At 41.2% G+C, this 233155-nt stretch overlaps 4 protein-coding genes across 4 annotated transcripts; 1 reads left to right on the forward strand and 3 right to left on the reverse strand.

Annotated features, from left to right (window-relative positions):
- Positions 1-11280: 11280 nt before the first annotated feature.
- Positions 11281-14426, reverse strand: MYOD1 (myogenic differentiation 1). The gene is made up of 3 exons (XM_010214708.2): positions 13857-14426; positions 12480-12558; positions 11281-11942 (listed from the first exon to the last, which is right to left on the reverse strand). The coding sequence occupies exons 1-3, from the start codon at positions 14424-14426 to the stop codon at positions 11686-11688; spliced, it is 906 nt and encodes a 301-aa protein (XP_010213010.2). The 3' UTR covers positions 11281-11685.
- Positions 14427-19146: 4720 nt separating this feature from the next.
- Positions 19147-22924, reverse strand: LOC104567860 (ferritin light chain). Its single transcript, XM_010214712.2, has 3 exons — positions 22757-22924; positions 20829-20975; positions 19147-19852 (listed from the first exon to the last, which is right to left on the reverse strand). Exons 1-3 carry the CDS (start codon positions 22922-22924, stop codon positions 19349-19351), a joined length of 819 nt encoding a protein of 272 aa, XP_010213014.2. The 3' UTR covers positions 19147-19348.
- Positions 22925-91681: 68757 nt separating this feature from the next.
- Positions 91682-179513, reverse strand: OTOG (otogelin). The gene is given in 56 exon segments (XM_088533854.1): positions 91682-91963; positions 92425-92504; positions 96831-96876; positions 97831-97950; positions 98357-98461; positions 99557-99735; positions 100386-100461; positions 101574-101614; positions 102396-102494; positions 102937-103038; positions 104235-104345; positions 104729-104833; positions 105394-105606; positions 106287-106481; positions 108197-108335; positions 108975-109195; positions 111757-111940; positions 112314-112403; positions 113913-114049; positions 114190-114358; positions 114914-115217; positions 115219-118795; positions 119183-119262; positions 120002-120119; positions 127556-127834; positions 129927-130094; positions 132878-132904; positions 133943-134099; positions 135448-135564; positions 135803-135922; positions 136244-136390; positions 137339-137473; positions 138022-138160; positions 141657-141764; positions 148497-148650; positions 149842-149885; positions 151485-151559; positions 151931-152096; positions 152708-152920; positions 153218-153342; positions 155124-155301; positions 156330-156462; positions 162268-162413; positions 162723-162769; positions 163666-163774; positions 164799-164924; positions 165714-165823; positions 166598-166704; positions 167539-167669; positions 168987-169192; positions 169329-169447; positions 169825-169979; positions 170189-170281; positions 177079-177166; positions 179306-179370; positions 179462-179513. Coding segments are annotated over 56 exon segments (10731 nt in total). The 3' UTR covers positions 91682-91762.
- A 3076-nt stretch (positions 179514-182589) lies between these two features.
- USH1C (USH1 protein network component harmonin) lies at positions 182590-221149 on the forward strand. Its single transcript, XM_088533819.1, has 26 exons — positions 182590-182637; positions 187302-187369; positions 189407-189550; positions 190043-190181; positions 195471-195579; positions 195681-195705; positions 196292-196349; positions 196656-196759; positions 196850-196934; positions 197301-197360; positions 197622-197678; positions 198751-198893; positions 199522-199587; positions 200680-200804; positions 202796-202845; positions 204866-205018; positions 205533-205649; positions 206998-207240; positions 209231-209287; positions 210692-210811; positions 215977-216018; positions 216328-216381; positions 216750-216849; positions 218192-218301; positions 219025-219080; positions 220812-221149. The coding sequence occupies exons 1-26, from the start codon at positions 182602-182604 to the stop codon at positions 220822-220824; spliced, it is 2334 nt and encodes a 777-aa protein (XP_088389945.1). The 5' UTR covers positions 182590-182601; the 3' UTR covers positions 220825-221149.
- The last annotated feature ends 12006 nt before the right edge of the window (positions 221150-233155 follow it).

A 233155-nucleotide genomic window follows, 5' to 3' on the forward strand; every position in this document is an offset into this window, starting at 1 on the left:
GCCCTTAACGTGTGAAGGCAATTGCACGTACCCAGGAGTTACCTACTATTTTTGTGAAAGTTTTTCTCTCCTTTTTTTTTTTTTTTTTTTTTTTTTTTTTACCTAGGCGGACTAGTAATTGCTAAGTCTTCTCGTTAGGAAGAGCTGAGGCAACTCTGAGAGTGCTGGGACACGTCTGAGGGAGCCGGACTTGGCCGGCTGTTCAGGTTGGTCGCAGGCTGCGAAGATCAGGGCTGGGCGCAGCAGCAGGTAACGCGCTCAGAAGTTCCCAGGATGGATCACGTTAGTTGTGGGGCTGCAGTTTGTTTCTGCGAGCTGGTTCTCACAACTGGTGAGGGGTTTTGATAAACGACCATTTTGAGCTGGGACCAGGTGAAGTCCAGGACGGGTGGGTAGGACAATCTGTAGGGTTTAGAAAACCTCCTTGAGGAGGAACATGCCAGGAGGACTTTTCATGGGGACTTTCTACAGCCCTAGCTGCTCCCCCAGGTCAACATTTTCAATAGTGATAACAGAAGCATGGTTTTAAGACATAGAACCGTTTTAGTCTTTAGGCTGCTGCATTGCAGAAAGGGGAGTCAGTCTCTTTTCCAATCGTAACACTTGGTTTAGGTCATCCCATTGTCTCCTCCATTGTGATGACACGGGAAGAATAATCCGTCCTTCCCCTCTGTATCTAGTGTCCTGGGATCACCTTTTCTGCCCTACACTTCAGCATCACCAGAGTAATAGTATCCACTGAGAGGTGAGCTCTCTTTTAGAGAGGAGTCTGGATTTCGTCTACAAGATAATGTTACCCTGTGGGTTTGCAGGCTGTTCATTTGTTAAGCCTTCTGCTCTCTATTTAATGTTTCGGAGAGAACTTAAGTAGTTTCTATTCTAACTCCAAGTCAGCTTTCCTCTCAACGTGGGGGAAGATTTAGCCTATATTCCCTAATACGCCTGACCTTGATGAGTGATAACTTTAGATAACTTTGGAGCTAAGGTCTAGCTTTTGTTTCTTTTTGTGTTTGTAGAAGTCATTTTACCATTTATAGAAGATGTTGGACTGATAGATCAAACAAAGCTCCCACTCCTTAACTTCATAGGCTTCATAGTCGAGTTCAGCAGCCGTTTTCCAAGGTTATGTTCAAGGAAAGCTTTTGTATGAAAACTTTTGGCCTATTCTCACAACAGCAATGATGTAACGAAGTGAAGTTACGTGCAAGCTAACCATGAATCCAAGTGAGTATGGCAAAAGTATTTTAGACCTGGAAGAATTTCAAAGGAAGGGAGAGATTTATTTGTAAGAGTTATAATCTCAAAACAAGAGTCAGGATGGGCTGGAGCACCAGGTTTGCAAGTGCATGTGTGCCGTAATTCAGTCTGTGCTCTCTTGTATTAAATCGATGACAACACAACAGCATTTCAGCAAAGTTCTCTGTCTGTTGAAGATTACATCACACTGTGAATTGCTCCGCCTGTTAGTATTGATCCTTGTAAATCATTTGGTTTAAAATCTTCACATGGAAAGCTGTGATGCACCTCAGCATGTAATGTACTCTGTGTGTCCTTGAAAATCATTTGAAAAACAAACAAAGCTGCACTCGCATAGATGGTATTACTTTTCTGAAAGGCTAGATGTACCCCGGTAGACTGTCGATAGTTGCATAAAAGCCCTCCAGGGCAAGAATGAGGATGAAGGAGAAAACCCTTGTTTGGTGCTTGGTGTTGCCTGGAGGTGCAGTGTGCCTGAAGAGCTGTGAAGCACAAAGCCCAATTTTGAGAGGTCCTGCTGGTTTTCACAAGAACAGCCACAGGAGTAGAAACCGCGTCTGAATTCTGCTTCCTCTATGCTTATCTAGCTAGGTTTGTCCTCTTAATTACCCAAATTTTGACTGAATGCATGCTTCATTTTCATTCATGTTCTTGAACGTGTGCTTGGCTTTTTTGCGTGCTGAGCAGCTCGTGCTACACTTGACCTTCCGCGCTGCATTTTGTCCCTGCTCCATTTGTAGGGAACAGCCTTTGGGTGCAAGGGAAGGTCCTCCTGCAGGCTCCTTTAGGAGCCTTTGAAAGAGCGCTGATGAGGACGTGATACAGAAAAAATACAACTCAAAACTGGAGGTCTCATGTCTGTGTGTCACGAAAATGTCCTTATGGAAGCTGCTACGTTACTGTCGCTGGGGACACAGTGCAGGAATCGTGGAGGGTCTGATTCTGCACCTTTGAAAGAGTGAAGTGGGGTGCACGTTGAACCGGACTATTTAGTTCCCACCATGCATTATAGTTGGAGTTCCAAAAATTGCTAGAAATTGTTCTGTATAGATGATCTGTTTTCGAGAGACCTTGAAGGACCTTGACTTGCCGAGATTGGCCTGCTCAGCACTTTCCAACAGCAAAACTCTGCTGTTGCTGCAGTAACTTTTCTAAAGTCTCAGCCCATTTGCAGCTGTACCGATTTATCAACAGACAGAAACCCTAGATAGAAACTCACGCTTTTTGCATACCCTATATGTGGAATACAGAGCAGGAGGCGCCGGTCCTCCCTTGAGTAAGGCCTGCAGTTCTCAGTGCCTCAAGTATTTCTTGTTTGTTTGACCACAGTTTCAGGGTCTGTCTTCCTGAGGCAAGAGGCCACATTTTATGCGAAGTGAGGGCCTGCCTGTCAGCTGACTAGTGCATCCAAATGCTTAGGATGTTTCCTTCCCTGTTGGTTTCAGCTGCGGACAGAGCTGTATTTCTTGTTGAATGATTCACTTCCCCCAACTGTCATTGCTGCACCAGCCTACCCTGGCGTTGCAGGAGGGACTGAGATGTTCTCTGAGAAGCAGACAGGAAAATGAGCTGCAAATCGTTAGTGTTGTAAACTGCAGGGAGAAGTTTGGGTGTTGTGAAGTAAGAGCGTTTCAGATAAATCTCCAGAATGGTGCCACAAATGTTTTTAAAGCATCCCTTAAATCCCTCGATTAACCCAGCTTCTCAATATTTGACATAAATCAATAACTCTGAGATTTCTTTGCTGTTCTCAAGCTTTGTAAATATTTACCCAGCCAGTCCTGTGAAATATGACAATATTTAATCCTGTTGAAGTAATTCTTTGTATGCTGCATATGAAGAGATATAATGGTTCCAGTGATGCTAGTTAAATAATTGGCACCAAGGATGAAATCTGCTGCCTTTCTTTTGCAAATAACCGGGATTTATGCGCTGTAAGTGTGAGTGAATGGGAAGTAAAATCCACCTTCTGTCACAGCACTTGGGCCAGCTGCTGGGAATGCAAATGTGCCGGTCCTGGCTTGCGCCCGAGCCCGCGGCGCCGCCTGCGCAGAGCCTCTGCACCAGCTCCGCGAGGGACTGAGGGCTCCACCGGGGTAAGCAGGGACAGGATAGTTGGTCATTATTTGCTGCTTCCACATTAGAAATACCTGTAGTTAAGATTAGTTAAGATTGCCTTCTGTGTGTAGATTTAGAAGTCTTTTAGATTATTGTTTGCTTTATCACACTAAACCCCCAAAGAGACCTTGGATCTGCATGCAGAGGTGCTGCAGCTGCACTGGGCTTCGGCAGCCCACTTCTGCTCAGCCCAAGCAAAGGAGCCGTTCTGCTCCTTGATCTGAGACAAAATTCAGCCCGGGACAAAAACCTGGGTAATTACATTTGGTTAGCTCAATTTCTCTTCTGGTTTTGTTTGGAAAGCAATGGATAATGTGCTCCCACATTGCTTGTCTTGTTGATGTTCCTTCCCCCCTAAGCTAAGAGTACTTAGGAGCTGCAGAATGTGGCTTGTGTTTAGTGATGTCCTTGGAGCTGCTCTGGGAGGCAAAATGCTGCCTGTGCGTGAAGGCTTTTCCAGCCACACCTGTTGGAAGGCCCAGGAGGTTCGAAGGTGTTTTAAGTCCAGTCAACAACTGGGCTAAATATGGTAGATCAGAATTTAAATCAAAGCCTTCAGAGGTGAAAATATAAAACTGATTGCCTTGGTTAAACATGTGAAGTCTTTCAAGTCATTCCAGACAGCTAATGTTGGCTTCCAGACAGCAAGTTAGTGAATATCCACATAGCAGCGGGATCAAACCAGCTGAGCCGAGCGCGCGTAGACCCCTGCGCAGGCGGCCGGAGGGCCTGCAGGGTCAGCCTTAAAGGTCAGGCCTGTCTGGGAACACAACCACTGGAGTCCAAAATAGAAGAGACAGAAGTAGAGGTTATTTTTATATTTTTTTCTTTTTCTATATTGTGTGGTTTGTTGCAATATAAAAAAGCCATGGCTAATAATGATAGCAATGAGCTACTTGGAGGGACGCCTTCACTCACCACAAAGCAAAGCCACAGGGAGGATAGGCCATTCTAACTGCAAAATATACGTGCAGAAGTCACTGTAAGCCCAGCAGGTGTCATGTTTGAACGATCTAATCAATCTTTTCTGTGTCTCTTTTTGCTCAGAAAAGAGGGAATCACGTTTTGCCATAGCAGCGCTTCCCCCTCTTCGGCAGGCGGCAGCCCGCGGAGTCGCTGTTGCGGGCGGCGGAGGCAGCGGTGAGGGCAGGTCGAGCGGCTCACGCCAACCCCGTCCCTCCCCTGGGAGGGCGCAGGACGGGGGTGGCAGCAGCTGCTGACGGGTGAGTCCTGGGGAGGATCGAGCCCCGGCGCTTACGGGAACTTGGGAGTTCGTGGCAGCCCGAGCTTGCCCGCGGTGTTGGGTGTCCGTACTGTGGCGGCAGGCGGCTCTCAGCCAGCTCTTCCACGTGAAAAGCAGTGGCCAAACAAAAGACGTGTACAGAGTAACCCCTAATACTTGTAAGAAAAGAAGCCACATCTCAGCCTCAGAGCTGTAGAACAAATGTATCCAACTTCAGGTAAAAAAGAACAGGATCCTCTGTGCCCACAGCCCGGAGAGGTTCCAGGTGATGGGACCACAGGACTGAACTTCTATCTCCGTGTGGGCGGTAGTTTGCATTTAACTAGCGAGAGCTTAATGTTTTTAAAGTCATCTGTCCTTCATGTGATACAAGATTCCGAGCAAGATGTGAAGAGCTGAGGTCCAGATTTGGTACCAGAGCTTCCCTCTTGTGGGCCCACACTGAAATCAAAGTCCCCCGCAAAGGCTGGACAGAAATAAGCTCTGGTAGCCTATTCCTCAGGCGAGTCCTGTGGTGAGGTGATTCTTCAAGCTATTTTTGCTTATGTTACTAAAGGTAAAACTCCTAATGTATCTTTCAGAAACGTGCCTATCCTGTGATTCGGTCACTCACCATGATGGTTTCTCTTGACCTTAGGCTAAGATTTGGTAGGTGAGGAAAAGATAAATTTCAAGAAACCATGATTAAGTGGCAACAATACTGACACTTTTGTACTTGCTTGTGTATTTTCTAGCACGCCATGAAAAGAAATAGATGGCTAAAGCTAAAGTGTCCTTGGCAAAAAAGCAAGCAGGATAGCACTCGATGTGCTGTTTTTAACCCTTGCTTCCCCTCACCACCCATCCCCTTCGTTCCGGTGGTGCTTGAAATGGTCACCCAGTATGTCAATTTGTTTCTTCAGAGTCGCCCTGGCCTTTGGATTTAACCTCTTTCTTGGGAGTAGTTCAAACCAAAGGGCTGGCTCCTTCTCTCACTTTGTTAATTGGGCGCACCGCCTTTTTTTTGGTTTATTTGTTTGTTTTCCCACCCTGTTTAATGTAACTGGCCACCTGTGCAGCTCTGGGAGGTGTGTTTGGGCCCACACTCGCGCGGCTGCCTCTGAAGCGCGAGCTGCTCCGAGGCCGGAGCGCTCCGGAGAGCGGCCTCGGAAGGGGCCGAGCGTCCGGGCCCCGCGTGCGCCCCAGGGCCCCCCGGCGCGCGTGACGGGCCCGCGGGCCGCGTGTCCCTCCCTCCGCAGGGTGGGATTCCGGAGCGTTGCGCTTGTGACAGGAGCACCCGGGTGCCCCGTCTGAAACACGGGACGTCAGCGGTAGGTTGTTGAGTAGTTGCTTAGTTCTCAGATGGCCTTTATGCCTCTTGAGGCAGCTGGTAGCAACGCCTCGCCGTGCAGGCATTAACGCCTGACACTTTTCCCACGGAGGAGAATCCTCGCGAGCCGAGGGCTTGGGCTCGCTGCGGTAGTTCCTGCAATTCCTGCAGGTAAGGGTGCCAGCGCTGAGCCTGCTGCCGGGAAGAGGGATGAGGTTACCTTGGATAGGAGTTTGGCTTGATACTTCCACTTTTCTTAGCGTGAAATGGAAGGGAGCTATAGAAAAGTTTAGGGGAGAGGGAAAAAAAAATCCATGCACTGAAGATAGTATGTCTAAACCCGCCTTTTTTTTTTTTTTTTTAATTGTAGAAATGCTGCCCTCCAGCGGTCTGGAAAAAAATGTGCCCGTTGTCTGTTGGTTGTCAGTTACAGTAATGCGACTTTTATTTGTTTTGCAGCGAGCAGCAGTGAATATACCTCTGAGTATCCCAGGCACAGGAGTTATGCGCCAGCCTCAGGAAGCCGCCGTCGCCTCCGTGTCGCGGCTTGGCTGCCTCTCCCCCAGCGCTCGCAGCTCAGGCCCCAGGGATCTTAGAGTACTTCGCTTTCCTCTCTCCTTTATTTCTTTATATATTTTTAAATTTATTTTGTTAAAGTATTTTGTTAAATGAACCAAAGGCACACAAAACACTTGCCACACATGTTCCCAACAGCATAACATGAGGTTACCCCTTCAGTTTTCCCTTCTGCTTGTTTAGAAGCCTGTTCGGAAGGGACATCCTTGTTTTTTCCAAAGTGCTTTTTCGTTCCTGTACCTGGCGCTCGGGCCTCTTTTTGCAGTCTCCCCAGTAACTGACTTTCTGTTTTGGCAAGGTGAGAAAACGGAACTTTGAATCTCCCCAGAAAGGGGTTTTCAGGAGGAAACGCAGTTTCCATGTTGTCCAGCAGATGCAGCTGTTGGATCAAAAGCTGCTCCAGGTCGGCTCGGAGGCTGGCGAGGACTCGGGGCACGCAGAAGGGTTTGGGCAGACCCTGGGGTTTGGGGTTATCCGATGGGTTAATCACTATAAAGGTTCTCAAGCAAGTGCCAAAGCAGCATTAAAAAAACGTTTTTAAATCTGTGGAATCTGTTCTGTGCAGCTCGGATTGGACCCAGCTTTTATCCAGCGCTTCCAGAGGCAGCGCCCTGCGTTTGGGCACTGCGAGAGCCGCTTTGCCCCTGTGTCCTCATGGCATTAGCTGAGGTGGCTGAGCACCAGGACGCCGAATTAATGGGACTCCGTGGAAAAAAGGCACCAACAGTTTTCTGATGAAGTGAGTTATTGACTGCGGGAGTTCTTAGTACATTAATCTTAATACATTAAACTCTTAATACAGAGTCTGATAGAAAATAGCACAATTGTTGATGTAATTTTAAGGCTCCATGTACAACACAAAAACGTTATCAACCTTTTAGAAAGAAAGTGCATGTGAAGTGCTTGATGACTTTGTCACTGGGCAGGCCCTGGGTGATGCTGTGGCCATGGCACAGCTCAGTTCTCACTATTAAGCTCACTGCATTAAGGCTTTTACTGAGGGGTGTCCATGCAGGCCAAGGCAGGGGCTTGGCCCCCGTGTCTTGCCCTGCAGGGCAATTTCTGGGTGTCCAGAGCCCGTCCTAAGTGTCCCGTGGGACCAGGGTGAGGTCCTGCCTTGCCCTGGGGGCTGCTCACTGCCTTGCAGCCCTGAAACCCCAGGCTATGCAAGGAGACCCAGGTCACCTCACTGGTGTTCCCAGTCGTGCTCCTTCGAGGAGGGAGGGTGCCGCTCTCATCCAGCAAGTAATGTCCAGATTTTGCAGTGGATTTATTGAAAACTAAGTTGTTTAAGAGATTCAGAGAGGGCTAGCTGAGAAGCATTAGTAGTCTGTGTTTGCCTCTCTTCTTGTGCACGTAGTTGGTAGTACCACTTCTGTGAATTGAATGAGCAGGTTTTGCCCTGTGCACTGCTTGACCCTGCTTGCAAAATGTAGCGTGATGCTTGTTTTCTCTCAGAGAAATAGCAGTGATGCTGTTTTTCCTTCTGCTTTCAGCAGCTTTTATAAGGTTTTTAGCTTGTGGTTAAAATGATGAGTGATTTCAGAAGAACAGCATCTGATACGAAGCAGGCACCAAGTTAATATTACTTTAATGTATCTGGATATAGGTGTTTTTTTTTTAAAGAAAAAATGTATATAATTTGCTTTTTTCTTTTATCTATAATTTAGGTTTTGGCTTGTGAAGGATTCTGTAGCAGCTTTGATAATGATGTTGGAAATTATAATGCAATGTTGCTGGCTAGTAACGTCTATGTTACTGAAAAGTAACTTTGTTATTCTCAAAAAGCAATTTTATTGCAACTGTATTTGTTGCAATACATTGCAAATAGAAAAAAAATCCTCTTCATTTTCATTTGTACTTGTAAATGACCTGACAAAACTGCAAAATCAAAGCACTTAGCATATATAAATGAAGTAAAAATTTATCCCATTTCACTTTGTCTGGAGCAGTGGTTTGAATAAGGTAAATCGATAATACTAGTTTTGTCGTGCAGCTTCTTTGTGGCTCTCTTAAGTCCCCAAATCAAATATTCCTGAGCTGCACGTTTATCTTAATGCTCCAAGACAGCTATTTTCCTCTAATTGTTCATAGTTATGTGACTTTCTGGGCAGGGGGGTCAGGATTTTAAATCAGTGTTTCTTTAGGTGCCCCGTCCCGCTAAATGTTTGACTCCTGAACCCAAGGCTGGGTGTTTGGTGGTTTCCTGCTGTCCTCTCCCTGGCACGTGGAGCGCAAGCTGGAGGGCTTCACCAGACCAAGCTGGACTGCTCTTTGCCCCGTAGGATTGGCCCTGAATGCCAAAAAGCAGCCATAGGAGCCCATTTAAGAGCTGATTTGTAAATGCTGGGCCCTTCTTGTTCCTCAGCCCTGCCTTTGCTCCCTGTTACTGCCCAAGCTGCAGCTCCGAGGCCAAATGTCCCCGGCTCCAAAGTGTTTGCAGTCCAGGACTGGGGTGTCCTGCTGTGGGTAACATGCCGTCCTCAGGGGGTACAGAGGAGCATAGCAACTTCAGGCATTTATTTTTGATAGATTACCTTAGAAATAAGCAAGAAGAAATTGAGCAGGCAGGACATACGCTTTTCCTTATTTAAGATTATAAATAAGCGTAGCTGTAATCTAAACATGTATTTATCGGCACTAATACCCTTTGGCCTTGCTCCAGTGGGATGTTCCTCCCTGGCCTCCATGGGGTAAAGATGGGTTCTGCATAGTAAATGTATGAATATTTTCTTCTTCTTTATCCATCCGTCTATTTTGGGATGTGCTAAATGCTTGTTCTCTGTTGTAACATTAACATCAGTATGTGGAAACTTGGGTTGCTAAAATAAATCGGTGAAACGCAATCTACATGACTTCGGGGGAACTGCATGTACATTGTTGAGCACAAGGCCCCGCGTGCCCGCGGGCGCTGCCAGCGCTGCGCGGGGCTCCGCGGCGTCCCGCAGCAGCGCGTGCGGAGGCAGGAGCGGGCAGGATTTCACCAATGACTCCTTCACGTCGCAGCACGGTCAAGGTTTTGCTGGAAGCAATGAAATTGTGTTGCTGATCCGTGTGGGCACTGACGTGCGAGGCTGCCGCGGTGTTACCTGTGAGGCCTCGCCGTGTGGCCTTTGGTCTTTGCGTTGTGGTTTGACTCAGTCACGCTGATGCGAGGCATTTTTCTGGCCATGCTAGAGGGGCTCCTCATTCATGCTGGAATAAACTGGCGCTCTTGGGCTCGACTGAATTTTAACTGAAAACTCAAAGGGGAAACTCAGCTCATGCTGCCTGTCCTGTGTTTCTGCCCACAGTGGGACCTGCAGGAGCCCCTCAGAGAAGCCCTTTCCAGCGTCCAATCTCCGTGGAGGCACCAAGGAGCAGCCCCTGCCCCAGACACCCTGCTCCGACCTCGGGAAAAGCAGCAAGCTCTGGGCACGCTGGTGCCATGGGAGGAGCAGCCGCGTTGCTGTGTCCACACAAGGCCGCTGGTGCCTCTCCGGGGAGCCCTGACCCAAGCGCGGAGGAGCGGGAGACAATCCCGACGAATTTCCTGCTCGAGAGGTAGGAGCTGCTGTGTGTCCTCTTGAACAGTCACCACACAGAGAATAGAGAACATAAGGACTGATCTGTCACCAAAGTATTTAGAGCTGATGATGTTAGTTTTTTTTTCTTAAAAAACAAAAGTCATAAGTCACAGGGAAGTAGAAGCAATGGGTTGTTTCACATCAGGCTGAGACTGCTGCTCATTCGTGTGCAAATGTACAGACATGCCCTGGTGGTAACTTACCAGTGACAATCTGTTCGGGGCTTAACATTTTTCAGTTTTATGGCAAGCTTGCAAGGTTACGCATATATATACTGAATGAAACATAGCCCAGTGGTTATTTTTAGGAAGGCTCCAAACAAGAAACAAATCTCTGGAGTAATGTTGCCAGAGATGGGGAAAGTTCAAATCCAAATTAAAGCTTCCTATCTTTGGCTCAGGTTCCAACCTGAGCTTTAGGAACAACTGAACTCAGTCCCTCAAACTTTATGACACTGAAAAATCCCAAATAACTCTTTTCAGTTACCTGGAAATATGTGAACATGGTACATTTACTTGAAAATTAAAACTGGCATGGAGAATCTGAATGTGCACGTAAGAGTGTGGGACGCAATGCTGTGCGACAGTGCTGTGTGCCTTTGCCTCGTGGTAGCTGCAAAGAATTCAGACAGTTGAGTTTACCAGGATTCCTAGTTCTTATCCAGTCTTAAGAGATCAAATCCTACAATGTGTCTACATTGTGCCCTAAAAGTCTACAAAGACTTCGGGGTAAGAAGAACCCACTTATTTACCACGCTGATCTATGTAATAACGACCTCAAATCTTTTGGTTTAAAAAGTGTTTTTAAACCAAACATTTGCTTTAAAAAGTGTACAAAAGTACAACGTGAATAAAGTAGAACCCTTTGCACTTACGCAAAGGAGTTGAAAGTAGCGCAACTGAAGCCTGGGCTTGATTCTTTGCTGAATCAGAGGCTGTATCTTCTTCCTGCCAAGGCAGCGATCTTAGCACCACTACTAAATGTGCTAGTAATTCTAGAAGCTCTAATGAAAGTCAAGATAACTCCACGGATTTTATAAATAAGGGTCTTTATTTAGAATACTGTTGAAAACATTCTTGGCAACCACATTGTATAAATATATAAAGTTCAAGTTTTGCACGACAAACCAAGCAACATTAAATATTTTTTCTTTTTTTTTTCCTTTTTTCCTTTTTTTTTTTTTTGCAAAGCAACTCTTATTTACAATTATACAAAAAATTTTTATAAAAAGTGGTCCACAACCTTATTTTGGCCAGAACAGGGGTAATAGAAAGGATGTGTTATGCCATTACTCTAGAGAATTGTAGATTTCTTTTCTCCCCTGCTTTTGACAGCGAGATTCCTATTCCCCAAAAGCCCAGATTAAGTGTTGGCCATTTCATGGTATATAGCTTTAGCGCTAGACACATTAAATAACTTTAGTTTAACAACCAATAAATAACTAGATGTATCTTGAAGGAATATACATTTGAAAAGTTATATATTCGTAGGAATTTTGAGAAATTTTAGGCCTGGAACAGGAAGTCTTGAGTAGTCTTTTCAGTCGTATGAGGCTGGTCTCGGAGCTTTGCTGAATGTAACAGTTTGTTTTCACCGCAGTTCAGCCAGACCTGCCTTTATAGCACTTGGTAGATGGGGTTGGTGCTGCTGCTGCTGTTTTCCTGGGGAAGCGGCGTGCAACTGGTGGGGGAAGGAATTTGGACTCCACTCTCACTCAGGTTGGCTCCTTCTGGGGGAGAACAGGGACTCCCTTCAGCTACACTTTCCACTGGTGGCAGAACAGGACACGTGGAGTTATCCGTCGAAATCCTCTCCACAATGCTTGAGAGGCAATCAAGGCTAGAAACAACAGAACTCTTGCCGTGCTTGGGATCTAAAGACAGAAAAGGTGATCAATTTATCCAGTGGATATTTAATGCTGGTAGGATGATATATTTTTCAGAGTACCCCAAGCAGTGGCCGACAGGGCATATCTGTGGGCGTGTTGAGACTGAGGAAAAGAGTATTGGTGGAAGGCATCAGTTATATGAAAACTGAGACCATGATTTGCAGAATGGCAAAAAGACCCAGCTGAAGTACAGTACTTTTCAGGAGGGTGGATCCAGTGATATCTGGTTGGAACAATCTTTATACAAAAGGTAGTTAAACTCTTAAAACTATTAGATATATTCCAATGTATTTTTACATCCGGTATTTTAAATTAAGGATGAAATGCAGCTCTAATGCACCCCCATATGTGCATCTACATCTAGAGGGAAACGCTGCACTTGTATTAGCATCGACAGCTCGCTGGCTGAATGGCTTAGCGGGAGGCTGCTACGTGGCTGGGGACAGGGAAGGCGCAGGGGAGCCTGGGGCACTGCCTGTCCCTGCCCTGGCGTTTCGCACTGCCCTCATGGCAAACGCTCACCGTTTGGCGACTCGGTGTAGTAGCTGCTGTCGTAGCTGTTCCTTCTGCGGGAGGCGCACGGTGGCCCGCTGTACTCCATCTGGAAAGAGAGAAGGCCAAGTGAGATCCCCGGGTAGGGGACAGCATTCCCCTCGCATCCCCAGCAGCCATCCAGCTCCATGTGTCTGTCTCTAGTCTGTGCCGCAGCTCTAGGCCCGGACGAAATGCCACCAAGTTCTAGTTTCTTTGAGTGAGGGGGAGCTTATCTCTGCTAGGAAGAAATTCTCCCCAGAATCTGTGTGTGGCATATTTATTTTAAAGGAAAACTAGCATTGTTGTAACTAATTCTGTAGCTTTTACAAGTGAAATGAAGCCTTCCAGCCTTCTCAGAGATTGCCCTATGTGTGTACCTTCAAACTGGGAGACCAAGAGGGGGATAAAAAGTCTTTTTAATATAATTTCTGAAGACTTTTCCAAGTACGAGTTTCTTTCAAAATCCACTAGCCCACCTTTGTGCTTTTAAAATTTCCTTTGCTTTCTCTCCCCCTACTATTTCATATAGAGAAAAAAAGATAGCGAACAGCCCATGCTGTGACCAGTGTATTTGCTTCTGGTGCTTTCGCTCACATTGAAGTAACGGCTCTTGCTGCGGAAAGCAATAACGCGGTATTTTGATCAGGAATCAGTTGAGTAAATCTTCTCTCCCATCTTCCCCACCTCAGAAGCCCCCACCTTCAACTCAGTTGTGGCTCTTGCCACCAGAGCGTGTAAAAACCCTGGTCTTGGAAGCGCTTTGTGGTGACCACTGCTCTGTGCTCCAGTCACCGTGTCCTGCCACCTCCCAGTCAAGCTGCAGCCCAAAGCTGTTGTCCCAGGAAGGAGAGACCCCCACTCTGGCCCTCGCCCTCTTTTCCCTTCCCTTTCCCTTGCCCCATAATGTGCGAGCAGGCGAGCGGGAGCCTGGGACCTCCTTTCTGCTGTTAGTGAGTGTCTTAAGGCGATGAGTTGGCAGGAGAAGTGGAGAACCTTCTCCTGGAGGTCAAGGACGGGACTCCTGGGGCAGAGACCATGCTCCCCTTACCAGGACTAGTGTCACAAAACAGCTGCCAGCCCCGCAGTCCCCTGTGCCTTTTCCCCTGAAGGTACCAAGGCAGGGGGACCCTCCCTCCCTCCCTCTCAGCATCCTCGGAGGATGCAGGGGCCTGGGCGGAGATGCCTGGGGAAACGGGAGGACTCGGTGCTCCCAGGCGTCCTGCCCAGCGCGGTGCCCCTGGACATGGGCGAAGCGCTCCCGGGAAGTAGCTGCTTCATCCTTCTCTTCCAGAGGCACCAGTGCGGGGGGACCCACCGGCTGCCTCACTGGCGGAGCAGGGACCGGCCCGCGGCGGGGGCACTCACCATGCCGTCGGAGCAGTTGGAACGGGGGCTCGAGGCGTCCGACTCGCCGCTGTAGTGCTCCAGCACCGGGTAGTAGGCGTCCTCCTGCTCGCGCAGCAGCGCCTGCAGGCTCTCGATGTAGCGGATGGCGTTGCGGAGGATCTCCACCTTGGGCAGCCGCTGGTTGGGGTTGGTGGAGGTGCAGCGCTTGAGCGTCTCGAAGGCCTCGTTGACCTTGCTGAGGCGCCGGCGCTCCCGCATGGTGGCGGCTTTGCGGCGGTCCGCGTTGGTCGTCTTCCTCTTGCAGGCTTTGCAGGCCCAGAGCAGGCAGCGGCCGGCCTGGTGGTGCCCGCTGGGCGCCCGCACGTGCTCCTCCTCGCGCGGGTGCCCGTGGTGGTGCCCCGCGTGGTGATGCCCCGTGTGCTCCTCGGGCTTGAGCAGCCCGCCCACGTGCACCAGCCGCGGGTCCAGCTCCTCGAAGAAGTGCATGTCGGAGGCGCTGAAGCAGGGGTCATCATAGAAGTCGTCGCCCACAGGCGGGAAGGAGCACAGGGAGCCCTCGGGCATCTCCATGGGGCCCAGTAAGTCCATGGGTGCGGCGGGCGGCACGGGCGGCCGTGAGCGGAGCAGAGCGCAGCGGAGCCCTCGCGCCCCCGGTGCCAGGCGAGGCCACCAGCGCCGCCGCCGCTCCGGGAGCGCCGCTCCGGGCGCTATTTATGCCCGAGCCCCCCGGGCCGGGGCGGGGCGGGCGAGGAGGGGAGGGGAGGGCAGGGGAGGCGGCCGCGGAGCCGCCGCCGGTCCCCCCGCCGCCCGCTCCGTCCCCCCGGGCGGGCGCTGCGGAGCGCGTGCCCCGGCGGCGGCGGCGCGCGGGGCGGCCCGGGGCGGCGCCGCCAGGGGGCGCTGCGCCCGCGCGCCGCGGCTAACGGCCGCGGGTAACGGTTGCGAGTGTAACGGCTCGCGGCTAACGGCCGCGGCTCGGCGGGGAGGGAGCCGCTAGGGAAGAGGAGTTGGGCTCGGCGCGCGGAGCGGCAGCGTTTTGCTGAGCTCGTGATCCCCTTGTAACGGGGTTGTCTGGGCAGCGAGGACTGGCTGTGTCAGGTAACCAGCAGAGCTGGGGCTTCGGAGGCTTTGGTGTTCCTTTTTTTTTTTTTTTTTTTTTTTTTAATACCTCTTAATTTTAGTAGAGTATTTATTTACTCTGTTTTTGGAATATCATCTGAGCTGAGAAATTTAACTTTTTTTTTGTGGGGGGGGTACAGAAACGTTCAGCAGCACTGCTGTGTGACTTCATTAACTTAATGATTAAAGTAGGGGTATTTTTGTCTGCCACGAGCTGAAATTAATCTCCTCTCTGCAGTTATACATGCTGGTAGAAGTCTGTCTCATTTAAAATCGAAAAGCTCTGTGTTCAGTGAGGTAAAGGGCGGATTGAGAGACTCGGTAAGGGTAACGTACCAGTCGATGTCCTAGTCTTTGGTTCCTGCGACTCTTTGGGTGGGTTATTGTCACGTGGGCGCTTTGGTAGTTACACAGTTGGGTTTTTGCAGGAGTTCCTAATTTGCAGTGCCCGTTTTCTGCTTACTTGCACGTCTTCCAATGCAGACAAAGATAACAACTATTAGTCACCTTCTGTCATTACTCCCAAAAGATCAGGTTTTTGTTTAAAGAAGAAAGTAGGTATTTTGGACTGCGTACAACTTTGTTCTTTCACTGTATCCAGTGCTGAAAAGTGATACGTCCCAAGGAGACCCGCTATTGACCACCCTAACACATTTAGACGTGTATCTCCCAGCTGTTTCTGAGAGGCAGAGTAGCAACTAGTGGAAACACTCTTGTTATTACAGAGGTCCTTTGATCCAGAAGGAATGAACAGACTTTTCTGTTTCGAAAAACTACCTCTTGAACAGCTAAAATAACATTAAAAACCATTTCTATTGAAAATAATGCAGTTTTCTGAAGGAGAAATACTTGTGTGCTATAACAGGTATACGTGTAAATTGGGAGATCGAGGCTTGGTTTTGATGCTGGCATGTTACTTGGATGAAGACGTTTGGTCTCTCTGTAACTTAGTTGTTTCATTTGTGGTAACTGTACGTGATTTTTACACAGTGTTGTAACATATTCTGCCCCTTTAAGTGTGTTTCTAGGTTATATTTGACTTGTGCAAATAGTGGTTACCTTGGGCAAAGCAGTAACAAGTGCTGGGACTTGAACAAGTGACACAAGAGCGTTTCAGGTAATTGCCAGTGCAATGCAGCGTACTGCTTTCACGCTCTAAGGATTTTTTTTCTATCAACCTGTGGCTGCACATGTATGTCCAGGGCATGAGTTAGTGAAAGCAATAGCTCAGTTTGTCACCTAGGTGAAAAAGTCAGGGGAGTGCCATGGTGAACTTCCCATGGAGTGTTCTTGGATGACTGGTCCCCGCTATTGCCACTAAAACTAGCATTCACTTCCAGTGTGCTTCTCAAAAATGGGCTTGTCCAGAAAGATGTTGCATTGTTTTGAATCTGAGAGAGTCTTCACAAAGAATGAAAATCCTCAGATGTTCTTTTCAACTTGGGGTGACCATAGTGGAAAGGATGCAGGACAGAGATTTTTGACTCCTCTCCTCATTTTGAGACTAGACAGCAACTAGGGTGCTTTCTTTGTGACCCTAGGCAGTGCTCATGGCAGCATTTAGAAATATGCCACTCAGTGTCTGTCTAAAAGCCACCCTGGCTATTTTACTGATCATTTCAGTAGAGATCAGGTCTTTCTGCATCATTCAAATTGGATGCTGTATTTTGATACTGATATTTCTTTGCCCTTAGCCTCCCAGATGCTGGATCCGTATGGACTGGGCATTGCTTTGGATTTACACATGCTGGGGAAGGTGCACGAGCAAGCAGTCAGCAGAGGAAGCAAATTCTTAATTGTATTAAATGATGCCATATGCCTCTTACACATTGCATCCTTCATCTTTTTTCAGGGCGTGGTTGAAAGGAGGCTGAGAGGGGAAGCAGATTGTGCTTCATACGCTGTAGAGCAGATTGGCACACTCGTCCTATACACGATGTTACAGGTAACAAAGCCTCAGAGGTCACACCCTCACCAGAAGCAGCATCTGGACAAGAACTTACAGTCATCTATACTAACTGATTTAATTTTCCTTTTGAGAAGATAAGGATTGGTAGTGTAATTGATTGTGAGTTTCTCTACCTGAAAATAACAGAATTATTTCTCTAGGTGGAGGGCCCAGAAGGTGCTTTGGAAACATGAGAAATTACTTAAAATTCTGAAAACTTTGATGGTTGATGACTTTGGCCATGAAGATGAGAGGAGTGGTTCTCTGAGAAACACACTTGGCAGTATTCCAGACAGAAAAACATGACAAGTAAGTCTTGCATTGTAAAGTTTAAATGTTGGACTCTGTTGTGTTGGATTTCTGTTAGGTAAAGAGAGAAACAGCCTACACACAGGAAACTGTGGAAGACATTCTACATTTCAGAAGGTTAAAAACTACCAGCATACAAGACTGTTGTAGGAATTGAAGTTTTTTTTTTTTTTTAAATGTAGTGCATTAGTTTATTATTTGCCAAGGTTTTTGTTCCATTCAGGCTAAATGAGCTATATTTTAATACCAAGGGTGGATTCCATTGCTCTTATTCACATTGAGTTAGAGTCAGTGGAACTAATTGTTGAATAAGGTATGGTCAGCATGAGGATGAGTGTTGGAACCTAGCCCAGATGGAAATAACTTTTAAACTACTCCAGTCATCCAAAATACAAGCAAATCCAGGATGTCGCTAGAAATGCTTCAAACTATTCTTATGGCACAGTGCAGTTTATTTTTTGGGAGTATATAGGGAAAGCTTCAATGCCATTTCCTCCATTCACACCCACACTAATAAAGTTGAATCATTAACAGAAAGGGATTGGGAAAGCATCTGAATTTTACTTGCATGTCCTGAGTTACAAAACCTACAGAAAGTAGGTGGGCTAATGCAGTTGCACAGAAATCAGTACTTAAATGCAGCTATGTGTAGAATTCAAAGTGACTTCAAGTGTTTCAGGGTGCAGGGTGTTTGCCTTAATGCAGTTTTCTGCCATGTTTATCTTCATTTCTGTCTTGTGCAAGTTTTTTGATAGCAGTGCAGTTTATGTACATATGCAAAATCTCTTGGAGAAAAGTATTAGCATGCATGTATGGCAAGTTAAATAGAATGGAGATGCTTTTTATGTTGAACTGAATTTATTTTCAAATTTATCAATCAGAATATTGATTACAGTATTACATAAGGGTTTGTGTTGATCTTTCACTGGAGCATACCGCACTTGCCTAAAAGCTGTGGTACATACTGGCTTAGGAACCTAGTTTCAGGCAGCTGACTTAGCCAGTTGTTCTTCCTAGGTGACCTTGTAAGTCAGGGTAGAGAGAAGAACTCCTGCAGGGGCTGTATCCAAGGAATTTAGACTCCTCTGAACTTTAACCCAGATGGCTAAAGTGAGGGCTGTGAGGGTAAACATGTGAATGTCCCCCTTCATTGAAATGCAAAATTCACAGGAGGCCACTTTTTGTAATGCAATTTTAGCCAATTGTGCTGGACTTTTCCTAGGATGTTACTCATCCATGTGGGGCCAAGACAGGGAGTACAGAGAACTGGCACTAGTACCACAGTAATCCCATACTGTATGTAGCCCAAACAGCATTTGTGTGGTAATTAAGGTAACTGTCCTAGGCTATATCTGGACAAAGCCCTAAAGCTAGGGCCTTTGAGGACAGTATTTGTAAAATAGAAACTGTGAAGGCCACAGCTGAGAACCCCTAATTTATAGCTCATCCTCTTTTTGATTATTAGAAAAGGCAATTAGGTAAGTAACTGCAATGAAATACAGTACTTTTGTCTTGTTCCCACCTCGAGAAAGTTAGTATCCTTCCTAGTGAAGGAGCATACAAAAAAAAAAAAAAAAAAGCTAGTTTATAAGTAAATAAATCAACTATTTAAGTTGCTACTATGATAGAAAGCAGACAAGAAATTCATCTTGCTTTAAAAGAAGTCTTCTAAAAATTCATAATGTTATCATACTAATGTAAAATATTTAACATAAAACTTATTCTTTGGATTTTCTCCCATATAAAAGTTACCTTGTACTAAAGCATTTTTGTAAGAATTGTATACACCCTTAAAATATTTGGCATTAACAATCTAACTAAACTAATATTAACAATCATTTAAGTCAGAAGAGAGGCCTAAAGGCTTTTAGTTTCTACACTGGGGCATCCTCTAGGGTAAGAATTGCATAGATAAGAATACGATTAATGCAAACCATCTGGGTAACTAGCAATCTCACTACAATTTAAACAATTGTATGGGCTAGACTTGGAGTTGTGGCTCATCAGAGGATGAGGGACAAGTGTAAAGAAGAGTGGTACAGGAGTAACCCAGGGTCTCTCCCGAGTGCTGGTCTAAGGGTCATCCTCTATAGAGATGAGCCCTAGGAGTTGCTCCATAGCTCCAACAGCCATAGCATTAGAGTCCCTCCCTGCCCTGCTTCACTTTTGCTCCTGTCCCATCATTGCACTGTGGCACTGAGGCAGTGCAATACACGGTTGCATATATTGGCCCTATGCCGTTCCTGTGCTGGGAGAATTCTCTCTGGGGGCGCTTCAGAGCCTCTGCAGCTCCTGTGCATTGCTGGAGAGGTGGGCAGGGGCTACGCCGCTTACTAGGCTCTGGATCTACGCCTGTTCTTAACTCTTTCTGGAAGCGGTCCATGAAGTAATCCCCAAGACTGTTTCTGCCATCTTGGGAACAGTCAAGCCTGCGAGCATTGGCAAGAAGATCTCCCATCAGCTTGACCTTCCGGATTTTGGGCCCAATGAATTGCTTCTTGATAGTGCTCGCACTGTGCGGGTCTGCATTTTCCAGGCTCAGCGCATAAAGCTCTTCAAAATACCGTGTCATAGTTTTCCACTGGAGCATTGCAAGTTCCAGGGCTTTCATCAGACTGACTGCATACTCACAGCTTGGTTTCTAGAAATAAAAAGAAAGAGTACTTACTCAGAGCAGCAGCTCATCTTACCATGTTCGTTGCTGCTTTCCAGTAACTTAACTGATCTACTAAAAATATGCTAGGATTTTGCAACAGCACCTTCAGTTTGGAGCATCTGTTGCTTTTTGCTGAGGTAAATGGCTGTAAACATACAGAAGTGGCAGAATGCATGAATCCTTGTTAAGGAACAAGATTTAGAAAGCAGCAGCTATGACTGATAAACATTCTTAAACCAGAAAACCTATCCTTATAAATGCAAACCGAATATTTACAAAAGCTACTCCAGATAGATATTTTTTAATTTTTACTTTTCTCAGATCAACAAATGCTGTGATACACCAAGAAACAGCAAGCTGATATATTCAATTATTTATGTAATACTAGTTTGCCAGAGGAGAATCAGTCCCATAATCTTCTACAAGGGATTTTTTTTTTAAACTGATAAATGAGTTTCCCCCCTCATACCTGCAAGCCTGAGTCAAATCTCTAGTTCAAATTTTGTCTTTAGCTTCATTCTAACAGATGAGCTACTGCTCCCAGCTGGATGTTTCTCCCTCCTCCTTCCGTACCCCTTTCTCAGATGCCAGTGACTTCTATTTTGTTTCAGTGGGAAGGCAGACAAGTTGGCTGATTTAGCACTGAAACAGTTTAAGAGGACTCACATAATCCATTACAGCACACTGGAAACAGCAGTCTCCAGCTGAGTGGAAGAAAAAGGCACCATTGTTCATATCCTTTCTGGCAAGAACTGCAATCATATAGAGTTAGGATTGCATGTCTGATAGTTCCTAGGAGTAGTAATCAAGAACCAAAGCATGTATACCAATATAATAGAAAAATTATACCCAGAAATCTAATGGGCACCTAATGCAGAAATCTGAGGTATTAACAATATAATGCAGGATTTTAGAGTAATTACTACTGGTTGCCAGAGACTGGAAGTGACTTACTACACACCTGGATGGTTTTAGAACAATAGTGGCCTCCTCTTTCTTGCTGATACTTCATCAAAGCTTCTGCAGCTTCTCTCTCCTCCGTAGCTTGATGCAGAAAGAACTTGGAAACATTTGGTAGGGCCACATGTGACTGATCAAAAAATTCACCCTAAGCAAATAAAATTCAACCAGAGAATTAAAGCTTGCTGAAGATGGGATATGCTTGCAGCCCAACACAGCTGCAGTCAGAGCTCAGGAGCCATTGCCAAAGGAGCTTGCTCTACCAGCTTAATCATTTTGCAGATTCTAGTCCTTCAAACTTCTGCAGTAAATGAAGTCATTATAAATTAAAAAAAGAAAAACTATACTTTTACTAGAACACTTTCTGCCTTTTAAAGCAGGTGACTATTGTTGATGTTATCTCTCATTAGGAGAGAGAGACTAGCAAGGTACCACTTAGGAGATGTGCATTTAGGACATAGCTCATGCCCAAGAGGACTTTGTAGGCCTTGTTCTGGTTTTCTATATAGAAAAGTAGCTTTCATCAATGTGAAATTAACTATGCTAGTAGATCTGTTAGCTCTTCTGCTGGAGGAATTTTATGCATGGCATGGCAGGCTGACACCTAACTCCTGCCCACACTGCAGAAAACAGAGTAAAGAGAAGATGCTGGAGAGACAGATAGCACTGGGAGGCCCCTGGGTTGCAGAGAAAGGTTCAGCATGGGCTCTGCACAATTTTGATATTACAGGCAGTGAGAGGCAGCAGTGGGGAATATGCTTAGAACTGACAGAGCTGCAAAAATACCAATGCACAGGCTCCCCCAGCACACAGCTGCAGCACAGCCTTTGCCTTCTCAGAAGGCTTATTTGCCTCCAGAGTACTGAGTTTCATTAAACTGCTGGCCTGTATTCTGTCCAGAAGGGGGGAAAGAACAAGCATGTGCATCTCATGATTTTGTCTACTTCTGCCTTCCTTTCCTTCATTTATTATTGTGAACTAGTAAAAAAACCCCTACATTTCACCTATGTTGCCAATCTTTTTTTTTTCTTTCTTTCTTTTTTTTTTTTTTTTTTAAAAAAAAAAGAGGTTATATACATAGTATGATGTGTTTGTGTTTCATGTTTTGATGACCATCTGGGATACCCCAAGCCAGTGACACACACACACACAACTTCATCCTGTTCAAAAGAAAGTACACAGTGCAATGTCCCCTGAGAATATTCAGTGTAATTTGCATAGCCTTTTTCCTCCCCTAGAATCATTAATTCATATTTCTATTGACAGGAGAATAGAGATTGAATGTCTTACAGCTGGTCCCTCATGGTGAGAGTGCTGCAGGACTGCTAGGAGCCAAGTTATCACACCTACATAACTCTGGAGGTAGGTCTTTTAAGTCATTATCTGCTTTTAAGATGGCCACAATCAATTTCTAGTCAATAGCCCAACTACCATAGCAGTATTTTAATCCACACACTGAACAGGTTGAGGTTTCACTGCACACTTAGCTTTTTCCTGGACTAATGCCACATACTGGTCTTGATCAGGGGGGCTTGGTGATCCACTTGAGCTCTGCTTGCCCTGCCTCTCAGCAGGTGCTGGCCCCAATAATCCTGTTTCTCAGTTTTAGTGTTTTTGCTATTAAATATATACTGCAAGTACCTGACAAGCAGCCAGAGGCGTTAAGTTTCACACTGGGTTATGCGCTGTCTTTCTAAATGCACACGAGGGTCCTTCCTGCGGATCAGGAGCGCGCCAAGCAAGGAGCAGGGATTCCGCAGGGATGAGGTGCTCCCCCACAGCCCTCCCGCCGGGTACCCCACACGCTGCTTTATGTAGCGCGGAGTAAAGCGAAGCAGAGCCCCAAGCAGCCCCCCGCGCAGAGGAAGAGGCGGCGGCGGGGCCCCTGCTGGGCGCCTCTCCGCGGGCGGCCCCGGCGGTGCCGCTTACCAGCGCCTGGAGGCAGTAGGAGAGCTCGAGCAGGGCGCCGGTGAGGCCGCACAGCGCCTCCTCCACGGCGGGCGGGAAGCCCTGGCGCACGCGGCTGCCGGCGGCCGGGCGGTGCGCGGGGCAGGCGGGCAGCGTCCCGCGGGGCCGCTTGGCGCGCGGCTCGGCCATGGCAGCGCCCGCGCCCGCCGCGCGCCGCCCCTTATAGCGGCGGCCACCTGCGCGCGGGGCGGGCCGCACCTTGCCGCGGGCCGCCCCGCCCCGCCGCCATTTCGCGCTAGCGGCCGTTAACGGTCGCGCCGGGGCGCGGGCCGTGCGCTCGCCTCCCTGCACCCCGGCCCGCGCTCTGCTCCCTTGCGCCTTCTGATCGTTATCGGATGTGGCTGCCCGAGCGCGCCCAGCCTGAGACCAGGCGTGGAAAAGCGAGGAAACTGCTCACCTCACCTATTTCCAGTTTATTGCCTCCGTCGTTGACGGCATTCAGCCTTCTTTGTATGCCTCAATGCTCAGTTTTCACCTGCCACTGACTCTTCACGTTGTGGTTAAATGAGATTTTCGACAAATCTAAAGCAGTGTAAGAAGTTCTCATTTAAAAAAAAACACACACACACACAATGTCTTAATTAAAGCTACCCACATTAGTTAAATATGTGTGTAAGCCTTTGCAGGGCTAAAGTAAGTACTTAAGTTCATAAACTGTAATATATATGCTAGACCACTCAACTGTGTATGACCTTGCTCCGAAGATCTTTTTAATAACAGCACTAGAGACTTCTGCTCGAAAGATGTGTTTCTAGCAGCTTTCTTTAGTTCCTTCCATACAGTGGTCTTGATTGCAGACAGTAAAATAGTTGCTGAGTTTAGCTACAACAGGATAATTTGTTGCATATCTGAGGAAGAGCTGACCATGTATGATGTATCACAGTGTATGTGTCGCTGGCGTACTAATAGGAGCAGAGTACACAATGACCTCCTTTCACTAGGTGTATAGTGCAGAAGGTTTGAAGTTTAAAGCAAGCTAGCTGGTGTCTTCCTTAGGGAAGATTACAGCTCGTTTTTATTTGTTAGATTGGTCTTCCTGTTGACAGCAGGAATTTCTGAGGATATTAGTGAATAGATGCACATGCACTGTATATTAACAGACTCCCGATCACATGCAGTCCTTCAGAAATCAGTATCTAAATTATCCCTTTTCAGTGAGGGAAAACTAAGATTCACTGACATTTCTTAAGGACACCTATGAAGTTTATGGTTGATCTCAAAATTTGACCACAAATTTCCTTAATCCCAGTACATTCCTCAAAACTGTCTTTTTTATGAAAATGATGTTCAATTTATTTTGTGAATCATAGAATCACAGAACTAAAGGAAATTGAAGTAATTAGTACTGTAATAAAATTTATTGTGGAAAAACACCACTACAAAATAATCTAGAGATTCTTGTTACATAAAGGAGGGCAGTTCTTGTATCTGGTCTGCAAAAGTATAATTTGTGGCTCTAGTCCAAAAACTTGTGATGTTAAGTCTTGGTTTTCCTGTAATGGTGTATCCTGGGAGATGGGTGCCTTGTTCAGTTTCTTAGCTTAGCATGGGATAGATGCAGCTGCTCTCTGAGAGTAGAGAGTTTTAACATAAAAGATGTTTTCCACCTGCCTCCAACTGAGGGGGAAGTCCCATGTATCTCTCAAAAGCATTGTGCTTTTGAGAAAAAAAGGTTATGACACACTTGGGTAACAATATCTGTATATAGCTTTTTTGTAGCCAGGGAACCTGAACTAGATCCTTTTTCTCACCAAATCTTGGAGTTTGTATTGTACAGTTTTCCTACATGAACAGCTCTTGTTGGACTGAAGAGGGTTGAAAGTGGCAATTCTTGAATAAAGGAAGCAAGAATGAGCGCAAAGCCCTAAAGGCCCTGTCATCAGTTCCATGCAAACACATTGCAAGCAAGGGGTCTGTAAATAGGGTGGGGACAGGGCTGGCCCTGCCCATTCCCATAATCCAGAAGTATTTAAATGCATGTTAGGCACATGCCTTGATGAAAGGAGTCTTGATTTATTTTCATGACTTAGGATGATTCTGATATAAAACATGAAGAGTATTTCAAGTGATATAGCAGAGCAGAACACCAAACAGCCACAGATGTTATAATCCCTGTAAAAGACTGTTTCTTGCACAGACAACCCTTGCCTGCACCCACCCACCTTGTTTTTAATCTTCGCCAGAGTTCAGCAGGGAGGACTGGGCTTTAACAATCATCTCAAAATATACTTTCTGCCAAGGCCCCACTCGCAGTCATTTAATTTTAGTTTATCTTTGTTCTTTGTCAATTATAGCCAGGCTCTTCAAGCTGCTCCTTGCAACCTGGAGTTTATCTTTTCTGTCCTTCAACCATAGGTAGCAAAAGTTGTGACTCTTGCTTCTGTCCAGCCACCACCATCTGTAAGCTTCTTTCTGGCTGTGGTAGATTTATTGTGTGCTTTGCAAATAGTATATTTAAGGATGCCAGACTTTTTCCTTAAGTAGTTCAGCACCTATCAAGAGCTGTGATGAAAACTGAGGGCTGCGCAAAGAAAAAAACAATAAATATGTAAGTAAATATATGGTGCATATTCTTGTAAATCGGCCTTCCTCTCTGTTCATGATTTTACTTTGTAATTGAGTGAAACCTAAGCTCTGTGCAGGAAATGGAAAATTATTCATACAGGCACCCGTGAATTCACAATTGCTAGTGCTGGACTCAAAGTCATATAAACCATACATCCATATGCTTTGCCATTCTCAACAGGTGCATCATTTCACTGTTTTAGTCTGATCCTTTCTGCTTTCCTTTTTCCATGGAGGAAAAGCCAGCAAGACTTCTGAGCCGTTTGTCTTTTTGCACTGTGTGACTCATGAAGTAAAAAAAAATTAAAAAATGCAGTCTTAAGGTAACAGCTTAAGTAAACATAGAAAAATAGCTTTTTTTTGATCTGTGTTGCAATAAAAGTAACCATCCACAAAATATGAGATGACCCTGGGATGACAAAATGTGACTAAGCTGTGAGGTGGACTTACTAGGAAATACTTTCTGTCTCTATGTCAGTGAGCAAATGTAAAAAGTTTGGGGAATTTCCACTTACAGCACTGTAGTGCTGTGAAATCAGCATGTTTTAGCAGCGTAAAAGAAGGATTCTCAAAGGTAAAATTTAGAGCTTTACCCCTCTGAAGTCAGTGACCTAGTTCTTGTTGACATCAAACAGAGCACAGAGGAGCCTATTCTTTGGACCCACATAGACTGAAAATTGCTGTGTGGTTGTGCACTGCCCTGGCTACTCACGCCTGGTAAAGTATCACACTAAAACCCTATATGAGAAATACTAGCATTTATTTCAGTTCTGGAAGCCACATATGAATGTTTTTTTCTGATACTCGTTGTAAATACTTCAAAGCTTAGATTTTTATTGTCTACTTTCCTTTTCTAGACAGTTTTAGAATTTCTTTCGGCATTGATATTTTTGAATATGGAAAGCATACATTATTATTTGAGATGTATCAGGGATTCTTCAGTTGTTGTGGAAACAGTAATTCCTTTTTCCATCATTTGGATTTCCCACTTCACGTCAGTAGCTGACAGTGCTGTGACGCTGCACCACTGATGTCACTGGTGTCTCCAGCCATTTAGCTCCATAGATTTCTTGGACGCAAGTCTGCATAGTATAGATAAGTAACAAGTTGACTGATTTTTTTCATTAAAGTTCATACAGAGGGCTCTTTCCAAATGCTGGATAATACTAACCATTGTGTTATTTATAGAAATCTTTGAAGCTTATTGAAATCTGTTCTTTACTTCAAACAGAATATGCCCATAGCACATTGGCATGCTTATGCTGTGTCTAAAGCACAAGCTCTTAAGAGCTTCTAAAATGCAAGCAAAGCTTATCTTTAATCTTGTGTGTAAAGCAGTAGCAGGCCTTCCTAATTCATGCTGCTTTTCTCTGTAGTGCTCCAATTGGATTACCTGTAATTAATGATGACTTTCACCACGGGACTCTTTTAGCAGCAGTTTGTTCTCTTCAAGCTGCACAGGGCTGTGCTTGAGTGTGTGTCACTGTGTACATGTGTGCATGTTCTTAACGCTGGAGTTTCAGGTAAAACTACACTGTAGCCACTACCAGAAAACTTTCATCTAAGAACCATATGTCTGTTTATTTTCTCTTAAGTGCATACCGCTCTTTGCAATAACAGTGTCGAATGCTGGCAATTCGCGTGCGCTGAGTTGTTTTGTAGCCTCGTCTCCGTGCGTTTACCGGGTTGTTAAGCGCGCTGCCTAGGCCTTTCTCGCCGTGTGTGTCTTTAAGAGCCCCGCCACCGGCAGCCCTCCGGAAGCCAGCGGTTTGGCCGGAGGAGAGGCTGCGCAGGAGCTGGCGCCCTGCGGGCGTCCGTGCACCCTGCCCGAGCGCCTGCCAGCCAGGCCGAGCAGCCGTGGAGCAGCGCGCTTCAAATAGCCCACGGGGCACTACCTGGCCTCTCAGTCTCTGGTTCCTCTCTTACAGACACACTCATGCTGCAAGTGGACTATTAACTTCAAGCGACTACTGGTGGCCTCTACCCATCTGATTTTTCAAGAGGCTACTTTTAGGAGCAAATGAGGAAAAAAAAATGGCAGAATTTTTCTGCTTCTGTTGCAATTGTTATTTCTAGATAAATTTAAACAAGATTAAGCCAGCAAATTTAAGGCTCATCCTTGCAGTCCTTCCATGGCACATTGTAAGGACAGTCCCTTACTGCAGGTTGAAGCCACTGAATCTCAGCACTGGAGCAGGTTTCTAAGGAAGGCAATGAGTTGTGTGAGGGATTTGTGCAACCCCAAACTGCCTGAAGTCTCTCATAATTTGTATCCTTTGCTGTCCTGTTTTGCTTTCCTTTCCAAAAGTGGGGATAAGAATCTCCATCCGTTTGCTGGCAAATGAGAAAATAACTTGACACGTTGAGAAAGGCAGTGCCTTTTTTCCTGTAGTCTGAAACTTGTGACTGCAGGAAATGACTGCCAAGAAGCCCAAGCCTTGGTACATGAGCTCTGTGCTCTATGTGGCCCTTGAACGAGCTGTTCTGGGCCAGCATGAGTAGATACACTCTGCACATGCTCAGAGCTTCTTAAGGCCTAATGGAACTTAACTATAGTCAAGGCATAAAAGCCTATAAACCATTTATTGTCCTATATGTTAATGATAATTGATGTTCTTTGGTCCTTTCAGGTACTCAGAGCACTTCTGACATACAGGCTTTCCTGGGATTTAGATTGACACCATTTGCTTGGCTTGATGAAAAAGAAATTGAAACCACAGATGCCCCAGGAGTGAGCAGTGTGCAAAATATTTGCAGGTAAGAATGAAATTATTCAAAATGTTTTAGTTTTTCCATTCACTGAAAAATCACAAATGAGCTCTTTCCCAGTTTTCACGTGAAAGAGAGCCTTCTCAAAGTTAAAATGAGTTTTAAGCAAAGAGTCATTCAGGGTCCTTGCTTAGAAAATTTAATATGAATATTCATCTGCTAAATGTTTGTTTTAAATTGTGTGTTAATATGGAATCTGTAGAGATGAATCAGAAAAAACAGAAGTGGATAATTCCACTCAAAATTTATGTACTTTAAAGATTATGGTAACTCTCAATGAATAATCTGTCTTCCACCTCTGGTCACCAGATGGACTCTCTGTTCAAAACTCCACTTGTACACCACCTATATGCTGCCTTTTCCTATCATTTTCTGTCTTTTTCCATTTTAATGACTATAAATATAATAATAGCTGTTAGAATGCAGTCTGTTTATAGCAGTAGGCCTCAGGCAAAGTCTTCTGAGTGAGTCTGCAGATACTGAGCAGAACACTTCTGAACTGTGTGTTAATGCAGAGGAACTGCGTGGACCTCGCCTCATAATTGGAATTATGAAGTGTAACTCTGAGTGGATCTGCTACATGTCACTTAAGGCGGCCAGTAACATTAGTTGATAGTGTTAACAGGTTGCTCTTTCGGGTCCTTAGAATAGTGGTGTTGCCCAAAATGCTACTATGAAATGTTTTACCTTTTGAGTTTTAAACCACTAGCTACAGTTGCTATCTTTTATATTATGTAGATTGTGCTGAATATTTACGGATTTCACAGAACGCCTTGTTCTCTGTTTTAAATCCTGCCTACTAACCGCCTGCCTGGGGCAAAGAGAGAAAAAAAAAGATAGCTTTGATGCTCCAAAACTGGCCACATAAATCCTGTGCAGCTGGTCTGCATGAAATGTGCAAACTGTAGAGAGGATTCTGAGGGTCTGGCTGAAGTGTGTGCCTGTCAGATGCTAGGGGTGTTTTTTACTCCTTTGTATTGTTTTTTAGATCAGAACAATGCATTTCATAGATGGGCACAGGGAGCATGCTGTTGTGAAAAGAGCCTTTTTCTAGGTGAGGATAATATCATGTTAAAATTCTTGCATTGAAGCTCCCATAGGAGGGTCCAGTCTGCATATGCTATTGCAGTAGAGATTTTAAATAGTAATTGACTTCAGTGCCACAGGAGTGGCCTCTTCAGGCATTGTGAGCCAGGCAGCTCCCTTTCGCTCTGAAGGGCGTAACACATAGGAAGGTATCTATATTGCTCCATGCGGATAGTTAAGTGTGCAGAGTGGTGATTGTTACGCAGTTCCCTTAGGCATGTATGCGTATATGTGGACAAAACAGGAATGTAACTGGACAGTACTGCTTTCTTTATATGTTCCACATGCTTTGATACTTTCCAACTTCGGAATTGTGGTTAAAGCCTCAGAGGGAACCTGTGAGACTGTAGCAGCTGAGAATATCCTTCTAGCCGTGGACATTTCTGTGCAGTTCTGCAAATCTCTTTGATCATAAAAAAAAAAGGCTTTGTCAGCCTATACCTCAGTGTTTGTCAAAGTAAAGTGTCTAGGACTTGCTTGGATGGGCAATTACAATTTACACTTGCACATCTTATGGATGACGAATAAATAGTATTATGAATCAGATACTAGTTTTTCTGCTGGGATTGTTTTTAGGTGCTAGTAAAAAAAATCGGCCATCTCCTCTTTGCTTTAGGTAAGTGTCAACCCTCAGTGCCCCAGGAAGGCAGGGGCATTTATCACTAGTATACGAGGAAGGATTTGAAGAAGATATTTACATGCTATGGGTCATAAACCAACTTCTAGCTTAAAGAAGTCAGGAATTTTCCGTGAAGGGAGCTAAGCTTATGCCTGTGGCATAAGCCTGTTGGCCTGTGGCAGTTTCTTGCCCTCGTTCCAAATCCCATGGTTGTGACCACAGACTGAAATAATGCACTACGTGGGCTACAGGTTCACCAGCCTTATGGTGCCCAGGATGAGCAGCTTCTCATAAGGCGCCTTGGCTGTGCTTGCCTCTGACGTGTTATGCACTGACAACTCCCGTGTCCCATTAACGCATGCCCATGATGTGGGAGGCAAGCAGGAGCGAGGGACACATCTTGTTAGGCACTAGTAAAAGCTATTTTGTTGTTGTCTGTGTAGAGGAGGATACGGCAGTCTGGTATATGCAGCCTGTCAGTTTTGGCTGTTTGCTGTGAAGCAAGAGACAAGCAAGCTTAGTTTCCTTTTTAAAGGAAGATCATTTCTGAGCAAAGAGGATAGGAAAATCAAAAAGAAAAGGGAAGCAGCACTAAGAGTGAGGCAAATCTTTTATTAATTTGTACAAGGATGATTCATATAACTTCACAAGCATATATGCTTTAACTGGGCATGTACCAGCTGAGGACCTGGCCCATATTGTCCTTTATAAAGCTCTGATTCCTGCCCAAATAGTTTTCCCCTCCCTCTTCAAAGAGCACCTGTTGTTGGTGGCGGTGGTGATGATACTGGATTAGCGCACATGCGGTCAGCCTGCTTGGCCCCAGCCCTTTGGACCCAAAATGAACTCCAGCTGCTGTTGCCCAGAGCAGGTGCTTCATCCAGCCCTAGCAGCTGTTTGAGTGTACACTGTAATGGCCAATAGGAGGGGTGGGTCCCCTAACAGGACCCATAGCAATGGCACGTCAGCAGAAGGCAAGGAGGAGTGTGAAACACAACTCGGACTCGTATACCCAGCAGTTAGTAGAGAAGAATCGCTCCAGAGTCTCCTGGTGGAAATGGGGATAGTGGCTGTCGTCCTGCATGCCCTGAGCCTGCATGGCGCAGTGAAAGGAGATGGTTGCCAAAACCAGACAGGGCGATGATTCGAGACCAGCAGGGCCATGGTAAATGCTTGATCTCCAAGCTGCCAGACCCATCTGGTCAGCTGAAGTACACGATAGTGTGTATGAGAAAGTTGGAGGACTGGCAGCATAAGGAGTTGTTGGTGTAAAGCTCAAGCGAGCTGCCTGGCAGAGTGGTGTGCAGGCTCAGTCTCTGCTGGGTACGGTAGTGTGGGCCTTGCATGCACAGTGCCCAAGCCAGCAAGGGAAGATGACAGAGCACAAACACGCTGAGGTTATGAATGCAGGGGACAGTGGCAGGGAGCTGCAGGGTGAGGAGGCCAGCTAGGGGCATCTAGGGGAGGACTGAGGTATGATACACAGAGATTGAGGAGTGGGGCACAGGAAGACTATATGAAACCATTGTTTCTCTACCTTTTTATTTTCATGACCGCTCCCTCTTTATCCTGTGCCTCCCAGTGTCACCATCACAGCACATGCCATATTTTATATGACTCTTTAGGTTCCTGTGCCCTGATCTGTCTTCACTGCTGTTACCAGAGACCTTCTGGCTGCTCTAGTTGATAACCTGCACGTTCATTTTGTGTGCCTGCCCTAAGCACAGTTTCTGCCATATTCCATTAGCCAGGCCTCTCACTCGCTATACCTCTGTTCTCCACCAAGTTCCCACTAACCCCCCATTAGGAGAGGTAAATGCTGAGCAAGGATATTTCCCTGTGTAGCTACGAAAAGGATTATTTAGGCCATATTTCATTACACCGTAGTCTTAGCCCAGGAGAAAAACATGGATATTGGAGGGCTCTCTTTGTCAGGAAATGGGATTTCCGCAGGTGCTCAGTTGCAAATGCTCTGCATGCTTCTGAGGCTTGGCACGGCATGGCTAAATCCTGAATCAGGATGCAAGAATGTCTCATGACCTCGGCCATGTAAACCAGGGTCTGGCCATGTTTGGAAATCAGCCGTCAGCGATAACAGTGGAGAAGCATGGCTGAAATGAGCAGCTTGCCTTCAGTGCTGAGCAAGACTTGCTAGACATCTTAAGTACAGATGGTCTGGTTCATATTTTGAAGAATAAAAGAAATAATATTTTCTGTAACAAGTGCTGAGAAGCTGGATGATTTACCTTCATCCTCTCACTGGCCTTCCAGGATTTAAAAAGGACATAGAACGGCTCTGGCCAAAAAGAACATATAGCTTCAAGGTAATATATGCATGGGCAACAAAATTATTTTGTTTTTGATTTATCTGTCTTTTGGATTAGTCATGTTAACCAGATGGCTTCAGTTATCAGCTCTTTGGGACTAAAACTGTTCTTTTGTTGTAGGCTGTTAAAATTTCTATCGCAGTGTAGCCCTTCCACTAGCTATTCTTGCTGTTTGTATTACTTCTACATTACAGATAAAGAATTAGAGAAGTGACATCGGAAACTCTGCATGAAAACATGCTCAAGGCTGTTCAGGAAACAGATGCATTAGATATTAGTGGTTTTTACCTCCCATTTCTTTTCTCATGGGTATTGGTCACATCACTATTATGCAAGAAAGACACAACAGTTAGGACTATTAAAACTCTGTGATACACATCCATGTGAAAGGAAGGTGTCCTTTGATCTGCTCTTATTTACTGCCCCCTTTTTCCCTCCACTTTCAGTAGTTTATAGGTCAGTTGTCCTGCTGTGGGTTTATCAGCAGTAGTTCCCCACTCTCTCATCTCCCCGGTACTATGGCTGGGGGATGCCCACTGGCTCTTGCTGCTTCACCAGGGATGAAACAGGACTTGCATTGCTCCGCATTCCTCTGCCTTCATCCTCTGCACTCCTCTTCCTCAGTTTCTTTGCACTGTGATATGAATCAAGAAAACTGGAAATGCAACTTCCTACGCCCACTGGTGTAGTAAAAGTAAAAAGTCCAATGCAGTCTTCAGGGGTGCCTGAGACCTGTAGCAGCAGTCGTGTCAGTAAGCCATTCTAGGTTTCCAGAGTTTTTTAACCACCTACCTATGGGTAAGATTTTTTGAAGAGTCTCTCTGTCACTCGTTCAAATGGAATTAAGTACCCAAGACCTTGGTAGATTTTACACATGACCGAAACGTGTGCAGCAAAGCCTGCTGTGCTACGTGGTGACGAACAACAGAGTGAAGCCCTGCAGCTGTAGTAAGTCATAACTTACTAATGACTGGACTGAGGTTAAGGAAATAAAGAGCTTTCTAGCAGCCATCCATGTTTTGGGGATCTAGAGAACAGAGGGATTTACTTTGTTTGAGACCCTTTTTATGCTAAGTGGGAATTCCTATTCAAGATGAAAAATCCTAAAAGTGCTGCTTTACTGTACAGCTGAATATTAGCTCACTGACAGTAGGAAAAACAATCATTAAGTGGTGAGTGAAAGTGGCGTCAGAAATGGACCTCGGCAGAGTGGTAACATAGAGTTACACCGAGTGACATTCTTCACACCTGCTGTGGTGGATAACAGTAGCTGGCTGACTTAACCCGTGGCACTACAAGCAGAGCATTGTGCTGGGACACTGCCTGGACCACGATTGAATTACACACTGATTAGGTCTTCAGCTTCTCTCTGTCAGTGTGGACAATGAAGAATCAGAGAAGTGGACACGAGAGCTTTAGCAGGCCTTGTGCTCTTGGATGGAGGAGGATTAGCTTCTAAATGGTAAATTGTGTTGAGGCCAACAGCGATAAAGTTGAGCTCTGCCCTTCTGCTGCCTCAAAGCAACAGGCTTTGCAGAAAACCCAGTCTGCCCCCTGCTTCAGCCAACTGCTATGATCTGGGGAGGGGGTGGACATGTAGCATGTTCTCCTTTTTCTGCTGAAGGAGTAAAGCTGTGGTACTTTGGTAGGAATTTTGTGCCTGTACTGTAGGGCAATTACTGCCTTTTATTAGAAAGGATATGGGACCAAATTCTTCGGTCTTCTGCTGTTTCCACAGGGATGCAGAAGCTGTGGGCTTTATCTCCCACATTCAGGTGCTACTGGCAGGTTTGCCCTCTGCTAGAGGGTATCCATAAGAACTGTTTTAAAGCCAGCGTGTACCCTTTCCCGGGAAGTCCCCAACAGGGCTGAGGAATTAGAAATATTGCATTCTTTCCCTCCTGCCATCTCCTCCCACAGCCTTGCATTGCCTGTACTACCTCTCTGCTCACGCCGCTACCCTCCTTGTGGTTGGTGTGAGCTTGGACGGAGCCAACTTTGCACTTCGTGGAGCATCTCTTGACACCTTGCTGTTCACTGATATGGAGAAAGCTGGGATCACTGTCATCTCATACGCCACTAGAACAGGCTGTGGGGGTGGCACATTCTGCACGTGCTCTTTCAATTTTCAGTTGAAGGACTATAACACATCAACTTCTTGGTTTCTTTTGAGAGAAAGTTCTTGGTTTGTTTTTTTTTTTTTTTTGAAAAGCTGCAGTTCGGAGTAATTTGCATATGAACTATCAATCTTCCTGAATCCCCCAGATCTCTTGCACCTATTTGCTCTAGAAGGTGGCATGTCCTCAGTACCTCTCAAAAGCTGCTCACAAGTTGGTAGAGTATGAAAGTATTTCATTTATCTTTTTTTTTTTTTAACCTCAGGAAAAAGATTTAAATGGGATAAATCCAGCTGTTGCTTGGCATAAAGTCACTGCTGATTACTGGCAATTATTTTTCAAAATTAGAAAAAGAAGAGCTATCCTAAGTAGCCACTGTTGTGTTTAACATTATGGCATATTTCAGAGGTATGTTTTAAAGAAAAAAAACTAAAAATAGTCATTCTCCAGTGGTGATGCAGGACTGACAGAGGTTAATGCCACTGACATCATGCTGGAACTTTATAGCATTTCATTAATGGTTATTAATGTCCTATTGCTGGGAGATAGACAGTGCCAGCTGTGTGAGTGTTTTACCTCTCTACTGGTGGGCCTAGGCTGTTGTTTAGAAAAGCAGAAGGGACCCTGGGTGCATCAGGAGCACTGTCGTCCGCTTGCTACCTGAACGTGCTCCACTAAAACAGGAGGAGATGGTGCATGAAGGTGGGCCCAGCACCTTGACCCCCTAAGAGCTGACTGCAGAATGGGACTTGGGGAGTGAAGCAGGAGGGTGGCCAGCAACAAACATCTGTGAAGCCACATCCAGAAGGCACTAAGGAGTTTTGTTCAATTCAGATCTTCAGCACTAAACTCACAGTATGTAATCTTTGGAAGGAAAGAGAGTGGGAAATTCAAGCAAACTTCCCTGGAAGTATTAGTAAGCTTGGGGAGCAAGCCTATATTCACACAGAGACCTTCAGAGCTTTGGATGCTAGTGGAAGGAAATCAGACATGGCACAGAGAGAAGGAGAAAGCCCTTGAGAGGGAGTCAACTTTGTAATGGCAGAATGATGATGAACATGGAGCAATTAGTTCACTTTGACTACACGTTACTCATTATACCTCCAGATATGTAGTTTAAGCTGCCTCACATGGGGCTAACTGTTACTTTGCAAAAAACGTTTGAATTACATCCACCATAAGGGAATGAAACAGATACATAAAGGTGCTATACATCAGCGCAGCATATCAAATTGAGAAAGGCATTTTTAGCAGTCTGTATTGAACACAGATTGAAGCCAGCATTGGATTGTACATTAAGTGTATTGTTGTTAGGATAAATTTGAATGGAGCTAAAAGCATTTCAGTTGGTGAAAAAGTGGAATTCTGTTTCCTTTCCCACAGCCTGGAACAAAAATGAGATTGCCCAGCCAGGTTAACATAGCCCAGTGTGGTACCTTGTGAGCATGCAGTGGTGAGTATGAATGGCACATGCTGACAATTGTTGGGGGTTTATAAAACTTCTCCAAATAATTTAGGTTCTATTTAATCTTAGATCTTCTTAAATGGTGATGTTATGTTAGGAGTGAGAAAAGCTCTAGCTGACTCCATCTGATAGGTACCAGTGGCTTTTTTCGCTGCTATTGTATATTTTTATGTAGAATGGATTTGTCACCACAAACATTAAAAGCAATGTATTTTTGCTCTGCACCTTGTAATGATAACTTAAAGCATGAGCTTTTTGGAGGAGCGGTTTACAGAGTGGTATCATTTTTTAAAAAAGAATGAGTTGCTTTAAATGGTAAACTGATGTATGTCAACTGTATTACTCCTGACTTATACCTCAAAAGAAATTGGTATTTCATATGGCTACTCTTGGACTATAAAAAAAAATTGACAAAGCTGCAATTGAAACACTGAAAAGATTATGACTTTCTTAAAAGTGGGCCTCAGCTGGGAACCCCTATTTTTAACATGGCCATGCTAGTCATGCTTTGAGGAGGAGCCTTGACTTAGATGACATCTCAGCCTAAATTATTCTGTATTCAACCTGGAAACAATCCCATGGTTATGTGGATCCTGGTTCAGATAATCTTATTAAACCTCTCTAAAATCCAGCCAATCTAGATTCTTTGTTATGGTCTTCCTCAGGTATTTGTACGTACGTGTGTATTTGTTTATGATCTGTGCTTTGGCCGCATGAAAAAGATTCAGTTACATTCCTTACAGAAAGAATATCTAAAATTAAAATGTGAATAATATACCGAGATGATTGAGCAATCAAATGCCTGATGGCCCAAGACTGTTGTGCTTGACTGCAAGACACTTTAGTTTGGGGACAATATTATTTTAAAGCACTTCAATTTTGTACATACAAATTGAAAATGAATTGAAAAGCCCATGTAATATTCCACTTGCACTCTCCATACACAGCACTGTGTGCACAGCGCTCCATACACTTTGTTAATATCCAAACTCAGTAATTTGTTTGGGCATTTTCTTGGGCTATTTTATAGAGTTCCCCATGCAAATAGTTTTCAGTCAGTTGCCTAATCTTCAGTATAACAGTCAAATTGGCAGGCCTAAAAGGTGGGTGCAAAATGGGCAGGACTGCCATTCTCTCAGCCACACAAAGTCCAAGTAGCAGCTGGTTGCCAGTGGTACCCACAAGGGTCAGTCCTAGGGCATATCCAGTTTAACATCTTTTCTGATGAGCTAGACCATGGGATGAAGGGCAATCTCCACAAGTACACAGGGGGAAACCAAACTAGGGAGAACTAGGGAGCATTTCGTGCACTGTAGAAGAGAAGCCTTCGGAAAACTTGACTGGATTGAGAAATACATAGAAAAAAAACAAACAAAAAACAAACAAAAAAACAAAAGGGGTCCAGCAAAGGCAAACACAGACTCCTGCACCTGTGTCAGAGAACCTTGTGCAGCAGTTGCGAGCTGGGGCCAACCAGCTTTCATAGCTTCAAGACAAGTTGAACATGAGTCAACTGTGCACTCTTGCAACAGGGAAGGCCAAGAACGTGCTTGCCTGAAATCAGCAGGAGTGCAGTCAGCAGGCCAGGGCAAATGATGAATCCCCTACGTGCGGTACCCAAGAGATTCATTTGAGTATGACATTGTCCTACTGGAAAGGGCCACCACCATAGTGGTGACGGCCTGGAGCAGATGACACATGAGTAGAAAGGTGGGCTTGTTCCACCTGGAGAAGAGAAGGAATGGGGAGGTCTTGACACTGGCTACAACTGGGAGCATGTGTAGAAGATGGTGTGAGACACAGACAGGACAGGAGAAGAGGCAGTGGACCAAAGCTGGACCAAGAGAAACATTGACTGGATGTCTGGAAGAATTCTTCCCCAGCACGGAGGCGTGCTTCGCAGCCGGGCCCAGAGAGGAGGTGGCATCTCCATCCTCAGCCATGTGCAGAACTCGACAAGTCCTGGATGATGTCTCTGCTGGCCATGCTCTCACCCCAGGGTTGGCCAGAGATCCCTGGAGGTCCCTTCCAACCAATATTTGTCTAGAATTCTGTGATAATACTTGGAAAATAAAATGAGAAAATGAACCATTTGCAGAATTCTTCTGCAGAATGCAGAAGTCTTATGCTCTTCCTTGGATAATCAGCATAGCATGTTTCAGTGTGGGGAAGACCCCACAACCTGATATATTTCTAGCTTTTTCCTCTTCTGGCTCTTTTCACCGTGTGTGGGAACAGTTAATCTCTTGTTTCCAATAGAGCATTTTGGGGGTAATCATCAAACTTACATTTTAATGCATTTACCTTTTTCTTACTCATTATAATATCTGTCACTATAATGGATAGTACTAGCCAGAAAATATAGGCAGAGTTCAAAGGCACTAATATCAAACCTAGGCCTGAGCTCATTACTTTAGAAGAAATGGAGGAATTGGCCTTTTTTTTAATCAAGGTGTTTCATTGTCTTGGTGAAATTATGTGGTATGTTCTGATGCACTTGCTGTAGCAATGAGTAGCTCAATCTGAAGTTGTGTTTCCCAAGAAGTCCTCTCACTAGCTATGTGACAATATAAACCTCTCTAAGCAGGCTCCATGTAAAGTGACTACTTACTCCCAGCTTTTAGGAAAAGAGGAATATCTGAAATGTTTTTGCTTGAGTTAAAAAGGCTTCTATGTGATTTAGCCTAAGAAATGTTGGGGAAAACTTATTTTCTTGTGGCTTTCTGTACTTCCTCAAACTAGGAAGGACTTACTCCCTAATAATTCATAGAAGACTTGCTAATTCAACCCAGGCTTTTGGATGAGTGTTGTAGTGGCCAACTAAAAACATGGGAGCTGTTTATAACAGCACAAGAAGAAAATAAGCTGGATTCTTTCATTAAAGATGCCAACTTCAGGTGTGAAGAAGCTGCTAATCCTTTCATGTTGTAAGGGGAGCTTGATTCCCTAGCGCTTTCGGTGGTGAAATGCTGTCCTTGAATAAAGGATCCAGCTAAGATCAGGCCATAGGAGATGCAGATGCCCCTGTAAGAGGAGCACAGCAGATCAGTGAATATGCCTTGTAAACAATGAAGCCTCAGTTCAATGACTCCCTCTTGTACTCAGCGTGGTGCTGGGTTTGCCTGTGGTACAAATCATGCTCAGTTCAGTCTTCTGAAACACATCCTTGCAACAGCTTGTTCTTGTCCGCATTGTAGGAGAGCCTGTAACTCTTCAAAGACGGTAGTGGATCCTGAAAAATGAGACTTGTTATGCTTGCTGTATGTGAGCCAAGAATGCCCATGTACTTATTTAACTGGGTACATGATATGCCACTGTTCCTTATGCTGGCATAAGGGCTGAATTAGATATGATTTTTTTATCTTTATAAATATAGTGGAATGAAAGGGGAGGTGAGTACCTCAATGCAGTTCAAGTGCCCCCAAAACCTGCGGGCAGTGAATTGCCCTTGTCTCTTATCACAGAATGATGTTAGTCCAGCTTGCAGGCCAGGGCTAGCACCTCAGTCCTGTTGATGGGCCCCCCTGCCATGCTCCCGCTGCGGAGCGGTGCTCCTGCGGACAGCGCAGGCCTTTGGCCTATGGGAGAGGGCAACTCCTTCTCTCCAGAGACTGCTTTTACTTCTAAAGGCAGTGTGCGGTTTCTGCTCCTAGCCTGAGCTAGGAGCTTAAAACGCTTCTGATATATATGATGGTCCTTGCTGCCAGGTCTTGCTGCTCCACCTGAATAACTACAAGGTGCCCATAAATCAGGGCGCGCATTCCTCTGTGACACCGACCTGCGTGTCCAGCTGAGCTGAGGCCTGTGTTAGCCATCAACGCCTCTTACGTAAACATGTCATACTTTCAAGTGGGGTCTTACAAAGCAGCACAAACACCACGCTGGTATGGAGAGGTCACACAAACTCTGCTAAGGGCTGTTAAGGGTGTGTGGGAGTGGGATTTGCTTGTTGATCAACATCTCTAGCAGATAAAAGTGGAAGGAAATAGCTAAGCCCAGGTTATATTCCTTTCACTCTGAAATAGTTAAATGTAGAAGTAGCTGTCTTATTCCTCCCAGACCTTGAAATTGGGAGTAACTGGCCAAAAACAGTGCAAAAAATGGACTTTATTCATTTCGGTTTGGTCAACAGTTTTAATATCTATAATGATGCACTACTCTTACTAGCTGAACAGACTTGCATGTTGAACCTTTGTGCAAGAATGACTTTTCTTTCATTTTGAAGTAGTCCAGCTGAGAAACAGGAAGGCTCTCTTCAGACAATTTGAAGACTGCTGTCAGAAGCGGTGAGGCTGTGTACTTAGATGGTGACATGGTCTCTATACTTGTTTAGTAATAAGAGCCATCTTGCATTCAGTTTGCAGCAGAAAACTGAATAAGAACCATGGCCTGGTCATACATGTGTATTCAAAACTATTTATCAAGTCTTACTTGGGCAGTTGCTGCATTCACTGATGCTAATTGAGGCTGCAATTCCAATCTGATTTATCAATCAGCGTCTAAGATGTGTAACAGCTTAGGCTCCCTAAGAGAGATGTTAAAGGGCACCTCAGGTACCCCTTGTTGTACTGCATGGCTGATTGACTTGTAAAACTCATGTGTCTGGAGCAAAGCAGCAGCTGGAACACACACAGGCAGGAGTGACACCAGGCCATGGGCGGCAGCTCCTGCGGCCCTTTCATGTGTCACAAATCAGCAGGGCTGACAGGCGTGTGCTGGTGCCGTGGAGGTGGCTAGAGCAGAGCAGCAGGTAGGAAACCCGCGTGCTGGGTGGCCAGGTTGCTGCTTCATTGCAAATGCCTCCAGTTTCCTGTGGCCAAGTGCAGCACTGAAGTGAGACCCGCCTCCCGGGAAAGTGCGCTGCTGGTGTCGGCGCTCGCACTTGGGAATGGCTTGGCAGCACCAGGGAGCCACTTTGTGGAGCGGGCATTTCTCTTCCTGGTTGCCAGAGCATTTGGTGCTTTGCAGGGCTGCTCAGCATGCTGCAGACTCGTCTCTGAGTGCTGCCAGCCTGCTGCAGGGTAGCCCTTTGGTCTAAGCTGCTGGCTGGCTGCTTCTGCCAGCGCGCTGCTCGCAAACGTGTTCATCTTAAGACTTCTGCCACTACTGAACTGCTAGAAGTAGCTAGCTAGAGTAACAGTTTGCTGCTTCCAGTGAAACTACTTTTGTAATGTGGTAGCAGGGGTGATACAGGTGAGGCTTAGCCTTAAGCTAAGGAGCGGTGTAAAGTGGGTGCATTTTATGGAGGACTTAGGCTTTGTTTTTCCCATTGCTTCTGCTCAGATCCTCACTGCAGCACCAAGATTTCCTTCCGGGGAAGGAAATGCAGCCTGTGACTGGGCTTCATCTGGAAGGGGCCCCAGGGAGTTTTGGTGGGTGCTCTGAGCTAATAGCAGGGAAGTACACTTGTCCTGCAGACACCAAAACTGGCTTTGGGAGCAGCTTTTGCTTTTTTCTCCCCTTCAAATGCATCTATACCTGGAGGAATAAGTATAGGAAGTTTTCCTCTGCTGAGGAAGCCAGAACCATAGCTGATGCTAGTGGCTGAACTTCTAAAACTAAAGTTTGGTCTTGTGCTACTTGTTTCTACCTAGCTCTTAGCCTATAGAGGCAGAGCATAAGGCAGTAATGTTGGTGCTTTATTCTCCTCCTTGCCTGCTGTGCATACATAATCCAGGTAAGTCTTTAAGGGCTTTATCCAAACAGTCTGGAATAGGTTGCTATTTTAGTGGTTAACACCTTGGTGGGCTCCTTGGTGTTAACTGGGAGCAACACCTTAAGAGAAAGGCAGTGTAGTGCCTTGTGATGGAGCTGTTTTCTGGTTTTGTTAGTTTTTGCACTCAGTTTAGTGAAGCAGGCAAACCTTTGGTTGGATTAAATAGTTTCTAAACAAATGCTGCCCTCAAGAGAGACTCCTGGCTGTTGTGCAGCTGTTGTGGGAGCAGGGAGGACTTCCCCTCCATAGGGGAGTGACACGTGTGCCCGGGCAGCTTTTGGAAACCAACAATCCTGCCTAAAGTCAACTTCTGCTTAGGTGGTGTTTTTTTCCAAACAGTCACTTGATAGGATGTAATCCTGTAAGATGGTGAGCAAAGAAGCTGATACAGTAAAGTATTTTTGCAGATGCTTAATTTTCAGTGCATAAGTGGACCTTTTATGTGGGTGGGAGCACTCATGTGCTTAAAGTTAAGCATGTGCTTAAGTGCTCTCTTGGCTCCGGGCCAAAATGCTAATATGCTGGAGGGTCCCTTTCCTTCTCAAGTAACAGGCAGTGTTCAGGACTGTTTTGTATGGACCTCTGGGCTTGCAGGATTATTAAAATACATCTACGACTGACAAGAATTGCATGTCTTGAAACATTATTAAACTACTCATTTTAATGAACTTCATTAGTATTATTCTATATTATGATTGTTAATTTGTACATGGGAGTAATTTTTGACAAGGCCCTTGGCAGACTTAAAGGGGAAGAAATTCTATTTTATGTGATGACTTTAACTTCACTTTATGTTTTCTATTTTTCTACTTTTTATTTTCTATTGAAGAACAAAAATCTTCCTACAGTATGTTCTGCCGTGATCCTAGCACACTAGCTAAAACCTTCCACTGTCCTCTGGAAGAAACTACGCCTTTGACAGAAACAATAGGGACTAAATCAAGTCTCCTGTAGGTGAATGTTGCACTTGTGGGTAAATAAGTTGGCAGTGCTGTCCTGAGCAGTGTCCAGGACACCTGCTGGGATGTGACAGTAGTGTGCACCTGTTTCAGGCAGGGGGGTTTTCCCCCCCACCTCCTTAGCCTCCTTGATGGCTGTGCTAATCACCCAGAGGAATGACTCTCTGCTCCTCTGTCAGATAGAGGCGCTTGCTGTGGTGTCATGAGTCTAAATACACAGCTGGTTCTCAAATTGTAATGGTCAGGTTCAGAGGTCAGCGCAGTAAAAGCAGATGAAATTATGCTCTCTGCCACCTTGCTACATCAAAACACGAAGCTGCGGTTTTTATAGAGGGCCTGGCAGGCTGTGTGTGTCTACTACAGTAGATGTGTGGTTCTTTCAGATCAGTTGTAGCTAATACAGCTTAAGGATCAAAGATTCTTCTTAAAAGTAAGATGACTACTACCAACCTTCTTCTCTTGCTGCTGCTGAAGAAATGGGATTTATTTGGTCTCTTGGTGTTTGTCCTGCAGCCAGACTAGCCAGGCTGATGTATTTTGAAGCTTGGCAGCCTGGGGAAGGCCTGTCCACCTCAGCCGTGCTCTGCTTGGGCACAGCAGCCCTCAGCTCTGCAGGGCAGGCAGAGGCATGAGGCTAAACCTGGTGCAGGTGGTTCTACTTGTGGAAGTCACCTTGGCAAGAACCCAAACAGTGGTGTTACCGGTGGTGTTGTCTGCATAGCTGTTGCTTTTATCCTCCCCACCTTCATTCCTCCTTCAATGAGACAAGCTGTTGTCCTGTGTCATGTCCATTCTCTTTTCTCCACATGGAATTCCTTTCTCTCACTCTCCCAGTCCCACCTTCTGCTAATGCTTAGCCCCAGTGCTTTTAACAAGGCTCTTCAAGGTAGCTGTGCAAGTGTAACCATTTCTTCCAGATGCCATAAACTGTAAAGCTCAGTGCTGTCTTCCAGAGTGGGGAGCCCTGGGATGATGCTACTTGTTGATTGAAGGGGGAACAGTTAAACTTGCCTCTACTGAGGCAAGTTTTATTTGATATCCTATCTACATTACTATCCTTGATTACACTTCCTTTCAGTGGCTATTAAGCAGTCTCTGCTCCTGTAGGCAGCTGTGTGATTTAGTAGCCTCTCTGTTCAGTTTCTTGAGGGCTGGTTTCTGTAGCGTGTAGCGAACTCTGCCCTCTGGGATGTGGAAGAGATGCCGTGAAGTGAAGAAGGTGACCGTGAGTGAAGCTCTCTAAGGTGTCTGATTGCACCTGCTGTTCCTGCTACTAGTAGTGGGACAAAAGCTTTCCAGACCTGAGATGCAGAAATGATGGTGCTGGGCAAGTGTGGCCCCTTGACCTTCAAGCGTTTGCCCAAGGGGTACCTGTTGGAGCCGTCACAGGAGCTTGTGAATGGGGGGTCAGTCTTCCCAAGCTGCCCTCTGGATCCTGTGCTCTTCTCTGCAACAGCCTTTGCTCAAACTGAGCTCAAACTGTCGGCAAATCCCTCTTGACCCCATGAGGAACATGGTAGGAGATCTCCTGAATTATCTACATCATTGTAGGGTGGATGGAATGTCTGGAGACAACGTCAAGAGCTGAGGGAAAGGGAATGCTTTGAAAGCACTGCAGAAAGCACTGCAATCCCCCCGCCCCGCCTAGGGAGTAGCACCCACCTTCAGGTGGCCCATAAGTTTCTTTTGGTGATCAAACTGCATGGCTAGCGCTTCTTCAAAGCCAGTTGGTGTGGCAGTGCAGTATAGCTGCAAAGAGTGCAAAAATGCTTGGTAAAGGCGACTGAAGTGCTTGCCACGTTGCTCACATAATTGTATGTCCTTCAATGGAGGGGAGGAGTAACTGGAAGGGAAGAGTGTCTCCAGTGTAAATTCCCCTGTGGAATATATGTGGAGCGAGGGCTGGGGGGTTATAAGACAGTTGCCCTCATGTATTTGATTTCTTAGGCTTTTCCAGAATGTTTTCATTCTTAGTCAGTATGTGATGCATTCTCAAAACTCTCTGGTTTTGTGACTTTGCCTTTTTTATTGTGAATAGCTTGTTAATTTTTTTGTTAAATTCTTTGTCTGACCATAACTGTGACCAAAGCGAGGAATGCACTTGACAAGTGCAATAAAGCAACTGTTCAGTGTTTATGGCAAGTGCTATACTTTTATGCTATTAATTCAAATTGCCTGGATTCCTATGAAACTGGGACAGTATTGGATTACCTACCTTGCTGGAGCACAGTTGAAATGGATCATACTACAAAGTAACAGACATCTCCCTATCAAATTTTAGAGGAAATAATCTTGGAATCATAGGGTAAGAGTATGTCTCCTTCAAGCACAAATGTTGTTTTACATGTATTCTCCATTCAACAACAGCTGGAAGCCTCTACAGGCAAAACTGTATTAAAATACCATTAACTGGAGAATAGTTCAGTGCAAAAAGCCGGTTGTAAAATACTTGAGGTACTAACACGTGCTTGGCTACTGCAACAGAGCATGTTTTATTGAAAGTCTTCTCTACTTATTTGTAATACAAAAAGTCACCTTCAGGTGACTTAGTTGATCTTAAAGGGAAAAGAAAAAATCCAAGTGTTGAAGGATGTTATTGCCATACTGAAGAAAATCTTGCCGCTGAAGAGTAGAGGATGAAACTTTGAGCAATCTTCAGCTGAAAACTAGAGCTATATTAATAACTTTGCTGTTTGGTGCCTGAACAGGTAAGAGAGAAAAGCCTGCCTGACCCCAAATTCCCTTGGAGTGCAAAGGAAGCATCAATGCATTCCAAAACTGAGCTTGGCTTCAGCTTGGGGGATTTCTTTCAGCTTTATCTCTTCCTAAATGAAAGCAAGGCATTGGGTTCTGCAGGGTCAAGTTGAGGTGCCTTGTGTAGCTCACAGGATTCCAAAGGAGGGAGTGTGGTGGCTTTTACCCCTGTATGTGTGGCTGCTGGGGTGACTTGTTTTAGGAGGGCACTCTGATAACCCTATGAGCCTGATGAGGCAGAGAACTCTATGTTGGGATATCGAAACCTGAATTCAGATCTCCTCTAACTGCTAAATGAAGGCTATAAAGTAGGAAGTGGGAGTGAAAAGCTAGTAGGAATGACCTTAATGAGCAGTACCTGAATTCCCATGTAGGTGTAACTTCAAAACACAGTGGCTTTTCTGTAGTGCTGAAATAAAATCCAGCGGAAGATGGTAAAGCTCTTCGGCTTTGCCTGACGCTATTTGGTCTGGGGCAAGATCTTCACCTTATTCAAGTTGCCTTGAGTGACTCATGTAAAATGGCTGATATCTTTCTGTCTTCTCAGCATACTCCAGGAAAAGCCAGTCAAGGTACCTGCAGTGTCTAGCCCATTAGTCAAAGCTGTAAGCAATGAACAAGAAGCTGTGATGAAGGGTCATGAAGGATCAGGGCTTAACCTCCCTTCTTTATAATTAAGTCTTAAAAGTAGAATTAAAGGAATTATGTTCTGGATTGATTTGCCCTTGGTGTTTGTAGGCCCGGCTGTCCACCTCAGACTCCGAAGTCATCAAACTTCTATCCTGGGAGCAGTTCTAGCTCATGCAGCCATCTTCACCAGTAACAGATACACAAGGCAGCTGGAAGCAATTTGTGACTCTGATCTTGCAGAACTAACTTGACTAATGACAGTAATAACACTAACTTATGGGACAGGGCAAATTATGTGGTTTGAAGAACTCTTTATTCCTAAATACTATCATTTTTTTCCCCACTTATGATATTTTTCTTGGACTTTTTTGTGATACTGACACAGGTCTTGCTAGGGTTGTTTATATCTTTAGTGACAGGAGGATCAATCCTGAAGGTATTTCCCAAGCACAAACTTGAGGTTGCCAGTGAGGTCTGTGATACATATGTCAGTATCTACCCAAGTGCATCACTTCCAGGCTATTGTGTTATGCTCTGTCTTAGAGGCATACTTGCAGTTGAGTTTTAAACATAATTGAGCTGCTGGAGAGAGTCCAGTGCCGGGCTACAAGGATGATCAGGGGCCTGGAACGTCTGCCCTATGAGGAGAGGCTGAGGGAGCTGGGCCTGTTCAGCCTGGAGAAGAGAAGGCTGAGAGGGGATCTGATCAGTGCCTATAAGTACCTCAAGGGAGGCAGTGAGGAGGATGGTACTGGCTTCTTTTCAGTGGTGGCCACTGATGGAACTAGAGGAAACGGCCGGAAACTGAACCATCAAAAGTTCCACAGGAACTTGAGGAAAAATTTCTTAACAGTGAGGGTGCCAGAGCACTGGAACAGGCTGCCCAGAGAGGTTGTGGAGTCTCCTTCTCTGGAGATCTTCCAAACCCGCTTGGACGCAGTCCTGTGCCACGTGCTCTAGGTGACCCTGCGTGTGCAGGGGGGTTGGACTAGATGTCCTCTAGAGGTCCCTTCCAACCTTAAGCATTCTATGATTCTATGATAATTGTGCTTTTCTCAAAACAATGACTATAGTGACTTTTCAGCAACTTTCTGAGCAAACTTTTAGCAGTAATTCTTCCAGGCAGTTCCCAGAAAGATTCCCTTTGAGAGGGTAGAGCTGCATCTAGTGTTTCTGCAGCTTTTGTTCTATATGTGCTTTTTCTCCACATGCATTGTTAGGTGCATGGTGAAGCCTGGGATGAGCTGGGTTTTGCAGGCTATGCACTATTCTGTAGCTAATGGGAGCTATTATTTTGTGTGCTCCATACTAATCTGTCTCCCTATGCATTATTTCCTGGTGTAGCATTAGTGAAACACATGCTGATCCACTGTTACTTCATGGATTTGGAAAATAATCTGCAGGCCCACAATGATGTAAAACCCTAAATATTGTTTTAAGTATTGGAGGCGCCATCCTGCCTACAGGGTGCTTAAGGTGGGCAGCATGCCAGCAGGCTCACTGGCATGTGGCTGGGAATCGGAGCATGCCCGCTCGCAGCAAACAAAGCAAAGCCCAGGACAATAAGGCAGGGATGATGACAGACAAAAAAGAGCTGCTATATTGATTATGCACTTTGACCACAATATCAACTTTGGAGACTGTACTGTCTGGAGGTTAAGAGTTTCTTTCTACACTCCTGCCTTATTGCCTGCACCTGCCTGTGTAAGGGGAAGCAGGAATGAAAGAGCACTCTGTAGATCTTCCAGGAGCTTTTCAGAGTTATTAAATGTGCGTTTTGCACTAGTTTCTTAAGACTTGTTTGCAGCCTTGTCAAATAACACCAGGCTGAATGCATCTCCTCTGAGCTTTGCTCTTGGATTTTACCCTAGCAGGAGGATTGCAGTATGCCCTGAGTAAAGCGGGGCAGCCTATGTGCCTGGCTGTGTGGTTGCTGCAGACTGCTGGCTGGGATGAGGAGTGTTCAGAGCTGGGGAGTGCACAGTGTCACCCTTGTCTTGAGGGGAAAACTGCTTCAAGTCATCTTGTTTCTGTCATGAAAAGCTGCAGTCTTCTGATGTCAGCCTAAAAGCTGGAAATCTTTATCTGACAAGTGTGTTCTTGACCAGTGGTGAAATCTGTCCCATGCAAATGCTTCCCCCTGAGCACCCAGCCTGCCCATCTGTGCATTGGGCATGAACTGTCCTAGAGAGATTTGGACCTTGTCTGCTGCCCAAGGGCTCTAATTGGTCTGCTTGGGACACTGAGAAGCTGTTCATCACCTGTAACTTCATGAGCAAAATCAGTTATTGTCTTAGCTATGGAGTTTTTAGAAGGCTGAGCACTAGTCCTTTGCAAAGCAGCCCTATGCTTCTGAAATGGAGACACAGAGCTACTTCAACACATCTGTCCCTTAGTTTGTTATGTTCTTTCTCCCACATGTAGTTCTGTGTAGTATGAACACTCCTGTCTGTCTCCTCCAAACTGCCTGTTTAGTTGAGGTCGTGGATGGAGCTGTTCTACAGCTGAACAAAGTGCAGAAATGGGCCAGCAACCCTGGCCAATGTGCCTGCTGCGTTAGGCAGTGGGCTCAAGTGTCAGGACAGGGTTCTGCTGCCTCAAAGCCAAGCTCTTGCTGAGGGACTGGGCAGTATCCTGGAGAAATAGCTGAGGGAGTAGTTTGTAAGGAGCTGAATGTCCAGCAAGACTGACAGCTCTGCTAGCAGTGATGGGAGCTGGAAGTGCCCTGCTGCCTTACTGAGGGGGTAGTGGGGTGGAGGTGTGGCGGAGGGGGGCACTTCTGATATTCAAGGCTTTTACTCACAAACTACCATAATGAGCAATGCTAAGGTTGCAATGTTTGTATGGGAAGACCTGGAAGAAAGGGTTGTCTCTGAATGCTATGAGTACTAAACAACATAGCATTAATATGGATGGATATATGGTCTATTTATACCTACACTTATATGCACGTGAATGTGCTAATTCTGGGCAAATTCGCAGAGCCATTTGCTATATGAACTTGAATACCACATTTCTCCTGTTGCCTGGGGATCCTTGAAAAACATGTGGCTGGAGAGCTTCAAAGACCTGGTGTAGCTTCAGTTTATCCTCTGTGTTTCCACTATTCTCTTGGCTCTTGCTATGGCAAAGGAAGACTGAATCCAGAGACAGTGATAGGCTTTTGAATTGAGCTAATTACTGCAGTTCACAACACTCAATTCAGCTGGGCTAGAAACAGGCATTTTGTTAGAGAAGTCAATATCTTCCCTCCACTGGACTCTCAAGTCCTTTATTGGTCTTGTAAGGTATTTTGGTCTCCCTTTCCCTGAAGGTATGTGTTAGATGACCAAATCCACCAGTACTAGATAGATACTCACCCTATTGCAATAAACCAATTTAAGTCGGTTATAATTGAGATTATAACATAGAGGAGGTACCTCCTCTAATTTGTCTGTAAGCCACAAAGATGAGACCCCTGGGTCTTTCTCTTGAGTTGCTTTTATAAGGCTTCTCTTGAGCTGCTGAGTTGGGAGAACCAAACAAATAAGCAACTTTGGTAATAAATCTCTACAAGCTCAGTGTTAGGATTTTTAATCAAAATTTTTACTGTTTACAGATCTATCATCTTAACCACTCCCATTCCTGGCTGTTTTGTAGGCTTGGTTTTTAGCACGATTATTCCAAAGAGTTTCTGAGTGCTTTCTGTACGTAATAGCCCCTGACAAGGAGTGCAGGATGCCTTCCCTCCCCGGCCAGCGGGTAGCTCTGGTCTGCCCTTGTGTGTGCAGCAAGCCTGATCCTTAAGGCACTGATTTTTTTGGGAGACCCTTCTCCAAAGCGATGCACTGTGCTTGACAAGAAGCATTCTGTTTTCAAAGTAAAGGAAGGAAGGTGGTATTGTAAGGCTAGGTAAGTTGCCTGTAAACGTAGGGCCACTCACTTTGTCTTTACTAAACTGTGAGTGACTGTAAAAGATCCATGCTAGGTTGTTTCCCACGAAAATATTCCCTCCTTTTCGTAGTGCGCTGTTATTTCAGCCTAAGAATACATACTTTGCTTCTGGTGTATTGGAAAATGTGACAATGTGTATAATTGCCAATTATGTGGGAAAGACATGAGGATGAACAAAAGGATGAAATTCCATGGGTAGAAGTATCTTATTAAATGGACTGAAAACATTCTCATCAATATCATTTTGTTGTGGTTTAGTCGTTTGTTTTTAATGTATTAACATGATAAGATGTTTTGTTCCACCGACAAAATGGAGCATTAAGTTGAAGTTCTGCATTACTCACAGCAGAAACATGGCTGCTATGTGCAAATTTTTCCTTGTTTTGTCAAGGTCAGTTTGCGGGGGCTGAGATGAAGCTGTTCCCTAAACTGTGAGTACTGTCTAGGGTACCAGCCTCCAGGAATGTCTGAAGGTTTTATGGATTCCTTTGCCCTTAAGGCCACTGGTAGCATATGAATGGCTTGTGCAGGGTGATTTCTTCCTGCTTAGATTATTCTTGCAAGGCTGACCTTTAAGTAAGGAAATTAGTACTTCTGGCTTCACTCTTTTTTTTTTTTTTTACGCTTTAGTTTTTGGGCTTTGCTTGAATGTTCCTTTTGGAGAGAAATGAAGCTTTTTCTATAGGCAGGGCAAAAGGGACTTCAGGTATCAGAAGAAAAGAATGGCCCTCTTACTAGGGCAGGAGGGTCTCTGGCAAAAGGGTTCTGGGAGCAAGCAGGCTCACACTCATCTCTGTCTGAAGGCATGACAGGAGAAGGTGCTAAGCCCAGATAGCTTTGTGCACCTCTGATGGAGCTTGGCTCTGTGGCTGGAAAGCCTAACTAGGGAGAAGCTGCTGAACGGTCTTGCTCAGCACAGGCAGTGGAAACAAGGTGGCAAAAGCCTTTTGTGGACTAAGGCAGAGTCTGTCCCTCAAGCAAAATGCTTGCTGTGACTGGGCAGGTCTGAGCTGTGCTTAAGGATTGCGGGTAAGATCACTTCTTGTCTCCCAAATATTGTTCTCAAAGCTCCAAACTGAGAAGCACCTCTCCCTACCATCCCTCACCAGGCAGGCTTTTGCTTTGCTTTATAAGCTACTATAAAGCTACTGCTTTATCTGTGCTTGCTGAATGCTGCTAGCTATGCCTGGCTGGCTGTGGTCCCTCCTCTGGGGGCTTTGGAGCTTGCTGCTTCATACATGTGTGCTGAAACAAAGATGGTCAGGTGTCCTCCTTAACTGTTTCAAGTGAGAGTTATGAATGGTATTTGGTTTATGACTGTGCTTTGGGGGAAACAACCTAGTGCATTCGTGGTGAGTGGTCTGGTCTCATCTTCCTGGGTTTTGGGCACTGCCTATGTGTCCTTGTATGAACAGAAGTCACTTGATGTTTCATTTCTCCTTAATGTGGACTGGGATCTACTCTGACTTCAAGGCTTGCTCTGCAGTTGTGAGCTTGACTTGCTCTGTTTCCTGGGTTGTCCTAAGAGACAATCTGTATCTGCAGCAGTTGAGCCATGAGGAAGGACAGGGAGATCAAAATGCACAGATGGCTGCGCTGCAAGGATGGCCACAGGGATGGTTTGCATGTGCTTAGATGTCTCTGGGCTAGCTAGCTGACTGGAGGCTGCCTAAGCAGCAGAGAAGAAACTGGCGTGTCAAGGGCAAGATTCTCCAGGCCTGTTTCAGATGTGGACATAGGGCCACTCGGCCACTCACTTTGTCTTCACTAAACTGTGAGTGACTGTAAAAGATCCATGCTAGGTTGTTTCCCATGAAAATATTCCCTCCTTTTCCTAGTGCACTGTTATTTCAGTCTAAGAATACATACTTTGCCTGGGTTGAGATGAGTTCCCTCTCTGGCTACAAGGCAGACGAACTTGGAAGCCTGTGTCTCCATTGAGGTGAGAAGCATCCCGCCCAGTGAGTCAGGATCATAAGGCAGAACCAGCAGTAGCTGCTGTCTAATTTTGGAGTTGTATCAAGATGCTCATTCAAGGCTTAAGTTAAGGGACCCCTGACTGTACTGGGAGTTCCAGGTTTTAGCTACCAAGCCTGGCGATTAAATCCTGGTACACTCTGTCCTAGGTCAGGACCTGGAGATGAAGGCTCTGTGTAAGCACAGGAAACAATGCCAAGCAATGAGCAGAGGTGCCTGTCTTTGGCTGAAGCATTCCCTCTGGACCTGTGCACAGGAGCCTTCCCTAACTCGCCCTAAGCAGCCACGGCTCGAGGAGACCTGTCTGTGGATGCCTGCACTGGCTGGTGAACAGATGCAGTTGGCTACAGCTCTGCTCTCGCAGCAGCTCGGCTGACCTGGCTGCCGTTGCTTGGATTAGAGGTAAGAGGCAAAAGGGATGTTTGACTAAATAGCCCAGAAGTGAGGTCCTGCACCAGACCGGGAGCTACTGTCTCAGGGTGGCAAGTTAATGAGAACACCAGAGTTGTGCAGGTGGGGGTGGGGAGATAGGGGGTGGAGAGCAAAACAGAACCAACTCTTCCTTTTTTTCTGCATGCTGAAGCTAACAGGATTCAGCCAAAGGTTAATCACTTTCTACCCTAAAGTGCTGTGAAGTGTTGCTGTGTGGTGTCATGCAGCTGCTCTGCTCCAGCCCAGAGGTGTCCATTTCAGTGGTGGGTGGCATGAGCCAATGTCCTTTTCTTAGCTGCATGGGGGGTGTCTCTTGATTTAAGACTTCTGAAAATCCAGTGGCACTTTGTTGGTATTGTTTGAGATCTAATGCACCATGGAAGCAGTGAGCAGAAATACTGAGCAACCAGTCTCCCTGTCTCCTTGCTTCTCCTTTGCTGGCAGAAACATGGCAAGAAAATAAGTGGGAAATTCTTGCTGCATGAGTCCTGCTTAGCTGGTAGGATCTGTGGACTCGAGGAAAGGGGGTGAGTCTCGGGCCACCTGTTTCATAGTGCAGCGAGCCTGTAGCTGCCAGCAGCCGAGTGATTACTCAAGAGTGGGCACTTGCACAGAAACAAGGATTGATTGCACTGAGCTCATGCACAAACTGTGCTCATCCCCTACCGACACCCTTCTGCTGCACTGAGGTCCTCCAAGAGGCAGCTAATCATGGCAGCCCCAAGGAAGGATGTGAAAAATAGCAATGTTTTGGAGAGAAAATGGGCTGTGCCTGAATTCTGACCTCTGGCCCTGGCAATCCAGGCATAATCCTGAAGTCCACAGCTACCTCAGAGACGGGCTCTGGAAACTTACAGAGCTTGTGGAGCTCCATCACATCTGTCTTGCTGCTGCTTGTTGCTAATGGTCCCTGCATGACACACCATGAAGCCCATTCAAAAAGCCCAAAGTCCAAGAGGCTTCTCCTATACTTCTTGAGACTTAGTTGTAGAAGATTGCCTACTCTTCTATAAGTTTTTGTTGTTGAATCTTCTGAAACTTTTGTGTTCTGAAGTTATGCATAAAACCTGTCTGTGTCCTGCCTACCCAGGTGTGCTCAGGGGAAGGGATAATGTATGGGGTAACAAAAGCAAGAGCTGCTCTGATACTGCTGCGAGTGGTCACAGGGACTCTTACGATCCCAGTGTTGTCAGCTGGCTTTGCATCAACCTGGGCATGTTTATTGCATTCATGTATTCCCTTCATCTTTACAGGTGCCTATTTTGGGAATTGTATAACCTGCATGTCTCAAGTGTCAAATGTGAAACCTAACAGCCTCTGGTCAAGCAACTCGGATCTAGGAGGACGTAATGGTAAGCTTCGTCTTAATCTTGCCTCTGCCTCTCAGCTGGTGGTTTTTTGTGTGAATGTAAATCTCATGTTCCAGTCTGCCACTTGAAGACTTCTTCCATGCACCATGCTGTATCGTGCAGCTCTCGTACTCCTGATTAGGATTTCCCCTGGGTGAGGGCTGTTGTGAGAGCTTGGATGCCAATGCTGGGAGTAGGGGGGTCTTCTGTTCCCCAAGTTGGGGGAAATACCTTCTCTAAAGGTCTGTGAAGTATTAATGTTCAGGAGAACACTGTCGACAATGGCCTGGCTTCTGGTCATCTAGACCAGTGTTAGTGGCAACCATTTTGGCATGCAGCTCAATGCAGGTATGCAGTGCATAGCTTCTTGGAAGCATTCATGTTTCTGATCTTAAATTTAGACCACCATATCAAATAAAGGAGTTAGGAGCATCTTGAGGTATTAAAACCTTTGACTTTGTACTAGGAAGTGTTCTGTAGTAATGGCTCAAACAATATTTATCATCACTATTGTAACTGACCACAAACCTTGCTTTGAAGAATGGCCTTCCTGTCACAAAAGTCTGTCCTTGAGCCTTCTTACTATGGCTGAAAATTCTATCTTAAAGAGAAACATGATGGCAAAACTCTCCTTAAATGAAACTTTAGCCTAGCTGTATGTAAAACATACAACTACCTGCTCTGTTTTATTTTTTTGGCCTTCATAGCATTTCTGGTTAAACTTGGTGTTAATATAAAAATGTGGCCTGTTTCTGTGCTTCAGCTTTTTGGTTAAACAATTGTTGTTGAATGAAAGTGCTGAGGCGCTTCACTGACTTGGTTTCAATGCCCAGCTTGGGTAAGGTGGAGCTATTGCTTCTATGATTCTTACCCTAAGTGACAGGATGGTCTGAGAAACCCTGGAGGGGTTATCAGTGTCTCCTTGGATCTTTGTCAGGCACTCATGGCTTGCAGGGGAATGCTCCACCCTGCCCAGTTCCACCCAGCTACAGCGAGGCTCATCACACTGTTCCAGCTAGTTGAACTTCTCCCAGCTGGTCTGTCCCATGCCTCCCTCCCAGCCCAAACCACCAAAATGCAGGGGGAGGATGCAGACAACTGTAGAGGGACTCCTCATAGGCGTGCTGTGGGTTCCTCTTGGCTCTGCATGTAGGTCTCTCTGAGAGATGGAAAGCCTCAAGCCTAGCAAAGAGGTAGAAGGTGGGACTCTGATGGAGATGGGAGTGCTCTTCAGCCTCAGGGCATCCATGCAAAACAGTCCTGCTGGTTACTGCAAGCTCAGGACTTTTCCATGCTCCATCTCCTCAGGTTATCGTGTAGGCCAGTCTGCCTGAGCTTAGTGTGGAGAAGTAAATTGGCCCTTGGAGGTTTGTTGCATGTCCAGTGGCTATTGCACCTTTGGAACAACATGCCTGTTCTGTTCCTGTTGGTGTCAGGTTGGTACACAGGATGAGGCTCTCCACATTCTGTATGTTGATGCAATAGATTTTTCTCGACTATTTTGTACTGTCAGGTCGTTCTAGAAGGAAAACTTGTGGCTTAGTCTGTAGGGATTATGTATACTATACACTCATGGGGAGTTCCTGTTGAGAACTAAACTGAAATTGGCCAAAAACTTCCACCAGTGATAAAGGTGCAGGATGTGAATCTCTCCGCCTTTTCCTTAGTGTGCAATTCTAAGTCCTACTGAAGCTGTCCTGGGGCTGTGACAGTTAGTAGCAGGAAGCTGGTAGGAAAGCACTGGCTACTAGGTGGCTTGTGACATCTTGCAGTTGCTGTGTAGCTCCAAAGTGTACTTTAAGGCTAGTCCCAGGGGCATTGGGAATAAAACAAACTTAGTATCAAGCACTGTCATTGGAGTCCTGTATCAGTGTAGGAGGTGGGAGGCCCAAAAGGTCTCATGGGATCTGAGAACTCCCTGAAGTCACTTCCAAATTGTGTTTGCTTCATGGGAAACTGATCTTCCCTCACTTGGTCATACAGTGGAATTAACTTTCTGCTAACCTGCTTCGAACTGTTTAGTTGACTTAACTGGAAGTAATTGGACACACCTAATAAAGCGTAGTGGAATTTCATGATGAGCTGCAATGTTCCCTTCAAGTTAATTCTCTTCCATTAGATGATTTTCGTAACAATAGTTAAGTAACCAGACTCTTTCTTTTTTTCCCCCAACTCTTCCAGGGACTAAGGCTTCAGTCATGCTCTTCAATACTTATTTTCTTGTTTCTGAAGTATTCCCAACAGTGTTTACTACTTTCCTGATATCTTGATGTCTAGCATAGGCTGCCAGTTAGCAAGTGTTCAGAGAGCTGTTGCAGGTATTTACTTGTGGCATAGCTTTATGCATTAAGAGCCACTACTTAACTTGCAGAGGAGTCCAAGGAGGTAAAATTGCTCTGATTTGATCTACTGTCTTCAACTGGAGTCTCCCAGGATGGAGGCCACATATATCTGTTCATCCATCTATTATGTTGAATACTGGCCTAATCCATGATAGGATCCTATTCCCTGACCAGGATGTTAGGTGCTTCTGGGGTAGTAACAGTTCTTAGTCCGCAGCCGCAGTTGCGGCTTTTCCTTAGCTGCCCCGGCGTGTCAGGCACATGTATGGGCAGTACTGTCTCCCCCATTCTTTGTAGGATTTGTAGTGAGAACACAGACCGCTGGTGCTTTGGGGAGCAGCGTGCCTCAACTTTAGGGAAACCCCTGTGTGATCCTGGTAAAGTTCAGTAAGTCCGTGGCTAGCTTTTGAGCACAGAGGGAGCAACAGAGCTATTGGTGATCTATGTCTCTGATAGCTACCAGAGCATGAGGAATGCCCACCTATGGGGTGGGCGCTGCAGGCTGAGTGATGGGCTCATGGGGCCCATCTTGGCACTTCTGTTTGTTCCTATGGGAGATTCCTGGAAGACAGAAAGGTGCTGGGAGGCAAGTAGCTTGGCTAGTAATAAAGGTCCATGAGCCCCGTGTGTATGAGCACTCAGCATGAAGCTGTCTGCTCAGGTGGGATCCACAGAGGCCTTTGCACTACTCTGCCAAGAGGTCTAGTGCAATGTCAGATAAGTTTCTTTTCAACAGAAGAACCCAAGGCACCAGAAATCATAGCTGGGTCTACCTGGCAAGGTCACACTGGTCAGGCTCAGTCTTTGTGGTGTACTTAGCTCTACCTGTAAGGAGCAGTTAAATGAGAGCAAGGAGCTTGTTGCCTCTGCTGCGACTGCAAAGCCCTGCTCTTCCCCCAGACAATCTCGTGGTAGGCCTTTCCCTGCAAGATGTCGTGCAGACCGATGCTGCAGAGACACAAGTGGCATTGCTTGTTCTCAGCTTGGGTATCGGGTAACCTGGCCCTCCGCAGGCAGTGCAAGGCTGCACTTTGGCCCATCCTGGTCCTCTTGCCACATGTGACAGCACAGAGGTAATGCTGCTTAAAGGTGAACTTATTTTCTCCTCTAAGAAGTGAGGCCTGGCCTGTATATTCCTTCTCCATGTGGCCAATGTACCCCTAAATGGCACAAGGTCAAAAATCTGTATTTCTCTAAGAAAGAAGCTTGTTTGTGTGGCTTGTTCCCCTGTTCTTCAAGCAGTTGAAGCAAGGCAGAGAGCTAAAGGGACTTCAGGTCTCAGGAATGAAACGCTTGAAGGAAGCAGATGCCTAAACTCATCTCTGACAGGCAAAGGTGGTTTGTTGGCTAGGTGCATGCGAAAAGAAACTCAAACTGGGGTTTGAGGACTTAGTGTTGTGGTTTTTCATTTGTGTTTTTAAGCTGGTGAGTAGTTAAGTTCAGATAATGGACTGGTGCCAGTGGATTACTTAGAGCATGAAGGGGATGGGAAAGAGTCTGGGCTGCTGGAGTGTAGGCTGCCCTCGATGAGAGCTTTGACTCTGTTCAGGCCGTATCTTGGACTGAGGCTCTTGGGCCAGGAGCGACTGTAAAACAAACTCTATAATTTCTTGTGGAAACTCTAGCTGTTGTGCTTAATGGGCTTATCGGGGCTTTCTCTGTCTGCCTTTAATGTGTCTGTGTTAGCTGGGCTTTTTTGGGTGGAATTAGTGCCTAGAGTTTTCAGTTTACTGGTGTAAATGCACAGGCTCATGCTACAGTCTCTCACTTTGCAGTAGCAGCTGATATAATGTTACAGAATTTTCACATTTTTGACTGCATTTCACATTTTTGATCTTATTAGCTCAGTACATTGCAAATATCCCAGCAGCTTTCTGCATTAGTTTCCTATGAAATACCAAATTTTGTGTCTCCATTCCCCAACCTCATCACTGCTCAATAATTAGACTAGATGATTTATCTTGGGGCAGTTTCATTTAAGATACTTCAGCTGCTTGTACCAAAGAGGGAAATGGGACTGGGGGTAAACCAATTGTGCTAGGAGTCACCAGGTATATTTAGCAGTGGTGTGATGGGATGTTTATTGGTCATAACTAGTGACTTTTTGCTTCTATATGGAGTGTGTGTGGTACTGGCCAAAAGCTCGCAAAGAAAGAGCTGCTGATTGGACCTTCCTCTGTAGGAGCTATCTGGGGAAGGACAGACATCCTTAAATACTTAGTCCATTTGCTAAAAACAGTATCGGGCATTGGCACGATCAGGCTTGACTTGGAGCTTAACTGAGATGCATTGGCAGCACTGTGCCAAGACCTGGCAAACCCTCACCTGTCCCAGGGAGAGGACTGCACAGGTCCTGACAGGAAAGCCTGGGGGCGAAGGTTCTCCCAGGACAAGTCACTGCACGGAGCTCTGCAGCACAGATTATCTTCTTGTGCAAGGCTTCAGAATCAAATGCCTTCAAATCATTATGCCCAAGTGGCTCTAGTGAGGAGGAAGCAAGACAGGTGCAACGTAGGTAATACTACTAATGCTAAAAGAAAAAAAACTCCCAAGTTGCATCAGTGCCTTTTCTGATGGGTACCGTAGCTCAGTAAGGCTGAGTGCATGGATTTGGAGCCCATTTGCCTTTGCCAGCCTAATAATTAGAAACAGGGCGAGAGAGAAGCTTCAGTCAAATATTTGATGTGACTTACCCTGTTCAGCTGACAGTGAACTTGGAATGAGGCCCAGCTCCTGCACCAGGAGAGCTCCCTGAGGAAGAAGAGGCATGCCTACTCCTTCAGGTATGTGCTTGCCAGGCCTCCCTGGAAGTCACGAGGCCAGGGAGCATGTGGCAGTCCACCCAGTGGTGGTGTGTGGCAGGGTGGGCTTTTTATCGCAAAGCCCAGGTGTCAGCTCAGCCCTGTGAACTCCTGCTGTGACACTGTGCTGACCTGGCAGGGTTGGTAAGTGAATTAATGCAGTAGCTGCTTGAACTGGAGGCTCAGAGTCTGGGGTGCTGACACGTCCTCCTGCCTGAAATACCTGGTTGATTTGTGTGGCATGCAGTCATTTCAGTGGGCAAGTTAAGCCCTGCGGAGGGCTTCAGAACTAAACGTAACCCTTGTGGGAGCTAGGGCAGGGGAGATGTGGAGAATTGAATTAAAATAAAATGTCTAGTGAAACAGCAATAAGGAAGCTTACAAAGCATGCTCTGTAATTAAAAGTTCTAGGAAAGCACATTTGACTGGAAGAGCCCAGCCTTTATGTGCATCATGTGCAGCAGTATGGTGCAAGCATGTTCCTGTGTGAATTTCCTTAACTCCCTGAAAAAAAAAAAAAAAGTCTTAAAATATGGCTTCTGCAGCCCTTTAAGACTGTTTCCTCCATGGAGCTCAGTGCAGTTAGGGTGTTTTGGGTACAGTCTGTTATGACTCTGGGCATGTGACAGTCTCTGGAGGCTGAGCTCATCTAGCTCTGTGGGCAGCTGAAGCCAGCTGAGAGTCTTGGTGCACAGTAGGCTACAGCACAGGTTCTTATTGAGAGGTGGGACCAGTGGCCCCTATTGAAAGAAGGGGTGATTAGCACTATTTTGCAGAAGGTGCCTGGCAAATGCCTTTGGCCCAATTAATGGCTCTTCTATAAACTGCTTTTGGGCAAATTCTGATTAGAGCTGCCTTAAGGCTGTTAGATGCTTTGAGGTTCATTCAGGTATACTTGATTGGAGGTAAACCACTGCTCTAAGCTCAGAGCTGTGAAAGAAAACTAGCATTGTCTTCCATCTATGAGGAACTAGATTTGTATTCCTATTGTCTCTTTGCACAGAAGCTGATAGAACAGAAGCTGACAGACTTTCCATTTAACAAAAAAAAAAAAACATAGACAAACTCTATTTCTTCCTTACTTGTTTTTGGGTCATGTTTCTGGTTGATTTCTGCCCTGGAAAAACAGGTGTAGAGATGCTATAAGTAGTCAGTCCCAATGCATACAGTGAGTTCCTTGCAGACTCTAAATTACAGTTTTGCTTCCTGTGCCATGACCTCAGGTCCCTGACCTGCAACTGCAGCATATTTTCTGTGACTAACAGCTGTAATTCCCTAATTACCATGCTCCGTTCTCCTGCTGCGCTGTAGATTTTGTTACCAAGGAGGCAAACCAAGTTTCCTCATTCCTGCCCATGCTCTGCACACTTCCAACTGCTTTAAATCCTCCATTTGATGCAGCTCATAAAGAAAAATGACTATCCCTACTTCCAAGTATTCATAGTCTCCAGTACGTATATATATTGCTAGGGAGGACAAGGATGAAATAGGTCCCTCTAGTATTTCTTAAAGCAGCTGCTCCAAAGCTATTTTGAGGTTAAAACGCTTTTATTAGATGCATCTATTCAGTGCAGAGAACCAGATTTGCAGAATACCACTTACGTAGATCCACTGTCTGAGGAAACTACTTAGATGAATTGACAAAGCATCTATCGAACTTGGGAGGCAGGGCAAGTAGGTGCATGTTAAAGCCTGAAGGCAGGCTGCATGCAGGTGGTAGAATCCAAGATCTGCCAGTGTCAAGCCTTGAGGATGACTGACCTGCTGATGGACCCTGTGGATTGCTTTTGGTCTGCTCAGTCAGGTTGAAGACAATTGATGGATTTGGCTGAAGGTGAGAATGACCCTATGCTGGCCTAGAGGGTTAGAGCAATACAAGTAACCTGTGAAGTGGTCAGTATAAGTAACTGTCAAAATATCACATATACTTTAAGCACTAAGCACGTCTGGCTTCCAAGAAAGCAGTGACTAACGACTAATTTCTACATGCAGGTATTTGTCTGTTGCATGCACCTTAACAGACTTTCCCTGATGCCTGGTTTGATCATGAAAGATGGTTGCAGGTGAGTCCTGTACTCCAGCATATGTACAGGTAGGGCATGGTCAGCATAACAGGGTTGTATGCAAGACCTGTAGAGATGAAAAGTTCCTGTTGTGCCCAGCAGGAGCACTTGGGAGAGCCCTGCCTCTCACAGCAGCATATTGGCACACAACATGTCATGCTGCAGCAACAATACCAACGTTGTGCTTTTGGAGGATGTCTTCCAGGTCACAGGGCAAACACTGGCTCCAGCTCCATTTGCTGCTTGACTCTGCTGGCAGTTGCTTCGTCTGGACTGCTGCAGATAATCCCCCAATGATTGCATCTAGAAGACATGATACACGAGGCGAAAGGCAGAGATGGCTAGCTTGATATCAACTAAAGGTAACACAACTATACACAAACTATAGCTGCCTGAAGAAAAAAGGAAAAACGTTCATGTAAGAGTTCCCTAGGAGTTGAAAGCTCCTCACTGGTATCTGCAGAATGCTTTGAGCATGTTATGAACACGTAAAGTACCTGACCAGCGTGGTTCAAGTACATGTCCTCTCCCTGCAGGAGAGGGATGGAAATGACTCTGGTCTCTGACATCTGATGATTCTTTTTCCCTTCATTTCCAAGGCTTAGTGACTGTGTGCATGTGAAATGCTAAATAATCCTGGGCTCAGAGAGGAAGGCTGAGCAGATAGGGCTGACTGGGACAAACAGGCTACTGCAAATAAATATTGTGTTTTAATCTTGAGAGAAGTTTCTAGTGCAAACTTCTCTCAAGATTAAAACACAATACTTTATTTGCAGTAGCTGTTTGTACCCAGTCAGCCCTATCTGCTCAGCCTTCCTCTCTGAGCCCAGGATTATTTAGCATTTCACATGCACACAGTCACTAAGCCTTGGAACTGAAGCGGAAAAAGAATCCAGTGTGAACTAGAGAACAGTGATGTCGAATAGGCTGACTTGGTTTTGTCTTGTTGGTTGTAAATGTTACTTAGGGTGCGAGTTCTCAAGTGTGTGTATTGTACTGGCTTGAGGGAAAGGGAATGCCTTTTTTTTAATCTGGATTGACATTCATCCCTGTAGTGTCCTTTCTGCTTTGGACATGTTTTGAATAAGATTTCCTGGCTTCAACTTCAATGTTGTTACTAATTTTCTGCACTCATAGGAATATCTATTTAGAAGGCAGCATTTAACATTTGGGCTGCAATTTAGAGTTCCTTATATTGGGGGGGGGTTTGCCTGATTTTTTTTTTCTACTATTGTCTTATTGGCATTAAAAAGTGTATATGCAGCAGCGCCACACTGAGTAGTTATAATGGGCCTGCCTGAGTCCTAGCAAGTTAATAGTGCCAAGTTAACAGTTAAATACTCTGCTGTATCTGTTTTGATAATGTGACTTGTTAACATGGATATATGAGGTAATCTTGCTGGTGGGCACCCTGCCCTGCCAGCAGTGTGGGTCTCATGGTGCAACAGATGATATCAAGAAGTCCCATCTTAAAAAGGTAGCTGGGAAGGTGATAATATGGGCTCTTCTGGTGTCACAAATAACCAAAGGCATCTCCCCTGCCCTTGTATGCAGAGTGGTACTAGGTAGCTGCAGCATTCATGGCTTTCTAAGTTGAAGTGGCAGTTTGGGAGATTTAGTCTCAGCTGTGAGACCTGTAGTCTTGACTCAGAACTAGTTACCTCTAGTGCATGTGGGCAGCTTGATGAACCTCACCTGTCCCCACATGGAGCGCTACTGATGTGCAGTGGCCATGACCTTGTGCTCACAGTAAAGAATTTGTGGTGGACAAAACAGTGGGCGAAAGAGCTAGGAGATGCTGGAGGCTGCCAGGCATGGAGAAGCCTGCTGTGAGTGTCTCAAGGAATAATTAAAAAACAGGACATGCTTTGAATAGAAAAGTGTATACTCCAGTAAATAAGATGACCTCATTAAGTAAGTGTGTAATGAAACAAATAGCTCACCTAGTGTAAGCTAAAAGGAATAGCTCAGTCCTAATTTAAGTTTTGTTGCACTTCAATGGCATTACCTGGCATTTTTCCTTTAGTTATATAATAATTCTGTTAATATGGTTGGCAAATAGAAACGCTAAGGGAAAAGAACAATGCTTTTGAAAAAGGCATATGCAGCTAGAAGTAGGGAAGGGTATCTATGGTGGCTGACTGGATAAAAAGGCTTGTCCTCTAAAATTTTGTTTGAGGCTACTGTGGCACTGGAACATGGAAGGAAACTGAGCATCCAGAGTTGCCTTTTACAATGCACATGTGCCGGAAGGAGCATCAAGGTCTTCTGAGAGCAGATGCTTCATCAAAGTTACTCCAAGCAGGAATCTGAAAGCTGGAGCTCCTGGCAGCTAGGATAGATGCACAGCTCCAGTACTTGGACGGTGTCAAGGGGCAGTGCACGTAAATATCAAAGTGGGGTGTCCCTTAACTAAAGCATTGGCTTTTGAGCAGCAAATAGCAAAGGAGGAGCAGCACCAAGGCACTGTGATATGTTTTAAACTTGTAATGCTTAGTGAAATGTACTTACTGCTGTATGGGAGGGTCTGCAAGAGGGCAGGAGGCTCTTGATAAGTCTGCCTGAGGAGGAGTAGAGGGCTTTGGTAATGAAAATGTGTTGGATGCCCCAAGCAAAGAGGTGAGAGATGAGTCAGCCTAAAAAATGTCTGAGGACGTAAGAATTAATGTTAAAAAATATTAAATTATAAAATGTCCTTGACTGATGAAGGGAAGGGGAAGTAATAGGATGTTACTGTACAGCATGATGACGAGAGTTTCTCAACCTTCATTAAAAAAGTGAGTCTTGTGCATCCATTTATTTCCAACAACGAAGCACAACCACCACAGCAAGTGCCACTGCGAAGAAGCATTCTCCATCAACAGAGGTAGGTGAGGCACAGAGGGAGGCACAGTGTGTCATGTGTCCATGTGTTACATGTTCTGTGTGTCATATGTCCGTGTGTTAGACGGTACATTTGAACATGGGCATGTTAGTATCTCTGCTGGGCACGTCATTATGGCACACGGACACCAGTTATGAGCTCAGTGGGCACTTCTGGAGGGTAGCCATGTTGGGCCCATGGCTATCTGTGGTGGGCACCACTCAGGGCACATGGCACCAGATCAGGGCACAGAAGGCATCTCTGGTAGGAACCACTTGTGGCACATGGGCATGTGGCAGCAGTGTTGGTCACCACTCATGGCATATGGGCAGCAATGATGTGTACCATTCATGGGCTAGTGGTCATCATTCCTGACACACAGGCACATTCATGGATATGTGGGAACCACTTATGGACATGCAGGCAATTCTGGTGGGCACCACTCTTGGTGCACAGGCAGCAGTCTTGGGCATGTGGCACCACTTGTGACAACTATGCAACATTTCTGGGCACTTGTACATTCTATTGGGCACCACTCATGGTAGCTGGGCATCAGTCCTAGGCATGCAGGCAACTCTGATAGGCACTGCTCTTAGGTACCTCCAGTGGGTATAAACATCCCCCATGGGCACAGGGGCTTGTGGCACCCCAGCCATGGAATGTGGGTGGCTCTGTGGGGCACCACTCCTGGGCACCTGAGCTTAGGTGCTCTAGTAGGCACGTCCCCTAGGCATCTCTGCTATTACCAGACATCAGTACTTGCTATTTATTTATTTATTTGTTGATTTTTGATGTGTTTTTCATGCTGCATTGTCACTGTCCTGGCCCCCACTAGCATTCAGGGGCATAGTTGTGCCCACAGCTCCCTGCATGCAGATCCTGCACGGGGGACTGCTGGTTGCTGTGGGGGGCAGCTGGGCACCTGGCGCATGCACTGCCGCGTGGCCCCCTTGCTGCCGCGGTGCCCCCCCGGCCTCACCACAGCTGTCCTGGGGCCAAGGGCACCCCGTGCGGTGCCAGCCAGTCTGCCTGCTCTGCAACCGGAGCCCGCACGCGGGCCGGGGCGCTGCAGGGACAGGCAGGCAGCGCCCGGGACGTGTCCTCTCCCCACCACCCTCTGTGGGCTGCACACACCTCCTCCCGCCCTGCAGCCTGCTCGCACTTTCAGGGGCAGCCGTGGTGGCCCAGCTCATTCCTCCAGGGTACAGCGCCATCCTCTGCAGGCACCTGGAAGGAATGGACACCATGAGGTAGCAACCAAGGGAGCCCAGGGTCCCACTGCGCCCCAGGCCTGTCCTCCACCCACATTTCCATGAGGAGCGACACACAGTAGCCTTTATTTACAAATATTCTCAGAAAGGCACATGGCAAACGAATCATTGCAAAGACAAGTCCTAGAAACATATAAACTTCTCAGAAGCACCAAGCACAAGGAGGGGCTGGAGTCCAACACTGACTCTGGGAGGCCTGTTCGCTGTTGGGACTAGTCACTCTCCCACCTTGTTCTCTGCTCCAGGAAGCACCACGTGCTCAGTACCTCAGCTCAGTGCAACATCTGCGCATCCTAGTCTGGTTCAGCTTTTTCTTTTATACCTGCAGTGAAAGATAACTTACATTAAAACATAGTAACAATGCTGTATTTTACAAAGCAGCTCCATTTTGTGGCAAGCAATACCCCTCTTTTACAGGCTGGCAGTGAGCCCCATACAGAAGACAACCGCCTTGCTGCTGTGCCTGCCCCTCCCCATGCAGCAGGAGGGATCCCAGGTTCAAGGACTGGGGCAACAGCAGGTGATGGGGGCTCCCTGTCCCAGAGCCCCACACTGGGACCAAAGCCTGGCCTGTAACAGGAGCCTGGGACCTGCTTTGGGAAGACATCTCTCCTTGCCCCACACTTAGCTCCCATAGGAGACAGTCCAACAGGAGAGCTGCACCAGGCTTCAACTACATCACCACCACCCTGGAAGCAGCAAATGTGGGGAGAGCCATTGACCACCTTATGGATGCTGAGAGCTGGAGAGGAACATCTGACATAACAAGGGCCTGTTCCCCCTGCCCCAGCCATCACCTCCCTGCAAACATGTGATGGGAAGGGGGGCAGGCAGGAGCACAAGCACAAGAGGAGCATGGTACAAGGCCTGTGCATAGTGCCCCTAGGGATGCAGCAGCCGCTGTGGGCACCCCAGGGCCAGGACTGTGAGCCTGGCTCCTGGAAGCCAAAGGGGAGGGTGAGCCTCTCTGCAAATTATTATTTTTTTTTTTTTGGCAAGGGAAGAAGGCACACAGCCTTCACAAGACAGTCCTGTTGCTGTAACAGGATCCTATCCTATACATGGTATTTACAGCCCCTAGGTACTGTGTCTCCACCTCACTGTTATTTGCAGGGGATTTGGTCCAGCCTGGCACTTCCTGCACCAAGCTTTGCATTCCTCCTATTTTTAATAACAGTCCTTTCCAAACAAAGGCACTCTCTTTTTTGGGGGAGAATTAATGCACCAAATCTTCCTTTCGGTGCCAGGGGCAGGGCGCGCCGGCCTGGTCACCCCCCGACAGCCATGGGCATGCAGGGGCTCCAGCAGCTGGAGCTGCATCTCCTTTCATTGAGCAGCTTTCCAGGCTTGCTGCTCTGTAGCAATTGCCTGCATGGCCAAGGCTGCATACCAGAGTAAAATGAAAATTTAAGCGCGCTGGCTAACAAGACCTCTAAGCTCGTTGTTTAAACAAGAGGCCAATTGTCCGGGTACTTGAGGGCTCCGCTCAGAGAACAGTACACCCGCAAGAGGGACGAGGGCCTAATCCACAGCTTGCTGCCAGGTGGTATCGAAATTAATCTTCCACTTACCCGGACTATTAGTTGCGGTATTTATAAAGGTTTGCAAACAAATGAGGCAAACGACTGAAATTTTCTCCTCGTCACGGAGGTTTGTGGCCATGCGGTGATAGGAGATGGCAGACGCCAGCGCTGTTCCTTGCAGGAAGCAAAGTGTGAATGAAGTGCACGGCTGGGCGTCTGCGAGCAAGCGGCCCCCAGTCTGCAAAGGGCTGGGGGGAAGAGGACAGCTCTGAGCAACTTCTCTGTTTATTAGCAGCACCCAAACTTCCATTTCTACTCCGCTTTCAGGCGCTACCAGATTCTGGTGGGCTGCTCCACTTGCCAGGTCGGGGTCCTGACATCTTTCTAGGTATTGGCCCAAGTGACCAGCCAGGACCTGAGAAAAAGCTTCCTCGAGGTTGGGGAATGAAAAATTTTCTCCCAGAAGCCAACAAGCAGAACAGAGATGAGAGACTAGACCCTCAGCTGAGCTGTAGAGCAGACACCCACACAAGCCCCAACGGCCCCATCTCACACAAAGCGCACTTAGCTTCAAAATGTGGTCCTCTCCCATCAGATTTCCAGCTACCCCACATTCTTCCCACACCTTTATTAGACCAAATGTGCAGCTTTCTCCTGCAATAACACAAGAAGTGAACAAATATGAAAGGCTTTTGTGAAGTTTTTTTTTTTTTTTTAAATAGATCCCATGAATAGTAGCAGAGCAGATGCAGAGCTTGGGCTTAGAGGAACTTGAATCCCAATTATTTTTGTTCTCCCTCTGACTTATTTTATTAACCATACAGCCAGTAATTCCACAGGCTCGGTCAAACGCCTCCCTATAAATAATATTTTGCCATTGAAAAGAAATGCAGAGGGTCAGGGTTGCTCCTAGAGACACATATCCACAACAGGATGAGCAAGCTGGGCACAGACTGAAAAGTAAATGGGAACAATTGAGCAAATAACAAGTTTAAGTCCTTCTGGCCCCACAACTTTACTTAGTACCACTGGTAATGCCACCTTTAGCTACTGGACAATTGCACACCCAGAGCCACCCGTGAGCCCCAACTGGAAAGAGGTGTCCAAGAGCGGAGGTGAAGCCCCACTGCTCATCTCCATCCTTAGCTGCAGCATTAGCCTCCACTCAGCAACGCAGACCTTGATCAGACCTAGCAAACCTGTTACAGTGACCGTAATCCTGGTAATGGGAGCTAGAAGGGCAGGCAATAAAACCAACTCCAGTCATGATCATCACCACTTTCAGCTTTGTCAGTGTCTCAGCTCTGTTCATAAATGCCTATATTGGACTAGAATTTAATGATTTTTTTAATACAAAACTTGATTGTCCATCTGCCCTTTCCATCAGCTTTTGCTTTGACCATAAGCAGAAGCCCTGGCTCACTAGTGATGCTGAAGCAGTCAGAAACTCACATCCTCCACTTTGTGCATCCCTATCCCACCTCTTCAAAACTTCAAAGATCAAGAAATAACCTTGCAGTTCAGGTTCTGCTGTCCTGCATCCAAAAACCTACTTTCTCAACTGCACTAACAGGAGTCTGTCAGCTGGATCCTACCCACCCAGGGCAGAGCCAGGAAGCCTCATCCTTTGATGGCTGAAACCAGCCACCTCCCTCCCCAAGCCCTGCATCATCCAGTAACTGCTCTGCGTCCTGAACTGCTCATTTTCTGAGCAAGGCACTCAGCTAACAGCCTAATAGCCTGCTTCATATCTGTCTTTAGTTCTTCTGAACTCCAGTGCGGATGCTGTGCTATGCCAAACCTAACTCTAAATGAAGTCTAACCCTAATTTAATACTCCAATCCAAACCTGGCCAACCTCGACCTCACGCTGAACCAACCAGGAAGCATCAACCTTTCTAGATCTGTCACTTAGGCCACATCTCTATTTCACAACTTTGCTACGAGTCTTAAAATCAGGTACAACCGACCAGGCAGCGCAGGTGACAGCTAACGGCTGCCCTTACGCCAGTTTAGTTTAAGGGAGCAGACTTTTCGCCAGCTTTCATCATGCCTGTCAAGGGAAACAGAACCCTCCACCACCTCCCCCTGCTAGTCTGGAGCATAAGCCTAGCTGTGGTCAGCCTCCATCTACCCCCCCGGGGAGACCGCAGCTCTTCTGCTCTAGTTACTGGTACCAGCACAAGATCTGATTTTCTAAAATCCTGCAGCACCAGTGCCGTGAATTAGGTCCACCACAGTCTCCAAATCCAAACCTGAGGCAGAATTAAACCTTTAGCAACCACTGCACCCTGGCAAATACTGAAGAAACAGCCACTCCGTGCTCATAAACAGCAGTTATGAGCACTGTGTTTACCAAAGGAATGTACCATCAGTGGAAGCTCTCATTCAGCTGCATGAAGTCTGCTGAACAAGAAAAGCCCTGCTAACCTAAATGCGAGCAAGGGTCTAGGTGCTAGCCCTCCTCCAGAAGGAAACTTTGCACTTCCAGAAAGTGGGACAGGGGTTTATAGATGAGTATCTCTTCAGTATTTGGAAAATTCCCAGGAAATCATGGTTGAAGGTTGAGAGTAGCTTCAGGAAAGTCAGAGCTGTTTGAGATCCACCGTTACTAGCTCAAGAAAGAGAGGCAGAGGGCTGAAGACAATAACCACATATAACGTGGTGGGTTTTTATGCCAGCAGCAGCCTGGAGTCAGGCTAGTCGTGGTAAGAGGCGCTGCTGGCTTTGGCAGGCGATGGGGTTTCAGCTGGGGCTCTCGTCCAGCCGCTACGACAGCTGCCGCAGCTCCGCTGCCCTCTTTCATGGGGGCCGGAGCTCTGCGCAGCCCAAGGCCGGCTCAGTTCTTGAGCCCAAGGGCCCCAGGAGGCCAAGGGAGGCAGTGCTGGCTGGAGGCCAGGGTAGGCTCCTGCAATACAGAGCGGGGTGAAGCCAAACTGCTGCCGCTACCTGCTCTCCTGCAGCAGGCAGGGCGAAGGCTGGGTCAGAAGGTGCCAGGGCTCGCGAGGAGTGAGGGAGCATGAGGCACTTCCGAGCTGCCTTTTCCAGCAGGGAGGGAGCCAAAGATGCAGCCAGAAGGTGGCCAAGAGCCGGGGAGGGCAAGGCCACCTGCCTGCATGGTTGGCAGCAGCGTCATGTTAGGCAGCACCTTTGCTTTGCCAAACAAGATCTCTTAACCAACCCCCTCATCTTAGGCTGGGCTTAAGGTTGCAGTTGGGAAGCTTCATCCTTTTCAGCAGCAGAAGGAAGCTGCCCTGTGTACAGAAAGGCAGGAGAAGCAATAGATACATTTGGGTTCTGTCCTGGAGCCATTGGAAGTGACTCAAGAGCTGCCTTTTGTATTTGGAGCAGGAGTACCCAGAGGAGACACTCAACTTCCCAGCCCTAATTTCACCTTAATGCTCCCCCAAAACTCAAACCAGTCTTAAATCCATTAGTGAGTTAGTATGTTCAATATACAGGCATTCATATACATACTCCTCACCACAACATATGACAAATACACCCGAGAATAATGAAATACATTTATTAACTACTATTAAGGAATTTATTTTTGTCAGAGTATGCCCAGCTTCACAATGCTCAGAATCACCAAGTTTCATGCTAAACTTTCTCCTGCTCATGACAGGACACTGGCAATAAGGTGGTTACACCCGTCCCAGTTCTGTTCTTAGGCTTGAATCTACCACAGCCCCTGCCCTTTTCCCATTTGCTCACACCCGTATCTAGCAGCATGCAATTAATTTATGTGTTTCCCTTCCTGCTCATTACCCCCACAGGATTCAGAAAAATGCTAAAATACCAAACCAACAGATCCCCTTTACTGTAACTGCCCAAAGCACGAGGCGGCAGCTCGTGACTACACCACGGCAGCTTCGGTACCGCAACAGCCCTCGTACCGCTCCTGTCCCACACGTTATCCGCATTTCCATTGGCAATGCCTGTTAGTATTAGAAAGACATTTGACACTATTTTGCTGGAAAACTCTGACATTTTATAAGCGTGGAGAACTTCAGTAAGTGGTCTCTGAATATTTCAGAAATACATGATTTCCAACCCAAATTCTACAGTCATATAATTCATTCTATAGCAAAAGAAAAATCACCTATGCTACCTTATTTTTCTTGAAACACCTAACAGAATTTGTCCAACTGTGACTTTCAAATCTTTAGATACAAAAGCTACCTTTTAGCACCCCTTTAAAATGTTTGTAAAAGTCCTTGAGATCAGCTAGATGCTACCCTGAGCAGATGGGCACAAGGGTGGAAGCCGTGAGCAGTCATCTACACGAACTACCACCTTAGGTTTCTTATCAAATATATAGAGATTTGGGCCTCCTAGAAAAAAAATCCAAGTTGGCAGCATCCATTCATTTCCCTGGGAAGAAGCAAGGCAAGAAGCACATCATAATTGATCTCGCTTGGACATTTTGCTCAGTGGCACACAATGCATTTTCATGGGAATGCCGCAGAGTCTCCTATAGCTAGAAACACTTCCCTGAAGCTCAGCAGCTACCACAGTCTCTCTGGAGAATCAGTTTGCTCACAGCTATTTTAGACTGCTTTAAAGTGCCCTTCTCTAGAAAGGAACGCTGGATTAATTTTCAGGACACCACGAGTGATAATGAGAGAGATAAACCAATGAACCAATTTCTCGAGATTTCTTTCAGTCATTCCCTGCTGCAGAATATTCTTTATGTCCTTCATCAGTCTTGTACTGGGTTACAGATGGAAAATATTAGCTCTGGTTTACAAAACACGGCCCCGTTTCCTGTAACACGGCACAGGTTGGACAAATCTGTCATTTGAGCAGTGTGTCTATTCTGTGGCCAATTCTGTAATCTACAAGCAATGTGATCCCAAACAAGGAATCTCGTGTTAGCAGCCAAGCTCGGAAAATCCCTGTTTAGTATGATTGCTGCCAAAACCGTCTCACTTGCTAAGAACAAACTAATTTTCAATCCACAGTGTGAAAATTGTCTTTTTAAAATTTTCTTTTTAAAATAAAGTACTTCACTTTTTATGATGAGAAAAAACATGCTTGATTTTAGGACACACAAAGCAATTTTAGAAAAAACTTCTGCAAAGTACACAAAAGAAATTGCACTGCGCATTAGAAAAGAAATGCTCTACTTTGAGCACAGTTTGAGGAAATGCAGAATTTCAAATGCAAAAGTTTTGTCTCAGAAGAGCAGCAGGACTTGGCTGTCTACAAATCAGCAGAGGACACAGAATGAACAGAAAAGCTCCCTGTACAGGACAGGTGGGACACGGACAGAGGACCACGTAGATGTGGCTTCAAGTGCAACACGGCAGCCAACAAGGCAAATAGGGGCACTTCGGGTGTAGAAGGGTCACAACTGGGACAGAAGAAAACCTCAAGGAATTCAATATGTCCAGGTTGAAGGAAGCAGACATGAAAGGACAGCAGAAGCAGCTACGACAACTATTTGTAATTAATCTTTCAGGTCACGGATAGTCCCAGATGAACAGAGGGCAGGAATGTGATGCCAATATTTAAAAATAGGGTTCAGAGAAATTATTTCAAGCCATTACAGACTTAAGCATCCACTGCTTGAGAAACTCTGGAAGGAGAGAGTCAAATATGAAGACAGAGGGGAAAGCGAGGCTACCATGTAGACAAACTTACCAAATATTGTCCATGCCCTCTTAAGTGAGGCCTTCTTCTAGGAGGATTGTAATAAAGAAAGCTTAATTTAACGGATGTCTCATATTTGGGCATTAATAAGCTATTTGTCATGGTAATATGGAAGAAGCTACTACTCAACAAAGGATTAAATAATAGTAGAGTAATTAAGTTGGATAAGAAGTTGAACCAAGACAAGATGGAAATGAATGTTTCTGAAAGGCAAAGTACCCAGGTAGGGAGAACCTCCTAGCAGAAATGGTCAAGGACAGCTATGGGAGAGATAAGCTAAATATTTTCATTCATTATCTTAAGACCAAAATACTAACTATCAAAACCACTCCCTCTTTGGGCAATGCTTTTCAGTTTGCAGCTACCATGTAGAAGAGAAATGGCTAAACTTGTGATAAAATACTCAGAGGATGCCTTGCCCGAGGTGTAAAACGCACCAGCACGCGTGTGGGACTGGTTGCCAGGGTCTTTTTCACAACGTGCAGCCCATCACGCTGCAAGCTCTCGCTCAGGGGCCCCAGCTGATGCTGCACCCTGGTGCACTTGCAGACACAGCAGGACGGTGGCAGAGCAGGTCGCAGACGTTTCAGCCCCACGTCGGTGCTTTACAGCATAGCCTTGCCCAGTGCCACCTCTCAGAGGTTTTCCCAGCAACCTAAAGGGCTGCTCTCATGCCCCAAATCCCCCCTGGCCAAGTACAGGAGCTAGTTGTATCCCTTGGGTTCTGTTACCAGGAATTTCCTTCGCTTTACTTGACTTCTGCCAGTTGCATTGCCAGCTGCGCCTTGGCCGCTACCATGTAACTGAGGGGCAAAAAATAATAATAAAAAGCTGTAACTCAGCTTTTATCTCTCATTTCATACGATTGATGAAATCGGCGCTTTCTTCCCCTTTTGAAATATTTTTAGAATACAGTTTTTAAGAATACTTCACAATTTTAGCATGAAGTCACCTTCAGATCTTTTCCCAGGACACCCCCCAGCGCTCCTGGCCAAGGCGGCCGAACACGCCGGGGCCGGCGGGACAGGGCGCCGAGCGGCCAGGAGCGGCCGCCTAAAGCAGCGCTCGTCTCGCGCGTCCCTGGGGCCCCCCTCTGCTCGGGGTCATCCCAAGACTGTCGGCGCTGGCGCTTCCCCCCGCCACGCGTCACGCTCGCTCCCTTCCCCTGATTTTATTTTTTAAATGACATTTTTCCCTTTCCGATACCTCCTCCAAGTTAGGCCCCAGACGCAAAGGTGGGAGCCAAGGGGCGACCTGCCCAGCCACGTGCCCAGCACAGACTGGGGACCCGGGAGCCAAGACATCCCCGCACGGACAACAGTCCGGGAAGTGAGTAGGATAACAAGAGAAAGAGCAGGAAAACACATTCACCTCGTTTCCAGACACCCCTGGGAAACACTTCTATGCTTGGCTTTGAGCAGCTATTTCTTATAGAGTGCATAAGGTGTCAAATAAATACGGACACTTCTTGCGCTCGTCACCAGCCTTCTTGCAAGTGCTGCAGCAGCGGCACATCAGGACAGACCAAAAGGTGGGCTAAACCCAACGAGAGATGTGATTTATTCTTATCAGATTGATATATAACTATGCTCGCAAATAGAGAGATTAAGAGGCCTTGTCTGGATACGCCTGAAATATTTTCTTAGCAACAAGGCTTTGGTTTCAAGTGTCACAGAACCATGAATGACTGATGAAGGAAAAAAAAAATCTGAACTTTTTTTGTTCAGGAACTAATTTTGAACAACTGAAATTTAAGCTTCTTGCATTCATCTAGCAAATACAAGCAGGAGTTACTATTGCCATCTACTAGCAATCCGTCTTCAGTTTCTTGTGAATGATAATCCAGGCTGCTTTTGCCTTAGGAACCACAGTTGATATTTTCCACTGACCTTCTACAGCTTCTTCCAAAAATAGGGCCCAGGGAGCAGGAGGAACAGCGGGGGCCTGCGGATGCTGCAGCACAAGGGACCCAGAGGAAAACTCCCTTTTCCTGAAACCTCTTTAGTCCTCTCTATTTTTCATTTACTCAAGGTAGATGTAAGAAAGATGTAAAAAAAAAAAAAAAAAAAAAAGTCTATGAAAATTAATGATATTTGTGGAGATATAGATACAAAGTGGTAGAAACACAACAGTCTTTTTCCCTTTAGAAAAATAGGAGAGCAATCACTTAAACATCACGTGCAAGACAAAGCGACCTGCACATTTAATCTAAAAACATTAAATGGAAAGTAGAAGGAGAAAATGTAATCTTGAACATAATTACAAGTATAGAGAAGTTAATCATTTTAAGGCTACTTTTAACTGTACTTCTTGTATGCATGTAAGACAACCATTTTTTTTTTTTGTTTTGCAAGCAGAAGTACAGCACTTCATTGTCATTCATTAGAATCAGGAGCTTTCTGCCATGAAAAACCCTATGAGTAAATGCAGCCTTGCAAGAGCCAGTTGTCCACATTGATTCCCTAGTGCATTTCTGAAGGGAGAAGGTACATCAGAAATTCTCCCAGGAGATTCTCTCCTCTCCATATTTCATGCTCTATCACCTTGCTTTAAATAATGTATTTAAATACCATATAGCCATTAAAAAAATGAAAGTAAGCTGTATGGCACTAGGAAGCACTTGGAAGTCACGGTTTAGCTGCAGGCAAGCTGACCACCGAAGCCAGAAGCAGCACATATTTCACACTAACCTCCTAAGGGCTCCTTTGCGCGGAGGGTGTTCGCGGGCACCTTGTGTTACCACCCCGCAGCGTCACACAGGGAAACCACCACGACCCGGCGCCGCCACCGCAGGCTGCTTCAGCCGAGAGGCACCCAAGAAACGCGGGCCCGACCAGGACAAACGGCCACAGGGATTTTCTCCACCCAAGTCAATGATTCCTGTAGTGTTTTTCTAAGAATTCCCTTAAAACCAATGCATTTGCCTATAAAAATGGGCATGATCAAAGGCAATAGCCTCCAAAGTTCAAGGCAAACTGTCAGCCTCTGGTAAGCGATAGAAAACTCTGACATTCTGGGGACTATTTGCAAAGCAGCTTTCTGCATTTGTTCGAGACTTAGTGGACACCAGAGTTGCACCAATCCCCAACCGTAATCTAGATTCAGGAAAAACAGAGACCAAAAAGTTCCACGTAAATACGAGCGCATGTGAAGATAGTTTAGTGTGATAAAAAAAGCATCACTGTAAAATCAAAGGTGACCAAATGTGATTATATTCATTGTTTGTCTAAAGATGAATCTGGACATACAATATCCATGTGTTAACAACGCAGCTGAGGAAGGACCTAAAAAAACGAGGATGAGAAGAGGGATTTTGGTGGGGGAGTGCACTGGCAGCACGCAAAACCAAAGTTCACGTGCACGTTATTCCCAAGAGCCAGGAAACACGTGGCCATGATCTTGGGAAGAGGGCACGGCTCTGCAAAAACGGCCCAACTTGGGGCAACTCCCAAAGAATATGGTCTGTAGGTGTTCTAAGTATGAGGAAATCCAAAATTTCATGATATTTTCATGTTTAAGGAGTTACTATTTTTTTAGGAAGTTGCAGCTAGTACAAATGTGAGGTGGTATATGAGAAGTTTTTTGGAAATTCTCCCCGAAAAAGACAACACACAATAACAAACACCCCAAACAAACCACCTTGTGCTGCGCTTGTGTTCCGCTGGCCGGCAGCTACCGCGGCCTCCCCCTGCGCGGCCGCTCCGGCTGGGAGCCGTCAGGAGCTGTCAGCGGCCGCGCTCGCCGACATCTGGGGCTTATCAAGCGCGCAGCGCTCTCCCCGCACTAATCTCCCCGAGGCCGCCCCAGCTTCCATTTCAAAAGCCTTGGCCTGGCACCTTAGAGAGAGCCACCGCTCCGGGCCCGCGGACGCAGCTGGTCCGGGAGGGCCGGCTTTGAAACCCGAGCGCGGGCCGGGCCGCGGAGGCTGCGGCCCCGCTCCCGAGCGGCCCCTCGGGGACGCAGCGGCCCCAGGAAGCGGCCGCGCGCGCGGGGGCCGCCCGGAGCCTCCGCGCTCATGGGGCTCTCCCCTTGCAAGGGCATCGGCAGCAGGAGCGCGAGCGCAGGAGGCTCCTCGTCACGGCAGCCCTCAGCCCCACCGTGGCACGAGGGGAGACCCTTCCCAGAACACCCGCTTCAGGCAGGTGCCCAATGCGAACGGGGCACCGGCATCCACCAGAGAACTGGAACCAACTGCAAGCAACGCTCGCTCCCTGCTGCCCTCCAGATGCTCCTGTGGCCATCATGTATCAGCTCACTCTGCACCCCACGCTACCCCTTTGGCCACCAGGAATGAGTTATGAAAGGTTAAACTCATGTTAAGACCACACAAAATAACCTGCTGCCTCTCTAATGAAGAGCACAGATTTTGGTCCCCGCTTGTTGAAACAGTTCCCATTTGATCAAAAGCATCTTTTACGGGATCAATGAGGCAGGACTTTTCTCCTCTTTTTTTCCTTTGACTGCCCTGAATGCTCCTATGGCCTTGACACACAAACCAGATGGGGTGAGGGCTAAGGGCTGGACGGGATAAGGGCTTCGGCCTCAGGCAACGTTTACACAACCAAACACTAACACAGCCTCGTGCACAACAACATCTGGCCAGCGGGCGCAGTTTGCCCAGCAGCTCTCCCTTTCCCTGCCATGGGCAGGTGGAGCAGGTAGGCTGCGGGTAGGGTGTGCAGGGGGAAAGATGGCCATGCTCCAAACCCAAACTTCTGATCGATCCTAATGCACGTGGCCACAGCAACGGTGGCATTTTACATTACTGCTAATTGCTCTGGAAACTCAGCTAGATAAACACATCGTTAGCGCTTTCAAAGAAAGAAGAGCAATTTAACACAACCAAGGTTTTAGAGAAAGAATTATCAGAAATAACCGGAGCTCGGAGCAGCCCTGGACTAGGCTCAACTTAGTAGCACTCTAAAAAAAAAAACAAACTTCTGCCGGCCATAAATCCCAAACCAAAACAGAGCGGGATTACTGCCCAGCCCTCACATTTCTTCCGACTGGGCTGCAGGGCCCCTCTTTGGCTTTGCTGAGGATTCAAGGAGACAAGGAAACACAAATCAGAAGGACCTACACCTATAACCGCTGCTCTCGTGTTCAGGAAAACCCAAACAACGCAGCCGCAGTCACAGCTCCACTTGGCTTCCCTGAGCTCACACACTGCCCTTCTCCATAGAGAAACTGTCCAGCCTGGTAGTGGTATGCATTGCCAGAAGGCTCCCGTGGTCACCTACACAATCCCAGGACCGAAATCACGATCTGTCAGTCACTGCTTGCTCGATCTTTAAGGGCCACCAAGAAGACCAAGGAGCAGAGCCTTGTACTTACTGCAGTCAAACACAGCCCCAGAGGAGGAGACTTGACCACTCTTCATTGGTCATTGACCATGTTTTTTTTCTAAAATGTACGTTTCAGCTCATTTCAACCCGTTTACCTCATGCACTGCTATTCCCAGCCCATGTGCAAGCAGGCTGGTAGTTTTGATGCCCACACAGCTCCCAGCAGAAGTGACAAGGGCTACAAAAACGCCCTGGGGTTTGGTATCGCCAGCATCCATCTGCTTTTCTCCTTTTAAAACTCATCTTTCCAGAAAGATCAGTGTCTATGGGTGCAACCAAGGAAGGGGAGACATTTACATCACTTAAAAAACACTTGAGAACGCTTAGTCCAAACCACGTTACACTTCCAACCCCAGGCCATCTAGCTATACCGCTCTATCTTCGCGTGGCAAGAAGGCAGCAAGGCCCTCGCAAAGAAGAGGGTTTTCCTCCAAGGGTTTCTTCCCTCCAGACAGGAGCCCATGAGCCCGGGACGCCCGATACGGCCAAGAACAGCCCGGGTCAACTTCAAAGCCAGCGCCCGATGACAGATTGATTCCACAGCACCTCCGAGACCGGCCCTGCCAACTCCCCCAATAATCAGGCTCCACCAGTAAAGAAGGGAACTTATTATTTTAATATTAGGCTTCCTTTTATCTCTGAAAAAGAGCATTTGTTTTGGCACTATCAAGACAAACCTTAATAAACTGACTGGCAAACTGTATGTTTAGCGATGAAAACGATACCCAGGCAGGGATTATAATATAAGCAATAAGAGGGAATAGAGAGATTTAGGAAAGGATGTGATTTATAATGGCTTTAAGGAAGATAAGCTCCTACATCTGCGATTGCCTGATTGTATAATATTTTAATTGATTATCAGAGCTAACAGGTTTATTTTTTCATGGGAGTTAAAGCTGTGTCGCTTTAGCTTTCGCTTGCATTTGTTCTACAGCGGACGTTCGCGGGGCTGTTTCTCCGTAAGCCCCGGCTCTGCCGCGCCGTGCTCATTCCATGGGCTTAGGCACCAAAATTAGTTTGGGCTGGGGGAGGGAGCGGGAAGGGCTGCGCTTACACCTGTCACCCGGCGCAGGACGGGGGCCGGATCCTGGACCAGCACCACGGCGCAGGCTGCACGTCCGCGGCAGAGCGCTCTTTTGTTCATTTTTTTAATGCAACTACTGGCAGCACTGGGTTTTCCTGACGATGGGTTCACAGTAAGAGAACGCACCCTTGCTCAACGCCCCCAGCGCGTGGGGTTGGGGGGAGCCTTCCTGCCAGCCCAGATTTGCACAAAAGCGACATCAGGAGTTGAGCACTCGATCCCTTACGTGCACACTGCCGATTTCTTAAAAAACAAAACAAAGAAAACCAAAATCAAACAAACAGAAATCTGAATTCCTCCCCTGTTCGACGAGAGGCACTATTCACCTGTCCCAATACTCGTTACAGAAAACCCCAAATGAGCCAAATTCAGACAGCTACAGAGACCCGCTGGGTTATGTATCAGCAATGGGACACCCGACGTTTCTGCAGAAATACGGTCTCTGTTCTATTCCACATATACGGTTACAGCTAACAGAGAAATCGGGATACAGGGCGCTGTCTGGAAGGCTTAAAGCACCCCCACCTACTGTAACCAATACACTAGCAAACCACAAGTTTAGCAGCAGCAGTTTGGTGCCCGGCTTAGCCCCTAATCCTTTAATCTTGTCCGCGACAACCCAGCCAACGCTGCCAGCAAAGGCGGCGCCGCGGGAGCGGGCGAGAGCAGAGCCCGAGCCCAGGCGCCACCAACGCGCTCACGCCGAGGCCTGGGCAGGCTCACGCCGAGGACGGCCGCCCGCCCGCTCATCGGGGCCGCACTGACTGAGCGCTCTGACGCGGTTCTTGCGGGCTGGTCTTGCAAGACGCCCGCGACGTATTTCGGTTAGGAGAAAGCGGTGCTGTGAGCTGACCTGCGAGCCAAGAGATGAAACACTGAAAGGGAAAGCAGAGCTAAAGGCAAAACTCTCCTCTGCTGGGGAGGCAATAACAACAGCGATAATGACGAAGCCCCGGCACGCGTGCAGAGCTCTCCGCTTAAGAGGCTTTCAAAAGCAGGGAGCTCCCAAAAGCCCCTTAGCCCGACCCCATGGGCTATCCCAGAGCAGGGCCCGGTGCTCTGGCTGCGCGGAGCCGGCCGGTGCCCGGCAGCCGGGGCAGCCCGCGCGGTGCCACACAGGACACGCGGCGCCTCCTTCCCCCTCGCTCCCCTAGCCCGGGGGCTCGCGCAGACGCCTCCCGCCGCGAGGCCCCTGGTCAAACGAGGACCAGAAACCGCTCTGGCCCCGCAGCAGAGGAGCGGATTTCTGAGCACGCGCTGTGCAGCGCGGCAGGGACATCAACACCCACCTCCCCTCGCGCCGGGGCTTGCCTGGGCAAACCTTCTCCCGGCAGGGGGGAAGCCCTTTTTGAGCGCCTGCCCAAGCAGGCTGTGTCTGAACGGAGGTGACTGCCCACCAGGAATATTGTGGAAAATATGAAATCAGAAGCAAAGTTATATCTGGAAACACCACGTGTGAAGAGCTGAAACTTGGTTATGAGAAATATGTCACCCCTGTTCAACAACAGTCTTGGCAAAATTGTTTTTCGTTCGCAGAAATCGACCCCTATGTTGCTGCGTGACAGAGGTAAATAATGACTCATTTAATGATCCACAGAAGAAAAACTGAAGGCTGCCTCCACCAAAAGGTATTTGCGCTGGGAAACCCGATAATGTCACTGAGGGCAGCAGCCAGCGCGACGGGAAGCTTCACGGGCGCACGATCCCGCCGAGGCGGCCGGACGGGGCTGCTCCGCGCGGCTCTGCCGCGCTCCGGCCTCCCATATCCACGGAGGGAGCGGGACGGAAGCCAGGACCGCGTCAGAAATACGGCACGAAGCCCCAGCTGGGCTCCCACTGCGATGCAGGCGGCACCACGCGCACCAAAGCCCTCTTGACCACGTCCTCGTGCTGCTGAAGCCTCCCTAAACAACCCCAGCGACGGTTCTTTAGGCACCTGGCAGCACCCACAGCCCTCGGCCCCTACTGAACACATGTGCAAACCCCCTCCAAATGGGAAGAAGTCTACGACAAGTGTCTGATGTTACACAGCAAGCCTGCCATGGAGCACAGACATGCAGCCAAACCCAGGGCAAATAATGATAAGAATATGTATTTAGGTCACTCTTTCCCTCAATTTCTCTCTCTGTTTTTTTTTTTTTTTTTTTTTTAAATTTTCCCCTCCTTCAACCAGGGCAGCACATGATTAAATCAGAGATAATCTGTTTTATTCTGTTCCCAGCAACTCCTTTACAGTTCCTTTACGCTGTCACTTTCCAGCTGCTCGGCCTTTTCTTTTAAAGCTCAGGTTCTCCTGTGGGCTCAGGAAGAGCAGATTTTGCATCGTGCCCCCTTCTCAGACCTGCCATTTCTTAGTCAATCCACCAGGAGGAACGTGCCCGGATTCCAGCAGCCCGTGCCCAGCGAGCGCCCCGCTGCGCTGCCGAAACCAGCAGACCCCGTCTCCGCTGCCCTCCTCTCCAGCGCACGGCCCAGGGCGACCCGCGCTCGCCAGGAGAGCTTTCTAGCGAGGAGAATTGCTGCCCTCGAGGAAGAGGCCCCGAGCAGCAGCCGATGCCGCCGAGCGGAGCCCCTCGCTCCGACCGCGGGTCCCGCCGGAGCGCGGCGACGTTCCGGCAGCGCCGGCGCTCCCGGCTCGCGCAGCCGCCGGGCGCCCCGGAGAAGCCGGCAGAGCCCTGGGGCCGCCGCTATTTTAAGCGGTAGCTCCTGACACAGGAGGAGCGGGAAGCTCAGCCCTGCCATAGCTCAGATGCCGAGAGCCTCTCTTAAAAAATAAGTAACTGGAAAGAACAGGAGCAAAAGCCCCGCGGGGACCGAGCGGGACGCGCCGCGGCCGGTTGCGCAGCCGCCGCTCCGGGCTCCCCCATCGCCCTCCTGCCCGAGGGGCACGCGCGGCCCTGCCTTGGGGCACAGCGACAGCCCCCGAGCGGGGCACGAGCCACAGCCCACAGGAGGGCCCGTGGTTGTGCTGGGAACTGGGATGTGCCGGAAAAAAAAGGGTTTTAGAAAAAAGAATATATACATACACACAAAAAAACACAAGTTTTGAGGGTGTTCTGCAGCAAGAAACAGGCTAGGTGCAGACGAACAACGTGTCACCCCTTTGCAAAGTTACCTCCGTCCTGTTTTTTTGCCAAGAGCCACAACCTCTCCTCACTCAGGGGACAGGTTCTGGGGAGCGCTTTGGGGCCTACCCAGACACAGCAGTCCTCCAAAAAAAATCAGAAATAAACTAAGTGGATTCAGCTGCATTTCCCTGCATTTCCACATGGACTTCCAAGTCCATCAGAGCTGATTATGCTTGGAAAAAATAACTGAAAAGCCTCGTACACATAGCAAAGTGCAACACAAATCCAGGTCATGTTCTGGAAGAAAGTCTCCATAGGGTTTGCTCAGGCCAACAACGATGCCACCTCACCCCCAGGTCACCGAGTTAGCGCTCGCCCAGTCCTAATTTAGGACAGGGCCAAATATTTGGGGTATAAATTGTTTGCACAAGGTAAAAGAAAGTCCAGAACCAAACCAGTGCATTTCTTCATATGGAAGAGTTAGATATTTTTAAACAGGGACAAAGGCCATAGCACTTAGTAGACATTTACAAGATAGATCAAAACGATTAGCAGCTTCAGTTAAAAAAAAAAAAAAAAAAAAAAAAAAAAAAGGAGGCTTTTTTCCATCCCCAGGTTTGCAAAAATTACAGGTTGGCACAAGAGTTACAGCAAAGTCCCAGAAGCCACATTTTGGGTGACACGCACAGCCCCTTGATACTTCCCTTCTGGAGCAAGGACCCCCAGTTCCAACTCTGTCAAACCAATGTGTATAAACGGAGCAATGACCCCAGAGGCGAGTGCCATAAAGGCCGGTAGCTCCAGTTTTAGGCTTGGACACGACATGCGCATCCTACGTGCAAACCTGCTTGTGTACTGCAAGTGCCCATGGACAATTTTCCATGTCCAGGATCCTCGCAGACAAGTCACAGAAACTTGCCCAAGGCTGCAGCCTGGCAGTGGGTGCCAGCGCACCCCCCATGCACCTTTTCTAGGCTTTTTTGGTTAAAAAGATCACCTAGTACTTACACATGATCAGCCAAGGAGAAACATCACATGGCTAAATTGGGCACCCTTGATGGTAACAGGTAGAAAATGTCACCGCTTTATTATGGCTTCTGGGGAATAGCTAAGCCATCCCAAGGGACACTGGGTGCCATTTAAGAATAAAGGTGCCTAGCTGAACACTTTCAAGTGAATGTTGAGCTAGTTTTTGCCCCGCTAGGGCACAATAACTGTGTACATTCCCTATATTATTTAAGCACACGTGGTCAGAGGGGAGGAGAGGGGCAGCTTTGCCAAGCGCGGCGCAGCCCGAGCTGCTCCCCTCGCTCGTGCGCTCCAAGGAACGAGGTTCGCTCTGCCATTGCTGCTAAGCCCGAGGATATTGCCTATCACGTATTAATAAGAAATTAAGAAAGCATATTAAATTGGAGATAAGCATTAGGTTGCCAACAATAAAATCTGCATTATCCTTAATTTAATTTGCCCACAATAAGGGAAGCCAGAGAGCTTTACTTTGGCAGCGGAGCATCCTCTTGAATAATTTAATTAATCTGGTCTTAGCAAAGCTGGGAATCAAAGCCCAGCTGTTGAGCTGGGGTGACCCTCCAAGGCCGGGTATCCCGCTGAAAACCCCGCGTTCCCCCACGGCACCACGAGACGGGTCGATGCTGGGGAAGAGGTTAGGGAATAGCAGCCGGGGGTCGCGTAACGCGCGTGCAGAGCGCTCCAGCGCAGGGGCCCTGCTGCTGCCGCGCTGCACGGGGACGTCACCGTCAGCCCCCCGCGCGCTGCCGCCCCGGGGACGGCCCCTCGGGCTCAGCCACCGTGCGCTCACGCGCTTCACACACAGTTTTCTAAGGTACGCAGCTCATTTTCAGGAGAACGGGCCCTTGAGTTGTGGTTTTCCACACCACCAGCTGCCCTGATGAGGTGCTGGAAGTGACCACCACGCTGGACCTTGCAGCGCATCGTCTCAACGCCTAGAGCTACCCACAGCCAAATCCTCATGGGTCTTATTCTTATGCCATATATAAGATAAGGGGATAAGGCAATATCTGAGCCAGAATCACCAGGACCCCTCAAGCCTAGCACCATTTTCATGCCTTTCCAGAGTAACTTCTTCTGGATACTGTGCTTGCAAAGAGTCTGGGGCGCCCAAGGGCTGGAAACTTGCACCAAGTGCTCTAACTGCCTGGGTGCTAAAGGAAAAAAGAGGGGTGAAAAACCTCACAAATCCCAGGCTAGCACTTGAGCATCTTTTCACCTGCAGACATCAAATAAAGGGTGAGGGGGTGGTGGTTTTTAAGGCACCCTTATTTTCTGGGTTGGGAAAGCGAGGCTTTCCCGGGAGCCAGCACTGCCTGGAGCCCCGCAGCTCCCTCGGGACCCGTCCCCAGGATGAAGCATGCGGAGACCGAGGAGGCAGCCCCATCCCCACCACATCCTGCTGGGCTCCCCATCAGGTGTCCAGCAGAGCCATTTCTCAGCATTTCAGACCATCCAAAGGGCAACAGGGGGTAGGGGGAGAAGAGCTGAAAGAGTTAAGGGGCTTATTGGGCTTTTACACGTTTTACGTGATCGTGTTTCAACAATGGCAGTAAAGTCAGCATGTAGCCTTGATTTTCTATGGTTGAACCTTGAACGTGAATCATTATATTACAATGTACTTATTGATTTCAACAGGAAGAGGATTAAGCCCAGAAAATCAGGTTAGGAACCCGAAACTGGACTGAGGAAAATGGAATTTTTCTGGTGCTAAAAACCTCTCATGTTATGTAAAATACATTAGCATTTCAGACATGAGATTTGACCATTTGGAAAAATATTCCTAACATGTCTAAAAACAGCAGAGCTATAATGAGGTCACAGAACTGAAAATCTGATTAGCAACCAGCTCTTTGAATACTAAACTGTGTTATTACACACATTATACAGTAACATTACCTGATCCTATCTGCTTATTTAAGCATACCCATGTATAAACTGAAAGGTGTTTTAATGAGATATTCAAGACTTACAGACTGACCACATCTGCAATCTAGGCACACGCTTTGCCACCAACCAGTACCACATTTTTGCTAAAATGTGTCTGTATCTCTATGTATTTAGAATATAGATGAGTGAGTGTATGCATACATATTCCAAGTGCTACCAGAACACCAGATTCCTCTGCCCAGAGCTTGGCAAAAATCCTGACTTGGGGCACTTCAGCCCAAACTGTATACTTGTCCATACCATGGTATTCTGTACAGAGTACTCATGCTTGTCTAATTTTGCATCAGTTTCTCCAGCATGAAAAATAAGGAAGCCTTGAATTAAAGAGAAAAAAATAACAAAAAAATAACACACGAGATGGGAAATTAACTCAGATCTGCAGGCTGCCCCTTGGCTTTGCACAGGGGCCACCATCCCTCCCCTTGTCCAGCCAGGGCAGGGCCTCCAAACCACAGTGCCACCTTTGCCAGCCATGGTGGCCTCTGCACTGCGACCACCACTGCCTTAAAAACACAGCTGGGAACAAGGCAAGGCCAGGAAAAAGAGAAGAGAAAAAAAATAAAAATAAAAAAATACACACACACACACAAGCTCCATATTGAAAAGGAAAAGGTGCCCAAATCCTCCTTGAGCTGCTGGTGGCATCTCCAAGAGACCAGCATGGGGAAAAGCATGGAAGAAAACAAGAGTTTGCCACCCCTCACTCAGTCCTTCACAGAGCAGAGCCTCTCAAAAAGCCATCCTGCAAACCCACTGCACCGATTTCCATTGCTGTATAAGCATCAAACTATTTTGCTTTAAAAGCCATGGTAAATTTATGAATGAAACTGTGCAAGGAGGGATTTAAGCAGAGATCCATCGCAAGTGTTCGGCGGTCTGGGCACGGCCCGCCACCAGGGTAGCATGAAATCATTTGATAATTATGGCACGGCCACGCAGGATTAGCATACCATAAAAATATAGGGCTGCCTTATTTTTATTTATATAACAGATGGATCTTGAAAAGGCAGGATTTTTTTTTTTTTTTTGGACAGATCTGGAGCACTGCAGCGTGGCCAGGGCGAGCGGTGACCATGGGGCCCTGCACGCGACACCCCTGCATCCCTCTGCACCTCCTGAGCCACGGGCCCCTTTGGTCATCATTTATCCCCCTGCAGAAACACCCCAGAAAGCAGGACTGCCCCCGAAACCTGGCCCAGGGCTACAATCATCCCCCACAGCTGGGAGGTCAGGAACAAGGTGATCAACACGGGCCTGCTCTGCACACAGAGCCTTGCTGCAGCCAGCTCCTCCCTGGTATTTCACACTCAAAATCCAACTTCCACATGGCTAATCAAAGGGAAATTTTATTCAGCTGCTTACCTAGGCTTTAAAAATATTTTTTTAAAAAAGTCTTTCCCCATCTTCTAAATATGCAATGCCTATAGTGGACCAATCTCATATGTTTAGTTTATGAATTAATATTTACCTTGAGAAAAGCCAAACACTGAAGCTATGCCATTGCAACTGAGGTTTCCACTTGCACTATATTAAAACAACAAAATCATTAAAACAACAGCAACAAACAGTACCTGGAGCTCAGCTGTGCATACTCTAGAGAGCATGGTTATCTTGCAGGTGGGTTTCACAACTTTCTGATGAACCGTGTTACAATAAAGATGCCGGAAATACAAAAGCTGGGAGTTCAAGATTGCTAGCCACTTTTCAAGATTCAAGTCAACATCTAATTACTTAAAAGTCTATAGAACAGAAATGCTTCAGCCTTTACTCACCTTGGAGATCTCTTCGAGCTCACACAAGACCATGTTATGGTGATAAATACACTGCATCTTCTCAGATTTAGCTAGGCAGGCAAGGACTGCAGCTGGCTGCACTTCCACATTTTGAAGATCAGGCTGATGACATTTTTCTTCAGCTATAGAGATACAGGCAGAGTTTAGGTGTATGTATATATACATATGTATATATTACAGAAGATAAGCACGCTTTAAGACATACAGGAAAAGCTACATGGGACAAAAAATTACACCCCACAGCTCAAGCATTATCTCCACTGCTGAGGGGAGGAGGCCACCCAGGACCCTCAGGTCAGCGTGGGACTGGGCTCCCTGGCAGCCCCTTAGCTCCCTTTCCTGGAGGGAAAAATTCAGGCAATGGGGATATCTGGCTTTTATATGGCTAAAGTCACTGACATGAGAAAAGAATCTGTTAAAAAAAAATATATATATTAAGACAGACCTGAGAGTGTGAAGGTCGGTCAGGTACTGCACCTAAAAACATTGGATTTCTTCATCACCCCAAGAGGTGGATTTTTCCTCCCCACACCACCATCCACACAACAGCTGTTACCCCATTTTAATTATGGCTCCTGGCCAGCCGCTTGCACAGGGGGAGGAGCGAGGGAGGAGGTCGGGGTGGCAGACGCACCTGCTTCATGGGCCGCATGCCCCGGGAGCCACCTGAGAAGAAACAAGCTACTCAACTTGTGACTAATAATTCAGACCAAACTGGAGACCAACAGACACCAATATTTTAGATTAATCATCTCACCAAACCACCAGGCAGTGCTACCACTAATGAGGGAAAGTGATCTGGTGCCGGGCACAACAACACATACTAATAACCGTGACGGCACAAGCGTAGATGGCACAACTGATATTAGTTGGTATCATTATATTTCTCTTTAAAGGCTGCTCTTAATGGCCAGTTATCCATCATGCTCAAGGGTCCAGCTGTCAAACAGCCTCTGTTACCCCATGACTCATGGCTGGGGAAGCTTGCTCCAACCAAACCAAGCAGCTTGTTCTCTAAAGGAGGTGCAGATGAGCCACCAGCACCATCACAAACAAGCAATGTTTGCCCACTCAAACCACTCATGAGCTCAGTTACTCCAAAATGAAAAACAACTCAGGAATAATAATAAAAAAAAAAAAAGTCGTGAAGGTCCTAATTTTAACATAATACAAGCCTGGGGCATTTCTACAGCTGCAAGCAGCAACAAACACCTATAAAAGCGCTCCACACCTGCACAGGCCAGCAAAAGACCATGGCCCTTGCTTTTCTGTAAGGCAAAATTTGCCAAGACCAGCACAAACCTCAGTTGGTTCAAAAAGGGCTGGATTTCCCTCCTGCAGAATCTCTTTCTTTAAAGTAGTTCCTTATTGTGCCATTATAGACCAAGTGAAAAGGAAAAAAGAAGTCCCCTACCCACTTCCCATATATGCATCCTGTTAAGAATTTCTTCCAAAGAAAGAAATTTCTTCCATTGCCTGCCTTCCAAAAGGTAGTTAAAAGCTCCAAGGGGGCTGGTTACATTCAGGATTAGCAGCTTTACAAGGCAGCTGGCACAGGAGCCCAAACACCTACCAGAAGACAGAAAAGCACTGACAGTACCTGAGCATTTGAGGAAGCATCCAAACATCATTCCTGGGCTGAAAAAGGTCTGACCCTAGGAGGGGGCTGCCCTGTCCTTCAGGGAGCCTTAAAGCCAGCCAAAGGAACCAATTCCAACTTTTCTGATCCTTGTTCTCATATTTTGCAGTTTACAGCAGGAGACAGAAAGGTTCCCTGCTAACAGCTAATTCCTTGGGGGCATTTTAAGCACCCAACAAGCCACAGCAACCATCCAGGAGAGCACAGCAGGGCTAAAAAGCCACAAAGCCCCCACCACTCCCACCATTTGTATTAGTTAGCCTGCTGCTTTCACCTCTTGAAGGCAGCTTTCAGAGAGTTTATAAATTTACCTCTTCCAAACTTTACCAAAGCCAGCCCAGCCCAGCCCTAAGGCCAGCCTGTCTCCCCTAGCTCACTGCCCTCAAACTCACCCTGGAAAGGGCTTAAAACACAGAGCCGCTCGCCGCTGGAGCAGGCACCACCCTCCCAATCACCCAGTGCAAAGGGGCTTCAGCTGCAGCAAATCAGCCCCTTGGCCACGCAGGTGCCCAGGATTTCAGGAACGCTTCAGGCAGCAAGTGCCTCGTGGCCACATAAGTATTTTCTTCTGGCTGATCTTCCTTTCTTCCCATCTTTGTCCCTGGAGCTGTCACCCCAGCGCTCACCTAACCTAAGCCCTACCTAAAGGCAGACAGTGGTTCTTGGACAGGCCCCTTTTCTGCTTTTATTGCCTCTTGGGGCCCTGGGTGCTCTCTGGAGAACGGCCAGGGCGCAGGACGGGCCTCAGCGGCTTCCCTGCCCTGTGGCCTGTGACAGTGGTGTCCCAAAGAGCCCTGCAGGACAGCAGTGCCCAGTTCTGCTCCTCTGTTCTGCTTTTAGATTCCTAGGAAACCTGCTCCTTCAGCAAAACAGTGCAAGAAATTTCTGCCCGCAGGGGTCACAGCTTTGTGCTTGGTGCGCTGCTGTGATAGAAACAGCAGGAGTCACAGATTGTGTCCTTGCAATATTTGAAGGAACTCTGTTTCTCACCAGGAACTTATTTCATGGGCTGAAGATGAAATGTAACTTTTGCTATTTGAGAACTTACGTAAAGGATTGAGTTACCTTATCAGCCTCAACTGCATTTAGAGGAGCAAAGCCATGCGCAACGTTGTGACGGGAAGATGCCCGTATGTGCATCAGAAGTCAAAACAGTGGTTTTAGTGCTCCATCCCTTTCATATCTCACCTACAAAACCAAGCAAAACAGTTTCTTAGCACACACACACAAAAAAGAGGGTTGTTTTTCGGACTCGGATTTTGTTGCGGTCCGAGCGCCTCTTGTATGAAAGGGTCAGATGGCAGCCAAAGCAGGGCAGATCCTCTGGGTTTCCAAAGACTTGCAAGCCTAAATAAGGGCAGGTTTTCCTCCCAGATGATTTGCTCTGCACAAACACAGGGCAAGGCACACGCACCTCGAGGCTGGGATTGCTTTGAACGGCTCCGAGGCAGATGGGCTGAGCATCTGCTCAGGGATTTAGCACTGACGGAGAGGGGGAAGGAACTTCCGCTGCCAGCTGGAAGCAGCAGGGATCTTTCCTCTAGTTTTTTTCCCATGTAAGCCCCATGTTTACAAAATCAGAAGGAGGGTCTTAGTGCAATGTTTATTGTTTTGCCTCTGAAGTGGAAGGAGCGGCAGCGCTTGGTTATGGCTCCGCTTGCCGCTTTCCCGGCCCTGGCAGAGCAGCCCTAACCCGCTCTTCAAGCAGCAGCTGAACTTTGGCTCAAACATACTCCAAAATTCACTGCCTGAGGCTGCTAGGAGCAACCAGATTTTTGCTGGGAACGTCAGTGGCGGCAGGGGGAAACGTCACCTCATTCAGCAGAACTGCTGCTTTAAATCTTTCCTTCGTTTCGTTGGTTGGCCCTTCACATCTTGTACCTTCCTGCTTGGGGGAAAGAGAGAGAAAGCTTGTTGTGTTACCTCGTGCCCTCTAGAGTGGCACTGGATTTGAGCAAGGAATATATATCTCTCATCAAGTGGGCAGAGGCAGCACATACTACAGTGAGATCGGAGGCAATTCCTACCTTACTGCAAGGTAACTATCACTGCACAGCAGCTCTGCTGTAATCAAACTCAGACTTATTCCAAACACAGTCTGTTCATTGCAGTCAATCCTGAGCGACAGTTTAGAGAAAGCTGTAAAAAAGGAACAGTGAGGAAGTGATCCATATATATACTTATTTTTTTGCACAGTGTCAGAAATATGCTGTTATACTTCAACAAGCAAAGGAGTTCCAATTTTTATTTTGAATAAAACGACACTGTTGAATTTTGCATTTTTGAGGATGAAAGTGGATTGCAATGGGATCGGAGCAGTGAAACTATTCACATGAGAATATTTGAAAAAAAGACATCTGCAGGGCTTTTTTGATGTAATGTTAGATCACTAGTACTAGTAGAAGCAGAAAAAAAATAAACTGATGAAAAAGAAATTAGTTAATGCTATGTATTGAACCACTTGATAGTGAGCTGCTTTAACACTGATAGCAAGTTTAGCTGTAACAAAAGGCTTCCTGTTGTTTATTAGATATTGTGAGAATGAAATGTACAGTATATAAAATTAACACCCAAACATCACTTTAACAACACATTTTCTTTGGATTAACTGCAGGGAAGCAGCTTTTTAACAAGTTACTCTGTGATCTAGTTTTTATACTTTAGCATCTAAAGTGTATAGGCTATGTGCTATCTGCAGTTTTGAATTACAAAATTAAAGCAATTGATATTTTGCTGCATCACAGTGGCATTCGTTTGGAAAGAAGGGGACAGCAGTAGTAGTACAGAGGAGAATGATTACTAGTTTCATTAAAACAGAATGTTGGCTCTTCAAGTTCACAAGCAAAGTTGCTTTTTAAATGCCAAACCTTACATTTGTACGACTGCAATAACAAATGCCCTTGATATAGCAAGTTACATTCTGCGACACTGGTGAAAAATGATTTTGGCTGATCTGTTTCTGTTGTAGATAGATACATAATTCTGACTTTCTTTTTTTCCTAATGACATTTCCCATGTCTTTAAAATTAGTGTTAAACAGAGTTCATTCTCCTACAGAAACAGGTTAAATGCAGTGCATTTTATACAATCAACTTTTTCATGTAGGGCATTTCTATATAAAAGAATGTAAAATGGTTTTCATTGGTTAAATCTCTGTAGTTTCAGTTTATGTCGTATTGTAAAAAAGATAAATTTACTACTACGAACTAATCTAAATAGATTACATATTGGGCATGATGCTTTTCACTACAATGTAAAATATGCTAGAAAAATTGAAATTATTACCAGGGAAAATTCCATACAGTTACCAGCAATGTTTCCCCAGTCAAAGGATCTGTAATGTAACTTCTCACAGACACTCTACTTTACACTGTGAATACGATTTAAAGTGAAAAATCTCCTCACATTTTTTTCTCAAAAGGCAGTGAATGTATGTACAGTATTGCAAAAAACTCCAAATATCAGACTGGATAAGTCTGTGGATCAGTGATTTAAAATAGGAACGGGTGTCTGACGCAGTGGGGGTCGACCTTCCAGAATAAAATAGGAGGTTTTCTTCCTCTTGAGGTGCCTCTAAAGTAATCACTTCATCTTTTAAGTTGGCACATATCACAAGATCTCTTAAAATGATCCCTGTGAAATGAACACAAAGACAGCTCACAAAACAAATGATGCAAAGGCATTCTGTGAAAATTTAGAAAAGTCCAAAAAAAGTAGTTGTTCCTTCACCATTTAACATGACGTGGATTACATATTTTACTTTTCAGGGATAAAGTATTCAAAATATCTTATGCTGGTGAATAGCTGGGCCTGCTGTTTTTTTCCCCTCCTTTTGTGTTGTTTAAGACCACTGGCAAGAACAGTCTGTTGGTTCTTGGATGGAGTAGGTGACCCAGGTGGAATTGCTCGTGCAGAACAGCTGCACAGTTCTCCTCTGCAGCCCGAGCTCCCGGCAGCATTTGCAGAATCGCGCGTACGTGTTGATGTTGTAGTTATAAATGCTGGCGGACGGACATTTTCCGTCACACGAAACAATGTTCACCTGGTAACAGACATGAAGAATAATGAGCAAGTGCAGTCAGTTCTAAAATAAAGCGAGGAGCTCTCAAGGAGGCCCAGAGAAATGGGGCTCCCAAATCCAACTGCAACGCAATGTGGAAGTGCGAGGCATTTATCCTAGCGCCTCGTGAAATCTCACTGTCCCTGAGCAATAAATTCTCAAGTATGTTGCCCAGATAGGTCTTAATTTTATCTTATTGTGATTAAAGATGATTTCCTTGTGCATTTCAGCTACAACAGAAATTTTATCCTCACTTTGTTATTATTTGAGAAGAGTTCTGAGTGTAGGGCAACATTAAAGCAACTCTATGAAACTCAGAAATCTCTGCCCCTCCGACAGAGACAGAGAAATGCAGACAATAGTAACATGTTTTTTTCCTTGTTTTTTACTTTTCTTAATTTTTCCCCCTCTATTAAAAGAAATTATCATTGGTGTTTACTTACTGGTGTGTTACTTCTGCAGTCATTTTTGCGGATGGTCATCCTGACAGCCACCTTTTTACAGAATTTTCCATCTTCCTTACCTGCAAAGTGGGATTGATTGAAACGTATCAGCTCAAATGTCAGACACAGAAACGCTCCTCAATGTTTTATAGAATCAAGAGCATGGAATACATCACAGCATACACAATATTTCTCTGACAAAGTGACAAAAATTACATGCTGCACTTAAGATATCTGTGTCATGCATATGATCATGCATATGAAATGATTCTAACAAGTTTATTCTTCATTCAGAACTGTTTTACGAATAAATTCACTCTATCCTTGAGAAAATTATATGAAAATAGTCAACCACTCCATGGAGAAGGCTTGTTAGTAATGCATTAAATGCATTTTCTATGAAGCTGCTGTAACAACCATTAGCAGCAACAATTGCATTCCACTGGATTAAGTAAAATTTTACCAAACGCTTTAACAACATGAAGGCTCAGGAGGACCTTGCATTTTTATATGTGTTTAATAAAGAGGAAAAAGAACACAATGAGCAGATTAAATTTTTATTTGCATTTCATCAGCATTATTTCCATACTTTTCCTCACAAAAATATGTTCAAGGTATATGGATGAAATAAAAGAATTAAAAATAAATAATAAAAAGAAATTAAAGTGGTTAAGCTTAATTCAATGGCAAAATTCTGTACATTTGAGGAAAAGAGACAAAGTGCAGTCTGGGGTTCAGTTCTTAGAGGTCAGAAGGTTCAGTATCTTCTTACGATGATCCTCTTTATGCTGAAGAAACCACATCAGATTGAAGATCTATAAGAAAAACCAAAGTCCATTCCTTTATGATAGCTCCCACAGTTTCACAGCGGATTTTAAACAGCATGATACAGTCCCACACAACTCTGCGCTTACACAATTGCCTTTTCTTTCAGCCCCACAAAATCCAAAGATGTCCAGGAAAGGTGAACACTGTTAGCTCCAGAAAAGCAAGGACAGTGGAAATCTCATTGGATTGACCAAGATCTACATACTGAATTGTGGCAAGGGTTTAACACTTCTTGACACCCAATGTGCAGTTCCACGCTCTAATCACTGACAAGCCTGGCAGTGCCTCTCGTCAAAGAGAGGTTTTTTGGTTTTGTTTTGTTTTTTAATTAAAGAAAATCAGCTACTGGCCACAAAGAGCAGAGATTTCCTGAATATGAAGAGAAAAGGACAGGCATGAATCCTCTAAGGAGCAAACAAAAATCTACAATCAGAAAAAGCTAACTTCTTGTTGAATATCATTGAATTACATTTGCTCAGGGAAAGAGTGAATAGAGAAACAAAGAAAAAAATAAAGTGCTTTGGAAAACAAACTACTCACCATTGCTCCATGTTTCTCATAGTGCCAGTCTTTTTCACTGTCTTTTCTTCTTTTACTAAATTTTTTGTGGAATGTGGGATGGGGAATTCAGTGCAGCTGTGACTATGACTTCATCTGGGCTACCATGAAAGCATATCACGTCTCACAAGAAAATAATGTATTTGCATGCATGTACTTTAATATCCAGAGGCTTTTAACAAACTCTGCAAACAGTTATACTTTGTCATGAACAGCCTTACAAACATACAAGCATTTTACTCGCCTCACATTGTAAAGAGATTATTTTTCACACAATCGAAAAACATTGGTTAGTGTTTGAGTTGACTCATAAGATTCTTGTCATTTAAATGACAGTGATGTCAGTATCTCCATACTCCAGTAAAACTGACCTCTGTGTTATAACCATTCAGTGATGTAAAGTTCACTCAACATCATTTATCTTACACAAATATAGACACAAATATATACAGAAATATATATTTCTGTCAATATGAATGGATGGCACAAAGGATTGCACTCATGCAACAACTCCAAAACTTTTTGTGCTCTATAAAAAAGAACAAAGATGATCTCCAACTTCCACAGAATAAACATGCGTTTGTTGCTTTCAGTACACTGTCCTCACTACAGCAGAGAAAGAAACAAACTACTTCTTATACATGCTACTGAAACCAAAACTATGTAACACGTTATTTGCAAAATGTTATTTATCTAATAAGCTTTAGCAAGCAGGGCCATTAGTTTCTATGCTCTACAGCACCGTGAACGCAGTGGGATTAGCTCATGTCTTAAACACAGCAATCTGGCACATGCAGCAAGCTAAAGACTACGCGGGGGGTTGCTACCAGCAGGACATTGTTGGCCAACAACAACGCACTGCCCAACGCACAGCGCAGAGGAGAAACGAGACAACCCCAGACTGTGAGCCCTTCCCAACAAGGGGTCGTGGATGCTACACTGCAGCTTTTGGCATAACGGGAGGAGGTGAGGCCTGCAGCTCCTATCGAGGAGTACATTGCTGCAAATCAACAATGATGCTGCTTGGGTTGATCCTGCTGATTTCCAGGAAAATGTACCTGTGTTACAGTGAACATGGGCTGTAGGAGCGACTGGGCTAACTGGGAATGGAAGGAACACTGACTCTGTAGAACCTGGTAAAAATATTACATATTGAGCAGAGTACACGTTACACAGGACTCCCTACCAATATGAAATGTTTTATAGTTAGCAGATTCCAATATATTTTTGGAGAATATTCAACCTAAAATGTCTGTGTATTACTTGCATTGCTGAGCATAATATCAAAACTGGAAGAAATCAAACATATTGCTTAGGATGTTGGGTCAGAATGTGGACCAATTACTTTCTCTTTAACTGGTTCTGCACTAAATGTTCTGCACCAAAAAAGTTATTCCTGATCTACATTGGTATAACTAAGAGAACCTGATATCCTAGATTTAAGTTGGTCTCTGTGGCTGCAAGCAATAAATTGTCAATTCCTCTGAGTAGCTTTGCAAATTCCTCTAAGTTTGGATGGAACCTGCTGGGCTTGCACTAAGGACGTTATCTTTAAATACCATTTCAAATTGAAAACAAAAATCACAATGTTTTCTAATGATAAAGTGCTTCAAAAGAAAACAACAAGCAGATAGCCTTTCTCATAAAATGTCTCATGCACTTAAAATTGACTCATCTGCCCTCATGGCAGATTGAGCGGGGTGGCTCCTGGGAGTGTGCTGTGGCCTATAAACAGGTGTGAAATCAGCTACGTGTCTCTACTTGCACATGGCAAACTCGGAAGTCATTGGACTTACATTTATTTTGTGATGCATGCCCCACATAAGCATCACTGCTTTGTCTATATTACTTAAGGGTGTGGTTTTGAGATTTCTCTAAGTGCAAGAGCAAGATCTTCTACCTTGATGAAAAGGAGCTTTAATTTTAATAGAGAAGCTGGATTTTAATGGCCTCAACGGTCTGTTTAGAGAGTAGATTATGTGGCTGCTAAGGGTAATTTAAGGGTAATGTCAAATATGGATTATGAAAATCTCAAGGACTAACAAGAATCTACAGAGCATGGGCTACAGAACTGGGAACAAGTGTTTGAAACCCAAGTCTATGGAAGTAAAACAGAAACACTACCACTCTCCTACAGGATCAGAATTAGGGAAAAAGCAGACTAATCATATGGCATTATGTGCCATAAGTGTGGCACATAATGAATAAAACAAAAAGGTACTTCCCAGGTGTTAACATACCTCAGTGCAGGACCACTGCACATGGTGCCTTAACAAGCAGCCTCAGAAACTCACCCAGACTCTCAATTGCCATCCTGCACCCAATATCTTTAGCTCTGAAATTGCTGTTCCACCTGCTTATGCAGATCATGTAAGCTATCTGTACTCTTTTTAGGATACTATGATACTGTCTTTTCAATTGCATATAACATTGCCAACTATAGGTATAGTTGAACTTAAATTCTTCAGGTTAGATGTTGCCTCAAGCTAAGCTCTTCATCAAATCAGACAAAATGCTTTCAGCCATGTACCAGGTTGTTAAGAAACTGGTGTGATAACCTAGCTAAAAATGTGGCAAAAGAAATATAAGCAGCATAATTAACACTGTGAAAAAAAAAGTTAATTAATATTTGAGCTAAAAAGGAATCGTCAGTTTTCTTGGAGGATTAACGTAGAATTAATTTAGAATGAAATGTTAATTTTAGCCCCCTTGTTTCCAGCATACATTGGGACAATTTTAAAGGATGCATAGTCAAATAGTAATCCCAGCAGAATTTAACAGAGCCACAATTGGTTCAGTGTAATAAATCCTTCAGTGTTGAACCACTTTTTTCTAGTTTAACTCCACCAGCTTCACATGGCTGCTGTTCACTTGAATAACACTGGAAAAAGCACATCCTTTGATATTTTAAAGCAAGATTAGAATAAAGCTTTCATGGAAGAAAGAATCAATCTTATTTCTAATATAACAACGGATTAAAAGGACATCTCTCAAGTCACAAAGTTTCATTAATTACTTACATGTTTTACAGCACCCTTCTAGAAATGGTACAACATAGCCTCCAACCTGGCCAAGAGGGAAAAAAAAAAAAAAAGAGGAAAAAGCATGAATTCCCATATATCTGCACTGTTAGAAATATCTACCAGATAAAGCTCTGCACTTTCCCTTGACATTTCTGAAAGTTTATTCAGGCAAAGAGAGCACTCTAATGTATGGATCAGTGTCTGGCTAAAAATGAGGTAATTTCACTGTTTTAGCACAAGTGAGTACTAAGTGGTTGTCCCTGAACGCCACTAAACATCACTAGCTGTGTGATTGGGGTTCTCTCTGAGGGACCAATCCGTTGTTATCTGCGGGGAAAATTGCAGCCACCTACTTCCTCCAGGACTGTTCCCTGCTTAGTTACCACTATTCATTGAAGAAAATGTCCCACCACCTAAGCGTAGAGTTAGAAAGGATTATATGATATTGCTCCCTCCATACATTTACTGACACCTACTCTAGCTTAGCTTTACACATTGAAACCAGTGGGGGCATCACTTTTCCTGTAAAACTAGTCCACAGCATTATGGCTTGCTGTAGGATCTTCCTGATGTTCAATCTTTTTTCTCTCTTTAGTCTTTTTTGACCATCATGATTAACTGAATTGCTATACACAGAAAGTCATATAGAAAGGAAAAGTCCAACCCAGAAAAGCATGCAAGTTTGGATAGCTGCATGAGCACAAATTTGACACTAGAAGCCTCCATGAAAGAGAAAGTATGTTCTGAGAGTACGAAGTGGTCTCTCCAGCTGTGTAACTGGGGAGTGCTGTTGCACACTACACATATATACACATAGCTTTTCTCTTTCAAAGTTCAGGACAAAAATGCAGGCACAGTAGCAATTCATAATTTCTATCTTCCTGAGATAACAAAATCTTCTGTTAATGTTAAGCTTTTCACACAAACATAAATCCTGGCTGCAGTATAAACAGCAGCAACCACATATAATGGTAACCACAATACAACCAGCACTGACCTTCACACATTCAGTTTCATTAAAGGGTGGGCAGCCGACTGGAGATGCAACTAAAACTGGTCCTACTGCTGTGTTAGTGCATTCATATCTGATGCAGTTTGAAATCCAAATACTACCAGGCTGTTTAAAAATTGTAAAACAAAATCATTACTAACAGCTTAGCAAAATCAATATTACAAATATTCATTACACAATTCTGATTAACACAATCTCATCTCCATCAGTGGTAGTGTTAATAACAGAATATGCACCTAGATGCAGTTTTTTAAGAACAGCTCAACAAACAGAAACGTAAGTTCTAAAATAGCCAGCTTGACTACAATTCTTGGATATATCAACTAATTCAAGCTTTGTGGACATTGATGTGATCAACTCTCTGATAAATTAACGTGTAAATGCAGAACTGCTCTTAGTATTTGGCCAAACAAAGCAGTTCTCACTTCTATGTCAGTGTGTGCAGACCATTTAACTAAGGTTTGGTTTGCTTCTGGATATTTTTGAAGGAATAAAAGATTCATAAGCTTACCTTAAAATTGGAAACTGTGCCATTGCTGAAAGTGTGGAGGCAAGACAAATTCTTACAGCTACCACAACAAGTTGTTAAATCTTTCGGAGGCTCATAGACTTGGTTCTGCCAAAATCAAATAGGTTAGTACCTTGTATGATACCATTTACACCTTCACACTTAGCTACTGTAATGGGCTGTTTTTTTCAGGTATGTTTTTTAGGGATAGTTTTCAAATAACTATTAAAGCTGCAGAGATTACATTTTCATGTGCTGTATATTCATGAAGATTTACACAATACATTCAACTTTAATTGCAGTAAATGAGAAGAAGTTCCAGCTCAGAGAAAGTGAATTGGTCTTTTTGCCATTTTCAGAATGTACATTTGTCAGCTTACTCAACACTCACTGAAATGTTGGCTTTTCACACATTAGACACTGAATAAATACATAATTAGAAAAAATAATCCATAACTAATCCAGCAGGAACTTTTTCCCTAGTAATATATCACACTTTGTAAATTACAAAGACAAGATTTCATCTGTTGATTTAATAGTCATTTGCATATTTATAAATATCTTTCTTTTCCTCATTTCTCTGGCATAATGTCTGCTAGGAATTTGTACCAATTTGCCCATACTGCAAATAAAGCTATAGAGGGATGGGAAGTGGCAGCATGCTGCTTGTTCTTTAGGGATCATCACTGGACTCTGTATGGAAGCCTGCTGAGCACTGGACCCCAGCACTAGCTGCCTTAAAAACCACAGCTGTATCTTCTCTTTCTACTCTTGCATCCTTCTTTGCTCTCAGTGAGTAAGAATCTGCCCAGACCCTCGACCTGTCTCTGTGTCAGCTTAATGCAAAAATCCTCCCTGCTTTCAACTGTGAGAAACTGAGATCAGCCAGGTCTACTTCTCTTTCAGAGGGGGAATAGGTAATTTATGTGGAGAGTACATCACTCAATGAAACACCCACTCAGTCTAGGACAGTTGTTATACAGGAGCAAAAATTCTATAAAATAAATAGACTGTTTATGTTTGGGAAAAAGCACTAAAAGGAAAGAGATTTTTATAAGCTTTAATTAGAAGTGCGGTGAGACCTATGTAATTCCCTTAAGGGTACTCTCCTCTGTTTCCACAACTGTAATCTACTCCCTAAACACAGAAAAGATAAGTAAAAATGTTACTGAGACCATCAGACTAAAATTCTGAATTTCTTACTGCTTTGCACTTGACAGCACAGTCTATTGAGGAGGTATTTATCTGGTAGTACTTAGTGGAGGCATCAATCACATTTGTACAGTAAGAAACATGGCAAATGCCATCAGGAGCATGTTCCACAATTTTCTGTCCAGGAAGCAGCACACCTCTCTCATTACTCAGGCAAACTTTGTCTCTCACTACAAGAAAACACAAAAGCAGCAAGTTCAGGAAAATCTGCTTAATTTCTGAATAACTGAATTTAAAAAAAGTTTCAAATTGTTAAATGGGAGTGGAAAAGGCTACTGTACCTCTCCAAGAATTCTACGTCAGATTTTCAAACATAAACTGTTACTAAAAATAGTTCTAAAGATCACAACAAACCCAAAGTTAGAGCAAACAGTTACACATGAAATCTTAATAAGTAAATCATAATGTTCTATTAGCAGAACCACGGAAACGACAATGCAGACTGTCATTGTAAAGGGTTAGTGCAACTAATTTTGATCTGAACGTGGAGTGTTTTAGTTTCTTGTTGGAGTCCACACTCCAGCTCGGCAATGTGCAGTCTGCTCTGTTAACACCTTCCAACTTTATTCAAATTCTACCGGTTGTCTGCCTGCCCAGACCACGTGCTGCAGCAATAAACAGCATACAAGGATGGTTTATAATCAATCAAATATTTAGTGAGGGATCCTATTTTTATTGCTTTTCCTTACACTATTCGTGAATTACGTTAGTCAATTTTTTCCTTCTCAGTTGCACGTTTGAAGCACAAGCATCTGATTTATACTTTCTATTCTACCTCAGCACTTGAAAGGACATTTCTTTAAATTATTTTCCTACTTACCACATTTGTATTTAACACAGTTACAGATATTTTCTGTACTGTTCTGAAACTGTTCATCTATCTGAAGTTTCTGCCCCTAAGTGTATAAAAGCAGAAAAAAAAGAGAAGTGAAATTACAGTGTTTGGTAAGCTGCATTTTTTTTTAACAATTTTTCTTTAGGCCTGGACTAGCTGCATCTGTTGCCATTACAAGCCTATTTTAGAATTCATTTTGATAACTCACAGTGATATACAATTTAGATTTAGCAGTGCTGACCAGACAGGAGTTTGTTTACACCACAGAAATGGAATATTGGTGTCAATCCACGAGCTATTTAGGACTGAAAAGCCTATGGCTGGTCAATAGTGAAATGCCATGGCTTGCCTGTGCAAAGAATTCTCCAAACAGATTGGAGCATATTTGTTATTCTGTTTACTTGATGTAAACAGTATCACAGTAGCACAGAAAATATGCAAATTTTAAATTTTGCTTTTTAATTGGTTCTATATGTATGCACACCCTATTCTTTGTTTCCCATTTTTTCATGTATGAGATACTTACTTTGCTTGCAAAGCATTTTCAACTGTACTGATTAAAAATCCTTTAAGCAAACTGAGTGCTGTTATTATTTCCTATTCCTTCCTCTTGTTCCAATTTTGATTTTTTGATTATTCCCATTGCAAGATATTTTCAGGATACAATAACCAAAAATAAACTCACAGCATACACAGTACTTATTGAGAGCTGAACCAAACAAAACTAATAAGCGTTTTCCAAATGTTAAACAAGTCATAGTGAAATAAAAAATTTAAGCTGCCTAGTTTATGGTATAAGTGCATAATATAGGTTAACATATTCACTATAGCAAATAGCATTAACAAAATGCAGATACTTTAAGCATTTAGTTCTGACATTTTAAGAACAAAATTCTATCCACAGTTGTGTGAAAGAAATTCCACTCCATATATACTGCAGAACAGTACTTGGTCCTAAAAAATAAATGAAATGTTAATATTTTGCAGTCCTTCTATTCTGCAAGAAATTTAAACATTATTAAAGCTGATATTACTTATTCTAAGTATTTTAAAAATAAAGAGCATCACATTACATTCTGTTTTTCACTGCAAAACTATTAGTTTATCACACTGATAAATAGTATTATTAATAAATTAATAAAAGAATACTGACAAATAAGATGAGTTCCATACCAGTTTGCACTGAGGCTTGGGGATGGTTTCACATGCACATTCTAAAACAAAACACAGTAACAGAAATAATAGTTTAGGAAGTCATTCTGCCAGCTGCTTAAAACAGAGCATGAGAGAAATCAGAAACTCCACAGTTACGACTCATCACTGAAGAAGCCCTACTGGCTTTTGGAATACTCCCATCTGGGGGGTCCAGAATTATGTTTAGCTTCTACTTCACCCTGACTCTTAATATCAGCTTCCATGACCACCCTTGCCTTTACCTATTCAAACAATTTACAGCATTTAATCACCTGGACTCTACCTGAAGATGTAGAAAAAATGCGAACATTGTAGCCCTTAGTCCCTTTGTGGTGATGACAATCTTTATAATCAATAGAAAGCAATGGAGAATTGTGGTTAAGGCACCACAGAGAGCTGTGTGATATGCTACCATCTTAGCTCACAGATTCCTGACCTGTGAACCTCTGGTTGTTTTGTTTTGTTTAAAGTCATGAATAGTTTACTAATCCTTAATTTTTAATTATGAGAGGACTGCCACAGGCTAATTCTGCAGCATATCACCCTTGGGAAGGAAGAAAAACAAAAGAGGTAGATTAAGACCATGAGTATCACGAGATCACTTCTTATTCCATCATCTATTCATGAGCAGGTCATTATGGTAGAGAAGCCCAACCTTGTCTCATACATGCAGCAAAATCACCATTTGCACAGCTTAGGGTCCGTGCCTTTAGTAATTTTTCTGACCTAAAACCAAAGGGTCAAAGTTATTGGCAGTGTTTTATTGTCTAAAGCAACTAAAATGAAAATCTGTCATTTTACCACACGTCCGAAATGGGCAGCACTTCTCTGGGCTCCATACCTCCACCAACGACATGCCCAACATGCACTTGAATTCAGGACAACGATGTATTTCACAAACTAAAATTAAGGAAACGAAGCTTCAGTCAGCACAATTTTTAAATTATTCTGAGGCACAGAAACACAAATCCAGACTGAATAACTGACTTGTTCATAAAAAATGCCTTTACAGGGCATCTTACTTGAAACTGATCAAAATTTAACTATTAGCCAGTAGATAACAGACATGTGCAGTACAGTACAGTACACTCTAGGCAACAATTTCCAGAACTTGGGGCCTGAAATTATTCATTTGTATCTATGATGCAGATATTCACATGATGTTTCAGGCACATGAAGTTTTAAAATGAAAGAGCACATGTTTTGTACTGCAGATGAGAACTTGCTTATATGCATAACTATAACTTTGTCCCTAATCCACTGTTTCTCACACTGAACATCTACGCTACAAAGTTTTACGCATTCTCTGTTACTTAAAATACCAAGATCAAGTGAAACTTACTACACTGGTATGTAGGGCAACATCTCTCTGTAGTGTTGCCATCCACCATAAGCACTTCTCCTTCTTCACACTTGGGAATTTCATCAGAGCAAGCCCCACATGCTGAAGAAAACAATTATTTCAATCTAAAACACAGGAAGAGGTTTTACCGCTGCATAGGAAACACATGCCCAAAGGATTCCCACAGGCACATGAAAGACAGCAGAAGTATTCTGCAGAGCTGACAGAAACGTTAATTTTCAGTGCAACTTGCCTTTTCTTTGTCCCCTACCCTGCTATAAAGAATGAAGATATTAACTGTGAGTCAGAACAGGAACAAACATTCTCCATTTCTTTTGTTATGACACATTTTGCATTTTTTCTCTCCCGTTGAATCATTCTGGTTTTTTTCATGCATGCTCCTTTGGACTGGACTTGAGCATCTTGGATGCCCAGTAAAGGGCATTTCCTTTGATTCCAGTGCTATCCTCTCACTTGAACACATAACAAAAGAACAAGAAGGACATGCTAGTATTGTCAGTCAAAAGACTTCTGATGCCTAAAAAGAGACAGAAGAATACCGTGCTGATAAAGCGAAGAGCCAAATGCAGCACATGGCATTCATCTTCCAGACTGACTCCCAGAACACTGTTAAGAACAGCAGCGTATTTCAAGTTTTAATTTAAGGTATGAATATTTTGCACACGAAAGAGCAAATCAAGAAGATTGCGATTCACTGATATCGTTGTGCAAAAATAGAGTCCATTTCAGGGACATATATAGGGCATAATGTTATAAATTAATTAGTGTGCAGAAAATAACCATGTGGTAACAAAAGGAACTCCTACGTTAATGTCAAGAGCAGAATTTTATTACTGAATTAACTCATTAAGGGCCAAAGCTCAAGAAAACTGAACAAAATTGCCTAACACTCTCATTTATGACGTACTATAAGAAAGATGGGCCATGGCTAATACCACAGAATATGGGAGCAAGAGCATATATAACCTTATTCATGCAGCCAACCCCACACTGTACATGAACACCCTCTCAACAGCCCTCAACTCTCTCATCCAAGGTCTCCACCAGCGGTTGATTACATGACCCAAGAGTATAGTTCATTCACTCAAAGTCATTGTGTGACTCTTGACGGTTGCTGCCACTTTCGGTGCTTTGGGAACTTCATGCCAATTTTACTACTGCTTCTGAGCCTTATTAAGTTGGGAGAGCTGGACACAAGAAGCCTTAAATGGTAAGCTACTAGTGCACACCTTATTATGTGAAAACACTAATAGTCTCAACTAGTCAGGGCACCATACCACAAATATAGGATATACAGCAGGTACTCTCCACCCGTGCAGCAATTAGTGTTTGATCCTCTTGACAGGTTGGAATCTGCTCCATTGGTTCACATTTTGCTGGATCACATTCTGAAATAAGCACAAGACATTTATTTCTTACATCACTCTTTAGACAAAGTATAACATTGCTCCTTCCTTATGCTAAATCCCTAAGTAATGGCTGTGCAAAGTAGAGAAATACTACAAGGCATCTCATAAAAGCTTTTCCTCCGTATCACAAGAGAGCAAAGATACATTCTTGCCTGATCTCGGAGCACAAGGCTCCTTTACTACTGTATCTGCACAAAATGAGGTGCAATCCAACCCTGAGTTTTCAGATGAAAGAAAATTTTGTAAATGGTCATATTAACATTGATGTTTACCCTGCTATCTTTCTGCTCTAAAGTTGAGCCATTTAGTTTCCCTGAACATCTTTTACACAGTGAATCCTTCTACCTTTTTATGAAACATACCACAAGTGTAGTTGGGACAACAGGAATCTTCACTGTAGTAGGCGACCAGCTTTTCCAAGCCCTCACACTCAGGGATTAGGGGTTCACAAAGGCTGCGATTGCAAACTATTACAAAAAGGGAAAGGAAAAAAAAGGAGAGAGATATAAAGAATTTCTAAACTATTTCAGGCATTTCCAAGTCAAGGAGAAAAGTGTCAAGTAGTATTTGTAGTTTAATATCCCAAATCTCCAAACAACAATATGTATACAAAAAAACACAACAAATTGTCAAAAACCCCTGAGACTATGTAGTGTCCAGAAGTGTCCAGAACTCACCAGGATCTTCACAAATTTTATCAAAAGATAATCTAGAGTCCTGGTGAAAATTCTCCTTAAAAAGTATATTTCCTGTGGAAAGTTCACTGCAATAATGTGGTTCCAAGTGCTCAAAACATGACTACTGCTTGCAACCTTCTTTTTTGAATATAGAGCTTTTTTTTCTTAATCTAAGTAAGGATATAGAAAGCTTTTTTGTGCTTTCTGCACAATCTATATATTCAAAACAAGATCACTTCCATTTACTCTAAAAATAGAATGTGTAAATGCATAGCAGGAAAGCAAACAACAGGGAAAGGATATCTGCACAGTCCCGTGGGCGCAGTTCATATTTATGGAAGGATGCTCACCGCAGATCTTCTGAGGACAGCACGTCTCATCACCAGGAACAGGCACGGCCACTTCTGCAAATCGCTGACAGCCCAAATAGGGGCTATCTGAGCAGTTGTACTCCACTGGAATAATGGTCTCACTGGCAGCACATTTTTGCATGCAGCATCCACTCAAAGAAGTTTTCCAGATCTCACCCACTCCGTGAGGTGCTCCTGAGCTGTCTGTACAAGCTAGATTAGGGCAACAGAAGACGGAAATAAAACAAATTTTCACCATCTTTTTCTCCCATACCACATGGGGAATTACAAATGATAAAGTCTCAGTTTTTAAAATCATTGCCTACTCCTAAAAATCAGCCTCAGACAACCCATACCCTCCTTGGGATCATGATCCTCCTTTTCATTTCATGCCCCCACTGCAAGACCAATAACTTAAAATCTCAATCCAATCTTTTGTTTTTGAAACAATGCTTGTGAAAGAAGTTGCCTTCTCACTTCACACATGGCAAAACCATTATTAATTTATGGTGATTTATGTGATCTGATTTATAATAAATGCATCTTTTGTGTTATTATTGTTCAGTACTGGTACACAATTGGGTGTGAATAGGAAAAACTGTAATGCCAACAGCAAGAATGGAGGAAATTCAAACATAATTGTTCAGAATGTGTAATTGTTACCAAAACACTTTGAAATTCATCTTCCAGCTGACAAAAGTTAGCAAAACAGTATGTCACAAAGACATTCCTTCTTGCTCACTTGTACTGTTAATGTGTACTGGGCCTGCAGAGTCTTTAGTTGAATGACAGATGCAGAACCCACACAGCACTAACCCAGAAATGGACTTAACAGTAATTAAGAAACTGACCATCCACATGAAGAGAGTAAAGAAGAACATATCAAAGCATACCACATTTTTCTTCAGGAATACATAGAGCCGTGTGAGCTCGGTGAAGGATGGTGCCCCCAGCACACACACAACCTTCTGTCAACACTGAGCAAGAGTCGGAGTCCAGGGAAGCCACCTCGCTGTCCTGACAACTCTTTGGAACGGCACAGGCAGCTATGCAGGCTTGATAGGAGAAGTTTTCTGAACAGAGAAAGGCTGGGAAACAAATAAACACATCAATCATTCTGAAGTTGCAATCAGATGAAGATGCACCACCCAAACAAAGGCATAAACCTTTTTGTGCTTGCCAACTTAATGATCTACAAACTTAAAACACACACACAGACTGATTACTTTCTACCTGAAAAATTCACAAAGAATTGCACAGAGGAAATTTCATAAACATTTCCTCTTCTCTTCCTCCCATAGCAACATTCTCACCAGGTTTCAGTTTGCTTTTTGGCAGGAGAGAAATCAAACTATGCAACGGGATTCACAAGTTAATTCAACTTTGAGAAACATCTACAAATACTATACTGATTAACAATACAGTGTTTTGAAACATTTGGAATATTTTGCTGTGGATAAAGAAAATACATTAATTACAGAAGAGTACTGTCAAATACTAAATGATCTATATACAGGCTAAATCAGTATTGTTTTACCTAGAATAATTAAAAACGGGATGAATGAGAAAATTCACGTTTAGATTTTAAAGATCAATTGGGAGAGGAAGCTGACGTTATTCAGTTCCTTGCTTCTAAGAACAACATACTGACCCATAAGAAACAGCTATTATAATCCTATAATCAAAGGAGTTTGCACTTTTAAAGTCACCATTCACAGAATGTCAAGGCTTGGTGACCAGAAGACATAGAAGTGACTTCATGGTTTTTGCTTTTTGGGCATACACCGCCAGAGGTCACTGCAGTATAAAAATAAGAGCACTATGTCCCTTTAGGATGGATTATATATGTAACTGTATTTACAGATATATTTTGTGAACTGTCTTTTTCAACAGTTTTTAGTAAAATACATATAAATAGAAGAAAACAAATATAAAGAGAGCTAACTGGTTTTGAATGTTAAATTCCATGACTGTTGATTTTATTTGGCAGCACAGTAGCACATGCCTGCATGAAGCTTGCACTCTTGTTCTCTAACCAAGAAAACACGCACAACTTCTATGCACAGGGAGTTTTCTTCTTTGGGGGGATCACACTTCATCAATAGGTCATTCACTTCTCAAGCAATGAAACTACAGACTTCTACGTGATCAAATCTAAGGGGATCACTTTTCCAAGGATATCGCTGACAACATGAGGAGATGCAGTAATCTATGTATCTTGTGTTTGCCTTACTGACAACTAGAGGCCCCGTTTGGCCTTACACTTTGGTGTAAGGCAGATGTGTTCAGCCAGAATCCTCCAGCTCTCAGGTTTTACTCCTTACTTTTGTCTAATCTCAAAGGGTCTCATTTCTTAATCCTTCCTCCACATGAAGGCACAGGTTTCTGGAGCACCACTTTGCACATGGGGCCAATCTGAAGTATCACAGAATTTTCCTTCCATGGCTTTCTCCTCCCCACAACCAACTCTGCTGTGCTCTGGCTTTGCCAGGGGAAAGTGGCTAAAAAAAATAACCACCATATTGCAATGAGATGATCTGACTTGCGCAATATAGTGCATGACAAGCTAGATGTAGAATACTGAACAAATTACTTTATCTTACCATTTGTGCAATGACTACAGAGAGACTGATTTTTTGCATATGCTTTGAACTGCATGATACAAACTGGTGAGAATTCATTGTCTCAATAATCACTTTCAAGGTATTCAGGGATTTCTTAAGCACTGATATTCTCACCTTAACAGCAAAGAAAACTTTGTCTCCCTGAATGCTAAAGTTACGTGTACATGCAGAATACTCACGGCAGTAATCAGAGCTTCTCCATTCTATACAAATATTAAATTTGTTGCACATTGCCACGTAGGCAGCTAGAGCGATGCATGGATTTTGGATGTACTCTGTGTCTTTAACCCATATATCACAGAATAGCTCAGGTGGAACCTAACGAAGTAAAAAAATATATATATTGCATTTTCTTAGAAACCCTGCTACACTGGAAATAAATTAACCTTGGAAATAAATTAACCTTGTCTTATAGTTGTATCGCTAGAAATAAGGAAGTCACAAGTACTTGTTTTTCAGTAAGCAAGAGGTTATCAGCCTTCATTAGTGTATGAAGAGAGTTTATTCTCTACTGGCAATCTATTGCCTCTGGGATGCTGATAACTTACTGAATACTTGTAAATTCAGTATTACTGAATACTTTAAGTCATGTGGGAATCCATCTTCCCATATGAATTAAAATCTAAAATTATACTGTTTTACTTTTTTGACATCATATTGACTCAAATGAATTATCTGGACCTACTTTACAAATTAAACAGTATTGTCAAAGCTAACACAAAGCTACACTACTATTTTTTGAAAGTGTTAGCTGCATATTGCCACTGTCATATCAAACTGCTGCACTCTTCAACTATTTTTTAGCCTGAAACTGCAAAAAAAAAAAAAAAAAAAGTATATGCGTCATTCTTTAGATGTGGTTATACGTAGCTACACGTTAATGCAAGTATCAAATATACAAAATTATATCAAGCTGTATCTCTTCCAAAATACGAGTTTCTAAAATACTTAACATACGTAAGGATGACAGCTGCTGAAGGTCTGGTTCACTACAAGGCTTAAGCACTCTGAGCAGTCCATGACTGAACAATTAGTTTCCTGATGCCTGTCTTCTCCAACATACTTTAATGTATCTGGCACTTGCCAGCTGTCTATAAAAGTTGATGGTGCATTACTTTTGCTTAAAACTGTCCTGTTGGGTAGCATCAGGTCATTTTCCAAACTTCCATCACAAAAACCTAAATAATACCAGAAGGAAAGAAAAAAAAAAAAGTAAACATTGTGCAATATATTTGTATGTCTGTTAGCAGTATACTCAAACAAGCAAGTCGGTCCAGTACCTGGCAACTTACACAATATGCCAGGATTGCAATCCACAACAAGTGTGGAAAGTTTCTGGTAGGATAAAAATACACAAAATTTACCCACAAGCAAGTAAAGTGAAAGTAAAAATGCAGTGACGAGGCAAAAAAAAGAGCAAGCACGAAGTTTAAAAGGCAGAATTCTGTCTTGTGAACTGCAGAGGGGTGAAAAGAGATTTATATGTCAAAGAGCTGTTCAGGAAAGCCCAAGAGAGCCCATCTATATCACACAAACTTCACTCTTCAGTTTCATAAGCACTGAATAAACATGTATTTTTAAAAAGGTTATGAAGCACCTTCACATATAACAATGAATGAAAATTGTAAAAGTTAGTGGGAAAGGGTACTTGTGCAAAATGCCAAGATACTTATAGGATACTGACTTCTTCTCTGCTTATGCTTCCAGGCTGAGCTGAGCACCTATTGACTTAACAGATACCATTAAAAAGGGCAGCTTTTGGCACTTTCAGGTACATTGATATTACCCGTCCCCCCCCACACACACAGCTTGAAGGAATCAATCTTTTCTGGACTTGTTTCTAAGAAGCCAGCATCAGATTTCCTTTCTGCTTAAAATAAGGTAGCTGGCAATTTTGAAACTCTTTGGAACATCGGAAATACCGTAACACAAGAAGAGCTATTTTAGTCAAGAAAGAAACACTGAGTATTACATCAAACTCCTCTTTTAGGAGCCAGCAGTCTTCTTCAGAGTAAACCACTGACAAAATGATACAGCAGTAAGCATTCAGAAAGTAACACATTTTTTGAAGCTGTAAATATTGACAACAAATGTTTCTCGTTGAAAATTATGAGTCTGTGCAGCCCGAATAGGAACTGGGTGATGGTTCTGCATGGTTCTGCACGTCTTCACTTCAACCAGTGATTTTAAGGAGATGTCCATGATCCCACAGCACTCCCATTCCCACTTTACTTCTTCAGCTGCCATTTGTTTGCCTCCCAGTGTAAAAGACACTGCTCTTTCCGACACAGGTCCCTCCAGACAATACTTGCTGCTACAAAACAGCAGTGGTGTCTTCAAGTCCTCATGTGCATGAAGATAGGAAACCAGGACATATCAATACCACCATATGGCACAAAGTCATCTGAGATAGCTCAAATAACATGTAGACTAACAAAGAAAGTACAGGAGTCCTGAGCTATCTAGAAAACGTAGCTTGCTTAGAGCTGGCTCTAGCAAAACCCACTGGACAGCACCAGGCAGGCAGTTTTTTGCAGAGAAGCTCAATCAAGGATGAATGCCAAAAAATACAGTGTATTCTCTGCAGAAGGTAGACCTGGAACATCGACTGCAAAAGATGACACAAATGCGTTGTCAACTTCCTAACTGAACTGGCCATATGAACCAGGAATATAATGTTCCCTATTTTCCCTATCACAGTAATCAGACTAGTAAAGACAGAAGAGATTTTTAGAGTAAATTGGATCAGACTTAGTGAAAAATATTACTTTTATTGTCTTGCTTCTCTTTGATCTATGTGCAATAACAATTAGCTCTACAGAATAAAAATGGTAATGAGACAGAAGCTTAGGGCAAATTACAGGTAACAATCCAGTTTCAATGTGCCAGTAAATATTATCTCCTCCTTTCCTAGAAACATGTAGAAACTGATGGCAGGACTTGAAACTTGACTGAGCTATCACTGGTATTTGATACTGAGCTACAGATATTTGCCCTTTCTGAAACTGGCAAGATATCCACTGTAATTACGAACTCTATAACCCTGCTTTCCATCTCCAATTTACAACAGATAAATTTACAGATTCAGGTATCTGAGTAGGGATTTACTTCAACACATTTATGCTTGCAAAAGCTATAGCACCAACAGTTTACCCAAGGTTATGATTTTTGGAGAGAAAGAAACTATGTGGAACTATTGTATGGACCTAACACTGAACTCAACATAATGGTCACTTATCCCATTGCTTTAAATAAATTCCCCTCTGAACTATTCCTTCTTCCAAAAGATCAACTCAGATTGGTTCTATGAAGTGAAGAATTACTGCTCCTGTGAATTCTGACCTTTAGGAACTGAAAATAGCACATATCATTTCCTATCAGCTGGATACCAACACTAAATCTATAAATGAACTTATTTGTCACTATGGATTTATGCCTGACTTATTTATTTGGGTATGGTTACAGCAGTCATGCCTGTGATACAAACAGGCTACAGTCAGAAGCAAAACTGCAAGAAACAAGTGATTACATGGGTTGACACCAATAAGCATTTCAATAATGAACAAAATTAACAGTAATTCTACATTGGCAATATCTTAATCTTTGCAATCATCTGCAAGAACTCTTTTAGGCAAGATCCTGCAGAAAAACAGCTTACATAAACTAGAAAAATGTGCCTAGAGCTACTCTCTAGCAAGGCATCTGCATATCTTTATTTCTTGCACTACTCAATACTTACCACACAGTCCCAAAGCTTTTGGTTCTCTGGTCCTATTAAACTCTATAATCATCACACCTGTGTTGTGAAACCACTGAATTCTGATATTTGTTGGGGTCTCAATTGCATACTTGAAGCCCGAATCCTTGATTTTATATCCATATTTTCTAATAGTAGGCCAAGCAATTCTTGAATTTACTGTGATCTAAAACACAAACAGATAAACAAAAGTTTAAATGTCAGAAATAAAATGCTATCGGTAGAAGAAAGAAGGCTTGATTCTCAACAGCTTAGGAACCTAACTCAATTAATTTCAACAGAAGTCAGGCCCAGATCTACACAGGCACTGTAGGTAGGCACTAAAGAGACTAGCAATGAGTTAGTGCCCCCTGCAACTTAGCTCGTGCCTTTTCAAATATATAAGCAGCTTGTTAAATATCAGTACTCTAACAATGAACTATATTACTATTGTATCTTAATCTAATCTGCATTATCCAAACAAGGTGGTAGTTTCTGATTACAGAAGGATTAAGATACTATCTAAAAAGCAGAGGAAAACAAAACCGCAAAATACCTACTTTTCTGCTTAAACGATCAATAGTAATTTGGTTTGATATATAAGTTAAATGCAACATCGCCAGACACAAGGAAGTTGAACCTGATTTACTCTGTGGAGAAAACAAAAATATAAAAACCACAGTTAAGATATGTAAAAGTTATACATCAGCTGTGTACTGTTTCTAAGTAATGGGACATAAAGGATTTTTCTTTTTGTATTTTTTAAGAAGAAAATTGTTGCTATTGTAGTTTATATAAAAAATGCATCCATGCTCTCGTCTCTCAGCTGTGATGGTAAATCTGGACTACAATGTTCATCTGCATAGCATTCCTTCCAAATTATACAAATAAACATTATCATCTTCCAGTGTTCATGGACATTCTCGAAATTACAACAGATATAATAGATTTCATAAAAAGAACAAGAAAATATAGCAGTTTGGACACTGAAAAAAATAACAAAACATACTAAAAGTGGACAAAAACTAGACTGGGAATGATAAATACACACGATATATAAACTGTACAGAAGTAAAGGATCAGAAATACATGCTGAACCAAACAGATTCCAAAGCATTTAATACAACAACAACAAAAAGAAACAATGTGAAAGCCATAAGGAGATCTCCTTTTTCACAGCAATTGCACTGAGCTTCTGGAACTAACCTCCACAAAGTAATACTGAAGTTAAAACTTTATGTTGAACATTTGTATATACTTCAAGATTACTCAGCTTTCATAATAAAGACTGGTGTAAAAAGGAGCTTTTTAAAGGCTCACAAACACTTACTCTTCATGATGTAAATACAATTTCTACACTAGCCATCAGGCAGGATATTCCATAAGGGCTTTCTTTAGGGCTTCTCTCTTCCCTCTCTGAAACACCATACATTTGCCCATATCAGAGATTTGCAATGACAAGGTGGTGTAATTTAGTCTGATATTGTTATGTCCTCTTATGCCTCTTAAGCTTTGTGTTTCCAGTCCAAATGTCTCCATATGAAAATATAAAACTATGCACTGAAATACACTACTAGGCTGAGCTAGCCTGCATTCCTCCTTCATTTGAAAAACACATCTAGGGTGGAATGAAACTCGAGAAGGAATTCAGGTGTTACTTCTCACTCTGAAAGATATTCCCCAATGACATGCAAAGCGGTAATGCCTCTTCTAAGAATTCTGATGAATTCTACATACCTTTGGTGCAGCAAAATCAAGTTGCCTATCTATTAGAAGGATAAAAAAATTGGCATTTGCTTTATGGCAGTACATGATGCCATTTGCAGAAGTGACTGATGTACATATGACCATTTAATCTCTTACCATCTTGTCTATTTTACCTATATAATGAGATAATACTATTTTACCTCCCTCCTATCTTCCAGCTCTGTCAAAAGGAATCATGCATTTTCAGCCAGATGACAAAGTGCTGTGCAAGTGTAATCCATAGATGTTGCATACAAGTGAACAATTCGTCACTATTACGTAGTAATACCATGCTCTATTTATTTCGAATTACATGAATCAGAGGCATATGTATGTAACTCATTTCTAACATCCATCTTATTAGCAGTACTAAGCACCATTTATTAACCTAATAATTCATAAATGTTGGTTACCGTTCTGCAGTCAAGGACATGGATGGCTATAGTTTCATCTTGAGTCTGACTAACAATGTAGGAGGCTTCTTTGAATAAAGCCAAATGATTTCCATCGTAGGTTACAAAGCTCATATCAGAGAAAAATGTACAACGACCTAAATAAAAATAAGAATAGAATAAATGCATTTTTATTTCTATGTCATGGTATAGAAAAGCATCCAATCTTGGCCTCCTTACAAATCCACCAAATTGTTATCTCAATTCAAATAAAAAAAAATGCGTAATTAAAACTTACATGCACATTCCCACTTTGGGCAGCATCTGTCACCATTCGTTTGAGCAGCAAACCCCAGAACTCCACAGCTGGGCCGAGTCGTGTTGTAGGGGCAGTTCTGGGACTTATTCACTTGAATGAGGTGTCCGTCCAAGCATATGTGCTTTATGCACTCATCCTCTGAGATTGGCTAAGGCATTTTTAAAAGACGTAGGTTACCATTCTTACCAAACTAATAACACAGCATTTCAGAGGATTTACTCAAAAAAGGAGGTCTGAATTCTTCAGGTACAGAATCACAGAATCAAGCATAGATCACTTTTGATTTCAGGACTACATATATTAAAAAGAAGTCAAGAATAAAAAAGCACGCAGGAGCAAACATAAGTAGGAATAATAATGGGGATCTCTGGGAAGACGTATTTTATCAATGGCTACCAGACAGAAAATTGTCATTGAACAATATGAAGTACCATATTTTACCAAAAAAATATTGTAACAATCACGCTCTGAAACTCTGAAAAACGAGGCCCAAAAGATGCTATATTATAGCAGCTATAAAATTCATTAGGTACAGTAGAAATCATCCAGACTTTCAGATGTAATTAAGAAAATAATATGGTTCCTGTTTGATACCTAAAATCCCTATGGATCAAAACATATGGCTCACAAATAATAGTTTATCAGTGTGTCCAACTGACCTAGCCATATTCAAATCCAGATAACTATTTAGAATATTACTCACTGTACAAGCTTGGAGAGTTGCTGTTTTTCTTGCTGGCATAAAAGTTGATGCTGTGACTCTTGAGATAGCTTCAGCTGTTGCCAATCCATCAGAAAATGTTGTAGTCAATGGATAAAGGGGTTTGGTGGATAAAAAGGGAAATGAGGAAACTGATGGAGCTGTTGTGTCATTTGGATGGTCAGATATCATTAGCGAACTCACAGAAGTCATCCGCACGTCAGATGATATTCCAAGCTTCAAAGCTTGAGTAGCATCACCCAATGACGCAGCTGTAAAAGAAAATGGTTTTGGTTCAGTGGATGAATGTGGACATTACTGACACACTTACTTTAGAAGGAATTTCAATTGTATTTATGAAGTATGGAGGAAAAAAAAAATTCTGCAGAGTTTCTGGGGTAATGGTAATACCTTGTATATGGATGGCTTGGACCTCTGTTGCTAATTCTGGCTCTTTAGATTTTATTGTTTCAGGGGGCATAGACCCTTTTGCTCCTGAAGTAACAGAAAAGGAAGTGGGTTTCACAGAGGTTGTGACGGATTTCCTCACTGTTTCTGCTTTCTCTGAAGTTGCTGATATGGTAGTAAAGTTTTGCCCTGTACTGCTTCTCTTTGAAGAGGCAGAACTTACAGCTGATGAACGGGCTGTAGCTGGCAGCATCGTACTTGTAAGAATCATGGAACTGTAGGTAGTGGTTGAAAGTGGGACTTGCTTAGACGATACAGAAGTTTTCTGTGTAATAGTTTTGCCCCCTAATACGGATGCTGTTGAGATCACAGGCGTTACAAAGGCACCTACTGATGACTCACTAATAGTCTTTTCTGTTGTTTCTGTTAACAAAACAGATGGAAAGGTTGACTTAAGTTCTGGTGAAGCTGTAGCTCTTTCAAATGTTTGACCTGAAACAAGTGATTCACTGACTGAGGGCTGCCAGGTGAATTTCAGACTGGTACCTGCCTTTCGTGTGGAAGATGAAGGAAGTTCTTCCTTCTTAGTTGTTGCTAAAGAGGTTGAAGCTGCAAGCAGTTCTGCTAAGGAAGGGAGAATTCTGGTGCCAACACCCAAGTCAGCTGTTTTTCTAGTCAGGATTGTAGACTGCAAAGCTGAAGAAGTTCTTGATACATACGGCTGTGTGACTGAATCAGTTAAAGGTAATTTCCTTCCAGTTGGTAGAATAACTTGTGTAGGAACTAGTGAGGTAGGTGATAAACTTGAACGAATACCTTCAAGTAGTGAGGTAGTTAATGGGTAGGAGGAAGTCAATGCTACTGGAGTTTCAGTTGTGCTTAAGAGAAGCTGTGGCTGACCAGTGGATTTTGTTAGTGTTTCTGCAGGATACTGGTAAACCGGGGTACTGCTCTGGCTTGTCAAGGAAGGCTGTGAAGTGTGACGAGCAAGTTCCATTGCTGTCTGAGTAGAAGGATGTGGTGTAACCACTAAGGTCTGAGCAGAAACGCGCTCTCCTGACAATGTTAGCCCAGAAGAGGGTTTTACTGAAGAAGGAGTAAAGGATGGCCGAGCTGTAGCTGCTGGAAGTTTTACCGTATCTGTTACATTTTGGACTGCAGGCTTTGCTGCTGTAGAAATTATTTCAGTTTCTACCAGATATTTTGCTGTGGTTGTTACTTCAGGTATCATGTGTGTTAAAGATGATGAAGAAATTGATTTATCTGACAGATAGAGAGAGCTGGAGAAAGTATAAGACTTTGTCACTGGAAGTACAGCAGAAGTGGAGAGAGTTGATCTTTCCTTGGCTGCCATTGCTTTTTTGGTTGTTATAAGCTGACTGCTGAATTCAGAGGATGGAGAGAATGTAGCATAAGTGATATTTAAAATTGCCTTTGCTGGCAATTTGTCACGCGATACTGTTGCTGTTGGACTTGATTGTTGTGATATAGTTGGTACAGTAGTGTAAGCTGGGATGGGGATGATCTTTTCTGTTGAAAAGACAGGTTTTGCTATAGTTGTACTTGGATATGAAGAGGTGACAATTTCCTGTGATGTATGCATGGGACTGAGAGCTGTCAGTGATGCTACTGTCCTGTATGTGGGCAGGGAAGGAAGGGAAGCATTTAAAGACATTAGAGTGTGTGATGATGAAGAAGGGAAAGCAGGTGGCTTTCTAGTAGAGATGCTAGTAATTCTTTCCACTTGTGGTTTATCAGGCTGTGTTGTCAATGGTGTGGTTTCAATTGCACTAAGAGTAAATAGAGATCCAGTGAAGGGTATTCTTTGAAGTGAGTCTTTTTTTGTAGCTACCAAAGGACCTGCAGTCACTTCTTCTGATGAGACAGAAGTTGTTTTTGCTGATGAGGTAACAGCATCTGAATATGCTGCAGTGCTCATCTTCACTGTACTTAAAAGTACAGGTGACTTGTACTCTGCAGATGTTTTCCCAGAAAGCAAAGTTGACTTTGCTGATAATTCATAAGTGGATGTTATTTCGGATGTTACCTCTGCAGGTGAAGGTGTTACCCTTGTAGTCTCAGCTAAAACAGGATGTTTAGTGTATAATGTAGTCAGGAACTCTGTTGTGTTTAGAACTATGTGTGGGGGATATCCAGTAGTTGACACTGTTTCAAATGTTTTTTTTAGTTCACCTAAATATGGAGATACAGGAGTAGAAACAGACACCGCAGGTCTTTTAGTAGCAAGAAGGAGGAATTTTTCAGTTGTAGCTGAACTTGGATGTAACAAATATGGAGGGAAATAGGAACCTGATGAATAGTCCTTATGAGATGTTGTTTCAGGAATTTCCTTTTTAAGCGTTGCAAATGGTAGCACAGTTGTTTTTGATGTTATCTCTTGAGTCTGCAGAGTTGCTGCCTTTGGACTTAGTGATGTAGTCAAAGCTACCCTGGCAGTACCAGTCAAGTGTTGAATCATTTCAAGAGGAGGCTCTGTAATTGCCTTTCCTAATGAAACAGGTAGTGTGGATGTTGGGGAAAACGTAGTCTTCACCCCTTGCTTGGTTACAATAATTGTTGTTTTTGTTGTTTCTGAAGGTATTGGCTCTATGCTCGGCTTCGGCAAAGACAAAGCAGTGACCACAGGAGGAAGAGAAGTTACAGTAACATTAGATACTGTGGTAGAAGACTGTTCTGCACTTATTTTCATTCTTTCTGAAGTTCCTGTTAGATTTACTGGTGATGCATATGAAGACATGCCCAGGGATGATGAGTACTGGGTCAAATTTGTAGTAGTTTTTTCTGTTACTGTCCCAAAAGAACTGGGAGTAAATTTTGTAAACCCGTCTGGTTTTAATTCCATTTCTTTTACAGGAAGTGTCCTTGCAGACACGATTTCTGATGTTTCCATTATTTTAGTTTTCACAGGCAACTCTGTTGTGAGTATCGAGGGTGGTCCAGCAAGAACTGCAGTAGAAATCGGCTTGGTTTCTGATTCTGATACATGTGTAGCAGTTACTGTCTGAGGCTCTGTAGCTCCCAGGGGCTTCACAGAAGCACTACTGGTTGCTTGTATCCTCGTGGACATTTCTGAAGTGACCGTAGATGGAAACAATGGAAAAACATCACTAGGAAAAGACAAGCTTACATTAGATTTTGTTGTCCCAGACACAGCACTTTTCCCAGGTGATGTCATCTCTATTGAACGAGAAGAAACGTTTGACGTTAATGTTATGGTTGAAATCACTCTTTTAGATGTAAGAGCTGAAAATTTTGTTTTCCCTGTAGTTACACCAAGTTGCCATTTTGAAGCAAGTGTTGTTTCCATGTCCTTTTCCTCAGGTACAGGAAATGAAGTTACTGCTTCACTGGACACTGCCAACTTGGAGATCACAGCAGTAGTTGATGTTATGTGTGAAACTGCTGGTGTTCTAATGCTGGACAGCAAAGCTTGACTATCATCTGCAGGTTCAATGCCTGAAATTACACATGAAAAAATGGTAGTCTGTGATTAATAAACTAATTAGAGTTATAAAGGTAATGAAGCTAGAAGGAAATTAACTCATATTGCTGTGATCTTTTCTCTTGAATTTCTCTAGTGCTTCCAAAATGCACTCAAAAATAAATTAAATAATTTGCTTCATACTTAATGTTATTTTTTTTGTGTGTGAAGAAAGAAATATTAGTTTAAAATTTGTCTCACAGGGAAATAACTTTAAACAAAATATATGTTCAGTGACAAATCAGTATTATAGTTACATAATATTACATAATCACCCATACTTGGAAAATTTGTCTTAAATATTATATAGGAAATTAATAAGCTAAGTATTATACATATTATATACAGTTTTTCAAACATACAGTCTTCAAAATAAACGCATCTTTGAGTTACTTCATCCAGCACCATGTTGGGAGGACACGTGGGGATGCATCCTTCCACTCTTAAAAACAAAAACAAACAAAAAAACCCAATTATTATTAACTAGTGGAACAGTGCTTTCTGGATGAACCATTCTATTTTAGGAAACACTATTTATCTGTAAAGTGTTTATGAATAGAGAGCCTTCTTCTATATCTCATCACCTCAGGGTATTCTTTCAAACTGTCATTGCCATGATTTCCATTTTCGCACAAATCTAAGCTAAAGCACAGGCTCCACTATACTCAGTTTTTGAAATGAACAGTGGCAGGTTTGATGGTAAATGTTATCAATTAGGAAATTACAAACATTTTTTGCACACCAGAAGTATTCCAAATGCCACTTTTATCAGCCTTACCACAACTTCCAGTCTAGCCAAAAAAGCACAGTGGGTACAGAAAAGTAAAAGGCAAGGACAAATGCGGCTGTTGCAATGCCATAATAAAAAAGTAGGGACAGGACTACGTGACACAAACTGATCATCTCCTCTCTTTGCTAATACTCTGTAATATCCTCTAGCTTGGAAGTTATTAATATACTAGTAATTCCAGACACTGATGGCAGCAACTGTCATGTAACAATACCAATTTCACGTAGCTCCCACAGCATTTTTATTTTTTTCTTCATTTATTTCCTTGTATAAAATCATAGGCCTGCTATACTGTGCCTATACCTGGTTCCACAAATGCTTATTATGATGTATATAGCCATTATTCCATTATCCATGCTTTTCCATAAAAAAAAAAAAAACAGATACTTACTTTGGGACTGCCTGACAGTTCTTTCCCAAAGGGTCTCTGCACGTCTTGAAACAAGGGCTTGTACAGGCATCATAACGCCACTCACATGCAGAATGGGGTAGAAACTGAAATTTGACATCTGAAAAACAACCACAACAGTTATTCTCCCACACTTACAGAAACACACACGCATACATATCAGTAAAATGCATGCTTAAAGGTTCACTGCAAGTCTAAATCCTTTACTGTTTCCATCTGTATTCTCTATGAAGGAAAAACATTTCATGACTGTTAAAGTCTTTAAGGCACAGAGGAACAGCTTGTGTTAGTGCACAGTATAGTAAATAGCACTGAATATGCAACCTATTTTCCTTTTTGCAATATACACTACATTATCCTTGCTTAATACATATTACAATCACTTTAAATCAAGGCCAGGCAAGCTCAGGGCTGTTGCTTTTTAAGTTGTAAAAATTGCATCAACAACTGCATTAACAACTATATTTTTGATCATTCATAAAAAATGTGAAACCAGCATGATGTTGATTCTGTACAATTGAGGAAACTAACTCTTGGAGAATGTCTTACAGATATTCTCCCCTTCCAAATGCTAAGGAATTCTTCCTGCATTTATAGAAGCTACTCCTCTATCGTTATTAACTTTCTTAATAAAAATAATTCTCCTAAATCAAAACTATAAATCAAATTCAAATACACTCATGCCCTTCTTAAAGTAGAAAAGTGTATGTTGCCATCTAGTGTTATCCTTTAGCAGTCCTCTACCCAAGACTCATTGCTCTTAGAAACATAACTTTTTCTAGAGTAGCAAACGTATCCACAAAGTTTTCATAAATAACTAAGCACACTTTACTGAACACATCTGTGACTCCTTCTGGTGAAAGTCATGTCAGTCATAGAATCATAGAATCATAGAATGCTTAGGGTTGGAAGGGACCTCTAGAGATCATCTAGTCCAACCCCCCTGCATATGCAGGGACACCTAGAGCACGTGGCACAGGACTGCATCCAAGCGGGTTTGGAAGATCTCCAGAGAAGGAGACTCCACAACCTCTCTGGGCAGCCTGTTCCAGTGCTCTGTCACCTTCACTGTTAAGAAATTTTTCCTTAAGTTCCTATGGAATTTTTGATGTTTCAGTTTCCGGCCATTTCCTCTAGTCCTATCAGTGGCCACCACTGAAAAGAGACCATGACCGTCCTCTGCACTCCCTCCCTTGAGGTATTTATATACACTGATTAGATCCCCTCTCAGCCTTCTCTTCTCCAGGCTGAACAGGCCCAGCTCCCTCAGCCTCTCCTCATAGGGCAGATGTTCCAGGCCCCTGATCATCCTTGTGGCCCTGCGCTGGACTCTCTCCAGCAGCTCCACATCCCTCTTGTCCTGTGGAGCCCAGAACTGGACACAATACTCCAGATGCGGCCTCACCAGGGCTGAGTAGAGGGGCAGGATCACCTCCCTTGACCTGCTAGAGATGCTCTTCTTAATGCAGCCCAGGATTCCATTAGCCTTCTTGGCCACGAGGGCACACTGCTGCCTCATGGTCAACTTATCATCCACCATGACACCCAGGTCTTTCTCACCCAGTCCTTCCAATTGAACAGAGGAAGCCACGATCCTGTACGTTTGTTGATATGATGCATGGGGCTCTGTAGCCTTTTTTCAGAGTTGTAAGGTTTGGGGACAAACCAGAAGGATGTACGAGACTGAACACATCAGAGAGCAACGACGTAGGCAACCCCTAACTGCAATAATGACCAGCAATACCAGTATATCCTCATGGAATCTGGGAAATCTCATTCCTCAGACCACCCTAGATTGAATACTGGTAAATATGCCAGACACTTAACTTCAACTCTTACCACAAACCTCTCTTAATTATAAGAGAAGTTTCATGCACAATGAAGGAAACAATCTTGTATGAGATACCACAAACTGATGAAAAACGCTATTTTCTCAATTTAGCAGAACAGAAATCCTGGATTAACACTGTGGTGGTGTTAATATACTTTCTCCCACTCTTCAAATACTTAAGTCCCTCTAAAACAATTGCCACGTTTCCCTCGAGCACTCCTACAGACTAAGTTCACAGGATTTCCAAGTGTTGCATGCCTTTATTTATTTATTTGTTTGTTTGTTTATTTTGTGGAAAGCCATAGCATTTGCTGTGTGGTTGATAAACAACTCTCATGCAGGAACTGACAAAGTCATTGTGTCTGCAACTTTTGTTCTCTGCTTCTCCAGAAAGAGGGAAAAGAGTGCTGAATATATTCCATGAACTGTTTTCCAGTATCTCAAAAGTTTTGAATGGGGTTCAGTATTTCCCCCTGGGGAAGTCAAGGCTGTCCACTGTTTTGGGAAGCAGCTTCTCCAGGATTAGGGGAATGGCAGTTCAACTGCTCACGATACAGCAAGTTCTCACTATAGACAGCATCACTTGCAGAAGGCCCAGGCAGATCACAGAGCAAGCTGGCCAAATGTGCTAGCCAGTGTAAAACGAAATGCAGCAAGATGCAGCTCCTGCTAAAACAGCTCCCTTTTCTTAAACTGGTGGAAATACTCTTTTCACTGTAGGTACCAGTTTCAGGCTAACCATGATCCCAGACAAACCTCAGCTCTGCTGTTCCTGCTGTACTTTACTCCCATGACAAAGACCAGAGCCGAGAAACTGTGGACTTCACCAGGACCATGGCACAAACTCCATTTCATGCTCCCCATTTTTTTAATACTTTAACTCCCCTGGCAGGCAACAGTAAGAGGAGCTCGCGGTGCGCGACGCAGCCGCCCGCTTCTCTCACAAGCCAGGAATGATGCTTGGTTTGCCGACCCCGAGTCAAGCTGCCTGCACGGAGCATGTGTTCCTCACAAGGATTCGTCACGGCATTTGGAAATAGCCCTGTGTCTCCTGGTGAAATCTATCGGCGTTTCTCTTCTCCTCGGTGACATAACAAATCCTTAACAAAATGGTAAATTATGCCCTGGATGACGGGCGTTCCAGCCCGCCTGCCAACTGAACCCAAACTGCTCTTACCTAGGAGGAGCTGAGCATGCAGCGCGCCAGGGCACTGCAGAAAGTCACTCTGCAAACGCAGGCGTTCAGCTCGCCGGGCACAAATACGCTGCAAAGATCCCACCCGGCCCCGTGCCTGTGCTCCAACAGCAGAGAAGCATTTGCTTCCCTACAATTCACAATTTGCATTCTTCCTGTCTTTCAAAGTCAATCCTGCGGTAATATGAATAGTTACCACTTTCAAATGAAGAGTTTGCTTTTTATCACTAAGAAACCTTTGCTGGGCCACAGCAACATTTCTTACTAGCTTAGCTGCTGTTTTGTTGACACTTCTACTATTCACGGCTCCTCTCTTATCCTTTTTTTTTTTTACCTTGCAAGGAGAAAATTTGCCACTGACAGAATCTACATAGTATGAATAATTCTGCACATGCCCTATTAAAAAAATACTTAAAAAAATACTAAAATGTGAACTCTATTGAACCTATCAAATAGTTACATTTACAACAGTTATACTTAAAATATATTATCTCAACTAGTCACTTCAAAGAAAAAAGGCTTCACTCATTTAAAAAAATCAAAATTCAAATGAAGCATTTTAGTTGACTCAAAAAACATGAAAAAATGGAGTATTTTTCATTTCGATGTGACACTTTTGTTGTTTTTCCTAGAAATTTCAAAGATTTTAGAAGGATAAAAATTCACTTTAGAATTATCTCTATTTATAACAGCAGCAAGACACTGCTTAGTAACTTAGATTACCTCCTTCCTCAGTTACAAGTTTAGAAACATGAAATCCTATCTAGCCACTTACATATACACTCTACCAGCAAACTCTGCTCATGACTTTAAGTTCCTGCAATGAGAAATGGACGCAAGTATCACTGAAAAAAATAAATTTCATGCCTAGACAAAACACTGCCAAACGCCAAATATATTTATCTACCTCTCAAACACTTCTGCTTTGGGTTCCCATGATGATGTTAGCTGATCATACTCTTGTTGCACGACCAATTAATCTCCTGTTTATTTACACAAAAAAGGGGGTCAAAAGTTTGTGTTTGTGGTAAAAGCTGCTCAGCATTATAGTGCTACAGCAACTTCAGTGTGAGTACAAGAGCTACTGAGCAGATGTGTGTAGCAACATACCTAGGATTTGCAGGTATCCAGCAGCTGCTCAGCATTATCTAGGACCAGGCCCCTTGTCATGATCACTTGGCCTGGTGAGCAGGAGAGCTCAAATGAAACTCGAGAGTAACCCATTCCAAGCAAAATGTGACATTTTAGCACATGAATTCTACTGAGGGAAATTAGTATGAGTAAATTAAGTTAAGCTGGTCCATTACAACATGAATAAACTTTTCTAAACAGGAAAGATGCCTCTCTCAAAAAGGTTTTCATAAAAAAATCTAATTCATTTTCACTTTTATACCATTTTTATTCCTGAATTTGTTTCAAATAATTAAGATTCGGGCATTAAAATCAACCAGAAAGGTCCTATATCAGATGCAAACCTTGACAAATTTTCTCTGAGCACCATGCGTGTATTTTCTGCACATGAAACAAATCAAATTTTTACTTTAGCAGAAAATTCTCAGTGGTACAGGCCTTATTTTACAACAAATTAGTTACTAAAGGATATAACTAACATTATTAAGAACTTTGCCACAGAATTTACACAGGATTTATGGCAGGTCCCTTGTTTTTTTTAATAATATATAAAAAATTAACTTGTGATGATGATAAAAAAAATAAGGTACATTATGGTGATTCTATGAAAGGTAAAAAGTAGCTAGCTGGAGCCCATTCTGAAAAATAAAAGTATATAAATCTTCCACCAAATCCTTGAAAAGATCATCAGTTGCCTACTTTCACCGATTTCCCAACAATTTCAAAAACAAATTAATCACTCTTACATGACATTTCATCTCTGCACTTGTTTGTGACTCAGTATATTCTTTCTCGTCTGCATGTATACCAGTTCAGTGCACAAAACGTATTTCCTTGTGAACATGTGTACCCTAGATATTCAATTTCTATCATCAAGCATTCATAACAAACATAACAAACATTTGTAGCAACAGGACAGCAAACAAATCTGAGCATAAGAAAAACAATTTAAAAATTGAGGTGACTATTCATGGAAAATACTTGCAGTGTTAGCCCATCATATCTGTGTAATTTATAGCCAACGTATTTCAATATGACTGTATTTCTTGCTATGAAAGTGGAAAAAGTGACTCGTCATCTGACTTTAAACAAACATGTATCTATTGCTGTGGCGATCAGGTCATGTAAAATTCTTCCTTTTGAACGTGCGTCACAGAGCATGAAGAAGTCTCATGAGGAGCTTTCTGGCCAAGGGGATTTACTGGGGCTATTATTCTGCTCCCGATAGTTATCCTCTGATTCCGCAGGAATAGCTGTTCCCGGTTTAAGAGTTTCTGATCTGATATGCAAAGCATTTACAATAGTCAGCAGGAAACTCAATCTGCTTTTGCCTGGGCACTCTGGAGCTGGTGTAACTTTTCCATTAACTTAAACAAATGCTGCCGTATTTTTAGACCATGTAATTACCCTATATCAGCAGGCTGGGCCCTGTGAAAGCACACTGGAGAAAGATTCAAGCCCAATGTTTCTCTGCTTATAAAACTCTGAAACTCAAGCCCTCGGATGTGGTGATTAATGAAATGCCTCTTGAGCATTTGATCTGACCCCACTTGCTGAGGCAAATTGTTTTAGTTTTCCATTGGCATAGATAGGATTTTTGGGTGTAATGACTGGAAGGCAAAGACTTCACACTAAAAAGACATACCACTCTGTGTTAATGGATGACCACTGAGAATTAGAACATGTTTTAACCTTCTTCATTCCTCCTTCAAAGATAAAAGACCAGAGAGCTATTTTTATGTCCAAGAAAAAGATCTTTGCTTGAAATGCTGTTCGAACATAGTGGTAAAAGCACCAGCTCTGTACTTCGGCTGTTCAAAATCTCAACAGCTCTGGGATTACAAGCATTTGTCAAGAGGCAACAGGCATTTGGCAATGACAAAATCTGTCATTCTTCTGAAGTTGGAGCGTGCCAGTCAACAGCTGCATTAGGCTGTCATCATAATGCACCGCAGAACATCGGCAGATTCACAATGCCACCATTAACACTTTAATTCAATGTTTTGATAACATGAAGCTCCATGAGGCACAGTTGGCCTCTTCTGTCATAGAAGTCAGTGCCTGTTCCAAATTTCTCTGTGCTAGTAATTCATAACGGTGACTATAAAAGATGGCCAGGTGATGCTTTGTTTGTTACAATATTTTCTTTTTTCCTTCTACTTCCGTTACCCTGATAAATCAATTAGCAATGCGTTTAGAAGTATACCACAATAAAAAGTCTTACCACATAAATAATAAATATTTTGTAGTGTTTTGGAAATTTATACTCCACACAGAGGCAAGTGTAGGTGTCACTGAGAAACACAAATAGCATATAAATGTGTTTTATGTAACTGATGCATCAATGCAATGCATAATCTCCTTTGTTTTATTTTATAGACCAATATAAAATCTTATTCTATATGCCGCTTTCATTTTAGCACATAGCTCCCAAATACTTATGAATAAGTCAAAACAATTATTCTGTTACTTTTCCTTACTACTTCAAAAAAGGAAAAAAACATTAACTAGTGGACTATTTTAATGGGTGTTTTTTGTTGCCAGTTGTTCTAGAAGCAATTTCTAGATCCATATCCTCAGAAGGCTTCATATCCCCTGTATTTCTCTCTCTCATGTCTCCGTGGAATATATCTACAGAAACAGGAATCTCTCAGGTACTTAGGGACAGTCTCATGGCAGTCTGCACTGTGTATACAACAGTCCTTAACTGCCCAAGAGTCATCCAAGAAAGGACGCACGGATCCTCAGGGAGAGATCTGCATCTCCATTTACCTGGCACCTGAAACACTAAGGTGTGATACTGCAGTAGGCAGAGCCTCCAGAGTGGGCATGTGGATACAGGTCAAGGTCTTTTTCAGGAGAAACGTAAGGTCTGAGAAGCGTAATCTATACATACTGCCCATTGCACGGGATGGCACGACCTCTCAGAGATGGAATAACCAAGCTTGAAGTGAGAATCCAGTGATTCTGGATTCTCAGAATAGTTTTTTCTCCATACTCTCTTAGAAGCTGTATTCACTTCTTTTCTGTTCCCTTCACGAATCCATTATTTGTTGGCATCAATGTCCTACACCTTAAGAATTTCCACAGCCAATATTGTCCACAAAGCACAAGGCTATTCAATCCCAAAACCAGTTGACCAATACAGAAGCCATGTGTCAAAGTATTTAACAGCTTTGTGACATGAAAACAGAATCTAGTCCTCACTACATAGTTCAGGGAAAAAGATTTTGAGCCTGACCGTCACAGATTATGCACTGCTCACAATTATTTTGGATGAGAGGTAAGTAATTCAACTCTGAAAAAAATCAATACAAAGTAGATTATACTTTCACTGAGAGCAAACTGCTGCTCATAAAATACCTGTTTAATTACCTACCTGCAAGTTTAAAAAGGGTTGACAGTCTGAACTCCTCTGTATGATGGTACTTCAGAAGCTCAACTGAAGAGGCTGAAATGTGGATGAAGTATCCTGGTTTTGCAAATGACTCAAAAGAACTGTATCCTGAAATCCATGTATTTTTGTGAATGGCAAAGGTAGATTTGTTGTGAAACTCTTCACTTTTTTCCCATTTAGAAAGAACAAGAGAATTATTGGAGGACAACTGTAGAAAATAATTTGGTCTCTCCGCTGTTTCAAATGAAACCAAGTTGGAATCTGAAAAAAATACAAAGAACTCATTGACTTTCTGAAATACAACGACCTAGGCTCACCCTGATATAACACTGCTGATACTAGTAGCATGAGCAATGCAAACCAGCACTGGCATTATTAGTGAAAACAGTCCAATCTTAATCTTGTAAATAAATATATTATATAGGAAGTTCAGAATGCTACATTCTAATGGTTTCACTGACAAGCTGGATATTTAACTTTCTAAATGCTGTGCTAATTGCAACTGTGTTGACAGCATATTATGACATTTACCCAGACCAGAATGAGGGAATATGGCCTAGCAGACGAGCAGAACTTCAGTTTACAACTTTCATTATCCAATTTAATTAACCTTCATGTAACTAGTTTTATCACACTTGGCATCAGGAATTTATACTTCAAGAGATCATCCTTTCTTTAAAATTAAATTACAAAAACCATGTATTTTGCATTCAGCTTACAGCTTTCTGTCTTCATTTCTAAGCAGTCAGTTCTATAGCCTTTCCCTAAAGAACTTCAACAGCATGGTCTTTTTTCTGGCAAATGTACCCACATGATATGTTACCCTTAAAACTGTACTGTTGATTTCAAGCAAGCCCTTGTAGGATCAATTGCATCTTGGCAGATCTTGAGCCTGTTGCAGGCATCTGTTGCTCACAGAATTCCTCCTTTCAGTTTGCTGCAAACTCTGCTATTCTGTTTAAAATAGCCATCAAACTACTGTAAAAAATCAACTATGCCTCCAGAGCCTGGATAGCATTTCTTAAAAAAAATAGAGAACAAAGTCTCTATTAAACAGATATTGAAGCATACTTTTGTTTAACACTTCTGTTTTCTCAGCATAAATACATTTACTTGGACAGTCAGTACAATTTTTAACACTTGCCACCTAGCCAACTAATACAGTAGTACCCCAAAATTCCAATATTCTATGATTTGTCTAAAGCTAATAAAATCTTTCATCTTTCTGATGTAAAACAAAACCAAATTTGTAGTACTTGGGTTAACATACAAAACAACAAGTACATAGATGCATGAAAGAAGACATGAACATGATAAATATTGCATTGATTTTACAAACTCCTCTATGACCAGATGATGAAATGTCATCCTCTTAAAAGTGGACTGTGAGGCAGAGATCCCACTCGCCAGATTAAATTCCGAGAGAGACATTTGGTGTGGGACTAGAGCTGGAAAACCAACCTTCCCTTTCCAAACCTAAAGTGAATGCAATGCTCAAATGTCTCAAAACTATGACTAATAAAAGAAATCTGGCTCTGGATATTCTGTTACACACTTTCTTGTGTAAGAAGATAATAACATCACAGATCACATCCTTACCATTTTTCAGCTATCATTTTTTTCAACTACACAGGGACAGGCTGTCCAAAGACCTGACCAGGAGACTCTCTGGGCTGCAAAACCATATTGAAACTCAAGTACTTTATGAGTAGTAAAATTTGGTATGCACCTAACTCCTGCATAATCAATGTAACAATGTGCTGAATGTATTACTGTAAGCCTTCTCTACCTACCTGAAGGGATACAATATTTTTGTCTGCTGAATAAGCTACACATTCCTTCAATGGAAACCTCAGTTATGACTTGAAGGAGATGAGACGTATTTGCAGCACATACCACTATGCAGGTCAGACTACAGCCAGTGGCTATCTCTGTACAGGTCAGCAGGATTAAGGGATGGTGGTGAACAGCATGGGCTAGAGAACACTCTTCTTGTGTCAGTCTTCTCCCTTTCTTCCCCACCTTTTAGCTCAGCCATAGGAAAGATGAGGGGGACAAAACTTACCTGGAGCATAAGGCTACAACGCTCTTTTCTGTCCTTTGGGAGTCTTTTTTGAGAGGGGAAGAGATGCTTTTCAACTAAAAGTATTCCTGCCTTTTATAAAGCTACCATCATCTAATTAAAGCCAACCAAATGGAAAACTAGGCAGACACCTTTAAGCTTCAGAACCATCTGACAAATATATAGAAAAGTTTTTTTTATTTGGTCTGGGTCTATCCTTAGATGAAGGCTTGTGTCCACAAGCAGAATATGTTCTACCTTACTTAAGCTTCTAGCTTACAATAACCTTACCATGTGCTCTGGGTTTATAGAGTCCTGAAGTCAGCATAAAGTTCACTGTATGTCCAGGAACAATATCTTCTGTTCTCACAGGGAAAACAAAACCATTCCCCAGTTCCACTGCCACTGCAAATTCTCCATCCAAATAGCTGACCAGTTTGTAGGGGCCTTTTCCCAGAGCTGTTGAGAAAAAAAAAAAAAACAAAATTACCTTTTATGTCAAATACCAAAAATGTCTGAGCTCTAGATATTATGATACCACACATAATGACACAAGAGTTCTAGGTACCATGCACTAAATTGCAGTGACAACCAGAATAAAGCCAAACTGTTTTAGAAAACTCTTGTTCTGAAAACAGTGCCAAATATCTAGTTTCAATTCACAAGATTCATGATTAGCTTCTCCTTTTCCTCCCTGCTTCTGATGCACTTGTGTTTCACAGTCATTTCATAAAGTTAGCTGAGCCCTCAGAATTTCGCGTGGACAGGTAGCCAAGTAATTTGATCTATAGGTAAACAGAGTTATAAAGAATATATTGGGATGTCTCTAAATTGCTTTTTTGTATGCTTGACCTGAATATGCATTTTTTACTACTATTTAAAACCATTTTTATTAATGTCCAAAGTGTGAAGAATTTTGCACGGAATAAGAGCTTGTTGGCATCAAAAAAAAAAAAAAAAAACATCTGTGACCAGTGAAACACTCCAGCCCACATAATGCTGGAGAAGTGGGACATAAAGAAATTGGCTAAATAAACACAGGAATGTACATGTTTTGTTTATAAACAACAAAGGCAAAAGCAAGTGATACAATGATTTTCAGAAATCTCTCAATGCCACACATACTTGGTTTGTTTCAGTTACAGTGTAGCACAGTATTTTACAGATCATTGTCAAACACCATGTGGAACGACCTTTGTAACCTTCTCTGTTAAAATCAGACATATTAGACTAGACCTGGGGAACTCTCTTCACTCCAGTTTTACACGCAAACCAGAACACAGCCAGCGGTCCGCTGGGCTAGAAATAATCTCAAACTTCTCAGATGCAGCTAATCCTATCCTAATCCTGACATTGGCTCAAATGAGTTAAAAAATTGAGATCAATTTGCAACCACATGCTGCTTTTCCTAGTTTTGCAGCTCTCCCTAACCTTAAGGGTCATTGCCAGTCTGGAAATCCTCAGGGGGGCTACACATTGGATTCTGGTGGCATGAATGAACAGTCCAGTGAGGACACAAGCCCATGCCAGCTTCAGGTCAAGCAGAAGGACACAGGGAGGTGAAAAACATCTAAAAATTACTTTAAAATATTTTGTTCTGGAGGAGATTTTGTACATTAAAGTCTTAGATCTCAGACCTTTCCAAACCATGAGAAATCACAACTACCAGTCGAGAATTTCTCCCTCCCCAAAACAAAAGGCTTCTGCTTCTGGTTTATGTGCAATTGGAAACACTTTGCTTGTACTTCATGACAAAATTACTCTGAAAAAGTCCAAGGCAGCTTCTTAGCTGTCTCCAAAGCTAACTAATTTTTGGCTATGCTTCTGTATCCAAGGTAGAGAAGAAAACCTTCAGCCTTGCAATGACTTTCTGCTCTACTGAAATATCCTATGTTGAATACTGATGAGCTAGACAACCATGCTTGTTACATGGTAGTAACACGCACAAATCTCTACTCTTCAGACTAATTTCTGTCAGTGATAATTCAATAATAAGTAAAACTAATACCACACTTCAAAAGTTTACTTCTTAATATCTAACTTCAATCTGTCGTAGCTGCAGTAAGATTACCTGGTGTCAGGCTGTATTTCATTTACAAAACAAAAGAATCCAAAAAGGAAATGTAAGACCAGAGTAATCTCTTACATTCAATTGGACTTCTTTTAAAAAAATAAAACTTTAAGACTGGCTACCTAAGCAACTTGATACCAATCAAAATCTTTTCAAAAATTTGTACCCCAAAGACAGTAAATTTCTTGGGCACATATTCTGGAGCTGACACATGGTACACAAGCCTCTTCTAACTTAGATTCATTTCCTCTCCAAGATTCTTCCTGGGGTGAGTTGTTGCCAAATAGAGTCAAATACAAGACCAAAATAGCACACATCATCTATCCAGACAGCTGGCTTCTAACAAGTTTGACAAAAACAGTTAAAAAATAGTAGAAGTCCTGATCATTATTCAAAACAGACTGCTTTACATAGTAATATCTATGCTATATCTAACTATGCAGACACTCTCAATAACTTTAAAATAGCCTGAATTTTAAAATAGTCTGAATACTGACTGCAGTGTTACCACAGCAATACAGAGCCCAGGGTAGATTAAACGACTTAAGTTTTACTCAACCTTGGACCAGTTTACCAAGGCTTTACTCACCTTGGACCAGTTTGGCACCTCTCTGAAATTCATTCTTACACAGCTGCAATCATAGAATGCTTAAGTTTGGAAGGGACCTCTAGAGGTCATCTAGTCCAATGACTGTCACTTAGATTTTAAAGCAAGGTGGGCATACCTAAATGAATAGCCTTTCCCTAATCTGAAAAAGTCAAAATATAATTTACAGCCAGCTCCCTCTGCGGGCTGCACAGGAAAACATAACTGGTTTGACAGAACCATCAGTATCAACACTGGAGTGCAATATTCCTTACGCAAGATGTGTCGCTAATATGACTGGGTTGAATATTCTTTTAATCATTTAATGATTTATTGATGACCCATAAAAGCAAGGCAGCTGGATTAAATATATATTAATGAGAAAGGGCCACAATTAAAATTAAAAAGGTCAAGAAATTAAAAGCTTTCAGAAAAGCAAAATAAACCAGTAATATGGAATCTTGGTTATTCAAATAATATTATCATTTGCAGCTATTTCATCAACACATTTTTTACAGAGTATTAAGAGTTATATACAGAATATAAAGATTCTGTTGATGCCTTATCAGCTCCTTTCAGACTTACCTTTATTGAAATACTCACAGTCATAAGCTAAAAAAGACAAAAAAAAGAAATTTAGCTGCAGGTGTTCTGAAGCACTGAAAAACCCAGCTAAGCACGTTTTCCATTACCCCTTACTGCTGAAGTTGGCCACATTAGATGGTACACACACATTTATTCATTTGCCAAATACTTATTACTTTAAATAAAATGTTAATTTAAATTACACTAATTTTAATAAAGTATTTTTCTTTAGTAGCAATCACTAAGACAGATATCCATACCTACATAGATAAAGATACAGATATAAGGTTGTCTTTTTGTGACCTCTAGTGGCTAAGACTAAGCTGTGCTGTCTTTCCATGTTGACATTAAAACCCAGGAATACAATTTCTATCAGAAAATGTGAGTAACTCTGCTGTTCTGCTACAAATTTTCTGTGCGACTCTGGGCAAATTATATGGACTCCCTGAGTCACTGCAAAGTTAGAACAGCACTTGTTTGCTTTGAAGTATTCTTTTGGTCTTGCCCTCTTCCATTACATCTTTCTTGGGGGAAACTATTTCTTGTTAGGCACTCACACATAAAACAAGGCTTCAGATTCTCTTTTTATAACCGTCAACACTGCTGAATAGGGATATTAAGTAAGGACAAAGCGCTGCCTAAATTCCTATTTGCTTTTCTTCACAACACCATAATCCTTCACTCTTACTCTGGGGACTACTCTTAGCCAGATATGTTTCCAACACTGCTTTAAGAAGTGAGGTTCTGAATTTGGAAGCAACCTGTGTAAACTTTGTATCAGTGCTTCAAACGTGTTCATTGACATCATGGGATACAAAAAAACAACAAAAGTATATCATCCACAAATATGAAAATAATTTATAATCCAGCTGGCCCAAAATGAACATGGAGAACAGTGAGAGGCACCTACTGCTCTTCCTTCCCCTGAGCAGTTGCTCAAGTCTTTCTGCTACTGTGTCTTAATGCTTGAAGTCCTGGGCTCATGCAAGGCAGCAGGCTTGAGATTTCCAGTCTGAGCCTAATACAGAGTGGCAGCCACTGATAAGGCTGGTTAAATAAACTTACGACACACTCTAGGGGACCTCCAGTCTACGGTCACTCCGTGCTGGCAGCACTGATGCGCGTATGCCGACACACTTGTACAGAAGCATTCACAGTCACCTCCTTGGTTACAACCACATGTGTCTTCCAAGCAGTTTGAGTAAAACCAGGTGACATCAATCTGGAAACACAAATATCACTAATCAAAAACTATGCATATAGTCACTGGCACTCAGTCATTTCAATACAGAGCTATAAGCCTTACAGAATTTAGCATATATGACCTCTAAGCATCAAAGGTTTTACTTCAAATGTTCGTCTGAAACACAGAAAGAACAGTTAACTAAAAAACATCAAAAAATCTTCTACAGTACTCAGCTCCACAGCCAAATCCATGACCCAGCAGAAATATGCTAAGATGTTCCTGCACACTTATGATTTGCACAGTTTTATAATATTTAAACCTTACTAAACTACAAAGAACCTTACAGAAGCTTATGAAATAGTAAGAGAAACTCCACATAAACACAAATAAATACAACTCATAAGTGTTAAGAAAGTTAGATAAAGGTTAATTCACTTGCTTTACTGAAGAGTTACATGTTCTACATGGATTTACACTTGAATAATACTTACAAACTTAGAAGGAACTTTTGAATGATACTTACAAAGTTAGAAGGAACTTGGTCACTGCCTTAGGCGCTGGACTAAATCAATATTACATTACTAAAAGTTATATGTCAACATCCATTTAGCCCCAAAATAATATTATATGAAACTTCTCTGTAAGATTCCCAGTTGTCTTTCACAAGAAATCTTTCTTCTCCCTAGTAGCCAGTCTGACAGATACAGTCTTTAAAAACTGCAGTCTCAATACCTGAACGCTTTGGTATATGTCATTTTCTGTATAATGCCTTGCTCTAGAAATCAGTCCACCCATTCTCCAACTGAATCTGAGCCTGTTGACTGTCAGAACAAGTTGCATGGCCCATTTATTTCCTTTCCATTCAGACTGGCTGTCTGCATGCAGCCATTTTTTTTCCCTAGGAACAAGCTCTCCACATCTGATACTGTCTAGAAGCTGGAAAGTTATTTAAATATGCCCAGAAAATGTGCCTGCTATATTATATATTTGAGGAAAATAAGACAAGTGATTATGATTATGCAAACGTGGCAGAAAAAAAAATGAGGTAATACAAACCGAGTATAATTCTGTCTCCATTAATTATAAAGGGATTAATAGGACTAACCAAAGTGTAGAATGCTAGGTGCCAAAGTAGTATAAGGAGACACTAACAGATGGCTTACTGCCTCAATTAGATAAGTGCACATTGCCATTATGACAAACCCAGTTAAACATTCATTTTTTAGAATCAGAATTGGTATGAACTAGGCTTTTGTATGTTCTGTTTTGCTATGACAGTTAAAATTATCCCATTAGAAAAACAAGATTAAGATTTAAGGCTATGTGAGTTTTTCTCCAGTGATCTATATTCAGGCCTTCACATCTATTTGTCTTCACAACTCACCACAGGATGGCAAGCTTCAAATGCTTCACTTAACAATATTCCACATTCCTTCTTGGCAAATGGCTCTCTGAGTGGATTCAAACTGCACGGATTTCGAATGTCAGAGCTGTCGACACACTTAACCAGAAAGAGAATATCAGAATACAGCACATCATTTTTGTGTACACTATAGAGCTACACAGAAAGAACATGAGTATTTTGTTCTTCTTCTCAATGGATTTGATACAAGAACCTCAGAGACTGCAATTAGTCCTGATACTGCAGGATTTCAGATACTGCAAAGTCCTAATTAGGACTTCTAGGAATTAATTAAGAGCTCAAATCTACTAGCAATTACCATCTTGTTACTACGTACCTCTACAGCGGTCCAGCTATTTCCAAACTCTTGTGAATTTGTTAATTCAAAATTATCTGGAGTTCTCAACTCATTTACAGTTTTCAAATCAAAATTTCCACATAATCCAGTCAATTCACCCTGAAAAAAAAAGTCGCTTCACTGTGAATTTGTCATACTTGATGAGAAGTGGTTTGCTGGCAATGTATTTTTGATGTTTCAATGAAACACCCGCCTCAGTCACATAAGGACTCTAAACTGAAGAAGACTGTTGCACTTACTATATGTGACTCCTGTATGTGACTACTGTAAATGAGACAAGGTAGTCGAATGCTACCTCCTTGACTCTGCCACTGCGTACCTAAGTGATTCCTGACACATTGCTATATAACATATACTACTTAATAAGACCTATATAATTATCTTATATAAATGGCATCAAGTACGCTGATTTCCACTCACCTGCCACTGATGACCCATCTGTACATGAACGGTTGTTCTCTGATCCCACAGGACAGTGATGTGCTCATCAGGAAAATGAACAACAGTAAAAAATCCAGCTTTCCAAACTTGTAATTTCTGTAGTTTGTCTATGTAACTAGATGAGCTCTATTCAAAATAAACCAAAGCAGCTTACAATGCAAGCAGTTCCTTTACAAAATGCTCACTTGATAGGAAATGAAAAACACTAGTAAAATGAATAACCTAGGTACTTCTCATACAGAAGTCCCAAATATTGACAGAGTGCCCCACAGGAACAAATGCTTAATAAAAGTAGGCTGGGTTTTGAATGTGAACAGTGTTGAAATTTTATGAATTGCCTTTTTTTTATAAACTGATTTTATATTTGATTCATAGAATGCGTAATGGCAACCAGAGCAAAGATTAAAATGTCAGTGGTTCAACAGGGAGGAGCAAAATTAGTCATAGAGTTCCTAGATAAGATTTTCTTTTTATGATATAACACTATATCTAGAAAGTCTGAATGTACTGAAGACTCTGAATTATTCATAGTAAGGATGAAGACATCTGGTTTAACTAGGAAATTTAAAGGGGCAAAATTTTTTTTGTGCAGCTGATTTATAAACCACAAATAGTATTACTTAAATGAAATGTTATAAATACTGAATATGTACAGTGATAGTTTGCAGTTTGGTTGAAAATAATGAAAGTGAAGCTCACACTTTGATGCACACCAGGAACTGCAAATTATTTTCTGAAACTGTGTAGGAACATTCCTCCTATAGAACTATATCCCAGAACAGACGAAAAACTTAGTTCCAGTGTAATTTAGAGCAAAACTCCCTGGCTTAAAAATGCCCTGAATTTCCTTAGACACACCAGGGCTAGGCAGAAGAAATGAGATCATCTCATTTACCATTTTCATGAATTATATTTCAGATTTTGTCTAAAGTTTCCAGTGAACATGTGCCTCTGCAACTAAAGTGGCATGATTTTTTTTTTTTAAACCAATGAACAGAAATTCCTTTTCCTCCTTCCCAGCTCTCTAAAAGTATGTTTGTTATCTTTTAAACAGTGTTAAGGAATGAAACTTACTGGATTTCCAGTATCGTCATCAAATATTAAAAAAGATTTTCCAATATTAATGGAAAGGTATTTTCTACAAACGTTTCCAGTATTAAAGCAGTTAATATTTTCTATAATAACTGAGAAGCTTGTTGAAGAAGTACCCTGCAGAGAAAACAATAAAATAGGCACTGTTAAATAACAACAAACTAATATAACTATTTATATATGCATGCATGTATATATATAATACAACCAGCAGAAATGTCAGTATGTTATGCATAGTTCATTATGCATAATATTATGCATAATAATGCTATGCATGGTTCAAAGCTTAAGCAACATGAAAGCTTAAAAAGTATTATGTAAAGCTCAGTATATGTACAGACAGGAAACATGTAGTAGGAGTAGTAGATTCTACCCTGCATATCAGACTGTAAATCTGAATGTTTAATTATTTCCATAAATTTGCATGCAAGCTTTGCCTTCTCCTGCTCATGCTTTTAAATCAAAACCACTGTTACCACAGAGAACCAAATAAAATTTTTTGGAACATTATATTTATTATTTGAGTGATAGTAAATAAGGATTAAAATACAGTAGCAAAGGTTTTTTTTTTTTTTTTTTTTTTTTTTTTTTTAAGAGATTCAGTTGTAGAAAGTTTATCTAATTTATAAATCTAGTTTTGCAGGAGCTTTTTTAAAAAGTCTCACCTTAACTAGATAGACCTTACAAGTTCCAACAAAGTCAAACGCAAGTCCATCAAACGTTCTGTAATGTCGATCCCCGTAGGCAGTACACATGGATGGGCAGGGATGGAAAGTGCATTGAAATGATCCATGTTGGCAAATGCTGAAAAATGTACGACCAATTATGGTAATGTCAACCGCAACCACAGACAAATGATTACAGCAATTGCACTGAAGAAGAAAAAACAGTCATCCTGACTAAGTCTGAAGATTACAGACAGAAGCATTTTTAAATGTTAACTAAAAGCAACATTAAAAAAAGAAAAAAGCTCTGAAAAAAATGTTACATGCTGAACTCGCAATGTGTGCTTCACCCTGTCAGATTTTATAGGTTCCAGAATACATGGACACTGGAAGGCCATTTCTTTTATTGAAACAAGAAAACAAAAAATGCCTCTAAAACTATTACAACTTGTCCTCTAGTAACTCACAGTAATGAGCCACAAGAGTAAAGCCTTCTTTGTCATATTCTCCCATTACATTTGTTTCTGTATTAGCTGAATCACAGAATCGACACGTAATGCTCCCTTTTACCACAGTTCTTATTTACTCTCTACTTGAATGGGGACTTTACATTAGTAAAATGCATTTATAAATAAGAACAGATAAGATTTCATTTCCTGAATGCAGAGGTAGTATTTGAAAATGATATTTTGTAAGCTCCTAAGTCACTGAGACACTTAAAAAAATTCCCTTGATAAAAGCTGCAGAGCTTGTCCTCTTGTGTAACTTTATTATAGGTATAACTAAATACAGGGTATTAATACAGGTTAAGCTAAATTTACTATGCGATATGGCTATGCAGTACGTTCATGTTCAAAATCATTAATTGATTAGTCTCCTGATGATTAAAGAGAAAGTGTTTCATACCTTACAAATAAACTGTGAATTTTACGTAAGAAAATACGTGAGAAATTGCTAATTTTTTGTCATCTCAAATCCTTAAGAGTGAGCTAGTAATAAGCTGATGTCTGTATTATCTTTATTTTCTATTCATATTGCTATCATATGTGAGAGGTTAGAATACTGTGGTTTTAGTAGGAATGGCATTTGTCAAGAAAACAGAGTAAATAAACTCATCCAGAGTAAATAAACAGGTCCAGTTATTAGAAGCATCGTGTTTTCTTCTGTTCCCTTAGGATTTAACATCAAAAAACCTGGACCAGTTCTACAGATTTTCCAAGACAGTGCTTATTCCATCACTGGCTTGGCCCACTGCTTTATATGAGCACATACATAAATACACTAAGCATATTACTAAAATAATTTAAAAGCACTACATGTAAAAAGTGCTTGCTTTAACAAAGCACAAGCAGATGGCAGTAGGACTCACCCCAGTTTAGTCACCTTAAAACAGTGCCTAAGGTAGGATAAGCATATTGACAGAGAAATGCTACTGAAAGTACGTTTGAACTGAAAGAGTAAGTGTTGCTTCTCATGCTGCTTGTGAAGCACTAGGGATCAGCTTTTCTCTCAGCCTATCCAAAAACTTTTCATCATGCTGATGTATCAGGGACCCATGCAGAATTGTTTCTTAACAAACAATAGGTAGGGAGCCCCTTTACATAATTTTTAAGCCAAAACGCAGGCCTTGAGTCACATTATATCTTCAGCCAGACTTCAGCACCACAGTCGTGTTTCATGCTAAGCAAACCAGCATTTTTCTATCAGAGACTCCCAGTTGGAAAAGAAGACTATCAGCTTTATCTAAATTTTGGCTAGCTTTTATAAATATGTATTTCAAACAAGTAAATGCATAAGAACATAGAAGGCCCCACAGAGAATAACCAGTATTCCCTCAATGTCCTCAATGTGAAAAGCAAACTAGCCCATCTCACGGGCTGGGAAACAGACTTCAGTTCTCCAGACTCCAGCCCTAGATATGACGGTTCTCAGCTTTCCATAGGTAGCTCAGCAACTTACCAAATTCTACTTGTCATTTTACTGTTCGATGGAGACATGAGATTAACAGTTATGTTACTAATACTATATCATGCATTAATAAGATGATATTGAACACCAATACCAGAGTATTCCTGTGCGGTAAAGAGCGCTTAGGTGGGCTTGCTCGCACAGCGCTGTCATGCCTCACACGAGCCAACACGGACATTCCCAGGGACACAAACACATCCCTGGGTACCTCTGGAGCACTCTAAAAGACCTTCTGCATTTCATGGCCAGTATGTCACTTCTGTGGAAAGCAGAGCTTGTGGCAGACCTCCAGCCTGTCTGTGGACAACTAATTTCTAAAAATTCATTACCACTTTGCACGTCTTTACTTCTTGACATGGAAAACTAGAAAAGCCACGAGAGCCTTAGGGATCTGTGCATGAATTAATGGGCCTGGCCTCAGAAAAAGAGAAAGCAAGCTAAATACCCAGTATCTTCCCTCCTGCACTACTGCTGCCTTTGGTGAAGTCTCACACAGATTAAACGGGATCTAATGGTTCTTTCTGATGCAAGCAATCCCACACCAGGTCCACTCGGAGAGACCTTTGGAAATAAGGGGGTGAATAACCCGGGTCGCTTTACCTGCCTGCCCAGTGGAGATGGCTTGTAAGTCGCTTCGCCAGTCGACCAAAGGGCTACAAATATCTTCTAGAGCAGATAGTGAGGACCTGACGAGAGGCAGAGGGAGGCAGTCAGCACAAGGCTGGAGGGGCAATGACACCCAGACAGGGCCGTGAGCAGCACTGCCTGGAGAAGCCTTCCCTGCACTGGGCATGCTGAGCTGTGCAGGCCAGCAGTGGCAGCTCACCGGGGCACGAGCTAAATGCTCCTGGTAGGCTGAAAGAAGGGGACGAAAGGACCTGCTCTGTGGATGAACGGGAGGCTCAGCTCTCACACCACATCCTGATGCTGCATAATACGGCTGACTGACGTGAGGCTCTGGTGTGGCTAATGCTTAGCACCAGCTGGCAATGCTCATGAGCAGGCAGAGAAGCAAGCATGCAGAAACCATTGAGGAAACAGGTTTGTTTCAGGACTGTGCAGACTTGGTATTTTTTTTTCACACTCCTCTTGTGAAGCTTATTGACATGGTAGTGTAAAAAGTTCTAGCAAGAATGCCAAAGGACAGTTTGCAAAGTAACGTAGGTACAGGGTACATGTCACATTCACAGTGAAAGCAATAACCCTCTACACATAAATGAGTGACCCTCTCATCCGATGTCTGACACTTCTGTTCAAAGCTAATTAATTCATCAGCTGTCCTACCTCTGCACACAAAAACTAGCAACTAGTGGCTGAGTTCAGTATATGGTACTGCTCAGTAATTTCTTAAATTTATACTTGGGTTTATGTTTTGGGCTCTCAGGCTGCTCAGGTTTAACTCTAAATTTGAAAATGAAGAAGTAAAAAGTTGCATAAAGGTCATTATATTGTTTGAAGAAAATCTCCTATACTTTAGGAACGGCTATGGAATATTAATTTAGATTATCAAAATTAATTTAAATTATCTTGATAAATTTTTCTAAATCAAGCTTTACTTGAATACTGATTTTATCATTCCTAAATAAAAAAACATAAAGATTAAACAGAAAGAGAAATATAACCAAACAATTAAAATGAAATAAATACCTGTATAGAATTCTGCTTACCATGTATGGCAGGAAGAAACAACTTTGTCACCCGGAAAGTATTCCTTTCCTTTCCATGAACATGGACATTCATCGGCTTCCAAACATGCGTCTCCATGTTTAACAAGGCTATGAAAAATAGAACATGAAATAAGCATTCAATAGAAATACAGTTGATGTCCACACACAAAACATCTTTTCCTGTATTTTGAAATGATTTATGGGATTATTATTGAAAGCAGAGGCAGTATCTAAAACTTTCTTAAATTGAAAAAGGCACAATTTTATTAATATTTATAGATGTATAATTTGGTAATTTCCTATTTAATCTTTAATAAAACCGGCTTGGACGCAGTCCTGTGCCATATGCTCTAGGTGACCCTGCGTGTGCAGGGAGGTTGGACTAGATGACCTCTAGAGGTCCCTTCCAACCTTAAGCATTCTATGATTCTATGAAGTGCTCGCACTTTGGACATTAGCTTTCTCACCAGCAATCCTACGAAGACTTAATTCCTTAATGCGCAAATTTTAAAGTCAGGGAAACTGACTTTAAAGTCAGATTTTTCAAGACTTGTCACCTCTAAATTCTACCATTTTACCTTTTAACTCTGCCAATTAAGTTATGTTTAACTAAAGTAAACCTTCCAACAGACGGAATAGCCATCACGCCCCTGCATTCCAATAGCATGTGCCCTCACTGTCAAAAAATGTTGCTTACTTTCACTTGTTTGTATTTAAATGATGTATTCCTGCTCTTCAAGTCTTTTCTTTACCTGAACTGAAGAGCTTGGTCTTGCTGAAGAAGTTTTCTACATCTGTGCTTTAACCTCCTACTCTGAGAATAATCAATTGTCTAATCAACTGATAGACACCCAGAACATACGAACGCATCTCAGCTACAAGTAGCACCTTACCTTCATTTAAACTGTCACAAATATGTTTAGCTCTATTAGCAGAAATAGCTTCTTAGTCTTCAAAGGAGAATTTCATGATGACAAAGATAACCATATGCACAGCTATTTACAGTTCAAGACTAGAACTATACATTTCTGCTCATAATCATGGCTAGCATCCAGGTAAGGAACAAAAGCTGAAATCTTTTTGTAAATGTAAATTATTAGCAGGCTACCACAGTATGTATTTTGCTCTAAATCATGTAGCTCCAACTTGCCTCTCATTTGATATCTGTTCCCAAGCTCAATACAGTTTGATACAGCAGGAGTAAAAAAACAGTTACATAATAAAGGAATTTCTTCAAAGGCCACATAAAATCTAAACCAATCCTTCTTTTTAAACACCAAGTTTTGAAATGTACCTATACTGGCAAAGAAACAGTCTTTTAAAATGGCACTGGGTATAAGAAATCTTTGTAATTCATATTTATTTCAGGCATTCTGTCACTTGTGGATGATCAGTTGGATACTGAAGTTCCCACTGCGCTAAGTTCAAAACTGAATAGCCCCCATTCAGACATAAAAGGCATCACACTGACAAGGTAACACTAAATGCAGTTTCTTCCTTGCAGTATTGCCCTAGCACAAGCGATAACAGCTTTCTCTCTTGTAAAGCCAAGCAAACGGATAGGTTTCAATGATCTAAGAATTCATCACCAGCATGCTACTGTGATACAAGGGACTATTCCCCTTTGAAGTAACACACATTTTTCTTGATGTCTATGCTTAACGTGCAATGAAATGCATAGGTGCAGGCATACCTATTACAGCTCACCATGCTTGACCAATATTAAGTCTCAGTGCTATCTCATTATTGTATACAGCTCTGTTCTTTAACATAAATGCAACACAAATAATCTTGGTAAAGGTACCATCATAAGCAATTTTTATCTTGTTTGAGTGAATAAACACTTCTTTGCTTTTAGGTTTGCTAGCAACCTTCTCCATAGGCCCACTCATGCCTTGTGCATTCTCTTCATCTGCTGCCAGCTCTCTCTGGATCTTTTGGCTCATAAAGCTGCTTGGGTCTCCTGTCCTTACCTAAGCAAGTTGCACCTGCTTCCCCCCATACCTTTCACTGCTTGTTGTGGGCAGAAGAGGCAAAATTATCTCAGACACCAAAGTTGTAATACGCAGAGCAGCAAGAAACCTTGCACCAATTTTGCAAAGAATACCGCAACACCAGAGGTGAGCAGGAGAAGGATTTTATCTTCAAGTCTCTCATTCCATGGAGGCAAACACAGCAGGAATCAAGCATAGGGACAAAAAGAACTGTGGCAGATACATTCCTTTTAACTGTAGTTGTATTTTCTAGCTTGTGTTGTGGGAAAGGAACACAGAGAAGGGCAAAGACTGAGGCCTGCCAGGGAAAGCAGCAGCCAAAGTAGCCACTTGACATCCAGCTCCAGCAACCTACAAGGAGGAGATGTTCTCCAGGAGCAAGGGCAGCTTTGGGGCAGTGCTGGGGACGTGGCACAGCACAGCCCAAAGCAAGACTCAGGGAAAAGTGGCGATCCCAAAACTTCATCCCAACACCTTCCATCCATGAGACTGCCTGTCCATCGACAGGCAGTTGCGATGGGCAGTTTGATGCCTTCCCATACTGTCTCAGCTGTAACTCACATACTTCAGAGCTAGGACTTCTTTTTCTTTTTACGTACGTTCTGTTAAACACACTGGATGAGAATGCTCATGCAGTTTTTGTCACAGTCAAGTTCATAGCCATGATGAGGAAAATGCTTGTATCCTGAAAAATACCACATTTCCCAAGTGTAATTATCTACATGCTTCATTCCTAAAATTTTGCATATTTGAGGAACAGCAAATCTTTTGTAAAAGTATGCCACATACCAAAAGGAAATCATTTTCAACTTATCTAAGGGGATGTTCTTTAGCATAGGATATGGTTAACATAATTCCTCCTAATAAAGATTAGCTTTATAAGCTATTTGAAACAAATTACATTCTTCCCCCCTTGTTTGGTTTGTTTTGCCACAGACACATAAGATGGCATTAAATTCACTGTTTCTTTGTGCAAAACAGAAAATTATGACTTCTTTTTTAGAGAAAAACCTCTCAGGAATGTGCTTACGTTCCTTACATGTTATTTGATATAGTAGGCCACCTCTGTACTCTGGAATTACAATAATAATTTCTAAATTTTTGGATAAAGAACGTGGCACAATAATCCTATGGGAGTTACAAAACCTTGAGTGTACCGCGTAACACCTACAGCGCCTCAATTTCTCACTACATAGGTATTGCTAGAGCAGCTGGTTTGCTAACATAACTTGTAGAGGGGAAAAATGTAAAAGGGAAAGGTTGTAGCTGGTCTACTAGGGAAAACTATGAGATAATAACAGAAGTAGAATTAATTACTCCTTACTTTCGGGCGATGTGTATGGCAGGCTTTTGACAAAACTCTAAGAATTTGTATTTAGTATTCATATTTACAGGCTGAAAGAACTTTTAATTTTTACAGTAAGATAAAATTAATGTATAAGAGAGATATCTTAATGTCTAAGATAAAATTAATGTCAAGATGAAAACTAGTATATACTTCAGCTAATGGAAATCTGAATGGATTAACACTATCAAAAATAAACAGTAATAGATATTATTAAGCAATTCAATTGTGACAGTCTAAATGATTATATCTGCCTTCAAAAAGATGACAGCATTTCTCCTGGTGCCTTTTCTAGAATGAGGCACTTGACAGTGAATAGACAAAAGTACACAGCAGGTATAACCCTAATGCTCGGTTTTCTCTTCCGATAGGGAGATGTATAGCCATGGACTTAAGATATCCTGTTAATAAATATTTCTGAAAAAAAAAAAAAAAAAAAGACACGTTCCGGGAAGCTAGGACACTATGATAAGGGTGGCCCAAGTGTCTGAAGACAAGGAAAACTTCTAATGTTTTTAGTTATCAAATAAAAAATCAAAGCTTATAAATGTCTGATTTTTCTCAAAAAGTCTTCCAATGAGACGATAGGGGAACTGACTTTTTAGATGACACAGGATCTTTTCCTCCAATAACTATGCTGACTTAATGGGATACTATGAATGAAAAATGGGCTTATGTCATGAACCTTTACACTGATAAGCCTGTAAGTAGGGTCATGTTCAGTCTCTCTGAGTAATCGGGCAACGAACACTTCCAAAACTTAAAGAGATAATTTAAGATAACAGCAAATCTTGTGTTAGATTTTGTCCTCTTTCATTTACATGTCCCTGGAAACATCTACAAAGCCCTTCCAAGGATAGCCTTGGCATGGCAAGACAGAGTATGGTGCATCCCTGCAGCATCAAGGATTATGTATATATTTTATATATATTATCTGGGGCCTTCACCACTAGTACTAGACTGTACAAGGTAAGAATAGCATGAAGGCTGCTCTAAAAAGCTACTCAGTTATGGAGTAACAACCTTTCTTAAGCTTCTCTTTTCTTCCACTTTCCACAAATGGCTGGTTGCCAGGGAGAAGGAAGAGACAGTAGAAGAAAAATTGTTGTTAGACTCAGGACTGGTTTGCTAGACTCAGGAGTTTTTTTTTTAAAGTTTCACAGAGCAGTATTTAAACTGACAGTGAAACAGCTGTAGATACTCATGTATATGCAGACTATATATATATATATAGTGTGTGTATATATATGCATGTGCACACATATATATAGGTACACACACAGGGTAGGATATATTCCTCTTTTTGTGCAAAATTTCACTCGTGTTACTGTTTTCGAACAGTAAGAATTTATTCACATCAACAGGAAAAACAAAAGAAAAAGGTCTTTAAAATATGGACAGTGAAGTCTGCAAAGGAGAATCACACACTTAAGAATTCTAGTAAATAGTCACAACTTTTCTTTCAGCGTCTTTAAGCACAAGATGAGATCACGGAACAAAACCACATCTCGAATGAGCAAAAAATAATACTTGAAAAAAAAAATCCTACACACATTAGGAGAACTGAATAACTGAAGTAGGTCAGATTTCCTGGTGGCCTTTTGGACACAAAGGCAGCCTGTTTCAGAAGGGTAATTCAGGTAATTACAGGCATAACATGCTTGCAGCCTCTCTGTTGCAGCGATATTGTCAACGCATTCCAGGGCACGGTCGCACACGGCTGCCATCTCATGGTCTGGAAAACACTTCAAGGAGCCACCAAAATTCCAGTTAAGCCTCAACTGTCAGTTTGCCAAGGTCTGTACAGACAACAACCAACATGGTAAGCGGCAAATACAGCTCCTGCTGCAACCAGGGGTAAAACACAGGTGGTAGTAAAGGAGAACACGCAGGCCAGTTCCTTCAGTAACTTCAGGACTGCTTTGCCTGACAACAACAGTAAAAGTGAGTTTTAAAAAACACCAAATAAAAGCTGGCTGGTCCAGAGTTCCTTTCTGGTCTGCCTGGGGTCCATGAAAAGCCAGTAGAAAAATAGTCAGAACGTGTCCAAATCAGGCTTAGGCACAACCATGCTGTACAGCATGTAGGAATACAGGGATTTTGTCTTTGCATTTTGACCAAAGGCTGCTGTCTCATGTGAAATCACAGACATTTGGGACAATTAAAGAGAGGAAAAGTATTTGAATCAGAGCAACCCAAATGCAGAAAATTGAATCCAAGGATTGACTTGAAAAGTTACAAATGCTGGGCTGAACATCCTATTACTTTTTTTTTTTTTTTTTTTTTTTGATGTGCAGCAGAGAAAATTGTTATTTAAGCAGTGAGAGATGAGAAATAGTGGTTTTGAGTTCTGGAGGGATTTTAAAAACATGGATAAGATGCTTTTCTTAAAAGGCCTGAAGCTCTCAATGCGTCAGTTAATTAGAATAAAGCAACATCAGAAAGTGTTCCATGAGAACTGTATTCTCAATCAGATTTTTAAAGCAGCGGGAAGTATGAGTTAAAAAATGGGTCACATGAATTAGACCTATAGAGGCAATTGCTACTTTTAACTGAGTCACCTCTTTTGTACTTGATTTGCATATCAAAGAACTGATAGAACCTGGAAATTTGTTCCTTTGCTTTTAGTGGAATAGTCCCTAAAACAACACATAAAATCTACCATATTAGTTTAACCCAGCACTGTGTATTGACTATATAAAAAACAACTTTGAAGTATTTTGTCATTTCTGCTTAATCTATACTGCTTGACACTTCCAGGCAAAAATGAAGATGGTTACATCATTTTCTACATATATCATAAGCACTGAGAGCGGGATCCTACACACACACGCGCAAGTAGCAGCGTATTCTTATTTCTGCAGATTTAATTTTGTTCCCCATGGTTACACATGAAGTTTACAGAAGTTACTCCAAACATGGCACCTAAATTAATATTTTTTTGTCTCTTGGAAATTAGAATATTTTGTCTCTTGCAACCAAACATACCATCACAGCTTTGGAATCACTACTCTTAGACACTGAGCCTGCCAATACAACAAAACATATTACTTCAATTCTAGAACTAACTTATTTCTGGAGCCAAAGGGAGAAATTTATAATCTCAAAAATCACACACAGAAAAACTGTGTCATAGAAGTTTTTGAGACAAAATTTGATCCCCAAACTTCCATACTTCTGATTTCCAAAAAAACCCTGCAACAGCTTGTGTGCACACCTGCAGCCTAAACCCCTGTGATTGGTAAAATATCCTTTCAAGAGGCAAAATGATGAAAAAAAATGCCTAGAGATGAAGAAACTGTAAAGTAGGAGATCTTGGGATCAGCTTGTATCTCAGTTTGCCACTTATGCCTTCAAAGGGTCATAACCTCGCAAGCACTCACTGCTTGACACCTCAGATTCCCCAGGAATTATATGTCCCTATTAGAATTAACTATGCAATCACTGCTGCCAGTTTGACAATATTGTGCAACAAAAGATAAAGAGGTGGCCCATACTCACCCCCGTGGGCAAACACACCCAGAAACACAAGGAAAATGTGCTGAGAAAGTGAGGTTTAGCAGCTGATTCTCACAAGTTCTCTCTCTACTGAGCTCAGGATCACTTTGCGGATTACTGCAGTTGATATAAATCTGGCCAATTGGGCAGCTGTGTGCTGGGAAAGAGAAAAAAAAAAAGAAAAAATTAGTCTTCAAAACTTAAATTTTGCATCTGATAGTCTAAATAATCTAGTTGCACAACCTAAGAACAGTGCCACACTATTGTCTGCTGCTCCTGATCACAACTAACTTGACAGAACCCCTAAAAGTCTGATATAAAATAGTGAAATGACTGTACTGGCTCAGTAAAGGACATTACTTTTTAAATATTTAGTCAGGAATTAGCCCTTCGAAACAGCAAAGGGAAGTACTACTGAAGGAGATAAACTTTTTTTACACTATTCTTGCTTTCTTTTGCTTCTTGAGTTAGTTTAAGACCTAGGATCTAAATACCATCCAACAAATAAAACAACTCTACAACAAAATTACTTTGGGGATGTGTTGAGCACACACTGTTCATGTGCAACAAAAATGCCCCAAGTGTTGGTGGAGTTCAAAAGTGTTTGTAGTTGTTTGGGTTTTTTTCATTTGCATTTTTATGGGGAGCATTTCTATACAGTTGCCAAACAGTACAACAATCACCTTAAAAGTGCTTGGGAATTGATTTCTGCTAAAAGCCAAAGAGAAGGCAATTCTGGAATTGAAATGTCAAAATGAGAGAAAAAAAAAATCTTTTGATCTGAAGTAAAAGTCACTAAATCTGGACCCTAATGCTTAACGACACACGAAAAAAAAGAAAATAAGAAGTTATATTATTTATGTATCACAGAAGCAGTACCATTTTTTGGCATTTCAAAGTTATTCAGTGATTTGAACATTTTTGACATTTCAAAGTTATTCAGGGGGTTTGGAAGGACAAGAAGATGAGAAAAATCACTGCCAGTGAAAAGTTCCTACAACCACGCTTGGTGGAACAAAATTATCCTTTTTTTACCCTCCTGAAGTTCTGAGGCTTATGTCATGTTAACTAAAATTGTTTGCATTAGCAATTTAGGAAACATTTTATAGCATCAAAAGAAAAGGGAAGTCGCTCAGATGTAGCCGTGTTTCAAACAAACCTGCTGCTGTTTTTCATCTGCCCCGCTTTCAATCATACAAATGTAAAATTTCTAATTTTGGCTTTGCATCCTGCAAAATATTTGTTTGTACCGCTTGCACAATCTACTACTAAGAAGATATTCCACACAGATGAGAGGACATGTCTTCATGAAACTTTAAGCTTCTTTTCCCTTTGTCTCTTCACTCACCAATTATGTTGTTATCACAATTCATTACTCCATCCTTGCAGTGGCTGCAATAAAAATATGTAAGTAATCAGCACCACAAAAATCTGAAACCTTAGTTTTTGTTGACTGATTAATAATGATGCATTCAGTACAAATAAATATGAGAACTGTATAAATACATATGCATTATGTATGGTAACTAGAGAACGAGTAATTATTGCTTTAATGCATAAAGAGTATTAATTACATTTTAATCCTTTACTTTCTGTGTAAGGATCGTAAGTGTTTCTAATGAGAAAATGAGATAGAAAAAATATATTCTGTGCGTTTCCATCATGTTCCTCCACACATAGTCCTATGTCATTCCTCGTCTAACACTAAACACATGCTAATTCCAAAGATCTGACAGTCCTAACTTATGTGTTTCAAAGTCTTACTTCTCAATGGACTGGTATACAACCTTACTAAGATGCGCCCAGCAAAAATCACGACTAATTAGCAGATATAGATTTGTTATTTTATCTTTAAATGCAGTACCTGTTAACCATTAAACACTTTAAATACAAATGAGTTCAAAAATGTGGACCATCAATGATCTCTGAGTACTCAGAGCCAAGTAATTAAGCAGGCTATACTCTGGGGAAGAGGACAAAAGGATCAAGCCAAGCAATCTACGCGGAGAAGCCTTCCTGTGACAGCCAGCACTGCGTGGCACAAGCTCTGCAAACACAAATATCTGGGAAGCCACCCAGCAGCACACCCAGACTTTGCAGATAAGCACAGAGGCCTCTTCCTGGTGTATGGGCTGATACCATCCAGGGCATCTGTCCTCAGGTAAAGATAAGGTAACGTGAACATTAGTGCACAGATTTATATTGATCAGTACTTACAGATGCTAGGTTACATGAAGCACATGTGTGTCATGTCCCCACTGCAACAGGAATCTGACAGTATTAACCACTTCTCTGGTCTTTACAAGAGACTAAAGCATTATACTAATTTATCACATAAATGATTTGGTCTGTTCAGCTTTAACTGCTGTAACAGCTGATACAGGGAAGGAGAGCTCCAATACCGCTTAAAAAGAAAAAAACATGTTGCATATAGTATTTTATCTTTTCCAAAGCTAAACCTTAGAAAGGATGTCATGAATGTAGTTATGCAAAAGAAAAAAAAATCTGGACAAAAACAAATGCTAAACACAACAGTAACAGAGACTCTTTGACCTTTGGTCAGAGTTTCCTTATTCCTGTTGTTTCTTCTTTCATAAAGCAGCATTGCTCCTTAACACTAAGCTGTATGGCTGGAAAACATATTTTATACAGCGGGTGAGCATGACAACAAAGGTCCTGTTAAACAGACCTGAAAGGACAGTAGTGAAAGGGGTGGTGTTTGCTGAGACTCTGCACATTAGTATGTACCTCCATAATAAGCGGTTTCTTTCTACTTGCATCTCAAAATATTGGATTATAATCACGGCAATCTGAAATGTATGTTTTACAGAAGCTCTGCTGAAAGATGCATAGAAGAAATAAAAAAATTGTAGATTTGTTCTCCATTTCAGAAAAAGAAAGAAGTTAGGAACAAAAAAAAAATTAAAAAGCACAGGAAAAAAAAAATCCATGCAACACAGCATTTATATAAAAACAGATAATGTAACTTACCATTTCCCCAGTGATGTGATAATATTTTCTCCAGGTGGATAATCAATTCCTTGAAAATAACAAGGGCATTCACTTCTGGAAAAGAAAAAAATAGGTAACAAAGAGAACTGGATAGACGCTGATACACGTTGCCATGCAGGCCAAGTACATTCCAGGTAGAAGCAGTAACAAAACAGAAGCGGCACACAAAAACAGAGACCTTTTTTATTTCTCATATGCTAAAACCACACTAAGTATCAGCTAGCTTTGGATACATCAGATGCATGCAGCTACCACAAAGAACTGTTTTTGATCAACATACAGTTCTGCACGATTCTAAAACCCAGCCAGGCCTACAGAGGCATAATACTTATGGGTTACATGTTTATTCATTTTTCACACGGACTTGCAAGTACAGTGGCCTAGAGCAGAGAGTGAGTGTATAAAAAAAACTCAGCTTCACTTACCTCTGTATACATCGTTCAGTCCTGGAATCCAAATACATTCCAGAGGGACAAGCACAGCCTTCAACACAATCACTGCTGCACGTCTCTGGCACCGACAGGGCCTGGCAGGTTCTGCCACAGGTAGATACACAAGTACTGTACTCCTTTGTGTCTTCACATGAAAGAGCTGTCCAAATGAAACACATCTCTCAAATTACAGTGCAAGAGACGCGGCTGCCTCCCAAAAGTTTTCTGATAAATCTCCCCATTCTTTCATTCCCAATTACATTAAATTCCACTAAAATTGCCATCTTGGCACTACGCTCTGTAAACTACACAGATGTAAACCCACAGTAATAATAAGTACAATGAAGCCAGCACAGTTAATCCAGATTTACACTGGGGACACCAAACACTTGGAGCTTTTTGTCTCCAGCTCTGAAAATGCTTGGCTCTTTCACATGGGCTTTGTGAAGCGTGCAGCGTCTGAAAGGTGTGGGTGTATTTTTAATTTTGCATATATTTTAAATTCCCAAATTAACTTAAAAAAATATTTCCATTAGTTCTTAACTCGAAAGAAGCTAAAGAAAACTAACAGTAGAAACAATCCTCTGAAAAAAAGTTGGTACCAATTCTTCCTTGGCAAGGAAGAATCTTGCCCTGTACACAGAAGATTGCGCTAGGATTAATTCACTCCTCCTAATTAATACGTAACACCCATTTAAATTTAAATTTCTAATTCTTATTCCAAAGTCTTGAAGCAGGAATTAGTGAGAAGAGAAACGAAGGACAACTTACCACAGTCTGGGACACTTCCTCTGAAATCTATTACAACTCCAAATCTTCGGCAGTGATGAGCATAATGGGCCAGAGCAGAGCAAAAACAAACTTGTCCACATTTGCAAGTGTCTCTTCTGCACTGCTCAAAATAGGGAATGGGACTCAAATAGGGGTAGCAGGGAGCAAAGAGCTCTTTCGTAAGGATGCTACAAGCTTCCGCTGCATAAGAGGCTACACAAATAACAGATTAAACACTGTTTTAGTGGGGAGGTTTACAAAGATTTGGCAGAGAAAGTGCAACTGATCACACAGTATATTTCAAGTGGGTACTCAAAGGGGATTTCAGGTATCAGAACAAATTTGTTAAGAGCACACTACATGGCTTGTTAGGCCTTGAAGTTGGCAAATACATAAGCATCCATTTTTTTTCAGTGGGGAGGACTAGTTGTTATTTTTCCTGATCCATCTAGGAAAATGAGAAGTCATATGAAGAAACTCTTTCATCAGTAAAAGAGCCTCAATGCCCACCTGCCTGTAGGTGAATGTCACAGGGGTCCATCTGCGAGTTGTCGTGGACAAGAATGCACGCAGATAAAGTTTTCCAGGAGCTTCCAAACAGCTGTGGGGTGCTTTCTGGTACTCCAACTGGAGATCTATTTTTAAAACAAAGAAGTCAGGCACCAAAAAAGTGAATTTACAGAATGTTCTATCACCTCCTCCATGGCAGCTGATACAAGCTTCCCTTTCATTGTATCATATCTTCAGGCACCCTTCCCTAAAGTATTAGGTGGCAGATTAAGGTTCAGGGCTCCTCTTTTTCTCTCCAGGCAGACACAGAAAAGAAGAATTATATGCTCTAGAGTCATTAGATACACTGTATGAAAGAAAGGGCCAAACCCCACCAAATTCTGTTTTCACAAGAGTGGGTAAGGGAGAAACACTGGTGTCCTGGAAATCTGCACTCTTTCTAGCCATACTTCTATCACCTAAATCATATCTGATCGAATTTAATCTCTCCTCTGCCTAAAATTCCCTGTCTGTTCCTGGACACCTCATTTCCCAGGTTCTCTAGTCCCTGGAAGAAAGAGTGCAGAAAAGCTGAAGCCCAGGGATACAACTGCATGAGCAATCGGCATCTCGGAGGCCCAAGCAACAGAGGTGCTGAAGTTGAAAGACAGACAGGATTCAATCAAAATAAGAAGGCACCTTAAGGTACAGGATGAATGATGGAAACTGTGCCTAAATACCGGCTGTTGCACTCTATGGAAAAGGCAGCATTAAGCATACAACCAGTAGTATTAGTTCTGCTGCAAGGAGAGGGGAAAGGGGTTAAAAACGCACGACTGCATATGGAAACTCTCCCAAATCTAGTACAAAATAGGCAGTTTTGTATACATGTAGAGATGATGATGACATACCATATGTATCATATCTCTGCACAGTTCATAACTTACTGTAGTTTGAGGGCTATTCTCACAAATATCAACTATCCAGGCAAATTCTCAGTTATTTGAAAACAAGCCCAAAGGTTGTCATCAAAAAAACACTACAAAAACTTGCTTGATTCAAAAAAAATATTATAAGTAGTTTTTGTATATAAATTTTTCTGCTACTTGAGATCTGGTCTGTACATTTCCTAACCCAATTATAACGACACTGTTCTACGAATACCCTTTATCATTAGGAAATCATTCCAAAACTTAAGGATCTTTCTTTTTAAATCAGGAGCAATTTATTTTAGATTTTAATTTTTAAAACTCCAATCGATTTGGAAAGACAGACGATCTCCAATTGCTTTTTTATTCCTGGTCACAGAAATATTCTTTCACACTCCAAATTCATATTCTCCTTCTCCAAATTCCACTAGGCCGCTTCCTCTTCTGGAAGCCAGTTTGTGATTTAGCATATGGTACAAAGAAGCTGGGCAAAAAGATGTGAGTTCGACTGTGATGCTCAGGCAGCCCTAACTGCCTTTCACTGCATCACAGCAAAGTAGAGCTTGGGCAGCAGCCAACTCCTATTGCTGGCCAGCAGACACGGAACAGAGGAGGCTCTGTTAGCAAAACATGATTAGAAGTTGGAGCAGAAAACAGGAGAGATAAAAAGTGCGCAGGGAGATAGGAGATCCCTCGCACACGCTACCCCTTCATTCAGGCAAAACTGTTCAAAAAAACTAGTGCTTTGGTATCCCATCTATTCCACTGTATTGTTATATTAAGATAAACAAAATCTATTTTAAAACCATGTAATTGAGGTTGTGGATTTTCCATTAGCAAACTAAAACCTACTCTAGACAGCACTATCTCAAAACACTAAGATGAAACATGAAACATTCTTTTGGTAGTCATCTACTCAGCTCCAGCATATACTTTGGCTATGTTCTAACTGTAGATATATGTATATACAAATACAGAAATCTTGAAGCTATTCATACAAAAAATCATCCTCCGTATTTCCATTGAAGGTTCCACAAAGGCCCACGGTGTCATCCTTCCACCGGCCATCAACTTGAAGATAGAGCCTCAGTCCTTCTCTGTCATACAGTATTCGTAATCCAATGCGTGTCTTGACTTGAAGAAATACAGAGGACATTTTCCGTATTTCAAATATATCTGATAAGCAAGAACAGAGATGGTTGAAAGGCAAAGGAATATTACTTATAATTTTTACTTTATTTCTAGTCATTTTACTATTTTGTTGTATCTGAATTTTAAATAAGTTTTTTCTTCACCCTATTCTAACCCTATTCTTCCAAAATAATCAATTTGTAAGAGTAAGAGACGTAAGACTCTGATTTAGACTCCAAAAAAGAAAACAAGAAACGCATGACAGTCACCAAAATTTTTAAATCAGCGACCATCGATTCATAAAAGTTAATAAAAAGCAAATCAATTTAAACGTACAAATATTTCAGATCACTTGTTGTAGACAAAATCCTAAAAGAATCAATGTGTTTTCAGTATTAAAGCTCTTTTTAGGAAATTCCCAAGGAATCGAGTCCTCCCAGAGATCAAATAAACGCATTTTTGCAAACCAAGCCCTCAGTAAAGCCGACACTGACTGTTGCAGAACAGTCTCACATATTCCTATGTAGATACATATGGTAATACCTTTTGACAAAGAGATTTAAAATGCATGGAGACCAACAAACAAAATAAAATCACATACACACAAAAATGCAAAACTTGTCTGAAAATCTATAGTTTGTCTGTAAGTAGTAAAAGTGCCCCTTCCACTGACATGTACTTGAGTTGCTTAAAGAAAAAATAAAATAAAATAGAGAAAGAAGGGGAGAAAAGAAGTTATTCAGTCAAGAAACACCAGAGAAAATTTTTCCTCGGGAAAGAACCCATCAAACTAGTAAGTGTGAAAGATGGTATTTAGGGTTATTAGAGAGACATTAACCTAACAGACACTAGCATGATATAGCTACTGCACAATTATTAACATTGAAGGACAAGTTAAAAAAGCAATTGATTTGTGAAACATACTTCTTTAAAAATTAACAAGATTAATACTAACAATATATCATTAAACTCAGTATATTGCCAATACTGATAATATCACAACATATGTAGATGCCATTGAAATACTGTTTTAGTGCTCAACAGATATTAGAAATGTATATATTATTCCTTACCATCTGTATAAGGCAGGCTAATTTTGTACTGATCATATATTAAAACATCTCCTGAATGAGTCAGAGTCACTTGCCTCTTGGGGTCCTGTTTAAGAATAAGACTGACTGACTGGATACATGATCCATCTTGGTTCTGCAAGTAAGGGCAAAACAAGAAATACGCTTTAAGAAATATCCAAGTAGGCTGAATGGTAAATTAAGACTGCAAGTAAAATTATAATGAAGGGGAAACTCAAACATTCTCAGTTGCATGTAACTTCTTCACAAGGGGCTGTTGTAAAATATGCAGCTTTACAGTTTAGTTCACAACATAAAGATTTTGAATAATTTCACATATATGTTTAATTAGATTTGTAACATATTATGCAAATGCTGTTCAAAAGTGGGTTTTGGAAAAGTAAGTTTAAAGAGTTCTTATATTGCTTCGTACAAAGTCACCTGCAATTCATGAGACCCAGTGATCCAAAACTCACTATCACTGAGCTGATATTTGCAAATAAGGCTGCATTCTCCACACAGCAGAGCACAGAGGGGAAAAAAAAAAAAAAAGGTACTTTTAACTCTCTTCAGCCTAAACTGTGTTGGTATATCTAAGTTCTTTTAAAACACAGAATTATTTTTAACACCAACAATAACAAAAGATAGAGGCTTCTTGTGAATCATTTTATGAAACAGTATTTAACTTTGTTACTTCCAAATGGAGTTGGAGTCACTCCCTGGATGAATGACAGATGAAAGAAAGACTGATGAAAAAAGCATGACAAAAGTAGCATAAAATAATCATAAAATAATCAGAGCATCCAGTGGCTTGACTTGCATACTCTTATCACCAATTCAGCTCTACAGTTCAACCAAATAATGCAGGGAAACTACAGAAAGGAATACTGGCCTTCAGTCAACCGGACTAAAGCTCACTCTAGAAAAATCCTAGATCTACCTTACCTGCACCCGACCACTTAGTAGCACTCACTTGTCACCAGTACCGAAAGCAGCCAAGAGACTGGATTTTTTTTTTAAACACTGTGATTAGCAGATCTTTGTATCTAAATACAAAGTATTGAAAATCATGTTGCTATAGTTTCACAGCAGAGAAATTGCACTGCCTGCACAGGAAAAATTCCCAACAGCTTAAAGATCATAATTTAATCTTCATTAACTGATTTAATTAAAACTGAAATCAAATGAGGTAGAGGCATACTCTGTATCATGCTAGACTTTTTTTTTAAAAGCATGCTTCAATTTTGGGTACATTGTTTTCAGTTTTCTAAGGAACACTTTGGGGCCTGTGCTAATATATAAATAGAAAATATTACTTAAACCTTCAGCCATCATTTTTAACCCCGGAATGCAGCCAGAATACCTTCTGACCTAAAAGTACTGACAAGGAAGCAGTTGGATATTCAGGTAACCAGTGGCTCATCAGCAACACTTTTCAAGGGTGGACTCAGCCAAGACATGAAGAATCTATGTGCCCACATTTTAACCAACTGTAGCACAAAGAAAGCAAGCCAGTGAACATACAGAGAAGCCTTCCAGACAGCTTAAAAAAATCCTAAAACAAGTCCTGAAAGAGCTTGGTATCTAAGTGAAGCCTGGAGACACTTAGCATTCCTGCATGTTTTATATTACAGAAGAGATCTTGAACTAGATACCACATCAAGCAGGTGGAAGGCAGCACAAGCATGAGGCCTGTTGAATATTGCATGTTTCCAGGGTATCTCCATAACAAATACACCTGCACTAAGTAACATGGCAAGTCTCCAGACACATGATTAACACCAGTCAGCAGCTGTCAGTGTTTCCGAGCAAGAACTTCCACCTTTCTGCATAAATGTACTTTGCCTCTTTATGCTGCTGGGGAAAGAATGCTTATTAAAGGGTGCTTATTCACCAGAAAAGCCTAGCAGATTTTTAGTAGAATATATTTGATTTATTCTTCGTTGCAAAACCTTGTTACTGAATACATTTTAAAAGGATGCAATTACAAAATAGTGTCTGGCTAATACCGATTCCTTGCATTTGTTCATTTTACTCTTGATTATACATCTTATGTCTTAATGCCTTACACATCAAAACATACAGAGGGATGTTCAGAATCACTGGGTCAAAAACTGGCCTAGGTTTTTCCGTGGGAAAAGACTGGATCAGGCCCTAGGCAGAGGCCTAGAGCAGGCCAGAAGAGGTGCCAGACACTGCCCTTTCCTGCCCCACTGCCATGAAGAAGTAGCTGCTGATGGAAAATGTGATGCAAGTGTTCAGCATCATCAGTGTTGAGAGGCACTGAATAAGAGTTAGTTAAAATATCCCAGCTTTGGACAGTCACATGAACGGTAAAAACATACTGCAAATAGCATTGCTCACAATGCAAACTGAGATTAGGATTTTCAAATCAAAGATTTACAGTCCTAAACATCCAACTCCCACTGACTTTCACTGGGATTTGCCTCATATGAGGCAAATCTTGCCACATGTTAAGAACAAAGCGCCAGGGCTCCAAAGATCTCTGACCACTGCCACGTGGCTCAGACACAGATGCTGTTCTAGAGCGGAGCAGCCCAGCCACCAGTCCACAGATACACGGATGTACAGGAAGACAGACTACATTCAGAATTTCCCTGTCTCTAAATAGTAATGCAACAGTGACCTTCCATCAAAAAATGAAATAATAAACTAAATTTAGAAATAAGAACAAAATACAAAAATAATACAGATATTTTGTCAGCTCAGCCAGCTGTCCCAGACTGATGGTGAAGACAGATGTCTGCACTTTAAAGTCATGCCCTTGCAAGCTTATCTTGCTTCTCCACTAGAAGACTGGGTATCTGTGCATATAATTCAGTAGCAGTTGATACTATTTCAGAGTTTTGCCTACCTTTCAAGAAGCTGCAAATAAAATGCTCCAGTCCTACACACAGCAGACTAGAGCCAAGAGGACAAACATCCATAGTATAGACCTTAATTACCCCATAATGACAAAAGCTTCATTCTTCTTTGACACAGAAACGTAAGAAATTCTGCCCGACTATTATTTTCTGTTCCAATGAACTGTTTCTTTCACAGCACCGACCCTGCCAACTTCCAGCAGGTGTTTTCACAGGAATGACCATTTCTCTCACTAGACATTTAACAACAATTCCTATATTCAGAAGATCTTCTCATCACGCAAACTACAAAGCCAGGGAGCCTGTCACCTGAAACTCAGATAAGGTTAAGCTGTGCTGATCACTTGACTGATTCTCCTTCCAAAAAGTGCTTAAACAAAATTTCACATCATTTTGAAATCACTTGTTGCCTGATGACTGCTTATGTCACCAGCTCTAAGGAACTAGATGACTGGCTTCTTTGTGATTCAAAGAGCTAAAATCTCTTCAGGTATTTTCTTTCTACCTTTTTTTTTCCATCTGCTTGAATGCGATGGGATTGATCAGTTAGAAGGGGGGAAAAAAAAAGATATTTTAAAAAGCAGACAATTCTCAAACCACCGAGAAACATGAGATTGTGCATTACCGATCTTTAGCTTCCATTTCAATTCATTAATTTTTATAAATGGAAAGAATATACTGGATGTTGCCTAGAAACCTGTAAAGCAGTTGCTCTGCCAAGTGGTACCAGCTACTTGTTAGATGCCCGAATATCTGCTTTGAAGCCCTACACCCTTGTGTTATAGCACACGCAAACTGCTCTCCTTATCCTCTCACCACTTTTACTTCAATAATTAAATTAACAGAGCTTAACCCTGCCAAGCACCACATAAGCCTCTGTTCATCCACCTGGCTGTTACCTTCAGAATGCTTCACTCAAAGATCTACAGAGGTTTAAACCTAAATGAATTCTCATCTGGTACCTCAGTTAAAGGCTGGGTGAAGTGTGAATCCCAGTTGCTAGTGAAACCCACCTGGACAAAGAGACACAAAAGCCCAGAAGTCAGGAAGAAGATGAAGATTCAAGAACTGCTGCAAAGTTCTTCATGGTCTCTGGAGCAATGCAGAATGCCAACTAATTCGACTGTCATTGCCCCCAACAGAACCATAATCTAAAGCATCAATAAAGGAAAAATCCAAATTTCTCTCCATTTGGCAGAGGATAAGTGTTCTGTAACACAACAGTGAATGAGATGTGCAATACCTCTCTTCCACATTTTAATAGCAGATGACCTCTGCTGTCTGTTGGTGGAATTTTTAACATATCAGACTAAAAGGCTGGGCTTCCAAAAGTAGCCAATCATGCCTCAACTTTTATTTGGTAAATGAACAACTATGTTTTCTCAAGAGATCCCATCTTGCCCATCTTCAGCTATATAATACAAGACATTTTATTATTGCATCCATACATAACATAAGTTTCCAAGCACAAAGCTTTCCAAAGCTTCATGGGCTCTGCAAAAGTGGGAAGAAAATTATGTTGATTTAACAGAATTCGTAGTGTCTCTGTTCCTATTTTTGTCTTTTCCCCACACACGCAGCTGTTGCATTTGTGTTCCTTTTAGACTATGGTATTGTCTTAAGCAACTTCTCAGGATCCCAAGGTTAGCATAAAGTTAAGTGAGGTAAAAATCATTAAGATTTGAGTAAGTTAAACTGAATGTGCCTTGAAGAGATCTCAACTTTCCTGTGAACAGAAAATGCAATTCAATCAGGTTCCTACCAACCCAAAGGATTGTGAAGTCAAAGACTAAACCTTAAACTCTTAAAAATGTGCACATCCTTTTCAAGACCTCATTATACAGTCCTCACTATAGATTTTCTATCTCAAAGAAGCAGAGTCTAAAAAAGAACAATACAGGTATCACCTTTTACAATACTGCTAACCTCCCCAAACCTGACCAAGATAACAAGTCTCACACCTTGCTTTTAGAGCACAGGGCCAGCAGTTTAGTCCTCAAAGTCAGAAGTTGGCATCAGTAGTAGCACACATGATGCTAACACTGCTGGAGCACTAGCCCAACAGAACATTGGGTAACTTCTGCCTTTCCACTCATATATAAGCCAGCCATACAACAAAGTCAGTGGGAAAAGCCTGAATCCAGAAATTAGCTCAACTACATGCCTCACGGCACCTACATAGGCCTCAGACCTGGGCTAAAACGCCAAAAAATTCTCAAAATTAAGAAGAAAATAAGAACAAAATAATAAGAAAATGCTGTAGCTGCTCTATTCAGCAGAATTGTATTAGTAACAAATACATTAGCAAAAATCTTTTCTGGTGTTCCATATCTCACACGTACAGCATTGCAGCTTCTATAACACATGGTCATAAATACACAGGGGAGAAAAACGGGGTTTTCACAATAAAGGAGACAAGCTATTTGGGAACTTCCATGTATGCTATCAGACTTTTAGAAATATAAAGTAAGGGTATCATTAGTATCAGCTACATATAAGCACATGCACACATGTGCTTGCCTGAAATGAGTTGTGTAGACTAAGGTGCAACATTAAAGAGAAGCATAAACATACCCAAGTCTGAGACAAAACCAAAAGCTACCCAGTTTTCCATGTCAATATAAATAAAAGTGAATTTCAAACTGCAAGAACAAAGCCAAAAGAGAAACCTATATTCAAGGCACAAAAAGGTCTTTCTTTCCCCAAGCAGTAAGAAGCAGTCGGCTTATTACGTGCTGGCTGCAAGTCCATATGGACATACTCAGAGAGCTTAAATAAATAAATAAATAAATAACATCTGGAATTTCTTTCAAGGACCATCATATGCTATTTAACAATATAACCAAACTCTGAATCAAAAAAAAAGCATGAAACCTATGTACAGGGTTCCTCTACCACTGCTACTGTTAGACTATTCTGAGAATAAAGAAGATTGTTGCTGCTGATTATTCAGTTGCAAGTAGCCTGGAGATTTGGGGAAGGGAGGGCAGGGTTTGCCCTGCTTAACACAGCTTCTCTTCAAGATATAGACATAATATGAAGGTTTTAAAGTTCACCTGTCCGCATGGAGCATTTTGCAAGGATACAGTGAATTCTCCGGACGTAAGGCTCTTTGCTAGAACGTACTGGCAGGTAGCTTGGAAAGTGTATTTGCGCCCATCGAAGGTCGTGAAATGAATGTCGCCCGAAACTGAGCATTCAGCTGACAGATACAACAGAAAACAGACTTAAGTACACAGAAAACATTGTGTCTTCTTGACATGCACTTCATAATCATGCATTTAGAAACTCCTCGATAATACATATCTAAGTCTGTCAGGAGATTTTTTTTTTTTAAATAACAGGCATAGACAGGTAGTTCCACTTGTCAGAAACATTGTACAGTAGTGACCCACTCGGTCAGGCATTACTACACTCTGCTGGAAAAGCTAGATAGTTGTTATATAGATCATTTTAATATTTAGTCCAGTATGTATAAAAATAAAAGCATCCAACATATCTTTTCACATACCTGGACATGTAAGATTTGTACAAATCCACTTTCCTCCAATGCAAGTGCTGAAATAAAAGTGAAAAGATGTTTTTGTTTTGCTCTGTTTTTAAACATATGACACATCCCTCAGTACTCCCTGGTTTCATACTCCGTGAAGAGAGTACCAAATGTCTTAGGAGCTTTACAGAATGGTGAGAGAGACCTGTTACAATCACTACAAAGTCTGGAAAACGTAGCAAGGGCTTGCCAGGAAGATACAGCTAGGTGAAGTCTCATTCATATGTCTAATAATAGTTCTCTTTCCTTTTAGGTCACTGTAAAAGGAGCTCCCATTTTTAGTTCCATTGTAAAAAGTCAGGGATGACTGATACTAAGAATACACATGTGCAACTTAAATGAAATAACTTCTGTGGGAGGGGAAAAAAAAAAGGGGTCACATGTCTGCAAACTCATCATTTTCTCCAAGTTGATCCAGTAAAAGGTATTATCCCTTCCTATAAACCTTGTTTACTGAAGTGCAAAATTAATTTAGAAATCCTAAAACCAGTAACTTCATGTCCTAACATTTAACTTCGTGCCCATGTGAGACAATACAAATAAACAGATATAACACAATGTCAAACTAATTCAATTTTTAAGGTTTTGAATTCTAGACCTGTTCCAGCTTTATGCAGATTTCCACATAATAAGATTACTAAACATTTCAGTATTGTCTGCTGTGTATGTGTTTTTTTCTCCTTTTTGCTCCTTTGCTCTTGCCCCATTAAAATTGATAGATCAAACTTCCTTTTCTTTTTGTTAAGTGCAACACCTCCAAATAGTAGCAGTTTCTGCATGCAGGGACAAGTGAAGACTCCTACCGAAAGTATTCAGTGTTTAACTGAAATATAGGCCTTAAAGGACTTCTCTCTCTGCTGACCACAAAAAGAACGAAAACAGCATAGAAAGGAAATTTACTCACCAGTTGTTACATTCCTCATGAACCACAGACCCCATTTCAAAAAATTTTCCATGGTAGTCGCAAGGGCAGTCTATGGGCTTGACGCACAATTCATTTTCATAAATTAGGCCTTGAAGAAATAAAACAAGAAAAGTGAAATGTCTTCGCAAATGGAATACCCTAATTAATAATTAATTAGAGTACTAACAGCCAAGTAGCAGAACAAAATTGCAGACCAATCAGGACTCATAATTTATTCAATATAATTGAAATGTGTATTTGTTCTCAAAAGTATTACACGCACCTAAATTGCGTCCAATAGAATAATGATGGTATGAATCACAAATATTTTATATTTTGAAAAAACAACACACTGCTTTACTCAAGTACTTATGGCATCTCTTCCAGCAGTTATACTAATGTTTGTCTTCATAATTTAAGGCACCATTGGGTTCTTATTTTAAGGTAGGGTATGGTAGGGTATTTTAAGGTAGGGCATTGGTAGGGATTTTTTACCTTTGTTTTTATTAAATTATTCCGTTATTATAACCAGGACCTAAAGGGCATTAACAGATCATTAGAAATGAAGTGCAGGACAAAGCCTTATAAACTATCAGGGTATGTGTAAAAGGCATAGTTTGAACAGCCACAGGATATCGTTCTCTGTTCTCTTTCAGACACCATTATGTACCCAAGAGAAGGCAGTAATAAGAGGAAAACTGGACAGTAAAGTAACTTTTAGTAAAAAGCGTATAGCTTTACTTTAAGCCACATAGCTACCAGAACCACAATGGTAGAGGAAACACTACTACAAACCGTTTCTGGAAATAATGAAAAGAATTCAGGAGTTTTTCTCCTGTCTGGCTTTTCAGCATGCACAGGGACTTGCAGATATCTCCTTTAAAAAAAAAAACTACCCACGACACCAACTCTGCAAACCATATCTTTGGTTTATACTGTGGTGCTAGAATAGCTAGAATGTGCATCTGTGACAAAACCTGCTCCTCTGCTATGGATGGAGGAAAGGGCTCTTGCCACTGAAAGAGAAAAAGGTCATTCATGCAGTCTGCTGACAAGGTGGTTATAACGAGATCCTGTGGACACCTTAATTTAGGCGGACTACATAGGTATGTGTAACAATCTGAAAAACCTACCATCTGGACAGTAACATCCATCAATGCAGGGAAGCTCACTGCCTACGCACGGCGACTGCTGACGGCATGAAACAGGGCAGCAGTCAATGCACTCACTGTAGGTCAAGTGCTCAGCACAGGTAATCACTACAAAGTAGAAACAGGTTGAGAAACAAAAATGTGTTATACCACCACCCTTCATGGCATGAATGGTTTGCACATGTTTCATTTACCTTTTACTTTTTCATGTTTCATTTACTTTTCAGTATGGAGTATTTGTTGTCTAGAACTATGAATCAACAGCTTTCACAACACAAACATATGCATTTATATATTTAATTTTCTCATTCTTTCTTTCTCTATAGATAAATAAAATTTCAAGGAGAAAGATACGAGTTTCAGGTGCATCAAGAATTAACAATCTTCACTTGCATCATGGGAGACTTGGAGAAGCATTCTCACAATAAATGTATTTACATATTGAGACCAGTTTAGGATGGTAGGATACTTATTAACCTGATTTTTTTTTGTAGGAACAAGTGGGCAAAGCTTCTGTTGTGGATGACAAAGCTATTTTCGAACCTGTGTTACAGAGAGGTAGACAGACTAGATGATCTCCCATGGTCTCTTTCAAACTTTCTTTCAGTGACTAATATGAAGAATTAATTCAACGATAATTCAAATCTATATTTAGCACTCATAACATTTTATACATCAGAAATCTACGAAGCCATGATCAATATTTCAGACAGTAGTTGTACAAACAAAAATTACAATTAAAAAAAAAATTAGTAATGTTTATATAGCGTTGAAGTGAAGCCAGAATTATACTTCCACCAAGATGTGTCTTAGTCCATAGCAGGAAGAAGAGCGAAGAAGAGCAAAGAAGAAAAAAAATGAAATATCTGAAGTGCAATTACTGAAACATGGACATACCACATTGTTGGAAGTGTGTTCGCCATTCATGAAGAGGTTTTCCTGCTTGGGCACAGGCCCTGGCATATTCAGTTAATGCTCGACACCAAGTTGTATTATCAATTGCTGACCTTATATAAATAAATATTGGCCTGTTATTTTCTCCCTACATTCAAATACTTAGTCATAATCTCATGAATGTTTCAGTATAATTTCAGTTACATATACGCATTAGCTATTTAAACTAACATTAACAAATAACACTCTATAATATTTGTTGTTTGACAAGTTGGAAATCTAAACGGCTATGAGCTTCTGCCATGTTTTGAAAACATCTAGTATATTTGAAACCTGACAATGATTTCCTGAATGAATCCAGGAAAACCAGCAGATACAGTTGTATAAAGAGAGATTTGACTAAAGGTTTCCCTTTTGGCAATAGGATTAGCATCCTTCAGAAAAATCACAAGAAGCAAATATCTGACTTCTGCCAGTGAAGAAGAAAGTTATCCCCACTTGACTTTTATTTTAAACAGTCAGAACCACCTGGACAAACAGCATTCCAGGTGGTCAAAAATTCCTCTTTTGGTTCGATTGAGATGTCTTGCAGATGCAGAATTTATCTATTCATTACTACTTTCCATTACTGATTGATTATAAATATCAGTGATGCACACTCAGCATCAAAAGAGATGCCATATTCAGGGGAGCAGAAACTCATGAGTTATGCAAGTAGCTAGGTATGATTTGGGTCATCCTTACACCAAAGGAAATCAGAACAACTCTGGACATTTCTGATAGCAAAAGCAGAAGCAGTAGGACAAAAATAAAGACATTTTATTGTGCTTAAAGCATTTTACATGCAAACTGATACACAGAAGAAATATATTATTTCATTCACTTACATGCAAAGATCACTGGTGCAGCTTGCCATAAAAGGAAGAGGACTCACATACTCATGACATTGTTCAAACGGGGGATGCAACAAAATATCACAGAGAGTATACATCCTCTAAAATGAAAGAGATTATTTTTGAAAAACTTCAAAACAGAAAACATCGGCAGAAGAGCATACTGTGTAAAAGCTCTTATTAACTAGAGGCAGTGGCCAATAACAAATTGCTGTCAATCCCACATGACTCAGAATATCGAATCCTTTACCCAGCACTGCACTGTTGCATTGTTGGATTCAGGATTCAATGTTCCAAGTTCGGGAGAACAAAAACAAAAAAAAGTTTTTTTGCAGGCTGGGTAATCTAAAATTATGAACTAGTGTTTCAGTAGAGTCCTCATTTTATTTAAATCAGGCAGTACAAGGCATCAGAAATAAAACATGCCTGGCATAAGCTTTAGCTTCATAATACTTCATTTGATGTTTTAATCTTCAAAATACTACTTAGAAGGAGAAACTATTGTGATTGAGATGGACAAAAAAGAAAGGCTAATAACTAAATTCCAAGCACTGGCGATTAAAAAATATATAGTTTTTTTTTTTTAAAAAACGTGATTTCAAAGACCTGCTTTCTCCTATACTCCCTAGCCAAAGGAATGAAAAACACTGCTAGAATCACTAGAATCAGCCCCTGCTTCACAACTTTTCACTCATTTAGTCCCAGACTCAAAATCATTGCATTTGACTACTTTCCATACAATATAATGCACCAAAAAGACCTACAAATTATAAACTTCTCTAGAAACCAAATGAAAAATGGACAACAGAATCTCTGTAGCAAATGCTACCTTAGTCCTCCTCTCCAAAGGAGGAATGAGAACATCTCCAGGCTCCCTAAGAGCATTTAGGCAAACTCTAGCTCTAGTAAAAATCACAGACTGTTGTTATCCAAACCTGCAGAGATTCATGGCTTTGTGTCAGGCAAGGTGGCTCATTGACAAAAGAATTATCCAAATTGGGTGTTCCTTGTGGAGGATTTTCCTGCCAACTCTCTACGAATTCTGTCACATCATCTGTTAGTTTTCCTAAACAAGACACACATACAATCACACAGTGACTTGGAAACCAACAGTATTTCCATAGGATTTTCTGGAGAAATACTCAGTAATCTTAACACATTAAGTGGAGACAGTCAAACACTACCCAGAACAGATTTAATGAATCACATATTAGTTTGAAGACTATCTGGCCCTTAGAAGGAAAAAAGTTCCTTTAAAATGGAATATTGTAGATGGGCTTTAGAAAAGTGGAAAGAAGGTAACTCAGGCGATTTGGAAAGGATGGACTTTTGGGAGCAGGATTGGGCCTTTTGAAGTCCTTGACTGGAAGAAAGAAAAGGAGAACTGATAAGCTGCATATACATAACTCCAAGCCATTCCTTTATGTAGAATTCCCCACAGGCAGCCCAATAAAAGAAGGAAAAGGAAGGCACTACTGGGACCAGTGCAATGATGCAGAATGGCTGCTTCTAGTAAGAAAATAAAGTGCAATATGTTCATGCAAGTAAGAATGCATACACTGGCTTCCAACTAGCTCAATGATATCATCTACCATTAAAATCTGGTGACACTGATTACTGCTTGGATTACCAGAAAATGTTTCAGCCTATCTTGCTTTATCTTTATTACTACTGCTCCCTGAGCTAGCTGGATATGGCTAATACACAGTACATCTGCTGTACTACAATCAGAGCTTTATGTGATGGAAATATTTTGCGAAAGGTGAGAGGGTAGGGGAAAGCCTCTGAAAGCAGGGAGCACAATGAGCTATTGATCCAGGTATTAATTTAAGCATTTAGATTTAGCAAGTAAATTATTCAAGGGGGTAAGGGTGGATTCTAGCACAGGGCTGTTGCTTTGCAGAACTGGGTAAGGTAGCTTAACCAACAAAGCAAATCTACAACATATCGTACTCCGCGCTTGCAGGATTACTCTTCAGAAACAGTATCCTTATTTTAAAGATGAAGAACGCAGAGGTAAATAGCCTAAAGGAAAGATTTCCAGAAGCACTTACCATCTTACTTAAGATACTTTTCGGAGGCCAAACATTTTTCCCCATTCTTTTGTTTTGGGCAGTATTTGTTGGAGAAAAAAAAAGTCATAACTTCTTAGAGACCTCCCTCCAGAGTCCCTATCTATATTGGCTCCCTTCACTGACAACAGCAACTAGCGAAAGCATTTCCATGTATCTTCATCTCAGATGTTGCCCCTCCTAAACTGGATTAGCATTACAGTTTAAAGCTACGCTTAGCAAAGTAAAATTTTCCATAGAAAAGTATTTCTGGGAGAAAAAAAATAAATAAAGAACATTGTTACACGTCAGGCAGTATTTTGGATACTCACCATAACTAGTCTCAAGATCGTCCTGCACGACAGCATTATTGTTGCCACACAGTCCATGTGTTTTGCCCAGGTACTCTGGGGCCATTTTGATGTATGCTGCAGAGGCACCATCCCAAGCCAGTGTGAAGGCTTCCTGGTGCCTAACTAGGAAGTACCCAGCCAGCTTCTGGATGCGCAAGTTTCCAGTGACATAGGGCAACTGTACCCTGAAATGTGTAAAATCACAGGCAGACACAAAACCCACGTCAAATGGGACATTTTCAGTACAAAAGTGTTGATCAAAACAATGCCGTGATATTAATGCCAGTGCAGAACCAGCATCATAAATGTAATGGAAGTTACCCAAATCCCTTATAGGTGACTTCACTGCTCATCTTTATTTCTTCATCTCCAGAAAAGAATAAACTAATGGACCGTTCACATGAATAAGGAGACGAATGACATTCTGGATCATTATTCACCTGCCAAATAAAATACTAGTGTCAAAATCAGGTATTTGGAATACTAAGAGCATCATTAAATCTACACACCTAATATATACAAATTGAGAGTAGGACTGGGAGTAAATAGTATGGTCCCGTTTTTTTTCCCTTAAAGGTGTATAACTAGCTCTCTTTATGGAACAGTCTTTCCACAGCAGCAGTAGGATTTGAAAGCACACGCCTCAGTTTACACACAGCCATTTACTTTTTGGGCTAGAGCAACTAGTAGCATACACTGCTGCTAGATTACCTTGTAGAACCCTTTACTATGGTCTAAAATTATTTTTAATATCTTAAAATTAATGATTAGCATGTCCAACAAGAATAAAAGTGAACGTAAAAGTGAATTCCCCTACCTGTATGGAAAAACTCTGTTCCTCTAATTCAGTATGTCTCACAAGAGCGTATGTAGATTTCCCAGAAAAATAGTAATAGAGTCCATCAAATGTTTCAAAGTGGTATTGGCCCCATGTTCTGCATATATGATCTCTTTCAGCACCTGTGTTGTACACTAACAAACGGAGAGTCACTTAAGTAGCACTATCTTTTTGGATTCAGTATAGTCGAGAAGCAGTAGCACAGTGAGTTATATAGCACCACAGGGAGGGAAAAAAAAAAAAAAAAAGAGGGGGAAGGCAGGAGGAAAGAGAAGTCAGTCTGGCAGCTGTGGAGACTTGAACACAGTCCCAGAAACCTCGTGAGTTGTTGCTCTCTACACACCTGTCTGGCATGTTGGTCCAGTTGCATTAAATCGACTGCAGTTGCAAAGCTCTTTGTGGACACACTCGCCTCCATTAAAACACGTAAACGAATCTAAGCGGAAAAACAAGGCATTTAAAAAATAAATGGTGGCAATTTCCACTCTTAAGACTCAATTCTATCTTTGAATTCAACTCCACAAATGACAAGAGGTGTTAGCTGAAGAATCCCACAGGCCTCCACAATGGCAAACAGGGAAGCTGTGACATGCTTGAAGAAATAAAACCAGGTGCAGCTAAATCTACTGCACATTTAAAATATACAAAATAAAAATGGCCTTTTTAGTTAGTCTGTCATGCTTTAAGCCTCTTTAAGGAACAAATAAAGAATGTAAACTACTATTTCAAGGCCAAACAGCACAGGGCAATTGTCCTTTATATAAAGGGCTACGCATAACACTGGGGGTCACGGCCACGAGGAGGGCATCCTTACATAGGAAGCAGACTTGAGGATGCCAGCCACAGATCTGTCAACTGCATCAATCTTGTAACTTTTAAGCACACTAAGTGCAAGTACTTTCCATAAGCAGACAGAGAAGTACTGTGGTTTCTAGTTTTCTGAGACAGAAACATTTAAAAGAGGAAAAATTTGATACTCAAGTGCAAGACTGCTTTTCCCCAAAATCTCTATCAAAATATGCCAACGCGAGTCTTCACATTATGAGGAAAAGTCTGCATAAGCTGAAATAAACTTCTAGCTATCAAATTTATACCTACTAAAATACCTTTTTTTGACCATTGTAATACATTCACTTATTTTGCTAACATTTGCCCCTTCAAAATTTGAGTCTCCCTAGAAAAGAATTTGCATCTTAATCACTGTATATTATGCAAAAAAAGTCATAGTATTTGCAGTGCTTGAAGAAAAGAAACTGAAATAGTATTTATTGTCTGAGAATGAACAAACCACTGTACTTAAAAACTAGCTCTAAACATACAAGTTGCTTCAAAGAAAACGCTATTCGGAGAAATTGAAACTTTAGTCTTTTAATTTTCCTTATTTTTATAAATACAACTTTCTTGAAAAATAGTCTTTACAGATGAATTACCTAAGTGCTACCCTGAGACAGTAAAAATAAATAAATAAAAAGACTTCACAGAAAATGACATTTTCCTTCTGTCTCGGTAGAACCTTTATTTACAAAAGGTCTAATCAGCCAGTGGTGTGTCCTGCAGTCAGGACATACATGGAGCATATTCTATTCTAGAAGCCCATTTTACTGGTGCTCTTCAGTACCAGTTTCCTACCAACACATTTTACAGAAAGTGATGATTTTGTTTTGCCAGCAAAGAACTTCATCAGAAACAGTGCTATAGGACATAGCAAGTCACACACTCATCTCAGGAGCTTTCCATCCACTAAAAGAATCTGAAAGTGGGCAGCACATTGAGGGTATCCTGTGAGCATGTCCCAGCCCAAAGTAAGGTAAGTTCTGATAACAGACAGCGTTTTCAACAGGCTGCTATAAACAAGCACTAGCTTCATATTAAGCCCCTACTTTAGGTTGAACAACATTTTCAGATACCTCTGAAAAAAAATCCCATGTTCATGGTTTGCACATGTGTCTACCACACACAGATTGCATTTGGATGCAGCCACCAGGTTAACTGAGCTCCTGAAACATAATTCACATGCAAGCTTTTAACCTGTCAGAATGTATGGACCGTTAATGTATTGCCTTTAATGAGACCATTTGAAAAATGGTTCAGATCTCACTGTTAAGTCTTTCCAATACGTGATCAACGTAGAAGCTTTATGATATAAAAGGCCACATTTAAGTTTCTTCTGCTTTGTGCAATCTTAGAACTTAGAGTAACGTCTCTGTGCTCACTCAAGTGCTAGTTTAATACTAGAATTAGGAAGATTTCTCAAGAAACTTACATACTACTATTATTACGAACGTAAATTTACCCAAATTAGACCAGCTGATATTATATCTGGTCTTCAATTACAAGCTGACAGAATTATTAAGTTCCTGCATAATTTGTCAGTATTTCCTTGATGATATTTCTACAGCCTTTTTCATTTGCAAAACCACTAGAAAATATTTTTTTCCAATCTTTCCTTCCTCTCCCCAAAAATAAAATAAAAGGCCATGATTAAAAGAACAAAGCAGGCAGACAGGGTAAAAGAAAATGTTGCTCCGCCTGGTTAACTCAACTCTCCAGCTCCAATTCTTCTGCTGCCTGGCTCGGCTGAGCTCCGTTTTAACAATTAATACACGTAGAGAGGCCCCTCGTTACACTGCGAGCGAGCTGGCTGATTTACATGCACACAGCCAGCAAACTTGTCACGGAGGCAAGAGCCACATTCTTCTCATCCAGAGAGGCAGGCATTGATCTCTTTCATCTTGAGCGTGGTGAGCCCCGTGTAACTCGAGCTCAGGTCCCTTCTTTGCTTCTCTAAGATTCTGCCCCATTGCCTGTCCAGCTACAATACCTTGCAATTAGACTGCAAGTCATGTTCCTTTGAGCTGCAGAGGAAGTTAGTCCCCTTCTAATGTTGCAGGTTGACTGATTCTACTTTAGCGTGGCTCAGGTATCCTGCTCCAAGCCGTGTTTCTTCCGATGAAGTTTCAGCTCATCTGGGAGACACTTGCTGTTAAGTGGGCAGCATCTCTTTTGCTCCCTTTTAGAGAGGAAAGGAGTCGGTCACATCAGATCTAGTAAGTGACCTCGTATGATGAGCTTTTTTCCTTTTTATGAAGTCTTCTTCTGTCAACATATAATTCCAAGGAAATAAGATAACCATAGGTTTTGCACTTGCTCTTTGCAGGTAAATGTTTTGCATTATTGTATTGTTCCTTACAAGAAGAGTTCTGTGTGCAAAGATTTAGTTATCCTTAACCAGCGAATGAGAGGAATATGGTCATAATCCGGATCACATCCCATGATCTTACTACTGTGAATAGTGGGGACTTCTTTAATCAGGAATTTGGTCAATCAATTTCTAGCCAATTAATGTTGAAATCCTCAGCTATAAGAAACCCATTAGAAAGGGCTCATTCAGATCTTTGTCATTAAAGGAACAAAAATTCCTAAATAAACTGACCTATACTATCTCTCTATCACAAATTTAGGTCTCTTCCTGAAGCCTGAGAGGCATTGCATCACCTGCAGGAAGGGCAGAAACACCAAGGCTAAAATGAGCATTAAAATTAAGAAACAATATTTAAGAATATTGCATCCTTGGCTTACCTGACAGTGACCTCTTAAAAAGTTCTTAGCTCCTCTCTTTCTTTTGACATTATGACAGCTGAACACATTGGGCTGAAATCTGAAACTGAAAATTGACGAGACTTTTCCAGCAAAAAGTGGTAGGCCTGAGCATCATGATTCTGCCTGTGCAATGCATATTCTCACCAGTGGTGTCATCACAACCTGCAGGTCCCCTCGGTAGTAGGACCATCATTGCTGTGAAGGAACTTGTTTTGAGTTCCTCTTTTGAAGACCCCTGAACAGGGTCTTGAGCTCATTATCAGCATGGCCCTTTAAAAAAAAATGGGGCTGTAATCCAGCCTGCTTGTACTTTATTGAAAGCGTTCCTGGAGATCTCTGCCCTTGTAGCTCTTGTCTCTTGCTGAAAGGAGATGCTTAAGCAGCATCATGTAAACCTCACCATAGGAATTTCCAATCTACATTTTAAAAGTTTTAGGTAACTGTAGAAACTGTTTCTGCCTGGAAGCTTCTCAATTACTAGAAAGATCAATTAATTGATCGTTCATCAGATCAAGTATATGCCCCAAATTTTATTCTGGATTGAGGAAGTGGCAAAAAAAAAAAACCCCAAATCCACAGTTTGGCATAAAAAATTGCAAAAAATGCATTAACTAAATCTATTTCAATTTCTTAAAGATTATAAGTTATACCTGTGAATTTAAAATCAAATATTTTATTGAATATTTTAACTTTTGCTGGCAGCATTCTCAGATTTTCATGTTTTATAACTTCACATAACTTCTACCATGCACATTCTTCAGAAGGCTTCCAGGGTCCTCTGACTACAGAAGAATTAATGCAATAAACTTGATGTCTCTGTGTACATTTTCTTGCACTGTCTTTTGCCCTTCAACTAAGTCTTTGAAATGTCCATAATGACAGTATTTGTGACATACAGGTTTCAGCAGGATGCAGTACAGACTTGAAAGGAGGACAAATACCTCATTACAACAGGATGCAAAATTTTGCTTTTTGAGATTCTTCGGTGAATGAGTAGGATGTTATTTTAATCCTTCGCTGCTCAGAAACTTCCAGTTAGCTGCAGATTTTCTGCTCTGATGCATCTCTTGAAATCAATCTTTAAATGTTCTTATTATAAGAGACGAGTTTCCTTCTACAGTAGTAGTGACCTGCATCATTAAAGATTCATGCCTGCTACATCGCTTTACTGGAAGAAGGTTTAAAATCTCTTAGGACCTTATCTTAGGCTCCTAGGACCTGTCAACAGTTGTGTTAAACTCACCTGCATTAACAATTTGCTTTGCTGATCCAAAATTCCTAATATGCTTTTGAATCTTGTTTGTTTTAAACTTAATATGAAAAATAGATAGGTGTGGAGGGAAGTTAAAAGCTTTAATAGCTATGTAAGCAAAGTGTTATCTGTTGTCAACTGCTCTGGTTCTCATATTTAAAGAAACTAACAAGAATTTCTTTCATTTTATCTTAATTTCATATTTACTCCTACTAAACCAAGCTTCTTTGTTCCTCTGAAATACACCGGACATTAGATTGCTTTCTAAACTGCATAACTTGAGTAACACAAGGAAAAGGTGAAGATCTCTAATGAGTTATAAACCATGCACCTTTCATATGAAAAGCCCACATAAAACAAGTTCAGTTAGAGCTACACAGGAAAGGACGTGATCAAAAAATAATATTAATAATTTTCATACATATAACTCATCACTAGACTTGTGAAAGAAGTAAAACATACCTTATTGGCTGATAAAAAATTAAAAATCAATCACCTAGTATTTCAGAGAACCCTGCATCAGTGCAAACCCCGGTTCAAGTGTAACAGTTGGCATCTCCCTTCAGACAGGTCAAAATGACACTATTGTTCCAAGGGTTCACAATGTGTGTTGCCATGGCCCTGCTTTCTTATGAAATGTGGGAAAGAGTAGTAGTTTCAGTCACACTCAACACCGTGAAAAGAAGGTAGCAGAAACTCCTAAACAAAGCAGGACAGGTTGGGCTTTTCATTTTCTTTTAAAAAGATGTCTTTCACTCACACACAGTGAGAAGCTCTATTTCCCAGAGTTTACATGAATTTAAAAATCCACTGTTTAAAGGATTTAATGATCATCACTTTATTTAAGTATGGACACTCATTAATAATTTTTAAAGCACCTCTTTAACAAGACTGTATTGCCAAAGTAAGCACATTAGGAATGAGAAAAACCTTATGTCATATCAGGTATTAGTACAGGATTATAAGAGGGAAAACAGTAAATTTATCCCATGGTACCACAGCAGGGGAACAAACTTAATTCCACATCTCCTTTAAAAGCTTACACATGTGACAAGTTATCATCAAATACCTAATACCGAATTCATTCTCCCTCTTTCTAGGTTTGTCCTGCCCTTTTTTAAAAGCAAAACACACGCTTGGCAAAGTCAAATATAGGGAGTTGAACAATTCTGCACTTAAAATGTGCAAGGATTACAGCAACAAATTGCTTAGTATGTTCTGTACCTCTTTGACAGATGCTTTATTTGGTAAAGGAGATAAATAGATTTAAGAAAACTGCTTCTTCTGGTCAATAATCTTGTTCAACCCTTCAGAGCAGAGGGAGTTGTACTAGTATCCACTGCTCTATTTCTAGGCTAAGTTTATCTCCTGGAGTAGAGAGGTTCATAACAATATACACATTAATTACAATTCATATTAATAAGTTTTTATTTATTTAAATAAGATCCTCCTACTCTTTCTACCTTTGCATTCAGGGATACACTCCTCAAAAGCATCTGAAAACAGTGTTTCAACGTGCTTGTTAACACAGAAATCAAAAGTTTTTGGAGATACCACCTCTCTAACCACATTTGCTAGGAGTCCTGTCCACCTACCAGCCTTACATTTTGCTCTATAAAGTCAGGGCAGGGGGGAAATAAAGACCCAGAGTATTCGCTATTAGGTAAGCCAAAAGTGCAGTTCAACCCTGCACACTTACTGAAGGAAAACTCAATGTTTTACAACATTTCCAACTAAAATTATTTTGAATTTCTTTACATCCTTTATACGAGACAAATATGAAACGGGTTTTACAGAAGAGCTAATGTAGATGACTTTTAACCTTGAGTAAAGAAATTAAAGCCTGTTCACTTAATTGCTGAAGGTAAGATTGAATAACAATATCAAGACGCAAGCTCTTTAAAATACTTGACTAGTACTGCAAGTTCATGGCTAAAGGCACCTCATCCAGCTAACCTGGATTAAAAACAGCGTACCCATACTTTTTCTTTTCCTGAGGAAATGTAATAACAACAACAAAAATGTTTCCCACCACACAGGAGGTACAGAACAGGTGATTTATTTGCTTCTAGGCATCTATGCACATTTTAAAATATCTCAAAAAATGGGCAGACTGGCCTGGTGAAATTTCTTTGTCTGAAAGAAACTACTATTAAAGATGCCCTTTCAAATGATTAAACGTGCTTCTAGTTTGAATGTAAGGCTAGTACAGACCACATGATTAATTGCCATACACTTGCAGCCCTTCAAGGCCAATCAAGCTCGGCCCCCTTATTTGAAGGTCTATGATAGCTTTTTATTGATATTTTTCTTTACTAACTAAATGGTGCAAAATACAAACAAAAAAAATTTATTTCAGATAGAAACAATAAATAACTTACTGGATGGTCCACACTTCATACTGCGCGGTCTTCTGTTCTGAGCTGAAGGTATTGTAGATGAAGCATTATAAGCTGCCATTCTGAATTCCTTTCAAAGACAACAACAATCCATTTAAATGGCTATAACTAAGACACTTCATTCACAGACTAAAAAGAAGATTTCAAATTTCCTACTTAGTAAGCTCACTGCTTTTTACAGGGTTATTAATGAGTTGTCAACAAGCAGCATTGTAGCATATAGTCATTCTATATTAAAGACTTCTATAAAAGAACATCACAGCACATCACGTCTGAGACAACAGGCAGATTTTAAGCTAGTTAAGCCAAAGCACCTATGAAAATTAAAAAACTGCATGCACAAACACCCCTATGTGTTCTTTGTCATATTCTTTTCATTCCAACAATTACAACCTCTACACTCTGACACAAACAACATAATTCTCAGTATAAGAAACTTGCAGTTTTGGAAATCCTTAGACTTAGGTTACCATTACTTTAGATGATCTTATAGTAAACGCATGCAGAAATCACTAAACACAACCATAATTATTAACAGGATCTCCTGTAAGGCATAATCGTGCCCTATTTTCAAGGCTCCAATCCAAAACACAATGAGGGAGGGTCTTCCCACCAAACTTAGTTAGGACCATGTTAGCTACCAAAATCTTTCCTACCATCTTCTCCTTCAGTCTTTCTCAGTTACTTTAACTTGGGGAAATGGGACAAGACCTGACCATAAATCTTAAAATTATTTGATTTTTTTCATAGCATTTCTTTCAGAGGAAACAGTATCAAAGATAACCAATTACATTCTTGGAATTATTCTGTTCTTGTAATACAAAAAGTATTTCCATGCCAGGTCTTGTAGGAAGCGTGCTTTGAGGAAGCAACATTATGTTTTTAGCTACATCTAGGAGATGTTTTAGATCTTACAACAGTCACGTCAACCAAAGGCACATTAGTTAGCAAAGTAGCTCTAAGAAATGTTCAGTGACAACAGTGTTATTTGATAACAAACTGTTAGCTACATTTTGTATGTAGATTGCAACAAGTATTTCAGAAAAAAAAATCCTAAATAACATTATATGCAACACCAGCCACATCTGCATAGGGTTAAGTTTATTGCATTCAGTTTTAATGTCCTGGAGTTTTACCACTCACTTTCCCTAGCGCTGTGCACGATTCCGCAAATATTTGTAAACTAGCAGCTATATCCCATATTCAGCTTATCTAGATATTTAAGAAGGAAATATTTTTAGTAGATACATCATTTATTGAGTACATGTGGATGCAACACTCTCTGCAGAGAGTTTAACCACTGCCTCTAAGCATTACTTTAAAAATTACCTCTTCCTCTTGAGAAAACCAAGAGCAGCAACATGTAAAAATGCCCTAGTTTTAGAGGGTTTAAATAGCTGGAAACACTACTCTTAATACTCTTACAACACTTTCGATTTCTAACTAACACTGATTTTTTTTTTCTCTCTCTCTCTCTCTCTCTCTTCTGAATATACTTCTTGCAAAAGAGTGTGTTGAAAGATTTACCTCAGGAAGCTCAAACAGAAGATAACAACTTTCTGCAGCATCTTGGAAATAATTATTCAAAAAAAATTCCATCAACAAGGATTTAGTCTTTTCATTGGTTGATTTTGGTACCAGTCTGCAGGTACATACATGCCTCTTGCCCAACGGAGCATCTCCAAGAAGTAATGGAGGGAAAGCTGGGACACAGGCAGGGTTTCTCCGTGGAGAGGCCAGCGAGGGCCACGGAAGCCACCAAGATCAGCCACAACCAGAAGCCAGCGCCAGACTGCTGCAAGGCGACGCCATCACCTGCCTTACTTAGCGTGAAAAGTCCAGTAATTTCTGTCACAGTGGACCTCTGCTTCCCTTGAAGTGAGGGCATTTTCTACTATCTTTTGATATCTAAGAGGGGCCTTTTCTCCAGGTCCTTCCTCGGCAGCAGTGCTACAAAACTTGCTTGATGCTGCTGTGAGGACCAACCCTAGAGGATCAGAAACGGCAACACTGTCATCGGAAGGAAGAGCCTCAAGTGAGGCACCTCAGAAAGCCGTTTTTAAGGATGGAAACGGGACTATCGCGGGGGCACCGCAGGCGACGCCTCAGGCAGCGCGGGAAACGGCGGGCGCCGCCATCACGTGCCCGAGGGCCGCCCGCCGCCATCTCCCATGGGCGCCCATTCCGTCCCCCCCGCGCCCGGACCAACCTGCGTCTCCCCTCTCGGCGGGTCGTCGCCGTCGAGCTGCGCCCGGGTGCCCCACGGGGACGGGGCTGAAAGGAAAGGGCGACAGGTTAGCGCCGCCGGCACCGCGGAGGGAGGGAGGGAGGAAGGGACCCCCCGCCGCCACCCCGCGGGGCTCACCGGGCCGCAGGCTGGCGCACAGCAGCGCCCCGAGGAGCAGCCGGACCTCCATGCGGGCGGCAGCGGCTTCCCCACGCGACAGCGGCGGCGACATCGGCCGCTACCTGCGGCCGGCGCTCCTGCCCGCCCCGCAGGCGGGGTCTGCGCGGCCCCGCCCGCCATGCTGGGCGGCAGGTGCCGGAGAGGGCGGGAAGGCGCCGACTCCGCGGCCTCTTGGGGGACTTTTTTTTTTTTTTTTTTTTGGGATTTTTTACCCCGTTTCCCGCGATCCTGAGGCTCGTGGCTCGGCGGCAGCAGGCGGAGCCCTTCCGCGGGCCGGGCCACGCCGCGCGGCGAGGTCGCCTCAGGGGCGCCTCGCGCCCGGAAAGGAAACGAGCGTTGAGGAGGGAATAGCGAAATGGCGGAGCCGGGGGCACAGCGGAGCCCCCTGAGTCACACCTGTGAGGTTCACTCACAGGCCGAGCCACACCTGTGAGCTCCTGGCAAGCCTTTGCCTTCCTTACCACACACTCCCAATCTCGTGTTTGGAGCTCTCTGTAGACCCTCTGCATGTTTGTTTTTCCTTTTTTTCCTTTTTCCCTTTTTTTTTTTTTTTAACGATTTAGTGTGTTATACTTGCTACCTTTACATTATTTTTTTCTTCCCCTTTTCTCGCCCCTCTATTTTTTTTCCCCTCTGTCTTTTTCCCTCTCCCATCTGCCGCTGCCTCTCTCCCTGTCTTTCCTCAGGTTTGCAGATCTTATAACAGGAGCTTTAGAAGCTGCTCCGTACCAGGTGAGAAACTGTCTCAGATGAAAAGGGCCCCTTTTGACTGCTTTGGGAAGTCTGTTAACAGTAAGTCATTAAAAAGATCTCTTTTCTGCCTTTGTAATTTGTCCCTGTGGATTGTGTTTCTTGCTGCAACAAGTGTTTCATTTCTAATGAAATGGTGGAAAACCAGTGATGTTTTCTCCAAGAATGCAGTGCCCCCCTGTCAGTGCTGAAGGAGTTGATGTGTGAAAGAAGGGGAGGCAGAAAGGGGATTCTTCAACCAGCAATCCCTTTTCTAAATAATACTGTACATTCTTTTTTTTTTTTTTTTTTTTTTTAAAGAAACGTGTACTATCGTCAGCCCATGGCAGAGTCCATCTACCCTGGTGCACCATGCACTTGGCTTTGGTACCCTTTCTCTGATCCAGATTGCATCAATGGGAGTTGAGAAAGTAGATCAAAAGCAACGGGTATCAGTTTACACAACACACATTTAAACGCATTTCTTTGCCTAGTAAATGGGCTGTCTACTTTATCCATTTTCCCTTAAAGCCACAAGTAGCAAACAGTATCTGGCACCTGTATAAAGCTCATTTAGATGCACTATGATTTCTCACTAAGAAGGATTTTATTACACAAAACTAGTAAGTTATCATTGTATTGGCTTTTAATATCATATGTTTCAGAACTATCTTGCAAATGTACTAATTATTAAGCTTGCTGTTTTGGAGCGTGGGATAGCTTTGTAAGCTTGTTTGCTCTGTGCTTGTGTGGAGAGAAGTACAGGAATTCTCGTAACAGAGCAGATTAATAGCCCATCTTTTTTTTTTTTTAATTTTTTCTCTGGTATACTCTTTGCCTGGTGACAGGTATACTCTTTGCCTGGTGACATAGAGCAGTTTTCAAATAAGTATTTTGCTACAGGAGGAAGAGTTTTTGATTTCAGGTACATTTATTGTCTCTTTCTTTCAAACTTACCTAACTCTTTCAGCTGATGAAAGATTTACTCCTGCGAAGACTTCAGACGTGACTGATATATATCAATTAATATTTTAATCTGTATGTAAGTTTAAAGGAATCCTATGTTATTTTATCTGTGTCCCTTACATTTCACATGTTTCACATACCCTTTTTTCACTATCAAATATAAGATAATTTTGTTTTGCATATGTAGGGAAGACATTATGTGGCTGTGTATCTAGTGCTTAGATAGGCTTTCAATACTGCGTGCCACTACAGGTTACGTTAGGAAGAAGAGAAAACATTTGTGTGAGTTCCATTTCTGATACAGGAAAGTTTTGATTTCTGAAAACAGATTTTGTGCTTATTTGAATACATGTTTAAAATTCATTTCTCTTTTTCATCCTTGACACCTGAAAGGGCAAAACAGCATCACCTGTAGCGTTGAAATGTTCCAATACAGCAAAGCCATCTTCTGAAAGCCATAAGAGCAATTTCTAAAGGTTTTCACACCAATAATGTAATGAGTTTCAGTTTAGATTTGTATTTTTTTATATATTTTTTTTGTGTGTGTCTTTATATACATTTCCACCCTGTCAGAAGGAGGGTAGAGTAAGCTACCTGTGCTTATGTAACCTGTTGCATTAATTCTTTCTAGAGTTACATAGGCTGTGAGTGCCATGGGGCTAGGGACATAGGCTAGCTGGGCTCCTGCCCTTTCTTCTAGTCTTAATTGTAGAAGTCTGTGTTACCCTGTACTAGATTAAAAAAATGGGAAAAAGAACCAGCCCAAGACAAAATTACCTAAGTAAGATTAGTCTGAAACAGGCTTCTTTCTGGACACTCTGAGCTTGATTCCGATCCAGATACAGGGTGGCAGTTGGCAAGTCAGCTATAGCAGCTGAGCTGTGTATATAAGTAAAACTATTCCTTTAGTGGGAAAGCCTGGTAGAAGTGAGATCAGGTTTTAAACCCAACATAAAATCATAAATCGAACTCCTCTTCCTTACATAAAAGTAAAAATCACTGAGATTATACAATTCACCGAAACAATTCCTTTTTCCCTCCTTCCAGGTGTTAGCATGCTTCAAGTCCCACATCTTCAAGCTCTTTAAGTACCAGGGCTAGAGACATCCGTACTTAAACAGCAGAAGATGTTGGGCTGTATCCACAGGAAGCGCTCACTGTAATGCAGGGACGAGCAGCGTGTTGCGCGCGTGCCTCTGAATCTCAAAGCCCCGGCAATGTAGGGTAATGGGGGAGCCCTCGCCTGGGGTTCAAGCAAGCAGAAGCCTCCTGGTCAGTCACCAAGGGCAGAGCTTGGAGCCGGCACGGAGGAGGAGGAGGAGGAGGAAGGCAGCAGCGGCGCCTCCCTCGCGGCCGAGGGGCGGTCAGTGCGGGCGCTGCCGCTTCCCGCACGGCAGCGCGCCATGGAGCGGCGGGTGGCGCGGGAGTTCAGGCACAAGGTAAGGGGGTCTGGCCTCCCAAAGGGGAGGCAGAGGCGAAACCGCTCCTCGGGAGGGCTTGTTTGTTATTCAGGGTTCGACATGATATTCTCGCCCCCCAAACGCTAACCGTGTCAGAAACCCTTGTTGTGGTGGTGGTGGTGAGTTCGCGTCCGCAGCTCTGCGCAGTAGCGGCTGGGGCTCAGGAGAGTCCAGAGCTGCCTTAGCTTTCCTGCGACGTGCATTTGTGCGAGTGCAGCCATGTGCAAAAGCGCCTGGTACACGGAGCTGCTCGAGCCGCCTGGCGCGTCGTTTTGTCATTGACCCCGACAAATAAGTTCCTGGCAGGGCTCAGAGCTGCATGAGCAAAATAAGCTCAAAGAGTACTTTTAAAAAAGGAGTGGGGGGAAAAAGATGCGTACAATTAAGGGATATTTTTCTACAGTAGTTTATGACAAAGTTTTTAGTACTTTTTTTATTTTCTTCTCTGTAAGTATATGGGGTTACTCTGAGCTAGTTCCAGAAAATACAGTAATGTAATGTTGTGTTTTGTAGCAATTAGACATGAACTGGTAATAAAACCCTTAGGCTTGTAAGGTTTGCTAAAATGAAGTAGAAGGGCTGCAAAGAACCACTTATATACAAATTGAAGTATAGAAACTTCAAGGACCTGGGTACTGTGTATTGATGACTACAGCTATCAAGCTAGTTGTTTCTGCCTTGCTGCTTATTATTGTATAACTCAGCAGTGAATTGTGCAACAGGTCTATAAAGTCTGGGCAAATAGTTACCATCCTGAACCTTAAACCTTCTTCCTTCTCTGCTGTAATTCATAAATTATGCTAGTCCCACCCAGCTGACACAGGAAGCTTATCACCCATATTCCTTGGTGAAAGTAAATGAGACGTGTCTACATAAAAATGGTGTATCTAAGTAAGACAGTATTAGAGCAGGAGTTTTTCTTTAAATTGTTTTGTTTCAGCATTTCAGCATGCTTTTAGTGGCCACTGTAGCGTTTCAATATCTTGTTTTCTTGCTTTAGCTATGTCAAAAACCAAAATAGGCAGCCACAGTATTGGAGTTTCTTGTTAATTGCTTCCCACAGCTTGCCATTGTTTTTGTTGTTGCTATTATCTTTTTAATCAGTTCTCCTTATCAACCAGGCAGGAATCTTAGTGATAAATTATTCTCAAGTATATTGGCCAGTTCTTTCATTTCCTCAAATAGTTTTTCAAGACCTGGCAGTTCGAATACAGCTTTATGGTAATTTTTGAAAGTTGGCAGATTGGGCTACTGCTACCATAGTGCATCACTGTAATAAGCATTTTTTGGTGTGGAAAATTCCATATTTTTCACAGTTTTTATTCTACAGAATAACCTGATATAGACCTCTTGCAGACTCTTTTGGTATCTAGGTGTAATTTTTGTGGTGATTTCTTATTAACTGAAATGAACAAAACAGTGTGTGATATATTTAGTAAGAAATCAAGCATATCGAGCTCTATTTCTCACTAAAGAAGCTTAGAGTAGAATTTATATGTATACTGATATGTATACTAAAAATCGAGCTTATATGTATATAACAACAAAGTGAAACTTGCACAACTACTATACTGTCATTTAAATAAGGAATATATCATACATTAACGGTAAGAAAATCCATATTATTAAAGGAAGTTGTCTGCAGCTGTTTGTCATAGAATTTCTGCATCTGCTACAAGATACAGTTTTTGTAAGCTGTGTAATCACATGAATTTTGACCTTTCATATAAGAGACTACAAATACAGTGCTAGTGCCTTATGCTAAACAATCAGGACGTGTTCATTTTGTCAAGACTCCTCAGAACTGATTGATGTTTCAGCTGGTAGATTTTGCTGTGTTTTAGAAAGGGCAGGAGATGTCCTGCTGTTCACTTGTTACTGTTTTGCATTTCTAGTTAAATGGTGCGTGTGTTGAAGCTCACTGAGGAAGCAGTAAATGAATGTATGCATTTATGCATATTCTTCCTTTTTTACAGAATCTGTCTCTATGTCAGTTTTCTTTAAAAACACACTTGAACCTGAAGCCTTTAACAATTACACAAATATTAAAATAAATTGGTATACTTGATTAGATCAGCAGGCAGCTCTGTGGTTTATAGTAGTTGGTAGCAAGATGCTACTGCAGCTAGTGAAAGAAACCCATAAAGGAGAGCTGCATCATTACTCACTCAATGAAATTGGCCTGCACTTAAAATGAAGAGGGCTTCTATCACTTGCAGTCTCTATTTTAATTTCAGTTGCTGTTTTTCTTCAGATAAATCTGTTGAGTGTTTCTTTATTTTAAGCTTGTTATTGCAATACCAATATAATGTTAATGAAAGCAGTGCTCCAATATGGTGTCCAGATAGAATATCCAAAGAATTATACTGAGAGGGTAGAAAGGAGCTTCACAAATTCAGTGCGCTCAAGTCAGAGGTTAGGAGATCCATCTCTTAACCTTTTAAAGAGATGGGTATGTGTCTTTATCATACTTGGTACATTTGCAGAATTTACTCTGTGCCTGTGTATTTCTGTAACATTGAGTACTAGATCCAGTCATCGTGTAAATTACTTGGACTGTAGGAAGAATAATGGTCTGTCATAGCTCTCCAACCTAGAGAAGAAGTTTCTGAAAGTGAAAGTCTAAGTTTAACAGACCTCCTATGTAAAATAATCTGATAATTTATATTTTGGAAAGGTAGATAGTCTGTCCTAATTTGGGGTAGAATTTCAGATCAGTTTAGGCAAACTTGTCATTTCAGGATTTCTCTGTAGCCTTGGAGAAAGGATGCAGTTGTCTTCTGAAGATATTTAGGATGACTCAAACCAAATGGAAGTGTCTGCCTTAATCCATTGACTATGAAGACATCACCCTTTAAGATATATGCTAGATGTAAAGCTTATATAAGATGTAAAGCTTATATGCTTTGAGATATATGTCTAACCTACAGAGAAGAAAAGGATAGGTGAGATGAACCCCTCCTGTTCACTCTAGAAATACAATATACATGGGGTGGATTCTCTGCCACTTACAGTCTTTTTAATATCAGAGTGAGATACCTTTCTGAAAGGGATGGTGCAGTTCAATTGAAAGCTGTGCGCTTGGTGCATAAATGAACAAAAATTGTGTAGAGGCTTAATATAATGAAAACGAGTAGAATAGTCTCTCCACGGTTTAAAATCTGTGAAATATCTATCCCATCCCCTCACAATTAGATTCCTCAAACTAGAGAGATACTAAAGCATTTTGTTAGTCCAAGTTACGTCGTGTTGCCACTCATTTATTTTTTTTTAATGCATTAGGACACAGTCTTTTGATGTTTCAGTGGACTCAGCTTTTAGATGTTGTTTATGAATCTAGCTAAAGTGCATGCCTACAATAAGTCTTTTTCAAGGAGCTCATTGTTTAGAAAAATAAGACATGGCAGGTGGCTACTGGTGAATTAGGAGGCAGCAAGAGAAGAATGAGAAAGAAGAAATAAGTATTGGATTTGGTTTTGTGTTTATAACCTTAAATTTTATCTATGTATGACATTGGTGAACCAGTCAGTTATGAATGCAGATATATTATTTCCTTTTCAGGCAAACTTTCGATTTTGTGTTATAAAATTCACTCTGAACAAATTAGTTTACTGGTAAAGCAATCTTGAGTAGGATTTAAGCAGTCATGTCCTGTGTGTGATTTTATAGCTTTTAATTGTTTTGAAAGTGATCTCTTAAACAGGATATAGATAATAGAAAATCACTCGGATACACCGAGCCTGGCTGACTTTAGAGAGCAGAAAGGGTTGAAGAGAGTATGAAACATTTATTTAGCTTGCAATATAATACAAACTGGTGCAAATCTAGAAAGAGAGGACTTCCTTTAAGTATGCAAATTGGTCTTCAGGCTGCATGTCACAGTAACATTACCCCTTGGGTCAGATGCAAATTGTTTTCCTAAACACCAGTCTTGTCTAAAAGTAAAATTGTCGTGGTATGAACTCCTAATACAAGTAAGATCAGTGGGGATCTCACTGATGTCACCGAATAGAAATTGAGCTTCTAATATCAGATTTCTGTATTATTTTTTTAAATCTATTTTACTGTAATTGTCCAAGCGCAGGCACTGTAACATGACACTGGTTCAAGTAAATGTACTATTACTCAGGAGGGAAAGAATAACTAGCAAGTTCTATCACTTCGGAGCTGCAGCCAAGAGGAATAGTAGTGTTAGAAGTTTGCATAATGTTTAAGTGAGGTGCTGGCATCAGTGCTTTGGAGCAACAGGACAGAGATAAGAGCATAGCACTGCTATAATTATAATCTCTGACAGCATGTGCTATGTTAACGAATGGCCAAAAAGGTTTCTTAAAACATTTTTTCAACAGTACAGTGATTATCAGGTAAGGCAAATGTGATGTAATTGTAATGATATTGCTCTACCAAGAGGACATCTAGCATGCAGAGTGTGTAATTTCAGTATTTATTGCCCTCTTCAACTGCTGCAGCATTAATTTTAGGAAGTCTTGTTATAAGCTTCTTGTTTTATCTTGCAAAAGTTGTGCTTTGTTTTGTTTTTCAATTCTTTCCCTGTTGAAATCTTTGGTCTGTGGCTTAGGAATTTTGTCAACGTCTTTTATGTTCAAAATGTTCAAATTAAAATAAAGACTCTGGATTTTCAGGTTAATCTTCTGATTGACAATGAAGCCGAGAAGGATTACCTTTATGATGTGCTGCGAATGTACCACCAGTAAGATACAGCTTTATTTATGTTTGAGTTCAATTTCACCAATGCTTTTAAATTTAAAGAATGAGCATTCAAGATTTTATATATGCAGTCTTCCTGAATACTATATAGATAATTAATGATTTATAATTCTGTTTAACAAAATCTTATATTTTTACAGTATAGCCTGCTAGCAGAAAAGGAGCATTACTACAGCTAATATTAAAACTTTGTTTTTATGACTTATCAGTGTTGCAGACCTTTATTGGGAAAAAAAGAATGTAGGTGCTAAAGTCGCATTTAGGAAAGAGGAAGAGAATATTGATCAAATTCATGAATATTTTGAAAAACACTTTTATTTTGATCAGAAACTTCTGCTGAGTTTGTGTTTTAAAGATTTTTATAAACTATTCAGATTAATTCTTGATTTCAACTGTTTTATCTGGAAGATGAAAAGGACTAGGTTGGAAATCTGTCTAGCATGTTTAACAATTTCAGTTTATTAAGATATAATGAAAAGAAAAAAAATGTAAGCTGATATGCCACTTGCAAGTCCTTTCACTGAATTGATTTAAACCATGGTTGCTTAGGACCTATATCACGGCAAATGAGATCATCGTTTGATCTATTGTTTCTTGAAGAATGTGAGAATGTGTTTTCCACTCATCACAGACAACTGGCTATGATAGACCTTGTTTCCATTCATATCTTAATTAATAGCATCTCCACTGAGTGAAATGTAGATGTTTCCATGCAGTGTTTGTACTGAGCTCTCATTTTTGGGTGTGTTCAGCTGCATATCTGATGCCATTTCAGTCGAGTCCGTCTAATTGCTTCTCCATTGATAATGCCCGTTGTTTGGAAAGCAGGTTGAATTGGTAGCTCTTAATAATTTAAAATCTTTTTGCAGTTACCAAATTAACAGTGCAGTAACTTCTCCTCAATTGCCAGACCTGCAATAACTTGTGAGCAAAACTTTGAATTTTGCTGTGGGAATTTATTGACTTCTTTTTTTTTTTTTTTTTTAATTAGAAAGCATTTCAAGGACAAAAATATATACAACTACTATTGTAGTTAATATTTAGTGTTCACTTAATTGTGAATAGCATTTGCAAATCAAAGTATTTGATCTCTAGTTTCATGTAATAGCCATTCCTGATGTGTATTTTCAGTACATCTTTTTCAAGGAGTTTTAGACCAGGAAAACTAAACATTAAGAGAGAACAGTAGATACCATAGACTAAGCTTAACCAGATGCTGTATGAGAATAGTTTCACGTTTGTAGAGCTGTTCCACACTTGCAGCCAGGCAACAAAGACCATTTTCTAGAGCACTGACTATTTCAGTGCTGACAGTATCAAACTCATGAGCATAGCTCGCATGAAAAACACAATGGTTTTAGTCTTGTAGGTTTTGTTGATGGTTGACTAGGTTAATGACCCTTCAATTCTGGTTTGTTTTGATTGGAAACAAATTTCAAAACAGATCTTTACTGAGTATTATGTGATTTTTTTACTATGTGGAAACAATTAATTTGTCCCTTGAATTCGGAAGGAATTTGTAGCCTAGATCCATCTGGAGGAATGGAGAACTAGCAAGGAAATAGAAATACAGTAGGCAGGTAAAAGTGGTCTGTAGGGTTATTTCTGAACCATTTCATAAATCTTCTTTTGGGGGACCCTGAGAATCATAGAATCATAGAATCATAGAATGCTTAGGGTTGGAAGGGACCTCTAGAGATCATCTAGTCCAACCCCCCTGCATACACAGGAGAATGAAACTAACAGTGTCCTCTGTAAAGATGTGATGTATATGACCTTTAAAAGGTAAAGCATAGGAGACTTCAGTCATTTTTAAGGGTATGGTTACTTTTTTGCTTACGAAAGTTTTAGTTTTGCAAAGGCTATTCTGCTTTCGTTTAACCGAGAGATACATAAATAACTTCCTTAATAGCTGAAGGGATACACAGAAATTTAAGTTGTATTTAGCACAAGTTATTATTTGATAATTTGTGTTGGTGTGTTAGTTAGCTGAGCCCTTTTTCTCACTGTAATTTTGTAGATCTATGAATCTGCCGGTGCTTGTGGGGGACCTGAAGCTGGTGATTAATGAACCAAGCAGGTTGCCTCTGTTCGACGCTATCCGCCCGCTCATCCCGCTGAAACACCAGCTGGAGTACGACCAGCTTACACCCAAAAGATCACGGTAAGGGAACGCGTAACAACGTAGCTAACCGCAGATAAATGTTGAAGAAATGATTGTTATTCAGATAAACTCTGCCACCTTTATAGATTGGGGCACTTTTTTTTGGCTTTTGTTGTAACTGCTAAAAGTACAGATTTGAAATACCTGATTTTTTTGCCGTTTAATTTAGTGGAAGAAGGGTATGGAAATCCAAAATAAATGCTGCCCAATTGAAGCATTTTTTTTTTTTCATTTTGCCTGCTTTTAAGAATTTCTCTTATAGCTCTAGCACTCTAGAGACATACACAGCTTCAACAGGAACAGACATCTTTCCTTGCTTCAAATGTACAAACAAAAGCTTCAGCATTTTATCATCCATCAAAATTTCAGTCAACTTGATCTTTTTTCCAGAGTAAATGTGATAAGATACAAGTAATCCATAGTTTTTGTATAAAGCATTACTGCCACAAAATATTGTACAGCTGAATAGCCAGATGTTTTCTAATTTTGCAGAAAGCTGAAAGAGGTAAGATTGGATCGGTTGCACCCTGAAGGACTTGGAATAAGTGTGAGAGGTGGTGTGGAATTTAGCTGTGGCCTTTTTATCTCCCAATTAATTAAAGGAGGACAAGCTGACAATGTTGGTCTTCAGGTAAGAAAATAATATTCATGGCGACTATGCTGAAAAAACCAAACGTTTTACTATGATGTTGGGGATTCATCCAGTAGGAAATATTCTTTAATGCTTACAAATTACTGTCACTAATGTGCTTTTTGTTTAAAATATATACCTCATAAAATATGTAACAGAATACCATAGCAATTATCATTAATACCAGCATGAATGAGGTGCGTATCGGTTGTTTTTGTATTTTTTTTCTATCAGTTATAATGACCTTTTTCATGTTCGGGGTATGATAATTTTTGAATATGAAACAGCTTTTTGGAGCATTTGTACTTCATGCGTGAGAACAATTAAGTGTAAGCAGATGCAACAAAAGATCTTTTCTAACTACCCATGAAAGAAGATTTCAAGCTACCAAATCACTAAGAAAATTAATTCAAGTTTGCAATGGTACCATCTGTGTAATGAGATATAAAATTAAACTTCCATAAAGAGATTTATTTTCCTTTATCCTGTGTAAGTGCATGAAAGTAATAATCCAAGTTTAACCATTTTCAGTATTCTAAGAAAAAAACAAAGCTCAGTCATTTGTATTGCTTTTGAAAACATCCCCTGGAAGGCATTAATGGGGCTGAGCAACAGAAGATTTAATGGCCACTCTCTTACAACTGTCATGCTAGTACATTCATCTTAATGCTGTGTTGCTGCTCTCTCGGTTTGTCTCGGAGCAATGCATCGACACGATCGATAGATACTTAATATACCCAGGTATTGTGCTGCTATATGAATGTCAATACTATTTTTTTCTGGTTGCAAGTAAGAGGCACTATTATCTTTTCCCCCTAACTGTGACCATCGTGTTCCATGTTGGTGGATGATAATGAGTGAGATTGCATGGGATATTTGAGCAGTTGGTATGGATTGTACAGCAACTCAGAACTTCACTAGTTCTTTGGAAAGCAAAGTAGACACAAAATAAAAAAAGGAAACTCCTAGGGCCTCCAACCATTATTCTGTTAGGGTTAGATTATATGCATTAATATGAATAAATGGAGCTTTGCAGTGAATTTGTCTGTCTTCAGTTTGTTTAAATGTGGTGTTAGAGATCAGCATAAAGTGCCTTCATAATAGGTGGCACTGGACCCTTTCTAAAACCAACTGAATAACAAGAATTGACAGGCAGTCCATTGTTCCAGATTGCTGTCTTGCAGTAAAGCCAGCTGCTTCTGAAATTTCATCCACCTGCTTTATTTAACTAAATCTCTACACATATTCCACCTGAAAAATGATGTCTGAGAAAGGAGTCATCTTCTATTATAGCACTAATTTTATGTCCTGCCACTTTTTTTTCATTCTAATTTACTTTACAGGATGATTTTTCCTTGAAATATTTTCCAAGTCATGTTAAAATGACTGAATAATCATGGAACTTTGCTGAGGCACTTGTAGTTTTGACCCTTCTTTTTACAATTTCTCTAAAAGGCAAGTATTTACTCCTTTCATGCAGAATCATACTTCACTTTCTTCCCCTTTCCCTCCCCGCCACTCCTGCTTTCTCAGATACTCATAACTGTGGGTATTCTTTTGAATACAAAGTGTTTGAGTATTAGTATGAATGATGAATGTAGAATTATACAAAACAAGAAATTTGAAACAGTGATGTGATTATTTAAAACCTTTCAACTTCATGAGAACACTAAATACTATATTTCTTATATTAGAAGTCATGGATAATGGGCATTAGACTTGGGAAAATCTATTTTTGCAGCTTTTCTTTTAAACATCTGTCAGCTTCCTGTTAGACAGGCAAAGTGGAAACATCATGCAAATCAAAGTAATCTTTGCCCTTGTACTCTTCTCAGTCCTGCAGACTTTGCTGCTTCTGAGTCAGAACGTCGGTATATAGCATATTATATACAAAAGCAACAGTAGCAATTAAAACGGCTATTGCTTTACTGTATAGACACTCTTTTTTGAGAAAAAAGTAATTATTCTGATCAGAAGCAGTTTATAATACGTGTATGGTATCTCCTGTAGTTTTAGTCTAGAGCAGAATATGTCTCAGCCACTGTCAATCAAATGTCATCACTGAGTGACAGAAATGTTACCAGAACGCGTGGAGAGTGGTAGGTTGCCCTTTCATTTCTGAAGCTTCACAAAGATGAACAGTGAAATTCTTTGCACAAGGAAATTCATTCATGGGAGAAAAAATAAAATAGGCCGTTAGATGTCTTTATAGTTTAAGTGTGGGCCTGTTAGGAAGATAATATAGATCTATAACTGCTTTCGCAAGTAATGACATCCATGGAGCACCGTGAATTCTACTAATATAAAAGCTGTGTGAAAACTGGCAAGTGGCAATGCCATTTGCAGGCTTAAAGCTGTGACGATTCTGGTTGCGCTGCAGTTAATCACAGTAGGTTAAGCTGCCCTCTGAAAAAGCTGGCTTTATGCAAACTCAGGCCTCCAGGTCCATTATAGCTTGCGTGGCTCTCAAGGTGACAGTGAAGGAGGGGTCTTAAATTCCACCCTTTTTATGTTGTTTCTGTGTTTCTACCGTAGGCAGCATTTTCAAAAGTCCTTGATACTGACCTACCTCTGCTGTTATTGACAATCATATTAAAAATCTAACTGGCATCAGCAAAAGCAGAATTAAGCTCTTAGGAGTGCTGACAAATGCATGTAGGAGTGTTTTGGTTTTGGGTGTCCAGAACACCAGCAGATGGAGCAGTCTTACGTGTTTGGGGAAGTGGACACTGGTCCTGTTTTGCCGTTACCATTTTTTTTCTTTCAGGGGACTCATGATTTCCCTGATTTCATTGCATTTTTCAATTTGTAGTCTTGTGACGCTCTTTCATGTCAGTTAAAATCTTTGTAAATGCAGTGGAGAGGAGACTGAGCTACACGAGGTATCCTGGTAAAATGGACATGTTCGTATTTTACATACTGTTGCGAGGGCATGGTGCTCCCCAGAAAATACAGAGAAGACACTTTCATTTTACTTGAACAGATCACAGCAGGAAGGTGCGATAATGTTTCTTGCCTTTGAAGAAGAACAGAGACAGTAGTCAACAGCATTCCTACTGTTTCCTTCCCCAGAGGGGGACCTACCACAGTCTGTGTTCATGTGAGGGTCCCTAGGACAGAGGGCACACGGAGGTGTCATTGCCTCCAGTTCCACTTCTTCCTCCATGTGGCAGTGTGAGTTCAGGCTTGCACTGCTGAGCTGAGCAGTGCTGGAGGAGAAGCCTCTAGCTGTCTAGGGTGGCTGGAGCTCGGTGAGTGAGGCTTCTCAGCAGACACGTTGCATAGCTTAGTTGTATGGCCCCACTAAATCTCTCTGTGTGAGACTAGCAGTGTTACCCTCAGATCTTGCAATAACAGAAAAAAAATAATAATATGTCAGTGAGACTGGAATAATTTGGCTTACTAGGAGGAAAAAACTTTAAAAATGTATTATGTTAAAAACATTTGCATTGCAATGTCATCTAAGCAGCAGTTACCTATATACTCTTAAAAAACATTGCCTTGAGGATGACACTATTGTGTAATTACTACAGTGAAGCCTTTCATTATGTAAACATGTGCTATTATTCACACAAGGGCATTTCCTCACTTTAAGAATGAATGATACCTCTTGTCCCTTTGTTTCTGTTAAGACTCTTTTGCCCACAGCACTTCAGAAGAGCTAACTTCTCAGCTATTTCACAGCAGCAGTTTAAAGTGTTCACAGCTGATCTTCCTCAACCTCCATCATCCTGTGATTCTGTGAATATTGAAGCCTGTACAGCTGGAATTTGGCAGCTTGAAACTGCGTTTTTTGGTGGAAAGTGTTAGGCAGTCATCAACTAGAAACAACACTGCCATGGAAGCCTCATGCCTACTCAGACACGTTTGGAAAGAGGCCTACAAAGTCTCTTTGATTAAGAACATAATCCTGTTCTGTTGATGCTAATGAGAAAAGATCTGTCAACTGTCAGAGAAGCATTTTGATCCATTTTGCACATTACGTGTTCACAGTGATTAGCATTGGGTATTTTATAAGGAAAATTACCGGAGAGCAGTGAAGCCCCAGGTAGAGGTCAAAGTACAGTGGAATAAGACGATATCTCTGATTTCTTTTCAAAGTCATTTTCTGCTAATCATTTATATATCTTTCTGTGCAGAGAGTTAATGTGCATTGCCTAGTGGCAGAGAGGGCATACCAGTGTCACACATTCATGTCACAGGGTTATTCATTGTAGATAAAGCTCTGCTTATAAGGCCAAGGGCCTGGCATTTTTCAGTATCATCTTGAACAGCTAATAAAATACAATTGCAAATGGACAGGTAATTTCATAGAATCACAGAATCATAGAATGCTTAAGGTTGGAAGGGACCTCTAGAGGTCACCTCATCCAACCCCCCTGCACACACAGGGTCACCTAGAGCACGTGGCACAGGACTGCATCCAAGCGAATTTTGAAGATCTCCAGAGAAGGAGACTCCACAACCTCTCTGGGCAGCCTGTTCCAGTGCTCTGTCACCCTCACTGTTAAAAATTTTTTCCTCAAGTTCCTGTGGAACTTCTGATGCTTCAGTTTCTCCCTCACTGTTTCTTTCTGAGGCTGACTAACTAAAACGATCATTAGACACGGCTCAGAGAAACTAGATTCCTAATCTAGATGTCGCATCAGCTCTAATTCCTACCTTGCATTTAAATTAAAGAATGCCTTTTGTAATAAAAGCATTCCAGTGATATCTTGCCATTTGATCACAAAATAAATATTAGCTGTATTTGCTTTTATGCATATTCTCGTAAATGGGGTTTTAATTAAAAAAAAAAAAAAAAAAGCTATTCTACAGTGAATATTCTTGGAGTACTGCCATCTTCTGTCCTCTGATGAAAATTACTGTGATCCCTGAGACAGCTTTGATCTGTGCCAGCCAGCACTTTCAGTCATTTCCTACAGCTGGGAAAGCATCGGGGAGAAGCGGCTGTTCTTATTGGGGAGCCCTCCCAGGTATCTCAGATGAACATATGGTAAAAGCAAAATTAAGCTTAGCATAATAACAGAAAACGACTCCGAAGGGATCTGAATCCAAGTACTCACATGTCTGTGAAATTGTTGTTGTAGTCATCAATATATCCTGCTGGTGCTGAGTATTAAGTTCAAACAAATACAGGTAATTCTCGACTAGACTTTATCTGAAATTTGGAAATATTCAACACTCAACACATCAATCCTCTGCATCAAACTTACTGCTGTATCATATCGTTGCTTTGAATTTTTTTACGTTGATTAACATTTTTTCTCTCTACACTTTACTTTGGAGGTTGGAGATGAAATAGTTCGTATAAATGGATATTCCATCTCTTCCTGCACACATGAGGAAGTGATAAATCTCATTCGCACAAAGAAAATAGTGTCCATAAAAGTAAGACGTAAGTAACCTCAAAAATCACCTGTGTTACTAAAGGTTGTGGTTAACACATGGGTAATGACCTCTAGAAAGTGTTGCTTAACACCATATTTTCTTTTTCAGATATTGGCATGATACCTGTCAAAAGGTAAATTAAACAATTGTATCTACAAATTAGTTAAATGAACCAATTTCTGTTTATCATTATAGCTTGTTACCTAGAATGCCACTATCCATGCATCTTGCTTGAGAGCTGCAGTGCTTCTGCATGCATGTAACATTCAAGGAATGAGAAACACCAGTGCTTATAAAAATTTAGAATTTTTGTTCATGACCTTTTCTAATTTTCATTGAAAAGTTGGCTGTTTATAATAAAATGGATTGCCTTATGAATGATATTGATGGGGAGGTCTCTATATTGACAATCATATAAACTATTCAAGTTTTTATTATTTTTTGTATAGAGTTTCCCAAAGTTGTTTCATTTGTTTAATGTTTATTTCTAAATTGTTTAATTGAGGTTCATTTAATTTTGTTTGATCAACTTTACTAGTGTAAATTACTGCATGCTTACTTGATGTTTTATTTAAATAGCTGCAAAATACACTCTTTGCTGTGAATGCTGTCCAAATGAACCTGTGGATGCCAAAAAGGAGGTTGAATTACACATTAGCTTTTTGAATACATTTACATTTGTTTTCTTACCATTATTTTAAATCACTTTTTCCTTCTAGTTCAGCAGATGAACCCCTTAAATGGCAATATGTGGACCAGTTCGTGTCAGACTCTGGGGTAAGGGATCAGTGTTTGACTAGGATGTCTTCTGGGGAAATACATAATGGTTCTGAAATAACCTGCCTCGAAACTTATCACAGAGGTTACCGTATTTTTTTTTTAATGGTGCAAAGTCTTGTTAGAAGTGTTCTAGAAGAAACATATTTTGTGATACGAAATAACTCTAGAGTCATTAGATACGGAAAATGCATTATACAAATGAAGTATCTTCTAGTAGTTTGTTTGACATTATTAACTTAGCGTGACTTTTTTTTTATTATATCAATCTTTTAACAGTTTGACTTATTGCTAATCCCCCTACAGGAGGGAAAAGGCAGTGTTGCTGGTCTTGCTTCATCTGGAGGGAGAAACAGTAAAGAGAAGAAAGTCTTTATTAGCTTGATTGGTACAAAAGGCATGGGATGCAGGTGAGTAGATGATTCTTGTTTAACATCATTTGCAGAGCACATTGCTGATGTGAGGCATGTTTGCTTATTTTTTGTTTGTGTTTACATCAGTATTTCCAGTGGTCCAACACAAAAACCAGGCATTTTTATCAGCAATGTTAAGCCAGGTTCTCTTTCAGCAGAGGTGGGCTTAGAGGTAAGTATGACTGTTTACAAGGTAGGTACCCCAAGTAAATCTTATTTTACTCCTTTAGAAGTTTTTCATCAGCACAAGGGCACTAGTTTTCTTTTTTCCATGGGAAACAAGTACTGAGATGAGTTTTCTAAATTTTAAGAACATAAAGAGCATCCTCCTAGGTCAGAACATCCAGCTTGATGTTTTGCATCAGAGGAGATAAAAATGCTAACAAGGCTTGCCAATTTTCACTGTCCATTCCCCTCAAACTTGATCAGGATCCATGATTATTGCATTACGAATGTCACAGGCTGTACTTCTCTAAAATTCCCTTTAGGATCTGCGCTAATTTAGCATCTGTACTAAAATTTGGGTTAATTTCTTTAGGTTGGTGATCAAATTGTAGAGGTAAACGGAGTGGATTTTTCTAATGTGGATCATAAAGAGGTAAGGTTAAGACTTCATGAATGAGTAGCAGTCCATGTTTTAAGAGTCTGTTCAATTCTTTTGCAAAAAAATTGTGTGTTGGTTCTTAACCAAAGGGGTTGTGTGATGAGCATGGGGATTTGGGGATCTGAATACCTACCCACTTTTTAGTTTAAATTGGTCGTCTTGAAATTTCAGCTTTGAATACCAATATATTGTCATCCTGTATACACAAGACTGCTATCAGTACATGCACATTTTTTTGTTTTGTTTAATTTGCAGGCTGTCAGAGTGCTAAAAAGCAGTCATACCTTGACCATCTCTGTTGTGGCTGGGGCTGTGAGTAGTAAACTTAGAAAAAAAAAGTCATGAAAACTATGATATGGGCAAATAAATATTAAAAATAAATAGATGAGAAATAAAGTTGTATATTTTATTGTAGTGTTTATAGTGCTAACTCTAATCAAACCAGTGGTTTGGAACAGCTTCCTTGCAGAAATATTTCGCTGAAAGCTATCCACAGTGTTTTCAAATAAAGCATCATCATGACTGTGGGTTTGTTCCCATGAGTGCCAGTACAAATATGTTCACTTGACAATGTCAGAAAACTAATTTTACAGTAATGATTTCTCGCATTTGAGAGCTTGTGTTCCGATATGACTTCTTTTGGTGAAACGTAAAAGGTGGGCTGGATTAGAGTTAATTAGTATTTCCTCCTAAATAGCTACTGTATTAAAGTCTTGTTCCAAATTAATTCCTCATTTAACTGTTAATTTGATCTTAAACATATCAACACATTAAAAAATTCATTTTTTCCATTTATATTGTTCTGTACAGCAGAACTATATGCCTTTAGGGCATGAGCTAAAGCCAAGTGAAATTAATTAATTTCACTGACTTCAGTGTAGCTTTGAACTTGTTTTAGTACTTTAGTTCTTCTTATAATAAAATGTAAGGTTATATGCAATAGGATACTCAAGTTTCATAGACTAATCAAAACTAGTCTTTACTAATTGCTACACAAGTGAATTAAATAGGGAAAACAAGATTTAATAAATTACTTAAGCTACATGCTACAGGCCCGGGACATACTGTGTAACCATATTAAGGAATGCATGGTTTAATTAAACGGGTTTTACAATAACAAAAGATGCAGTTGTCCAAAAGCATTGTAAACATTTGTTTAAACAATGTTCCAGACTAGTTTATTAGGCTCCAGGAAATGAATATCCTAAGAACTTTGTTTCAACTCTGAGTTATGTTACCAACTGTTAGAAAAGTTGGGGTTTTACTCCAATGGGTATCACTGGGGTTGCATTGTTACATAATTGATGTGAAATCATTTTCTAAAAGAACTGCATTCATAAGACTTTTTTTCATGATTTTTTGGGGGTGGGGGCTCTGATTGCAGGGAAAGGAGCTGTTCATGACTGAAGAAGAGAGGCAGAGAGAAGCACATCTCCGTGAGCAAGAACGCCAGGAGTTAATGCACCAGAAGCGAATTGCGCTGGAGACGAACAAAATCCTGAAAGAGCAACAAGAGAAAGAGAGATTGTAAGGCCTCTGCATAGGAGAGTGAAAAATTTAGCTTGGATTTGGAAAAGGTGTGGGGGATTAGGATAATTTATGAGGAGGTACTCAACTGAGATTAGCTTGATATTGCTGTCGTGGAGCCTGTTCATAATTCCATATCCCTTATAGGTGTCGATGTTCTGGGTTTGCAAAGCTAAAATCCTTTGAAAGGACTTCTTTAATTGAAGAATCACTTTGTTCCCCAACTGTCATTCTCCTATGGAAAATAAAATATTTTCTCGATGCCACTGCCACATATTTAACTATCTTTGGCAGGACAGTCACAAACTCATACTTGCACAATAATGTGCTACACAACTGTCTCAGAAGAAAAGAATGACTTAAATAGATGGTGTGCTCTTGTTATCCAGATGGTCATGAATGTCTTTGGGGCTCTAAGGAAGTATGTTGAACCCTTGATATCTTTTAGACTTTTATAAAGTAGCTGGAAGCTCATCATTAATTATTCCTCAGTGCTGGAAACTCATCATTAATTTTTCTGCAGTGCTGTACTGTACTTCCTGTACAGGATTTATCAGCTGTGTCCTGACACTTTTTTGTGCAAACTTTTACTATTTTTATCATGCTGTTCTAATTTCTTTTATTATAGAAGAAAACTGGAGATTTCCCAGAAGGCTGCAGAGGAAGAAGAAAGATATCGCAGAGAAATAGAGCAGTAAGTAACAAGCTACACATGCAATCTAGTGTTCTAAAAAAGGCACTTAAATATTAAATCTAATTGAAAACATTCTGCATATTTTTAATTAAAATCATCCATGTTCTGCTTAGCTAAATGTAGGGTCCAATAAATATGCATGAGGACCTCCAAATTTGTGCACAGGAAGCTGACCTGAAAACCAGCACCTGGAAGCACATGAGGGTTATGGTGGTGATAAAATCAACAAGAACTGCAAGTTGACTTCATTAAAATCTGCTCTATAAATATATAGAGATACTTAAGAACAAGGAATTCCTGTGCCTCAGAACTTACTCTGGTGCCATCAGTCTGAATCTGTAAGGTGCAAAGGGAATGTATTCCCCAGATGTCATGAAAAACAACAGAACAAAGCAAAAACCTTCTGAGAGTGCTGTTATGGGCTTTACAGCATCACACAAACACACACATGAGTTCTTACACATTTTTCTTTTCCAACTGCTGAGAAATAGAAAACATTTTCTTCTTTGTTGTGGTAGAAATTCCTGCAATAACAGTGGAAAGATGTAGAAGCAGACCATTGCAAGTGAGGAGTGATTCTGCTTCTAAAATCCAGATTGCCTGTCTGTTTGCTTTAATGAATGTTTGATATCTGCAGTATCTTTCTGAACTTAAATGCATTTTTATTCCCTCAGTGAGACTTACGTGATTAGGCTGCCTCTGGCAATGCTCACTGTAGTGTCTAGCACGTCTTTATATTTCCTTGTGTAATTTCAAAGTGCTGCTCAGGCAAATGTTAAGTGTTTCTGTAACAGAACCCCAATTAGATAAATCAGTCTTAGCTTCAATGGTGAAGAGGAGAAGCATGGTAGTATAGGAATTTACATACTGTAAAGCTTAAATTTAGTAGACAGTTGCAGACAGTTTCATTAGAATATGCTGCTTTGTTGCATTAACAGTTGTGGGTGACTCTTTGCTCCATTTCTAAAATCCTTTTCACAAGAATTTGAACATTAAGTACTTGTATATTATAATGTAATTATGATGAATTTACATCAATCATGTTATTCTTGTGCTCAGAATTCCTAAGTACTTTTTTTTTTTCCCCTATAGGATAACAGCAGAGGAAGAGAAATTTAAAAAGGAATGGGAAGAAGACTGGGGACCAAAAAAGCCTCCCAAATCTCTAAAAACAGTAACTGCAGAGGTGCACCCTGACCCTCCTCCTAAACACAGAAGTAAGTAATTGATTTCAACCTGTGTGCTGTGGAAAGTATTTGTTTCACAGACAACGTCACTGAGCTGTAGGGAATATATCACTACCTCATATCCAAGCCAGGCTAACTTTGACTTTGACTTTCTGATGAGTGTGAGTTTTCTTGTATGATCCTTCATCTGCTCAAGGCATGAAGGGGTACAGGCAGAACTTGTGAACAAGTTCCCGGTGACCTATTTGTTTGAGAAAGCTAAGCACACTTGCAAAAACTTGAAAAATTCAGGCATATATCCATAAGGTGATATGTGCAGAGGTTCTCTCAGTAACTTGAATAGATCAACCATTAGAGTGGAGGGAAAAAAAACTTCATTTTCCGATATGGATTACCGAATGATTTTCAAGCTTATTCTCTTAACCTTGCCAAGATTTTTTTTTTTTTCCTCTTCCCTATCCTCATCCATTTTGCATTGCAGTGAGTCTTTATCTCCAAGTCTGTAGTCTGCACAGCCTGAAGACTCCTTCATGTCATTGGGCATCTGCTTCAGAATTATGAGACTGAGGAGTCTCCCTCCATTTCCACACTTTTCCCACAAGGAATTGCCTTGAAGTATAAGTCTGACTGAGCTCCCCAAAGGAATTTAACATGCCTTCAGATTTCTTTGCAGTTAAGAAGCTAAATTGGGAACTGTAGCTATAATATGTGAAAAGTGTCCTAAAATGGCAAAGCAAAAAGGAGGAAATGCCTGTGGAGCCGTATATAGCTCAGGAGAGATGTGAGTTGGTTTCAGATTAGAGTATTTCTGTGTGACTTTGGACAAGTCACTAATTTATGAGTGAGAGCTGAGATAGGGAAATACTTTTTCTACTACCTTGTGTCTCATCAATTTAGTTTTCTGACTTTTCAGAACCCTTTTTTTTTCTTTGTTCTTGACAAAGTGACAACATGGTAGAGGTCGGTGGGTTTTTTTGAAGGCAGATCCCAGAACTATTGATGGTTTATGTCTGAGAAAAGCCACCTGCCTTGATTCTGACTCTTCTTGAGGGTTAGAGGAAGGTTCAGTAACTGGTACACACAAGCTGAGTTTTCTTTCATTCATGTTAAAAATACCATATTATTGATTTCTTTTTATTTCATGGAAACTCCCTCTGGCACAGTACTAATCTCTTTATTTCATGGGAGCCTCCAGTTACACTGTCGTTTCTGTCTCCTCATTCCTTTCCTCCTTTGTTTCTCTAGAAGATTTAAAGGGAATTGCACATGACCATCTTGCAGCAGATGACATGGATGAAGGGATCATGAAGCAGGATAAACAGGTTTGCTGCTCAGCCCTAACTTCCTATCATGATTCAGATCCTTCCTGTCTTTCACCTCCTCCTGACAGTCAGTTTTGACACTGAACTAATAATTTGATTGGCTAAGGCAGTATCTGTGGTTCTTGGGTAAATGATGAATGGTTTCAGCATTGTTGAGGTCACTGCTTTCTATGGAGTTCTTGACATGAATGTAAAGCCTGTCAGTCCTACACAAAGGTGGATTGTGTTGAAAAACTTGTCATTGGTGTTTCTTATATGAAATAATAATAAGGGATTATTTTATGCATTTTTAATTAGCAGGATTTATATGCACTTGGCTCAAAATATTTCATCCAAAGGAATGGAGCTTTTCTTGTCTCTTAAATGTCATTGTCTTCTGCCACAAGCTTGAATGAATTTGAAAACTCAATTCTTTTTAAGAAGGGTTGTTCCAACTAATGTATGGTAGAATTGTGACCATGGATATGTGGTTTTCTACGAAGATTTATTGTGGTGTTCGCTGTGCTTAACATAAAATATGGGCAATTTGAGACTACATGTCTATAGAACATTGATCAAAAAAGTGAGGGACTTTTCATGTTTTATCAGACCTTTAGTTTTGCTTCTTCAAATAAATTTTGATCAGTTATATGTATTGACATGGTTTGTACTGAGCTTGACTTTTCTTCAACAAAAACCTTTTCCTTTAACTTTTTATAGCTTTTGGATGGTTTTATCGTTATGAAGGAAAATTTCCTACAATTCGCAAGGTACAAAGTTTGTTGGTGTGCAAATTAGTTTGCTGTGTGTTTGAATAGCAATGCCTTTTTTTTTCTGTCCTTTTCCCTTACTTCTAGATACTCCATATGGTGTAATCATTTGTCATTTAACATGCGAAAATTAAGATGGGATGCAACTGCTTAGAAATTGTCCATTTGAGTACTTAAGAATTTTTAAGTCCCATCCTTGCAGCAGGAATTGAGCGTGTCAGTACCCTGCAGGTAATCTTCAGCACAGGTGGGCAGCATTCTCTAAAAACCCTCAAAAGAGTGGAAAAAAAGTACACAGACAAAAGTTCGAATTCCTGAGTTCCTATTAAGAATTCCTGTTAAACTCTCCAACCACATGGGCTAGAAGCCTGGAAGAATATTTTTAATCTTATTTTCTTTTAGTTTTAGAAAAAAATTTAAAATACAAAACTGAGAACCTTTTTTATCCTACTCCAAATTGCAAATGAATTTTTGTTTTTTAAACAAAAATTCCTTCTGTACTGAAAAGTCTTTAATAGGAATTAAACAGAATCCATGGGGAAAAGACATGGAAAATATGACTCATCCTCATGTATCTGAACACAAGGAATACAGCTAGGATTGCCTGATACGTGTTCATATTCTGAAGAAGTTTGACTTAATTAAAAGCACATGAAGCAGTACTTTCAATCACTTCTCAAATTTTGATATCTAGCAGGTACTTCGGCCACATTATTACACTTTGTAGACATGTATGTTCTAATTTATTAGAAGATTAAAATGACATCAGCAACTCTAATTAAAATATAAACTAACTAACTGGCTCTGCAGAAAGCATGCCTGGAGTGTGATGTTAATGATAAAATGTTAGGGTGAAAACTTAGGTGTTTGACATGGCTCTCTTATTTATTTATTTATTTATTTATTTTCACTGCTTAATATTATTATTTTTTCTGACATCAGCAACGTTTAAGCATGAAGCACTAGATAACATCCCATTGAATTCGGTTCTAATTACCTGCTTGCCTGGGAGAACTGGTAGCTACCAGGGGAAACAATAGTGTTTTCTGAGGCATTTCTTTCTATGTGGAATGCAAAAGGTAGGAGCATGACAGCTAATTCCATGCAGGATGGAGAGCACTCATGCTTTGAGTTCACCAAACCATCAGGAAAAGTCAGTGGCTGACAAGATGAGCTGAGCAAAATCAAGCCTGAATTGATAACAGTCCAGTGTGACCTGTTGTTTCTCTCTGTTTTTCAGGATAGAAAGCAAAACGTAGGCTTTTCAGTATGAACTAGGCCCTACAGCAGTAACAGGGGAGGGTAGTAGAAATGTGGCATTGATAAAAATAGAAATAGGGAGCCAGTTGTTTTCTAAAACAATAGGAACATAGATTTCAAAAAGATTATGAAGACATTTTTCTGTTAAATTGCACTGTAGGTGTAAAATTTTAGGGCTGCTCACCTGAGTACATTTTATCATGTGGTTGCAGCTGGTGTGCTTTGTTTTCATGATACTGAGTTCTTACCTGGCAACACTTCAGTTTCTGCACAAAACTGCCTTTTTCATGTGTTCGCTTGTTTCATTTCTCTTAAGGCATGTCATGCTGTGTTTAGCATATACAAAGTGTGAAGGTGTTCTACATGTAGGAACATCTACCTTATACATGAGCATCTGTTACCAGAAAGCAATCAGTCTGTCATTTATGCAATAATGATAGAACAGAGAGATAATAAGTTAAGACAACCAAAACCGTTTGACTATTCAATCGATGTAGCGGGCCTATGTGTCCTAGAGGAGCAAAAGACTTGAACTGTCTGGTTTGTGTAGCTTATGTGATGCTCTGTAGGCCTCCAAAAAAAAGAGCGACTAATGCAAAATGCTGAGGAAATGTCTTTTAAAATTGTTTTCAAAAGGCCATCCTTATATATTTACACAGACTGTAATTAAGTTTCCAAGTTAGGTACTCATGTACCAACTTGAAGTTTGCCATGTTTTAAGCTGGTGTAAATGTTTGAATAACTTTAAAAAAATTCTCAGAAAGGGAAAGAACGAAAGAAATCAAAAAGTGACAGTCTGTGTGAACAGAAGAAAAATAAAAAAGAAATGGAATTTGAACAAAAACTTGCCAAGGAGAAAGAAGGCATGTTGGAAAAAGAAAAGCAACTGAAAATTAATCGTCTTGTTCAAGAGGTATGTTGTATTCTGCTATCAAATGCAAAATAATGTTTGCTGTTGAATTGAGGATGTAGCTTAAATATTTTTTAAAAGTATACATGTATACCCTTGCCAAGTCAAACAGTTTAGAACAGTGTATTGGAAAAAATTAAAGAGATTATCTTTAGAACTCTTTTAGAAACTTTATTTGATATTTATGTGTTTTAAGGAGAGTGAGCTGAATCTTCAGGGCAAGTATCTTAGCAGGAAGTTTGTTTAATCATGTAAAGGATAATGAAGCTTAAAAGAATCATTCTTTGTTGCTTTTTCCAAGTTTGCTTGTTTTTATAATTGGCTTTTGCCCAAACAAGGATCCCTCTACATTTAACGAGCATCTATGTTTAGTGAGTAATATATGAAAGACAGCAAAATAGGAAGTCATTCCCAAAAGCATAATTTGAAAACTGAAATGACACCCCAACTTTTGCAAGTTATTTGTATTGTAACTGTATCTTTAACCTTTTTTTCACAAATTGGTGATATGGTTAAGGTGTCTGAGACAGAACGAGAAGACTTGGAGGAATCGGAAAAGGTGCAGCATTGGGTGGAAAGACTTTGCCAGACACGGTTAGAACAGATTTCCTCTGTGGAGAATGAGTCTCCTGAGGTAAAATTCTGGCGTTTCTATGTAAGATACAATCTCCAAATAACTCACCAGTTTTAACATCTATAAGTAACGTTTTTTTCAAGACAGAATTGAGGAACATTTGTCTTGTTTCTTTCTTAGGCTTCATTCCCAAAGGGTGAAAAGAGCTGACAGTAGCCAACAACTAACAATCTTTAATATCCACACACTTAAGAGGGGTGATGGTATTTTATAAGGGCATCACTATTACTGAATGCTTTTATTGTGTCCATATAGTTGGATTATGAGCACAGATTTGATAAGCTTTGGTAGTTGATATCAACTGATAATTGATAAGAGGATGATAAGCTCCCAAAGATGTTTTTAGTTATTGCCTCAGATGAAGGGAGTTGCAGACACTGATTGAGTCTTAGAGCCAGATGGCTCTACAAGTGGAGAGCAGCTTTCCCACCATGCTGCTGCTTGGGCTGTCTTCCAAGAACAGCTGCTTCCAGGAGAACAGTGCAATCCATTGAACTCCCCTGGGATCACTGAGCAATTGCAACTGCAGAGGAGACCTTTGGGGAATGCTCTCTCTTGGATTTCCTTCAGGTCAATGTGGAGCACCACTGAAAAAAGCAGCTGGTCTTCTCTTCTTCCTGTCCTTAAGCTAGAACCATGTGACTTTTTAGTGCAAGTCCTTGAGGTCTCTAGGACAAGGAAATGATTATGGCAAGTTTTCTTTTACTGCCTAACTTGACCTGGCTCTGTTCTGCTATATCTTAGTCCCATTTGTTGAGAAGCAAAAGGAAGTTGTATTTCTAGACCTTTGCTCTGTTTCAAGACAAGTACTCTGTATTATACCTCCTCCCTCAATTCTTCTACAAAACTTCCCCAAACTGTCATCTTCAGGAGTGAGAGAGGAGAGACTTTTGGAGATAGGTCTGTGGATGAGAAGCTAAGAGCTTTCAGCACAGGAGCAGTTAGGTGGCACAGTGTACTATGATTTTTCATTAATCATAGAATCATAGAATGCTTAAGGTTGGAAGGGACCTCTAGAGGTCATCTAGTCCGCGCAGGGTCACCTAGAGCACGTGGCACAGGACTGCGTCCAAGCGAATTTTGAAGATCTCCAGAGAAGGAGACTCCACAACCTCTCTGGGCAGCCTGTTCCAGTGCTCTGTCACCCTCACTTTTAAGAAAATTTTCCTTAAGTTCCTGTGGAACTTTTGATGCTTTAGTTTCTGTCTGTTTCCTCTAGTCCTATCAGTGGTCACCACTGAAAAGAGGCCAGCACCATCCTCCTCACTGCCTCCTTTGAGGGAAGTCTGTGATCTGCGGCCTGTTGCAGGCAGATGAAGTAAGGCAAATCTCTGTTCTTTGCGCGTAGTTGGCAGGTGGACGCCCTTCTGCTTCTCCTCCTGCCACGTCAGTGCGGCAGTTTGCTGGTGGCCTGCAGCTTCATACCACGGATCTTGATGACGTTAACTTAGACGAAGTCGATAAGCCTAAACCGCGCGTGGTGCCGCCTCCGCCACCCTCTGTTACTCCAGCATCCTCAGCTCATTTGCTCTCTGCGTCTAATGCTCCACTTTCAAGAGGGCCAACCCCGTCAGTCTCACCAACTTCCCAGGTGACCCCGTGGTCTCTTTGGATGCATGTGTGTTCCCCTGGCTTGCCTCTTCTGCTCCATCACCCACTTCATCTGCTGCATCTGCCCATTTGTCTGTCACACACAGCATTGGATGAAGGAATGAGCCGTTTTCATTATGTTGCATGGTAGTGAATGCAGTTCCATAAGTAGTTTTAATTTATTTCTTCTTTATGAAGGCCGTGGATTTTCCTTTGTCCTCACTGCATGTGTTTGCCAACCCACAACATGCAAGTATCAGATGCAAGGTATATTTGTTAAAAATAAAATTGGGACTAGTCCACTGGACATGTGGCAAACCTGCATAATATTTACAAAGTAGTGGCAGGGTTACTGAGTTAGATTTGAGAAGAAAATATCTGTGGTGAAAACCACTATTGCGAAGTGTTTAAACGAGTCATCAAATTGACTTATTAGAGGACAACAGTGGATAAAGAAAATTGGCCTTGAAATCAGAAGCTTGGAAACTTTTAAAATCTTAATACAGCAGAAAATATCAGCATTTTCAAATGAACAAAAGTCACTAACATCTCTGCAAATCAAGTGTACTAATCTTGTTGTAAACAAAAGAAGACAAAAGAAGTTTTTTTTTTTTTCTCTTTTGAGACAGCATTCTGACTTTCTTCTTATGACAGTCTCAGTCCAAAAGAGGGGCAATATAAGAAATTTTGTGCAGAATCTCATTATTTTAGGACAGAAATGCCAGGTGCATCATAGTGACTCTTTGTTTGCTAGGAAGTACAATAACCTTCTCCTATTTCAGTTTTTGTGACAGAAGATTCTCATGTTTGTTTCAAACAGTTGAAGAGGCTCCTATATAGTCATTTCTCTCCCACAATCTTTTCTGCATGGATTGTTTAACTATTTTTTTTATTATTTCATTTTTCTGCATGTTTACTTGGAAATAATGGGCTTTGCTTTTGTGTGATGTCAGCTGCAGTGGGGCAGGTGATGGCGATTAATCATTTCTTAATAGCACCTGACAGATTATTTCTATTTGAGTGGTTGCCATAGTGTAAACTATGAATCTTTTATTTTTTATAAACTTAAGTACATTTCTGATAGTGCTGCATCGATGTGTTGTACATGTTTGAAGTGTCCAAAATATGATAGATACACTAAAATGAAGTGTCAGTTATATATTCTTACAGATGACAAGTTCCCAGGTAGGTGACAAAAATAAAAATAATTATTTTTAAGTGATATACAAGTGTAAAAAAACATCAGTATTCAGAGGAGAAGCATATTCTCCTACTGCTAATAGAGAATATTCATATGGGGTAAATAATTTAAAACTAACATATTGGATGAGACCCCAAGTCCACTTATTCCTCTCTATGTTTCTGGTAGTTTTCACTGACAGGTTATGTTAGAGATATGGGTCAACAATAAATAAGAAAATAAATCAGGCTACCAAAAAATAACCTAATTTTCAAAAGTTTTAAGGCAATTGTCCCTGAAGATAATAAGCAGTAGATATGAGGAAAGAACAAACTCTTAATAAAATATTAATACTGAACCAAAAATGCTTTGAATGCTTTGTTTATAAGCAGATAACACCATGTTTCCAATGTGATATGAGCCAAGGAAGAAAAATCAGAAGCTGGACAATCCCTCCTGGCTGTTTTTTTTTCTTAAGGTCTCTTTTTAATACCATGTATAAACAGGAACTGCTTATTTGTCTTTAGCGACAAAAGATCTTGTGTTTATGCCTGCCAAAGCTGGAAATAGTGAAGAATTACCATTGTTGTGCCACAACAATTCACTATTACTCAAAATAGCAAATCTTATCAATATTGGTAACTTTCCCCCCAGATTATTTAATTTCAAATTCAATACTAAAAGACACCTGATGAAAGGAATGAAATTTCATGTCAAATATATTTTTTGCTGTGGAAGTATCTGGTATGAATTGATCTATTTCTCAAATTGATTACTAGCTGAACATGGTACTGAATCTGTTATTGTTTAGGTTGTAAGAAACACCTCCCATGTTGGCAAAGTATCTTCTGTGTCAAGCAATCCACTGGTATGTCCTGTACAGTTAATAATTAATGTAGTTTTATGAACTTTCTGTGTAACGCTAATGTCAAGGAAATGTCATGGATCTTTTTGCATGACTAATTTATTTAAAATTCAGTGCATATATTTGTATGCAGAGTTCATCACTGTGTTACAAGATGTGTAATATCACAGTCATTATTTAATCTTTCAGGAGTATTTTAAATTCAAGTTTGCATATTCCATGTGAAGCCTGGGTGTTTCAGAACATGTATTTGGTTCTTCCATCAAGGCAGATAGAGCTAGGACTAAAGAATATTTTAAACATGAAGGAGCCAAACCATTCTGATAAGAATAATTTGTCTGACCACTGTTAGCACTGTTTTTTATTCAAGAATGACCAGATTTTCCCTACTCTGAGGTGCTCTAGAGAAGCCTCTCTCTAAAGTGTGCAACTATATGGGAAATGATCCATTTCCAGTGCAGCTTTAACAGGTTAACATCTGTGAATCTTCAGATACTTCTGAGATCAGAAAGTTTGCAAGATATTTTGTGGGGGAAAACAATGTGTGTTTTTTCATAGGGACTTTCAAAAATCTGATTCCAAACTTTTTTTTTAATTTAGAGAGCAAAAAAAAAGGTGGCTTAACCAATTTACTGGCAGCAATTCAAATGATTTCCAAAGATACAGCTTGTACAATATGAACGATATCTGGAATACATCACAGTTCCTATGAGAAACATCAGCAAGAGCGTTCTGGGAGCTGCTGGAGCTGAGTTAGAAGCTAAACACATAGGACTCAGTTCTGAACTCTTTCCTTGCATGCTTGAAAAAACTGTGGGAGTTTTGACTGAATAAGAAATGTAGAATCAGTTTAATACATGCTAGACATGCTAGGCTCTTATATGCCTCTGGATATCTGCTGTATTTTGTAGAGCTAGGGGAAGTTATTTGTGTCTGTTGCTAAATCAGGGTAAGTTGCGTTGAAATACTTTGTGTAGAATGCTAAGAACTGTAGTGCTGGGGAATTACTTTAAAAATTGTTTAACCACTTGGTTAAACATTGATTAAAATTTCATTTCAGGTTCACTATGTTCTTACACTCAAATCCCAGCATTTTTTTGTAGTTTCTTACTCAGTTCATTGCCTTTATGGGATTAATGCCAAAAGCAGGGATGAGAATTTCCATAATCTTGTTAGTGGAGGAATTTTAAGGGAAGGAAGAAAAATCACTATCTGGGTGCAGGAGAAATTATGTTTTGGTTTAACTTTGTAGGACATTGAGTTAAATTACTTCTGAAGGTATCTTGTTGTATTAGTGGTAATAAATTGATGTCGGTAAACAATTGATATTAGGTCTTCTTGATGAAATAATGTTTTTGTGAAAAAAATAAATGGTGCATTGTAACTTTCTCAAATTAACCCCCATAGCAATTTGCTCCAAGTCCACCTACCCAACGACATCCAGGGGTACCAATAGTCTCTAAACCAGTCATGCTGCAACCTGACCCAAACCTAATGGTCAGGCCAACAATCAAATCAGAGGCCCTGGTAAGCTGCTTATATTCTTTTCTTGAGTGCTGCAATACTGCAGGATTTGTTCTTGTTGACTTGTCAAACAATCAGTGCTCCTCTTGACTTCTGCTAACTAAAATCTACGCAGATTTTTCAACTGATCACTGATGCTAAGTATAGAAGTATAAAGTATAAAAAATATAATGTATAAAAAGTATAAGAAAAGTTTTCATGGTCTAAAAGTCACTCTTAGCCTAAATCTTTGTACTGAGGTATGCACTTCCAGAGAAGCATAGAGCTTTAGACTCTGTAGATCTTATTTTTCCTTCATTCAAGCTGATTTGTATTTTTGCAAATTTTGCACTTACCAGAATTGAAATAGTAAAAAGTTAATTATGCTGTATCTTTCCTTTGCAAGTAGTCACAAACATACTTGAAATACATATATAGATACATAGAGATATGCATATTCCATTCTTGCATTTCCAAAGAAAAACTCTTTTTTTTTGTTAATGTCTTTGCCTCCTATGTAATAGTCATGTCGTGTTCTTTCAAAGTTGAATAGGGTCAAAATCTTTATCATATTTTCTTCACATCTGCTTCAAATGTAAATGAAGGAAAAGTCTTAGACTAAATATTTTTGGACCAAATACTGTAGCACATTTGGGAACTGTGTTATATGGAAGGTAATGAGCCGTGTCTGTTTGAAAAGGTAGAAATTTTTCCAGTTTAACTGATAATTCCCAAATGGCAGCCCTGAAAATTCATCTAGGATAACCGATGGTCCACTTAGTAGCATTTGTTCTTGATGGTAACTGTGACTTATATTGTTACAATTAGAGGTGTGTGTTCATATATGTGTGGACATGCACATATATACACATATACATAACAGAGGTGGTGTATTGCGAAATATGAGCATGTTGTCACATTTAGTCATATGTTTTCACAGGTAGTCATCAAAAGTGTTACGTGTATATTTCATTTATTTGCTATCTTGTCTGATGTATCTCAGAGAAAATGATGTACACTGTATCTGTAACTACCTTTCATTATTGGAATGGATTATTCATCATTTTTTATTTTAATAATTTAGATGCTTTTGTTCCTTTATTTTCCTAGTTGCAGTTTGGACAAATTCAAAAGATACATATTCACCAATTTTACCACAGAACTCTATTATAAATGGGTTCAGATGAGAATGGAAAACAGCTTTTACAAATTAAGGTTAATTCCTGCTTTCTCAAGAGAAGGCAGGTATATGAGCTAAAAATAAGTACAAGAACCTTTCCTTCAGTTCTCTTCAGTATTTCCTTCAGTTGGATGCATGGTGTTTTTATTTCGATTGTATCCAGTAATTTAGAAACACAGAGCCATTTTACAATCATTAGAGGAGGAATGAAAAGAGTAAAATCCATAATGTACACTTAATATTATCAATTCTTGAAAATAGGTATCTGATGCAAACCTAAAATAGTTTGAAAAACTGAGAATACCTATATAGGTAGGTTGCTTATATGTGATTAAGCAGTCCTGGTACAAGGCTGAAAATGTTGCTTAGTTTATTTTAGCTTCCTGCTTACAATTAATTGTAAGAATTGTGGAGAGCTACCCCCATAGGGAGATTTCTCATGGTTTGTTATGCCTGTGTGCACATTTTCCAAACCACAGACTGCTGTTTCAGAAATCAATCATCCTCTTTCCCAAACTTCATTATGTTAGTTGAAAGTTCATAATTTGGGGGAAGTAATATTCTGATACAATTTAGAAGAAAAACATTACTCTGGAAACTGGTTTTGTTAACTCTTTTAACTCCTTCCTTTTATGACTTAATGCAGTAAGGCTTATTCATCCTGGTTACAAACTAAGTCATAGTAGTGCATGCAGTGGGACTTGCATGGATACTGAAATAACGTAAAGAAGAGGAGGCAACTTTTTTTACTTAAGAATGAAAATGTCAGTGCAAACTAAATAGACATACAGGCTGCTTTTTTCCATAAATGTGTTTAAATAATAATAACATTAATAATAATTTGATTTCATGTAAAAGTTAAATTTTGAGCATGGCCTCAAATGCTAGGGCTGTTTTGGGTCAAAAATCAGTGTCAACCACATATCTGTGCTGTATTAGAGCATGAACTGGAACACACTTGTGGCAAAGCTATTTAAGTTTTGGCCCAGATAACAGGAGAGGATTTCTGTGATTTAGTGGTAGAGTTTTCAGAGGCAAAACCAATGTAAGTACTGGGCCATTCCATCTCACCTAACTTGTGCAACAGGGCGTTTGAGATAAAAGGCTTTGATGCATTTGCTGCTGCTTAAGATTTCCTTTCCCCACTCCTTTGTGTTTGGATGCAGCATTTCAGAAGGGAAGAATAAATATTTAAACTTTCTTCTCATTTGCAAGATTTGAGACTTGATCTAGCAGGACTCAGGGAATCTGAGAAAGGTATTTAGATACTATAGAGGAAGATGAGGTCTGTGGTGTTTAGAAATATAATTTCTTATTGCCAAAATAATTATGCCAAAAACATCCTAAGTCTTTGTATGAATACACACTCAAATTGCACATCTGTTGTCAACTCAGGAACAGATAGATTTTTTTTCTGAAGGAAGGTATGAACACAGGCCTTTCAGAGGAATCAGAGTGAAACTGATAGAAAATCACTTGATTAGTGGAAATTTAGTTGGAAAGTGTAACCACCATAGTTCAGTATGCAGGAAGATATTCTTGTTTCATAAGACTCAAATAAGTTTTATGATGAAATTCACCCTTCTACACAGGGAATCCCTCACAGAATAGAAAATCTTAAGTGTATAATGTATGTTTATCATCAGTTTTGAATATTTTGGGAAATGCTGATCCAGCTTTTTGTCTGTGGGTTTTGACTTTTTGTTTGTTTATTTTTAAAGATTTGGTCAGAAATGTCACAGCAGAAACTCCAGCACAGTTTTATATAAACAGAGGAGAGGATAGATGAGTTATGGAAAATGTTTTTAAGAAATTTTGTGGTATGGAAACGTGCTTTATTTTTGTAGTTTCTCTAGAATTCCTTCCTTTTTATATTTAGTTCCATCTCACTATGTGTGTTCTCCCATTTTGAAATCGTGTAGGGAATGAGCACCAACAACTGTTAGCATGATTCAAGCCTTTTAAGAGTGACAAAGCAATGAGATTATTTGTGATACTTGTTTACAGAGAAAAGTTAATACCGGTTTTGGCAATTTTCTTTCTTTTGCAGCCACAAGAGATGTTTAAAAGGATGGTGGTTTACAATTCATCATTTAGATCTAACAAAAAACAAGTAAAATAACACATTCCCTGTTTTGTGTGGTCACTTATAAACTTTTCTTCCTTTCTGTGCTGTTCAACTTCTAAAACAGAGTGCAATGCAGACCTAGTGCATGAAAACTGCTAGTCCCCTTAAAGTGTGCCTGTGACTTCCATTCATCAGCCTAGGCAGATGAGGAATGAGAGGATAGTAAACACTTCAGGATGAATCTTTGGTAGCTACTTACCTGTTTAGTAAAATATTTAAGATTAGTTGAACTTCAATCTGGTATTGAGCAAGTTTGTTCTTTTAATATTCATGTTTCTTTTTACTTTCCAGTTAGAATGCTTTCACTAATAAAACATTTTATTATTTCAATAAATAGAGTTATTATCATAGCATAGTTGTTAGTAGGAAATCTGAGGAAGCGAGGATGGAAAACACTTATTCATATAGTGTTTCCTCCTAACTGTGCATGATTTTTCTGTCATAATACTACTTCTATTGCTTTTTTCTCTCAAACTTTGAATCACCAAGATAGTGAAGCTTTCCTTTCCTTTTCTTTGCTTGACTGTTCTGAGTTCAGTGGGTTGTTCTTTTGGGAAATATATGTTCTGTTTGACTTCTCTGTGAATTAGACATACCCATTTCTGGAAGATTTATTACACTGCAGAAGAAGTCTTCCTCGTATCTTGGCCATACTTGTATGCCTATCTGCAGGCTGTGTAATTTTTTTTTTGTTGGCAGGTATTTTGTTGTACGTGTGGAGTGGGAATTTTTTTCCTCTGTTTGAAAATTATTTTCCCAGGAAAACTTTCTTCAAGGGCAACATCTGTTTTTCATGAGGGCAACCTGGGACAAGGAGTTCAACGACATGCTTTAGATTACTTAATGAATTAGTGACTTGGCTGAGATTAGGATTCTTTGCTCTAAGTTTTTTGCTCCCAGATCATCTATGTTGCTTCAGCCATGATTCCTAAGGTCAAATACAGATACACTTCTTCAAGCTACTGGTTGTTTACCTGACTGTTACTGTAAAATAACTGTCTTGCAGTTTTAATACAAGTGGAATATTAGTATGCTTTAAATGCATGTTATTTTTTGTTTTGTTATATATTTTTCTCTCACTAAAATCAGTGGTCAACTTCCCATTGATGACCCTAAGATTTAGTTCCTTAAGTTAGCAGTTGATAAATGCAACCCAAGCTCATTTAGCTGCTCATTTAACTAACATTTGACTAAACAAGTTCTCCTGTTGTCCTCTGCCAGAAAAAGAAGCTTTTAATACCTTTTGACCTGTGAGGAAAAAGGAAAAAAAAAAGAAAAAACTTATGACAGTCTTGCACATATGTCCTGGAGATTTAGTTCTCTTGAGTCTTTGTTTCTTTTGTAGTCAGAAAATGACACTATTTGCTTAAGTTGGCCTTCAGATCTCAAGAGGGAAGTTGAGAGAGGGAGCCTCCGAGAAAGGTGGGATTTATGCTTTAATAATCAGCAGGCCTGAGAGTCATGGTTGCCCATCCATGGAGGAGGTATCAGCCCCAGCGCTGCATGCTCCGGGTAATGAACACACAGAGAAATGGGCACAACCCTTCTACCTCTGCAGGTTTGCTGGTGCAGCCTGGTGGCCTTCAGTAGTGCTGAAGTCCTTCAGTCTGGTTGCTGGAAATGCTGGTGATGAGGATGAGATCTGGCTCCCATTCCGCAGTACAACCAGCTCTAACTGTTCGTCTTTCAAAAGGTTTTGAAACATCTTCTGACTGTCAGGATGGACTATCTGCTACCTCTCTCTGCTTTTTTTCCATTTATGGCCTTCTTTCATAGCTTGCAGAGTTGTATGTTCTCTCACTAATAAAGGAAATGGGATTTGTTTGTTAAGTGTGCGCATGAGCCTGATGCTTTTATAACCAAGCATTGTTTTATTCTCAGGGCTTTCAGAAGTATGTGGAAGATTTTGACCCATGTTCAATGGTAAGGAGAGAATTCAAGTATGTTTCATACAAAATACCCTGGAAAAAACACATCCTTGATTTTGACAACTGGGAGGAGGGAGTAGGATTCTTGCTTGTTGGTTCGCTTGGGCTTGCTTGCTGCTTTTCTGGTCACATTGAAACAGAGTTTTCTTGTAGGAAAAGATGTTCTGGCATTCTAGTTGCTCCCTAATTCTATTTTGGAGCAGAGAAAGGTCCCATTTTCTTCGTAAACTGCGTACATGAGCTTAACTGTTTTATGCTTCCAGTTTCCAAGGTAGATGTGACTAACCGTGATGTCTTTTCATAGTTTACACCAGAGCAGATTTTGGGAAAAGATGTACGGCTATTACGCATTAAAAAGGTAAATATCATATTATTGGCTAAAGATATTTAGAGGATTTGGGTAAGTACTGCCTTTTTCTGAGCTATAGCAGAGCGTGATGCACTATTTCTAAACTGTCTTGTAGTACTGGAGTTGTTTTGCAATAAAGGACAAGAGTTTGGAATAAGCAAGATGACTTCATCATATTGCTGACTGTTTTTATTACCATAATGTAAAAATGTGGCCATTTCCTTCTGCTAACTATTGAAACACTGGGAAAAAAAAGAACTGCTTTGCTGTGCTTTGCTTTTCTTGTAGAGCCCTCTTTTTTTCTGGGAAGAAGCCAAGCTTCCTGTGATGGTAAGAACTGTTAACAGCTCTTTAGAACAGTTCCCCCTCTTTAATAGGAAGGATCACTCGACCTTGCAGTTGAAGGAGGGATTGATTCTCCAATTGGAAAGATAGTCGTGTCTGCCATCTATGAGGGTGGTGCTGCAGACAAACATGGTGAGTGACTGTGGTGGGTTTGAATGCTACAGGAATGTGGCTTCTCATCCTGGCTGACAGTTGTTCTGTGGTTGCTACTGAGAGGCAGGGGCCATCTCTGCTGTAAGAGCACTCAGAGTGAGGCCAAAGATTTGAAGGCTGTTTACATTAATAAACTATGCAAACTGTATAAAATGGTGTTTAAATAGTCATAGCTGCTATATTTCTTACAACAGCAAAGGTTTCCGTAATATGGCCCAAAAATGTAGTGCTGGTCTCTTGAAAAATACTTCTTGTCCACTCTGGCATCAAAAAGTTACTGACTCTATGAGAGAGTCAGTTAACTGAGGAAAGCAGAATCTGGTCTCCATTATCTCACAATTTCTAAACAATCATATTTGTTGGATGCAAATGTGCAAAGCAGTTAACCATGCCATAGCCACACTACACTGCTTAGTTTTGTTTTTATTGCTGCTTCTAGAAGTAATTTGTTCTGTAAAACATTTGACCCCACTTCCAAAATCCCACTAAAGGCCAGAGTCTTCAGACTTAAGGCTTACCTCTCTGGAAGCCATGATAACATATAGGCATCCCAATGCATCCAGGCCTTCTTCCAGGGAGCCCAGGCCCTCTCACCTTTTCCTTGAGGTATCCTGATACCAACAGGTAGCTGGATTGGACAGCATCTCCTTTAACCTTAACTAGACCTACTGCTAAGTTCACGTCACTCTTACTGTGAAAACCTTTCAGGCCCACGTGCCTTGTTCCACTTCGACTCTTGCCCTATTGTGACTTTTTTAAAAAAATAAATTTATTTATTTATTTATTACTAAGGCTGCCCCTTTGTAATCTTCATTCTCGTATCTTCAAATCCAGTCCCAGATCTCTGGTTGTGCTTCATTCTAGATTAGCAAGTCACTAAACACTGCAAGGACTAAACATTGTGCATGCTTTTGCAGAGGCATGACACTCTGGCAAACCCATGACAAAACCAATCATACACTAAGTCGTTTAAGCAATGCTGCCATTTTCATGGTAGTAACAGCCTACAACCAACCAGCATTTATAAGTTGTATTGATGGTTACATCAACAAACTGCTGCTTCAGAAAATCTCATTGAACAAGTGTCTTGTGGGTCATGATCAATAAGATTGTTGTCTCTTGCATACCTAAAACTTCATTTTTCTTTTTCCTATAGCAAACCATCTCATCCATGTCAACTTCTAGCATAAACCCAGGCATCTAGTGAAGCTGCTTTTCACCGTAGTGTTTAGTACTGTGTAGTAGTGAGTACTTAATAGATATGGGACAGAGAAAACTGTTGCTGAAATTAATTTACTTAGTACTGTTTGTCTTTCACCAGGAGGCATAGTGAAAGGGGACGAAATACTAGCTATAAATGGCAAGATTTTAGTTGATGACACGCTGGCAGAAGCACAGGCAACCCTAGCAAAAGCTTGGAACATGGGAGGGGTAAGTAGCTGGGCATATTTTTTCCATTCTGCCGACAATTCTAGGATGATGTGTATTTTTGTTTCATGACATTTTGCCACATCAATACAAATAAGGCTGCAGAGATTAAAAGTGCCATGTATCACTGAAGTGAGCTGATGTGTTTAAAAGATATCGGTATATAGCAACTCTGAAAATCAGGCCCATAATTCACTTTGAAAGTTGATGATGTTTACCCATGTGTCAAGATTTTTACTTAGAGACATTACTTCTTGAGTGTTTATAGTATATTCATCTGTGGAATATCCATCTCTCTAATATTAAAAATGATTTGGAAGCTTCTAGGAACTCTATGATAACATTTTAGTTTATATAATCCTTGAGAAATAGTGTACAAATAACATTGCACTTCAGCTACATGAGCATTTTCTCTGCAAGAAATGTATTAATCACTCAGTCGGAAAGAAGTAAATCCTAAACTGGAAATTATTGCAAATACAGGATGTTCTTTTTAAAATTATGATTTTAAAAGCTTGCTGTAAAGTGAGTAGATTTTTATTTAACTTAAGAATGCAGATCTAGCAGCTGAATGTTAAAACAACGTTCCTGTTTGAAAGAAATCTTTCTGCTGCTGCCTGCACTTCTATGGGGCTAGATTACCTTTCTGGTTCTTTATCTCATGCAATAACTTCCGCAGAGAGCTGTATTTAGCAGCACACATTTATCTGTGCGTTTCTGTTGCAGGATTGGATTGACTTAGTTATTGCAGTGTCACCTCCAAAAGAATATGATGATGAAATGTAAGTACATAAACTTTCTTTCTTATTAATCGGAGATTAAATGGCTAGTAACAGTAATCTGTACTGTTTTCCTTTATCAGACAGATAAAGCTTAAGATATTTACTGTTGACTACACAACCTTGTGCATCATGAGGCTGTTTAATTAGCTCTCATGCAGTACAGCAGTGGTTCCCAGACTCTTTGAAATGGCAAATCTCAAAATTGGTTGGATGTGGCCACACGTTCTTATTTTCAGTTTTTAGTCTGAGGCCATTTTTGGAGAAATTGCTTTTTTTCAAGTCTGGATCATTTACTGTGGTCCCATGGATCATAATTTGGGGAAATAAATGGCTACAAACATTCTTCATTATATCCACAGATTTAATTCTATGTTTTGTTATTGTTAAATCACAGTTATTATGTTTGTCTAAACCAAACTGACTGCAACATTTTCAAAAGGACTAAGTGGTTCAGGTATCTTTGCAATTTGTGACATTCTGGAAGACTCCTCCTTTTAGAGATAATCAGCGTAGGTGTGAAACAGAAGAATCTGTGACTTTAAGTTTGATAGATGTATCAAGCTGATATAAGTAGCTTTCCAAGGCCAGGCCTTTGTTTTCTAACTTGACTGAAGGCAAAGATTTGAAATACCCTTACTGCAAAGTAAAATGGTGGAGGGAAGCTTGTAGTCCCTGCTAACATGGACTTTACTTCTATGCAGAATGCTAGGTTATTAGCTGTTCTGAATCACTATAGTTCTCCTGACTAACACTAACTGCAGATTGCTATAAAATTGTGTTTAATACCTGTACATAAGCTGACAAACAAGGAAATAACTTTCATTGTTATTTGTGTTTTCATATTCTGTATATTTAGCCGTACTATTCCCTCATCAACAGTCAGTCCCAACACACACAGAAAGGTTTTTGAAGGCAGTGCACCTGTGTACAGACAAGGGTATCTCCTGCAGCTGTAGCCACTGCAGTGTTCCCTCATGGTGAATAGCCAGACCTGGGTTAACATGTCTGTCCATTGTGAGGCTGTGTTATTTTCCAGCATGTGTTTGCCTGTGTGCTGCATGCCTCCGTTTGCTTTTGTTCCTGGCATGTTCGAGTGTTCTTTGGGCTTTTGCCACGTCTGTCCTAATGAAATTTAATATTTAGTTTACACTTCATAATGTCCCCTGGAGGTCCTCTAGAGAATTGGTTCATCATCCACCTAACTACAAATAGGCCCTGCCTAGACAAGCTCTTTGTTCTTTTTTTTCCCTTATCTGAGGACCACTGCTGTGGCTTGTGAAGAAAATTGCTTCATAAGGCTTGTCCAAAGAACAAGTTTCCATTTGGATTACATTGCAGTATGCATGTAAACAAATATTCATGTCCTTTTGTTTTTCACTGCAATTGGTCTGTATTAATTTGTCACTATATTTTGAGTTTGTCCCAAAATTATCCTTGTTTCACAAACTCAGTTTAACATGTATACTTTCTATCTGATGTCATTTCTGTAAGTACAGTCATAGATACGTAGAAAAGACAGGTGAGATTGTTTCTAGAAGCATTCATGGTCTTCTCAATTGTTACTTCTAGTATATATCAAAACAAGCCAGCTGAGATCTAGTTATATAAAATTAACAGTTACTAACAGTTAACTTGACAGCAAAACTGTACTTACCAGAAAGACAAACAAAATACAAAAAATTATGCTACAGCTAACTGCAGCTATTTCTTTTTTTGTTTTGTTTTTGTCAGGACTTTTTTTTAAAATCAAGAAGGCCACACTGGAAAAATGAAGCCTTTTCACTGTGGAACCCTGCTACTCTATAAATTATTCAAACCAGTAGCTGTGCAGAATCCGTCTTTGTTTGAAAGGAATATGAACAATCAGATCTGAAAAATTGAACTAGAGACTTTAGCTTCTTCAGATAGTTTGAGTAACTGCAAATCTTTCTACATACAGCAATAGATTGAGACCATTGACAGAGTCTGCCAATAAATTGCCTTTGGTCTATGAGAAGTCAAAATTTTCCTCCATTTTGGAGGGCCAAATTTTGCAAACTATCTTCCCATTTTCTTAGGATTGAACACCTGAATGACAAAAGTAGATTGAATGCATATGTTCCCTATACAACATTTGTGATTACGTGTTTACAGCCTAGCTTGGGTGGCAAAGGATTATATTTTTACTATATATGTAGTATTTTTGCACGGGGAAATTGGAATGCATATGGATAGCTTCTGCTCTACCTTTTCTTTCTGTAGGGCTGTAACGTTTGATTCTGTTGCCCATATGTTGTGTGTATGCTAGTATTTTTGGTGATGCTTATGTTGTATGAGGGATCTTTTCTGCTAGCAAAGTAAATTTTGTCCATTTTCCTTAGCTAGCAAATATTTCAGATAAAATCATTATATGCAGTTGCATTTATACTACTCAGACTTCATACTAGTCATGGAGATGGCTCCTTCAAATATTAATGGGTGAAAAAAAAATGAGTGTGATTCACAGTCTATACTTAGGTACTTTGTTCTGAGTGAAGCTGTTTACAGAAGTAAACTCTGTAGGAAGACACAAAGTATAAAAGTTTACTGTCAGGTGCTACTTGTCTTCTGTTTATCTAACTCCGTCTAGACCACAGAATCTATATTAACCCGATTTCAAATCAAACTGCAGACTTAGTCACTTCTTTAAATGATCGAGAGCTGTCCTTGGAAATGTGATTATTTTCCATAGATAATAATACCTAAAATATACACAGATAAATAAGCAATACAAAACCACCAATACTTTAAAAAAAAAGGGGGGGGGGGTTCAAGCTAAGGCTAGATTTAACATTATTTAAATGCTTTCTTAATTGGCCATAAAGTCTGGCCTACTCCACACCCTGGAGTTTTAAATATCAAAGGCAAGAAGCAAAGAGTAGTAGCTTTGTTATATAATAAGAAGAATTTTATCAGAAACCTCTTGAAATACCAGATTTCAGAACAGCTATGCAAAGGCATTGTATTTGCCAGTTTGTGTAGTGGTCTTCATACTGTGTTTAGCTTTTTCTTATCTGGACTAGTAAGAGCAGAAGTTTATATTTCTCTGGCATATCAAGTTCCCACTGAAGTTGTCTTACCTTCTGAGCATTGGCAAATCCTACTTTTTGTAACACAAAAAAATAACAAATACATTTCTGAGAACTCTGTATTTATATGGAGATGAGTAATTATTTTGACTTTCTTCACATTATTTGCAGTATTGTTCCAGCAATTAACATGTCTGGCGGGGTACACATGTTAGAATGTTTAAAATGTTAACTCTTACAATTAATCCATAAATAAAATTGATTTTGCCAAATGCAAGAAGTTTTGTTTCCTCTTTACTTGGAGTTTTCTACATAGTACTAATAATTACTTTACTATTATTATTATTATTGGCAAACCTTTGTTCATGTGTTAGTGGGAAAGCTGCAGAGTGCAGCTGCTCTCTTGAACTTCCCTTGCTAGGTCTTGCTGTAGACTTCCTGACCAATAGGCTATCGAAATGCATTAGGTTTAGCACCAGAGGAGAAATTGCAGCACCATGTGCTCCTGCTGCTTCTTTGGCTCCCCACTGCCTATGGGAGTAGGCATCTGCTGTGTGACAACAGGTGAGTGACGCCATCCAGTGTTCTCTTAAGGGATGCTCTGGGGTTATGTAAATGTATTTGGGGAATAGGAAATCACGGTAATAATGAACCTCAACCTGCAACAGTATTGACTATCATAGAATCATTAAGGTTGGAAGGGACCTTTGAAGATCATCTAGTCCAACCCCCTTGCACACGCAGGACCAACTTAGAGCATGTTACAGAGGGTTGCGTCCAAGCAGGTTTTGAAGATCTCCAGAGGAGATCCCAAATAATCTCTAGGCAACCTGTTCCAGTGCTCTGTCACCCTCACTGTCAAGACTATGTTAATCATTTTCTCAGCATATAAGAAACATGGCACAGAAAGCTTAGGTTAGAATTATTTTTGATACAATTTTTTCAGAGAGAAAAAGAGCACAGAAGACTGAATAGGGAAATCTGTGGGAGTGCCAACAGTTGAGCTGTAGCCTTGCTTCTTAGTCATAGAACTCTCTACCACATCTACCCTCTTAACTTCATTTGCTTGGATACAGGCTGCTGAGGAAACAGCTACTGCCCCTTATTTCATGCGCATGGGGACGTGTTACTTACCTGATTCTGACCTTGCGTTAGGATGGCAAAGTTGTGTTATGCCGTGTATGGAGGTGCTGAAGAAGGAAGTCGACAAATGTGAAATCTCCATCACCTTAAGCCATTAATCAGGTAGTGTTTTACTTTATTTCTGGCTTTCCATGCCATGGGGCTAGATTATGCCTTTAACTTGTCAGTTCACTCAAGGAGTTGGACTAAACTGCAAGAAAACCCATTGTTGAAGCAACTTTCCTTTCAGTTTTGCTGCTTTTGTGTGTGAGTGTGTGTGTGTGTGTGTGTGAGCAGAGGGTGGCATATGTTAATCTTTTGAATGGGTATCCATTTGCAACTGCATTGTGTTCTGGCAGCCATAATAGTCACTACATGTGCCCATGCTTCAGTCCTGTTCTTCTGTAGAGAATCAAGCCATCTGAGAAATGATAATGGTGGGATAAGTGGGACTTTAGCTTTTATCCAGCTAATACTTAGCTTCCTTTGGGAGTATAGAAACTCTGGTCTGATGGAAAAAGCAGGAACAAGTCTGAGTACTTCACTGACAGTATCATGTGTGCTTCAAGCTGCTTTTATGTATTTCCTTTTCTCTAATCTCAAAGGGAATATGTCTAGTTTCTCAGAGCTGTTTGTTTGGTTAAGGCTGCATAGACCGATTATCTCTCTCTATGGGATAATAACCCAGAGGAAGAGTTTCTCAGAACTGTTAATGATCAGTCTTATTCTCTTAGGAATTTACTGACCGTGTTAGCTGCAGCGTTGCTTTTGGCATACTCTGATCGTTGCTAAACTGGCGCATGAATTACTTTAGAGACGTGCGACTTTCACATATGCTCTGTGAGTGTGTGCGTGCCTGTATGCAGGCAAAAAATGTGAAGCGTCACGAGTTGGAATCATGACACTTGTTTCAGGGTAGGAGATATCTTTGTTTAGGATTTTTATGGATATCAGCAATATGATATCTTTGACTGACCTGGTACTGGTGCTGTCACTTTAATAAGTGTTAATTTAGTCCAAGACTCTAGATATCTTTTAAAAACTCAAAAGTGCATTTTAGATTATGATTTAAATATATATATTTATGTGTACTTTCCTGTGTTTCAAATACATATGAATACATGAAGAGGTGTGTATGTTCATATATATATATATATATTTATGTATGTATGCATTCATCAGTAGGTTTTTGTTTTAATCAGTTGCGTATAAGCAGCACAGATACAAATCTTAGCACTTGACAAAGAGATTTAAACTCAGAATATAAGATGGTACAGAACCTCTTATTCTGAAAACAGAACTAGGGACTGTGGTTTTGTGTTAGCGGATATATATCACATGTTAATATATATCATATTAAACAGTTGAGTCTAAAAATCCTTCAGTGTTATTTTGGCATAAACTAGTAAGAGTTTGATTCTAATACTGAATTAGTTCTGCAGAGTTTATCTGTCCACTTTATCTTTTGTCATTGTTTTTCTCATCGGTCTCAGGAAGTTGCTCTTTCTGTCTTTCAGAAATTTCTGGAGCAGGTTCCAAAAATCCCTTTATTTACAGGCTTAAAATCTAAGGAAACTGCAGGTGGGCTAAGTCACCCAAACAGTTTTCATTGAGACTAACTAGGATTTTTTTTTTTTTTTAGCTTTTCCTAAGGAAGGCAGCAAAAAGTGTGCTCTTGTTGGAGCTCTGATGGAATATTGGGGGTCTCTGCTGAAAGACTTCTAATGCTAGGTTTGTGTTTGCTTCATTGTTGGAGAAACAAGTAAAGGTACAGCATTTAGTAGCGTAGGAGCTATGCATATTTACAGCAAGATAAGTTATTCTTGGTCTTCACTGAAAGCATCTGAGATGACAGAGCAAATGAGACAGACAGACGGGGGGAAGTGATGCAACTTTGTTCTCTAGAATGGCACTTCAACAAAATGGGACGTGCTTCATATTTTAGCGGATTGTGTATTACAGGCAAAAATTAAACACAGATTTTCTGTGGGCTATTGTGTTGGATATGCAAGATGTCCCAGAAGGATGCTAAACTAAAACAGCCATTGATGGACCTTTAAGGAACTGGTTTCCAACAAGCATATTGTAGTCTCACAACTTGGATACTTAAGTTCAAGTGACTAGTGCTCAATTTAGTGTTTGTCTGTATGGTAAAAATGTGCTGTAGATAGCTGCTTCACCCAGCATCACAGGATCTGCTACACGACTAGCACTGGATATCTCCTGCGCATCTGAAAGATGATTGTGCCTGGCAGATACTCCTCGCTAGAAGGTCTAAGGCTTTGATCCAACAAAGAACTTAAGTACATGCTTAAATTTAAGCATATGAGCCAACTTCATTGACATAGGCTGAGTTCAACAATACGCCCCACAGGCTTAAGTACTTTGCTGGACTGGGGCCAAGACTTGAAATGTGAAGGGATGCCCTGGAGATGCTTTTTATGGAGTATGGTTATTATTATGCGGAGGTTCTAAGCATTTACATAGAATTTCAGTCCCTCTCCATTTTACCAAACAATCTTTAAAGGTTAGTCTTCCCCCCTCACCACCCCTTTTTCTTGGCTTGTTCTCTTATATTTTCTCACCATTTCTCTTACAGGCATCAGTAGAACTCATTATTCTTCAATAGTTGTAATAGACTTTTGTTTATATGATGCTTAATAGTAGACTTGGGAGAGAGAGAATGGGACCCTCCCAACATAAACAGAGGAGAGATAGAAATCTGACAGTTCTTTTGAGGACAAGGACTCTTCTAACCTACAGAGAAATATGTTATTCTTCATATAAAGCTTTTTCACCCCTCTCAAAAAGTTTTGAGTTACTTTTCTCTGACCTCTTGTTCTTTCCCTTTAGCAGTGCTGGATGTTTTAGCAAAAGGAAGGTTGAAACTGCATGTTCCTGCTGATAAACAGCATGAGGATTTTGAATGTTAATACAGAGAAAATGTAGATAATACTAAATGAAAAAAAATAATGCATTCAGAAACACTGAGCAGAAAGTTGATTGAAATTAGTCTTTGATTAAACTCTTGTTTTCCTTGACAAGGTGAAATAGCTTTTCAGAACTAGACCCTTTGCAACTGAAAAATTAGAGCTTTTCAAGTAACAATGTTTCTTCTCTTTCCCTCTGCCCAGCATTAAAAGTTTAAATTTGCAGAGGAGGAACAGGAACAGTTTCTCATTTGCTGCAATTTTAACAGCAAGGAGAGGGAGAGAGTAAGAGAGAGAGAGAGAGAGAGAGAGAAGAGACAAGAGAGATGGTTGTTTCCGTGGTGGTTTGATTGTTCACACGTAATTGTGATTAAGCAGATTCCTCACCACAGAATATCATCCAGGTAGGACAACAGGAACTGTGAAGTGTCCCTTGATGATGCAAAGCAGACAGCCCCTGTCTTTGTGCAGAGGAGTGACATGTATAGCAGGAGTGAAAAACTGAAGAGCAGTCAGTTGTGATTATACGACATGTTGTCCTCAGCTGGGTGAGAATCCCAGTTCATGGCAATGACTTATGCATTCGATCATTCATATAGAGACTGTGGTCAGTTAAGAGAATAGAAAGAAGTGAGATGACTGAAGTGTCCTCATCGAGTTTCTGACTCCAGCCTGCTTTTTCTTCACACAGTAGAAGACAGTTTCCCCCATGACGGAGTTCATACATTTGAGTGTGCAGAAGTCTTCTATTTAGAAAGGAATCAGAGTTGTTATAAAGAAATCAGTACGTGTGATGTCTGGTGGGTTATCACTACCAGGAAATGATTCAGATGCAAGATCAGATTGTGAGGTGGCCTAAGCTACCACTAGAAAGAAGTTTATTCAGAAGCCAGCATATAGATACATCAACAGTGACTTCAGAGTTAAAATGTTGATACAGTATAGGTTGTAATATTTCTTCCCTTCCTGGAATAGAGGATTTGATTGTAACTATTTTGTGTCCTTAGTTAAAAGACAGGTTATAAATGGAGTGGGTGGCATATGTTGTGATTTGATTGTTTAAATGAAAAAGTTATATGAATGTACTGTCTGGCTTGCTTGTAACCATTTATCCTGTATAGCAGTAAGGCTATATATTTTTAAGTTATACAAGCATTCCTATTTCTACACATTTAGCCAAACAAAAACAGATGCACTTTTTTTTTCTGTTGCACTATTAGAATGCACAGTGAAGGTATGGTGTCCTTTTTGGGGTGATAAATATTATGAGATATCGTCTTTGCTAATGGTATGTCTAAACCCATGTGTCATTGAAGAGCTATGTTTAATATACTGCAGTGAGCACATGTAGAAAGTGACTACATCTACAGAATACATAAATGCACTAAACACTTCACTTTGATTATACTAGAATAACTCAAGTAACTTTTACATGTCATTTCACTAGAAAGCAGATTACATGTAAGGATTAAATACTGTCTATTTCTTACTCATTGTGTATGTATTCCTCCAATTACAGGGCAATGACCGGCTACACAAGGTAGGCAGCTCTGTTGCCAAGGAGTAGATGAGAGCAGAATTTTTTCTAATTCTGATGCCATCCATCCATCATCTTATAGTATCTTGAGTCTTTGTGGCCAAAAATACAAGTAAATGGAGAACTGGCTAGTGCTTCATGACATAGTGATGTCCTAACTGATTGAGTGGGCAGTTTAGACAGCCAATGGCTGACTTGAGGACTGGGAGTATATAGAAGCATTTCCAGGTTACCTTGCTTATTCTGGCCAGAGTTGTGCAGAGCTTGTGGTGAGGATGTGGCCCTGGCACGTGTGTGAAAATCATCACTCATCAGTGCTTTCCAGCTGGATACAGTATGTTCCAGTTGTCCTCACAGCTGTTGCATTGTAGATGAAAAACAGCCTGGAGATGATTGTACCTGCAACACTTCCATGGCTGAGCCTCTGTGCATGACATCCGCATTTGCTTCTGGACTGCTAAAATGGAGACTTGCAGAAAGTTTCCGCTAACTTGTGTGTTGCCTTCTTACTGGGGAAAGCTTCTAAGGCAATTACTTAAAAACATGAAAAAACAAGAATTGGGAATTCATCTGGAGTATTGTGTCCAGTTCTGGGCCCCACAGTACATGATGGATGTGGAGCTGCTGGAGAGAATCCAGCGCAGGGCCACAAGGATGATCAGGGGCCTGGAACATCTGCCCTGTGAGGAGAGGCTGAGGGAGCTGGGACTGTTCAGCCTGAAGAAGAGAAGGCTGAGAGGGGACCTGATCAGTGTCTAGAAGTACCTCAAGGGAGGGAGTGCAGAGGATGGTGCTGGCCTCTTTTCACTGGTGGCCACTGAGAAAACTAGAGGTAATGGTGCCACAAACTGAAACACCAAAAGTTCCACAGGAACTTAAGGAAAAATTTCTTAACAGTGAGGGTGACAGAGCACTGGAACTGGCTGCCCAGAAAAGTTGTGGAGTCTCCTTCTCTGGAGATCTTCCAAACCCACTTGGACGCAGCCTTGTGCCGCATGCCCTAGGTGACCCTGCGTGTGCAGGGGGGTTGGACTAGATGTCCTCTAGAGGTCCCTTCCAACCTTAAGCATTCTATGATTCTAATAATTAGGAATATGAGTTGATCAGGTGGCTTTGACATATTTGCACGTGGTGCCAAATGAGCAGGTGTAGTATTTGTGCCTAGACATGCCTGGCTGAGAAATGCCTGAGATTGGTTTTGGGCATCAGTCTCCTACCAAGAAGTAAAACTACCTACAAACTAGATTTTCAAGTTATCCCTTTATAAATGTATACATGTATCATATCAACAGAGGCATTTCTCTTTACTCCTTTTTAGAACTGGTTTCTTAGGATATTTAAACAGGACAATTCTCCTTTTTCTTATTTGCTAGCGTAGCTGCCCTGGGCTTGTTCATGTTATGTTGTGGGCAATTGCTTTTGTTGCTGTTGGTAAATTACAGGTGGGAGCCTTGCTAAATAAGGACTGACTTGAAGTGTTGACTAGGTGCATTTTTTTTCTGTTTTTTTAAAATAATCAGTGTGAGTTAACTTGAAAACGTGTTCAGTTTTTATAGAAAAATGTCAAACCCCATGGTGTCATTAGGATTTCTTGTTTTGTATTTTTTTTCCCCAAATGGAAACTAAAAATGCTGCTTTGATTTCAGGTTGCTAAACCCTTTATTAATCCTTTAAAAATAGAAAGTTCTGGAGAAAAGGTACTTCTGAATGAAAAGTTCACTTTTTCATTTCTCTTTAAATACAGTAAACAATTTTTTTAAATTTTCCTCTTTCCTTTGGCCAAGCTACTAATTGAATGTGATGCAAATTTGCAAATAGCTTCAATCCTCTTGATGCTGCATTTTTTGCCCAATTATACTTTTGTTAGTGCACTCTGAAGGCTTAGTATTCAGAGCATCATATTTTTTCTTGTAACAAATTTGTAGGCAAGATCAATGGGCAATTAATGATTAAAAATATATTGTTCTTCTGTTGCGGAGGACAAAAAGGAGTACCAGGTTTAATTACTGGAGGCAGTTACTTGATTCCCGAAAAGATGATCTGCAGTACAGAGAAGTAGATCTCTAGTGGTTTGAAGGCAGAGGCTGTGGAGCATGTGGTGTGTTAGAGCATTCAGGATTGACTCTTGCCAGGTAAGTCTCGTGCACGGCAAGTATTTCATGCAGGTTTGCAACTCAAAGGTCTGCTGATTTGCTATTCACTGCAAAACTCCATTACTCCAAAACCTAATGTACTACTGTGTAAAAAAAAGTGTGCAAAATATGCAAAACATTACCCCCCCTGCCCCCCCCCCCCCAAAAAATCCCACAGTACAGGAGCTAATTTCCTAAATAGTAAGTAAATTAATTTCTGTTGTATTTTGTATGGGTATTTATTGTCTAATTACCTCAAACCTCTGAAAATCCCAAATATAGGCTGTATGTGGGTTGAACTAGAGGAAAAATGCCAGAAACAGGACTTGCAGGCCTTTGACAATTAATTAGTATGTGATATGATAAATCGCAGCAGGGAATAAACACTCTTAGCTATGCAGGGTAGAGCTTTTTTCTGCACATTCATAATTCTTCTTTTAAAAATCCACAGTGTGGATTTCTTGTTCTTGTGTTGGATGGAGCTTGAGTAAATGCCAGATTGCTTTCTATTCAAAATGTATAGTAGAAAAAAATATCAGTGCAAAACCACCAGTAAATTGCAATAACTTTTTTTTGTGTGTGAAATTTCTTTAAAACTGTGTAAAATAGAAGCACAACAGAAATACATTCGATATCCTAGTCTAAATTGATAGTTTTAGTTTTCTTTCTAATCATTGTGTAGATTTAACCCACTAGATAAACTTAGGCTAATCTGGACCAATTCCCAGACACAAATAAACTAGCTTAAATTCTGTAGTGTTCCTAAAGAAAAAAAAAAAATCTGCTTTCAAAAGATGGTGGTAGCTTCATGTTGTTCCTAATAATCTTTAACAAATAATTCAAATCTTAGGTCTAAGTCTACTTTCTATTTTTTGGAAGAGTTCCTAAAAGGGCCAGTGACTTTTGGCCCTGTAAACTTTTAGAAATTAATGCTGCCTATCTCTTCATTGTTAGTGCTTTTTTTGTTTTGTTTTGTTTCTTTCTTTGGTTTGTGTTTGCTTTTTCATATAAACAGGAAAAAGTATATTTTCTATACAAGAGTCCAAATACAAGGCAAGCATCACAAAAGCACTGTAATGGATTAGTAACAACTAATTCCTTAGCAAATTTGTTAAGGAATAGTAACTACGTTGGAGTCATCATGTGCATTGCTTCTTGGCCTGTTTGCTCACAGCAGTGAACCTATTCTCCGGGGAAAACATAACACTTGTTGTACAAGTACGACATAGGGCGTACTCAAAATATTAACCATTTATAAGCTGGAAAATAAACTAAGATACAATGTGATTAGGGTAATCCATGCAGAGATTCTAAGGGTACATTTATTTAACAAAGGTACTTGGGAGTGTACAGTTAAATCTTTTTGTGTTAATAGCAAAGGAAATAGCCTACAAACATGCATTTAATTCACCCTGCATTTGCAAGGCATATATTCTTGAATGTACCTTGAATATATGTTTGATGATACTTTGTGAATGCATGGTGAATACACATTTGCTTAACATTTGTAAGCTGTTAGAGCAAGCCTTTTTTCCCCAGCTTTTGCTCAAATTTTCAAGAGCAGGATGGCACTGCTCTAGCTCTGTTGAACTCAGAAGCTAGGCTGAAGCATGTCTAACTGCCTCAGGAACCTGTTCTGCATCTTAGCTGAGTAGTTGCCTCCTGTTTTGAGATCACTGTCCAACAAGGAATTTATGTTTCTTTTCCAAGCTAGGACAGATCTGCTTCCTCATAAGTTCTTTCCTCATTTGTAATGAGGGCCTGCACTCAAAAATTAATATGGTTTATTTAAGGGGGAAAAAAAGCCATTTCTGTGAGCCTGTGCGCTACAGTACAGTTATGTTTGTTACAGCATTTTTAATAGCAGAGTATGAAATAATTTTTACAAAGCTCTCCTTTTTTAAGGAGAGCCTTTTATGAAATAATAGGGTTCTTTTCTCCTTAACAATAAAGTACTAGTTTTTTTTGTTTTGTTTTGTTTTTTCTGTGATGATTTTCCCTCTTTTTGTCTGTACCCCTCTAAATGTGCTTTTGAAAGGGATTGGTATTTTCATGCCTTTAAGGTAAATTGTTCTTCCCCTCTACATCTAAGAGCAGAATTTGATACAAAGCATAAACTGTAGATGAGTAATTGATATTTAGCAAATTTTAAGTCAAAATGAGCAGAATGAGTTGAGAACACAAGCAAATTTCATTTGCTTTGCTAGACTTTTCTAATTAAGATTTCTCTTTAAGCTAGGTTCCCCTAACGCCTTTAAGCTAAATAAGAATAAAAAAAATCATGCTTAAAGACTGAATTTATATGCCTAACTAATTTTTAATGTGACTTGTAGCTGTTCAGAACTCCTGTTATTTTTTTTTCTTTTTTGTATCTGTATTTCTACATACAACAAAAGCCTGTATAGTGATCTGTGTAATTGCAAAACAGGATTTTTAAAGACAGACCTCTTCTGCTACATAGTACTGTAGAGAAAGAGAAGCTGGTGCAAAACAGCCGAACAAAAGGAAAAAGAAGCAAACAACAGAGGTAGGAAAGAAAAGTGAATGCTTCCAGTTAAATGAATCTTCTCATCTGTTAGAAACAACTATCAGGTTTTAAAATCTGAAATGTTGGCATTTTTCTGCAAAGTCCAATATCTCTCTCCTACTCTGGGATTCTGCATCTTGTAGCTAGACAAATTCAAATTTCAAGCCAAGCATACCAGTGATTTTCCATAAAATAAAAATATTCCGTTATAAGTCTGAAATTCAGTTTCAGATAATCAAGGTGCTTCCGAAGTGATTCCAGGCACCTATCAAATGTGCTTATTGCTGCCAATATCTGGCTTGATTCCTTATTTTTAATAAAGGATCTGAAACTATGTAACATAAAAGTGATGTCCAGCAAAATGTAAACAGCAAAGGGTGAGAAAAAAAAAATAGTGTAATAGGAGTTTTGAAGAAAAAATAGGTGTGTATTTGCAGTGTGCAAGCTAAGAGTATTGGCCTAAGTTTAGAGTTCACCTAAACAAGGCTATGTAATTGTTGTTATAATATTGTTCCTTGCCTTTTCTGTACTTCAAGTAATTGTGTTCTCACAAAACTTTGAGAAATAACCTATTTCTCTGTCCTCTAAAGACTGCTGGACACAGGACTGAGAGGGATACTATTTGTATATTGTACTGAGCCCATGCATTGCATGAGGCCTCAGGAAATACTAAAACATAAGTGACTAAAAAAATTATCTGCATGTAACTGCACACAGTCCTTTGTTTATTAAATAGCTCTTAGGAGTTTTTCTAAACAGAGATAAGTTTAATCAGAAGCT

The sequence above is a fragment of the Tinamus guttatus genome, unplaced genomic scaffold (genome assembly GCF_059628265.1).
Source record: "Tinamus guttatus ecotype Peru unplaced genomic scaffold, ASM5962826v1 Tinamus_guttatus_pri_ptg000524l, whole genome shotgun sequence".
Classification (NCBI taxonomy): domain Eukaryota; kingdom Metazoa; phylum Chordata; class Aves; order Tinamiformes; family Tinamidae; genus Tinamus; species Tinamus guttatus.

Bases quoted from the DNA above. Each gene is read 5' to 3' on its own strand.
- MYOD1 (XM_010214708.2), bottom strand. From the start codon at position 14,426: ATGGACTTACTGGGCCCCATGGAGATGCCCGAGGGCTCCCTGTGCTCC. The intron at 12,559-13,856 runs GTGAGTGCCCCC...CTCTCTTTCCAG, and splicing joins CCAACTGCTCCGACGGCATG to ATGGAGTACAGCGGGCCACC. The intron at 11,943-12,479 runs GTGAGCGTTTGC...TTCTGTCTTTAG, and splicing joins CTACACCGAGTCGCCAAACG to ATCCCAAGCACGGCAAGAGT.
- LOC104567860 (XM_010214712.2), bottom strand. From the start codon at position 22,924: ATGGCCGAGCCGCGCGCCAAGCGGCCCCGCGGGACGCTGCCCGCCTGC. The intron at 20,976-22,756 runs GTAAGCGGCACC...TTATTTGCTTAG, and splicing joins CCTACTGCCTCCAGGCGCTG to GGTGAATTTTTTGATCAGTC. The intron at 19,853-20,828 runs GTGTGTAGTAAG...TTTTATTTCTAG, and splicing joins ATTGTTCTAAAACCATCCAG to AAACCAAGCTGTGAGTATGC.
- USH1C (XM_088533819.1), top strand. From the start codon at position 182,602: ATGGAGCGGCGGGTGGCGCGGGAGTTCAGGCACAAG. The intron at 189,551-190,042 runs GTAAGGGAACGC...CTAATTTTGCAG, and splicing joins CTTACACCCAAAAGATCACG to AAAGCTGAAAGAGGTAAGAT. The intron at 210,812-215,976 runs GTAAGCTGCTTA...TTTTATTCTCAG, and splicing joins CAATCAAATCAGAGGCCCTG to GGCTTTCAGAAGTATGTGGA.